The sequence below is a fragment of the Halichoerus grypus genome, chromosome 3 (genome assembly GCF_964656455.1).
Source record: "Halichoerus grypus chromosome 3, mHalGry1.hap1.1, whole genome shotgun sequence".
In the NCBI taxonomy this organism is placed as follows: domain Eukaryota; kingdom Metazoa; phylum Chordata; class Mammalia; order Carnivora; family Phocidae; genus Halichoerus; species Halichoerus grypus.
The window spans coordinates 169,546,986-169,785,713 of NC_135714.1; the positions used below are offsets into that span (position 1 = coordinate 169,546,986).

A 238,728-nucleotide genomic window follows, 5' to 3' on the forward strand; every position below is an offset into this window, starting at 1 on the left:
GTGAGTTTAGACTTTCAGTGTCAGCAGACATCAAATAAACAGGTAGAGAAGTTGTCTTCAAGCAGCTTCTGTTTTGGGTCCCTGTAAACTTAAGGAGCCCGGAGCCCAGCTCCTTTCTTGGAAAATGTAGGAATAAGACATACAGAGAACAAAACACAAATCCTTACCTCAAAAACTCATCCTGTTTTGAACCAGTGTGCGCATGTTCCCTCACCCATTCTATAACCAATAATAAACATGAGCTGGGCAGCTGCCTGGGCTGTGGTGTTTGTTGGGTCTATCAAAGCAGAAATAATCAGAGGTCTCCATTATCCACGGAGGATAAGTTTGCATTCTAAGACCCCAAGCAAAACCCCTGCTCATCCGTCACTGACCAAATGTGCTCCATGTGAAAAGTGAGCTCACTCATTCTGAGGCTCTGGAATGCGCTCCAGACACATACTTATGAGAGTCACAAAACCAAAACTGAAGATGAGAGAAAGCAGATGTGCTTTCAACTGAAGATTTGGAAAAAGTTACAATCAGTATTTTTTATTATTTATTTATTTATTATTTTTAAAGATGTTATTTCTTTATCTCTACACCCAATGTGGGGCTTGAACTTATAACCCTGAGATCAAGAGTTGTGTGCTCTACCAACTGAGCCAGGTGCCTCTGATCAGTATTTTTTTTTAATTGTGAAAGTAGTATAATCCTAACTATAAATTTTATTTTTTTAAAAGATTTTATTTATTTATTAGAGAGAGAATGAGAGAGAGAGAGTGAACATGAGAGGGGGGAGGGTCAGAGGGAGAAGCAGACTCCCTGCTGAGCAAGGAGCCTGATGTGGGACTCGATCCCGGGACTCCAGGATCATGACCTGAGCCTAAGGCAGTCGCTTAACCAACTGAACCACCCAGGTGCCCCTAACCATAAATTTTAAAAACACTTATGATGCATCTTCCTAATCTAACCACCATCAAGATCTTGGTCTACACACACACACACACACCGCCCCCCCACAACCTTCAGCAGGACTGTTATTATTTGTAATATAAAACTTGATACATTAAAAAGGAGAATGTGTTAACATCAACTTTGAGGAGAAAAAAACTTTTAGAAATGATTTCATGACTTGTAGGAAGACAAAAGGGAGAATTGTAGATGGTTCCAGAGTATAGTTAAGTGGATTCAGAGCTAGTTGAGCAACCACAGACAGGGTGTTGATTAACAAGTGGATGCCAACCTAGAAGAAGGTCTCTAGTGACATTTTCCCTTGTGGCAACATGGCTCTGACACATTGAACATCTTTAAGTGCTTTCTTAAAGACATGGAAAATATTCTGTCAGATTTGCAAATAACACAGAAATGAGCGGATCAACTTGATTGCCCAGGCCCCTTGCAATACTAACTATACAGCCTTGTCACCCACTGTTGTGACAGAATCAAGGTCCAGAGCAACCTCAAAAAACTGGGATGCTGAGCCCATACCGACAAGGTAGGGTAGCTTTGAATGACATTTGTGTGAATTGGGACAAAATATGTCCATTTCTACAAAAAGATTTTTGAACACTTAGAAACACTAAATATATTGCGGTATTCATTAATGAATTGCTTTTATTGCAATTATATAATACAGACAGCCTCTTGGTTGCCATAAGAATGGTGTCCAGAGCAGCAGCTCTACCTTGCCAGAGGCACCTCGAACCATTTCACCGAGAGCTACATGCTTTAATAAAGCTCATCTAGGGGAGTCAAGAGACCCAGGGTCTAGAAAGTAGGCCTTGTGAGAAATGGTTAAAGAGCAAGGAGTTTCGATTAGAGAAAAAGAAGTCCTAGGGAACTGTCTTTTAGCTGTGAAAAGTTTTGCTATGTGACAGTGAACCCCTGGACACCAACATCATTTTACAAGCAAAGAAAGGGAAGCCCAAAGAGGTGGAGTCATGGTCCTGAGGCACAGAGCGGGGTGATGGTAGAAGCAGGGTCAGAATCATGTACCATGCCACTTACTAAGATACCCATTAACCAGACTGTATATAGAGAAATGGGCATGGAGAGAACACACACCCTGCCTTTGCAGGTTCATCCCTCTGACTTTCCCCAGTTATTCATCACACTTTCTTCTTTGGGCCCCTTCCCAGGTCTTACCTCAGGCATCCCTGTTGCTGCCTGTCTGCCCTTCCATCTAGCCAGCATTACTAGAACTTCAAATACTCTTCTTACCACCAGTGGGAGGTTTTGTGGGAGGGATTCGGGACGGGGTGTTGGTATTCACAGGAGTCAAAGGTCTAGAATTTCATAGTATATGACTTCGAAAGTCTCACTGCCCTCCCAAATAATCTCCCATCCTTTCATGGCTCACTTTTCACTCTAAAGATAATTCTTTGGGTTTCAAACTTATTAAATTCAAAGAGCCTGGGAGGGACAGCCCTTTAATACAAAGAGTTTCAACCCTTTTCCTTTCTTTGCCCTGCTCACTTATGTGACATCCTCCCAATAGGAACATTGCTCATCATCTGCAGAGATTTGAAATTCACGGCTTTTAAATACGTGTCAAATTATTTCCTGAGATCAAGCCAGGAGCCAAGCGGCTCCGGGGAATGCTTTGCATTTCCCCAGGTTTGGTGTTAGCGGCGACTAGGACCCGGAGAAAGGACTTAGCGACGCCAGAGGTGCGGTACGGGACTTGGGGGCCCCCTGGTGGACAGCAGGGCATACTGCAGGCTTAGGCCGACGGGCTCCCTTTTAAAGGACGTGTGCTTTAGATATTCGTTCCTTAAATTTTAAATTTAACAAATAAACTAAAATAAAAGCGGGCTGCCTAAATCCTAACCTAAGCACCAGAATGCAGTGGGTTGTTGGTCTAACAGCTCCACGCATCGTCACACCGCTCTCGGGCAGGGGGTGCGGGCCGCCAGGAGCTGCTGGAATGAGCTGAGGGCCGCCCCTGAGCGGGGGAGGGGGTTAGGGGCGGGGGGCCGGGGGCCGGGGGGGGGGGGTGCGGTGCACGGGAGGGTTCAGGCGCAGCAGCGCTGGGAGCGCCCACCACCGGGAACCTTGGCGGTCACTGTGGGAAGGACGGCTTGAACCGAGAAACCATCTCTAAACTTCCCCCGCACAGCAGCGTTTCCCAGACCTATTTGTGCTTCTGAGAAACACACATTCCTGGATGCTTTCCCCAGGAATTCTCGATCCGGGGGTCTGGAATAGGGCCCACGTGGCTTGAAGAGAAGCCAGGTTTTACTGTCGCAGACCACCGACTTGCATGGTCTTCCAAGTTAAGCCGCCACATGGACTCGGAGGAAACACTCGATGACAGTGGGCCCAACCACATGAGACCACCCCGCGGGGAGGAGGGCCTCGGGGTGCCCAGGGCGAGGGGGTGGGGGGGCAGCCCCAGGAGGTCCTAGGGTCCCCGCCCCCCTCCTCCCCAGGAGGACTGCCCAGGTACAGGGAGGGCTCAGGCGGAAGAGGGGCTGCTCCTGTTCTTCTCTTACAAAGAGGATTAAAGAAGACACTTTGGGTGACACACACTCTATGTCACATTTCACGAAGTGGACAGTCTCCTGTTGGAGCAAAATGGGGCAGAAGGTAGGAAGCTTTATTGGGTAAAGAAAAAAGATCAAGGATGAGACAAATAGGAAATATCGGCCTGGCCGTCTTGTTGGGGTGAGGAGGAGGCCCACAGGTGGTTGGGCGTGTGGGGACCAGCTGGCTGGGTCCGTGGCATGCCTGGCCACGCAGAGCATTTGTAGGGACCCCAAAGTCATCCAGGTCTCCGTTTGCCACTGTGGCTCCTGGGTGGAAGCGGCTCCATCTTGAGCCTAGAAATTTATTTCAGCACTTTCGTTCTTCATTTGTTCCTTTTCCGAGACTTGGCTGCCTCCTATGTGAATGATGGAGTCTTCCTTCACTATGGTCAACTCGCCACCATCATTTTCAGCACTTTTTCTTGGTCAGGGACACAGTCCAGCCATTCCTCCTCTGAATTGCCAAGCCTGAGGTTTGGGTTTCCAACCCTAACCTTTGAGAGGCGTTTAATTTCATTCTGGACTCATCTTCAGCAGTGGTGCTTGTTTAGTGTTAGATGGCCAGTGGTCAGGCAGCCAGGCTCACCCCTCCCCTAGCAAATACGGAGGAGGGTTTGCATCGCAGGCTGCTGTGGATTTAGCTTGTTCTACAGAATAAGCTCTGTGATTAAGGGAGCTTCATCTTAGCCCCTCCTGGTGGGAGTGCTGCTCAAGCAGGCTGCTGCCAGGATGGGCTTCTGGACCCAGGTGAGTGATCCTGGGTGCCCACCACACATGCACGCAGGGGCTGCCAGAACGTGAAGTGAGAGGGTGTTGGGGTCAAAACAGTTGAGGCCAAATCAGTAAACAGGAACAAAGAGGATGCCCGGGGCAAGGAATCTGAGCTGTGTCTCTCAGGAATCAGAGGGACTTAGGAAGAGAGCAGGCGGTAGAGAAGGAAGTTGGAAGGGAGCAAGAAAAGAGAGTCTTGGATTTCAGCCGTGAGTGCACCCAACTGGAAGCTCAAAGGTCTGTTTTATTGAGAGCCAGACAGGTGGTGTGTGTGCGTGAGTTGCCCTCACAGCACTGGGCAAGGGCTTGGTTACCAGTAATTAATCACTAATTATCTATAAAAGGATTGTGGTGTGTGGAAAGATCACTGGCCTAAGAGTCAGGAACCCTGAGTTTTGCTACTAATTAATTGTGTGACCTTGGATAAATAACTTTTAGTGGCATTGGATTCCTCATCTATCCAGTAAACAAAAGTTGGATTAGATCAGTTCTCAGTGCTCCCTTGGGGAGCTTTTAAAAATACTGATGCCTGGGAATGGCATCCAGAGATGCTGATTTTATTTTATTTTTCATTAATCTCTACACCCAACGTGGGGCTTGAACTCACAACCCCGAGATCAAAGTCTCATGCTCTACTGACTGAGCCAGCCAGGTGCCCCTGAGATACTGATTTTAACTGGTCCACTGTGAAGCCCAGCAATCATGTATTTTTTAAGCTCTCCAGGTAATTCCAATCTGCAGCCCAAGTGTCAAACAATAGACCAGATGAACTCTGCTTCCCTTAAATTTGAAAATTCTATGAGTCTGTGTCATAAGCAGGGTGATCAACCATCTGACTTGCTCAGGAGTGTCCCAGTTTTAAAACTGAAAGTCCCCCATCCCAGAAAATCCCAGGTTTGAGTCCCATCATTCCTCCCTCTGACATCAGTACAAAAGGAAAGAAGAGAGGTGTGTTCACAGCTCTGGGGTGGGTGGGGGTGGGGGGCTGAGGGGGGAGGGGCAGGTGTTGTGTGTGACTTTACAGCCGGTAAGCTTTATGACTCCACCATTCACCTGCTACATAATTGCCATTTGTGTAGGTAAGTACACATTTGCGTAAAACCTATCTTGTGTGGATTTCTAAAGATTATAGGTCAACCATCCTGGCCTATTTCCTGTTCTCCAGCCTGATGTTTTAAGAAAGCATGCTTTTTTTTTTCCCCCTTTCTGACTCTAGTAAAACAAAGACAAATTAAGGGCAGTTTTTAAAAATGTTCATTCATCCAACAGGTATCCATTTAATCTTTACCTCCCGATTCTTCTCCCTCTCTACTCTGTATCCAGTCCCCCACAAAATCATACTTTCTCTATCTTCAAAACATATTCTGAATCTCAAAACATCTCCCTTCTAGCTCTACTTCAATTACCCTAGTGCAGTGGTTTTCGGACTTGAGGGATGTTAGAATCACCTGGTAGGATTGCTAAGACTAATTCCAGAGCCCAGAGTTTCTGATTCAAGAGATCTGAGGTGGGACCCATGGTACACATTTCCAACAAGGTCCCAGGTGTTACCCGCTGCATTCCAGGGCAATGCATGGAGGTTGGGCAGGGTGGGATGCTGGACTCCAGGAAAAGAACATGACTCTTGGGCTCTGGGCTTTAAAAAAAAAAATGGTGTTAGTATATACATAACATAAATTTACATAAAATCCTAAACATTTTTAAGCATACAGTTTGGAAGTGTTAAGCACATTCACACTGTTATGCAACCATCACCACCATCCATCTCCAGAACTCTTCTAATCTTGCAAAACTGAAATTCTGTACCCATTAAATACTAACTCCCCATTGTCTCCTCCTCCTAGCCTCTGGCAAACACCATTTTACTTTCTCTCTCTGAATTTGATTACTCATATAGGTGGAATCATACTGCTATATTTGTGTCTTTTTGTGACTAGCTTATTTCACTTAACACAATGCCCTCAAGCTTCATCTATGTTGGAGCATGGGTCAGAATTGCCTTCCTTTTTAAAGCTGAATAATATTCCATTGTATATATGTATATGCACCGCATTTTGTTTATCCACTCATCTGTCGATGGCCACTTGAGTTGCTTCCACCTTCTGGGAATATGTTGCTGTGAACATGGGTGTACAAATATCCCTTTGAGTCTCGGCTTTCAGTTATTTGGGGTATACATCCAGAAGAGGAACTCCTGGATCATATGGTAATTCTATTTTTAATTTTTCAAGGAAGCATCACACTGTTTCCCACAGCTGCTGTGCCATGTCACATCCCCACCTGCGGTGCACACAGGTCCCAAAGTCTCTGTGTCCCCACCAGCACTTGTCATTTTCTGTTTGTTTGTGTATTGACAGTAGCCCTGCTGAGCTGTGGAGCTTCTAAGCTTCATGATTAGAAAATTTATTAAATTGTAGTTCTTAAAAATCTTTAATGGGAACTTTATGGGGGAGAGAAGATGAATGGTTCTTTGAAACAGAAATCTTCCGACCTATGTTTTGATGATATTTCTTTCATCTACTCCATTTACCTTCACTCACTCTTCTTTCCTTTTTTTTTTTTTTTTTAAGATTTTATTTATTTATTTGACACAGAGAAAGAGACAGCAAGAGAGTGAACACAAGCAGGGGGAGCGGGAGAGGGAGAAGCAGGCTTCCTGCTGAGCAAGGAGCCCGATGTGGGCCTCGATCCCTGGACCCTGGGATCATGACTTGAGCCGAAGGCAGACCCTTAACCATTGAGCCACCCAGGCACCCCACTCACTCTTCCTTCTTATTGTTTTTCTTTTATTCTCCTTTCCTCTCTATGCATTCCTCACTGGCTCTTATCCAACCCTCCGTCTTACAGAATAGTCATCTTACCCACGTGGCAAGCTGTTTCCCTCTCAAAACTACTGGACTCTTTTTTTGAGCCAAGAGTCAGAATGAACTAAATTCTCAATTGGGTTTTAAACAGTGGAAGTTTAAGTGAGTTCTTGGGTGCTCTTAAAACACACCCATCTTTTCCCAAATGACCCAAACCAAATGACTTTGGTTTATAAAAAGAGCAATAAGGCATGATAATATGGGATTCCGAGGTGTCATTTTTCTTCCTTGCAACTGTTGACAACAATTTATAATTTGATTATAGTTCAGATGCACAGATATTAGAATTGCTTGTCCTTTGCATTAAGCAAGAAGAAGGTAAGATGTACATATCAGAAAAACAAAGATGGTGGCCCATAGAAAAGAAAACTGAGGTTGTTCTTCTTCCTCATGATTAATATATTTTTTATTTTATTTTTTGTGAGTTGTGGATTTTAGAGATATTCAGGGGACCCAACTGACCACTGAGACTGAGACTGAGAACGTCGAGTTTTCTGTCCCTACAGGGCTAGAGGCAAAGATCACAACAGTGGAGAAAAGGGTCTGCCTAGAGGAGCCACATCAGTAGGCCTTCAATGGATGAGGAGGCCAGACCAGAGAGACCTACCCCCATACCCGCCATATTTATTGGCCCCCATGAGTGATATAAGAAACATTCAAATACCTGGAATTTGAGTGTCCCGGAGTGAGTTCTCAATTTCCATATGCCATCTGCTGACATAATTATATATAATATAATTCTATTAAATATATATTTATGTACTGCTGATTAAATACCATTATAGGTGTTAAAAAGATAATATTCCATTGAATATAGGCTCTAGCAAGTTGCTCCAGACAAATATAGCCATGCTAGAACAATTAGTCCTTACATGCTTTGAAGATTATCCTCTTAGACTAAGCCTCAGAAGTGACACTCATGAAGGCAGGAAAGACCCTATGTCCCAGGGATATCAGCCAAATCACCTTGGTGATGAGCAGGGGGACATGTCACAGACAGGTCATCCTTAAACGTGAACATGGTTTATGTCAGTGCAGTCCCTCTCAGTCAAGCTAAAGGCACATAGTTTTGCAGATAGTAAAGCAGGAAAATTTCTAGCTTATCCAACAATGTGAAGGCTGTTGTTTAAGAATTACGATTATTCAGACTTCAATATTCAGAATGGATCAACAAGAATCTCTTGAAAACCAGTGTTGAGGTCATCTGTGATAGAAACTTTGAGTAATACACAAAAATGGAAGACAGCATCCTGTCCATCCTGGCAATCTACAATAGCCGGCACTTTCTTGTTAGAATGAGCAAGACTTCAAATCACGCTTGCTTGGAATAAAAAAATGGAGGGGCACCTAATGGAGTCATCCTCGGGGGGGTTATGCAGTCAGATGAAGATTTAAATATCCAGGTGCAGGACGGCTGGGAACCAGGACTCTGGGCACCGTGAAGACCAGAACTAGGGACTCAAAGTCACTGGAGCTTTCTCTCTCCAGGTATTGTTTTCGTGTCTCCTGGTGTAGACGGTTTTCCACGTCGTGCCTGCTGCATCCAGCCTCACTGTACCTTTCACCTAGTCCCTGCCCAGAGAGGCAAGGGAGCTTCTCTCCCAACTTTGCAAATGTCAAAAAAAGAATGTTGGCCACTATTCACTGTGGCCAGAGATGAAGTATTAAGACGGACCCGTCCTGGATCCCGTGTTCCCTCTGTAGCTGAGGAATGTAGGTAGGGTCCTTTATGAGAAGGAGAGAGGCTAGGGCGTCAGACAAAATCAAGTCACCACACAGTCCTTGTGGCAAGACGAGACTCCTGGGCATAAAGCAGCCATGAAAGTATGTAATCATGGGCCAAGGAAATGTGCGATCGACACAGGTTGGGACCGTCTCCCGGCCCGCGCGAGCCCGCTCGCTGCCCCCACAACCCACTATGGCTCTTTAGCTATGCAGGCCTTGCAGAAACACTGGGTGGTCTTTGAAGTCCAAGAATGGAATCCCAGAAAACACTGAATGAGCAGATTCCCAGGCTCCCCCTTCTTTCTATAACACAGTAACCACCAAGGAGATGTTCTAGCTCTTAGATTTGATTCAGAAGGTTTTGTGAAACGTACTCCTTGATCTCACCAACTCTGCCATCCTTCGTGAGTTCTCCGTGGCCTGCCTGCAGGCAGAAGATGTCCTGGACACCGGAAACATTATCATAAAATTTGCGTTTTGTTATCTTCTTTTCTTATATCTGATAGTTTCTACTTACACTGCGCCCAGTGGCTATCACTGAGTCATGGAGTTAATGTTTTCCTGTTCCCTTCTCAGTTGCTATCAGTAGGGCGGTGTTGGAAGTTGTGTGGGGTAGAAACAAGTGGGAGCTGGGTCCCTGGGTTTTGAGTATTGGCCCTCATATCTGATCAGTTAATTCAGTGGTTCTCAACTGGAAGCCATTTTGTCCCCCATGGGACATTTGGCAGTGTCTGAAGACATTTTGGTTGTCACACTGGGAAGAGGGATGCTACTGGCATTCAGTGGGTAGAGGTCAGGGATGCTACTGAATACCCTACTAACACAGGAGAACCCCGCAAAAAAGAACTATCTGCCCACAATGCCAATGTGCCAAGGTTAGGTTCTGGTTCTAATCCAACAAACAGCAGGAGTCTGGTTCTCTGGAGGGTTAAGGATGGGTGTAGGATAAAGTGGAAAGAATGTTCTAGATGTTCTAAGAAGTGGCAAAGAGGGGAAGCCTGGGCGGCTCAGTTGGTTAAACGTCTGCCTTCGGCTCAAGTTATGATCCCAGAGTCCTGGGATCAAGCCCCACATTGGGCTTCCTGCTCAGTGGGGAGTCTGCTTCTCCCTCTGCCCCTCACTCCCTCATGCTCTCTCTCTCTCTCTTTCAAATAAATAAATAAAATCTTAAAATAAAAAGAAAGTGGCAAAAAGAAGGCACCCATGGATCTTTCTTCCTCAACCTGCAACCTAAGGATGATGGCAGCATTTAGGTGGAAACAGAAGGGTGTCTTCACATCACAAACACTCCTGTTCTAACAAACTCTAGAAACACAGCAGCAACCTTGAACCAAACAATTCCCTTCTATAGTCCAGAAGAGCCTCACCGCCCCAGAAAGAAATCCCAGTTATCCCACAGCCCTTCCCTGGGTGGACCGCTGCCCTGGGCCCAGGCTGGTGGGACTGGCTCTCAATGAGAAATTTACTCTTATCCGGGGGAAGTGCTAGGCAGTTTCATTTTTACATTGAGCCTTTGCTGAGAAATCCCAGTATTCATATATTTTGTGTATTTTAAACTAACGACTCTAATTGTTAATGTTGCCAGTTCCCATGGAAAGAAAATGTGAGATTATAACCAGTTCTTATCACTGGAAAATTTCACCGTGGGACACAAATCATGAGAACAGGACGTATTTCAACAAAGAAGAACCCTGAGAAAAATACCACTTATATATAATTATATTTCATCAAAGACACAATAAAATTGAAGGGGAAGAGATGAGGGAAGCTTGTTATAATCATGTAGCCTTGAGGAGGACTTACCACAAAGAAAACATGCATTTAGGAGTGATAATTAAACTGTTGTACTGAGGACGTAAGGTTCCATCCATCCATCCATCCATCCATCCATCCATCCATTCATCCATCCATTTATTAATCCATCCTGATTTTCTGCTCTGTTCCAGAAAGGAACAGTAGTGGGGCACCTGGGTGGCTCAATCAGTTAAGCATCTGCCTTCAGCTCAGGTCATGATCCCAGGGTCCTGGAATCGAGTCCCGCATCGGGCTCCCTGCTCCGCAGGGAGTCTGCTTCTCCCTCTCCCTCTGCCTGCCACTCCCCCTGCTTGTGCTCTCTCTCTCTCTGTCAAATAAATAAATAAAATCTTAAAAAAAAAAAAAGGAAAGGCACAGTACTAATGGCTCAAAGGACAAGATAATGGTTAGAGTGATGATCCCCCACCCTCAAGGAACTTACAATTGCCTGTAAAGCTAGCTATGTGCCTGCCATGAGAACTTCTATTGTCCTGTATGGGAGTTCCAACCTCATCTTATCGTGTTCCTGATTCATAAATTGAGCCAGGTTTCCCTCGCGCACATGATGATTGGGGTAAATGGGGAATAAAGGGCTGAGAAATTCCATTTTAACCAGAATGTAAACTGCACATTTTTTTTATGCTTCAGGGAGCACCATTACATAGAATACAATTGGATCTGTGACTCCTGGTGGTGTGTAAGAACATGGATTTTCCTGTCCCAGATATTTGGGGACCAAGGGATTTTAGAGAAGTTTGCTATCTTTGGGGACTTGGGAGGGGAGGTTCTCTAAGATATATTTATTTTTTTATTGAAGTATAACCTACATCAAAGAAAGTACACAAATGTTAAATATACAACCCCGGGGAATTTTTGCATAACTAAACACTAGCTAACCACCACCCGGCTGGAGATACAGACATCTCCACCCGCCCTCCACCCCCAAAGTTTCCACTTCCCAGACTATACTCCCTCTCAGGACCAGTATTCCGATTTGTCTTCATAGGTTGGTTTTACTTGTCTTGAACTTCATATAAATGGAACTAGTTAATATGTACTCTTTTTTTATTGTCTGTTCCTTTGCCCCCATGCTTATGCTTGTAGGTCCTCCATATCGATGCCTTTAGCAGTAGTCCTCTCTTTTTATTGACATGTAGCATTCCATCGAAGGAAAATACTCCAACTTATTTGTGTATTCTCTTGCTGATGGACATTTGGGTTGTTTGCACTTTGGAGTTATTATGGCTAAAGCTGCTATGAGGGGTGCCTGGGTGGCTCAGTTGGTTAAGCATCTGCTTTCCGCTCAGGTCATGAACCCATGGTCCTGGCGTCAGGTTCCCCGCTGAGCCTGCTTCTCCCTCTCCTGCTCCCCCCAACTTGTGTGCACTCTCTCTCTCTCTCTCTGTGTCAAACAAATATATAAAATCTTTAAAAAAAATAAAGCTGCTATGAACAGTCTTGCACATGTCTTTTGGTGGGTAAGTGTGCTTTATGACTCTTGCTACACACCTAAGAGTCGAATCTGATGGTATTTTTCGATTCTAAAAATATTCCTAGATAAAACACACTAGGTTTTTAAATCTGAATATGTGTACAGATATTTATTAAAGAGAGATCTGTCTGCAGCCCATAGAAAATGAATTTTTTTTTTCCCAGAAAATGAATTTTTAATTGTGATGGGCCCCAGTCTGGAGAAGGCATAATCTTTTGTTTGTTTTGTTTTAAAGATTTTTTTTTTAAGTTTTCTTTTTTATTATTTGACAGAGGAGACACAGCGAGAGAGGGAACACAAGCAGGGGGAGCGGGAGAGGGAGAAGCAGGCTTCCCTCATACAAGGAACAACATCACCATTGATGCTGCACAGAGAAAGAGATGAAACCATGATGGGGGTTTGGTGTGTTTTGTTCCTCAAAGTTAATTGGCTAAAATTAATTGGTTAGAAGAATGCATACATGTGTATTCTTAGAATTGACCCTGGAAAGAATGTTTCTTTTGAAAATGACAGCGGGTGCCAATGGGACAACACGGTTGAGAGCCTTGAGGTCCTGCTGACCTGCTATCTGGGAAAGCACGGAGACACTGTGAAGGTGGAAATGACAGGCCTTGGTGGCTGATCGGATGAGGAGTGTGAAGGAGAGGCTCAAAGATCACCCAGAGGTTTCCATCAGATGAGAATGGTTATGCTAAGAGAAATAAGAAAATCAAGAGAAAGAGCAGCATCGCATGTTTACTCACACTTCTGGGCTGATATGTAAAGAAAATATATCTTCTTTATTTCTCCATAAGCAATCTGAATTTTCACTTGAGACCTCACCTTCAGGGTAACAGGAAAGTTCCCTTGAGCTTTAAGCTTGTCGGAGAGTGGCATCTCCGTCTCTTTTGGATGATTCGATCTCTTGAACAAATGCTCAGCTTCCATCCTCCACCCGCTAGCTGGCTTTTCTCCAAGAGGCATCTAGATACGGGGTGATGGAATTGGTGGGATTATCAGGGGTCATGGTGATCTCGTGGAGGTAAAGTTGATTATAAAGTGTATAATCATGTAAATTATAGAAGGAATGGTTTGTTTATTTAAAAGAACAAAAAGGCAAAGATAGCCAGGAAACCCCTGAAAAAGAACAATAGGAAAGGGTAAAACAGGAAAATGCTATAAAACCTCCATAAATAAACCAGTGTGGTATTGGCAAATCAGTAGATACACAGACGGAGAAACAGACTAGAAAATCTAGAGAAAGATCCAATTGCAAAAGGAAACTTGGTGTATAATAAAGGAGGCATCTCAAATCAGTGGGGGAAAGCCAGTCATTTTAATAAGTGGTTTTAAGATACTAGGATAGCCTTGTGGAAAAAGATAAAAGTAGATTCATTCTCCACATGGTACACATAAATTCCAAATGGATAAGAGACTTCAATGTGAAAAATTGAGCCCCACAACTGCTAGAAGAAAATGTGGGTGAATTCCTGTGTAATGAATGCACTGAGCAAACTTCCCTAAGGTTTTAAATCCAGAAGCAATGAGAGAAGAGATTAATAAATCTGACTACATTAAAAAAAAAAAAAAGCTCACATGGCAAGAAATCCCATAAGCAAAGTATAACAGCCTGGGGGGAAAATTATAGACAAAATGTTATTTTTCCTAATATATAAATGGTTTCTAAATTAAAGAAGAAAAAGACCACAAATCTATAGAAACAAGGACTAGAAAAATGAATAGACAAGTCACAGAAAATGAAATCCAAACAGCCCTTAACTGTATTCTCAACCTTGCCTACAATAAGAAGAATGCAAACTAAGGCTCATGGAGATACCATGCCTCTCACTTAGCAGGTTGACAAAAGCCAAAACGTTTGACAACACATTCTGTTGGCCTCGCTCTGGGAAAATGGGCATTCCTGTACATTGCTGCTGGGAATGCAAAATGGTGTAGTTCCTGTGGAGGGAAATTTGGCAATATCTAGCATAATTACATATGCATCTATTCACTGGCCTGGACTTCCCACTTCTGGTAGCTATTCCAAAGATAGTGTAGCAAAAATAAGAAAAGATGCATGTATAAGGCGGGCTATTCTTGTAGCACCGTGTAACAAAGGATTGGCAGCAAACCAACTGTCCCTCAATAGGGGCAGCTTGAATTACTCACATTTTCAAAGTGGAGAGGTATGTAACAGAAAATAAAAGGAACAATAGATATTTCCATATACTAGTACTGCATAGTTATTTCCAGATTATATCAATAAGTGGAAAGTACAAGTGAAGAAATGTTAATATACCATTTATTTGATAAAGGGGAGGAATATGAATCTATCTATATATATACACACACACATATTTTTCTTTTTCTTTCTTTCTTTCTTTCTTTCTTTCTTTCTTTCTTTCTTTCTTTCTTTTAAAGATTTTATTTATTTATTTGGCAGAGAGAGACACAGCAAGAGAGGGAACACAAGCAGGGAGAGAGGGAGAGGGAGAAGCAGGCTTCCCGCGGAGCAGGGAGCCCGATGCGGGGCTCGATCCCAGGACCCTGGGATCATGATCTGAGCCGAAGGCAGACGCTTAACCACTGAGCCACCCAGGCACCCCCATATTTTTCTATAGATGTATATAAACTTGTATTTTTAAAAATGGAACAAGAAACCATAAAGGAGGAAAGAGATTACCGACAGGGAAAAAAGAGAATAGGGTTGAGAGAATAGGTTTAGAAAGCTAGACTTCTCTGACTGTAACTTGTCTGGTAGATTTGATTTTGAAACCAGGTAAGTATATATTTTTTAAGCTTATTTATCTTTCTTAGTAATCTCTACACCCAATGTGAGGCTCGAACCCACAACCTGAGATCAAGAGTCGCATGCTCTACCGACTGAGCCAGCCAGGTGCCCCTGAAATCAAGTAAATATTTTGTACAATTATAAAAAAGTTAAATTTACAAAGGAAAAAAATCCCTAAAAATTGAAAGCAACTACACAAACAGACCGAACAGTATATTGAGCTGTGGCATAATGCACAGAAGTGAGATATTTCAAGGGACTTTAATTCAGAGTAATTTGATTCTATCCAGAGTCAGATAGATCCTGAAGACAAAGAGAAGTACTCCCCCCCACACACACACAAAACACAAAAGGCAGAAACAAAACCTGTTTTCAGTAATCCTATCGATGATGGTGTTGGTATTATTAGAGATTACTGTATGTGGATTGTGAGATGAAGCAAACCACTAATTATACTGGGATCATTGAGAAAAAGAGAGAGATAGATGTAAGATTACAAAACAATATCAAGTAAGAAACACTGTGCTCCTGAATTTAATTTGGATGTATAAATATGAGTTCATCATGTATTTTATCTTTTTAGAATCTATTTCTTAGTTCTATCCACTGAAAACCCCTAAAAACAATGATCATTCCACAAAAAGCAGGCTCACCTTGCACCTAATCCCATTTCCTACTAACAGGAACCAGGGGGAGAACTCATTTATCCAGCCTTTCCTGGATAAATGTACCTCATCATAAGCAGATAGTTGATGAGGGGACGTTTTCGTTTAAAGAAGTAATCTAGCTAATAAATGAAGAAGGAATGAAAGGATGTCATAATTTTGCAACAACTAATTAGTTGTTTTAGGCAATGATCACCAACCCCTGTTAACATCACTAAAAGAGTATGTCTCTTTGCCAAAAAGTCCAATCTGAATCTGAACAAGCACTAGATTTAACCGCCCACTTAGAGGAAATACACAGGACTGAGGAGCATGTTACATCACCTCTTCAGGGGATGATCAGCAAAACCAGAGGCTTCGGGTTTCTTCAACAAATAAACCACAAGGAGAAAAAAATGTGATGGGAGGGAACCAACAGATTTTTTAAAAACAGGAGACTTATGAACCAATTGCAGTGTATGGATCTTAATTAGACCATGGGTCAAACAAATTGTAAAACAATTAAGGACAATCAGGAAAATTTGCTTAGGCTGAGAGCAGTTGTCCTGCTCTAACCTACTTAATCACTCCTGGACTTGAGACTGAGCTCTGTTGGCAATCCCCCAGCACTGTGAGCTTCAGTTTCCCCATTTCCAGAATGACTTAGAAATTATTACTTAGGTCAAAGGCCTGCTGTTATAATCAAACCTGGTCATTCATGTGTTTTACGTTTGAGCACAGTGCTCAGAAAAATGTTAACTATTATAATTTATTTATTCCACAAAATCATCAAACAACTACGGCATACCAGGCTGGGATACACAGTGGCAAGTAAAACTACATGGCATACTTGTCTTCAGGACGCTCTTGTTAATGCCACCAGGGGACTAATATATGCAATGGGTGGAAGTTTCCATCTGAGAAACGGCAGAGACTCTGTTCTGGGGTACTTGACTGTAGAGGCTTAGTAAAAGGCATCTAGGGGAGAAAGCCAGAATGGTACTTCATTTTTGTATCAGGAAGCATAACTACCAGGCAATAGACCAGTGTGGTCAGCTCTGGAAGACAAAATCAGAACATTGCTCCGTGAATGTGGAATCAGGGTCAATAAATTCCTGTCCACCCAGAACCTTGGGACACGACCTTGTTGCAAAATGGAGCGTTCACAGATGCACTTAGTTAAGTTAAAATGAGGTCATACTGGATTAGGGTGGGCCCCAAATCCAAAGTTGGGTCTTGATAAGAAGAGGTCACACAGATGGACAGAAGAGAAACAGAGGCAGACTGGAGGGACACAGTTCCGAGCCAAGGAAGACCTGAAACCACCGGAAACTGGAAGAGAAAGGAAGGAGCCTCCTCCCGTGGAAGCGAAGCTCCGCTAACACTTGGATTTCTGACTTCTAGCCTCTAGAACTTCGGGAGAATACATTGTTAAGCCCCACCGTGTGGGGTCATTTCTTAGGGCAGCCGCAGGAAACGAATACACAGAGCAGGGCGAATCGGTTTGGTGCAAATGGCCTGTGGTTTCTGTTCTGGAAGCCCACCTAGTCAGCTTCATTATGTGGTTCTACCTGCCAAAGCCACCTTACTCCTCCTTATGAGTACCTTCTCCCTGCACAGAGCTGGGGCTTTACCGACCTTTTCTGAGGACTTGGGGCTGACCCATCCCTCCTGCTCTTTCTTCTTTTCTTACACAGTTCAGTACAATTGATGTGCTTTCACTAAATCTCCAGTCAGGCATTCCCAGAACAGACCGTCTGGAGTTCTCAGATAGGAACTTTTGCAACTGCACTTAGATTCTTCTTTATTTCACCCAGAATTCTGGGGGTTCCTGCTCATTTCCTCTTGTGCCAGTCCCGTGGCATCAGCGTAGGACGGAGGTCCTTCAGAAGGGGAGGGGTTCTGGAGAGAGCCGAGGTGGGGTCAGGACAAGATAACTGGAGAACAAGGACTCTGTCATCCCTCTGTCTTGCTTACAAGATGAATGTTGGTGAAGAGACTTAGCCACACTCTTGTAGGAAGACAGGAACTCCATCAGTTTCTTTTCTCCCCCTTCTGATGCCTCCCCACATTCTGTGTCGTTTAGATTTAAAAATAAATTTTGTCCCAATAAATAGCTGAAAGAAACACGAGCTCTTTCCCTGGCTGCATTCCACAGCCCCCCCCACCCCCCCCCCACCCCCACGCCAGAGCTCGAACTTGCTGCCAACACTCTCCTGGGCAGGAGGTATGGCCCTTGATGGACCGCTGTCCTGGTCAACCTGGTGTGAGACTTATTCCTGTTTGTGTTGGTCTTCCTTCTTTAAGTTGCCAGCCCCAAGGGTCAAAGACTAAATTATGTTAATATTTGTAGTCCCAGGATAGCGCTTTGCCCACAGCAAGCACTCAGGAAATGGCTTATGTGGAATGAGAACTACTTTTTTTTTTTTTTTTGGAGAACTACTTTTAATGCACTTATTTTTTAGTATTTAGCTCTTAACACCATTAGTTAAAACCTTTTGTTTACTGATGACCCATGGGATGTGCTCAAAACAAACTTGGTTTTCTCTCCCGTTGTCCTTTTCAATGTATTCTTTGGTAATTGTCCTTGGCCTTGGATGGGAAATTGCGCAGACCCTTGACCTCTCTGCTGACTCTTAGATTAAAGACTGCTCTCTGGTCACTATAGGTTCTCAGAAACGGAGAATGCTCAGCCTAACATGTTAATCAAATGCTTCAGCCTCCACTCAGAGTGAAGCTTCCCCCTCTGCACTCCCAGCCCCATGCTAAAGTGGATAGGGAGCCTGCTTTTAGGGGAGGGTGTGTGGCCTCTGACTTCAGTTACATCAAGGAAGAGGAGGAGGGCGGAGGAGAGGTCCTTACTTGGTCCTTACTGGGCAGCGCTGGCTTAGCTGGGTGCAGAGCTATGCTCCGCTCCGGAGGACGCTGAGAGGTTAGAGGGAAGGGCTGCTGACTGCTGAGATCCGGCTGGCTTCTAAAGGAAGCCCTGTGCCTTGCAGCGCGTAATTGGTGCTGAATCCGAGTGCGCCGGCGCCACGCTGCTGGGCCCCCACGGCAGAGCAGAGGGAGGCAGAGAAGAGCGGCAGGAAGAGACTGTCGGCCTCCTCGCCTGCCTTCAGCGGGCCCTGCGGGGAGCGCTCTCATTGCCTGCTCTCTCTAAGGGCTGGGCAGGAGGGTGAGGGGAGCCAGGCATTCACCTCGGGCACAAAACCTAAGCGAAAACTCAGCAGCCAGGATAGATGATCTTCTAATGCAATTTGTTAAAAAGTCAAAATTAATGGAGAAAAATCCATGATAACAAAATGTTGCTAATATTTCCTTTTGCCCCAGGCTCCAGTGTGGTTAGCAGAGCTTTTACTGAGCCTGTCTTCATTTAAAATTTTGATATGTTGCTCATCCTGGATTTTTTTCATTGATTTTGAGCTTTAGAGTTATTGCATTAAAATATTGTCCATCTTAAATTGCATTCAGCTGTGCACATAAACACAGACACACGAGTATAGGTTTAAAAAAATGGCCATCTGTAGTCCAGTTAGCAATAACGTTCTGGTTTTCGGTGTCCTGGTTTTCATATTGTACCGTGGCTATATGTACGTCAGCCTTGGGTGAACACCCTTGTTTACAACTCCCTGTGAGCCTATCATGATTTAAAAGTTAACAATTTGAAGATAATTATTTGTATAAATATATTTTTTTGGCACCCAGTTCAGCTTTGAGCCTAAGAGAGGTCCTCACTTGCCTCCTCTAGTCCTGGCCCGGCTTCTTTTGCCGTAACTGCTGCTCTCAAAATGATGGGGAACATCAACCCAGAATCTCCTCTCAGTGAATTTACCGAAGCGTCGCCCTTCCCTCTGGGCTGGCCATGCAGCCTGTGGCCCACAAACACACCCACCTGCCCGACTGCCCTGCTAATCCTGGGCTCCGACTCTACTCTCCTCCCCCTGCCTGCGCCTTGTCTCTCAATCAACATCCCATGTGCAATGTGCAGTCAGGAGCAACAATGGGATGAGCTTTTCTTTTTTGTTCTTTGATCAGTCCAGATTGCTCCTGGTATGACTAAATATTGTCCTGTCCCATTCTCGATTTAGTTATGTCAGGGTCTATAGCTTTAACAAGTGCCCGGATGACTGCAATGTGGAAGCCTAGGTAGAGAACGTTGCTCTCTACCAGTTTTTGACTTGGTGTGAGTGTTAGAATCGTCTAACCAACATCACCTGTGAACGTTATTGGACATGCCAATTCTCAGGGCCCACCCTGGACCAACGAAGCAGAAACCCTGGGGGTGGCCCAGCAATCTGTGTTTGATAAGCCCTACAGATGATTTTGATGCATGCTAGTGTTCTAGAACCACTGTTGTTAAAAATATACAGGTTGCTGGACCCCCCCAGAGATTCTGATTTCACTGGTCTGAGTTAAGAGATCTGACACTTCGAGAAAGTTCCTCAGGTAATCCGGTGAGTGCTGGGGTGGAGGGGGACAGCTACCATGCCATCTGTATCTCTGTTCCTGGTTCTCCCGCAGCATTTTTCTCTGGGGGTTTCAGAGAAACCAAAGTTCTTCCCTAACTGTAGTCTACTGAGTTAAGAGGAAAGAAAATGCTTTCATGACAATGCCATTCTAAGCACCTTAGCTTCCAGGGAGGCTCTTCGGATTTGTGTGGATTTTAGCTTCGCACATTCCTTTTCTTTGTCCTCTGAACTCCTGCAAGGTGACAAAAACCTCACAAATGTAAAAGAACAATTGTTCTCAACCTGGTCTGGAAAAGATATAGTTCATGTTGATCTAATTCACATCTCCTGAGAATACCATTTATTCCTGACAAAATGCTTAAGAAATTTTCTCATTAAATGTAGGAAGATTAAGTCATGTTCTCAGAAACCAATCACCCACTCAGCCTGTCAGTCACATGTCTAGTGATCTTTAACCAAACACTGACCTTTCTGAATCTGGCCTAATGTGATTATCAACATTTTCTCACCCAATAGTATAACCCTACCAAATGTGAACCATGGCTGCCAAACGGCTTCCCTCTTCTAACAAGATTATAAGAAAACTTTTACATGTACTTATTACTTAGTCTGAAAAGTTTTCTAATACAAACTATGTAAACATGGCAGTCACTAAACACAATTTCATGCAGTGCAAACAACACAGTAAGTATAAATAGGAATGAGAGTGCTCCACAGAGTTCTACTCCCCAAACATAAACAATCCTGGGGGGGTGTGTGTACTTTGGGCCATTTCCTACTGTTAAACAACAAAATTACAACGAGTACATTTGAAGCTAATTGGCTTTTTCCAGCCATTCATGAATCAGGCAGTATCCCATCTGGCAAGTAGCGAGGAGCTCCTGAGGTACACAAAATAGGTTTTTCTAGGAAAGAAGGTGGGGCAAAGAGTTAAGGGCAAAATAAAAGAAAGGATTGTTTCAGACAAAGTCATCTTCCCTTAGGGGGAAGTCTTAGGTTACCTCATTTTCCTTTGGGGGGATGGAGAGAGCCCATGTGACCGATTATCTCACTGGTACTGAAAATTCCAAATTGACTGGTTTAAAATTCCATTCCTGGAGTGGTTGAAAGCGCAATTAGGTCTTGGTTTGCTGTTCTGGGGTCAAGTGACTCTACCTTGGCCTATAGTTGTTGTGGTTGTGGTGGTGGTGGTGGTGGTTGTTAACACTATTCACTCATTCATTCATGAATATCCAATATTTATTGATCACCTATACTGTCTCAAGCTGCGTGCAGGGATACAATTGTGAATGAGACCATTTATCTCATGGATCTGTTAAAAAGAAAACCACAGGCCTCAAATGGCATTGTAATCTGGGCCCAAGGGTGCAGGGCACCTGGCTGTGGGGGTCCCAAACAGAAGGTTCGGCCACTCACCTCTGACAAAATCCAAAGGCAGAGAGATGAGTGGTGATGAAAACAGAAAGGAATTTATTTCCATGTGGCCAGCCTTGGAGGGACAGTGGACTAATGTCTCAAGGACTGTCTCCAAAGTGCTGAAAATCCTTCCAGGCTTACATGAGGAGAATGTGGGGCAAACGTCAGTGGGTACGTGCAGGTGGCCAGTAAAGGTCAGGTTGGTTGATCCTTGTCTTGGCTTTAATCGCACGTTGTCTTACTGTTGTCAGGGCAATTGTTATTGCTTGAGGGGTAGTCTCAGTCCCCATCATGGGATGCTTTGTCTGAGTTACGAGAGAAGCTGGAGAGAAGAACATCAGTTGCAAAGTACAGACCGACGTCAGAATGGAGGCGGTGGAAGTGATCTTTCGGCCTCATTTAGACTGACTCACCAAACCAGGGCTTAATACCCAACCTAACTGCACGTTTAAACTCCTCCAGGAGGGTAGTCAGGAATTCTCGGCATCAATGAGGTCATCTGTCACATGGGCCTCTCCCCACCCCCCAAGAGAAGATGAGGTAATGCGCATGATAGGACTCCCTGCTTTTTCCCCTAAGAGAAAGTGAACTTGCCTAAAAACTTTCTTTTCTTCTGCTTATTACCTCCTTGCCCCACACTCCTTCCTATAAAAACCTTCTGTTTTGTCCAGCTCCTCAGGAGTTCCCCTCTATTTGCTAGATGGGATGTTGCCCGATTCATGAACTGCTTGAAAAAGCCAAATCAATCTTCAAGTGTACTCAGTTGAATTTTGTTGTTGTTTTAACATCTCTTACATAAATATAAATACAACCTCTCATACACAACTAGTTGAGTTCTTAATAAAGAAACTAATCCCTGTCTCAGCTTTCTTTTCTTGTGGATTCACCAAGGAAAAGCCAAAAAAGCCTCCTCTACCTGCTCCGATGGAGGAGGAAGTCTCCAGGCCCCAAGGAGATGAACAGCCTGGCTGGGGGGAGGGATTTGGGAGGGTGGGAATTGGGAAGGGAGAGTCCTCCACTCTGAGAGAAGGGAGCAGCCCTGAGGCCACTGGACGTAACAGCACTCCCTGGGGACCTGATTTCAAGATGGCCCCGGGGAAGGCAGAATACTAGGTGTGTCCATTTGGGGGCCTGTACGAGGTCCCCCTGCCCCAGCTGGCCATCAGAGCCACGGACCTTTGAATTGGACAGCTAGAGGTTGAGTGCTGGATGCATGGCTGGGTGGAATCAAGGCTAGAGCTACTTCTCAAATCCTCTGGACTGATAAATGCCCCAGGACTCCCGCATGGCCTCAAGGCAGTAAATACGGACACTGTGTATCCTTTCATTCTGGTCAGTGGAGACTGGGAGCCAGAGGTAATGTGATTTAGGAAAATAAAACATAACATTTTCTGCATCTGAGTGGTGTGAAGCAAATTTATATCCATCACACACACACACACCACACAGGTGTATACACTCATTTGTGCTTATAACATTCCTCAGTTTCATTTATTAACTCCTCATTCTGCATTAGCATTCTTTTTACAGAGAATGTAACTGGCCCCATAGCCTTTTCTTGCCAATGATAAGGCTCATCACTGATTAAGTTGGAACTATGCAGCCAGCCCTTAGTAAGAATGTTGAAGTGGTTTTCTCGAAAATGAGCTGATCTTAGGCTGTTTACAAAGCCTGGACTGCCTGGCAATGTTTATGGCTGTGAGAAGGAGCTTCATGTGGCCAAAAAGCTTGTTGAAGATGTAAATTTCCACAGAGCACCCCCAGGGTTCCCTTTGGGGGCTGCAGGGTCACTAAGGGGGTGGAGGGGTGGGGGGGATTGAGCTATCCCTTCCTCAATTAAAGCAATTCTGCTTTTAAAAAGATAAAACAAACAAAAGACAAAGCAGTGTTATTGGGGTATAATTTACACACGATAAATTCTACCCATTTTAAGTGTGAAACTCAATGAGGTTTTTTTTTTTTTTAAGATTTTATTTATTTATTTGACAGAGAGAGACACAGTGAGAGAGGGAACACAAGCAGGGGGAGTGGGAGAGGGAGAAGCAGGCTTCCTGTGGAGCAGGGAGCCCAATGCAGGGCTCTCTCCCAGGACCCCAGGATCATGACCTGAGCCGAAGGCAGACGCTTAATGACTGAGCCACCCAGGCACCTGAAACTCAATGAATTTTGACAAATAATGTACATCACCACCACAATCAACATACAGAACCATTTCCAATGTCCCCAAAATGGACCAAGGTTCCCTCAGCCACTTTGCAATAAGCACTCTGGCCCCTGCACCAGGCGACCACTGATCTGCTTTCTGTCTGTCTGTCTGTCTCTCTTTTTTAGATTTACTTATTTATTTGAGAGAGAGAGAGCACAAGCAGGGGGAGAGGCAGGCATAGGGAGAGGGAGAAGCAGACTCCCCGCTGAGCAGAAGGCCCCAGGTGGGACTCCCAGGACCCCAGGATCACGACCTGAGCCGAAGGCAGATGCTTAACCGACTGAACCATCCAGGCGTGCCAAGCATATGGCTTCTAAAGAAGAAAGAAAAAAGGGAGGAAGGAGGGAAGGAAGGAAGGAAGGAATCAAGGCAGGAGGGAGGGAGGGAGGAAGCCACCAGTGAAATAGAAAAAGCTTGGTCTTTGGAGGCAAGACAGAGCTGGGCTTGAAAAGACTGGTTCTGCTTCTGGTTACGCCAGCTGAGAAATGACTATACCTTTCGACGTGTCAGTTCTCTTATTTGTAAAATGAGGACCCTAGCACATGGGGTTATCACCTATGTAAAGGGCATAGCTGGTGCTCCCAAATGGTATTTGTCTCCCGTCTTTGTGCCTAGGAAAGAAGGATCAGCTGTAAGAGCTCTCTGGCCCCGGTTAGCTCAGAAGACCAGCTGTACATGAGTAATTTCTAATCAGTGTCACTCTGAAGCTGCCTGGGAGTTTGGATGATTCAGCCCAAGTGTATAACGTCTGGTGCAAACTGTGTTCCATGGACTTTTGGTCATTTCGAATCATGCTTGAAATAACTCATTTTGAATTGATTGACTATTCAAAACCCTAAAGTATCCTGGGTTATCTTTAGCTTTGTATGGGGATGTTAGATAAAATGAAGAGAATCTGAATTTGCCACTGGGTTAGTAATGGAAAGTTCCCACCAGCTAACTGCTAGGATGTTTCTAGAGAAATAGGCTCATGAGATGCTGGGGCAAGGTTAATGAGCTTCACAGTAGAGCTGCCTATGCTGGGAAAGGCAGCAGCTTTGTCCAAGCCCTCTGCCACAGATTCTAAAGGCCTGGACTGTCAAATATCACTCTGTGGGAGTCAGAGAAAATGAGCTGCTGAAACATGCAGTCACTTGAAAAATAACCACCTGAAGCACCCGGAGAAACAAAAGAGCTCAGGAAGGTCGTGTCATATCTAAGGAGCACAGAGACCTAGGCCAGAAGTGAGGAGATGGGAGTCTTGTGATAGTCCTGCCTCTAGTTCTTGCAAATCCCTTTGGGGGTTTGGTTTCTTCATCTGTAATGAAGGGGTCGGACTAAGGTTGCTTTGAGCTCTGACATCCTATAATTTTGTGATACTGACTAATCCATGGATGATAGGTGTTGGGAACTTGGCTACCAGATCAAGTTTCTGATGCTCACCAAGTCCCGTATGAGGTAACTCTCATAAAAGTACAAGCTGGGAAGATATGTGAGGCAAAAAGACAAAAGTATTTGAAACTGGGGCCCGGGGTGAGGGAGGGGGATGGAAATAGTTCAGTTTTTGACACGCTGTGTTCCAGGTAAGAGTAAGGCATTATCATATACATTTTAAAAAAATATTTTATTCATTTATTTGAAATAGAGAGCACAAGTAGGGAGCAGAGGCAGAGGGAGAAGCAGACTCCCTGCTGAGCAAGGAGCCCGATGCGGGGCTCGATCCCAGGACCCTGAGATCATGACCTGAGCCAAAGGCAGACACTTAACTGACTGAGCCACCCCGGCGCCCCACCATATACATTCTTGACGGCACCTGGGATATAAGGCTGGAGCTTAGATGGAGAAGTGACAGCTGGAGAAGTAGAGTGTGGGTCGTTAGCAAATCAGTTCCAGTAGATATTTTTTTGAGTGCCTAGTAGTGCAAACATTCATCCATGTAATAATCAACAAACATTTGCTTAACATCTGTGTAACATTTTGTGTCAAGTACCACCCTATATGTTGTGGAAGAATCAAAAAGAAAGGAGTTTTCAGGACTTGTTTTCAGGAATTTGCAGTACAAGTAGCGCTTGGATAAGACAAGGATTACGCTACAGGACAGCAGAAGGTGAAGTGTCAAAGAGAAACACTGTGTTTGGGGATACAAAGGAAGGCACGTGGGATTGGGCACCCAGGGAGGCTGCTTGAAGGAAGCGGCATTTGGAATAGGCTTTGAAGAAAGACTAGGATTTGGCTGGTGGGTGTGGGGGCTGGGAAGGGCATTCCAGGGAGAAGAAAAAGTGCAAGTGGATCTTATCGCATGGACTAGCAAGGTTTGGAGCGTCTCTGGTCCTAGCAAGAAGCCTGGCTGGAATGTGAGCACCGGCTATATATAAAGAACAGTGGGAATTCAGCTTTGGGTAGATGGAGGTTGTATCATGGAATGCTGATGGTGAAGAGCTTCCTTGCTTTGGTAGGTTGTAGAAGGGTGCCAGGCCCCCTGCTTTGAGTAGGCCCGTGTGGTAATCTTAGTTTGGCCTTAACAGGATTTATCTGGCTGTGCTGGGTAAGACGGATGGAGTTTGAGATAAGAGCCAGGTGAATTTCTAAGTTCTAAGATGGGATGAGCCCAGGGGGAAAGGCTGAAGGGAGAGAGAGAGTGAAAGTCTGGACTGAAGCTTTAAAGACACTCAAAGTGGCAGGGCGAAGGTAGAAGGCAAAGCAGCCAGAAGCTGGAGAAGCCCACTTGAGGGTCCCTGGGCCCAGAAACAAGCCATTGAGGAGGAGAGGCAGATGGGAACCCTTGTGGTCTGCAAAGCCTTCGATGTGTCCCATCAGATTCAGCAGAACATAGACGGCCCAGTGGGAAGAGCTGTGGGCGGATTCAGGGATCGGACTCATCTTGGAGACCTCAGTTTTTCATCTGTAAAATGGAGAGTTTATTAGGAAGGTCGGCGAGTTAAAGTATAATATAAAAGTATAGGTGCTTAATTCCTACCAGCCGAGTCAGAATAATTCTAACAGCTTCAGAAATGCACGGAATCTGTTCTACACAAAATCAAGTCATGCCTTCGGTGATCTCACCAGGCTAGCAAAACACAGTGCAACAGTCCCCCCCAAACAGTGTCATAACACAGTTGCACCATACTGAACCGTCCCCAAGAAAGCAGCCAGGTGGTTGGAATCTAAAAGAAGGGAAAATTTTGATTTCGAACCAGAGTGAATTTTATTCTGAAACCAGGAGTGTAGGCTTTCTGACCTTTCCTATCCCTTAATCTCCTATTTTATATTCCAAATGCTATTTTCCCAATCCACAAAACATTGTGCCCTTTCCACAGTCTCCTTGCCCTGACATGGTGAGAAAAGGGAGAAGCCCAGTAATGATGAGCTGATGTTTGCAAAGGGCTTTGGAAGTCGTGCCTGGAACATGCTACACAAACACAGGATATTACTTCTGAGCCGGTGCCAAGAGAAGGGAGAGGCGGGGAGCAGGGCTCGCCCAGTGTTCTGGCCCGCAGCGGGGGCGGGGCAGCGAGCAGGAAATGACCCGCAACTTCCCAGAGCTCAGGAGACAGGGCCGGGCAGTGGGGGGCTGAGGTTTCGAACCTTCTCTGTCAAGGAGCTGCCCACGTTTCCAAGACTGTATTGGAGGGAAGCAAAGCCCCCTTGGCGATTCAGTTATAAAGATGAAGACATTTTTGCAAATAAATTGTTGGCTAGAAGGCTTGCAGGAGGTAAGCCGGGATCCTGGCAGTGCATACTCTCCTGCTGGGAGTCCTGTGTATGCAAACTTCCTGCAGAGAGTCTCTGAGTCCATCCCGACAGGCACCTTAGGGAGAGCCAGACCTTCTGTCTCCATACCCACGCTGATTTTGACTTTGGAGTTCGCGAGCCACCCAAAGAACCACAGTCTGTTGCTCACCTCCCAGAACTCTCTGACTCGGGCAAAAGCAGCATATCCCTTCCAGTTCTTTCAACAGTTCTCCTGGGGGCAGCGGAAAGACCCACCCGCCTCAGCAACCCACCCCGGCACCCCCAAGTTAAGTCTCCAGTGGCTCCATACCCCTCTAGTTGTAGAAGTTTGAGGTTTGGGAATTTTTTTTTTAAAGCGATTTATCTAGGCTAAGGGCTACCAGTGGAGCCTTCTCTTTCCACAGCTCTTATGGGAGTTATTTCGAAAAAGATTCAAAATAGATTTACTCCCATTCCGCCAATGCTTTTTGAGGACCTACTTGCAAGCAAAACGCCATGCCAGGTGTCATGAGAAGGATACAGAGTGAAGATGATCTTGGCGATGCTTGTAATCTAGTGAAGGAGACCACCACATACATACATTGCAAGCATCAGGCAGACAACAGTCATACAAGAACATGGAGGATAACAAGGGTTTTTTTCCTCTAAGGAGGGCCAAGAGACTTTGACACAGGTTGGTATTGTCTTGGCCCTTAGAGGAAGAATAGTGCCTCAGCAAGTGCCCTCGGGTGTGGGAGGGGCATTCCATCTGAGCCGAGCCCCAAAGAGGGAAAATGTAGGAAATAGTGACCATTTAGGTGTGGTTGCAGTGGTCCTAAGGGGGAGGCTGTGGTGGGAGGTAGGCACAGAAGATCAGCAGCTTCAGATAACAGGCTGAGGGGTTTGGATTTACTTCTTTGTGAGTGAGGGGACGTTGAGTGTTTTTTGAGATGTGAATAATGCTCTTAGATTGAGTCTGCGAGGAGCAGGGAGGCCGGTTAGGAGGCGATTACAAGAGTCCGGGAGAGACGAGATGAGCTCTAAACCACGGGGATTGAATTCCTAGGGTTCCTAATCATTCCTCATTCTTCTCAGGTGAGTCTCAGGGAGCCAACGGTGTTCAAGTGGAGATACACTTGCCCTGACCATGCCGAGAGAAATGCCGGACCCAAGCGCCATCCAGGCGACACACACGTGGGGTGACTGAGGCACATGTCACAGATACACCTTCCTCTGGAACAACCTGGGGTCTGCAGTCACAACCCTTCTTACTAGATGCCTCAGTGAAGGGGGAGAAGAAGACCATAGAATGAAGTCAGACCAATGTGGGGTGGCGTAAGTTACCAACACTCTACAAGCCCATTAGATTTAATCACTGTTTATTATGTGCTGTGCTGGTTACTCTCTATTTGCTCTCCCCAGGCCCCTCTCAGATCAGCCCTGCTCTGTGTTCAGGTGGGCTGCCTCACCAGCCGCCCCCGCCCTCAGCCTTAAAGTTGGGCTTGACCTGCTGCTAAGGAATCAAACCTCAGACACCATCCCTTAATGGTTCCCTTCACTCTGCCCTCACTCTGCACCTGGTCCCACCACGGACTCTTCGAGGAGCCATTGATTCTAGTCAGTGTGCCATGTGTGTCCTGCCAGGACCCTGACAGAGGCACTATCAATCCTCTCCGTGTGCTGTGAATCCTCATGACAGCCCTGGGAGGTATTAGCGCCATTTTGTAGATAAGGAAGATGAGCACAGAGAGGCTAAAAGACGAGCCATGGCAGAAACAGTAATGCTCATTAATTATAATGCTCCCACGTTTCCATCTGGTGCTCAGCAATAAGGAAGGCTAAGGGGACGTGTTCTGGCTAGAAGCATTGGCTGGACACGCAGGAGAGGGGGCGGGCTTCCTGAGCACCCTCTTCCTCTGCCAGGGCAAATGTGGACCATTCCAGTCGGGAGGCGCTGGCTGTGAGCAGCCGGTATCACTACTGTCTGGAAGATGGCTTCCTTGGACCCACAGCCAACCTGGCCCGAGTGCAGAATAAACTTGGGTAGGTCAAGCCAAGAAATGTGTTGCTTCATGACCCATTCTAAGCGATGCTTTTCTAAGGTCACTTAACAGTAAATGAATGGCAGGACCAGGATATAGGCAGGAGACAGGACAGCTCCATGTCCTGTCCTAGGCACAAGAAGTTAATTAGGAGGAAGAAGAAAAACACACAGTGCTAGGTCAAATGAAACCAGAGCCTGGGGCATTTTCTCTTGCTCATTTTTTCCACAGCTGTTCTACCCATACTCACATCGCCACCCATAAAATTAGGAACATACATTTCTCAAGTGCTTAACATGTGCCAAGAAATGTGTTAAAGGCTTTGCTTTATCTTACTCAGTCCTCGTATGAGATATACTCTAATATTATCCACATCTGTCATTTGAGGGAGCTGAGCTCAGAGAGGTTAAATAATTGTCTAAGTCCACATTGGTGGTAAGAGTCAGCACTGGGATTTTTACCCAGACCGTGTGACACCAAAGCAGAACTGTTACTTTCTACTGCCTCCCAAGATTATTGCCAATGCTGACAGAGGACAGGTGGTAGGAAGATGGCAAACACACACGAACAAACACACACACAAGTTGAACCATTTAGGATGGAAGGGAGCAGATCCAATGAACCACATGTGTTGAAAACGTTTCCCCAAGGCCCTGCCACAGCATCTAAGCACGTGCTCTCCCCAGTCGAGATAAAGTTTTCCATCAGATAATTTAGAGCTGTTCTAAAGAACCCTACTGCCGCTCCTACCACGGAAGCAGTTTCTGTTGGGCAAAGTCAATGGGTCAGGTTTGGGGACGTAGATGTTTAAGGAAATGTGTCCTATAGAAATTGAGAGGTGTGTTCACCAAGGTAACCATCTACACCCAGGCAACCACAGGGTCTTAGCTGTATGGGGACAATCATGTGTCAGCAACTCTAAGAGCCGCCATGCAAATCATTCTTCTAGGAGACAATTACATTTGGCTAAGAGTGGGTCTGGCCTGGTTCTCGTCAGGCAGCGAGGTGCCAATGCACACGTAATAGGGACATTAAACATCCCAGGGGTTTCTGAGCCACCCAAGACCCCTCATTCTCTTACTTAGCAACCTCATTTTTCCTCTATGATCCTGTATATTTCTTAACCAGTCTTCCATTTGGCTCATATAATTACTCTAATGCCAGCAAGGAATTCATGTTAGGGCAACGAGGACAGATAATCTTTTAAAATGAAATTATATAATATAAATGCTCTAACTAGAGTGCAGCCTAATTTAGGCATTCCCCTGTCACCGTGTCTAGGTTTATAGCTCAATCCAAGATGTAAACAACATTCATCTATCTAGGTACATTGACTTCTAGGCTTTTTCTTTTTTTTTCTGGTTACGGTAATATTTCCTATTCTACCAAAGATCTTTTTTCCTAAGAGAAAACTGATTTTGAATATGGAAGGGAACTTCCTTTTCCAGCACTGTAGTGGAATAGCTAGCCCACAAAAACAATGTGAAATAAACAACTAAAAATATTAGCTACAATAATTTTTTAAGTTTTTCTTTTAAATATGTGACTGCACTTAAAAAAATGTTTTGGTGATTTTTTCTTTCAGTTTTATGAAGATGTCATTGGTATATGGCACTGGATAAGTTTAAAGTGTACCACGTAATGGCATGATTTATATTTATTGTGAATTGATTACCATGATAACATCCATTTCCTCATATAGTTACAAGAAGAGAGGAAAAGGGTTTTTTTTCCTTGTGATGAGAACTTTTAGATTTGTCCTTTTAATGATTCTCCTGTATATCATAGAGCAGTGCTAGCTAAGTCACCATGTTATGAATTACATCCATCCAAGTTCCTATTTATCTTATAACTGGAAGTTTGTTCCTTTTGACCACCTTCATCCAATTCCACCCTCTACCTCCACACCCCCTCTGGTCACCCTAAATCTGATCTCTTTTCTATGAGTTTGGTATTTTGTTTTATTTTGTTTTAGGTTCCATATATAAAGTGAGATCATACAGTATTTGTTTTTCTCTGCCTGACTTATTTCACTTAGTATAAAGCCTTCAAGCTCCTTCCATGTTGTCATAAATATCAGGATTTCCTTATGGCTGAATAGTATTTCATTGTATATACATACTACATTTTCTTTATCCATTCATCTCTCAGTGGGCACATAGATTGTTTCCATGTTTTGGCTATTGTAAATAATGCTGCAAGTGACTGCACTTTCAAGAAAGCAGGGGAAATTCTCAGGAGTCAAAAATGAAGGGAAACCAGGAAACCACAGTGGTAAGCATATTCTGACAGCTTCCATATATAGACTCCCATGAAGGAGTTTACCCAACTCAGCTTCCAAGAGCCACGGGTTTTAAAGGCCTCATGGAATGAGGAGATAAGGCCTTGGGTCCACACATGTTGGGAAGCTAGAAATAGGACCTACATATATATGTGTAAAGGCAGACCTGAAAAACCGTCCACCAGTGAAGACATGACAAAGAAACTTATCTGCTGTGACCTTGACTCTAGATGTAGTAAAAAAAAAAAAAGAAAGAAAAAAAAAAAAAGCCTGAAAATGTATAACCATGGCCTTCTCTCACATGGATTTGGAGAATGATTTTAAGTCACTTGAGTTGTACAAAACCCTAGAGCTAAGAGCTTTAACTTACAGTGATCTTGGGTTCAGGGCACCTAGTAGAATTAAAGGTGAAGCCTTTTTGAAGTCTGCACACTCAAACCAAAGTTTCATGTGATTCCACAAACACAGCCCAGTAAGTAGGACATGAACTCACAACACCAGTTACAGAATACATGAGTGAACAAACAGCCTTGAGTATGTGTCAGCAGGAACAGCAGATTTCGATCCCCCAAGGATATTGGAATTATCCCCTCTAAAATCTAAAATGAGCATTTTTACAAGGTTTAAAGAAACAAAAGAGGGAATCTAAAACAGAAGCAAAAAATAAGATACTATCAAAAAGACCAGACAGATTTGAAAAAAGAAAAACAGTACTTCTAAAAATAAAATAAAATAATACTAATGGAAATTACAACTCAATTGATAGGTTAAAAGGCAGATTAGACATAGCTGAAATAATTGGAAAAGACAATCATTTCTTTGGCTTGGAAAATTTCATTTTCTGTCTCTGTGTGTGTTCAGGCCATAAGCTTCCAATGTGACCTGTCTGCTCTTTGAGCAGGGGTAGCCGAGTGGCACTGTATATCATGTGGGACAGAAGGAACATGCAGTCCTCATGTCAAGTAGGATCGAAAGAGTAACTCTTAACCCTGACTCGTACAAAGTCTACTCAATGCCTGTAGATTACAGAAATATGAGAACAGAAGGCTCAGACTTCTAAATGAAGGTTTTTCAGAAGCCATCCACACAGTTTTCTACATAGACAGGAGATACTTTCCCCTTAACTGCATAAAATCATTTTGGCAAATCATTTGGGATTTACCTTATTAATAAATAAACATGAATCTTGATGTGTGCAACTGTTTAATGCTGAAATTTGCTCAAGGATATGTGTATCCATGTGTAAAATTTTTAAATAAGACTTTTTTTTTAAGATTTTATTTATTTACTTGACAGAGAGAGACGGGACACAAGCAGGGGGAGTGGGAGAGGGAAAAGCAGGTTCCCCACCGAGCAGGGAGCCCGATGCAGGTCTTGATCCCAGGAACCTGGGATCATGACCTGAGCTGAAGGCAGACGCTTAATGACTGAGCCACCCAGGCGCCCCGACTTTACTTTGATTTAATAGAATACTTGATTTAGTTGTAAACATAAGAGATAGGAAGAATTATGAACAGAAAAATACCCAAAAATCTTACCCAGAATACAGCACAGAAAGACAAACAAATGGAACATACGGAAGAGAAAGAAAGGAACATGATGAAGGGCAAGATGAAAAGGTTTAAAGCACAGTGAATTGGAATTCCATAAAAAGAAAAAAAGAATGACCAAATATTAAAAAGCAAGAAATTGCCTAGAGTTGATGAAAGGTACAAATCTTCAAAGTTAGGAATTAAATGAATCTCATGCTAAATAGCACAGAATCAATGCCAAGCCACATCATTGTGAAACTGCAGATCACCAAAGACAAAGAGATCTTAAAAACAGCCAGAGAAGAAAAACAGTTTATGTATAAAGGAATAACAATTATACTGTCAGCCAACTTCTCAACTGCAATATGAGACCGTGTTTCAAGTATGAAAAAAACAACTGTCAGCCTGGATAACGTAGACAGCTTTTCTTTAAAAAACAAAGACAAGGAAGAATAGTTTCAACTAAAGAAAAAAAAAAAAAGCAAGTTTATCCCAACTTAGTTAAGGTAAAGCATTCCAAGTTTTTGTTTTGTTTTGTTTTTTTAAGTAGGTTCCATGCTGGGTGTGGAGCCCAAAGTGGGGCTTGAACTCATGACCCTGAGATCAAGATCTGAGCTGAGATTAAGTGTCAGATGCTTAACTGACTGAGCCACCCAGGTTCCCCCAACATTACAGGTTCTTTGTGACATTCCAGAAAAGCCTAGTGTGGCAGGCTGCTAACTGTGCCCCAGCACGTGGCCTTCCCTTCTTTCTAGTAACAGAATGCCCCACCTTCCATTTTAACTGGGCACATGGCCGCCCAGCTAGATATGACATTTTCCATCACCCAGCTGGAGCAGGTGAAGGAGAGAATGGGAAGTGATTAAAGATGAATCATCAAGAAGAAATGGGGGACAATAGCTCAGGGAGACCAGGAATCAAGAGACTGTTTTGCTTTTTTAAAGATGAAAAACACTAGAGAATGTTTGTTGTTCCAACAGAGGGAGAGAAAACGATGTTGCAAAATAGAGAGGGGAAGCTGCAAGACTGAAGGTTTTGAGAAGACAAGAAGGATCCAGAGTACATGTTGGGGGTGGGGTGGGGCGTGTTGATGGAGCAGAGACCCACGCAGTTGTATCTTCACATAATGGTTTCCCACGACCAGTATCATTTCTTATATTTTAATAATTCAGCTAAACACCCTGAATTTTATTTTTTCAGCCCCCTATTGGTGGACATTTAAGTTGTTTCCATTCTTTTTTTTTTTTTTTTTTTTTAAGAGAGAGAGAGGGAAGGGTCAGAGGGAGAGGGAGAGAAAGAATCTCAAGCAGATTCCGCTGAGTGCAGAGCCCAATGTAGGGGCTTGATTCCACAACCCCGAGATTATGACCTGAGCCAAAATCAAGAGTCAGATGCTTGACCGACTGAGCCACCCAGACGCCCCCACCCTGAACTTTAATTTCTGTTCCTAAAAGGAGCAGTTCTGTACTCTTCAGACTCAACATCACAGGCCTGTTGAAGAGACTTGGAAGGTCCAATTGGAAAATGGTGATTCTTGTTTAAGATGTAAATCAGAGAGATCCCATGCAACAGGAAAATGTGGAAGAAGAGGGTTTGGTGGTAGTCCCAAAATTGTACATTAAAGCACTGAAGCAAACATATCTGGGTTTATTGCTGGTGGTTTTTCCCTTGTTTCTCTAGGATATCAAGAGGAGCATGGGTTCTCTGGCAGAAATTTGTTGAGGAGGTAATAGCACAGAGAGGATGTCCCATGTGAGCGCCCAGGAAAGATGTAATAAAAGGTGGAGGAGCTAACAGAGCCAAAAGTACACTCATCTAGAGCCGACAGAGTGAGATAAGGGATAGGGTGAGAGGGAATTATTCCAGTACTATAATTTAGTAAGAGTTTCCTGGAACTCCAGTGCTAGTGAGATTAAGTAGTTATGGCCTAGTGGCAAGTTCATGGGAAAAAGCCAGAGGGAGAATTAACTTGTGCTTGACATGAAACACATACTCTCTGGGTATTCATCAGAGTAAATTATATGCAGTGGAGATGTTTAAAAGCACTTCTTTTTTCTCCCTTAATGAATATGCACTGCTGGATCACATTGGACTGCCCTCTTGGTTTTTAGTAAACGATCAACAACTTCTGATGCCTATAATCTAACGTCTATACTTATGATTAAATTTAGGGTGAATACACATTACCATAATCCCTAGGAATTGCATAATATTTCCCACCAACACTTAGTTCCTTGCTCCTCTGCACAATGCAGGATCCCAGCCAGGCTGGCCGGCAATGCCGTGGGAGAGCGTGGGGTTGGGAAGAAGATGGCCTCTGGGGGAGTCTGGGAGTCCCTGTGTGCTGGCCCAGCTGCCCGAAGTAAAAGGGAAGAACCAGGCTGACAGGGAGGGTGCAGGGGATGCTGCTCGGGAGATGCTGAGGATGGGCATCACCCCTCCTTGCTCTGCCCCCCTGAGAACACGGGATGTAGACTGCTAACAGGCAACACCCGTACCATGCGAAGTCTCCGTCTCGCCAGAAGAGTTAGGGGAACCACGACTGGAAAAGGAAGCCTGCAAATGGAAGGCAATCGGACCGCAGGGGAGTGAAGTGTGCAGCCTGGCCTCTGGCCTCCAGCTCCTGCTGAGCCCGCCTTCATACTTTCTTCCAGCCATTCTTGTGATGCTGATGCAAAACACATTAAGGCCAGGGGCTCCATTCACAAGACAAAAATAGCCAGAGGATTCGAAGAGGTCTTTTTAATAGAGGGGAGGGAGCGCTACCATAGACTCCACTTATCCTCACAGCAAACCCGGAAGGCAGGTGGAGCAGGTGCGATTAGCCACATTTTAGAACAAGGCACTAGAGATGGGAAATGACTTACTAAACGGCAGTGGCAAAGCAGGGATCAGGTTCCGAGTCTCCTGACTCTTAGTCAAAGATTTGTCCCACCAAGACTTAGAATTATAAGCATCTTAATTAGCACATGTGAATTAATAAAGATTTGAAGGCAGGGCTCTGATGTGAATTGCTACTCCCTCAATTATGAGCAGCATTCAAGAGCAACTACCTAATACAAGAAATTCTAGAAAACAGTCATTTCAATGTGTATATCTTGATTAAATTAGTCCTAAAGCTCTAACCAGATGGTTTCTGAAAGCATTTCCCATTCTGGTGTTCACAATCCTGGAAAGTGGGTAGTAGTCCCGAAAATTTTATATATTCTGCAGATGCAAGAGTATCTGACAGCAACGGGTGTTGTTCATATCATCACAAATGTAGGAGCACTGTGTGTTAAACCGTGGAAATCCCCAGTTGTCCCAGTCCTGAGTCTTAACCTAAGCAGACATGAGTAATAACTTGAACATCAACTTGGAAAGCTAGGATGGGATAAAGAGACGCAGAAAGGAGGGAGAGAATCCACAAATCCTTTTCCATCAGTTGGTTCCACCTTTACTTCTCCCTGTCCACATACGCTTTTGGCTTCTATTTCAGCTAGAGGTTTGGAAAGGAGGCAAAAAGAGCCAAGCCCCAGCCACTTCCCATGGGACAGTGAGAGGAGTCAGGAAAGGGTTCCTCTGTAACTTGCCATCTCAGCCAGCTATGAAGGGAGGGAGCCTTCCAACTTTTGATGGCCTAAACATCTTCCTCTTTTTGCAATACCATTTCTTCCTTCCCCGTCTGACATTCCTACCATCAGAGTTGCTACAATATGGCAGAGTTGTCAGGGGAAGGAGGATGTGCAGAAAAAAGGAATCATGAAGAGTAAACTTAATAGGGACCGAGTCTCCCCATTAGCAGGAGTCTGATCTTGGAAGATAAGCAGGGTCGGGCCTGGTTAGTACTTGAATGGGAGCAGGAGTTAGTTTATTGTGATTAGCTAATTGCCACTTAAGAAGATACAAATCAATCAAAAAGCTTTTTTTTTAAAGATGTATTTATTTACTTTGGGGGGGGGTGGGTAGGGGCAGAGGGAGAGAGAATCCTAAGCAGACCCCGCAATGAGTGCAGAGCCCGATACGAGGCTCAATCTCACGACCCTGAGATCACGACCTGAGCCGAAACCAAGAGTCGGATGCTTCATCGACTGTGCCACCCAGGTGCCCCAATCAAACATGTTTTTAAATGAATTTCTGCCACAGAGTCAGTGGTGTGGTAGGCACTAAGAGACAACAGAAACCCCTGGAAAGGCTTGCAATCCAGTTGGGGATATGACTATGGTTACAGGTACTTTCAGTGGATAAACCGAACCACGTATAACTAAACACTACGCTGTGCCACAGAAACCATGAGAACTATGGAATCAGAGAGAAGGGGATCAAAGAGAGCTTCCCAGTGTCCTGGCAAGTCTTCAGGGAAATGTTTCCAGGATGAAGAAGGAGAGTAGCCACGAAAGTGTCACATCCTCTAGTAGACTGGAGGCCAAGAACCAACAGGAAAATGGATGGTCACTGGGAGTAGGTGGGATATTATAAATTTGACTATGGCAGGATTTTGTCCAGAATCAACCTTGCCTAGCTCCACCTAATTTAGATAGGACACTGGAATGTGCTAGTCTGGACAATTTGTCTGAGTGAATCCTGAACCGTTAAGTACCCTAAACTTTTTCCCTTAAACACACACACACACACACACACACACACACACACACACACACACATCCCTTTAAACTCTCTTTGCTGGTCCAATGTTGGTGACCTTTCTTATGTCAGACACAGATGTGTTTGCTTCTCTGTTCTGTACGCAACCACTGTACTTGAGCCATGGGCCTATTGGTAAATTAGGAGGCAAAGGTGAAGGCTAAAGTTCTAGGCAGGGTTTCTCCACCTTGGCACTGATATTTGGGACCAGATAATTCTTTCCTGTGTAAGGCCGTCCTGTGCATGGTAGATGTTGCCCAGCATCCCTGGCTTCTGCCCCCCCACGGGCTAGTAGCATCCCCTCTCCCCAGTCCCCCAGGCAGAGCAAGCAAAAGTGCCTCTAGCATTGCCAAATGTCTCCCACTGCTCTGGGAAATGGAATACTACGTTAGGGTGTCACAGTGGGGTGTCCACAGCACATGTGTCTGTCCCCTTCTCATCGTTCATCACTTTTTAATCTTTGGGCAAAGCCACTTTGTTTTGGCTGATGATACTTCTTGAAAGCTGAAGAGAATTTAGAGTTGATCTAAGTCAAGGCTCTCCTTTAGAGATCGAGGCCCAGAAGGGAGTTCAGTTTTCAGGACTAGTGAACCATGATTACAGCCCCACTTCTTGAGTCCTTCAAGACCTTCATTATACCATGATTCAGCTCTGTGGCTTATAGCATCAACCATCCAGCCTTCCCAGGGCTACTGTTTACCTGTTACAAGTAGTAGAGCTTTGAGCTCACTCACCTTCCCTAAAGGGGTGCCCAACATGCCCCTTCCTGGAGATGGGTGTATCTATATTGTGGATATTTGTTTTGGAGTTAGTTCCTTAAGGACCAGAGAAGTAAACTGAAATCATTTATTCCTTCATCCAGCAAACGTTTCCGAAGTGCTTTTGTTGAAAACTGAGGACACCAAGTCTCTGCTCATTATGGAGCTCACAGATGATCATTATAATACATGAAATAGCAGAGGCCTCGTGTGGAAGCTGAGGCTGGGCAGAGGGGCCACACCCAACCCTACAAAGGCAGGCAGGAATCACTTCTGGGAAGAGCAGACCCCGGAACCATGTCTACGTGACCACGGGAAGAGTGAGCAGTTAGCCAGACAGAGTAAGGAAGGCAGGCTGGACAAGAACATGTCAGGTACGAGGGGAAGCATGGGAGAAGCACATGGCCTAGAAACAGTGCACCGAACCGAGTGGACAGATGACAGCCTTGTGGCCTTGGTGAGATGGAAGCGACCAGGAGAGGTAGAAATGAGATTGAAAGGCCTTCACTGCTATGCTGAAGAACTTGAATTCATTCCTGTGGGCCACGGGGACTGAAAGATAGAGTCAAGGAGAATTAAGTCAAGGCACAAGCACCAAGTTGGGATGGCGCAGAAGTGTGGGAAGTGGGGATAGAATGGCTAGTGGTGGGCAGAGAAGAGGGATGAGTCAAGAAACATTTATGAGGATGTCAGGAAGAGTCAAGAATGACTCTCGGGTTCTCATGCTGCCTTCCAATGAGGCGGCAAATGCAGAAGGAGGAGCAAGCGTGAGTGCTGGGAAGTGGCCGAGCTCTGTTTGGAGCGTGGGCCTCCAAGTGGAGCTATCCAGTTTGCCTATGGGGAAGATAGATCCAGAAGATCTAGGCTGGAAAGGTGCCTTGGGAGCGGGTGGATGGTGGCACAACCACAGAGCCGCGGGGAGGGTGGGGATGAGGGATGAGTGCAGTGAAACACTCTTAGGTAAGAGCAAGTGTAAAAGGAGCACCTCTCTCCAGAAACCACCTTCTGGGCCAGTCCAGCCATTCCAGTGAGAGGCATTTCAAGACTTTCGACCCCTGGCTGGGGCAGCCCAGGCTGGTTTGTTTTGTGTTCCAAAGGGAGGTGAGATCTGCACAATGAGCAGAGTTGCCCAGGCAGCTTAGAAACATTTGTTTCCCACCACCAGACTCTCCCAGAGGCACCAGAATGCTAGCTGGCACCTTGGCCCGGGATCTAGGCTCCTTCTAATGAACCGTGAACCTAACATTTGTGGAAAACATTGTGCAACTTCTAAGGTTTGTGGTAATGCATTTATCCCCAACTTAATTGTAAGTGTAGACCCTTAAGAACTAGATTATAGCTTACAGAGGTTGTTGACTGTTTATTGAAAACCAAAGGATCGTTCGCTCTGGTCATATATTTGCAGTTCTCTGTATTTGCAGTAGGGGGAAGAGAGTTTTCTTGGAACAGCCCTCTCTGCGTGGAATTTCCTCTGATGAATACCTCTAGTGTCTGTGTTTCACGTTAAACATAACGTGACGTTTCCCCTGGCTTTTTCTCATGAATTTGACCCTCTTAGTACATTAGACACAATGCTACTTGCTCAAGCCTTTCACAAATTCTTCTCAACTCAGTCATTTCAACCCTTTTGGCAGCAATCATGTCTTTCAGTCATTGGCTCAGCTATTTAGCCCTGGGATTGGATTCCTGTCCCTTGGGGAAGATGATGGTTTAAAGGAGGACCATTTCCTAAAACACTTTGTGTTTTATTTCATGTTCTCATTTTCTCATTTTCAAAGTGCTTTTATGGAGAGTCATTTTTGCTTCTTTCCCTGAGCTTTATATGATCTTTTTTTATTGATGAAAAGTGAAAGTGCAGGGCTGGAGGCAGGACAGGTGTGGGCGTGGCCCCAGGTCATGTCCCCCGGCCCCGCCCCGCCACAGGTGGTATGGAGTGGAGGAATATTTAGTGGTTCCTGGAGTGTAAGAACAAAGAGATTTTTTTTCCCTCTTGTTTGAGAATGAGTTGCTTAGTGGCAGAGTGGAGTTTCAGCTCCTTCTCCATGCATGCTGGACTCTTGATTATGCCTGTGATGTGTGTGGGAAATACAAGCTGGTGTCCTCTCACAGGTCAGCTTGGTGACTCTCTGGAAACACAGTGCTTTTTTTTTTTTTAAAGAGTTTATTTATTTATTTGAGAGAGAGCGTGCGAGAGAGAGCACAAGTGGGGAGTGGCAGGCAGAGGGAGAGGGAGAAGCAGGCTCCCTGCTGAGCGGGGACCCCGATGTGAGGCTCGATCCCAGGACCCTGGGATCATGACCTGAGTTGAAGGCAGATGCCCAACCAACTGAGTCACCCAGGCGCCCCTGGAAACATAGTTCTCTTGTGAAATCCTCCTGTTTCTTTCAGCAGAACACAACCCTCTGAGACCTGGAGGGTCCTACAATTCATTGTCACTCTGGGCAACGAGACTGAGATTCAGTTCTTGATTCTCTACTATTCAGCCCAGAATATTCCCACAAGTCATTTCTGCTCTCTGGGCCTCAATTTTCCAATCTACAAAATAAAGGGTTGATGTTTGCCACACTGAGGGGTAGGGACATATTCTTGGGAGTTGTGGGTTCTCTAGGAAAAGTTCTTTGTTTCTCATCTTTTTCACTAAAAAAAACTCCAAACCTATAGAAAAGTCCAAGAATGAGACAAGAACATCCACACACCCTTCACTCAAACTCACTAATTATTAGCGCTTTCTGTTAGTTTTTCATGTTGATGAAAACTCATATAAGCTCTAATCTGAATCCCTCGGCTGTGCCCTTATACCCAAGGACTGCTACCAACCTCCAGAGCCCTTGTGTCTGGTCACATTCATCTTCCCTTCGGCATCAGGCCGTACTGCTTTACTTTCCGTGGGATACCCAGAAAAGAACTGAAGAGGTCTCAACAAGATTCACATTGAGTGAAAGCCAGATGATATCATGGGACCCGATATAAATAAAGGTTGCCAGTAATTTTAACAAAGGAAAGAAGTGGACATGTGAAACACACACACACAAACTTCTCCGTGGATGCCATTATCATATTCGTATTATCAGTAGCAATTTAGTTTGAGCAAAACAGTATCATTTGGCAAATTAAATTAGTGTTATGAAGTTAAATTGTATTGGTTTGGTAGTAATGTTTTTATTGAATTTATAAATCTGTTTTATTATAATTGTTCAAGAGCTATGAGCATAAAGAATCTACACCCACAAGAATGTTGGCACAGACTCAAGGAACACTACAATAAAAAGAAAACTCAGGGGCATGCGAGAATGCATTACTGGGGAGCACATACATTCATCCTGTTTATAAACAATGAACATTCGAGTTCAGGAGATACGCCTCCAGGGGTGTCTTGGAAAGAGAAGTGGGAAGGAGAATAAGGCAGTTTAAACAAGTGGGTTCCTTTACCCCATTTTGGCATGTTGGAATTTTGTGTAAGATCTTGTTCAGAAAACAAGAGTTTGAATGCCATGAATCTAGATTATTTCTAAGAACCTTTTCAGCTTCTGCAACTAAAACCCATTTATTTCTACTGACAATGGGAAGCTTGGCAGCTGTGGACCCTCTCCCATTCCCACTCCCCTTGATATCTCACTGCCTTTAGTGGGTGTTACATGAGGTTTTATGGGTGTGCATGTGTATTAGGGTTCTCTAAAGAAACAGAATTAATAGGAGATGAGTAGTATGTATATGAGGAGAGAGAGAATTATTTTGAGGAATGGGCTCACACAAGTGTGGAGGTATAAGTCCCAAATTTTCAGGGTAGGCCGGCTGGCTGGAAGCCCAGGGAAGAGCCAATGTCTCAGTTCAAGTCCAAAGTCCAAATTCTGTTGGCAGAATTCCTTCTTGCTCAGGGGAGGTCAGTCTTTATTCTATTAAGACCTTCAAGTGATTGGATGAGGCCCACTTGATATATGGAGGGTAATCTGCTTTATTCTAAGTCCACTGATTTAAATGCTCATCTCATCCAAAAGACATCACAGAAACATCCAGAATACGTTTGACCAAATATCTGGACACCAGGGCCTAGGGAAGTTGATATATAAAATTAGCCATCACAATATGTGTGGCCAGTTTCACCTAACAGAGAAGAGATTTTGTTTTCAACAATGTCAAGGATTCTTTGGAATTCTTCGGTGCAGTCCAAGTAGAATGTTTATAGAGAAAAGAACAACAGTGCACATTTAGGACATGCCTCCAAGATGGCAGAGGTTGGAATTGTTTTAATCACTATGTTATCGTAGCGTCTGACCCAGAGCCTGGTATACACAACTCGTGCTCAGTCTGCATCTGTGGACTGGGGGAATGAGAAAGTATACCAGACCCTATTGTGTTTTGTTGTTTTGGGTTGTTGTTGTTTTGTTTTTATTTTTATAAAAATCTTTTTATTTTGAAATAATTTAGATTGACAAAATAGTGGCAAAAAGAATACTGAGAGTTCTTGTACACCCTCACCCCACTTCCTCTAATGTATACCGGACCCTCTTGTAATATGGACCACGGCTAGGACAATAAGCTTTATCAAAGCAACATTCTTTTGGTCAGGAAGGCAGGACTAATCACCTGGCTTTATTCATTCTTAGAAGCTGAATTTCGACAGGGGAAGTCAAAACCTCTAACAATATCTGGCCGGATTCCTTAACTTGAGACTGTCTTAAAGTAAAAAAAGTATTTGCTGAGAGTGAACTTACACTCTGAGATCTAATGAGCTACATGGATTTGCCTGTACACAACTTATGCATTTTTTTTTTTTTTAACATTTTGTTTATTTATTTGAGTGAGAAGCAGACTCCCTGCTGAGCAGGGAGCCCGATACAGGGCTCCATCCCAGGACCCGGACAGAGATCATGACCTGAGCCGAAGGCAGACGCTTGACCGACTGAGCCACCCAGGCGCCCCACAACTTAGGTATTCTTTTATACACGATAAAAAACTATACCACGAAGCTTTGCCACAATCCTCCAGGCTCCTCACTGGGCGAATGATGGGAGCCCTAGTCATTAAGCAAAGAACCTCGTTCCCATTTAATCTGATTCTCAGCTTCTCGTATTGTCGATCTGCTGCTGATATCTCCTGAAGGCCTCCTTTCCTGCCTGTCTTGGGAATGGCTTCTGCCTCTGTTCAGTGTCGATGCTCTGCTTCCCCCCTGCAGGTCTACAGCGTAGGAGGGGCGGTTAGAACCTAACCTCCCTTTGGTGATGGACTAACTTTTTGATTGAAGTGTGAGCTGAACGCGGTGCCCTCCCCTGATGCCACTTCTGTGCTCACCTTTGACCTAGTCAGAGTTCAACACATTATAGTCTCACTCCATGCTACATGCAGTGTTAAATGTTTTCATTCTGCTCCCCGAGTGACTCTGCCTCTACTTGGTGCCCTCCAGCGTCATCTCTTTATAAAGCACGGCCCGTGTGCAAACATCTGTCCGCAGAACACCTATTTCATGCACCCTGTGCAAACAGTCACTTAACACATGCTTCAGAAAGATTTTCTCCCACTGGAAAAGGAAACTCTGCTCCCTAGAAGAAATATGAGAAACACATGAAAGGAGAAATAAGGTATCACTACTAATCTCACCACTGTTAACATTTGGAGTACTGTATTAAGTTTTAAGAGTCAGAAAAATAGAGAGTAATTAAATCACCCCCCACAACACTACATTAGTATTTTGTCTTAAAATGTTTGCAGAGATCTTTAATTTCATCCAAGAAACTGAACATTGCAAATAAAGCTGAAGTCACCTTTTTCCACCCCCAGTCCTGTTCCCTCCCCTTGCCAGAGGTAGGCTACTATCACGGCGGGGAGGGGGAGGTGAGAGGAGGACGGAGAAGAAAATTAGCACAGGAGTACTCAACATACACAGCCAATGAGAAAGCCAAGTTTCGGGCAGTCCCATCGCCTGATGCTCAGCCCAGCTCTTCTCCAAAAGGAGCCAAAGTATCCTGACACCAAGCTTAGAGTGCCAGTCCTGAAGGCCAGGCTGTGAGTCAAAGTGTGGGGTCCCTACAGACCTCATGATCGTTTCTCACTGAACATTGCTTATATTGGTTTCCCAGAGCTTGGGATAAAAGCCATTTGGGAAACAAAAGGGAGATTTGGGTTGGGACTCAGACCACCAGCAAGTTCCCGAGCTGGCTCCTTCCTGGTGCAAGTGGAGCTCACACCGTGGCCCCACGCCAGGACTCCGCAGGGCCGTTTCCACGGACATCAATAGGCCTACATCAGAATTCCAGGGCATGGCAGCGGGTTCCAAACAGAAAGTGACCCTCTCAACAGAGAATGAACCTGGAGCGTTCAGTCTTTTCCCCCTTCCCCAGCCCACACTCAGGAGCCCCTCCTTAACCCCCTCGGAACCCCGGGGTTCACTCAGTGGCTGAGAGGCCACACGTGGGAGCCCCAGCTTCCTCCCTTGTAAGCATCAACAGGGCGGAGTGTTGCCCCTGGCAACCTGGTAGGAAATGCGGGGAGGGAATGTGAGGCCACCACATTCTTCTTCTGGGCCACCGTGTGGAGCTTCAATTTGTGACACCTCTGCTTCTGAAACGGGGCAGACCAGGGGCTGGGGGGAGCTCCAGCCCTGGATCCTCGCTGAACGTGGTTCTGGGTGCTTCCTTTTGGCTGGCAGCTGGTATGCTGTTATGCAAAGCCCACATTTCTTACTATGGAATTATCCTCTAATTTAAATTTAAACCAGTGTAGTGAAAAAGACACAGAAAAGTTATCAGACTCTCAAAAGCTTAAGAAAACATATTTCATTCCAGTCCATGTGACCCACCCAGGATCGGGAGATGAATAAAATTCACCACGTCAATGGTGTTGCCAATTAATTCCTTTACATTTTGGTCTTTTCAAGTGCAAAACTGAAATGTCAAATGTATTACTATTTAAAATGTATGTTGATCATGGATGAGGCACTAAAGACTGCTTAGATGATAACCAGTAATTTTTGTAATAATATTTGGACAGCACTTTAATGTTTTCAAATCATATACACATAATCTCATTTGCTTGCTTTGATTCTCTGTTCTTGCTGCCTGCTTGTAAGTCTGTCTGTGCAGAGGCCAGCTCCGTGGAGGCCGCTGTTTAATCTCCAAAGGCCTGTGTTTTGCACAGCTGCTCCGGAGCTGCTCTTCTTTTCTAAAAGAAAAGAAAGTTTTCTTTCACAGGTCTGACGCACAGCTTCCTGGGGTAGTAGATTGAACCACATGCAATCGCTGTTTTTGTAAGTGAGAAATGTTGGATTGTTGGTAATTGCATATGGTCCAACCTAATATTTTGGTCTAAACAAAGTCTGTGAACAAAGATGCATTCACTGAAACTCCACCTTGTCTGAATCTTCCTTTTATGGATTGTGAGAAGGTGGAAACTGTTCCAAATGCTTTATTTTATTATTTTGAGAGAGAGAGAGAGACCGAGCACACACATGCACGTGAGGGGCAGAAGGGGCAGAGGGAGAGGGAGAGAGAGAATCTCAAGCAGACTCCCTGCAGAGTGCAGAGCCCCACACGGAACTTGATCTCACAACGCTGAGATCACAACCTGAGCCAAAATCAAGAGTCGGTCACTTAACTGACTGAGCCACCCAGGAACCCCATAACTGTTCCAAATGCTTTAAATGTGTTAGCTACTTTAATCATCACCATAACTTCATAGAATTTACCTCTCTTATTAGCCACCTTTTACAAATGGGGAAACCAAGGCCCAGCAATATTCAATAATTTACCCTCACCTCACCAGGTAAGATGCGCCTGAGCCCAGCTTTGGGCCTGGGACTGACGCCTGGACTTTTCACTCTGCTACATGGTTTTCTCACCGGAGGAAACCACAGGGTGGAGAGGCAGATGGGAGTGTGCAGGGGTGGGGAAAAATAATTTGTATGAATGTCTGGGGGAGTTGGATATTGTCAGTTACAGTAAAAGTAAACTACTCACTAAATTGGCTTGCGCCATAGGAAATGTATTCGCTACCTAATAAGAAATATAGAGATTGGGCAGTGGCAGGGCCAGCTTTATAAAACAGCAATGTTCATCAAGGGCCAAACTGCCTCTGTGTTTATGTTCTGCCACCCTCCACACATTGCTTTGTTCACAGGTTAGTTCTCCTCTTGGGTCCCAAATGGTTCCAGGTTTCGTATGCCAACAACAATATCCAGGTAGAAAGAGGGAATCAATCCTGGCTTGTGTCTCATTTTAAGATTGAGGAAAACCTTCCCAGGCTCCTCGATAGCCTTCTCACAAGTCCTGGTTCGGACACTGATTGGGCTCACACCCATAGTCTCACACCATGCATAAACCGATGACCGGCAAAGGGACTGAGATCACCATGATTGGAGTAGACAAAACTAAAATTCCCCTTTGGGCTTTCACTGGGCCCTAGACTGCTCTGAAGGTCAGGGTCATTTGGAGGAAGGGGAAAGGGAAGAAGGTAAGGAATGGTTGCCCCAGATAGGTTCAGAGTTGGGCTATAGAAGATGGAGCTAGAAGTTTAGAAATGGCCAGAGGTGGGGCCAGAATATTCTGTGAATAAATGAGGAAAGCTTTGGCAAATCAAACAGCTGAAATACTCATGACCTGATTTTTTGGGTTGGTAGGAATGTGAAAAATGGTGCGCAGAGGAATAGATTAGCACAGTAGTTCTCAGATTTTGCTATATATTTATTCATTTAAAAATTAAAATAATAAACCCATTGCCTAGTAACATGAATGACATTTCTTAAACTATATTTGAAACTATATTTTCCAGTTAGTTCAGTAGCTTTGTTTTACATCTTAATGTATTTTATTTCTTCTTAATGTCTGGGTTAATAAGAGATAGCTCTCATATCTGCTTCTACATTCAATCTGTTATGATGTGTCATTCTGGTGGACAAATGTGAAGAAAGTCCAACCTCACACGGATAGATAGTTGGAAAAGGGATAAGTATTTTAATAGCTTTTCCCAGATAATTTGGATATTCTTTGATACTACACTAAACTTTGACAAGAGATAGTATTTAATGGTTTAGTTGCAATGTGGAATCAGAAACCATAGTAGTGAACTTTTTGTATTTTATTACATTAAAATCCCTTGGTCTATTTGACACTTTGAATGGATATTTTGTTCATGAATGTTTCTATAGCATCAAACACTTTTCATTTGAAAAATATTTATTTACTGAGTTATACAGAACTTCTAAATGTTGACATGCTTCATACAATACAAAAGAATTCATTAATATCACCACCTATCCAAAAAGAATGTATTGTGAAGCTATCGAACTCGTGGTGGTGAATTCAAGTTTTATAATATTCTAATTTTCCCCTGAGAGTTCGGTTTTATTATTGGTAAGAAAAACGATCAATGATTTTCCTTGGAATACAGGTTTACTTTGCTCATTTTTAATATGTGTGCCAAATACCCATGTCTGAATAATCATAACTTGTCTATCTGCTGTTCTTTCAGGTAAAGAACTTCAAAAGGGGCTTGTTTAGTTCACCGCTGAAACATTTGCGCAGAAGCTCTTCTTTGAAAGACCACCATGCTTCAACGTGTGGCACAAGTGTCGTTTTGTCATGCAGAACTGTTACAGAGACACGTAGTCAAGGAGTTGGGTTTTCATGAAATTAACAACTTCTACAGTTTCATCAAAAACATTCCTAAGTGAAACTGGTTTTTGGTTTGTTTTGTTTTTTAGCTGCACAGTGAAGAATATAAAGCCTACTAGTACAATTTAACACCACTGCCTTGAGTCATGAGAAGGTGCCAGGAGTTTTATTCACCTCGGCTTTTGTGGCATCCGCGCAAATGTCACCAGGCATGTTCCAGGATAAACCATGAGATTCAATAAAGTTATTCAAAACTTTGTGTTTCTTGCCAAGCAACATGTGTTTTGTCAAAAAACTTATTTAACTCTTTGTGGTCATTGCCAAGTAGCCCTGTAAAAGATCTTTGATGATGATTATTTGGGGCCGATAATGGATGAGTACATGCAAAACAGCAAGCCCAGCCACATCAGTAGATTTGTTCCATCGGTAAAGCAAAAGTACAATTTCCGCAGATGAGCTATTAACTCAGTTATCATATTGGGAGCCAAATCATTACTGCAGCAAGTGACTGTGTCATTGGAAATTGGCACTATCATCAGTCCCTTTGCTGACCTTTTATTCAGAAGGCATTCAGCAATGGCAACTGCAAAGACTTTTTAAGTCTTTCAGCTTCTGGTTGTAATTCTCCAGCCTATGTAATAAGATAATTTACTCTGTAAGGTGCTTTGGAGGTTTTCTCATTTCTAATATGAAAAACTGTGACAAATAATTTTAGGGTTTTTTTTTTTTTAGTATTTTATTTATTTATTTTGGCAGAGAGAGAGAGAGCGCATTCAAGCCAGAGAGCACAAACAGAGGGTGAGGGGGAAGCAGACTCCCCGCTGAGCAGAGAGCGCTAGGCGGGCTCGATCCTAGGACCCTGGGATCATGACCTGAGCCGAAGGCAGACGCTTAACCGACTGGGTCACCCGGATGCCCCAATAATTTTTAGTTTTTAAAGAATTTATCACATCTACATTTAAAATATTTAATTTCTTTTTCTTTAAATGTTGAGTGACTGGTATCCAAGTGAAGTGATACCACAACTTACTTGGCACCATAATGCCTTCCTTTTTTAAATTAATAAACTTAATTTTTAGAGCAGTTTTAAGTTCACGGCAAAATTGAGCAGAGTACAGAGTTCTCATATCCTTCCTGTCCCTCCCCGAAATACATATCCTCCCCAGCTATCTATCTGCAGTATCTTGCACCACAGCCGTATATTTATTACAATCGATAAATTTACCTTGGCACATCATTACCATCCGAAGTCTATAGTTTACATTAGGGTTCACTCTTGGTGCTGTACAATTTGAGGGTTTGACAAATGTATAATGACATGTATCCACCATTTCAGTGTCATACAGAATAGCTTCACTGCCCTAAAAGTCCTCTTTGCTTTACCCGTTCATTCCTCTGTCCTCTCTTTACTCTGGCAATCACTAATCTTTTTACTGCGTCCATAGTTTTGCCCTTTCTAGAATTCCAGGTAGTTGGAATCATACAGTATGTAGTCTTTTCAGATTGGCTTCTTTCACATCATAATATGCATTTAAATTTCCTGCATGTCTTCTCGTGGCTTGACAGCTTATTTCTTTTTAGCACGGAATAATATTCCATTGTCTACATGTACCACAGTTTATTTATCCATTCACCTTCTAAAGGACATCTTGGTTGCTTTCAAGTTTGGGCAATTGTGAATAAAGCTGTTATAAACATCTGCATACAGGTTTTTCTATGGACATAAATTTTCAATTCATTAGGATAAATACCCATGAATGCCATCATTGGGTTATGTGGTAAGAGCATGTTTAGTTTTGTAAGAAACTGCCAAACTGTTTTCCAAAGTGACTGTACCATTTTGCATCCCACCAGCAATGAATGAGTGTCCCTATTGCTCCACATCCTTATCAGCATTTGGTGTTTTCAGTCTTTTTTACTTTGGCCATTCTAACAGGCAGGTCCTGGCATCTTGTTTTAATTTGTGATTCTTTAATGACACATGATGTTGAACATCTTTTCATATGCTTACTTACCATCTATATATCTTCTTTGCTGAGGTGTATGGTCTGATCTTTTGTCCATTTTTTACTTGGATTGTTCATTTACTTACTGTTGAGTTTTAAGAGTTCCTTGTATATTTTGGATAACAGTTCTTTATCACATGTTTCTTTTGCAAATATTTTCTCTCAGCTTGTGGACTATGTTCTCATTGTCTTTACATTGTCCTTCACAGAGCAGAAGTTTTTAACTTTAATGAAGTCCAGCTTCAGAGTTATTTCTTTCACGGCTTGTGTCTTCGGTGTTTTATCTAAAAAGTCATCACCACAACCAAGGTCATCTAGGTTTTCTCCTATGTTATCTACTAGGACTTTCATAGTTTTAAAATATACATTTAGGTTTATGATACCTTTTGAGTTAATTTTTGTGAAGGCTGTGAGATCTGTGTCCCTAGATTCATTTTTTTTGCAAGTAGGTGTCCGTTTGCTCTAGCACCATATTTCGAAGAGACTATTTTTGCTCCGTTGTATTGCCTTTGGTCCTTTGTCAAAGATCACTTCACTATGTTTGTATGAGTCTATTTCTAGCATCTCTGTTCTGTGCATTTGACCTATTTGTTTATTCCTTCACCAATATCACACTGTCCTGATTACTACAGCTTTATACTAAGTCTTGAAGTCAGGTAGTGCTGGTCCTCCAACTGGGTTCTCTTTCAATATTGAGTTGGCTATTCTGGGTCTTTTGCCTCTCTACATAAACTTTAAATTTGTTGATATCCACAAAATAACGTCCTGGGATTCTGACTGGGATTGGATTGAATCTATAGATCAAATTGGAAAGAACTGACATCATGACAATATTGAGTTTTCCTACCCATGAACATAGAATATCTCTATTTTTTTTAGTTCACCTTTAATATCTTTCATCAGAGTTCTGTAGTTTGCCTCATAGAGATCTTGTATATATTTTGTTAGGCTTGTACCTAAGTATTTTATTTTGAGGGTGCTAATGTAAATGGTATTGTGTTTTTTATTTCAAGTTCCAGTTGTTCATTGCTGGTATGTAGGAAAGCTATTGACCAGCAACCTTGCTATAATCATTAATTAGTTCCAGGAGTTTTTTTGGTTGATTCTTTCACATTTTCTACATAGATGATCATGTCGTCTACGAACAAAGAGAGTTTTATTTCTTCATCCAAACTGGTGAAACTTTTATTTCTTTCTCTTGTCTTATTGTGTTAGGGCTTTCAGTATGACGTTGAAAAGCAGTGGTGAGGGACACCTGGGTGGTGCAGCTGGTTAAGTGTCCAACTCTTGGTTTCAACTCAGGCTGTGATCTCAGGGTTGTGAGATCGAGCCCCTTGTTAGGCTCCTTGCTCAGTGCAGACTCTCTCTCCCTCTCCCTCTTCCCCCCATGCCCCGCATGCACAAGTGCTCTCTCTCTCTAATAAATTAATCTTTAAAAAAAGAAAAGAAAAGAAAAGCAGTGGTGAGAGGAGGCATCTTTGCCTTGTTCCTGATCTTAGAGGGAAATTGTTGAGTTTCTCACTATTAAGTATGATGTCAGTCTTTGTAAATATTCTTTATCAAGTTGAGGACATTTCCTTCTATTCTTAGTTTACTGAGACTTCTCATCATGAATGAGTATAGGATTTTATTAAATGCTTTTCTGCACCTATGAGCATTCAATACCTGGGATAAATCCCACTTAGTTGTGGTACATAATTCTTTTCATACATTGTTGGATTTGATTTGCTAAAATTTCGTTGAGGATTTTTATATCTATGTTCATGAGGGATATTGATCTGTAGTTTTCTTTTCTTGTAATGTGTTTGTCTGGTTTTGGTATTAGGGTCATTCCGGTCTCATAGAATGAGTTAGGAAGTATTCCCTCTGCTTCTATCCTCTGAGAGAGATTACAGAGAAATGTTATAATTTCTTCCTTAAATGTTTGGTAGAATTCACCAGTGAACCTATGTAGGCCTGGTGCTTTCTATTTTGGGGGACTATTAATTACTGATTTGATTTCCTTAGTCAATATAGGCCTATTCAGACCATTTCTTTCTTTTTGTGTGAGTTTTGGTGGATTGCGTCTTTCAAGGTTCATTTCATCTAGATTATCAAACTTGTGAGCATAAAGTTGTTCATAATATTACTTTATTAACTTTTTAATGCCCATGGGATATGTAGTAATGTTTCCTCATTTATTTCTGATGTTAGTAATTTGTATTCTCTCTTTTTTTTCTTAGTTAGTCTGGTTAGAAGCTCTTCAACTTAATTGATCTTTTCAAAAAACAGCTTTAGGTTTTGTTGATTTTTTTTCGTTTTAAAGATTTTATTTATTTATTTGTCAGAGAGAAAGAGAGAGAGAGCACAAGCAGGGGGGAGAAGCAGGCTCCCCGCTGAGCAGGGAGCCCGATGCGGGACTCGATCCCAAGACCCTGGGATCATGACCTGAGGCGAAGGCAGATGCTTAACCAACTGAGCCACCCAAGCGTCCCTTTGTTTATTTTTTTCTACTGATTTTCTTTTTTCAGTTTCATTGATTTCTGCTCTAATTTTTATTATTTATTTTCTTCTGCTTACTTTGGATTTAATTTGCTCTTCTTTTTATGATTTCCTAAAGGAAAAGCTTAGATAATTGATTTTAGATTTTCTTTTCTAATAAATACAGTCCATGGTATAAATTTCCTTCTAAACACTGCTTCTACTGTATCTTACAATTTTAATAAGTTGTATTTTCAGTTTCATTTAGTTCAAAAATTTTAAATTCTCTCGAGTTTTCTTCTCTGACCCCATAGGTTATTTAGAAGAGTGTGGTCTAATCTCCAAGTAGTTGGGAGATTTTCCAGGTATCTTTCTGTTACTGATTTCTTGTTTAATTCCATTGTGGTCCTAGAACAGACCCTGTATGATTTCTGTTCTTTTAAATGTGTTAAGGTGTGGGGCATAGTCGGTCAGACATAGGATTCTTGGTTTCAGCTCAGCCTGTGATCTCAGGGTCGTGAGATCGAGACTCCACACTCACTGCTTAAGTTTCTCTCTCCCTCTCCCTCTGTACCTTCCCCCCACCAATAAATAAATAAATGGAGTGGTGGGGCGTAGGCGGATGGGGTGGCTGGGTGATAGACATTGGGGAGGGTATGTGCTATGGTGAGCTCTGTGAATTGTGTAAGACTGTTGAATCACAGACCTGTACCTCTGAAAGAAATAACACATTATATGTTAAAAAACAAAAAAAGAAGGGGCACTTGGGTGGCTCAGTCGTTAAGCGTCTGCCTTCAGCTCAGGTCATGATCCCAGGGTCCTGGGATCGAGCCCCGCATCGGGCTCCCTGCTTGGCGGGGAGCCTGCTTCTCCCTCTCCCACTTTCCCTGCTTGTGTTCCTTCTCTCACTGTCTCTCTCTCTGTCAAATAAATAAATAAAAAATAAAAAAATAAATCTTAAAAAAAAAACAAAAAAAGAAAATAGCAGGAAGGGAAAAATGAAGAGGGGGAAATCAGAGGGGGAGACGAACCATGAGAGACGATGGACTCTGAGAAACAAACTGAGGGTTCTAGAGGGGAGGGGGTGGGGGGATGGGTTAGGCTGGTGATGGGTATTAAAGAGGGCACGTTCTGCATGGAGCACTGGGTGTTATGAACAAACAATGAATCATGGAACACTACATCAAAAACTAATGCTATAATGTATGGTGATTAACATAACATAATAATAAAAAAAAACATGCTGGTTACTCCTCTGCACAAAAAATAAATAAATAAATAAATAAATAAATAAATAAATAAATAAAATTTTAAATGTGTTGAGGTGTGTTTTATGGCCCATAATGTGGTCTATCTTCCTGAGAGTTCCATGTGAACTTGAGGAGAATGTGTGATCTGCTGTTGTTGGGTGAAGTGGTCTACCGATGTCAGGTACATTTAGCTGATGGGTGGTGCTGTCAGGTACAACTCTGTCTTTCCTGACTTTCTGCTTGTCCTATCTGTCCATTTCTCATAAAGAAGTGTTATAAATATACATAATTGAATACATTGTTGGTATTATTATTATTTTGAACAGATTATCTGTTAGATCAATTAAGAAAAAGTTTTCATTTTACCGTCCCTTATTCCTTCTCTGATGCCTTTTTTTTTCTTTATGTAGACCTCAGTTTCTTTTCTTTTTTTTTTTAAAGATTTTATTTATTTATTTGAGAGAGAGAGACTGAGAGAGAGAGAGCATGAGAGGGGGGAGGGTCGGGAGGGTCAGAGGGAGAAGCAGACTCCCTGCCAAGCAGGGAGCCTGATGCGGGACTCGATCCTGGGACTCCAGGATCATGACCTGAGCCGAAGGCAGTCGCTTAACCAACTGAGCCACCCAGGCGCCCCTGTAGACCTCAGTTTCTGACCTAAGTCGTTTTCCTTCTCTCTCAAGAACTTTTTTTTTAAGCATTTACTGCAAGGCAGTATTGGCAACAAACTGACAACAAGTTCCCCCAATTTTTGTTTATCTGAGACAGTATTTTTCTTTCTCTTTTGAAGGATAATTTGGTAGGATAAATTACACTAAGTTGGTGGGTTTTCTTTTCTCAATACGTAAATATTTCACTGTGCTCTCTTTTGCTTGCAGGGTTACTGAGGAGAAGTCAGATATAATTCTTTTTTTTTTTTTTTTTAGATTCAATTTATTTATTTGACAGAGAGAGAGAAAGCACAAGTAGACAGAGTGGCAGGCAGAGGCAGAGGGAGAAGCAGGCTCCCCTCAGAGCAAGGGAAGCCTGATGCGGGGCTCGATCCCAGGACCCCAGGATCATGACCTGAGCTGAAGGCAGATGCTCAACTGACTGAGCCACCCAGGTGCCCCCAGATGTAATTCTTATCTTTGCTTTTGTATAAGTAAGGTTTTTTTTCCTGTACCGTCTTTCAAGATTTTTTTCTTTATCTTTGCTTTTCTGAATTTTGAATATGATATTCATAGGTGTATTCTTTTGGCTTTTAACTGGCTTGGTGTTCGCTGGGCTTCCTGGATCTGTGTTTTGGTGTCTGACGTTAATTTGGAGCAATTCTCAGTCAGGATTGTTTTAAATATTCTTCTGTTCCTTTCTCTCTTTCTTCTCCTTCTGTTTGGTTGTCTTTTTTTCCAAGATTTTATTTTTAAGTAGTCTCTATACCCAACATGGTACTTGAACTTACAACCCCAAGATCAAGAGTTGCATGCTCCAGCGGTTGAGCCAGCAAGGGCCCTCACCTTCTGGTTTTCCCATATGATACTTGTCTTTCTCTGATTGACTTACTTCGCTTAGCATAATACCCTCTAGTTCCATCCACGTCACTGCAAATGGCAAGACTTCATTTTTTGATGGCTGCATAATATTCCATTGTATATATACACCACATCTTCTTTATCCATTCATCTGTTGATGGACATCTGTGCTCTTTCCACCGTTTGGCTATTGTAGACATTGCAGCTATAAACTTTGGGGTTCAGGTGCCCCTTCAGAGCACTACATTTTTATCTTTGGGGTAAATCCCTAGTAGTGCAATTGCTGGGTCGTAGGGTAGCTCTATTTTCAACATTTTGAGGAACCTCCATACTGTTTTCCAGAGTGGCTGCACCCAGTTTGCATTCCTACCAACAATGTAAGAGGGTTCCCCTTTCTCCACATCCTTGCCAACATCTGTTGTTTCCTGACTTGTTAATTTTAGCCATTCTGACTGGTGTGTGGTAGTATCTCACTGAGGTTTTGATTTGGATTTCCCTGATGCCGAGTGATGTTGAGCACTTTTTCATGTGTCTGTTGGCCATTTGGATGTCTTCTTTGGAGAAACGTCTGTTCACGTCTTCTGCCCATTTCTTGATTGGATTATTTGTTCTTTGGGTGTTGAGTTTGATAAGTTCTTTATAGATCTTGGATACTAGCCCTTTATCTGATAAGACATTTGCAAATATCTTCTCCCATTCTGTCGGATGTCTTTTGTTTTTTTCGGCTGTCTTCTTTGCTTTCCAAAATTTTTAATCTTGGTGAAGTCCCAATAGTTGATTTTTGCCTTTGTTTCCCTTGCCTTTGGAGACATGTCTAGTAAGAAGTTGCTGCAGCCAAGGTCATAGAGGTTGCTGCCTGTGTTCTCCTCTATGATTTTGATGGATTCCTCTCTCACATTTAGGTCTTTCATCCATTTGGAGTCTATTTTTGTGTGTGGTGTAAGGAAATGGTCCATTTTCATTCTTCTGCATGTGGCTGTCCAATTTTCCCAACACCATTTGTTGAAGAGACTGTTTTTTTTCCATTGGACATTCTTTCCTGCTTTGTCGAAGATTAGTTGACCATAGAGTTGAGGGTCCATTTCTGGGCTCTCTATTCTGTTCCATTGATCTATGTGTCTGTTTCTGTGCCAGTACCATACTGTCTTGATGATGACAGCTTTGTAATAGAGCTTGAAGTCCAGAATTGTGATGCCACCAACTTTGGTTTTCTTTTTCAACCCTCTTCTGGCTATTCAGGGTCTTTTTCTGGTTCCACACAAATTTTAGGATTATTTGTTCCAGCTCTGTGAAAAAAGTTGACAGTATTTTGATAGGGATTGCATTGAATGTATAGATTGCTCTAGGTAGCATAGATATTTTAACAATATTGTTCTTCCAATCCATGAGCATGGAACTTTTTTCCACTTCTTTGTGTCTTCTTCAATTTCTCTCATGAGTGTTCTGTAGTTTTCTCAGTACAGATCCTTTGTCTCTTTGGTTAGGTTTATTCCTAGGTATCTTATGATTTTGATGCAATTGTAAGTGGGATCGATTCCTTAATTTCTCTTTCTTCCATCTCATTGTTAGTGTATAGAAATACGACTATTTCTGTTCATTGATTTTATATCCTGTCACTTTTCTGATTTCTGCATGAGTTCTAGCAATTTTGGGGTGGAGTCTTTTGGGTTTTCCACATAGAGTATCATGTCATCTGCGAAGAGTGGGAATTTGACTTCTTCTTTGCCAATTTGAATGCCTTTTATTTCTTTTTGTTGTCTGATTGCTGTGGCTAGGACTTCTAATACTATGTTGAATAGCAGCGGTGATAGTGGGCATCCCTGCCGTGTTCCTGACCTTAGGGGGAAAGCTCTCAGTTTTTCCCTGTTGAGAATGATATTCACTGTGGGCTTTTCACAGATGGCTTTTATGATATTGAGGTATGTTCCCCTTATCCTTACACTGTGAAGAGTTTTAACTATAGTTTATTTACTATGGCCTTCTTCATTTGTAAAATGAAAGTTTTAAACTAGATGTGTGACCTCAAACATCCCTTGCTGTTCTAACCATTTCTAATTAATGAGTGTGATGAAAGCAGAGTGATTTTTATACTCTGAGCACTGCAAAGTAGTACCAGTTGACAAGAGGGTATAAAAACATGGCCTTAGCAATTTCTACAGGCTTGCACAATTATCCACACCGGGGGGTCCTTGGAACAGATAACAGCAGTGCTGGCCAGCATCCTGAGCGCTCAGTTTGGAGACTTGATGAGATCAAACTCCAATTTTAACCAAAAATATCTCCACTATTTGGCCTGCAGGGGGGAAAAAAAAGTATAAACAATAACCTTGATTTGACTAAAATACCAGCAGAGAGGGACACCCTCTGTGACCTAGCTAAGGAATTTTGGAACTGAATGGCTAAGAGAAAAATTTGCAAGAGAGATGCAGTATTTAATTTACTGTTTTTAAGACTGCCTAGGAAACTTACTGAGAAAAGAGAGAGGGGAAAAAAGAGGCAATAATAACCAGTCTGCAAAAGTTTCGGTGTGTTCCATTTTAGAGGCCAAAAGAAAAGAAATGCATAAATTATAGCCAATTAGAAGATATAATAGAAGAAAACATATTTCAGTGGTTTCACAAATAGGTAAAATAGCTAGAAATAAACTTACTAATAAATATGCAGTTCCTACAAAATTCTTTTTATTTATTTTTAAGATTTTATTTATTTGTTTGACAGAGAGACACACAGCGAGAGAGGGAACACAAGCAGGAGGGAGTGAGAGAGGGAGAAGCAGACTCGCCGCAGAGCAGGGAGCCCGATGCGGGGCTCAATCCCAGGACCCTGGGATCATGACCTGAGCTGAAGGCAAGACGCTTAACAACTGAGCCAGCCAGGTGCCCCTACAAAATTCTTTTTAAATTTACTTTTGGACACACATGAAAAACAGATTAAATGGAAAGTATACTGTGTTTTTAACTGGTAAGACTCAATATCACGAAGGTATCAAGTCTCTCTAAATTGATCTATACCTTTAATTTAATTCCAATAAAAATTTTAAATGGATTTTTAAATTAGTGAAGTTAAGTCTAAACTTTGCATAAGAAATGAATTAAGATTTGCCAGTAAAATTCTGAAAAAAGTAATTGAAAGGGCTTTGACCAACCAGCTATGTTTAAATATTATATATTTCAATAAATAATGTGTTACACACAAATCAGTAGAAAGGGTGAGAAAGTCCAGAAATAGACCTAAATACATAATATGATGAAGATGACATTATATCAGTGGGGAAAAAAACAGAGTATTTGATAAGTGGTCTTAGAAGTACTTGGTAAACATATGGACAAATTCCAAACAGGCTACACACTTAAATCTAGAGACACAAGCTGTAAAAATAGACAAGGAAACACAGCAGAGTTTTTTCTTAAGTTAGCGTGGGTTCAGCTGGCTGCTCCGCACTAAGGAGGTGAGCCGGCAGCTAAGCAACCACTCCTGAGAGTGATAGGCCCTGATCTGCCAAGGAAAACACAATACGGCTGCACCCTCACCTCTGCCCTCCAATCTCACGTGACAAAAATGTCCCCTGTGGCCCACCTTACAGGAGACATGCAGGGAAGGGAACTGTGAAGCCCATGGTTCAGCCTAACCAAGTTGACACATTTCAAAATCACCAGCATCAAATGACAGGCAAAATTTTCTATTTCAGCATTATTAGTTAAATGAAAAGATTGTGAATAACCTATATAGCTATCACAAAGGATCTGGTTAAACAAATTACGGTAAACTATAAATTGAAATACTATACAGTCAGAGAGAGAATGAAAAAGCTCTTTATTTACTAACTTGACACAATCTCTAAAATATTGTGTCAATTAAAAAAGGAGAGTTGAGGGGCACCTGGGTGGCACAGTTGGTTAAGCGGCTGTCTTTGGCTCAGATCATGATCCCAGGGTCTTGGGATCGAGCACCGCATCCCGCTCCCTGCTCTGCAGGAAGCCTGCTTCTCCCTCTCTCTCTCCCCCTGCTTGTGTTCCCGCTCTCGCTATCTCTCTCTCTCTGTCAAATACATAAAATCTTTAAAAATAAAAAAATAAAAAGAGAGAGAGAGTTGAAACCAGAGGGTTTAAAAAAAGAAAGAAAATATATTCTCATTTGCTTATATACACATAAAATATCTCTGAAAGGATACAAAAGAAAGTGTTGATATTCGTTGATTTCAGGGAGGAAAAATAGTGGGGTACCAAGAAATACATTTTCACACCTGCTGAATTTTGACTCTTATGAATTGACATTTAATTAAATTTAAGTTAATTAAGTTTAAGAAACAAATAGAAACAATCAAGAGGGTGTGTATTGAACATACAATACATAACCTGGACAGTGCTAGGTATTATCTAGGCCATGAGAAAAATCAGGCTTGGAATATCTCCTGTCCTGAAGTAACTAAGAATCTATCTGGATTTTTCTTCCTCCATGTACCTTGAATGTCAGTGTTCTACAAGGTTCTGGACCACTTCTTTTCTCATTTCTAGGTGATCCCATCCACTCTAGTAGATTTAACTATCATCACTATGCTGACTGGTCTCAAACATGTCTCTAACCTTGTGGTCACCCCTCAGTTTTACCCATGTGTAATCTGTTTCTAGTTCATTTGGACAAAGAGAGTAGTTCCTACAAATACCAACATGTCTAATCAATCATCTTCTCTACTTCCAGAGATAGTCCCTGGAAGCCCCAAACCTAATCTTCCTCTCAAATTTCTATTTTTGGATTTTTCATTCTGTGTTTGTTATTTACTATTATTAAAACAGAAGAGTTAATTATTACAAGTCTGTCTTTTTTTTGTTTGCTTGTTTTCTGCTTTTGCTTGAATGCAAGACAGGCTCTTCCTACTCCTAAATCAGATAACAATTTGTTTATATTTTCTTCTATTTCTTTTTTGGATTAATTAAATATTTATCTTTTTGAAATTTATTTTGATATGAGGTAGCGATCTGATATCCCAAGATCATTTATTGAAAAAAAAATCATCTTTTCTCGTACTTGTCTGAGTAAGTTTTCAGCTGGTTCTCCTGAGTTTTCTAGGTAGGTAATGTAATTAGTGAAAATTTTACTCTCCTTTCCAGCATTTACACCTCTTAAACTAATCAGAACATTTTGGTTGCCCACAGTCGAAATCCAGCTTAAACTGTCTTAAGCAAGAAATGAAAGTAACCAGAATGGACGGGAGTTGCTTCTGTCATGGCTGAATTCAGGGATTCGTATGATGTCTTGAACAATCTGTCTCTCTGTTCCTTGGCTCTGCTTCTTTCAGTGTGGTTCTCAATTTCAGATAGGTACAATGTAAACAGAGACTAGATGTTAAGTCAACCACAGGCCCCCACTTAACATACTTTTTTTGTCCTGGCGACACAACTCCAGGGAGCCTTAGTGAGTTGCCTGTTGATGTTATTTTTGGTCAACTTATGTGCCAAAACCCAATACACAGGTTACGATCTTGTCATGCTGGGCCAGGCAGCTCTATGAATAACTTTACCTAAACAGTTGGAGTTGGACCACACCTTTCTATTTAGTTGTTTTTTTTTGTTTTGTTTTGTTTTGTTTTTGGCAGCAAGAGTAGGCTAAGCTCTGTTTCCCACTAAAACTTCTTAGTCTCAGGTTATGGATAGGAAAAATAGACTGGGGAGTTTGCAGAAGAGGTCTTTCCTTTTTGTAGACATCCACTAATGCTGCCTTTCAACCGTCTCATGTAAAGAGCTTTCAGAAGGGAGGCCCCTCCACATTTGCCCAGTAGTGGTACATGGTGACAAATGCCTCAGCAAGGCTTTGGGGCTTAGGTTTCCTCTCGTTTCAGGTTCCTACCATATATCCCCCGCGGCAATCACCAGACTCCAACTCTTAGGGCTTAAACCTTAACAACAGAGGTGGGCCTAAAGTACAGAATTTTGTTATTGTAATTTGGCATGATTATTAGACTGGATCTCAGCATTCTCAAATATTTGGCTTTGTTTTTTTTGTTTCCAGCCAAGCCACCTTGGTCTGGAATCTGTCACTTTGCTGGTACATTTTACTCAAGGCTTTGAGTCTAATTTAAGCCTTAACTTCAGGGGGCCTATGGGCTGAGACCCAGGGGCCTCCTTTACTGACTTACAGTCGATTAACAGCTTCCCTTCCTGGGGCAGGTAAATCCTCCATAGCCCCCAACTCCACATTTTTCCTGAGGATCTTTTACCCATAAACCTACTCTTTATACCACTTTCTACCTTCACTAAAGCCTTCTGTATTTCAAAGCCTGGTGGAGTGTGTGAGCCTATTGGACCACCTCAGAATTCTCCCACAGGCTTTTCTCTCTGCCCTTTTCCCACCCCCACTCCCACACACCCTGAAGAAAGGGACTCCTCCTTCAGTACCTCATTGGATGTCCAGGCCACCTGTGGTTTTATGGCTGTTGGAAGGCGTGGGGGTGAGGTAGTAGTACTAGAAGTTGTCACAGTAACGTCAGATGGTGACAGAGCAGGTACCAGTGGAAGGGCCCAGGCACCTGTCCCACCCTGTAGTTGGCTGGGGAGGGGGTGTGTGGCAGACAGAGTCAGCCTTCCACTCGCGTGAACGCTGGGCAGTTGACTGGCATTGGCTCTGGGTACAGGTCATTTGAATTTTCTAACCCCATGGAAAATGAGAGACCATGGAAAAAACAGCGAGATCAGATTGGGAAAGGATATTTACAGTATCTTAAACCAAACATGGTCAAATATTTAGAGTATGCAGGGAAAGGAAAAAAAAAAAAACAACCCAAGAACTCCGATCGAGAAAACGGAAGGTACAAACCCAAACAAGAGCAACAACAACAAAACAGGCAATTCAAGAAGAGGAAGCTCAGAAGGCTAATACACATATGAAGCTATGTGCAGTCTTTGTGGTAATGACAGAAATAAGACAAAACAAACAGGAATATATCCCTTTATACTTGGAGATTGGCATAAAGTAGAAAGCTGATAACGGAGATATGGGCACCGCAGCGGGAGTGTGGATAGGTGCGGCCATCCCAGACAACCATCTGGTGGCACTTCCTCAAATCAGGTGGCCCGCTAGCCTGTACCCAGCAATACTCCTCCAAAAGAGCAATTCTCACACTGGTCCACAAGGGCACATGCAGAAAGCTCGCTGCAGTATTGGTTGTTAAGAGTGGGGATTTGGAGATAACTAGGTGTCCATTACAGAGGCGTCAAAGTTAATAAAAGGAAACCTCACTAGAAATGGAGTTGGGACGTTTGGCAGCGGGAGCCCTCGTGTCCTACCACTCCTTGTCAACTGCAAATCCAACAGGAAGAGCCGGACCTTGTACTATCCCAGCAGGAGGAAGGAAATGTCCCTCCTCCCCTGGCAACAGCCCAGCCAATGACAGATAGTCACAACTCAGCCAATGAGAAGCCACCATACTCCCAACTCCCAGTTTACTCCCTGGGCTTTTTGTTTATAACGGCCCTCCCCTTCCCCCTTTCCTCTTTGAAAGAGCTTTCTCCACCTCTCTTCTGTGGCCTCACCTATGGTTTTGCCATTGCTTGATTGTCCCAGATTGCAGTTTTCTGCTATTCCCGAATAAACCCATCTTTTGCTGGTAAAATAACTGGCAGTTTTATTTTTAAGATTAATGGATAAGATTAAGGGAATGGTTAAGAAAACTGGGAGGTATACACTATGAGATTCTCTGCAGCGTTGAACCCGAGTGCATGCAGCAGCACGGACGGATTTTTTTAAAAATGACAATTGACAAAAACAGTAAGAAACAGAATGACAATACAAATAATACCTTTATGTAAATTAATAATACATGCACAATAGTGGTGATGTTTGCACAATGTAGAGAATATGTTAAAAACCACTAACTACACTTAAAATTGTAACCAGGGCCCACTCACTTGGCTGTGAGGGTCCCAAAGAAGACCAGGGTCGGCCACCCCTGCTGACAGAATCCAAAGGCAGAGAGACGAGGGCGGTGAAACCAGAAAGGAATTCATTTCAGTGAGGCCAATACTGGGAAGACAGCGGCCTGAGGTCTCAAAGACTGACTCCAAGTGCTGAAAATACTGCCAGGTTTATACAAGGAAAATGTGGGACAAATGGTGGTGGGTGGCAGGTGGCCAGTAGAGGTCAGGTTGATCATTTTCTTGGGGTCAGTCACACTGACAGTTGTTATTGCTTGACGGGTAGTTTCAGTCCCCATCATAGGATGCTTTGCCTGCCCGGTCCTTTTCTGGAGTTGAGATAAGCCAGAAAGAAAAACTTAATCAGTGAGAAAGTATAGACTGAGGTCAAAATGGAGGCATTTTAAGGCACAACTGGGTTCTCTTTCAAAATGATGAATTATATGCTATGTGAATTATATCTCAATAAAAAATACATGCATATAAAACCACAATAAATATTTTCACAAGAACAAATTTAAGAATACTTATCATCTCAAACACATTAGAATGCTTGCCTATGGAGGTTAGGGAAGCGGGGATAAAAATGGAAGCGAAAAGAAATATGAGACTAAAGCTTTGTGCAGGCCAGTGATTAAAAACGGAGGCTAGGCCGGTGGTCAGGAAGGACTCAGCAACAACATAGCTCCAGGAGGCCAAATGCTGCCTCCTGCAGAGGCCCTTCTCTTGCCCACTCACCTGCTGCTTCCTGGAAAATGGCTCCATTTCCAGAATCTTCATTAGCTCCAACACTTTCCCCGGCCTCCTCCAGTTCTGAGGCCAAACTCCTTTCCACACCAAAAAGGCCTGTTTTTTTGTTTCATATTAGCCCTTGATTCTAGATTAGGAGAAGCCCTGAATGTCAAGAAAAATTGAGCAGTTTTCCCTTTTCATAGACAAAGAGAACCCAGTGTTTAGATATCACAGTTCTTTGATTTCCACTGCCTGAAAGGGAGAGCAAATGTTTACTTCTCCAAGGGAGCTGCTCTCCCCCACAGAGCAGGACAAACCTTTGCTAATGGAACAAAGAGAAACTGAGTTCACTCTTACATCCAAACAGAACAAACCTTTATACCTTGCTTACACAGGCAATAGAAATCTACTCGTACTACCCAAAGCCAAGAACAGGAGTTTACTATAGAATATAGGAGTATTGGGGCGCCTGGGTGGCTCAGATGGTTAAGCGTCTGCCTTCGGTTCAGGTCATGATCCCAGGGCCATGGGTGGCTCAGATGGTTAAGCGTCTGCCTTCGGCTCAGGTCATGATCCCAGGGCCATGGGATCGAGCCCCGCATCGGGCTCCCTGCTCCACGGGAAGCCTGCTTCTCCCTCTCCCACTCCTCCTGCTTGTGTTCCCTCTCTCGCTGTCTCTGTCAAATAAATAAATAAAATCTTTAAAAAATAAAAAAAAGAATACAGGAGTATCTCTTGGAACGCAAAGGTTGAAATACAGTCAGGCTTCAAGAAGAAAATAAAACAGGAAGCAGGAAGCTGGAAAGCTGCCAAGAGCTTCACTCAGCTGTCCCCCATTCCCCAAATTTATCTTTCCACACACAAGGTGGAGTATGAGTTCCCCACTGTTGGGACAACCAGCAAAGGTCCGTATCATCACTGAACCTCAATTCCCAATTCCTGAAGAAAAAATTTGATTGGCTCAACTTGGGTCATGTTTATTTAGCTAGTGGGGAGGTGTGGTGGTGTGGCGTGGGAGTGTCACATAACCTACAAAACCCACCCTGGGGAGAGAGAAGGCAATTCTCAGAGAAAGGATTTCAAGCTACCCAGATGTCTCCAGAAGGAGTCTACTAAAATATCTACAAAAATCAATCGTATGTTAGGCAGAAATAGAAACATAATTTAATTTCAAAAAGCCAAGATTAGATAGGTCACATTCTGTTGTCACAACACAATAATTTTAGAAATTAAAAATAGAAGTTTCAAGTAAAGAGAATCAATAAACATTTAAAACACTCCAGTTATGAAATAAAGCCAAAATTGCATTCAAGAAAATTAATTACTCGAAGTGATTTCATTATTAATTTGGAAAACATTAAAATAAAAAAAATCAAGAATTCTCAAGAAATTGGTAAAAAAATTTTTTTGTTTTAATTTAAAGAAAGCAGAAGGAAGAATAAGAGCTAAAATAAATGAATTTTAAAATGTAAAAATTATAGAAATAAATAAATTTAAGACCTAGTTCTCTGAAAACAACAATCAACAATAAAATAGACACATTTCTGGCAAGTATAATTAGAAAAATAAATATATAACGTTAAATATTAGAAAGGAGATAGATACAGAAAGGAATTTAATAAGTATGAGAAGATCTACAAATTAATATATTTGAAAAATTGGACAAAATAAATGATTTTACATAAATGAACAAAATTAATGCAAAAAGAAGTAGCAAAACTGAACAGAATGATAACCTTGGAAGAGTTGAAATTGTCATTTAAAAAAAACTGCCGGTGAAACAGGTAAAATATTCTCTCTATATATTCAGCTCTGTAGATGAGTCTTTTCAAACTTCCAAAGAGTAGATACCACTAAAGTTATTTAAAATTGTGCAGCACACAGAAAAAGTTGAATGATCTCCCTCTTAGTGATCTCCCAAGAATAGCATAACTTTCATGCCAAAACTTCATACAGTTAAACAATTAAAGCCTGGTGTCATGTTTTCATGCCTGCAGACAGCCCCCCTTTTGGAATGTGTTGGGGGGGGAGGTGGGTGAATTGATAATTTAGTCCATATGCTATAGGAAGGTAGGGAGGTACAACTGGGTCAAATCAAGCCTGACTGAGAAACAGGATGGGTGGCTTTCATCATAGCTAGAAGGGATCTGGGATCCTTAGGGATCAGGGATGAGTGCAGTTGTGGTTGTACCTGGGAATTGAGTATTTTGTAAATGACTAATATGTATTTCTGTATAAAACAAATTAAAAAATCTCAAACCAATACTTAACAGTACATGTAAGATATTCTGATATTTTTTATGCTATTCTATTTCGTTTCTTAAAGTGCTGAGCAACACACTAAATTGAGTTTATTCCCATGACTAGGTTGGAAACCACAATTTGACGAGCGGTAGAGAAATGGGATCACACTAGGAGGTGCCATCCTTGGAGAAATGAGCAGTTGTGTGAGCACATCTGTGTATCTAAAGGCTGTCGTGTCACAGATAGGTTCTGCTCAGCTGACAACCCCTTTTTCTAATAATGCTTTTTCCCAACAGTGGGGGTGGGACCTGTTCACTTGGTCGTAGTCCCTTGGACCTGAGTGGGAACCTGAAGCCAGCTGGATTAGCGTTCTGAGGGAGAATTCTGTGGCACCTAACTATGGCTCCTTCACCACTTACGCTAATTCAAGAGGGTTTCTAAACTCACCACCAAAACAGCTCTCACTGTATAAGCATAGGAAAAATGTGTAAGGTACAAAGTTTGAGGTCTACTTTAATTCATTATATATATATATATATATATATGTAATTTAATTATATTATTGGATTTTCCATTTTGGGGGTTGGCAAACCATGGCCCACAGCCAAATCCAGCCTGTGGCTTATTTTTCTACAGCCCACCAACAAGGAATGGTATTTACAGTTTTAAAGGGTTGTGACACAACAAAGTCGGATTTGTGACAGAGATTGCATGAGGCCCGCAGTGTCGAAGTAGGGACTCTCTGGCTCCTGACAGCAACTGGCCAACCTCTGCTCTATATCCTTGAGATTTCTTGTCTATTTGCTCTGTCAGATATTCAGAGGTATATTAAACATTCACATTCCTATTAAATTTTTGTCAGTTTTGGCTTTATATACTTTGATGCTCTGTTCAATACATGAAAGTTAATGATGAGCATATTTTCTAGGTCCCATTAAATGCCTTTGTGTTGGATTCCATTTTGAATAATAATGTACTATAATTCTTGCTATTTTTTTTTGTTTCTATTAAGCTAATATATTTGCCTGTCCTTTATCTTAAAACTTTTTTTTTGATCACATTGTCTTAAGCTCCCTCTTAGAAAGAAAATATACATCGATCTTGGTTTTTGCTGAACCTGAAAATCTTTGACCTGTAAGAAAGAATATAATAGAGAGATTAAAACATATGAATGTATTGTACTTCCATTATGCTGTTTCAGGCAAAGTGAAAAGCTTTATAGGCTAGGATGCTTTCACATCCAAGTAAAACTACTCTTCCTTGAACAACCAGAAAAATTACAATCTCATCAATATATGCCATATTCTGGGCCATAAAATAAACTTTCAGACATTTTTTTTTAATTGAAATCATATTAAATGTTTCTTGACCCTAACAAAATAAAATAAAAGTCAATAATAGGGGCTCCTGGCTGGCTCTGTGGGTGGAGCATGTGACTCTTGATCTCCGGGTTATGGGTTCAAGCCCCATACTGGGTGTAAAGATTGCTTAAAAATAAAAATCTTAAAAAAAAGTCAATAATAGATGCTTAAAAAGTCTCAAAATTAGACTATATATATATATAATGTCTAAAGATAATTAGAAAATATTTTGAACTGAATGCAAATAAAAAGTCAACATACCAAAATTTACAGAATACATCAAAAACAACTTAGGGGAAATTTATAGCACTAAATGCTTAAATTAGAAAAGAAGATGTCACACAGTCTCAGTCAGCTTGGGTTGCTTTAACAAATCACAGACAGGTGGCTTCAACAACAAACATGAATTTCTCATGGCTCGAGAGGCTGGAAGTCTGAGATCAGGATGGCAGCACGCACAGGTTCTTAGAGAGACTCCGGGTCTCCTCTTTTTATAAGGGCACTAATCCCATCATGAGGGCCCCACCTTCATGACCTCATCTAACCCTAATGACCTCCCCAAAGCCCCACCTCTGAAAATGATCACTTTGGGGATTAAGATTTCAACATATGAATTGAAATTGGCAAGGGATACAAACAGTCCATACTATACAATCATCTAAGCTTCCACCTTACAAAAATAGAAAAAGAAGAGCAAATTAAACCCTGTGCCAGCAGAAGGAAGGAAGTGAAAAGGATCAGAGCTGAGCTGAATAAAATTAGAAACAAAAGCAATAGAGAAAATCAGTGAAACTAAATGCTGTGTTTTTGATAAGATAAAAAAAACCTTGAAAAACGTCCAGCTACACTGACCAAGGAAAAAAGAGAGAAGCCACAAATAATCATTATCACTACAGAACCTATGGACAGTAAAAGAATGATTAGGAAGGGGCGCTTGGGTGGCTCAGATGGTTAAGCGTCCACCTTCTGCTCAGGTCATGATCCCAGTGTCCTGGGATCGAGTCCCGCGTCGGGCTCCCTGCTCGGCGGGAAGCCTGCTTCTCCCTCTGCCTCTGCCTCTCCCCCGCCCCCGACTCTCACGAATAAATACATAAAACTTTAAAAAGAATGATTAGGAAATACTGTGAAAAATTCTCCACCCATATATTTGACAACTGAGATAGAATGAATCCATTCCTCAAAAGACAAAAACAAAAACTCACTCAAGAAAAAAATGGATGACCCGAAATGGTCCTATAGCTATCGAATGCATCAAATTTGTAGTAAAATAAAATAAAGCAAAAACTTTCTCATGAAAAAACTTCAGACCCAAATGATTTCACTGGCAAATTCTACCAAGCACCTAAGGGCAAAATAATACCAATCCTGCATATCCTCTTCTGGAAAGTAGAAGAGGAGGGAATACTTTCTAACTCATTTTATGAGATTGGCATTACTATAATGCTGAAACAAGATCAAGATTTTACAAGAAAACTACAGACAATGCCTCATGAACATATGAAATTCTCAATACAAATTTAGCAAGTTAAGCCCCGAAATACATAAAAATGACAATACATCCAAGTGAGGTTTATCCCAGAAATGCAAAGCAGTTTCAACATTTGAAAATGAATCAATATAATTTACCATATTAGTAGACTAATGAAGAAAATATTTGTTTAATTCACCATATTAGTAGACTAATGAAGAAAATATTTGTTTAATTCAAAGTTTGCTAGATTATGTCCTGGTGTAAGTCTTTTTGAATAAATTTTGTCTTAAACTTGATGAACACTTTTTTTTTTTAGATTTTATTTTTAAGTAATCTCTGTACCCAGTGTAGGACCGGAACCCACAACCCCGAGATCAAGAGTGCACGCTCCACCGACTGAGCCAGGCACGCACCCCACTGGATGAACACTTTTAATCTGATTACACAGGTTTTCTTCAGCCCAGGAATTTGTTCTTTTTACTTTGCTGTTGATAATTACTTCCGTTTGATTTATTCTGTTGTCTTCTGCAGGGCTAGCAGTTATCTACATGTTAGATTAGATTTCCTTTTCTCCATCCTTTATACCCCACATCTTTTTGTTTCTTTGTGATTTTCCCCTCAATTCTGGGATACTTTCTCAAGCTGGTTGCCAGTTAGCTACTGCTGTGTGACAAACCACCTCAAAACATAATGGCTTTAAATAATGACATGTCTTATGTCTCACAAATTTCCAAGTCGTTGGTTCTGTCAGCATGAGCTGGACTCAGCTGATAGCTTGGCTTGCCTCTGCGTCTGTGGTCAGTGGGATGACGGGCCATTGACTGTCTAGGGTCTAACTTTGCTGGAATGGCTTGGCTCTGCTCCATGGGGTCACTCATCCTTCCCGAGGCTAGCTTAAGCACAATCTCAAGGCAACCACAGAGGAGCTGGCGGAGAACTAAAATTCTCAAACACTTTTCAAGCCTTCATATAGTCAAGTTTGCTACCATCTCTTTGGCAAGCCACATGGTTGAGCCCCAAGTCAAAGGGAAGGGACTTCAAAGATACAGAGCAAAGGGGATATAGAGGAAGACTATACATTAGGGCCATTAATGTGATCCGTCTACCACATTTTTCCCTTATATTACTTATTTAATTTTCTGTAGAACCAGTTCTGATTTATAGATAATATTTTGCTATTTTGTTTTTAGGTTCCGTGCTGTCCTTCTTTTTTTTTTTCATCTTATCCATGACCCTTTAAATTTCATTGTAATGTCTTTCCATCTTACCCTATTTATTCTTTTTGACTTTCCTGTTGTATTTCATATTGTCCATATCTTCCTGTATTCTATTAAGGAGAGCACAGTGTTCAAAAGTCTTGTCCTTTTTTTTAAAATTCAAAAACTTTTAAAATTTTTGGAGGTCTCATCAAAGTCTTCTATGCTGTTCCCTTCTCTTCGTTGTAATATATTCTTATAGGCCTCATTTAACTTCTTCTGAATAAATAATAAGACAACATTTTTTTATATATGTGATATATGGGTTGCTTTTGGGCTCACTCTGGGTCTATTTGAGTGATGGTAAAAAAAATCTCATCACAGCTTCTCCCAGTGGAGAGGAGGTGGGAGAATCCAGCTCCCAGTCCTCATTAGAGTTTCTAGCCAGTACTCACCAGTGCATTTGTGCTCTGAGGAAATGACATAATATCCTGTTCCCTCTGCCTAATTCTGTAATATTCTAAACAAAGAAAATACAATGTGGGCACACAGAACTACCGGGATTCTTCCTGCCTGCCCCTGCCAGCCATCCTTTTCTTGTGAGGAATATTCCGCACCACCTCCAGTTGTCATCTAGGAGTTCCTGTCTCTTAATATGTGTAGACAGACAACAAAGGGTGTGTGTAGGCTGAGGGGTGGGTGGTGGTAGCAACAGTGCTCTGGCATTCTCAAAAACAAAAACAAAAACAAAAACAAAAAACCAGTCCCAGCTTGGTGGAGACTGCTTTCTCAGTTTCTGGTGAGGTTATAATCGCATCATGCCGATGACGGACTGGCGCATGGGTTTAGCCCCAGCACCACGACAGTGTCTCACACGATACTTAAGCACTTAGTTACGAGAATGAACGAATAAAGGAATCTTAAACTTCTGAGCTGTGAATGGGGTATAGGTTTCAAAGTATTTTCCACCATTGTGAAAATAGTCTCTGTTTTGTGACATAAAGATGGCGTGCCATGAGATGGAAGTTGGGCATGTGTTTTCAACATGGCTTCAATCCTCCCCGAATCTTATTTATTGTTGCCCATTGGTCTCAGTTTTTGGTAATGGTATGAACTTTTATCTTTTTAATAAAACCTTCGGGGAGACTGCATTCAAGAGCCACTTGCTAAAACTTACTTTAAACCAGATTTGGATGAGAATTTTGTTTTGAATAAGTAAAAAAAAATGCATAGAAACAAAATCCAAAAGCTGAAAAGGGTAGGTATACCTTGAAAAATCTCAGGGCTAGCCCAGTCCTCTGGCTATCCAGCTTCCCGTCCAGAGTCAGACTGTCCTGTGAAATTATCTCACATGTTCCCAGAGCTATCCTATACATACCTGAGCGCTGTATGTGCATGTATATGCACACGCATAGCCACGTACTAACCACTGTCTCCTTTGTGAGTTTTACTTCTTAGCAAATCTTAGAGGTATTTCCATATGTTGATATATACAGAGATTTATTTATCTTCCAGCCTTTCTATTGAGGTTTTTAAAGTACATTTTTATTTTTAATCAAATAAATTGTTATGTTTAGTTTAAAAAGTCAAATAGAGCATAAAGATTATTACAAAAGACAATATCCCTCCTTGCCCCTAATTCCTAATTTTCCTAGAAGAAACCACATTCAACTCTTTTAGTGATTCTTCATATATTTCTATGTATCATATTTTAAAATATTATACAAATGTTAAAATTCTTGGATTTTCCCTTTTAATTTTTTTAAAGGATTTTATTTATTTATTTTAGAGAGGGGGTGGAGAGAGAGAGTGGGGGGAGGGGCAGAGGGGGAGGGTCAGAGGGGGAGGGAGAGAATCTCAAGCAGACTCCCAGCCGAGCACGGAGCCCATGGCGGGGCTGGATCTCACAACCTGAGAGCATGACCTGAGCCAAAATCAAGAGTCAGACACTCAAGTGACTGAGCCACCCAGGCGCCCCAGGATTTTTTTCCTTTTAAAAATCATCCATTCACTTTTTACAACTCCCACATTTAGATGGCATAAAAGGAGCTGGTCAATGAGTTGGAGGTCAGACCAACAGGAGAATGAAGAAAGAGTAATATTGGGAAAGTCAAGAGAAGTTTGCCTTTCAAGAAAAGGAAGCAGACAGTGGTGTCAAGTTCTCTGAGGAGATAAGGAGGTAGGGACTGTACAGCTTCCACTCTGTTGGCTACTTAAGTGTTGACTTCTACTTTCAGCTATAACATCTTCAGGGAGGTAGGGGTCTGTTGTGAAATGAACTGAACTGTTTGCGAGTGGGGAAGGGAACTAATTCTGAGTTGTCTAGACAATGAGTCAGCTGGGATGGGGAGTGGGGGCGGGTACACCAGCAGTGTGAGACCTAGAATCCCTGCACGCTTGCTCAGCTTCCCATGAGATTTGCAGATTCCTTCCCCTAGCATAGGGAATTGCACTATTTTATGAGCCATCAGGTCTCCCCAGGCTAGACATCTGGAGTTGCCAGATAACTCCTTAAACAGCAGGTACCCAAATCCTTCAAACAAGACAGTTTTCTCTTGCTTGCCCTCAAAAGGAAGACCAGTGGAGGGAGAATCCCTTACCTGGGAGGCAGACTCCACTGCACCTGTCTATAGGATAATGGAAGGATCAAGAGCTCCATGCCTAATCTCTTAATTACGTGTGACCTATGTAAGTTTCCCCCAACAAAGCATATTTTTTAAAATTCCTGACATATGATGGAACAGGAGTCATCTTATGCTCTGGTACATGACTGGGAGTGACCCAGTGGGCATCCTACTGGCACAACAGGACATGTGTTGCGGCGGGGCAAGAAGTCAGATTCCAGGAAGTTGAGGGGTAGGAAAGTAAGATAGGAGAGACAGGAACTGAAGGCTAGTCATTCAAGAAGTTAGTGGATAATAGGATGGAGAGAATGGGAAAAACCAAAAGAGTAAGATCCTGAAGGATCCAGGACACAGTGAAATTATAAAAACAGGTGCATTTGTCAGATTTCCTGTGTATCTAATGGAGACAATGTTTTGTATGCGTCTTTTACAGTTCAAACCATCAGAACTCCGAACGCGGCTCATTCAGGTTGAAGAACGGACTACACTATCAGCATCAGGAGTTAGGACCTGGACAAACTTGATCCTGAGTATGGCTTGAAAAATAAGTTATTTAAATCAGAGATAATAAGATATGCCTTAGAAATATGCATCATGCTTTGATGCATCAAATAAACTGCTGAAACCGGAGGAGGAAGTTGTCAAGAGCAGGATGATAGTAGAAAAATTGAAAAGACAAGAGGTACCTCTTTTTCTTTTTAACAGTGGTTTTGTTAGGATTTGCTTTTTTCCCCCTATCCATTAAAAATTTTTGCAAAATAAAAAAAAAAGACCTTTTCACAATTATATAGGCAATATATTGTGTGCTTCTTTTTTTTTTTTTAAGATTTTATTTATTTATTTGAGAGAGAGCAAGAGCACAGAGGGAGTGGGAAAAGCAGACTCCCTGCTGAGCAGAGAGCCCGACGACACCGGGCTCTATCCCAGGACCCTGAGATGTGACCTGAGCCGAAGGCAGACGCTTAACCGCCTGAGCCACCCAGGTGCCCCTATTGTGTGCTTCTTCAAACAAAACTAAAGATTGGGGCAAACAGCTGTGCTGAAACCATATTGACATAGTTACAAACAGAAAGTTCAAGACCCCAAACCTGATGGTTTTAATGATACTATTTGAGTGTGGGTGCCTGTGGGGGCTTGTGCAAGGAGTAGCCGGGGTGGAGACTACCTCAGAGCAAAATTAATGGATTTGTATAAATCGTTTTTCTAGAAATTCTGTGAGTCCACATGGAGAACTCTTTTTAGAAACTTCTCTCATCACAGATAATGTCTTCTTTAAAACAGTTCCATAAATAGTCAGCAAGCTTTGTTTCTTCTGAGTCTGGGATGTATAACCTGTGGACACATAACTCTCAGATGTATGAAGAAACCCCTGCCCCTCCACCATAGCTAGCACTCTTCCCACTCTCAGCTAAATTTGCAGCGTTCATCTGAGCGCTGGAGAATCAAACTGAGCATGACCTGAAGGACAATATCACATGTGAATAAGAGCTCCTTTGACCTGGGCTGTAATTTTGTTCCACTCTTATGAGCTGTGCAGTGAGTGATTATTTGACACCTCTAAGTCTTAGTGTCCTATCTGCAAAATGGGAATAATAATCGTACTTACCAAAGTGGTCAACATGTCAGAATGGAAGCATATAAAAATGTTGACATAATATGCAATGTGAACCTAAATTTACCTAAACTGAAAAAATATTGTAATTTATAATTTTCATCATTAATTTTTATAAATATTATAATTTTTATAATTAATTTTTATCACATAAAAAACCCAAATTGTAAAGAGATTGTAATGAAAGCAAACAGTCCCTTGCTTCCTTCCTCTCTGCTTTCTCTCCTCCTACTCATTATTTTAAGCTCTGTTCTATTTTCATTTATTCTAATAGTTAACAACATGTCCTTAACTTATACATTTACACCACTACTATTTTTTTAAATTAATTTATGGTTTCTCCATGTCTTTTCATGACTTGATAGCTCATTTCTTTTTTTTTTCCTTTTTTAAAAATTCTGGTATAGTTAACATACAGTGTTATATTAGTTTCAGGTGTACAATATAGTGATTTGACAATTCTATGCATCATTCAGTGCTCATTATGATAAGTATACTCTTAATCCCCTTCACCTGTTTCACCCATCTCCCACCCATCTCCCCTCTGGTAACCATCAGTTTCTTTTCAATAGTTAAGAGTCTGCTTTTTTATTTTGTCTCTTTTCTTTGTTTTGTTTCTTAAATTCCACATATGAGTGAAATCATATGGTATTTTTCTCTATTTCACTTAGTGTTATCCCTCTAGATCCATCCATGTCATTGCAAATGGCAAGATTTTCATTCTTTTTTACGGCTGAGTAATAGTCCCTTGTGTCTTATACCACATCTTTATCCATTCATCTATCAATGGACACTTGGGCTGCTTCCATAATCTGGCTATTATAAATAATGCTGCAATAAACATAAGGGTACATATTTTTTCAAATTAGTGCTTTTGTATTCTTTGAATAAACACCCAGGTGTGGAATTACTGGATCATATTGTAGTTCTATTTTTAATTTTTTGAGAAACATCCATGCAGTCTTCTATAGTAGCCACACCAGTCTGCATTCCCACCAACAGTGCACAAGGGTTCCTTTTTCTCCACCTCCTCGCCAACACTTGTTGTTTCTTGTGTTTTTTATTCTAGCCATTCTGACAGGTGTGAGGTGATATCTCATTGTGGTTTTGATTTGCATTTCCCTGATGATGAGGGATGATGAGCATCTTTTCATGTGTCTGTTGGCCATCTGGATGTCTTCTTTGGAGAAATGTCTGTTCATGTCTTCTGCTCATTTTTAATCGGATTATTTGTTTTCTTGGTGTTGAGCTGTATAAGTTCTTTATATATTTTGGATACTAACCCTTTATGGGACATGTCATATGCAAATATCTTCTCCCATTCCGTAGGGTGTCTTACCACCAGTATTGATTTACCAACTTAAATGTTATCTATTCACTTCCTGCTATGACTGTTACAGATCTAGCTTCCTGGCACAGTTGCAACTCTCACAGCACACTTAACCTTCCATTTCTTGTTCCATACAATGGACTGGTCCCCCCACTCCCCAATTCATGTTATGAATATTAGCCGCCCAGCTCTTTCTTTCTATCTTGACCTTTGTCAGTTGAAATTTGGTATTTGTTTTAAAATATCAAAGTTGGTTACATTTATAGCTTGCTTGCAACCATAATGAACTTTTCTGCCATTTGTCTACAAGTTGATTCTAAATATTACAAATAATTAACAACATATACATTATTATGACTATAAATACTCTTTACTCAACAAATAGTGTCAATGAACACAGTGCTTTCTCACCAGCACTTGGGAGCACCCAAATGAGAATGGTCCTAACATAAAATTCAATCATGCCACATTTCAGTTTGCCTTGTATTTGGAAAATGTTTTTCTTATACTTTGCCTCTTGAGTTTCTAATCACCCTTTCATTGTGTTGTAAGAAAGACCTTAAGGATTAACATATGTCTTCACCCTACTCCCTTCCAGGTTCTTATTCATATTATCCATTGCTTGGAAACTATTCCATTTTTCTTTTTGAAATTCCAGTTTTTTTCTTATTTAGACTGTGGTTTTCTTTTATCAATTTTTGTTTTGCCTGGAGTTTCTGGTTACCTTTTTGGATCCAACACCTTTATTATATCTTCATTTAATTTTTCTGAGTGCACAATTATTCTATCTGACCTCAGTAAAAGGTCATACCATTTTTCTCCCAGGGACCTCCCTTCCAGGACCCCCATGCCCTGATCTGGACCAGGCCATGTCCTGGAAGTGCCACCTTGCATGATGTCATCATGGCATGATCCTTCATGTCTCTCTGGCTCACACCCACTGTGTGCTAGAACTTACTCCTCAGTTACCAGGAAATTTTCCCCAAGGTTTGTAGTGAAGGAGTGTATATGGAGTAAATTTTGCGTGGACTTGCCTATCTTTACTCTGTCATCATTCTGGTGGAATAAGTGTCTTACAGACTTGTTCCTTCCTGTTTTGCTCTCTTGAGGCTTTTAGAACTTTCTTTTTTTTTTTTTAAGTCTCTGGGGTTCTCAAATTTCACAGTGAAATTTCTGGGTGTGGCTCTTTTTTCACTTATCTTTCTGGACATCTTTGTAGTCTCTTTCGCTACAACTTCTAGAACTTATGTTATTTTTTCAGATAAACTCATCCATTCTGTTTTCTTTGTTCTGGAATTCTTATTAGTTGTGTGTTGGACCTCCCAGATTAAGCCTCCCTGTCTCTTGTTTTTTGGCTCAGTTTTCTGTATGTGTGTCATTTTGGTTTACTTTTTGAGAGATTTCTTTGATTTTATATTCCTACCCTCCTATTGAATTTGAAATTTCAGCAATATTTTTCTTTTTAGTTTATTTGCAAGAGCTTTTTCTAATTCTCTTACTGTTTCTTTTTCACGGCATTCTATCCTTGTTTCATGGGCCATGTTACTTACTTATATCTCTGTGGTGGTACTAATTGTATTATTTAAAATGCTATCTTCGGTTTCATGAATTAGTTCTGTCTCTTCTGGGGACAGTTTTTCTCTTTGTTTACTTGTTCTTTCCCTTCCATTTTGCAGGCTTGACTCAAACATCTGATAAACTGTGGTTATCTGTTTATATTTGAAAATGAGGAAATTCAAAGTCTGACTGGGAGTACAGGGTACAGTGGTGGGGTTTTCATCTGAACACATGTCGCTTTTGACCAGGCAGGTAGGCTGGGAGGAGGCACCATTCCACAGAATGCTGAAGGAGGCGTGTTTTACCTGAATCACCAATACTGCTCTAATTACTGTAGTTCTTCCTGGAGAGTTCTTTTGATGTCTTCAGAATAGTTGTTTTTTCTTTGTTTTGGGGCTAAGCAGCTGGCTACAAGACATGTAGGGAAGTGGGGGAGGCAGATGGGGAAGATTGATTTTAATATATCTTTAATCTTTAATCTTCAGCAGATCCCCTATGTTCAGCCCCACTTCATGTCTGCCATGGGAGTCCCAAGGCTTTCCAGGCACTATCATGTTGGTTTCCACTCACTCTCAATGCCTGCAGTACAGTCCCTCTTGATAATCTAGGTTTCCTAGGGCCTACTTTATCATGAGACACTTCTGTGCACTTTTTGTTTTGCAGAAATTTGTTGAACTCCATTGTTTGTTTGTTTTTTTAAAATATTTTACTTATTTATTTGTCACAGAGAGAGAGAGAGAAAGAGAGCACAAGCAGGGGGAGCGGCAGGCAGAGGGAGAAGCAGGCTCCCCAATGAGCAAGGAGCCCGATGCAGGGCCCTATCCCAGGACCCTAGGATCATGACCTGAGCCGAAGGCAGACGCTTAACTGACTGAGCCACCAAGGCATCCCAAACTCCATTGTTTGTTGATGGCACACTCTCGTATTTTCTTTATTGTTGGGGTTTTAAAAATATTATTTATTAGTATTTTAATGCAGACGGTATACATTTATGTACTCAGTCTGCTATCTGAGACTGAAAATTTTCTATTTCCTTTAGTAATCAAGATATAACTTCATTATTTCTTCTCAGGAAGAAATGGGAAGAATGTTCTGAATTGCAGGCAATTTTGATGGCTAGAATGAAAGGAGTTGAGGAAATTCATGGAAGATGAAAGAGAATGTTTTTCTTCTGCCAGTCCCCAACACAACCCCCTAAAGGATCAGGGCAGGCAGAACTATCGACTCTCCCCAAACTGCATTAGATGTATTTGGTTTCTTTTCTCCCACACATATGTAGACCTGAATTTGGAACTAATATTTTCTTTTATGAATGTTCATTATGTACCATATATAAGTCACATATCATTTTATTTAATCCTAGCCACCCTACAAATTAGATATTATTATCTTTATTTTATAGTTGACTAAATGGGGACTGAATGCAGTTAAGTATTCTACCCAAGCTCATGCAGCTTATAAGAGACTCAACCAGAAGTTTAGCCAAAACTGTTTCCCATCTTCTTTCACTTTCTGCTGTAATGAGAAAAAGCATATTAATGTTTAAGTTTTCCTCTCCTCTTCCCCACTCTCAAAGTCTGAGGTATAGTAGAAAATGTACCAGTTTAGGAGTTGGAGAATTTAGATTTTAGTTTTGCCTCTGCCACATTTGGTAATGTGACCTTGGCTCAGTCACTAGACTTTCCTGACCTTTAGTTTCCTCATCTGTATAGAAAAGTATTGGGGTGCCTGGCTGGCTCCATCAGTAGAGCGTGCGACTCTTGACCTTGAGGTGGTGAGTTTGAGCCTCACCTTGTGAGTAGAGCCTACTTAAAAAATGAAAGTATAATAAAATCAGCTCTGTCTTAGCCACAGATTGCAGGGGGATCACATAAGAGCATGCATATTAAAAGGCTCTGCAGGTAAGGGCGCCTGGGTGGCGCGGTTGGTTAAGCATTAAATGTTGGGCTGTTGGTTTCGGCTCAGGTCCTGATCTCAGGTCGTGAGATGGAGCCCTGTGTTGGACCCTGCGCTCAGTGCAGAGTCTGCTTGGGTTTCTCTCTCCCTCGGCTCCTTCTCCTGCCCCTCCACCCCCTTTGCTCTCTCTCTCTTTTTAAAAAAAATAAAAGAAAAAAGACTGCAGGTAATCACAGCAACAACTCACACCTGTATAGTACTTTATAATTTGCAAAGTGCAATAACATTGTGAAATAAATCCTGTTTTGCAGTGGAAAGTGCAGCTGAGTGTTTTGATATAATCAGCTCACACTTTGCAGAATCAGAATTGAAACTTCATTCTTCTTACTCCAAATTCCATTTTTTTCCCACTTCATAAGGCTGCCATCTTATTTACAAGAGGATTCCTTAATTATTAAGCAATTAACAATAGAATTTCTTTACATAGCCTACTCATTTAATAAAATTCTATTTTTTCTATTCATAATTTTGTTACATGCTACTTTTCTGGAGCTCACCTATCGCATTAAGTAGAGTTCAGCTGTATTAATTATTTATTACTCATTTATTACTTTAATATATTAAATTGTGTCATAATGGCTGCAAAATATGAAGCAATTCTTTAAAGGCACTTAAGACCAGTAGCCTAACGGAACATGGCACATACCATAATCCCTGGCACAACTCAATACCATTTCTAATAGTTGGATGATATTTTCAATAAAATAAAGAGCTAGCATCTTCAGTATCTTAAAAAAAAAGCATTCTAGCAAGTAATATAATGTTAACATGGTTCTTTGGCTTTAGAATACATCCCTGCCAAATGAGCATAAATCCTCCAACCTAATCTCTGGGAAGTCTTGTTGGAGAAGACCACACGGACATTCCAACCAGAGAGTCTGTTTGTCTAGATTGTGTCTGGGCCTCAATGCCGTGTCCCCGTGGATTAATGAGAAAACAAGCCATTAAGCCTTAGGACACGGGGTACAAAACGAGACACAACAGTCAGGGGCTGAGAAAGAACAGGGGGAGAGGCAGAGGGAGAAAGCAACACTAGAAAACTAGGAGCAAACAAGAAAAAGGGCTTTGTGTATTCTCAGCATTGGCATCTCCCTGAGATGGGTAGATATACAGGAAAGAAAAAAGAGTGCTAATTAATATTCAGGTTACGGAAGCCAAAATGAACAGTTTCTAAGAACAGAGGTAATTAAATCTTTGCACATACAAAAGAGAAGCTAACAAGCACTTATGGGCCATCCACTTCGTTGGACCGGTGAGCTTCATGCCTTTAAGATGACAAGTTTTCCATCGATTCTGTCACTGCAAAGAAGTGGCCGCAGCCTGGCCTGGCTGTCCTACTTCTCAGGGCCAGGCTACTCTGCTCCCCCACCTCCCGGCTGAGGCAGCGTGACGCCGTCTACCAGTTGGGCCAAACTATTAGTTTCACAGCAGAAATCAGTTTCAGCTTTAAGGTTTACAATTCTGTTGCACCTCTACCCAAAGCAAATCCTAAATTCATCAAAATTAAAACTCAGAATGTAGTTGGAAAAATGGTGAGTTACGGGGGTACAAACTCATTGTAGAAACCAGAAAAAATATAAAACAAATTTTGAAAAATCATCCATATTCCCATAAACTCAGAGTAGTTGCATTCTTTGAAGAGTAATCTATGTATAATTAGGCTCTAAATTTTCATAATAGTCCTACGAAAGAGAACTGTCTGAGCCACCAAATGCTGCCGAAACTTTACCTTCTAGACAGGATCAAAGGATAATGACTCTATTCTTCAATTTCAATGTACCTTTTTCTTTTTTTTAAGATTTTATTTTTAAGTCATCTCTACACCCAATGTGGGGCTCGAACTCACAACCCAAAGAACAAGAGTCGCATGCTCTACTGACTGAGCCACCCAGGCACCTATCTTTTTTTTATGAATGCTTTTGATATTTAGACTCCAGAGTTCTGAATAATATTCTGTACAATAAAAAAAAATCATATAGAAGCTGCTGCATGGGAAAAAAGACTACGAATGTTAAATATGATATATTTAATTCCAGAGTCATTTCTGATCTTTATTAAATGTACTCTGTCATTCTTATACAGCAGTTGCTTGTGTTTGCGTACTATTTTGCATTCTGCTTTACTCACTGTATGTTATTTTATATATACATGCTCATTTGCTAAGCTGCCAATTGCCCCCCTCACTATTTTTTTTTTTAAAGATTTTTTATTTATTTATTTTTTGACAGAGAGAGAGACAGTGAGAGAGGGAACACAAGCAGGGGAGTGGGAGAGGGAGAAGCAGGCTTCCCGCTGAGCAGGGAGCCCGATGCGGGCTCGATCCCAGGACCCTGAGATCATGACCCGAGCCGAAGAAGACGCTCAATGACTGAGCCACCCAGGCGCCCCCCTGAGTTAAAAAACTCTGTTTTTAACTCCATGCTGCCATTGGTTTTGTCCTGGCCAAAAATCTTCTCTTGATCCTCCATTATCTTTAGAATCAAAACCAAATTCATGACAGAAAACCCTTCCAAGCTGGTCTCTTTACTTTGTCTCCCTCCTCCTGCACCAGATGCAGAGTATTATTGCAGGCTTTGGTAAGCACTGTGAGAATGCTCTCCAGGATGGATGCCTCTGTCCTGGAGCCTATAGTCCCACAGCCCTGGCCCACCCCCGGCACACTCTCCAGCTTGCTGATTTTGCTGGTCTAACTGATGCAAAATGATTGTGGGTGAATGATACTTGATGCTTTTGGTTTTCTCCCGTGGTGATTGCTTATTCACAATGTTTCCCCATGATTTTTTTCATACTGATTTGCCTTAGATCCTTGTCAGTTTTAGATATTGCAAAAGTCTTCTCTTGGATCTGTCAAGACTTTATCCATAATGTTTTTCATTGGAGAGAAATACTCAATTTTGATATAAGTTAATTAATATATTTTTTGCTTGCTTCTACTTTGCAAGTTGTAATACTCATTCTTCAAGATTGTTCTACTATAATTTCCTCTGTGAAATTAGTCATCACCTCCTCTCGGAATCTGGAAGACTTTTTTCATATTTCTTTCATCTTACCCTCTTTTATTTTTTTATTTTTTTTTAAAGATTTTATTTATTTATTTGACAGAGAGAGATGTAGCGAGAGAGGGAACACAAGCAGGGGGAGTGGGAGAGGGAGAAGCAGGCTTCCCGCCGAGCAGGGAGCCCGATGCGGGGCTTGATCCCAGGACCCTGGGACCATGACTTGAGCTGAAGGCAGATGCTTAACCGACTGAGCCACCCAGGCGCCCCTCATCTTACCCTCTTTTAAAGAATTTCTTTAGACGTTCTGTCTTGTCTTCTGAAGTCTGACCTCTTCCAGGACAGGAACTGGGCATTATTCACTCTTGAATCCCTAGCGGTCTGACTCATGGTAGTTCAGTGTTGGTGGAATGCATGAGTGACCCGTGTTAGTGGCCATGTCATTGTTTGTGTTGAGTTCTAGTAAAGTCATTGCCTCTCACTTCTACGATGCCTTCCATGGTCCCTTTGTCCACAGTTATTTGGAATTGGGGCTCAGACAGAACGAGTCCTTTAGCATCAGATGCCAGCCACAAAATATCTGGAAGCATAGGGCAGCCATTCAGGGGCATGAATGCAGATTAACAAGGAGTGGGAGATGATCTGCAGAGAGAAGAGAGCAAGAGTCCATGGGGGCAAGGGAGAGAGACCAGGCTTTCATTGGTTCTTGACAAGTTTTCTGCTTCTGATCCCTCATGAAGTTTTGGATGCATAAGATACCTGTACATTCCTTTACCAAGAGAAAGCTTTAAAAAAAAAAAAAAAAGATTTTATTTATTTGCCAGAAAGAGAGAGAGAGAAGGCACAAGCAGGGGGAGCGGCAGGCAGAGGGAGAAGCAGGCTCCCCGCTGAGTAAGGAGCCCGATGCAGGAGTCGATTCCAGGACCTTGGGATCATGACCTAAGCTGAAGGCAGACCCTTAACTGACTGAGCTTCCCAGGCGTCCTGAAAGCTTTTTTTTTTTTTTAAGATTTTATTTATCTATTTGAGAAAGAGAGAGAGAGAGTGGGGGAAGGAGTAGAGGGAGAGGGAGAGAATCCCAAACAGACTCCACATTGTGTGTGGAGCCTGATGAGGGCCTCAATCTCACCACCATCTCAGATGATGAACTGAGTGGAAACCAAGAGTCAGACACCCAACTGACTGAGCTACCCAGGTGCTCTGACCAAGAGAAACCTTGAGTAAGTTCCTCGTGTTTATAACCAAAATATCCCAAAGGTACCTATCCATATGTTTTCTACATAGCAATAGAATAATTGCAATTTTCACATTTTTCACTGGAGATAATAGTAACTTGTTCAATACATACTTATTATAGCTAAGGCATCTTTTTGTTCTTTTAATAACCACACAAAAATGGACTCATATTCAACTTGTCACCCACTGATCTCTTTTTAACACTTTTTATTCCTAAGTGGGTACTACCATGCTTACTGTGACTGAAATCATGAGGCCTCATTATGGTTAGATGCATCTTTTTGAATTAACCATGTTGATTATGTGTATGGCCATGTACACTTTGTTGCTGTCTAAGATGATATTAGTTCCACTTTATATTTACAGTTGTTGGCATCCAAGATTTTTACATGAAAGTGGAAAACTCAGATAGCAATTTGGTGCATTGGTAGAAGGACCCAGTAAAAATGTAGGACTCAAGATCACTCATTTACTTATATGTTAATTCTATTTAATGTGTTTTAAAAATATAATAAAACCTCCCTAAGTCAGTCTTCTATGATTTCACCTTTGTAGTAGTTCATACAGTAACTGGGTTGAGTGAATTTTTTATTAAAAAAATTTTTTGTACTGTATAATAGAACACAGGCACCAAAATCCAAACAAAACAAATATATAGCTCAATGAGTAATTACAAGACAGACACACCCTTATAATTAGCCACCCAGGCCAAGAAATAGAACTTTGCCATCCACCCTGGAAGCCGCCCCCTGTGCCCCATCACAATCACAACCCCCTAGAGGTTAATTTTTAATTATATAAATGATAAAATGATTAGGTAAGCAATAGTGTAAATAATTTCAAAGAGAATGTTTAATGTATCAGGCTAATTTTTCATTTTTAAAATAATTTTTAAATCCTGCTTGTAGTAAAAAATTTACGGTAATATTGGAATACTCATGACTCTGTATGGTTTATTGTGTACTCTCTATAGATAGGTGATAGCCAGGTAGATAGACAGACATGAATATAGTTTTAATATATTATCCTAGGTAGCCAGACACTTACATAGTTTCAATATATTATCCTCACTACACCCTGCAATGTGTTATTTTAACAGATGAAGAAGCCAAAATCAAAGATAAGGAAATTTGCTCAAGGGACAAAGCTAGAATTGAAATCAAGTAGATCTAACACTCCTTTCCAGTATATCCTGCTATGACAATTCTAAGTGGTTCTTATTTGTTCATTAAAACAGGTTTGCCTGTTATTTTATGGATGTAGTTTTGTTACTGTATGCTATTGAAAACAAGAAACTTCATTATTTTTAAAATCATGTAATACAAATATTTCACTTCTGAGAATGGTCTTTTTTCTTGATTTATCCTTGTATGTGCTTCACTTTATTCTTAGCCTAAATTATATAGCCTGGCTCAAAGCGAGTATACAACGACAACAACTCTTATGGAATCCATATTCTGTCAGACACCAGGCCGAGCAGTTAACACTGGGAATTTCATTTAACCCTGAAAAAGGTTCTTTGAGATGGGCGTTGTTCTCTCCATCTTAGAGGTGGGGGCACAGGGCGCTGCTGGTAAGAAGAGCTGGATGTATCATTGGCCACAGTTCGCAGCGCTAGCCCTTCCAGCGCATGCCCACTCTACACTGTACCCACCTGACTTCCGGGTCTCTGTGGGCACCCGAACTGCAGGAGACTTTTTTTTTTAACTTGAATATGCTTGAGTCACTCAACAGAGCATAGAGCAATAAAAGAGATACACTGGGTGAAGCAAATGAACGAACCCCAAGTCCTATCTGTGCTCCCAAGACTGCGTCTCTTGGCTTTCTTTCCCTAATTTACAACGTGTCAGGGTAAGTGTTTTGAGGGAAAAGGTAGACTTCATCCAGTCATCAATAGAAAGCTCTGGTGGCTGCAGTTTCCATGATTCACAGAAAGGATACACAGGAGAAGAGGTACTGAAAACTTCCTTTCATACTTAATCATTACCATGGATATTTTTTAAAATATCAGACTGTTATGGCAGAGTGGCAATGAAAGAATAACTTTTTCAATATGAACTGAAGTTATTTTGAATTTAGTTTGTGCAGCAACTTATGTAAACCTGCCTATCACTGTAAAAAAGCTTGTCTTCTGTGTTTTCAAAGTCATAATTTAAATGACAACCAAATATGTTAAGTGGCTTTTGTAAACTCGCTACAATCTTTGCATGCCCAGACTTGTCTGGTACAAAATGTACAAAACAGACGTGTGATTTATAAACTATGGAGTAGTCAAATGAATACAAAGAAAATGAAAAGAATTCTCTATATTTGAGTGTTTGGGAGTGATACTTTAAAAATATTGTAAGAAAAACTTATTTGCTGCCATTTGTTTGACTTTTATCTCAAACAGATTGAATAAGGCTAATAAATTAGGTATGTTAATTATTCCCCATCAGTAATATCTGGAAACAATGCTTGAACCTCCAAACCATTTTGTTTCTATTATGAGGATCACAGAAACATAGAGTGGAAAGGATCTCAAGAGAGAACAAAATTCTGGTTTTTGACATTTGACATTGGGCTGCTCCTTAATTTCTCTGCACCCATATTTCCTTCTGAAAAAATGGAGATTTTTTTTTTTTTTAAAGATCTTATTTATTTATTTGACAGAGAGAGACACAGCGAGAAAGGGAACACAAGCAGGGGGAGTGGGAGAGGGAGAAGCAGGCTTCCTGCGGAGCAGGGAGCCCAATGCGGGGCTCGATCCCAGGACCCTGGGATCATGACCTGAGCCGAAGGCAGACGCTTAACGACTGAGCCACCCAGGTGCCCCTGAAAAAAAATGGAGATATTATCATTACCTGAAGGATGACACAGAAGACTGAAGATTCTTGATATAGTCAAAGTGAGTGATGACCTAGCTGTGTGTTCAGAGATGACAATTTGGTCTAGATTACTTGATTCATGTACTTTATAAGTTTTCATTGGCTAACTGCCTTCCTGGTATCGCACAGAAAGCTAAAGAATACATACATTATAGGGCGCCTGTGTGGGTCCGTCGGTTGAGCCTCTGGCTCTTGACTTCCGCTCAGATCATGATCTCGGCGCCCTGAGATCAGCCCCTCCGTCAGGCTCAGCGTGGAGTCTGCTCAAGATTCTCTCTCTCCCCCTCTCCCTTTGCCCCTTCCCCCTGCTCACCCACGCACGCACACACACTCTCTCTCTCTAATAAATAAATAAAATTTTCAAAAAAAAAAAAGGAATACTTACTCTAGCGGCCTGGAAGCATTAGGGATTCCATTCTTGTCTGATTTTGATCTTCAAACTTTTAAATATATAAAGTAGTTACACAGTGAAAGAATATTGAACAACAACAACAACATTGCCAAGGATCATTACATTTCTCTCCAAGGGGCTCAGATATCATATCATTAAGAATATGACCATCCCTGGGGTGAAGGCAGTCTTATTCCCATTTAAGAAATGAACAAATTGGGGCCTAGTAAGGTTAATGATATGCTCAAATTCAAATAAATACAGCCCTGAGCAAAACAAGGCTGGAACTCAGATTTCAAATTCTGTCTTCTATTAACTAAACTGTTACCTAGTTCATTTTTTAATCTATATTGGTGCTTTTAAAGTTGTCTGGAAACATACAAAAATGTAGAGTTGCCTTTGTAATAAGTGGGACTTTATACAAACTAAATCAAATTCAAATTTTATTGTAACTTCTTGGGAGAAGGATGAACTAGATCCTTTTGATTGGCCCAAAATGACTAGTTATAATAGAGTTCAAAAGGAAAAAAGACGATTTGGACCACAAAGTGACTTCACTCCATTCAGAATTGTTTCAAGCTAAATTTACACTCAGACAGCTTGAAAAAGCCAATGTCAAGCTCAGTCAGAGCTGCCGGCCAACAGAACGGTGTCTGCATTTGTCATATGTTGGTTAACACATTCAGCTGAAATTTCTCCACAGCTCTAACTACGGACTAGTGTTTCTAAAAATCGTTTAATCCTTTTAAAGCAGATGAGATTTGCCAGGGTCCTTTTTTTAATAAAGAAAGGGTATGTTTTACAAGTATTAAGTTAACAGAAGTAAGAATTGTTATTAATTCTCTTTCACCATGGCAATGGGCCACAGGCCATTAAGCAAGGCACCTAAGAAGTCGCCAAAAACATCCAGAACCTTAAGTGAGGTTAGAATGCAAGTAAATAAGCAAATTGTGAGTAAATAAGTTTCTAACCACTTTTATTCATTTATAATTTGTAGATAAATGAAAACCTGTCCTTGGAACTGGTGTTTCTAAAACCCAGTCTCCAGTCTGCTGCAGAAACCCTCACAGGTGTTAAAGATGAAAAGAGAAGCTGAACTCCGATGATCCAAAGTCTCAAGGAAGAAAGGGAACAACTGCTTTCCCAAAAAGATTTGTTGGTAAGAGCGCTGACAGCCCGAAAAGGGTGCTTAACGTTTGTCTGCAATGAGCCAGGCCAGCATCCCCTCCTGTGTTCTGGACTGTTGACATGTTTCCTCCCTCATAATTGATTTCCAATCAACAATATTCTGTTGATTGATATTTTGCTGATATACAAGACAGTAACCACATGTTCAGTCTTGCTTAAGAACTAGAGATTGTGGAAGATGGTGACTTAAGTAAATTCAAGATGTGCTGCTGTGGTAACTCGCTAGATCTGAACATGACAAGGGAAGAAATTGATTTGTAAAAATGATCTCCTATGCCAGGTCTACGCTTTCAAAAAACAGAATTGGTCCCCTCGGGATTGTCTGAATACCAACTGGCAAATTCGTAGATTAGCTGTAACCTTGTCCCAGTCCCAGGCCAGCTGCCTTCCCTTCGGAATTCAGATAGCTGTGTACTTGCTGGTCATTATCATTAGGTATAATGAGTTTACAAAATTGCAAACCAATTAAAATGCCGGCGTAGCAAAACCAATTTGGAAAGGCAAATGTATAACAAATAAACAAAAGTTAACATCTGTGGATTGTTTGCTTTTTTGGATTTTCCATGTAACCACTTTCATTGGTGTAATTAATGGAGATTTAATTGTTAAAAACATGTTTTAAAGATTATTTATTTGAGAGAGTGAGAGAGCGTGCGAGCAGGTAAGGGGCAGAGGGAGAGGGAGAGAAGCAGACTCCCTGCTGAGCGAGGAGCCCAACACAGAGCTCAATCCTAGGACCCCTGAGATCACCTTAACCCAAATCAAGAGTCAGATGCCCAACTGACTGAGCTACCTAGGAGCCCCTTGAAAAATAATTATGTATTTTTAAGAAATTGTAATGCCTGAAATGTATACGGTATATTGTGTTCTGGAAGATTGTGGAGAAAAAAAATCCATCCTCCTTTTTGCTTTATGGAGGGTATTAATATATAAGCCCACACGGCAAAGCACTAAGATCTTCTGCCAACAGCCTTGTGAGGGAGCCATCTTGGGAGCAGCTTCTGCTGCCTCAGCTGAATGCAGCCCCAAACTCACTGCAACATCCTGGAAGACCTGGAGCTACCCCACTGCACTACTCTTGAATCCTTCAACTGTGGGATCATGTTTGTCATTTTAAGCCACTAAAAAAATAAATAAAATAAAATATGATACATTGTTGGGATTTAACCACTTTCACAAAGTACACTGGGCTTCTAGAAAGAGCTGCAAGAGCAGTAGTATCACTGTTGCTCTCTGTTGCACTAGAAAAATAAAAAATACTTTCAAAACTGTTATTCCCTAGGCCTGACTCCTTCCTGGTATAGCACAACACTGGATTTGACCTGATCTAATCAAGTATATATTTGTTAAACACCTAGTATTTGCAAGGTACTCTAGTAGATAAAGGAAAAAGTTGACACCAGAGAAAAGAAACAGTCAGTGATTACTTGTATCTGTGTTTTTTTTTTTAAAAACAGTCCTAAGCCTAAAAAAAAAAAAAAAAAAAAAAGCATTAATAAACAGTATGTTTGTCAGAAATTGCTTTTTTATATACCTGCCTTTGTACCTCTCCTGTTTGCCCCTGGAGATATTTCTTCCCACCCAATCTTCACATTTCTCAATATTGCAAAGGTGCAGGACTGGGAGACTCACATTGTTCCCTTTTACTCATTTGTAAAACAGTACACAAAAGATCATTAGCTGTTATCATCTATCTTGCTGCCTCACAGAGATGCGAAATAAAGCAGAGTTGACTGTGCCCTGTTTTGACAGATATAATTTGTTTTTTTAGGAGTTCCAATGCATTTAACAATTTTGATGGGGAAAAGGTGACATTCTGATTGCTAAACTAAGATGATGGAGGAGGGCAGAACTGGAAATGGTAGCCAAATGAATAGATGGAGTTTAGCTAATTGCTTATATGATATGAGGCCTTAAGAGGCCATAAAGCCTCTTATCCCTAAAAATTACCACTGCTCTGTAATGTCTGAAATCTTCATATCTCTCCAGTTAAAGGCTCTGTTAAAATGCAAAACAAATGCCCTGTGAGAAGTAACATTTTAATTGTTATGGGTCATTTATTCCTTTGTGGAAGTGTGTATTAGCTTCTTTCTTAGCAGTAGATTTTGATGGAGAACAGAATATTGAATGCTGTGGGATGAAGTAGAGAAGAAAGAAGCATAATGTTATCCAAGACCCCTTTGGACATCTTGTCTGTTCTTCAGTTTTGCCAAGGATTGGTATGACAAACACAAAAAAGAATCTGATTAACAAGAAATTGATTTACAAATATTTTTTCTATAATTAAAAAAAACCTCAAACTTATAGAAAAGTTATAATAGCACAAGAAACTTCTATATATTCTTTATCTTCACTTGGTAAAAGCACTATCATTGCGTCTCCCCAACTATTCATTCATTATATCTAGAGTTTGCTTAGATTTGAGTTTCTATCTGCTATCATTTCTCTTTTGCCCAAAGAACTTCCTTTAGTATTTCTTGTACAGCAAATCTGCTACTGATAAAGCCTTTCAATTTCATTTATCTAAACATATTTGAATAGCTACTTTAAAGTCCTTGTCTGCTAATTCAACATCTGGGTTGTCTTGGAGCCAGTTTATATTGACTATGTCAATATAGTCTTGACTATGGACTACATTGTCCCATTTCTTCTCTCTCTCTCTCTCTTTTTTTTTAAGATTTTATTTATTTATTTGACAGAGAGAGACACAGCGAGAGGGAACACAAGCAGGGGGGAGTGGGAGAGGGAGAAGCAGGCTTCCCGCCGAGCAGGGAGCCCAATGCGGGGCTCGATTCCCATTTCTTCTCTTGACTGTGGATCTCAGTTTCCTGTTCTTCTCATTCCTGTAATTATTTTATTGTATTTTAGACATTGTGGGTGATATGGTACAGAGATTCTAGATTCTGTTATCTTCCTCTGAAAAGTGTTGTTTTTGTTCTAGCAGGCAATTTGGCAGGACTCAAACTCCATCTGTTATGGTGGACAGCAGTTGAAGACTGCTTATTTCTTTCAGTTTCTTAGCTGTTTGTTTTCTGCTAGGCTCCTTTCTGCCAGAGTCTCTGATTGTAGATTTGTAGTTCAGGGATCAATCAAGGACTTGTCAGTATTTATATGCAGATTTTGGGGTTCCCCCTTCTGTGGTTTGCTTCTTTCTGTAATGTTCCTTCTCACTTTCCAGTCTCTCCAGAAGCCCTGAATTCTGTCCTATTCCTCAAACCTATTTCACTGTAGCTTTCCACTTGAGTTCTAGCTATCTCAGCTATTAGACTAGGAAATACCTTCAGGCAAAAAACCATATAGACACAAACCTCAACCAATGCAGTCTTTTTCTTTCAAGGGTCATTTTCCTTCTGATTTGTCTGCTTATGGTTACCTTCAAATAGTTGTTTTTTATGTTTTGTTGTGAACGCATAATCATTATCTGTAAGAGTTAGCCTTATACAATTACTCTTCCATTGCCAGAAGTAGAACCAGATGCAGAATACTTTTTAAAAACATAAAAAATAAAACATCAGTTCCACAAATTGTTACAAGCAAATTAATTAATTCAACAAGAATTTAGCAGGCATTTACTTTGGGCTAGTTACTATGCTAATACCAGGTGCTAGAAAGCATTTGCGATCTAAGAATTGTATTTGATTTTAGTCCACTTGAATGGACCTGGTTTTTTAAATCTCAAAATAAAATGTTATTCAGAGATACTTGCGATCACTTCCCCCAAAATGAATACATTAAACATACATTTACTTGTTCTGTCATGAATACTTTACCTTTATATGGTGCATTTTTTCAAGAAATTCAGATTTCTGAGGCCAGAAGCATTTGCAGTTAAGTTTAACAACACCAACAGTTGGTTACAGTTAAAAACCTCTCTCTCTGTTTTCATCTTATTTTTCCTTCCCTTCCCCTATGTCCATCTGTTTTGTTTCTTAAATTCCACATATCAGTGAGATCATATAATTGTCTTTCTCTGATTGACTTATTTCGCTTAGCATAATACCCTCTAGCTCCATCCATGTCATTGCAAATGGCAAGATTACATTCTTTTTGATGGCTGAGTAATATTCCATTGTATATATGTACCACATCTTCTTTATCCATTCATCTGTCAATGGATATCCGGGCTCTTTCCATAGTTAGGCTATCGTGGACATTGCTGCTATAAACAATTGGGGTGCAGGTGTCCCTTTGAATCACTGTGTTTGTATCCTTTGGATGAATACCTAGTAGTGCCATTGCTGGGTCGTAGGGTAGCTCTATTTTTAACTTTTTGAGGAGTCTCCATACTGTTTTCCAGAGTGGCTGCACCAGTTTGCATTCCCACCAACAGTGTAAGAGAGTTCCCCTTTCTCTACATCCTCACCATCTGTTGTTTCCTGAGTTAATTTTACCCATTCTGACCATGTGAGGTGATACCTCATTGTGGTTTTGATTTGTAGGGCAGACCATAAGAAACTTTTAACTATAGGAAACAAACTGAGGGTTGCTGGAGAGGAGGTAGGTGGGGGGGTAGAGATAATTGGTGATGGGCATTAAGGAGGGCACTTGATAGAATGAGCACTGGGTGTTATATGCAACTGATAAATCACTAAATTCTACCCCTGAAACTAGGAAAAAAACAAAACAAAACAAAACCCAATTTTCTTCAGCTAGTTTGAAATGTGTCAAAATGTTTTTCATAAAAATCCCCGTGATGGAGCCACTCTTTCCTCACAGCGAAACCTCTGACGTCTGAAACTAGAAACATCAAAAATCAAAGTGAACAACACCAAGGGCCCTCAGCATCAAATTGGGGGCTGGACTACTACCCGTAAGAATGGACAGTGAGCAGCCTCCCTTGGGTTTAGCTCCCCTTCCTACCTAGAATGTGGGATGTTACTAATCTATATGATCGGCTTTCGTTTTTTACTATATCTGAATAAAATAAAGGGGGAGAATACATCAGTATGAAATCTGATGCTAAATGCTCCTCATTTATTTTGGGGTGAGAGGTCAAGGACAGGAGGATGAGCTGCTGCTGAGTTTCCACATGGCCTCAGGAGTTCGTAGGGCTTACCCCCTTGGTTCTGGAGCCTCTTGCCTCATCCTTACTCTCACATCCTCATTCAAGACTGTGCTGCGCATAGACTTGCAGGAGGCTGAAGAGGGACAAGAAGAGGGGTAGGAAAATTTTCTTGCTTTATAGTTTTGTATAGGTTTGGCTCTGGCTTTAGTGGGGCGGGGGGTGGGGGGGTCCACTGGGAAACAGATTTAAGTCTAAGCTCGAGTTCCCACTCTGGGATCCTCACAGTTTTACATAGGCTGGAGGTGAGCCAAGTGTCCTTTCTATTTCCATTTGGTTTTTCGGCCCCTATTCCTGTTCTGATTCTACTAGACTAGCATAGCCTCTAGAAGATCACAAGCAGCTAGCACAGTCTATACACCACAACTGCTTGTTGAACTAAGGACTTGGCTCCATAGAATATACTTTTGTCCCTCCCCCCTTTAATTATATTTTCTAAGTTAAATGTATTCTCATCTTAATCATGGAAATGACTTCTATTATGGTAATTTTATCTATTTCTCCTTCATCCTTAAAATAGTTCTGACATTACAGCAATTCAACTCTGCATTTCATTTATGAATCATAAATAATTCCACCTGAATAGGTCAATAGCAAACACCTGTGCCCTCTGGAGGCTCACGTCTTCCCTTAGGGCAGCCAGCTGGCGTTAGCTAAACGCCCACTGATTTACCGCGACGGAGCTGTGCGCCCACAGCGAGGCTGACCAGTGCTTACTGCTGAAGATCTGCGTTAACAAGAGAAGAAACGAGGAAAAGGAGAACACGAGTGTTAGTTACCAGTTTATTAGTCATTCTAGTTTTCTTCCAAAGAAAATAGTTCCACTGAACCCTTGGATGGGTGGGGTGGGGGGGTGGGCAGAGGCGGAACAATCAGCTGGTGTGGCTTTGAAGTGTGGCTGCAGGGCTTCCAGCCCTTTCCCAGCTCAGCTGTTGAAGCAGGGCAGCAACTTCAAAGGCGGACTTGCTGTTGTTCCTGCCAGGGGGTGGGGGGTGGGGGGTGATTCCCATCAGTTGGCTTTAGAGAAAAGATGAGGAGGAATTCATCCTCTTCCTTGCCAAGGTTTGATGCTCACCAAACGATCTACCAGCTTTTGGTTCTGACTGTCTCTATCTAGTGGGTGCAGATCAACAACAACCGCAGTCAATTTCTTTGGGATTTACATTTATTTATGTACACTATTTTTACAAATCATCTGAGATGGCCAGTTTTGTAATTTGTCCAGATTGTGCAACATGTCAGTGATACAAGGAAACTGCTCCTGATTACATTTTCTGCTCAAAGACACATAAAGTGGCTTTCCTAAGAGCAAAGCAGAGTTTAAGAAGATTGCCCCCTTGCTGCCCTACGACCCCCTGCCCGTAATTATAACTGTTTACATCCTAAAGTCAGTTTTTCATTCTGTGTATCGGTAGTACATTCAGACTCTTCTGTGAGTCAAGAAAGAGTTATTCCATTTAGTTAACAATTCACCTTGTACAAGAAAGACATTTTTGAATAATATAATTAAATTAAAAGCAAATGTAATTTCCCTCAATAATTTTATTTGGTCTAAACCTTTCCATTTAAAATTTATGTTCTTTACTTCACAATTATAAAGGGAAAAGGAAACAATCCTTGACATATTAACTTTTTTTTTTAAGATTTTATTTTTTATTTATTTGACAGACACGCAGCAAAAGAGGGAACACAAGCAGGGGGAGTGGGAGAGGGAGAAGCAGACTCGCCGCTGAGCAGGGAGCCCGATGCAGGGCTCGATCCCAGGACCCTGGGATCATGACCTGAGCCGAAGGCAGATGCTTAAGGACTGAGCCACCCAGGCGCCCCTACCTCTAACTCTTAAAATTAAGAATAGCTTTGATTCAAAAACTAATTCTGGGACAGTGATGCGCACAGGTAAATTTCCCTGCCACCACCTCCCACCAACTCTTATTTAAATAAATATGAAAAATTAGGTAAAAACATTTCAATGTACGGTACAAGATATGAGTCTTCAGGGAAGTTTATTATGCTAGAAAAGTGTAAGTAACCAGACAGTCACATTAAACGAGAGTTACATGACCAAAAAAGCAAGTTGGCAACACTAGTACAGAGGTGCCCATTTATTCAGCAGCATGGTTCCAGCATGGCTCTAGCATGGTCCAAAGAAGACTGTTCTGGTGGGAATGAAACTGTGGGATTAAAAAAAAAAAAAAAAAAGCAAACAAACTCCTGGGAACACAATGAAGGGAAAACATTCCAATCACAGAAAGCTCCCACAATTAGCAGATGGGCATGCTTCATGAAGAGAGTAGAAAAGACAGTCTCCTGTGCAAGTTCGGAAGAAGCAAAGATCGTTAATTCAATTAAAGTGCGGTGACGACAGCAGGGAGAACACAAATCCGTCCACTATCCATATTACATTCATCACAGAATACAGCTAAAGAGGATTATGGTCTTCCAATGATGGGATTTTTACTTTTTAATTTTGCAAAAATGTTTAAACCAAAGTGGCATAATCTCCAGAGTCTCACTTCCAAAGATGTATTTTTATTCCTGACTGATTGTATCCTGAAGAAATCAAAGGTCTTCACAAGGTAAAATCACCATCTCTAGTTATATTCTATCTTTCTAAATATGTGCAGACTCTCTGCGTCCAGGTATTTTGACTGCTCCGCCCCCCTTTTTTTTGTATAATAAATGACTTGGAGATGTAATTTTAAAAAGCAAAACAAAACAAAACAAAAAACTGGGAAAAATGACAAGTAAAATGATTTTAGGGACATAGGGTTTAAAAAGAAAATGCTGTTCATGGATTTAGTATATTTAGGAGCTTACTACCACACTGCTGAACCATGACTTATGTTGTTCATTTTCTGTGATTTTATTCCAACGAGAGTTGCACACTGTCAGCTTGGTTTTGTGGCTGTTGATAGTCATACTTCCTTGCTATTAAAAAACAAAACAAAACACAACAACAAAAGAAAGAGATAAAATTAATAAAAATAGCAAAATAATTATTAGTTAACATCATTAAATTGCAGTCAAGTCATGATTCTCAGTAAAGAATTAGCTTAGAATTAATATTTTTTTCATTAGAGGAAATTTATTATACTTTGTAATCCTTAATTTCTCAACACTGCTGATATCTATTTTTATATATTTACTTTATTATTATTATTTGTATATCAGGATTATTCAGAGCTTTAAACTATAAGGTAACCATTAATTAAGCTATTAAAGTTAATTAATATTTTTAAAAAAAGATTTTACTTGTTTATTTGAGAGAGAGCATGTGTACACGAGTTGGGGGAGGGAGGGGGGAGGAGCAGAGGGAGAGGGACAAGCAGACTCTGCGCTGAGCGTGGAGCTGGATGCGGGGCTTGATCTCACAACCCTGAGATCATGACCTGAGGCAAAATCAAGTCAGATGCTTAGCGACTGAGCCATCCAGGCGCCCCAAGTTAAATTAACATTTTATAATTTCCTTCTTTCTTATCTCCCACTTCCACCTTAAGATAAGTTAATAGTAATGCTTTTGTCCGCATCATAAGGAATTTGTATTTCAACTTTTAAGTCTAAGAGACTTATTATTGAACATTGTCAGTGATATAAACTAGAAGAAAAACAGATACTCATTCTGTATTTTTTTTGTACTTCTGAGAAATGTTTATTGAAGAAGAATGGTTTTAACCTGCAACTAGAGAAAGTATGGAGTTAAAATCTTTGTGAATGTCATTCCTTGCCTAGAGTTAAAACTTTCACTCTATTCTTTAAGTTTTAACTAGCCAAGAAAGAGATACTATTTATTTATGCTACTCAGGGTGCATCCAAATTTTTGTGGCCTAAAGTTTATACAATTTTGGGGGTCCTCTTTAAGAAAAAGAATTTTGTTATTTCCTCTTGAACCGCCAGACTGTCAGGACTATATAGGTCACAAACACAGAATGATCCAATGTGATGGGATTCATTAAATGTGCAAGTCCACACATATACTATTTATAAGAAAAATGGCTTCTAAAGATGTTTGCATCCTAGTCCCCAACATCTGTGGGTATGTTACTTAACAGGACAAACAGGACTTTGAAGATGTGATTAAGGTAAGGATCTTGCGAAGGGGAGATTACCCTGTATTATCTGGCCCAACCTAAACACATGGGCCTTAAAAATCAGAGACCCTTTCCTTAGTGCAGAGAAAGACTAAGAAATAAAAAAGGAAGAATGATCAGAAAGATTAAATGCTGCTGGCTCCCAAGATGGAGGCAGAGGGCCATAAACCAAGGAATGTGGTGGCCCCTAGAAGCTGGAAAAGGCAAAGTTACAGACTCTCTTCTAGAACCTCCAGAAAGAGTACCCTACTGACACCTTGGTTTCAGACTGTTGTAGGACTTTTCCGCTACAAAACTGTAAGATCGTACATTTGCGTTGTTTTAAGCCACAGGATTTGTAGTAACTTGTTACAGCAGCAGTAGAAAACCAACGCACCTTACAAACACAGGAAATCTGATAAAAATGATATATTTTATGGCATTGCCATCAAAGAAGAAAAAAACCTGTACACTTGGTTTGTAATAGTATATTTATGTTACTGAGTGTATTACTGATAGGAAATAGCTTTGTTTTGACTGGGCATCCATGGAAACTTAATTCTTTATAATTTTCCGTATAGAGCTTCTGGCTCTGTACTTTTGTTTTTTAGTATTTAAGTTTTTTTAAAGAACTTTTTTTATCGTGGTAAAGTATACACAAATATTGCCATTTTAACTATTTCTCAGCGCACAGTTCATAGTGCTTTGCAACCCTCACATCCTCCCTCCACAGAGCTCTTCCGATCATCCCAAACCGAACTCCACACCCATTAAACAATCACTCCCCACTCCCTCTGGCAACCATCATTCTACTTTCTGTCTCTGCGAATTTGCCTCCTATAAGTAAAATATGTGTTCTTTTGTGACTGGTTTATTTGCCTTCATAAGAATAATTCTGAAGCATAATGTCCTCGGGTTCATCTGTGCTGTAGCATGTGTCAGAATTTCCTTCCTCCTAAAGACTGAATAACATCCTATTGTATTTCTCTACCACATTTTGTGTATCTGTCAAGGACACTTGGGTTGTTTCCGCCTTTTGGCTATTGTGAATAATGCTGCTATGTTAAATTTTCCTTCTTATTTTGAACTGGTAACATATGCAGATGGTACAAAATGCAAAAGGAACAAAGAGGAAGCAGTAAAAAGTGTATCTTCCTCCTACCTGATCAATCCTGCAGCTACCCACCCACTTCCTTCCCCTAAAGGAATTGCTCTCACTAGTTAAGATAAAATTTGTGCTTAAGACTTTAGAGGTTCTACTTGTGTTTATGCATGTATATATATATATATATATATACATACGTGTTTATGTGTATACACACACACAGACACACACACACTTTTCTATTTTTCACCTGAAATTCTGTTCCACCCAAGACATATACTAGTGATATCTCAGTGATCATCCTTTCTTGCTTCTTTTTTTTTTTAATTTAATTTTATTATGTTATGTTAGTCACCATACATCATTAGTTTTTGATGTAGTGATCCACGATTCATTGTTTTCGTATAACACCCAGTGCTCCATGCAGTATGTGCCCTCTTTAATACCCATCACTGGGCTAACCCATCCCCCCATCCCCCTCTTGCTTCTTTCTATGCACACACACACCTGAGTTTTTACTGTAGACATCTTTAAAAAATGTCCAGTCTTTTCCCCTTAAATCCCACACAATCCCATCAAGGTAATGAATGTTAATAATCTGATGCATATCTTTCCAAGCCTTCCTCCATGCTTGCATAATTATATAGAACATTTATATTACACATAGATAACACAACGGATATTTTGGTCATTCGATTTTATAAGAGTAGCATCCTGGTATATATACTATTTTATCTTGCTCTTCTCACTTAATAATATACCTTGGAAACTAAACTCATTCTTTTTTTTTTTTTAATTTTTAATTTTTTAGAAAGATTTTTATTTATTTATTTGAGAGAGAACACGCATGAGCAGGGAAAGAGGCAGAGGGAGAGGGAGAAGCAGACTCTCCACTGAGCAGGGAGCCTGATGTGGGACTCAGTCCCAGAACACTGAGAATGACCTGAGCTGAAGGCAGACACTTATCCGACTGAGCCACCTAGGTGCCCAACCACAACTCATTCTTTTAAATGGTGGCATAAAAGGCTGTGGCTTAGATGTACAATTCGTTCTGGCTCCATACATTTTAAACTTTATTTCTTTTCCCTGACATACATACTCATAGTGTTCAGTACTATATGACATATTAATATTGAGACATGAACTCTGGCCTTGCACATTGATATCGCATGCCATATTCCTGAAAGCTGTTGGGTTTTTTGTTTGTTTGTTTTTTAAGTAGGCTTTTTTTTTTTTTTTAACAGGGGAAAGCGTGAACGCAGTCCCCCACTACCACAAATTATGCAGTTGAGTTTCCCACATTTGGGGAAATCGCAGGGGTCAGCACATCCGGAGTGCAATGGATAAGCCTCGCCCTGGGAAAACCACCTTCGTGATCATGGTATCTCCCCTGCCAGGTAAGTAGGCTTCATGCCTAGCATGGAGCTCAAGGCAAGGCTTGAACTCACGATCCTGAGATCAAGACCTGAGCTGAGATCAAGAGTGGGATGCTTAACAGTATGAGCCACCCAGGTGCCCCTGGAAGTCATTCTTATTTTGCTTTGGCTTGCAGTAATTTAGTTATAATAGAAATGACTGCAAACTCCTTAAATACAAAATTCAAACCCAAACTAAATGCAGCTCCAACTCAACCTCAGCCAGATCCCCAAATGCTCTTGGTCACTTCAATGCTACTCCACATGAAGGGATGTGCAGAAGAGGGCAAATTAGAAGAGATAGCAATCTTAACTGATGGTTAAAACATTGAAATTGTGCAAAATTTAGAAAATTATCATCATATGAGCACATTTCTGGGCTGTTCTCAGGGTCCTGGAAGGGCCCCGTACAAGCAAAGGGTCCTGAAGCTTCAACTGCAAAGGGTCCTGAAGCTTCAACTTCACAGCAGATCTGCCTTTGCTAATACTGTGCTGAGCATCTAAAAAAGGCATTACGTTTTCATTACGAATTATTTCTGATAACCTTTTGCTAATCGAACTCAATTCCAAAAAATCTATTTTAAACATGCCTCCATTCAACACAGAATATACTTACAAATGGAATACATTTCCAGTTGCTGTCTTAAACGGATTTTGCTTATTGTGTCATAAAAGCTGGGCTCTGATAAAGTTTCTGCTGTAGGTGGCACACTGAATATCCTCATAATTTTCCTTTTATTCCTAAAACATAAAACCAATATGTAAGGGAGATTTATATTAATAGCTACAGGACCGTACTGGACTCAGGACCATAGTAATCAGAAGCTACATTAAAAGGACTTAAGTAACAATGAGCTCATCTTCTCTTTTGTCTCTGTTGGATGCTTCCTTGGCTCAAGTGTTCTTCCCTTCACTAAAAAGTATGAAGCTGTCTGTGTACGGCCACAGGGCTCGAAGAAAGTGAAGAAAGCTGAGCACAGCCACTTCATACAACAAAGTGACGTACCTCTGCTGTGCTTCCACTCCTGTCCCCCTCCAAAAACGGCTGTGCTTCCACTCCTGCCCCCTCCAAAAACTGCTGTACTTCCACTCCTGCCCCCTCCAAAAGTCTTATATGGCAAAATGCACCAACTAGAAAACATCTTCTTTTTCTCCTCCCTCTGGTATCATCCAAATAAAGCTAAATTACTGGGTTAGAGAATAAACAGAATGCGAGTGGATCTTCATTTTGGAGAATAATGAATCACCACATTTCTTAAATACAATAGCATGGCCTTAGTGGGTCCATCTACTTAAAATCAACAACAGTGTCTCTCTGTTTTTAAAACAGGATGGTGGGGAGGAGGTGGGGGCTGTTTTTGGAGGAAAGCTGTTACCTGTGGAGCCTTCTCTCAGCCACTCCCGAGGCCAGGCTGCCAATGGGCCAGCTGCTCTGGGGCTCATGTGGCCTAGAAGGGCAAACCTGCCTGTCTGAGAGCGGGTGCTCCCCGGGCAAACATCAATTATTTCTCAATTACTAATTACTCTGATCTATGTAATGCTTTTCTAACCTTGGTAGAGAATACCAAGAAGCATGTGGCTATAAGGAGAGGCGACTTGGTCCAACTAATACCGTTTTTCCTCCTCAAAGCACCCACCTCTCTCTATATATATATTTAAAAGAAAGGAGCCAGGGAATATGGAAAAGAATAAAATATGCTACAACATCTGGAATTAGAGCAGGAAGTATTTATTGAGGATTTACACTATGTGGCACACCAGGGACACAAAGGTTAAGGGTCAAAGTCCTTGTTCTGAAGGGACTAGTCTTTGTGGAACAGACAGACAAGTCGTCAGATAATACCATTATTATTCAGTAAGTGCTATGATACGGTTGTGTCCAAGAATCAGAAGGGAAAACTTAAAATGTGTGAAGAGAGAATTGCTAAAGACATAGGGATTAGGGTTTCTGCATTTCAGGGACACAGGCCAAAGAAATACGCTCATCCAAGAGTGACAGTGAACCCAGGCTGGATGACCAAACTGAGCTGTATTAGAAATGATAGAATGGGAAGGCAAAGCCAGTCAGGGTGCCCAGAGCTGCACTTAAATCTCCAGCTCTTAAAGCAATGGGCTCTTCAAAGCCAAACTGGCATCCAGGGCTCGAGAACAGACCTGAGGAGACAGTGCTTTCCTAGCAGGAACAAAAATGCTTATGAAATTATTTGTGTGCATTTAATTCGGAACAAACAAACAAACGTGTCAACTTTTGAAATACTAAAAACTTTACCTCTTGGCATACATGAAGAGAACAAAGCTAACAAGGATCACTACCAGGTAAACATTGGTGGCTTCGTTCCAGGCCTCATGAACGCTATAATCCATAGAGCCATCGTCAGCCATCACCCCGTAACCTCCAGGCATGGGGCTGGAAGAAAGATAAGAGAGCAGGGTTTCTCTTAGTGAGTGGTGGTACGACCGTCTCTGCAGAAGGGCTGGCAAGCATATGGCCTACTGGCCAACTCCAGCCTGCTGCCTGTGTTTGGATGGCCCAGGGGCTAGGAATGGTTTTACATTTCTAATCGGACACATTTTAAATGGCTGTAGGTACCTGTACAATATCCTTGCTTTTTGCTTCCCAGCCCTCAAAGCCGAAAATACTTACAATCTGGCCCTTTAAGAAAAAGTTTGCTAACTCCTGGTCTAGATGACTAGGGTGTGTAACATATTTCCCCTTATTTTTGATTTGGAAACATTTTATCTTCTGCATGAAGGTGAAAACTGGAGTTTAAAAATCCTATTACAAAAAGATAACAGAAAGGATATATGGTTGAAATGTTATTGCCCAGTTTCTGAACTGTAGCTATCACCCAAATGAAAGCACCCAAATATTTGAAAACACAGACCCAAACAACAGGCTGTGATATCAAAAAATCGTGTTGTGCTCATGACCGTAGCCTAGAAAAGATGAGACAGCCATCGCAATGCTCTTCCACTGGCCTCCCCAGCAAGTGGAAAACGTTCCGAGCTTTATCTAGTTTTGGCCTCCTGGCCAAATGTGCTTGAAAGAAGCTATGGGATAAAAAGTTACTTTTTGCTATTTACACAGCTGTGACTTCTATTCAAGGAAACGCATTCTTTGGACATTCCCACAGAAAATAAGAGTGGTAAGAGCAAGTGTATCAAATAGCAAGTAAAAGAGTAATTGTTTCCTCTTTGTGTTTGGAGTTAGTTTAATTTTTCCTTGAAGAGAAAGTTCCTCCCTTCTGTTGGACATACAAGGTAAGTCTGATAAGTAAAATGACCTAATATGTGAAAGAAAACCAAAAGCATTTTTTTAGACATTCTATAAGGAGGAGGAGAAAAACTGAACAAGTGATAGGTGATCAATGTACTGTAGCTTCTAGGTGTAAGACAGTCATTTTCTAATTCCAAGAAAAAGTATCTGAAATGTCCAAGAAATTGTTTTGCAATTTTTCTCTAGACATCCTACAACAATGAAGGCATTGCAGACATTCTTGCACTAAGATATCTTCCAATCTCCTGTAAGCCTCCAAAATGTTCTGTAATGTAGATCTGGCTTAGTAAGTTAGTAAGTGTACATTAAGGGCAGTGTCTGTTTGCTTTCTTATAGCTTACCTCTGCATAAAATGAATAAAATTCTCCCGTAAGTTTGCTCCTAAGCCAGGTGGCATGTTTTCCCTGTTCTGACATCTGAAGTTTTTGTCAGATGTTTGGGGACATATTGTATTCATTTACGATAAAGTGAGTATCATGAATGATCATTTAACTTAAACTCTAGACACTGAGGTCAAGAGTGATCTCTTTAAAAGACCTATTGGTGTCTGATGAATAATAAAGATTGGTCTTGTAAAAAAATTAGCCAAGTAATAATAAAAACAGAATTTACTTTAAATCATAAAAATTTATACATGCAAGATCTAATTATTATTTAAACATCACACCATACCCAATTCCTTGATATTAAAGACTGGCTACGGATTTTCTTTTCTTTTTTTTTTTTTTTAAGAGAGTGGGAGACACAGGGAGATTTGGTATATTCACAGTTTTAATTCTTATTTCTTAAAACTGAACTCGAGTTTCTCTGAAAGTAACATTATGATTCATAGTAAGTAATCAGCCTATTTTAGAAATGGAAACTTTTGGACGACAAGACACTATAATTGTCTTTATGATTTATGGAATCTAGAATTTTACTCATGCTGAAAAGTAACAACAACGAATGTGTTTTTGGCAAAGAGAGATGACTTTGGATGTCTGATTTGAGATGCTGCAGAAGGCCACTGACGATTATGCCACAAGGGTGGTAGGTTTCAGGATTGGGAGCTATTAAACTCAGGAAGAAACAGGGAACATACAGCAATGGCCACTAGAACATTTTGCAGGTGTCCTTTACCTGACAAATCACGGAAGTGTTTCCTACTTGTTTTCTAACACCTGAATGGATCTGAGCCAGGTTAATTTCTTGCTTCAATTTCTCACAAAATTCTGTTCATGGGCCACTTAAAAAGTGGGATATTCCTACAGGGCTTGTCTTCATCCTGCTACAAATATGCCAGTCTTGAATTGTATTTAGAGAAGGATTTTGAATTACCAGTGACCCAGAATGGTAAAATTTTAACATGAATTAAACAACATGTATTATACAACATCATTGGTATGCAATGACACTACCATCCCACAGTTCCAGGGACACGCACTTGAATTATTTTTAGTACTGTAGTTGTGAGAGATTTGCACCCAGGGTAGGCCTTTCCTGGCCAGTCCTCCATCATGACCAATGGCATGACTTTGCTAGACTGCCAGGAATAAGGAATGGCCTTGTCCGGAGTCATAGTACAGACCCATGGCCCACATGTGGCCTGAACTCTGACCGTCACCTAGCACGCTCCAGTCTAACCAAGTGTCACATACACACTTGCTAAGCAGTTACTTCATACCACCACAGCCTTCTTCTAAAGCAAAATGCCCAGGGGCATTACAATGGTTCATTCCTGGCAAGTTAATGCTTCAGCAAGATCACTAACGTAGCTAGCCATGTGCTTGGATCGTCATTCAGGGCTCTTTTGAGAAAACTGAACATTTTTCACATATTTTTCCTGGACACTAATGCTTGAACCATTTCAGTAAAGAGCTGAATTAAGACCCAACTAAAACATTAGTATCCAGAGACAGAGTTCCCATAATATGGCAATTAGGGCTTGGTTTAATTTGATAAACTTTTAGGTTGAGAACTAGGAGAAAATTTTCCAGGGATCAAGTGACTATATCATAAATTTTAAAATCAGTTTCCTGATTTTAGGTTCCTGATACCATGTCTAGGTGGTTCTAAAATTGAGTATCACTTGTCATTATGCCTTAAATATTATCATTTTTGTCTCTTAGACCTTTGCTATCTTAATACAAATTCAGATTAGAATCACTTATACAGTTCCTTACAACACAATCCACTGAATAAATGTAATTTTCTTTCTCTGTCCTCTGAAACACTGAAGGTTCGGGTTCCTAAAGCAGAAGGGTACAAGGTAACAGGCCTTCAACCATGAGGAAGAAGGCAATTTGTGGGTTTATGAGTAGGGCAGTCCACATACTGAATTTTTGTAACCACCCTGCTGGGAGGCACTGAATTCCATTTTACAGAAGAAACCGGGAAGGTGGTAGCGGTGGTTATGTAACTTGCCCAAAGTTGCACAGGCTAGGGTTGTCACATGTAACTGACTCCCAAACCTGAACCCTTCCCAGTCGTGACCCCGGTTCTGTGACACCCGCTCCTCCCGGGAAGAAATCCAGTCGCGCGGGTATAAAACATAATCCCCTCCCGGTAAGTGACCACAGTAAGCCTCCAGAGCTGCTGGGACATCTTTTGCGTTTCCGCCGCTCGCAGGCTGCGGAATCACCTGCGGAATCTTAAAAACACTCGCGCGAAACTCCAGCCGCCCCGGGGCCGTCTCGCCCCCACCCCCGCTCGCGTTGCCACGAGGCTGCTTCGGTGTGTTGTCTGCATCTCTGGCACTCGGAGCCCTACTATTCCTTACGACCCCGAAAAGCTCGGTGCACTGGCTGGACGTGTAGGAGCCTCAGAGCCCCGAGCTGGGGGCGCGCGGCGGGCAGCGGTCCCTCCCCTCCCCCGCGAGGCCCCGGCGGGGCGGGGCGGCGCGCGGGCGGGGGGGCGGGGCCGGGTGACGCGGCCCCGCCTCGGGCCCGGGAGGCGCGGAGACGCGGGTCCACTCACGCTGCTGGCTCCGGAGGCGGCACGCGGCCAGGCTACTCCGCTCGGGGCTCTTTCCCCCCCGAGTCGGGGCGGACGCGCGGGACCCGGTTACCGAACGGACCTGGACGACCTCTGCCTTCGTCATTTCCTGCCGGCCCGCCGGTTTCCGGATGAAACGAGGAGCCAGGTCTTTCCCCCCGCCCCCCTTTTCAGTTTTTGAACGGGAGCGACGCAGCGACGGCTCCGGTGCCGCCCCCGGGCGCGTGAGTGGAGCCGGGCTCCCTTCCCCTCCCCCCGCGGCGCGTCACCGCCGTGCCCCCCCCCCCGCCCTCCGCGAGCCCCCGGCCCCGAGCCCGGAGCCCTCGCGGGAGGACTGGGCGGGCCCGGGGCGCCGGGCGCTGGTGATGGCCGTGGGTCTCGCCGCCCCCGCCTGGAAGTCCACGTGGGTGTAGCTGTGGTGTGCCAAAACCGGGCGAGAAGTAGCGGGGACAGGTCATTACCCGGGAGTTCCGCGCTTCTTCCCGCCCCACTTCGGCGCGCCCGGGCGTGACTCAAAGCGTGGGAGGGGGGGAATGTGCATTGTCCCACGAATCGGGAGTAAGCTGGGAAACACGAAGATTTTTTTTCGTAATGAGGACATAGAGTTACTTTTAATATTTACTTTGATACTTAAGAAAGCGTATGCTCTCCAAATTGTCTTTCCATTTCCCCTGTCATAATGAATGATGCGTGGCTGAGACTGTTGAGGTGTTTTAAAAATTGGATGTCCCCAGGATGCTGCAATATTGTCAGTTGAAATGATTTTTGTGTCTTAAAAAAAAAAGCTGTGTATAGGGACTTGAAAAATATTATTTTCTAGCATAAGACAGGTAATGAATTTATGCAGGATTTCAGCATCAGTATTGAAGTAATCAGATTTCAGCAGTTGGTAGCAGCCTTGCGAGTAAATGGTCACTTGTCCACATGCTTGAGGTCTTAGCTGTTTATGTTGAGCTAGTTCTCTAGGGTCAGCTGACTGCTAAGTATAATTCGTCTTAGACCTTGTAGAAGTTGTAGTCTTAATAAGCAGAGGTAAGAGCTAACATTTAGCCCAAATCCCTTAGCAAGTTTTCTCTGCCTTTTTTGTGGCTCTTTCTGTTACAATTAAGCTCACCTTTGTCTGAAGAGCTTTACTTGGTGCAATAAGGTACTAGCTTTATTTACAGTATTAATGCATGTTAGTTTTTACGCATTATATATACATTATCATATATATGGCTTATAACCGTTTAGTTTGACTCTGACGTTGGAAGAATTAGGAACAATAATGGGTAGTGTTGAGTACTGATGGTTTGCAAGGCCTGTGCCAAATGGTACATGCTTTATCTCGTTTAATCTTCTGGGGTAACTTTTGCATAAGCATAGGTTGCTCAAAAATTTTTGAATACATGGGTTTGATTTGAATAGGTCCAAATGTGGAGTATGTACATTAATTACTTCTGTTTCTGCTTTTGTGAAAAAGGGTGTTGGCAATATAAAGTGACTCATTGAGTAAATTAATATGTTTTTCAAGTTGGAAGATGGCTTTAAAATTGCATAGAACTGCAATTAGTCTCTCTATTTGGGGATTCAATAGTTTCTAAAGCACTGTGTTTCATTTATCCAAGTTCCCATAACACACCATCATCATCCAATAAACAGGCTATTCTTGGACATTGGAAGAAGGTAAATGTTGGGGAAGCCATAATGGCCCTTCTGAAAGGCTCCCTCCTACCATATTTTTTCTAAGTGGCATTCCTAATTAGGGGTTGACAAATGACAATGAAACAGGAAGAGTAATTCTCCAATACCAGTCCAAGGAAATAAAAATCAGCTGGTTGGTTATTACTTTGTTGATGAGTCTAACATTCGTGGGTATATGAAGAATGTTAGATTATCTGCACTGTAGGGTCTCTACCTGATTTTTCATTTGCCTCTAAGTATCATAAGCAGTTTGGAGTCCAGTATTTTGTGCATTAAGAAGTTAACATTTTGGATTGTATTTAGTTGAGTAGTTTTGACTTCCTTAATCAAGAAGTTTATTTTGACTGTTTCCAAAAATACAATGTAATGATTTGTATAGGCATAACAATGATGAGAATGATAGCGAGGTCTAACAGTTTGCATCTTGTGAGAGTAGAAGTAGTTGAAAAGGACTGGAGAGGACAGGGGAGGTGCTTGGAAATGCGTCTTATTTGTGATGAGAGCATATTGGATTTAACCTGTCTCCTGATTCTAGTGGCCCATCGTTGGAGAGGAAGAGATTGGGAATGCTTTGCCAGTCAGTATTTATAAGAGGGCTACTTTACCTCCAGGCCTTCTCTTTGGGGAGGGGATAAGTGGAGAGCTGTCTTCAATGGAAGGATATAAGAAGAAAAAAATGCACATATTTTCTTTTGGAGTTAATATTTCCACTCATCGTGACTAACTGATTCTTGTCATCTTGTCACCACATGCATCTTGAGGCACTTTCCTAGTAGATATTTGATATTTGTGGGCAGCTGCTAGTAGATCAAGTAAAGAAAGGCAGGGGGTGGACTGGGGGTGGAGACGAAGCTCAAGGGTATACAGCAAAGCATTAATATAAGGCTTTTCGTTTGGGCAAAATTTAGGAACTGGGCCTCCAATGGCCTCTGTTATGGAAATATTCCGGTAGTATTAACTCTATGTGTTTAAAATCTCTTGTATGTTATTTGTATCCAGAAATATGGAGAATATCCCTTTGATGTGTTTTATAAACAGTGGAACATTTAGAATACAGTACATGAAAGTTACTGAATTTTTTCACATCAGCCATTTCTGTATGTTTGTCGTCGTTGGAAAGTCAGAGCGACCCTAATGCCAGCATTGGCTCCTGTTTGTAAGGCATTTAAGCAGTGTGGTTTCATCGTTTTGGAAGACAAGCTCTTCTCATTCCGTCAAAACTTGGCTCTCACGTGGAGTGCCCTTTAAAGCTCCAGAGTGCAGGGATCTTTTCTGTCCCTCATTGCCATAGCTCCAGAGCCTGGAACACAGCTTGGCATATGGAAGGTATGCAGTGACTATTTGTGGAATGAACAAAAATACATTGGAATCCTCTTTTCTTTTCACTACTGAAGATCCCACTTCAGTTTAGGGGCCGGGCCACTCCAGCTTTACCTTCTCCACAGAATCTGCAGCCCACAATAAGCCCTTTGAATGTTAGATGTTTATGCCACATACTTTGGTATTTAATCTTTTATGGCTTTATACTGTTATATAAGCATTTCCGTATTTTGTTTCCCCACCTAAAATAGAGGCTACTCGAGGGCAGAGAATATATATTTATAAGGTACTATGTTTCTTTGTTCATCCAGTATAACAATATGTGCAGAGTAGGTTTATTTACTTATTGAGTGAATATTAGATACCATAGGGGAAATGTCAGAGGTACTGAAAATGTGGTTCCAATCTTCAAGTAGGTAGTATTTTAGTAGGCAAACATTGTGTACACATGTGAAACGGTATGAGAATTTGTAGCTAAAGGAAACAAAGTAATAATAAGAGCTAACATTTATGTAGTGCTTAAATGTGCCAGATACTGTTCCAGGAGCCTTTGCCTGTAATCTTGTAACAATCTTTTGAAGTAATAGGTACAGTTAGAATCCCCTTTTTTTAAAATGAGGAAACTGAGGTACAGCAGGGTAATTAAGTCACTTGCCCAAGATCACAATGCAAATAGTAAGTAGGGAGACTGGCTATGAACCTAGGTGGTCTGGCCCCCCAGTCAGTGTTGTTTCTGTGGGAAATTTACTTTATCAAAGAGAGATCTGAAAGTTGACACTACTTTTTCAACTGTAAAAGACTCTCTTTCAGATTTCAGAGTAGCATAAAAGATTGCAGTGAATGTGCTGTAGAAACAATGCTGTGGACTTTCCAAATACAAGCGGTTGACAAATGGTTACGGGGCATTGTGGTTTGAAATGACTAAAGGCAAGGGGACAGAAACTGAATTTTGAATCTCAGAGCTGAATGAGGATTATAACTCTTCGTAGGTATTGAATTCTAGGACAGTGATTCACCAGGACATAGGACGGTGACTGTTTATTAATATAGTGTCAAAAAACTTCCGTGAAATATAATACTGAATGATACTTGATGTCTTACTGCTTTTCTTTTTTAAACACTTATAGATTTCATCCCTAGTGGTAGTAATTTACCAGGAAGTGTTACTGAAAGTTTCCTGTGCACTTCTATCCATTTGCTTTGTCGTTACGTGGAATCTCGATCCGCTTTTTCAGCTTGTCTTGGGCAGTAGAGAACACTGTTGGGGCCAGGAGACCTCTTCAAACCAAGAAATATTTCTTTGCTGGAAAAAAAAATGTAAATTGTGCTGTTGATTGGGTGACAGACCTGGAGTGAAGCATTCTGAAGCTGTGTGGAATTGGATGAGGGGCTGCCAACAAAAGCCAGCAAGATGAAGAAAAATGGGATTCTCTGAAAACCCACTTTTGTGTCCCTTTTGTCAGGAGCTGACAGTATTGTTTTGGGGGTGTTGGGCATCAACAGAGTCACTGAATCTAAACGACTGCAGAGATAGGGGCGTACATACATCAGCACCCCCACTGTCCAGGAATCAGAGGAGGAAGTGCCCTTGAATGAAGCACGGGCCACAAACCCGGTTAGCTGCAGCCAGGGAGGACACACGCTCTGCAGGTATAGTATCCTGTGTTACAGGTCCTTTCTGCTGGGCAGGAGGTCATGTTGTTTGTCTTGGGGATAGCTTTGTAATTTGAGTCAGTGAAGCAATGACCTGCTGTTGTCACTTTAATATCAGCACATATTTTGGCAGGCCTGTCAGAGAAGCAACTTAGAACTATGGATATTGTCACACCCTTGTGTTCTATTTAAACATCCCAGGAAATGATTGGAGTTAAAATAATCTATGTTGAAGTGTTTATCCGATTGACATGTTAGCTTTAATCTTAATTTCAGGTTCTTCTCTAATGGGGGGTTTTAGGGAAAGAGAAAATGAAGCACTGATTCATTTATTTTAGTTCTATCAGTAAGGGGTAATTTAATAAAATCTCTACTGCCCCATTTGATGAATTTTATGGTTGTAGAGCTGGATCCTGAATGTGAGCCAGTGTGATCTAGTGCGGTGGTTCTTTAAGTAGGAAGGAGTACATCAGAATGATTCTGGGTTTATTATGAAAGTAACAGATATCTTAGCCTAACCCTAGAGATTCAGATTCTTTAGAGCTGGGCCTGGGCATCTGTATTTTAAACCATCCTCAAGTGATCCTAGTGCCCGCCTCCCCCTGTAAGTTCCAGCCTTGTATCTTATAGATAAGAAAATTGGGGCAAAGTCAGATGACTTGCCTAGAGCTGGTTCAGTGGTACCAAGATTGTATCACCAGATAGCATGTAATTTCAGAATTTTATGGCTGGAAGGTATTTTCCAAGTCAATTCAGTAGCTCATTTTACAGCTTAATATAAACTATGCTTGTTCATACAATTTCTAAGTAATACACGAATGCAGCAAAATTGTGTTTTCTCAAAGCTTGTCTTCTGTCCTGGCCATGGTAAAGATTAAAATGTCAATCACCAGAATTTCTTTATAATTTTAACAGATATTTTTGTATTAATTTCAGGAATTGTCCATTATTTGTAGTATTTTTTTATTGTGTACTTTGTGATGCTGTTAAAGTTTTTTGAAAATATAGTATATTTAAAGCTGAAGTGAAAGGTTAAAATTTTTTTATTTAAATTACTTATTTTTCAGTCTTACGTAAAATGTAATACTGTGTGAGAATTTGTGCTGCTTTATTAGAGTTTTGTGTTTTTAAAATCTGGTTGATTTTTAACTTTTGTAAAATTTTTTTTAAAGGCATCTTACTTTGGAAACAGCACAGTTTGGCTTCCATGTCATCTTTGAGTATGAGAGAGAATTCCTACTTTGAGCATGTCCTCAACAGAGACCAAAGAACCAGGTTTGTTCCTTCAAGAAGTCTCCTAAAGCCGGTGGAGCAGCATCCATTTCCAGAAGTCGATAATAATGTGTTCATGATGCCTGTGAATGGACTGTATGGCCAAGTGACTCATTAAGTTATTCGTGGAAGAATGGTAAAAAAAAAAAAAAAAAAAAAAAGAAGAAAAGGCAGATTTCAAGAAGTGACCCCAATATCATTTAGGATTTTTGAGGAGTTGAAAGAAGATAGTTCTGAAAAGAGGAGTGAAAGACTCTAGCACATATCTTTACATGTTTCTTATAGTACCTCTGTTAACCCAGCTGCTTTTGTGTATAATATTTGAGTTATTTTCCTCTACTGCGATAGCTGGTAGTCCCCTCATGAACAGAGTTTTATTTCATGTGGATAGAGAACTAGTAGCTATGGTAGGAGAAATGGGAACGGCCCCAGAAACCAGCTTCGGCTCGGTAATTACTAAAGGGACAGGATGTTGATGAATTGCTTCTTCATAATGTGCTGCTGCTTGTTCACAGTCTTTGCGGCTTTGGATCCATCTTCTTTTATCTGCTCTCAGCCTCTCTGTGTGCCTGCTTTTTCTTGCACAATTTTTTTAGCCTGAAGATCTAATGATCTAATGACCATATTTTTTTCGGTTTAAAAAATAAGAATTATATCTTCATAAATAGACCTTTGTTATGGTTCTGTCCTACCCTATGTTATTTTCTAAGATCAAGAATAGAATACTTTCCATTCGTTTTCAGATTTGCTCTTCTTAACTATTTTTATATTCTTGTTCAATGTTTGGTTTTCCTCTCTTGTTAGATGGAAATGAAGGATGATCTCTGTGTTGTGTTTTTAGTTATCTAGGAGACCAGAATAACATGGATCATAGAAATTTATAGAAAATTTACAACATCTTTTAACCATTACTGTTTTAAACTTGTTTTAAACCTCTATCAAACTTCTTTGTAGCAATATTGATGCAAATGTTACCTTCTTACTCTGCCCTTTCCTTTTTGGGGAAAGTAGTAAGAAGCAGGGATTTCTCCAAATGCTGGTAAGTGCAGAAAGAGAGAGGGAGAGAGTGCTTTTGTAATTAACAAATGAAGCAGGAGAGAAAGCTTTTGTACTTAACAAATGAAGCATTTGGTCATTAAGGTCATTAATGTGTATATTCACATTGTCAGTGTAAAAATTAGTTTGTGGCTTAGAACTAAGATCATTAACAGTAAATTTTACTGTTTTCAACTCTTCTTACTTTTGCAACTGAGTCAGTTGACCTGATCCACAATTTTCTTCTTTGTAAATTGAGGAAACCTCTATTCTTATGAATTAGGTTTTACCCAAAAGAGAGAAATATAAGCAAAAGAGCAGCTTTTAAATTTTAATTGAATAAACTGAAATTCCAGAAACCATCTTTTTTATAAATATGTCCTTCCCTAGTAAGCCTATTTGCTTCACCCTTTTTTCTCCTTTCTACCTTATCTGTTTATCACCTAGTGTCACTTTTACATTTTTTTTTTCCATCTGTCCAGAATTTCTTGCTTAGTATCTGTGTTTTGCCTACTTCCTGTCTTTTCCATGATTCAGCCTCCCATTGAAAGTGATTTCTGTTCTCCTTACCGTCTATTTCCTTGGCTGGGCCTCCTTCCTACTCCATTGCCTCCAGTCTTTTGTTGTTATCTCTTGTAATTCAGCTCCTGTCATCTCTAGCTCCTGCCTGTTTTACCCCTCACCTGTGTCCATCTCACTTCCTGTCCACTTGCATCCCACTCTCCTATCCCATCAGTGGTTATCTCGTCTCTTCCACGGCCCAGGTCTACCTCTGTTGGTATAAGCTCCCTGGTCTGTTGTGTTTCATGCAACTCTGATCCCTTCTCATCTCTTAATGGCTGATGTTTTCTTTCTGTACTTTATAGTCATTGTTCATTTGCCTTGTGAGTTCTTTTTCTATTTTTCTTGTCCCCGGGTGGTGGGTATTACTAGATGGATTTGTTGTCAGTATTTGCATAGAACACAGATCCTTGCTGTGTATTTCCTGGGTAGCCAGGATGAATCAATTATTATTAACTTTTCTTGGAACATTGAGCTTCCTGTGTTTTCTGCTTCTAAGAATTAGATTGGTATTCTAGAAGACTAATATTACTTCAAAGAGAGTCAGGATAGTCATATGATGCTGTCATTTTAACTCTTTATCCAAGAGTTCATGACATTTGAATTCACTCCCTTGTTTTGAAAGATTAAAGAAGACATCCAAACCAGGTTTGGAGAGTGGGTGGAAGGTGGGAAGAGAAAGGTAAATACTAGAAAAGGATTCATAGTCAATTTCTAGAACTGGAAAGAAAACTAAAAACACAAACCACATGCTTTAACATTTTTTAGGTAAAAGGTCCCCTAATAGAATGAAAAATACCAGTAATTCTGTTAATTAGTTTTAGTACTAGATCATCTGTATTTTTACATTTCCATTTAAGTTCCAACACCTTTATTTAATGTTTAACAAAACAGAAACTTAATCTTGTAAATATTCATTTTATTTTGAGAGACTTGATGTTGCCTTAATTATTAACCTGTGTCATTTTATAATTACACTGTAACGTTCTCAAAAATGCCGTTAACATCCGACTCTGTTAGTTTCTTGCGTGGTAAAGCACATAAATTGTATGGTTTTGCCCCTCTGGACTCTGTAGTCATGTTATAATGAAAAGGTAGCTTATTGGCAAACTTATTTTATGCTGTTGATGATTTATGTTGTCTTACATTTTTCCATAATTTTTTATGTACTACGAATGTGGAGTGATCCTGTAATTGAGTTTTCTTTTTTTTAATTTTTTTATTGTTATGTTAATCCCCATACATTACATCATTAGTTTTAGATATAGTGTTCCATGATTCATTGTTTGTGCATAACACCCAGTGCTCCATGCAGAACGTGCCCTCCTCAATACCCATCACCAGGCTAACCCATCCTCCCAACCCCCTCCCCTCTAGAACCCTCAGTTTGTTTTTCAGAGTCCATTGTCTCTCATGGTTCTTCTCCCCCTCCGATTTCCCCCCCTTCATTCTTCCCCTCCTGCTGTAATTGAGTTTTCTATAGTGTGTATGAACTACTGGAAGTAGACTAATGTAAGTGTAGATGCAGCTTTATGAAACTTAAAAAAAAGAAGAGCCCTATACAGCACGTAATGTAGTGCTTCAGATTTTAAGAATAACCGTACAAACGGATTGATTGTATGGAACATTCTTTCTGCCTGTGCCTTCTCTAATTGTGGTGGTGGTGGTTGGGCATCTTGAAGCTGAACGAATGGCTACTGGTCTGATATGATAATGTTTCTGTAATATTCACCACCTGTGAGCAGCTAGCTAGTAAAAATAACATCAGAACCATGGATAAGCTACTAAGAAGAAATTTATGTAGATGTGCTAAGTACAGGACTATGTTCTGGGATTACAGAGATGAACAAAGTATAGTCTGTTCTCTCTGGAAGCTCATAGTTGAGTAGGAAAATTTGGTAAGTGCATGATTGCAGTACAGTGTAGCAAATGCTAAAATACACATATTTAGAAGCTGTTACAGGAACAGCCCAATTGTGTAGGTCAAAAACCTAAAAAAGTCAGAAAAAATACATATATAACTGTGTGTATATATTGTTTATAAATTCTGACTGTGATGTAATTGCTGGTGTCTCCCTTATTACCTGGGCAGGTTACTCAAGGCACTCAGACTCAGTGTCTTCCCCTTGAAATAGTGATAATTATCTAGAATTATTATATGGATTAACTGAGATAATATATAGGAGGTACTAGTATGGTCCTTTATTCAATTATTACTTAGAATTTGGAGAACATGATATAGGATTATACTCTCATTGCATAGATAATATTGCTGCTCAGAATGCTTGGAATTCCCATTTTAAATTTACTTTTAATAGTTTTTAAGAAAACTAAACTTACTCAAAACCTTGTAGTCAGTCTCTTTTTTTTTAAGCCAAAAGAAGGTTATTTGATCTATTTGCCAATTGTAGTTCTCAGTGACAATTGTCTATGCCCGTAAATCAGATCTGTTCTCAAAGAATTTAAAATTTGCTACCATTAAACATATTTGACAAAAGTGTGCCACAGGCTTCTAAAGTATTTAGCAAGAGTGACAACATCATTGGAATAGGTCTTTGTAATGACTGCTTTTGGGAAAGTTGGGTAAGACTTATTGGGGACAGAAACTTTTGAATGTGTTATAAAATTAGTCTTTGTATAGGTGTAGTCCCAACACTGGATTATATATACCAACCTGAATAGATTTTCCTAATTGTATCTATGTTTTTGTTATTTTAAAAGGTGTTTAAATTAACTTCTTTTAAAAGAACCAAACTGAACAGTGTGCATTTTCTTATGTAGTAGAAAATATTGGCATAATAATTTAATACTATTTTGTTCATGGTTGATTAATTTTTTCCTAAATGAACAGGTCTTTAAGATAAGGGTCTGTGTCCTAGACTATATGATAAATCAGGCTGGGTAAACTTTTCATTTGATGAAACAAATTGATTTTCTGATTTGGGTTGTTTGGCCTTGTTATAAAAGTCCACTAAGTCGTAGCATGATTAGACTTGTCTATCATATTGTGATTTAAAGATAACAGTACTGAGATAAAACAACCAGCCCAGATTTTTGTTACAGATCAAAATACATGTCTTGTTTAGAGCTTCTCTATTAAAGTTCGTTATTTACAATCAAGAGATTTAAATAAGTTTAGTTTGTATCTTACGGCTGGTATTTATTTGTATTGACATTACAGTCATAGATAGGGAAACGATTTCCATAGAAAGGGAGACTTGATGTATTAATATTCCAAAGCTTAGTTTAAGTTGGTTATGATGAGAAAAGTGGCTTTCACTTGATTCTCTGGAAGATTCTCAGGTCTGTGAGCATGTTAACAATAACATGTTTAATCCCCATAATAAATATTTAGTTAGGAGAGATATTTGGGAAACTGCTGCAGATGATGTAGAATGAGCTGAGGTACAGTTTTGTCTTTTATTGTTTTGTCCCTGTTACATTCTTAGAGAAACTAAAATTTTTTTAAAAGATTTTATTTATTTGTCAGGGAGAGATTGAGAGAGAGCATGCAAGCCGGGAGAGCAGCAGGCAGAGGGAGAAGCAGGCTCCCTGCTGAGCAGGGAGCCTGATGACGGGCTCGATCCTAGGACCCTGGGATCATGACCTGAGCCAAAGGCAGACGCTTAACTGACTGAGCCACCCAGGCATCCCAAAACTAAATTTTTCAAATAGTGTTTTATTTTTTTCTTGGTTTTTATTTATCATTACCAATAAGAATAATGGTTACCATTATGGATCCTCAGTAGGGCCAGGCCCTTGACATACATTGAACTCTTTGCTACTGCTAGTGTAATTCTTTCTAATAAAATTTGATGTTATAAAATAGGTTTTATATACTATCCATTCATATATAATATATAATGTATGTTTACTTTGACAAGTAAATAAATGTTAGGGAAGTTCTGCAGAACAATAGGTTTGTTGTGTGACGTATTTCCCACTATAAAAATGAGGAGATTGAGGGAGGTTGTTGAACTGCCCAAGGTCATACGAATAGTAAGTGGTGAAACCAGGAATTTAAGCTAAGTCTGGTTAAATTTCATGCTTTCATTCACTTTTCTGTACTGACTTTTAAATTATTTCTCCTTGGGGCACCTGGGTGACCAGTCAGTTAAGCAGTTAAGTGTCTAACTCTTGGTTTCAGCTCAGGTCATGACCTCAGGGTCCTGGGAAAGAGCCCCACATTGGCTCCGTGCTCAGTGGGGAGTCTGCTTGTCTCCCTCTCTCTCTGCCCCTCCCCCTGCTCACTCTCAAATAAATAAATCTTTAAAAAATAAAAGATTTCCTCTTGGAAAAGTGAAATTTACTTTTATAAGTGCATATTATTTTGAACCAAGGAGTATTCTTATTAATCCTATGCTGTATGCCTTTTTCCAAAAAAAAAAAAAATAATAATAACTTTGTTTATAGTTTATAAGATTATAGAAGGCTCAATGTTCAAGGTAGTCAGTGCTTAGGGGAAAGAATAAAATCAGATAATACAGAAAAGTATAAAGGGGGTGGTGAAAATCACTAGTAATTCTATCACTCAGAGGTTAACATTTTGGTAATAAAATACATATATGTATATTTTTAAAACAAAAATAAGTTCATAGCATGGATATTGTCTAGTAACACTTCTTTTGTTTATTATATATTGGCCATCATTTCACATCATTGTTGTTTTTTTTCCCCACATCATTGTTAGTTTATATCTTACGAAATTTTTTTCATTTTTAAAAAATAATCGTTTTATTTTGGATTTATAGAGAAATTGCACAGATAGTACAGAGAGTTCCCAGATTCCCCTATCATCAACTTCTTACATTAGCGTGGGGCATTTGTCACAATGAACCCAAACTGATACATTATAATTGAAGTCCTTGCTTTATTGAGATTTCCCTAGTTTTTACCTCATGTCTTCTTCTGTCTCAGGATCCCATCCACGATTCCACACTACATGTAGTCGTCATGTCTCCTTAGGCTCTCCATGGCTGTCACTGTTTCTCAGACTTACCTTGTTTTGTAGGACTTGACAGTTTTGAGGAGTACTGGTCAGATATTGTAGAATGCCCCTCAGCTGGGTTTGTTTGATGTTTTTTCTCATGGTTAGAATGGGGTTATGTGGGGTTAGACTGAGGGAGGCCAGGGAGGCGAAATGCTGTTTTTATGACATCGTTTCAAGGGTGCATCCTATCTGTATGACTTTACTGTTGATATTGACCTTGGTATCCTGGCTGAGGTGGTGTTTGTCAGGTTTCTCTATTGTAAAGTTACTCTTTTTTTCTCTGCTTTCCGTCTTGTGCTCTCTGGAAGGAAGGCAGCCCACACTTAGGGAGCGAGAGTTATGCTCCACCTCCTGGAGGGCAAAAGCAGAGTTTCTGCATACATTATTTGGAATTCGTCTACACAGGAGATTTATCTATCCTCTCGCATTTATCTCTATTGAATCATTTATTTGTATCAGTGTAGACTAGTGGGTATTGATACTTTGGGTTAAATCCAATATAACTTTATTGCTCTAATTTTTCTAGCTGTGGCCATTGGGAGTCTTTCAGTTGGTTCCTGTATCCCTTTGCCATACCCCTACGTTGTGGGTTAATATCTTCATTTTTTTGCATAGCTGCATGGTATTCCATTGTAAGACTCTACAACGATATATTTAACTAAACCCTGACTGATGGTAATCTATGTATCAGATTTTTCACTGGTAGAAACAATACTGTGATGAGAAGTCTTCAAAATATATTTATAAAAGTATTATTTGATAATTACTCAGGAAAAATTGCTTTATTAAAGGGACTGCCTTTTATACCCTTACCTGAGGCAAATTTCTGAAGTGTGAGCATTTTTACCTTGCCTATGAAAAACAGTGGTATATTTATCACTGTGGTTGTTTCCCTGTTTTCTTTTGTTTTTTAAGGATTTTATTTATTTTGAGAGAGAGAGCATGCACATGAACGGGGGTGGGGGGCAGGTGGAGAGGGAGAAGCAGACTCCCCGCTGAGCAGGGAGCCCGATGCGGGGCTCAATCCCAGGACCCTGGGATATGACCTGAGCCGAAGGCAGATGCTTAACCGACTGAGCCACCCAGGATGAGAGCTGATGGCGGGGGTGGCACCTGTGGTCCTAGAGAGCTGCTTTGAGATCACATCTTGCCTTCAGACACCTGTTCCTTGTCAGTATAGAAGCAGTTACTGTACACAATGAACTCCGTTCATAAGAATAAAACAGCATTCTCAAAGAATAAAAACTTAACTGGAAGCAATCTTCGAAATCATGTTCCATCCCTGCATTTTAGAAATCGGAAACTGTGGTACCACAGGGTAGGATGATTTGCCTGGGAATTTGCCATAATGGAAGGATTCAAGAACCTGAATTTCTGGGGTGCCTGGGTGGTTCAGTCGGTTAAGCATCCAGCTCTTGATTTCGGCTCAGGTCATGTTCTCAGGGTTGTGAGATTAAGCCCCAGGTTGGCTCTGTGCTGGGTGTGGAGTCTGCTTAAGACTCTGTTTTCCTCTCCTGCATCCCCCACCCCCATCCCAGGCTTTCGGTCTGTCTTTTGTTTTTAAAAAAAAACAAACCTGAATTTCTGCTCAGAATTCCTTGTTACGTGAGTATATTTTATATCCTATTGCAAGGATATACACAGTTTTTATGTTGGAAAATTTCAAACATGTACCAAAGAAGACAAGATAGAATAATTCATCCCCATGGTCTCCATCTCTCAGCTTTACCTGTCAATTTGTGGCTGGTCTTGTTTAAATTCTCATCCAATCGCCCCCCCCCCCCCCGCACCATATTATATTAAAGCATATCCCAGATACTAAATTATTCATCTGTAAATATTTCAATATGTTCAAGAAATCTTTTTCAAAACACAACCACAATATCATTATTCTTAAAAAAATTTCTATTTAAGGATATTTAGTTGTAAAAACTTCCAAAAATTTGTATTCACCATGGATTAGAATCAGGCATTACTGGGCGCCTGGGTGGCTCAGTTGGTTAGGCGACTGCCTTCGGCTCAGGTCATGATCCCGGAGTCCTGGGATCAAGTCCCGCATCGGGCTCCCGGCTCAGCAGGGAGCCTGCTTCTCCCTCTGACCGTATCCCCTCTCATGCTGTTTCTCTCTGTCAAATGAATAAGTAAACAAAATCTTTAAAAAAAAAAGAATCAGGCATTACTGAAAATACATTTCCTTGGTATAATCCCCCAAAATTATAGAGAGTTTTTTTTTTTAAAAGATTTATTTATGTATTTTAGAGCAAGAGAGTAAGCATGTGAGAGCACAAGGAGAGGGGAATCAGACTCCCCACTGAGCAGGGAGCCCGATGTGGAGCTCGATCCCAGGACCCTGAGATCATGACCTGAGCCAAAATCAAGAGTGGGACACTTAACCAACTGAGCCACCCAGGCGCCCCAGAGAGATTTTTTTTTTTTTTTAAAGATTTTACTTACTTATTTGACAGAGCACAAGTAGAGCCACAGGCAGAGGGAGAGGGAGAAGCAGGCTCTCCGCTGAGCAGGGAACCCGACGTGGGGCTCGATCCCAGGAGCCTGGGATCATGACCTGAGCCGAAGACAGATGCTTAACGGACTGAGCCACCCAGGCACCCTGCCCCTAGAGAGATTTTAATGTGTTACCTGTATAGCATACAAAATGGCCTAGGTTATGGCTTTTATAAAAAATGTATTAGGGTTTTACCCTGGGAAAAATAAGTTAACCTCTCATGAGATTTCTTTAGAGCAGAGAGAAATACATAAAGACTGTATGACAGATATCATCCCCCAATTGTATACATTTGCTTTTTGGCCCTTCTTTACTCTTTATCTGTGCATGGGACAGAAATTCCAAGTATAAAATCTCTTTTCAGATTTTATCCTATTAACTGAAGCCATGGACGAGAGTATAGTGGTAAAGCCATTCTATTCCACATCTTCTGTAGAGGGATGTTTGAATGTCGAGTAAAATTCCTGCACGTTACTTCCTGAATTAGGAGTTTACAAAGCTTCTAAGACAATCAACGTGTTGACATCGTTACTGCATTTTCATTTGCTTTTAAGAAGATAATTTAAGAGGAAAGAATATCTTTTATGTCAGAGCTGATCGTAAAGGCAGAACCAACTGCAATTACTCTGTTTACTTCAAGCAGCACACTAAGAGGATTACTTGACTGTCAACAATTTAAAAGGATGGCTAATAACTCCCAATATTTTAAAATATCATATTTTCTTGGGGTTTCCCTGGATCTTTAAAATTAAAATTGAGGTGTTATTTTCCCCTAGAAAAACAGCCCTGTCTCAGAGGCTTTACAACCGGAATAGGAAACTTCCTTTTAAATACCCATTTACTTGCATTGAATTTATCCTAGAATTGCTTCTGTTTTTTGACATGCTGTTAAAATATGCAATGATCTAAATTGAAGATGGAGTGAAAAAGAGGGCTGAAATTTTCTTTCTGCTTTTTCTAAGCCAGACCGAAACCAATCTTAACAGCATAGTTTTATTTAAAACTATTTTATTGCTAGTAAATATTCATCTTGCTAGCCCGTATTGTTCATTATATGCAGATTCATGTTTTATTCTAACCTAATCTAGACTTTTCTGCCTTGCATTTGACAGTGTTACAGCCTTTCCGTTTTCTTTCATGAATAGGCTTTGTTATAGTCAGTCAGCTTAATTTTCTTTCCATTTTGAGTGCCCTATTTGTATTATTTCTGAATGTTGGCTCACTTTTATCTACTGGTTTTCATTCAGTGAACATCTTTTAAAGAAGAGAAATCATTGTTACTTCTCATTTCTGAGCAAAAGTTGAAAGATTAATAAAAAATAACCAGTTTCAACTACCATCTCTGGTCAAGTGCATTCAGTTTTCCTAGGCTAATGTGTATTATGGATTTTAAGTTCTTGGAGGACATAGTATTCATCATCCTGTGCTATGATTGACCTCTGTAGCATTTCACCTACTCTGCCTATTTTAAGCTACTTTATAAACCTCTTCTTGATACATAAAGAATACTTTTTCTTAAAATCCTCTTTGCTTTGAAATTGTCTTTTCTTGACACCTTTACTACTTGTCAGCATGTGATCTTGGTTGAATTTCTTATCTTCTTTCAGTTCCCTCCTCTGAAAACTGAGGATATTAATCAGCGGTCATCTCATTGGATTGTTGAGTTAAATGAGATAAGTTGTAGAGCCTGGCACATAATAAATGCTCCAAAAATATTATTCAAGCCATCCTATTCTTTCCAGCCATCCTTATTATATCTTTCCCCTTTACTTGTTTATACCTCACTTGATTAGGAAAAATGGTGTATGTATCTTTTTTTTTTTTTTAAGATTTTATTTATTTATTTGACAGAGAGAGAGACAGTGAGAGAGGGAACACAAGCGTGGGAGAGGGAGAAGCAGGTTTCCCACAGAGCAGGGAGCCAGAAGCCAGATGCGGGACTCGATCCCAGGGCCCTGGGGTCATGACCTGAGCCAAAGGCAGATGCTTAACAACTGAGCCACCCAGGCGCCCCTGGTGTATGTATCTTAAATAAGTGACCACCTTCACGTTTTCCTCAAACTTTTATTGTTTTCCTCAAACTTTTATTGTTTTCCTCAAACTTTTTTTTAAAAACTTCATTTTGAAATGATTACAGATTCATAGGGAATTGCAAAAATACAGAGAGGTCCCATATATCCTTCACCCAGTTTTCCCTCAAAGGTAGCTATAGTACAAGATCAAAACCAGAAAATTGACACTGGTGCCATCCAGAGCTTACCAGATTTATCCAGTTTTATATGCACTCATTTTTGTGTGTGTGTCGTGTGTATAGTTCTGTGCAGTTTGATCACATGTGTATTTGTGTAACCACCATCGCAATCAAGGTACAGGAGACTCTATCCCTGACCCATCAACCCAAGCTTCCTCTTGCTCTCCTTTATAATTTCCCCAAACCCTTGGTAACCACTAATCAGTTCTCTAGCTTTCTAATTTTGTTACTCAGAATAGTATGCAAATGGAGTCATGCCGCGTGTGATCTTTAGAGATTGGCTTGTTTTACTCAGCATAATGCTTGTGAGATCATTCAAGTTGTTGTGTGTCAAATAGTCTGTTCCTTTTATTGCTGAGTTCTGTTCCATGGTGTGGATGCACCACAGTTTAACCGTCTGTCTAGTGGGAGGACATTTGGGTTGTTTACAGTTCTGGGTTATTACAAATAAAGCTGCTGTGAACATTTGTGTACAGGTGTTTTGTGTAGACCTAAGTTGTCATTTCACTGGGATAAATGCTTAGGAGTATAGTTCCTGGATCAGAACTTTTTAAATGGACCATTGTAAGCTTCTTTGAAAATACATGCTAATGCCATATGCAAATATATAAAAGCAGTTATTTCTTAATGCCAGCCATTATAAATAATATAGTATCCTTTGTTTTAAAATATCTTTCTGTATAATTTGCAGCATCAGTGCAAAGTATTGAATCCTGTCTTTTGTACTGTAACTTTTTAAATTTTTTTATTTAAATTCAATTAATTAACATATAGTGTATTATTAGTTTCAGATCTTTTTGTACTGTAATATAATGTGTACTAAATAAATATTTCATTTTGTTAATGAATCCCCTTTCATACTGTATTGACATTTTTCTTGGGTATATTACTGTTCTCAGATACTAAATTCAAGTGGGGGACATATTTCAAGTAATGTTTTTTTGTTTTTATCGATTCTTTGCAATGTGATAGATGTTGAAATTTTAAAATACTCGTAAAGATAAGCATGAAAAGTCAGGAAGTCCATTAATTAATATCCAGCAATATTTCAAATAATTAGTAGACTAATGTTGGACTTTTGTTTTCCAACATAATGTTTGGGGTCCTAAGATGTTTCATAAACTCATTGTCTCCAAGATTAGTAATAAATGATGTCATTATTAAGGCAAACCTACAAATACTGTTGACATGTAAAGAGCTCCTAATGATAATACCCATAGATTTAAGTAATGTTATTGAAGTTGGGCATCAAAAGTCAGCAGTAGGACAATATAAATTACATGTGGTGGACAGGCATTAGCTGGTTGATCAGTTTGGCTTTCCCAAATATATCTAATAGCCTTAAAATAACTGATAAAGGGAAAGCTCTGTAAAAATTGGTAGAAGGGAAGGAAATGAAATGTAGAAAGCAGTGGTTCTTAACTCTGACTGCTCATTTGAATAGGTAACTTTTAAAGTGAAACAAACACCTTTCCCTGGGCCAGTTAAATTAGACTCTAGAAGTGGTGCCCAGGCGTTGGTATTTTTAAAATGTTTCCAGGCAGTTTTCATGTTTAGCTGGGGTTGAGAACCACTGACCCAACAGGAATGGCCTCTATGTGCTCATATTTCTTCACCTTAGAATTTAATAGTGTTTGTGCTGTAAGCATCCATCTCTTATGTATTGGACTAATGTGGGTTCCACATACCTTTTATTTATGGCTCTGTGGAGATGCCTGTTTTCCTAAGGGGGGTGGGAGGCAAGCCACACTTGTAAATTGTGGACACATTGAAACTATAACACAGCTTTAATATGTGTAACAGAGGAGTGCCTATCTTTGGAATGAAATACCCCAAACAGTGAGAAACTCTAAATCATTGACAAGTCAAAAGGAAGCTAGGTTTCATCTGGGGCATATTATAGGTGGGACACTTTTTGGGAAATTGGGCATTTAGAAAACCTGCATGGGGTGTTGGGGTGAGAGGCCTCAGTTTTTACTGATAGATCCTATTGTCAGCCTTACTTAGTTTTTCTTTTTTTATTTCAATTTTTCCTTTGCAAAAGTGTAACAAGTGGAAGTATGCAAAGATGAGTACAGACAAAAAGAATTAATACCCCACCAATGTTCACAGCCTGATGTGAATTCTTCCACACCTTTTTCTATATTCATAAAAGTATTTTTAACAACATAAGGTTTATGAGTTTTTTGTTTTTAAAATAGGATCATACTCTATACTTTATTATGAAGTGTTTCCTCCTTAATATATCATGGATATTTCTTTAGGTCAATATAGATCTAACTCTTATTTTAAAAAAATGAATAACATTTTCAATATGCCATAATGTATTGAGCCATTTGCCTGTGAATGGACATTCAGAGTGTTTCCTCTTTTTTTTTTTTTTAATTTCCCACGAACAATGGTGTATCTTTGTATATTTAAGCTTAGGTACTTTTGCTTTTGTTTGTAAAGTATTCTTATAATCCGTGGTTTGGTTTTGGTCAGATTTCTTAGTTTCTGGATACTTTCTTTGATACTGAGAATTAGTGGGCTAATAATGTCAATTGATTTCCAGTTAATTGGCTCCTAGGTATTAAGTTGGGCATTAGATAGGAGAATCAGTTATTTTAGAAATGGATATTAATAAATCCTAGTGGCCACAAATGTTTTTCATAGGCCCTAGAATCCCTAAGGTAGAGTACCTTAATGGGAGGCCATGAGATGGGCTTCATGGGGTCCACGAACCATCTGATATTGATTGAAAAGTTGTGTATAAATTGTACATTTAATGGCTTTAACTAATCTTTTCAAAGGGGTTTTTATTGCCCCTCAAAATGGTTAAAAATTGGTCATACAGGTATCAGAGAGTAGTACTTAGTCTACAGAACCTGTAAAGTACTGAGTTGCCCATTGATAGCACATTTTTAATCACAGTATCTTCTTTCTGTAAAGATCTGGATGGAAATACGTTTCTAATTTCCAGATGGCATAAGCCTAGGAGAGATGGCTAATGCCATAGCTAGCAGACTTCAGACTCAGAATAACCTGAATAGGTCATAATGATGTTCTAAAAACAGCAAGATGAAAGATATTAAGGATAAACATGTGCAGGAACTAAAGAATGCTTGGGCATGGAGGACAATCTCAGATGCACCTAAGATGAAAAAGAGCTAGGAGTTGATTTGCCCACAGGCTTGTGTGGGCTAACTCTGTGATGTGGCTGCTAAAAATATGAGTGAGTTGGACCACATTTGATGAATTGTGTTTGCGTCTGAAAACCACATTTGAGGTGAGACACAAGCAAAGAAGTAAGACAAGGATAGCGATGGACTGAGATGTGAAGTCACATAAGCAACCACTGCAAAAGGAGTTTGGTTGTTGGATCTGAAGGAGAGGGTGTAAAAGAACAATGGTGGCAACCGTTGTAGGTTAAGGAATAGGAAGACCAGAAAATGTGCCCAGTAAATGTTCGAATGAATGACTATTACAAGGCTAAGGATTTTGACTTGACCTAAGCTCTTGTGAGAGTTCTCCAGTAATGGGGTGGGCTCTTCTAGAAAGCAGTAACTTCCCAGTGGAGCCCTTTAGTCATAGTGATGGGTGACCGGGGTAGGGCTGTAGAAGGTGTCCTGTTCTCAGTGATAAACTGTTTAACAGGACTTCAAAACTCTGTTAATTGAATTTTATATTTCTCTCAAGTACTTTAATTCTAAAACAGGAGACAATTCCAGGATAATATTGTAGGCTCTTTAAGAGTACTTTTATGGAAGGAGTGTTTTTGACTCACAGACCACATGATTGTCTGTGCAGGTGCTGCAACATTGAACTCTACTAGGTTTCTATCTGAAACTGATGTATGCGTTACTCCTGTTAAACCTGAAGTAGCTAGTCTAGACTTGTAGAGTGAGTGTGGTTAAAGATTGTGTTTTTGTGACTTTAGAGAGAAGAAAAACCACATTCTTTTCAAGCTACAAAAAGAGTAAAAAAGGAAATTTCACCACTTCCGTGGCCTCAGGAAACAGGCACACTATCTCCATTAGACTAATTGTCTGAATCCTGACTCAGATAATAGTAACACAGCAGAGAACTGGTGTCCCGCTGTATCATTTACGTAGGTGTGCCCCTCGGTGTGCATACTGCCCTGTGAAAATGGATCTTTAGTATTTGTTTAAGTTGGTTAACAGAGATATCTTTTATTACCCCTCAAATAGTCAAAACAATATGAAAGACCGTTAGGTTATAGAAATGGGTATTGTCCAAAGTATTTTCTATGAGGCTTTTTAAAAGCCAAACCCCGTGTCTCCCACTAGCAGTTTTAAAAGAGATTGGGGGCTGCTGCCTCTTAGGACCCCATGGTTTCACTCCTTTTTATAGGGCCCTAGAGGTTTAGGTCAGGGTTTAAGATGGGCTCCACCACTCACTGGCTGTGCGGCCCTGACGTTCCCAAGAAAGATAGTGCTGGTGCTTCTGGCATTGTGAGAAAGCATGGTGCTGGGGGATCGGGAGAACTCAGCACCCGTTCTGTTCCTGTATCTTCTGCTCTCACCTCGTGACCTCCTTTCTGTTTTTCCCGATTCAACAGATATTGTCATCTGTATGTCTTGTACTATCTTGAAAATAGCCCATCTAAAACTAATTTTTTTATCCCCATCCCCACACCCACCCCTTCCTCTTCTCATCCTAAACCTGCTCCTGCTCTCTCCTCCTGTCTTCTTTTTCATCCATGAGTACCACTCACCAGAGGTAGCACTGGGAGAGGCTAACATTGCAAGCTCTGGAGTCCTCCCATCTTGGATTAAATTCCGGCTCTATCACTATTGCCACGTGGCATTGGACAAGTTACTTAATGTCTGTCTCTAAATTTCAGTTTCTTCAATTATAAAATCAGTATGGTAGCCATCTGTCTTATAGAATCGGGAAAATTCAGGGAGATACATACATGTTAGCACTCGGTATGGTTGCTGATGCCTAAGTGAGTGCACAGTATGCACTTATTATTTATAACTCGAGCTAGAAGTGATGATGTCATCCTTAATTCTTCTTTCCCCTCACCTAAGCATCCTCAGTGCTGTTGATTCTACCTCAGGAGTCTTTCCTCTTTCTCATCACTGCTTTTAGGTCAGGGTTTTTTAATTTGAATTTATCATACTCAAAGAGGTTAATAATCCCTTGAAATTATATGTACATCTTTTGACATATGTGTGTTTTTCCTAAGGAGAGGGCTTTTAGCCTTTGTCATTGACTTTCACACAGGTCAGTGACCCACAAAATGTTAATAACTACTGGCTTCGACTCTTATCTCTAGCCTGTATCCAGTAGCATACACACTGACATTCTTCCTCTCGGCTCCATGCCTGTAATCTCTTCACACTGTTGCCCAGTTAACTTTTTTTTATTTTTTTACGTTTTTACATCACCGCCCTGCTAACACGGTTATGTTGACTCTCTGTTGCCTGTAGTAGTGGTTTTCCCCCCAGACCACATACTAGAATCACATGGGAAGCTTTTAAAGAAATACCCAGGTCCCATCCTAGACCAGTTAACTGATACTAACAAATAACAGGCATCAATATTTTGTTTTAAAGCTTCCCAGGAGATTTTTTTTTTTAAGATTTTATTTATTTATTTGACAGAGAGAGAGAGCACAAGTAGGCAGAGCGGCAGGCAGAGGGAGAGGGAGAAGCAGGCTCTCTGCTGAGCAGGGAGCCCGATGTGGGGCTCAATCCCAGGACCCCGGGATCATGACCTGAGCTGAAGGCAGCGGTTTAACCGACTGAGCCACCCAGACTCCCCTTCCCGGGAGATTTTAATGTGTAGCCAGACTTGAGAGCCTCAGGGCTACAGGATACTGGCCGAACTTGTTAGCGTGGCACTTAAAGTCCTCAGCAACCCAGTGCTGATCTACCTCTTCAGCCTGATCTGTGTCCTCTCCCATTCATATCCCATCACTTGCTCTCTGGATTTATACTTTTGCTATTCCCAGAACATTCTGTGTTGTTTCCTCCCTCTGAGCTTTTGCCTGTACTGCTCACTCTGCCTAAAATGCCTTTCACCCTTCTCTGCCTGGTCATTTGAATCATGAAACAAACCTTCCCCCAACCCCCAAGGAGAATTGCAACGCTACTTTTGTACAAACTTCTATTATAGGCCTTAAAGTGTATTATAATTACTTGTGTATCTGTCTTCCACATTACACTGAACTCCTAGAAGGTAGGATCCTTCTTTATTTCATTTCTCTAGTGTTGACACCAGATATAAGAAGCTAATGAGAGTCTGTCTAATGAATGAGTAAATGACAGTGAACAAACAGCAGCCTACTCTGGGGAATCTGGAAATCCATGGGGTTGGGGAAAGTAAAATATGGTATACTAGCTGTGGTAAGGAATGCTCAGCAGAAGTTTTATCCTCTACTATTGCTCTTCCATACTTTTATAAGAATGAAAGATCAATATATGGAGTTTCTCATCTGAGACTAGGAAAGTCAAGACCAGCTTTGAAAACATCTCCAAACACTATTGAATATTATCAAACATAATAGCGTAAAGTTGTATCATGTTTGTCTCCTGAGACTCCAGAGATTTCTAAGTGAGAGATGGAGAATCAGCCATTACGATGATGGCAGCTTTATTTTCCTCAGTGGATTATCCTAACTTAGTTACTGATTTAAAGACACCCTTATATGGACAGTTCTTCAGACATTATATGTTTCTAATTTTGATCTCACCCCTGGCCTTTATGTTTAACTGCTGCCTAGTCCTTCTGTTGGCTATTTTTAATACTTTTTTTTCTCTGTGTGTCTCAGAATTGTCCAACACATTCTAAAGAACAGTAACTTCAATGTGATTTATTCTTCCTGTTTCTTCAGTGCCCAGGATTAATTTAATGGTGATTTCAGAAGAGATTACTTTAGTAAACGATCTGAGAGAGGCTCTTTTGGATATTGTTTGGGGGATGTCTTGGGTTGTTTATTTGCCTTTTATCTTAGTTATTTTTCCTGAACCCCCCCCCCCCACTACACTCTGACGAGAAGAGATGGCTTATTTAACACTTATACAAAGGACAGTGAGTACTAGTCTGATGTCATGGGGTGGGTGTACATCGTTCTGATATGCTGTGTATGAACAACTAGAATACCCTTTGTCTAACTGGCTTCTGATTATTTTATAATCTTATAAGCTTGAATAATAAGGACAAGATTTTTCTTACATCAGAATATTAGTTGGAATGTATTAATATGCTGTCCTTTTATGCTTCCATTCATCTTATTTAAAAAGTATTTAAAAAGCCTTAAAGAAATCTGGATTTATCAAGAGCCCTTCCTTTAAATATGTTTATATAAAAGGATCTCAATCTGTGAAACTAAAAAGAGTCATTTTTAGTCATTTTTAAAGAGGATTTTTAGGAACAGATGTGAGTCAAAGAATTGGGAAATGCACCCTTTCCTGGCAACTGTAAAGACAGGAAAGTATAATGTCAACCAACTCTTACAGTGACCACATTAAGGTCTAAAATGGATAATTGTCTATTATTTCACAGTCTACAATCAACCACAGATACCCCGGTACTGTCTGTCCACTCTTCGTGTGGTGAGCCAGGGCCTACAGAGAGGAACTGGTCCATGGTGCTTCTGAGAATGGCTTCTTGGATTATTATAATTACTGGGCTGTTAGAATTCTTAGAGCTGAGTTGTTAATCCTCTGGTTTTTTGCTGCTTTGAAAAGTTAGCTCCATCATTGGAGCACTGTTGTAAGTGAACTATTTAGTGCTTAAGAGATACAGTTGTATATGTCTATCATCGAGAGATTAGGCTGTGCCACCCCCGCCCCCGGGAGAAACTAGCACCTCCTGGGTTCTTGTAGCAAGTGAAATTAGAATCTCCTAGGAATACGTCAACAGACCACATCCATTGACAGCAGAGCTTTCAAAAGTTAGAGAATACATTCTTGATTTCCCAAGTATCTTGGTAAATTGGTGCCAAGTATTGTATTCCACCACACACTTAAGCATTTGCCCTTCAAACAAACCTTACAAATGCTCGGGGACCCATAAGAACATATTTAAAATTATTAGTAATAAAACCGGTGGCTTTCAGCTGTTACTATGAGGATCCTTTCTTTCTTACCCTGCAAGTTCCCTATTCATCCAAAATAAGATGGAGAGGGAACCTAAAAACCTACCAAAGTAGATTCTCTACCACATACAGGTGGTTTAACGTGGAATTCCCCTTCATTGTTACTTTCTATAGCTAAAAATATATATATAACTAAAAAATATATAAATATATTTTATATATAGAAATCTGTGCCAAGTACTGTTCTGAGTGCTATATGTACATTAACTCATTTTCTGAACAATCCTTGGAAGTGGGTTCTTATCCTCATGTTACAGGTGGACGGAGAGAATTCTGAGTAACTCAACAATGGTCGCAAAGCTGGTAAACTTTGATTTGAATGATCTCAGCAGTATGACTCTGTTGCCCTCTTTTCCTTAGAAAGTCTTAAATCTCAAGTGAGAAAGTAGAGTAGCTCTCACCCTAAAAAGACTGTACATGCTGTTGAAGTAAGCTCGATTGCTGTGAAGCAGTGTGCATTGGAATAACAAAAATTAATACTTGGTGCTAATGTACCAAAAGCTTTTGGAGGTCAGTAGCCTGTTGCTTGATTCTTAATAGTTTTCTTGTAATTGGATCAAATAAATGGAGAAGTGGGTGTTAATGATCCGCAGCTCAGCCGGCGTGTTAACCCACGTGCTGGCCACCAGCACAGGAGTGGTAACAAAGTTTGATTTGTGGTGGGTGAAATTTGCCTTCGTATTATCTGTAAGAAAGAGGTTTCTAAACAAATAAATAGTATGAGATTGCAGGACATTTTCCTTATTTCAACAGACTATTTTCAAGTACTTTCGCCTTAAAAATGGAGAGAACTCACTTTAACATTTTATTAATAGATTCAAGTAATAAGGCTGCATTTAAAAGTATTTTCAGTGTGGATTTATGACTACCTCGAAGCCAAATTAGAGTACAATGAGTAAGATTTTGTTACTGTTGAAATACTTTGAAATATCTTTTGAAATACTGTGCCTTTAAATCTAATGTTTTCCTAAAATTTCAAATTATGGTACATTTGTTTGTTGTTTTGGGTTAGCTTGAATACTAATAAATTATAGCAGTTCCGATTGTACTTAATAAGCTTGTGCTTATTTTTTCATTTAAGGTGTATTTATTACATAAAGTACTAGTGCTCGTTTGTTCAAATCTGGCTGCTAGGCTGTGTCTGTGTAGCACTTTCAAGCAGAGCATCTTATATCAGCAAATGCAGAAGTGTTGCCCCAAGAGAAAGGAGGCAACTCCTAGTTTCCGAGTAGAGGAGGGACGGCTTCTGCTCTTCTGAGTGGAGGCTAATGTTGGGGCGCATGAAAACATGTCTGACCCTGTGCTCTGGTGTGATTCTCTATGAACTCCAGACAAAGGGAAAGCAATTAAAAGCATATTTAGCACCTACTACATACCAGGTACTCTCTTTAGCAGTATAGCTGTGTCTATATATTCATGCACGTTTGTCTATCTACCTTGCTGTTATGCATAAACATGTGAATTTATTTAATAAAATGTTTATATATTAAGCACCAGTGTTTTACATGCTTTACAAACATAAACTCGTTAATCTTCATAATAACCATATGAAGTGTTTATATTACTATCCCCATTTTAAAGATGGTGAAACTAAGACACAGCAAGAGTAATTGCCTAAGGTCAACAACTACTGATGATGAAGCTAGAATTTGAACCCAGACAGACAGAGATGAATTCTGCATCTAGTCCATTCCCCAGACATACATTATAGCTCTCCTTTTTCTTTACCTTTGCTTAGGCCATTGCTTCTCCATAATGTTCTTTCCATTCCTTTTGCTCTTGAAAGCTCACCAGCATGCAAAGTCTCAGTTCAACTGTCACTTCCTCCAAGATGCCTTTCCTGATGAACCCAACTGGAAGCCTCTAATTAGATTCCTAATGGAATGAAATTTTACCCTTTGAGATACTTACTGATTATTCTCTTCTATGTAGAAGGTTTATATTTACTATCATATCTCATACCAGATGATAAGCCTCTTGAAGGCAGAACTGTCATTCACACTATTTTGTGCTATAGTCATGGGCATCCTGCCATTTATACAAATGTTGCAGAGGCTTGGGAGTTTCATGATGGCAGGAACCAGCTGTTCAACAAATGTTTGTTAAACGGGTGACCATTAGGAATGTATGCAGAGGGTAAAATTTCCCAGTACTATTCTAAGATACTTTAAAAAATCAACTATGTTGATGGGGCGCCTGGGTGGCTCAGTCGTTAAGCGTCTGCCTGTGGCTCAGGTCATGATCCCAGGGTTCTGGGATCGAGCCCCTGCATCGGGCTCTCTGCTCAGTGGGAAGCCTGCTTCTCCCTCTTCTGCTCCCCCTGCTTGTGTTCCCTCTCTCACTCTTCTTTCTCTGTCAAATAAATAAATAAAATCTTTAAAAATAAATCAACTATGTTAAAATAAGTACTCAAACAACAGCAGTAATAATACTGCCTTTATATTCACAGTCCTGATATAAATTATGTTATAAATGAATCGGGGCACCTGGGTGGCTCAGTCGGTTGAGTGTCTGACTCGATTTCAGATCAGGTTATGATCTCGGGGACCTGGGATCAAGCCCTGCTTCTGGGTTCTGCGCTCAGTGAGGAGTCTGGTTGAGGATTCTCTCCCTCTCCCTCTGTGCCTCCCCCCCTTCCCGCCCCCGCTCAGGCTTGTGGGCGTGTGCACACTCTCTCAAATATAAATAAATCTTTAAAAAAAAATAAAGCATGCTGAATTAACTACTTACCAAGGTTTTTATTTTTATTTTTTTAAAAGATTTTATTTATTTATTTGACAGAGAGAGATAGCGAGAGCAGGAACACAAGCAGGGGGAGTAGGAGAGGGAGAAGCAGGCTTCCCGCTGAGCAGGGGGCAGGATGCGGGGCTCGATCCCAGGACCCTGGGATCATGATCTGAGCCGAAGGCAGACGTTTAATGACTGAGCCACCCAGGCGCTCCTTACCAAGGTTTCTAAAAAGAATTGTCTTTAAGAGTTTGCTACTATGCGTGTCTTTTACTTATTTATTTACTTTTTTATTTTTAGCTTACAAAAAAAAGAATGCTCTTTTGGAGTTAGATTTTTCTGTTCATGTGTGGGTAAATTGGTACTCTAATCCATTTTTGAAGTATTTTGACAGATTGAATAGCTATGAACTGTGCCAATATAATCACTCTGAAGCCTAGGATGAAAGAATCATCTTTTTAGCATATATGTATAGTTGTAGCATTGAAGGCCCCATATATTTGTTTCAAATTATAGGATAGAATAAATAGAGAACTTCTGATTTTAGCAATTTTATAATCAGACCATATCACTGTTTCATTTTAGTTTGATTAACATAATAGTTGATTTGATAAAGTAAATACAGTAATCAGAATTGTGAATTTTAAGAATAACAGACATCAATTAGTCTTAAAAGGTTTAATTTGGAGATACAGGGATGGAATGTTACAGACTTTTTGAAGATATGTTTATCAGTGAGATTTTGCTGTGTAACAAATCACCTAATACTTAGAAAAATAAGCATATGTTATGTCTTACAATTCTGTAGGTCACCTGGGTGGTTCTTTTGGTTTGGGCTAGCCTGGCTGGTCTCTGCAGTCAGCAGGCAGCTTGGCTGGGGCCACGTGGTCTAGGATGGCCTCCCTCACATGTCCTGCGGTTGTCATGCTGGCCGGTGTGGGGGCCTCGGCAGCAGATGGTGCATCTTTGCTCCATGTGGTCTTCTCATCCTCAGTAGGCTAGCCAGCGCTTCTTCAGGTGGCATTCTTGGGGTTCCACAGTGCAGCAAGAGAGGGCAAGCAAGCCCCAGTGGGTCAGCACTTTTCAAGTTTGCCCTTGTCCTTCTGGCCAAATCAGAGTCAGTGTGGAAAGGGACTACCCAAGGGTAGATGCAGGGAAGCAGGAATAAATAGGGGGTCATTACTGCAATGGGCTGCCAAGATATGGAATTCATAGGTACTTATTTAGTCAGTGTTCCTAAATTCTGATGCAACCTTAGGCCAGCAACATGAGGTGATAAAATAGAGAAAAAATGAGCAGGCTATCAAAGCTACAGAGTTTTCAGAGAGATAGTTTATAGACCCTAGGTTCCCCTGAAATACTTCATAATCATTTGAAGCCCCTTTCGGCTTCTTATTTTTTGAAGCTTTGAGCTATAAAAGTGGGGAGCCTTTCTTCCTCCCTCAGTAAATATCCCAAATTGATCTTCAGTGAGGACCACACCGATGATAGAAGGGGTATGATCATAACGGCTACGGCCACTTAGTGAGAGCTCCCGTGTGCTGGTGTTGTGTGGCATCTCGGAGAGCTCGGACACCGGCCCTATCTGTTGGCATTATTATCCCTGTTTTACAGGAGAGAAAGCAGACTCGCAGAGGTCACATAGCTGGCTGGTGAGAGGCTACATTTTGAACCCAGGTCTTTCTGATTCCATAGCTACATCCGAAGAAGAGTTGCTTACCTAGTGGGTTGATTGTGTTTTTTTCCAGCACGAAGCCTTTGAGTATTTTATGTCACCCTTGAAAAACAGGGAACGATGGAGAAACAGGAGGGGTTTTTTTCCCTTTCTACTCTCCCTACCCTACAACCTCACTAGTTGGACCAAATAACCATGTTTAACTTGAAGATGATAAAAGCTCAGAATAGAAATATCACTGCTGGTTCCAGATGTAATTTTTAAATCTTTCGGAATAACTGATCCCTCCATCATGTCACCATGACTCTTCTAAGGTTCCAAAGTAAAATTTAGAATCCTGAGATATTCTGGAACATATATTTAAAATGTCGTTAGAAGATAACCTTCATTTAAAAAATCAACTGCTCCTCTCCCCAGCTCTTACCCCCATGTGCGCTCCCAGAGCACAGTGCACATAACTGTTTCTTCATACTCACCGGAACGTTGTGTTTGCCTGGGTGGGTCTGTCCTTCTCACCAGAGTGTGAGCTTCTAGAACATGGAGCCCTTGTCTCTCCTCTCTGTACCAGCAGCACCTAGCCCCACGTGGGAGCATTCCAGTATCTGCTATGTGATTTTATAACTGAATTCCATGCCTGGGGAGGAATTCTTTTCTTCTCCCTCCTTTTGGTCTATTTGTCCTCCTTTGGTCTTTTCTCCTTTCTAGATCATTTTTCTTCCCCTTTCAGGCTGTCTCTAGTCTTCACCTTTCCTCAGCTTTCCTTTTCTCCCACTAGCTCATTAGTCATTTTTATATTCACTTCATGTTGAATATAAAATATTCATGAATATATCCAAGATACATTGAGTTCAATAAAATATGTTATTAAAATTAATTTTCCCTGTTATTTTCACTTTTTTAACCTTACTATGAGAAAATTTAAAATTATGTATGTGGCTACTCTAGAGGGTCGATATCCAGGTGAATTCATTAATGCGAGTTCATAAAAACAGTTGTTTTTGTTTTTGTTTCAATTGCATGGATCTGTTGCACTAAAGATCCCATAGATCACCATCTTCCACTCACATAACGCTGCCTCCTCTCCTGCCTCCCCCACCACCAAAAATTCAGGAGAATGAATGGGGTGAATTTACCTTGCTTTTAATAGTGCACACAGATTTTTCTCTACTGTCATAAGTATGCCTGGAACAAAAGTACAGTTGACTCTTAAATTATTTTCACTAATGAAAAGGAAGCAGCAGAGTGACTAATGTAAATTGGAGGATACACTATTTTCTTTGGAATGTTTGGGTTCTTCCATTTTGGAACAGGTGTGGCCACTGTTGAAAGAAACAGTGGAGTCACACTCAGCATATTTGATACATGAGAAACTGGAAAACTGCTCAGCGTTCTCTGCCTTCCATATAATGGATGTAGGATTCATCATATTGTTCCTTTGCGGTGCAAACTCCAGTGCCTAAGTAAACTTGGTGTATTTGCTTTTTCTTTCTGGGTTAGAGAAGAACTCATGTTTTAGCTCCAAACTGTGACATAATCAGGTAAGGATAATTGTGTCAAAAATAGCCTCACAACATCCTCTTTTGGCATCAAGGATTCCAGAATTGCTGTGGATCACTAAGAATTATATTGATCTGAGGTTAGTCATCTTTGATTAGTGCCGACTTGTTTCCCTTTGGCATGGAGTGGGAAATTGCCCACCTCCAGTGACTTTGGCTTGGATGGTGGTGAGTGCACATCAGCTACCATCTCGTGGGGGTGGAGGAAGCACAGCCTACAGCTGGGCAGCAGGGCTGGAATCCCAGACTAGCAGCTAGCAGTTTCTGTGAACAGCCTGGAGAGGAGGGGGTCTGTGCTGGTGGTTACCAGCTCATGCCGATGGGAATCAACCTGTTTACCACTTTGGGTGTTTGTGCCATAGGTGGATAGTGCTTCATAAGGGCACAGTCAGGTCTTAAGGATCCACGTTATGGGATACCTGCCTGTGACAGAGAGTCAAGGAGTGAGCCAGCCCCTGGAGCACAGACCTGGGATTTGGGAGTTGAGTAGGAAAAAAATCTTTTGAATGCTAAACTGACACAACATTTTAAAATCAGGAAAACAAACAGCTCTGAAAAGACCTCTAGGATTATAGCTAAATGGTTAATATGGAAGACGTGTCCCAGAGAGGTTAGGAGGGGGATGGAATAATCCAGTGTTGATTCAGAGTGAAACTTTGGACAAGTCATTGAATTTCCCTGTTTTACCCATTTGTTTAAAAAAAGGAGGGGAGGGGGATAATATCTCCCAGAGGTGTTTGGAGATTTGATTGATGTTTGATTGTGTTTTGATATCTTTCATAAAGTGACCAGTCAGACCAAAGTATGTCATCAGAACTCAAATGTCTAAAACAAACTAATCTTAACCATCTTGAGTAGATGTTAAGCAGTTCTGTGGCTTTGATATAAACTGTACTTATTAAGGAAGTGTATATATTTTAAAGAAAGTTCTATGTTACTTCTAATTTTCTTTTGAATGTCAGATGTATGCTTGGGGTCTTTAGCTGTTAACTTGAGTTTCAACATGCCTTATAGATGGTCAGTCACCTAGAGGGGACAATTTACCAGTTCCAGCCACCCAGGCAGTTAAATGCATTTCAAAATGCTTCTTGCCAAGGATGATGGCCTTTTTTAAATATTTGAGATGTTTGTTCTCAGTTCTAATTTATTAGTGAACCTGTGGGAGCAGGTTCCATAGAACTCCTTGGGAGGTGCAGAAGACAAAGCAAGTAAGTGACATGAGCTCATTCTGTATCAAGAAAAAAAGCTTTCATTGAAGGGTACTTGTTGATAGACTTCTTAGTATGTATATTTGATGCCTATTTAATTTCACATCGTACCGCATCTAATCACACTGCTTAAGGAATCTGACAACATGTCCTTTTACTCTGCTTTTCCTTGTGAGGAGCAAACAGCACTGCCACCTTGTTGTCAAAGTTCTGTCTGATTTGAATGTGCTTAAAACTCAAGTGAACGCCTGTCGTGAAAAAGAGCTTATGCTTTCTCTTTGTCAGTACTTGCGAAAACATCTTAAAAGAAGTTAGTATTATTGGACTGAATTCAGTAATTAGCATAATCATGATGCTATGTATTGTTCAGCAGAGCACGCCCCTTGGCCAAATTTCCCATTAAGAGGACACCGATGTTGTCCTAGTGAATAAATCCCGGCACACATGATGCAAATCAGCGAGTTCCTGCCTGTGGCGCCGGTGCGGTTAATTTTAGCCAGGGTTTGTTCGATGAGTTGTAAAACTGTTCACCCAAGTAGAAGTTAGTAAGCTGAAATGTGACTTCTCGGCCTAATGTGATAGGATATCTATTTTAGACTTCAGATTGTGTTTATGGTCGGGAGAGCAGTCTTCTGAAGAATTGCGGCTCAGATTTCCTTTGAAAGTGCTTGTAAGTAGTGAGTGGATTTTTAAGATTTCTCTTTGTTCTTTTCTCCTTAAATCTTCCTATAGTAATTTTTTATCTCTTGGGAAAACTGGAAACTTTGGGGTGGGGACTTCAGAGGATTCTAAGAATGGTGGCAAAGGTTTTCTTTACATGTATCCTACTGCAAGAAACCTGCCTTTTTTGGTTTTCCCGAGAGAAAGTATTTGATTCTTACTGTTTTATCTTTGCAGAAACAGTCTGTAGATTATTTCTTATTTTATCTGTTAAAATATTTGACTAATGGAATGATTGTCTCATTGAGCTTTATTTCTATGGTAACCTAACTCTTAGGAAAAAAAAAAAGTTAAAAGTGGATTCCTGTTACACTTACTGTGAGCTACAAGTTTATATACAGAAATAATGGGAGTGTCATATGTAACTTTGTAAAATGTATAGATGGACAGTTTTTATTTTTTTAAGAAGATTTTGTGTTTAAAAATAGACCCATGTACTCCTAGAGAGAAGTACTTAAAAAAATAAATTTAGGAGGAAGGCTTTACAAAGTAATTGAAAGCATCCTCTGGAAGATGGAGTTAGTTATCAAAATTAACCAAAGGTCATGAAATTTTTAAATCTTAACTGCTCTTAATTTAACAAGTCATTGCCAACTTAAATTTAGACTAAAGAAAACTAAAGATCTTAATATCAAGTATTGTTAATAAAATCTGAAGCACCTTGCTTAGTTTGAGGTGTGTTTTAATTCAGAGTACACCTGACTTCATGCCAAACAACATGCTTATAACAGAGAACCAGGCAGGACATTTTTTAAATCGGGTAACACATACATTTTATCCCCTGTAGGAATATTGGTTTTACTGAAACAATTCTAATAGGTCATGTAGTAGCTGCTCCCCAGGCATCCTGTCCTTATCAACTCTGTGAGCAAGGAGGGAGGCATTCCCTCAAATGCCATTTTCCCATTTTGCAAGCTTTATTCAAAGACTTCTTTGTTATTATGTATTGTCTGATTTTAAATCCAAATGACCTAAGGTGTCAACAATGAAAGGAAATGTTTCAGTGGTACATTTAGTAGGAAAAGAATGTAAGAAGGGAAAACAGAACTGAGTTCTTGACCTATTTTTAGAAAGCAGCTCCTCTTAAAACTTAAGTTTTTTGTTGAGCAGAAGAGAAATTTACAGTCCAGATTCATTGTATTTATAACAGAAAAGTCTGTGATACATCTTGAGTGGTAAAAGGGACTTTGTTCCAGTATTTGCTTCATGATACATACTTCCATCGGAAGAAAGTAAACGGGGTCTTATTCTTACTTTTAATTGTCAACGAGGCGCCATCAGCATCTCAGTGGAGTGTTTGTAAAAGTGCACCGAAGTTGGTACTCGATGGTTTTCAAGCTGTTATTCATTGGCTCTGCTGTCAGTTAGTCCTGTGGAGAAGAAAGTCTGTTCAAAATGTATCCATTTTTAAAATTTAACAGAAAGACGCTTCCATAGGTATTTTTACTAGAGGAAGCGTGTGTTCTTCTAGGAGGAGTTGCTAAAATGCTCATAAACACTTTCAGAGTGTCCCTTTTAGTGATTTATGTGCTCTGAGAGCCTGATATAGCTGAATGAAAGAGGAGATCATTTTAATGATGTGTCAGTGTGGGAATTTCTTGCGTTTGCTGGGGCGGTGATTCTCTTCACTCCTTCTTATCTTGTGTGCCTGATGAAGTGATACTGGTTATGGTTCCCTCATTAGTAGAGTCTCTGTTGACTAGTTAGGACCTTGGGCATGACCCATCACAATGAGCTGAGTTCAGGGTCACAGGTGGGGGGGTCCAGATGCTGAGCAGCCCAGGCAACTGTGGGGCCTGCGGAAAGAGCCCAGCAACCCACGGTTCCGCGCATGTGCTGTGCACACCCTCACCTTCCATCATCGTCACCCTCCCTGCAGTTGGCTTTGTGCATTTCTGTCCTCCAGTCCTGTTTAAGCTGCTTTCCCCGGCGGCCTGCCCTCTCTTCCTAGCCCTCTGCCTCTTAAAATAGTTATAGACCCAGAGGCTCTGACAGAGTAGCTCCTGCTTGCAGGAGATTTATTTTAATGTTTCTCTATTCCTAGAGAATTAGCCTTCTGCTCTGAAGCTTTGAGAGATTTTTCAGGGAAGCAAGAATCTTTTTTGTGGGGGTCCTCTTCATTCACATGAAGTTTTTAATAGGTAACTGGACTGTGCGGTTATATGGGAACTTCCATTATCTAACAGGTTGTCTTTTGGTTTGGAGCTGAATGCAGGTGCACGGTGATCACATCTCTAGAATGTTCTCTTTAAAAAGGAAATTTGGGGGTTCCTGGGTGGCTCAGTCTTTTAAGTGGCTGCCTTCAGCTCGAGTCATGATCCCAGAGTCCTCGGATCAAGCCCTACATCAGGCTCCCTGCTCCATGTGCGGCCTGGTTCTCCCTCTCCACTGCTTGTGCTCTCTCATTCTCTCTCTCTCAAATAAATAAATAAAATCTTAAAAAAAAATAAAAAGGGAAAGGAAATTTTGTAGTAATAGGCTTTGTTATACTGAATTTCAACTCTTTTATCTAAAATGAAAGGAACAGTGCACAGAGGGATGCCTTGAGCTCTGCCTGTCTTGTATACAAATAGATGGTAATAGGATTGGACCCTCTGCTGGAATTCTGATTTCTCCTGGAAATACTGGCACTGCTGTTATTATTTAGCATGTGTTAAGCACCCCCAGAGCACATACAATGCACAAAGACAGCATAGTTCCTACTTGCAAAGGACTCACATGCTGAAATTAGGCAGTACACAGAGACTGGGCCCCCGACATCACACACTAAGTAAACTGGCAGAAACCAGGATATGAAAGGGAAGAAAAGGAAAACAAAATGGAGTGGGGAGGGTTGGAGGAAGCTTGTGGGGTAGTTTTCAGATTGTCTGGGCTTCTGCCAAACAGGACAAACTACATTGCCCCCCAGGGTGCTCCTTCCCTTTCTCTTCCAACAGCTGGGGAAGTGATGGAGATAGATGAGACTGACCCCAGCAACCAGATCCCCAATGCCAGTTCCCTGTTAGAATTCCCCACAAAAGGGAGGAGATTCACTAGTTTCTCTGCCCCTGGAATGCTTATTATGTGGAGGAGGTAAACTTAATGTCTTATAAAGTCCAATAAATGTAAGAAGCATCTTTCCCAATATAATGGTAATGGTATTTGGATAGAAATCTGAATTTGTGTTCCAGATTTTCTCTCTCCTCCTGAACTGATAAGCACTTCTCAAAACTAGTTCCTTAACCCTGCACTGGGTTAGGATGTTGAGTCACCTGTTGAATTAGAGAAGTGCTTCGAGCTTCTCAGAAGAAAGGCATTACGAAGGTCACCTAAGCATTACTGCAGCTCATAAAGGAGTCAGAAGAACATGAATCAGAAGGGAGCTAGTAAGACAAGCTTCGGGTATTGGAGATTAATAAATAGGAATATACTGTATGAATCTGTGAGTCATTTTCCCCTTTATAGGCAACCTCAGCCAGTCTCTGACTAAGGTTCTGGGTCTAGTTCATGGCTCTACAACTAAGAGACTTGGAGAAGACTCAACAAAGAACCTCACAAAATGGTTAAAGGGTTGAAAAATGATATCTATAATAAGATGTTAGGAAACTTCTATTATTTAGCCTGGAGGGAAAAAAATGACCAGGGGACTCTTGAATTGTTATGGAAGTAAGTATATGCCTCAGAACCAAGGAATGATGACCCACTAGTATCTATTTCCATTGAGAATGTAAGGGTTCAGTCCAGCAAAGTTTAGGTTAGAACCGTGGTCCTCACAGGGCAGTGCTGGTTCTCTCAGCATCAGCACCAGCACCACCTGGGATCTTGTGAGAAATGCACCTTCTCAGGCCTCACCCAAGATCTGTGGATTCAGCAACTGAGGAGATGGGGCCCAGCAATCTCTGTTTTGACAAGCCCCACAAGTGATTCTGATACACACTAATGTGGGACCACTAGATGACATATAAGGCAAGGTTTTAAAAAATGGAGAATTTGAATGCTGGAAAATGTAAGACTTTTTCTGGAAGTCATCTAAAAAATGGGTCTGTATTTGTTTCTGATGTTTTCGATATTCTCTCTGAAGTCTAGAGATAAATGACCCCTCAAAGCCCCTTCTAGCCCTGACTTTGCTCTGGATTTCCTCTGTCACTTAGCGAAGATTAATAGTTAACCAGGAAAATTTTGCAATTACTTTTCTGAACTCAGTAGTTAAGACAGTGCCCATTTCAAATGAGAATCAAATGAGAAAATGTGATGGTACTGTTGTATTATCAGATAATATCCCAGTGTTATTCAGTAGACTCCCTGCCCCCCATGGGACTTTTTTACAGCCACCTGAAGGGGAATTTGGGCAGAGGTCAAAACAAGGAACGTTAGCTGGTGATCATTTTGTGTCACAGACTGCTGGCTGGATTGGTCACTTTCTTCATGAAGCCTGTGTCAGAAGATAGGTGGCTATCGGGGAAGTTTGACTGTGCCCCATTTTCCCAACTCTGTCCCTTCTGCAGCAGGAGAACTTTGTCGGTGAGCTGTTGTATCACCTGTGGGAATGCCGTTCCTTGTCCCTGCCATGGGGCGTTCCATCTGATGCCCTGGGTGTAGGGGTATGTTAGCAGTTTGGAGGGTCTCTGCTAGTGGTGAAGGATAGTGACCTGTTTCATCTTGACGTTTTTAGATCTGCAGCAGTCAGTGGTACACGTGCTAGACACTTAGTGCAATTGAATGGTTAATTACGGAGTAGAAATGTTAAAGGCCACAGGCGTTCTGCCCTCCCCTGTGTAATAAATTAGCGCGAGTTAGGAAGGTGGCAGTTCTTTCTCTTCCCAATCAAAATAGTTACTCCTCCTCCAAGTCCCTCTACTCTTTGTGTTTTTGCCTGATGGAATTGTCTTGGGTTGAAAACACAAACTACTGAGAGTGTGTCTATTTGTTATACTTTGTATAGCATTCTGTACCATAAAAGCTTTTTGTGGTCACAACAAAGCATTCTTCAAGGACGTGTTTTGCCAGTGCTGCTTAAAAAGTGTCACCCAAGTGGCACAGGGCTGTCTCCAAAGAAGACATGCTCTGTCTTGGCGAGGATACTGTGCGCTCATATTTTAGCACTTAAAAACGGGTTAGGTAGAATGCTTGGCTCTTATGGCTATAGTTAATTACACATTTGCAGAGTATTAAAAGTTCCTTGAAGTGAGAAAAGACAAGTGAGGGCAGCCTGGCTCAAACTCCAGTTTGCCTTGTCATGGGAGACAGAGGGGTAAAGGTGGCAAGTGTATATAGCAATGTTGCCCAATCTGCGGACCGGCCTGTGTTTGAAAACACTGACCTCCCAGACGTGAAGCTGCACGCACTGTCATTTCTCCTTCTGTGTCGATTTACAGAGTGTATGGAATCCTGTGAATCCTGGTTGCGCACTGATAAGATAGCCATATTTCACCAATCCAGAGGGCAGAGAAAGCTGATTCTTAACACCCTGAATTCGTCTGAATATAAAATGTTCTCTTTAAAACCGGCGAACTCTCAATAACTATAAATCCAATAGAAAATTCAAAGGTTTGGTCGGTTTGGTTCTTACTGAGAGCAGGCAACAGGCTATTTTCATTTCTATACAAAGAAAAATTAAAGTCATCCCCTTTGGTATTTCAGCCTGGCAAAAATAATTTTGGTTTTAAAATCAAGCTTATATCTAGTCCACATATGTTTCATTAAAAATGAGAGTGGGTTGGAGGGCGCCTGGGTGGCTCAGTCATTAAGCATCTGCCTTTGGCTTAAGTGTCTGCCTTCGGCTCAGGTCATGATCCCAGGGTCCTGGGATCAAGTCCCGCATCAGGTTCCCTGCTCAACGGGAAGACTGCTTCTCCCTCTCCCACTCCCCCTGCTTGTGTTCCCTCTCTCGCTGTCTCTCTCTCTGTCAAATAAATAAATAAAAAATCTTAAAAAAAATAAAAATAAAAAAAATGAGAGTGGCTTGGGCTAAACCTTTTTTATTATAGTTGTTCAGTCCAAAAAAATTAAACTTGAAGAGAAAGGAGGGGGAAAAGCTCCTTTGCTTATTATTAGACTACTGAAGAATTACTGACCTAATGATTCAATAAAACATCCCCAGAAACAACCTAATAAGGTACTAGTTAAATAATTTATGTTGTTGCCACATAATGCAACTCTGTGCATTTAAATGTGATTTAAATGATGATGTTCCATCTGTAATGAGTGAAACTTGCAGGTTACAAATACATAGGTATAACCATTTTCCAAATGGAAGGCATTTTTTTAATGGCCTAATGGCTTCATTTTCTTTTTTAAAAGGAAGGTACTTATATGTAAATGAAAAAAGAATGCTGTGCACCAAATTAAGCAATGGTTCTCTCAAGGAAGTGAGCTGATGTATGATGTTTTCCCCCCTTCTTTTTGGCTACCTATATGTAAGATTTTTTTTTTCAATGAGCATGTATTATGTAATAATGAAAAACTTTCTTTTCAAAACACAGCTATTATAATTCATTTTGATTTTGACTTTTATATTTTATTTAATTTGGCAGTGGCCTCCCAGTGGCTTACGTAAGTAATGCGTACTCGGGTGGATAAAACTAGTACACCAAAATGTACACAAAACAATGGTTATTTTTCAGTGGTGAGCTAGGAGCATTTTTCCTTGTTTTACTTTCTTGTGTTTTTACCATATTTTTATATGAGTGTGTATTATTTTTATAATGGGAAAATTTGACTTATTTTTAAGGCAGAGACTTGAGACCTTGGTTCTTAGGAAGAGGCCCATACAAACTGATGGGTGGCAGTTATTGACAAAGGGTAATTCTGTGAATTCTGTAGCATAAAAGGTATTCCCCAAGGGTCTGCTTTCACTACTTATGGCTGTGGATGTTCAGTGAACTCTATTATGACCTCAAATTGAATAGGATCTCAGGTTCAGTATTATTATTTAAAGGAAGGGAGCTGGGGAATCCAGCATATTTTTAAGTCATTAAAATAATACTTTGTGTTAGGATTATCCATTTAAATTTTATAAGGGACCATCATTCTTGATCTTAGATATAAAGTAGTGAATGGTGGAACCATATATTGTAGAGCTCAAGAGAATATTTTGAGTGACAGTGATGAGGGTTGATGGAAAGAACAAGTCACCTAGCTAGTATTTCCAAAGCACTTCTCTTTGCAGTATCAAAGTGTATCTCACCAGTGTTTATTAAAAGTGATAGCACTTTAAGAGAGTACTGGCTCCCTCAATTATTTCTGCCAAATGCTGCTAGGATGTTCTTCTGGCCTTAATCAGAAGGTTATTTGGGGTAACTATTTGGTACTGGTGGCAGTTGATTTAAGAAAATCGTGAGCAGAAACAGTAGCCCTCCCTTTTAGCCCGTTTTGTGTGGCTAACGTGTGACAATAAGTACTTTTGATGGTTATTTAAAGGGTCTCTCTTTGAAGTGTCTTCCTAAGTCTGGTCCTAAATGAATAGAATCTGTCACCAGGTTTACTTGGGGACAGAGATTTAGATTGAGACTGTATTGAATCCACCGTCAACAGGACTGATACCCTAAACTGAAACCAGGTGCCTTGAGAAACCACAAGAAATCTAGTAGCATGTATGTACTACCATGTTTTGGCCTAGCCTTTGTTTCACGACCTTTGTTACTCATAGAAGAGTATTTCCTGCGATACTTGGAACTAAGAAAGCTGGTTTTTCAAGTTTCCTTCTTACCACTTTTGATCGTTATAAGGAGTGCCCCTCTTGTCATCCTCTCCTGTATTTCTTTATCATCTTGTGTCTCTCTCTCCTGCAGTTATAAGATAGGAATAATCGTGCCATTCCTCTCTGCACTGTTGGCTCTTCGGGAAAGTAAAGACACATCCCACATGGGTTTATCTTCATTTCTTCTGGGGAGGCGGGGGGAGAAAGAGATGTTGGGGAACGACTTGACCCCAATAGTCAGACACGCAGTGGATTGAGTACTGCTGCCAGTGAGATTTGTGATCCCCACATCGGCATGTCCAACAGCGGCCGGCACAGACGTGTGACATGCCACATGCGTATCAAGGAGGAATAAAATAGGTGCTTACAGCTTGATCGATAGAATGCTTTGCAGGTTGAGTGGCTCAAAGGAAGAAAGAGAACAGCTTTTTTAAAAGTGATAGAACAGATAAAAATATTTCTAGACTATATTCTGAGAGTCTGAGACTCTAGACCAAGTTAGAAAAGGTAGAAAACCTCTCTGGTTGCTGTCAAGAGAAAGGGTGGCTTTTGGAAGAGCAAGAGGAGACTGGATCTCAGCTTAAAGATTTAGAGTGAGTTTATTTTCTTCCTTTTTATTTTTTCATTTGTTCATTCATTTCTTTGTTTTGTTTGTTTTTGCCTTTAAAGATTAAAGCCAAAGTAGGAGGATATGAGTGCACTCAGCATAGTGAGGTGGTTGGGAGTTACAGATGAGCTTATCCAGTATTATAAAGGTTTTAAAAAGAAGTGATTGCTTAAGACTTGAAGTTAAATTGGCAGCTAGAGCAGGAAGAGAGAATTGCTGGGATGTTCTGTCACTTTCCGCCTCAGCCTACTATGCAGAGTTCAGTGTCCCTAGGAACCTAGAGGGTAGAGTGTCCAGCCAACCACCTCTTTCTGTCAGACCTGATTTTTGCCATCTCTCCTTTTGTTTACATTTTTTTGGTTTTTCCTTGATCTTTAAATCACAGTGTCTTCAGGCTCTGCGAGACTTGTCAGTAACAATTAAATAATCCCGAATTTTTATTTGAAGAAAAATGACTTAAAGCTTAATCCAGAAGAAACTTCTGATCAGGGATAGAAACTTGACATTGTCATAAGAACTATTAAGTATTATAATGACACATTTTTTAAAGTTGAATTTTTATTTTACTGCATTCTGAGAGGAAATGACCCTCAATTGGCAATAGTATAATGGGAAAGATTTGTTTTCTATCTCCTCATTAAATATTAAGTAGTGAACTTCTAAGAACTCAAATGACCTAATTGGATCCAACTATGTGAGAGTAATACAGGTATAGAAGTATCTTTTTTTAAAGGCAAATCATGACCACTTCAACAAAAATTATATATAGTAAAATTTACTTTTTCTGGTGACACTGTAGTTCTGTGAGTTTTTACACACACTCAGGGTTTTGTGACCACCAGCACATACAGGATAAATAATAATTAGAACTCCCCAGAGGTTACCTTTGTGCTGCCCCTTTGCATTCAGACCTTCCTTCCATCCTTTACTCCCTGAACTATGAAAGTAATCTCTAAGTTCCATACGCAACCATGGTAAAGGGTGAAAATCTAACTACTTAAGGGGGCTTATGCACAGCCTTTGACCAGTTAAGTGGCTTATGGGTGATTCTTAGGAAGCCAGACTAAAATGTGAAAACAAGGAGGAAAAAATATGAGCAGGGACATCAACAGCTGTATACTGTGTGGGAAGCAGACTTCACAGAATCGGATCAGCCAAATAAACAAGTACCAACAACAAAACCTCTGGGGGCTGGAAATATCAGTAACCAGAGTTGCTACAATACGTTATTTAAAATGTCCAATTTTCAACAAAAAATTATGAGAAACTAAAGAAATTGGAGACTGTGACAGATACATGGGAGAAATAAACAATAAAGACTGCTTTTGAGGTGGCCCATCTATTGAACAAAGCAGACAAAGACTTAAAGCAGCTATTATAAATATGTTCAGAGATTAAAAGAAACCATTCTTAAAGAATTAAAGAAAGGTACGGTGGCAGTGAATCATCAGATAGAGACTATCAGATAGAGATAGAAATGATAAAGAACCAAATGCAGATATGATACCAAAAACACAAACAATAGAAGTGAAAATAGATAAAATGGAGTACATCAACATTAAAAGCTTCTGCACAACAAAGGACACAGTCACAGAATGAAAAGGCAACCTTTGGAATGGGAGAAAATATTTATAAATCATTTATCTAATAAGGGGTTAGTATCAGAATATATAAGAACTCTTTCCTACAACTCAACAGCCAAGAGCAATTCAATTTAAAAATGGGCAGAGGACTTGAATAGACATTTCTCCAGAGAAGACATACGGACAGCCAACAAGCCCATGAGAAGATCCTCAACATCACTAATCATTATGGAAATGCAAATTAGAACCACTATGAGCTATCACCTTTGTGGGACTATAAAATGGTGTGGCTGCTGTGCAAAACAGTATAGTAGTTTCTCAAAAAATTAAAAACAGTATTACCACATGACCCAGCAATTCCACTTCTGCACATACACCCAAAAGAACTGAAAGCAGCAGAGACTTGGAGATATATTTGTATACCCATTTAATTTAATTTAATTTAATTTGTCTATTTATTTACTTATTTTTAGAGAGGGAGAGAAAGAGGGGGAGGGGCAGCGGAAGAGGATGAGGGAGAATTTTAAGCAGGCTCCACACCCAGCACAGAGCTCCACATGGGTCTCAGTCTCACAGCCCTGAGATCATGACCTGAGCCTAAATCAAGAGTTGGATGCTTAACTGACTGAGCCACCCAGGCGCCCCTGTATACCCATTTTAATAGCCTTATTCACAGGAGCCAAAAAGTAGAAGCAGCCCAAATGTCCATCGCTGGATGAGTAAACAAAATGTGGTATAGCCATACAATGCAATATTTTTCAACCTGTAAAAGGAAGGAAATTTTGACACATGCTGCAGCATGGATGAACTTTGAAGACATTATGCCAAGTGAAATAAGGCAGTCACAAAAACACACTGATCTCACTCACATGGATGTACTTAAAGTAGTCAAACTCATAGAGACAGAATGGTGGTTGCCAGGGATTGGGGTGAAGGGGAATGGAAATTACTCTTCAATGGGTACAGACTTTCAGTTTTCTAAGGTGAAAAGAGTTTTGCTGATGGATAGTTGTGATGTTTGTGTAACAATGCAAATGTACTTAATGCTACTGTACACCTAAAAGTAGTTAAATGGTAAATTTTATGTTTATTTTACCACAATTTAAAAAAATTAAGCATGGGAATACTGGAATTGAAAACTATAACAAAATGAAAAACTCACTAGAGGGATCAACAGTAGATTTGGGTTGTCAGAAGAAAGAATCCACGAACTTGAATAGAGAGCCTTAGAGATAATGCAGTCTGAAGAACAAAAAGAATGACAAAGAATGCACAGAATCTCAGAAAAATATAGGTCACCATTAAGTGTACCAGACATAGAAGAGAGAGAGAAAGAGGCAGAAAAATATTCAAAGAAATAATGACTTACAACTTCCCAATTTGATGAAAACCACTAAGCTACACATCAAGATGCTTAACAAACTGATTAGGATAAGCATGAAGAGATCCACACCCAGACATGTAGTCAAAATTTTGAAAGACAAAAAGAAGATGTGGAAAGCAGCAAGAGAGAACTGACTCAATTCTAGGGGAACTGGAATAAGATTAATACTTGACTTCTCATGAGAAACAGTGGGGGCCAGATGGTGGTAGAGGCCATGTTAAAGTGCTGATGAGTCCTCTGCCCTGCAAAACTGTCTTTCCAAAGTGAAGGCAAAATAAAAACATTTCCAAGTAAATGAAAACAGAATCCATTGCTAGCAGATCTGCCTTATAAGAAATACTAAAAGAGGTTCACTAGGCTAAAAGGAAGTGACACTAGACAGTAATTGAAATACAAACACACACACACACACACACACACACACACACACACACACACACAAGAGCTCCAGTAGAGGTAATTAATTAGGTAATGACAAAAGACTGTATAAATACATATTTCTTCTTTATTCTCATAACTGATTTCAAACACCACTAAAGAGCAGCTTATACCCAGTTGCTTTCCAGTTATTATAATAAAGCTCTCTGTGCTCACATCAAGGCATCCTCCCTAGCTCCAAGTTTTCTAAAGGAAACACTGAGCCAAAGGGAACGAGTGACTTGCCCAAGAAAGTTTATCTCAATCATTCATAAGGAGTTAAGTACCAGGAGCACTCTCATAATCAGGAAATAATATTCAAAGAAATCTTAAAAAATTTATCTCTCTAATATTTTTAAACTGCTATTTTCATCATTCTTTGAAGGTGATATCAAGCAAATGCTTATGGTTTCTTAAGTTAGTAAAAACATTTCAATTTCAGTTGTCTCAGTGAGAGATATGAAGTGCTAGATTTTCACCTGACTTCCTGACCCGATGAACAATTTTTTGGACTTACTGCCTTGTTTAGACTGTTTATACCACTAATTTGGGTGGAATTGAATCAAGTTTGCTGACTTCTGATGAAGCACTTGAACCAACTTTCCTACATTGCAAAGAGGGAAAGTCTCACTGAATCAACTTAATCATTTGCTCCCTCTTGATTTTTTTTGCTGCCAAAGAACTATTGCTTAAGAACCTTTGGAATGAGAACAAGAACTATGGGGCTGTAAGTTGAGCATGGAAAATAGTTAATAATCTCCACCTATCAACTCTCCTATTTATACTAATGTTCTGTTAGTAGAAAGAATATGTAGTAGTATCAGGAATCAATCTTTTATAAGTATCATTCATATTTCTGTTGAGCTTCTACTGTAATCAGAACAAAATTAGCAAATAAACCTGTAAGAACCAAGATATCTATTTACATACACAGTTCCATTTTAAACTGGCTGAAGAGAAAGTATTTTCCTAATATAGCTCTTGGAGCTTAGCCAAACAGTCCAACACTCAGGGCACAGAATCGGAACAAGTGCTCCCAGGTTTGCCATGTGATAGAAATGACGCTAAGTGATTTGCTCATGAAAACGAATCTATTTTTGGTTATGACTGAAGAAAAGAAACTAGACTATCTGAGGGGAATCCATCTGTAGTGCACACAGAAAGGGAAAAATGTTTAGAAGCCATTTCTCTGCTCGAATGGGAATACATATATAAAGGCCAGCTATCCTTGTCCCATGCTTCCAAGCAGTATTGTACCTACAGCACTCCAGCAAGGTGGTCCTAATCCTGAAAAAGAAAAATCTCTATGCAGGTTAATTCCACATTTCTAATGGGAGTGCACTGCAGTGTGCAGTAAGCCGTTCAGTTAGAAATTTTTTCTTCCTCTCCAAGTGCAGTCTTATTACAATGAAAGACTGTTTGCCATATCTCCAAATTTGATCAAGAATGGCCGATATGTATTTCCTTATAGTTGCTTTTTCATGAAATCATCAAATTATAAAATCGAAATAGAAGGAGCAGGGGCACCTGGCTGACTCGGTTGGTAGAGCATGTGACTCTTGATATTGGGGTTGTAGGTTCGAGCCCCACGTTGGGTGTAGAGAGTACTTAAAAATAAAATCTTTAGGGGCGCCCGGGTGGCTCAGTCGGGTAAGTGTCTGACTCTTGATTTTAGCTCAGGTCGTGATCTCAGGGTCGTGAGATTGAGCCCATGGTCAGGCTCTGTGTTCAGTGTGAGTTTGCTTGTCCCTCTCCCTCTGCCCCTTCCCCCCCCCAAATAAATAAATAAAATCTTTAAAAAAAATAAAAAACAAAATAGAAACAACAAACTAAAGTTTCTGAAAATAATTGCTCAGTCATTAGATTCCATTTGAACATCTCTAAGGAAATGGCACTTCCATGTCCTGAGGCAGTCTTTCAGTTTTTAAAAACTATTTTTCACTTAGGTACTGTAGAGCCTTCTCCATCTTCTCTTCTTCAGGCCAAATTGTTGTGATTCTTCTCACTTTATCTCCTTTTTATTATTTTTGCTGTTTCTTTCTTTATCCTTTTAAAAACATATTTACTTAATAGATTCATACAGTGCCTTCCCAGAGAGCAAAAGGCTACTGGAAGACATCTAAATAACACACATGCTTTATGAGCCAAAGAGAAACTTAAATGTCAGAATGATAAAAATGCAGGAGGGAGAGTTAATACAGCAGGAATGGGGCCCGGAAAAGAAACAGGGTCCAGAGGGGCTGAGCCCGCAGGGTCTGCAGTAGAAACTTTACGTAGAGGACCAAAATGAGTTTGTGCAACGTTCCATAAATTCATGAAGGCCATTGACTGCATTGTTCTAGAAGGGGTCAAGAATTTCCACTCCTCTCCCCACAGCACAGTCCTGTGGTCCACAGTTGCAGGCTCTACCGCCTCTTCTCAGTCCTGTGGTCTCTGGTTGATACAGAATAAGAGGGCTGGACGGGACCTTGAAAATCTCCAAGGATCGTGGCTCTGCAGCATTCTTTGTAACCCATTCTCTTTTTCACCCTTTTCTCCTTCCCTGTTGTGCCTGCCTCCCACTCCCCAAGTAGGAGCTAGTATCACTAGGAAGGCCTGGTGAAGGCCGACCAGGGGCACCACTTACATTGCTCTCCTTTGAGTGCCCCCCGACCCCCCGCCATGCAGTCAGCGGATAGCACCTCTAGGGAATAATCATCTTGCCTCTACTTTCAGTTATGGCAGTCACATCTTCAGGATGACCAAAATTGGACCAGATGCTTCTCAAGTCTTTTCAAACTCTAATGTTCTCTGATTCTCTAATTCTGTGAGCCAAAATAAGGAATAAGAGACTAATTATAGGTTGTTTCTTGAAAGCATTAACCTCAAAACTGTTTCAGTCAGGCTTGCAGAGTACTTGGCACCAGCAGGACATTTTCTTACTCTCTGGGTACAGTTCGGTTCTGATGGCCAGTCCTCAAGAGAAGCATACAAAAGATGAAGGGAGAATTCTAAAGGAGGACCAGGTGTGACTGAGGATGCGCTTTAGAATCCTGTAGATGGGAATATGATAGAAGGCTCTGAACTGTGCAGCGACCTTTCCATCCTGTGCTCAGATGCCAGAACAATGGGATGTTCTTGAAAGTGAAAAACAAAGATAAGATCAACAAAAAGTATAGAAGATGTATTTACCTCTTAAGTTGTAGGTCGTAAGCTTGAAGGAAGAATTGTCGGGGAGGCCTGGGCTGAAAACAGACTCATGATAAATTCATTTTGTTTATTGCAAAAACAAAACATATTTTGGTAGACATTCCTAACTTCTCAAAAAAGTGTACATTCCTCGGTAGTGTTTTGAAGGGTTTATCCGATGCTAAAAGTAGTAATTGCTCATGGTAGGAAGTTTTGGGTAATATAAAAAAATGTCAAGAGCACCTAGAGAGAGCCACTCTGAACCTTGGGCATATTTCTTTAGTCTCATTGCTGGTGCATTCTCAAACACAGTCGAGATCATTTGGCACACACCATTTGTATGCTGATTTTTCCCTTAGCAGACTATGTTCCAATGCCGTGAAAAACTCAAGTTACATCATTTTATTTTATTCTATTTTTTATTTATTTGAGAGAGAGAGAGTGCGAGAGAGATAGCACGAGCAGGGGGAGGGGCAGAGGGAGAAACAGACTCCCCACTGAGCAGGGAGCCCGACACGGGGCTCAATCCCAGGACCCTGGGATCATGACCTGAGCCGAAGGCAGATGCTTAACCCACTGAGCCACCCAGGCGCCCCTCAAGTTACATCATTTTAGTTACTATATAATATTTCTTCTTTAGAAGTCATCAGTGTTTCCTTAGCCTTTCCTCCTGTCTGGGGGATAGTTAAATGGTTTCCTTTTTTTAATGATCGTAATAAATGACATCTTTGTACATCAGTCTTTGTTCCCATTTAAAATTATTTGCTTATTTTCTTGGACTTGTGAGGTTAATGTCAGAAAGCCACCCATACCCTCCCTTGTTCAAGACAGAGCCCTGGGACTGCCATGCATCTGACCCAGCCTGGCACGTTTACAGGCACCATTTCCCATATGAAAAATAAATGCTCCTACTTAGAACTGTTTAAATAACTTCCAGCTGTACTTATGAGAGAGAACATTTCCGAACTGATTTTAGAGTCAGTATTGGAGTAGGTGACACTTTTATTTATAGTTTGCTTATACTCTTATTTTAATTGACCTCCTTGAAGCTTTTGGTATATGAAGTGTCCACAAGTCCAGATTTAAACTGTCTTTAATCTGTGGGCCTCCGTAGGAGTGATTTTCAGCTAAAGTATTTATATTTGCCCTAAACCTGAATGCTAATGAATGGGTTTCCCCCTTTTAGATCCTTGAGAAGCGAGGTTGAAGACTTGTCTCCACAGGAACGCCCTGCTTTTCTTTCTCTGTGGAAACAGTACGTGCCTGGTTGGAAGAGAGGTCACTAGTCTGTCCCCACAGCAAGCCTTCTTCTTTCATCTCTGGCCTCGAAAGAGTTGTGTCTGAGTCCCTTTCTGTGGAACTTTGAATTTGCAATTCTAAGTCAGCCACATCCTCTCATTGATCTGTGTTTGCTCTTTGCTTCTTGATGCCATTGTTTTAAACAAGGTGTGACACCTTGTCCCTGAGCCCTTGCTCAATTGGTCAAACTGGCTGCTTTTACAGAGTCTGAGTGGAATGTTCCTTCTTTCATTGAATAAGGAAGCTACTCTTTTCTCTTCTCTTCTCTTCTCTTCTCTTCTCTTCTCTTCTCTTCTCTTCTCTTCTCTTCTCTTCTCTCCTCTTTTCCTTTTAACTATTTAACTTTTATAACTTACCCTAAGGGGGTTGGGGGTGGGGGTGGGGGAAGGCAATGCTAGCAATAAAGGAAGGGAAAAATAGCAAAAGTGAATATTACCTTTTATGACCAGTATTGTATTGGTTTTTTACCTCAGCTTTACTGAGATATAATTGACAAATAAAATTGTAAGATTTTTGAAGTGTACACCATGATGATTTTATACACATATACATTGCAGAAGGTTTCCTCCCATCTAGTTAATGAATACATCCATCACCTCACGTATTTATATATGCCAGTGTTATGTATAGTCCGTTTTATTGAGGTATAATTTATGTACAATACAGTTCGCCCATTACAAGTGTACAGTTTCATGAGTTTTGACACACATGCTCAGTAGTGTAGCCACCCCTGTACTCCAGATAAAGAATACAGAGTTCCCTGTGTAGACATATGTTTTCATATCTCTTGGGTGACTATGCCTCAGAATGGAACTGCTGACTATTGTGATAAGCATATGCTTTATAAGAAACTGCCATCCTGTTGTCCAAAGTGGCTTTACCATTTTGCATGATATTTTTTTCTTAGCACCTTTAGAGGTATCTTCATCTACCTCTTCACCCCCCTCCACCCCCTCAAAACTGTTCCTGTGCCTTACAGTGTATATCAGTCTTTAATCAAAGACAAGGCCAGAATTTGTACGTTGAGGAAGAAGAGCAGGACTAGAGGGAAGTGGGCTGGGTATATCCACATGACTACTGGGGGGGGGGGTGGGCATAAGAGTGAGGAAGATCCTTCTAGAAGGACTTTGGAGCTTCAAGTTGTTCTTCCTGTGTCTATAGTGATACTGATAACTTCAGGTTGCTTGAGGCTAACCACAACTACAAAACACTTATGCATATGTTAGGTTTGATCCTAACAATAATTCTGTCAAGTACATATGTTATTACTGTCCCCATTTTACAGATGATGAAACTGGATCAGAAAGTGGGTGTGACTTACCCAAGGTCACACTGCCAGTTATTAACAAAGCCAGGATTAGGCCTCAGGTTTCCTGACCATGACCCCAGGGCTTTATCTGCTAATAATGGTAATAGTCACCATGTATTGATCCCTGGCTCTGAGCTAGGACCTTTACCTAGCCCCACATTTTGTATCATTATTCCCATTTTCCAGATGAGTCCTTTAAATGACTTGGCCCCAGTTGTGTAGCCAGTAGCTAGTGGAACAGGAATGGACCCAGAGCCTCGACTGCAGGTCCTGTGCTCTTTTCCTTTCTTCATGCAGGAGAAACAGTGTTCCTTTTTTAACAACAGAGAGGAAAGGAGAAGGTGAAGAACATGCAGTGCTGAGAATGGCCACAGTGTGTTAGTAAACTGTCCTTGCCATTTATTTCCAGTTTATGTTGGGTTTTAAATCTGCAGCTTGTTCACTTTGAATGTCTTTAATAAAGATTATCAGGCTTTATCCCTGTTGAGTAAACTTGCTTCTTCTTGCTTCTGTGTCCCCATGTTCCAAGCTGGGTCTAACATTTGGCTTGATTGTCTTGCCTTCCCTTTGGACATTTTTCCCCTTCTCCCTCCCTCTTTCTTTTCCCTTCCCCTCTTCTCTATCCCTCTCTTGCTTGCTTTCTTGCTTCTGCTTCAGTCACAATATCATCGGCCTTTCTCCAGGCTCCTGTGCTCCCATAGACTCCTTTGCATCTTTGTAAAATATGCCATTTAAAGGTACTTAAAGCAAGTTTCAGAGCCATTCTTGTCATGTTTCCATTTTTTATCATTATTATGAAAATATGAAACTCAATATGTTTTATCATAAATATACTATTACTTTTTAAATTAGTTTTTGAAATTTAAGAGTGAAAAGTAGATGTTTTCATGAGCTATTCAGGAATGTTGGTGTTGATAGAAACTCCTTATGATAAGATCTACATCCCGAGTGTTGAAAAAAATGCTTCTGCTGTAATGTTCTGTAAGTAAGATTTCAAAAATGAATCTTCCATTTTATCTTTCCATATTATCAGAAAAGGCTAATATTTTTTATGGCAGAGTAGTCAGGTTTACTCACAGGTATCAGTGAGTCGTTAGATTTTACATCATACCATTGAAGAGATTATCTGTGTTCAAATTTCTACCAAAGTGTCAGAATTCAAGATTCAACCCTAGCTTCTAGGAAAATAGGTTTTACATTTTTAGAGGGTAGGTGTGAGGCACTTTGGGTTTTAGGTGAGGTGTTGGAAAATTACTTCAAAGCACTGGGGTCCTCTGCATGGGGGGATCTGGCTCCTTCTCTTCACCTGTTGGAGGGAGAGCTTGGCCTGGGTGCAGTCCATGAAATCTCAGGGAAAAGCTTGGCATAGGCCAGAAGCAAACATGAGGAAGGGAGGCTATGGGCCAGGCCTTTAAAACTGCAAGGTCCCTGGGAAGGAGTCCTAACTAAGCCACAGTCCACTACAGACCTGATTGTCTGGGACGGGTTGTGCCAGCTGAGGAGCTGATGGGACTCCAAGGCTGAGAGAGAGAGGAAGGCGGATGGAGGGCTGCAACAGGCATCCCTCGGCATGTTTGCTTGGGAAGGCCAAGGGTCATCACCTTTAGCAACGTTTCAGAACAGGGAACCTCCCACCCAAGGTTTTTTTTGTATTAATGTCTATTAAGTGCTACAGCTCACCCACATTCCTGCTTTTAAACTGTGTACAAATTCATCTAGAAATATTCTGAGAATGTTTGTTTTCACTTTTTCTTCAACATTCAGCTTTCTAGTGTAGATAAGAGGGTATGAGGTAGAGCTGAAGCAGATGCTCACAGAGGAAGTTCTAAATCCTGACTCGGGAGTCCTGCTACTGCTCTCACTGGGCCTGGTGAAGGAAGCAGGACTGGTTCAGAGATCAAGGCAGAGAAGGGATGGTGGGCAGGACTCAGAGTTGAGGAGCTTGCTCAGAAGAATTGATTCTTCCAATGATTCACAACATTCTAAGGTCTCTGTTCCTCAAACGTGAGAGGTTGGTGGCATTTGAAAATTGAAGAATATCTTGGAATGTTCAGTCCTGTGCATCGAAGCCATCTAAGGGCTTTCATACTGGGTGAAGGAGAGAGAGAGTTAGGAGGCTTGTTCTGACCCTTTTCAGAAAAGCCCTTGCAGGAGAGAGAGAAGAACCAAGGCATTAGCTGGAAGGTCTAAATACTGTTGCACCCTCATTGAGAATCACTGCTGAGGAGGAGAGGAGGCATTTCCACGCGACGCCTCCAAACATCAGGCCTGTCTCCCAGCAACATGATTTCTATGAACTCAAATGAGTCGATTCTTCAGTATCAGGTCCAGGCTCCCCCATTGCAATATTAAGTAAATATTTGCCTCTGTGTTTTCTTCTTTTCTTCAGGTTTCAGTTTTTACATTTAAATCTTCAGTTTATTTTGGATGGAGGTAGGGATCTAACTTTTTTCTTCCTTCCAGATAGTTAGCAAGTTGGCCCAACATCACTTGTTGAATAAGCCAACCTTTCTCTGCTGACTTGATTGCCCACCTCCAGAATCCTGCTTTCAAACAGCCCGCACTGTCCGGTGACACACCGGCCAAAGCTCAGCCACTCTGGATTTGTGCTTCCATACTCCTGACAGATTCCCATCTTGGCCTTGTGCTTGGTGCTCCCTGGCCCCCCTGCCGGGGGTGCCGAGCTCTGTTTCGGCAGCAGATCATGCGGTTGTTGAAGTGCTTTATTTTGATAAAGATTAATGGAAGAGGGAGAAAATCAGGGTGTTGGTCCTTGCCATAAAAAAACAGGTCTTATAAATAGAATACAAAATAGAAGTCATTTGGTCTCAAAAAAGCCTTTCTCCTCATCCAGATGCTTATTGGATATAATGTGAAGGAGAAAAGCTGCATTAAAGAACACAGACGCGGTTGTAGAAATAAGTTACCTAAGATTATCTGAGTAGGATAGGGGAACCCTGGTCTGAAACGGTGCCTAAGGTATCATAAAGACAATTAAAAGTCTCCCCAAGCCACCCCGGGCTGAGGACATACCTGCTTTGGTGCTCCTGGACTTGACCTCTGTGTGCATCCTGTCCCGGAGTGAACCTGTGGGCGAACCTTGCCTTAACATATAAAAACAAAATTAGAAACAGTGCAAAGGAGAAAACATAAAAACCCTCCTCGGCTGTTTCTCAGCCCAGTCCCGCGAGTCAGCAACCATCTGTCTCTCTCAGTCCTTGTGTGCAGGCCACCACCACTTGAGCCCCTGAAACCTCCTTAAGTGTCCTTTCTCTTTGGTCAGTGCCATGGCCACACCGGGCCGGGGGCCTCTGCAGGGGCCTGCCTGAACCATGCAGTAGCCCCAAATCAGTCTCAGCACATTCCCTCTTCTGTCCAGCCCCTTCTGCACATGGCGGCCAGGGTGGCCTTCTCGAAATGAAACTCTGATCACGTTGGCCTCCCCCTGGTTACAAGTGTTCAGCGGCACCCCACAGTCTTCAGCTGGCTGGACACTGCCTTACACCGGCCTGCCTGTCCCGCCCGCACCCCCTGCTGCTCCTTCCCACCCGGGCCATGCCTGGAATGCCTCCCCCGGCCCAGAGTTCGCTGCCTCATCCTTAGGTTGCCTTCCCTGTCCTCTTAGACTTGGTCCTGGCCCAGAACTGCGCTGTCACAACGCAATGGGCCGCGGGCCTCCTGCCTCCATAGCACTGGCCCCAGCTAAGGGTCATACATTTGTGTGTTTATGTGGTTAGCATCTGCCCCCCTCACAGGTCAGTGAGCCCCACATCCATTTTCACTCATCGTCATAGTCCTAGTGACTGGCACAAGGGAGGTTCTCAATAAGTACTTGTTGAATATTGTTCTTGTTTGCCCTGTTGGCAAGCTAACCTGACAGACAAGATTTCATCAAGAATTTAAGATTAGATCATACTGGTCCAAAATATTCCTATTTTGTATTTTCACATCTAGATTTAATGTGTCCATGATATTAATAAAATACTCTTTTAGTAGGATATTGTCCTTTGCCTTTATAATGGTCTTTTCATTTGTCTCACATGGGATCTAAATCTCTAGAATTGCATAGGCTTCAAATCTTAGCAAATGATAAATTCTATCAGTATATATTTTCTATTTCATTATATGCCTGTAGCATTGCATACATAGATGACTCTATGACCAAATACGATTTATTATATACTATTTTAATTTGAAAAGCATGTGATCCAGTTTGCAGTTTTGGGTGGAAAGGAAAAATCATCTATTACGCTACCACTCACACTTAGCCACTGTTCTGGTTTTAGTATGTTACTTGCCCGTCTTCTTATATGGATTTGAACATCACCATGATCACAATATACATAAAATTTAGTGTCCTGTTTTTTCCCCCTAAGTAATCTTAATGTTAATTGATGATTGTACTGTCTATGACATGACATATGAGCCTAATTTATCCAGTTCAGGTCAATAAGCATCTATGAAGAACCACACTGTGCTAATAAGTACCATTCTGCACACCTAATACCATTCAAAAAAATACAGATTTGGACCTTGACTATATAATAATAGAATACCACAGTTCCAAAGCTTTTAGTGACATTTTTATTTCATGGATATATTAATTTTGTGACATCGCCTCTTTATTTTGGAAGACTTTTCTCCATGTTTAATAGCCTCTTTTTTCATGTATTCAACAAATTGATTAGGGCTTCCCACATGCCAGGCACTATTCTATGACCTGGAGATACAGCAGTGAATCCAATAAAGTCCCTGCGCCCTCCTGAAAGGAGACAGATAAGAATGAATGAATGAATGCAGTGATAAGTAGAACAGACAAAAAGCAGGGTGAGAGGGGTGGATAATGGCATGGGGGGAGGAGCTGGTCTTTCACGAGGTCAGGGAAGGCCTCTCTGATGGTGACATTTGAGCAGACACTTAAATAGCATGAGTAGGTACACAGCTGTCAGGGAGATTTTTTCTGGCATAGGAATCAGCAGGTGCAAAGGCCCAGAGGTGAGAGTGCTTGGTGTTTTCAAGGACTAGAAAGGAGCCTGTGAAGGAAAGGGCAATAGGAGCTGAGGACAGTGGGCTGGGGCGGGGCCCTCAGGAGACCTTGGAGGGCCTTCCAAGCCATGGAGAGGCCTCTGGCCTTTCCTCTGAGCGAGGTATGGGTAGGCATGGAATAGTGACATCTGAATTGTGTTTCAGTAGGATCGTTTCATTCTGCAGCTTTCTCTCTTCCTCCTGAGGACTTCAGTTTCCACCTTTGTCACCCTCTGGATGAGTCATTTTATACTAGAACCTATAAGCTTCCTTTCAGACACATGCATGGTATGCTCGTAAAGTGCTCATTCCTTGTGTGTAAATGTGCAGGCAGGTCATTAGCCACACCCTGTGGCGTCACAGAATCATATTTGGTCATCATCGGTGTAAGAAATTAGGCACATTCCACATATCTGAAAAACTCTGTAACTGAATTTCTCATTTCTTTACCTTTTTCCCATTTAAAGCAATTTTTTCTTTCTGAAAATAATGACTAAATGTATTTTTCAGATTGCAAAAAGTCATATCCTATTAAGGCTTATTGTCAGACTGTAATTATAAAGCATACTTCAACCTCTGATATTCTAGAGACCAGCTTTTTTTGGTGGGGGGGGCGCTGTTAACCAATTATAATCTTCCTTGAGTTGCTTTATGGTTAGATCTGTCACATGCCGAAGTTAGATCCCATTAGTAGGCTTAAAACACTTATTTCTGAAAGAACAAACTGTTACAGGTTGTTTAGGGTAATTGATTTCTTTTGTTTTTTTTCTGTTACAGGAGGAGACATCACAGCTTTCCCAGATTGGGAGGAAAAATATGGAATGTGTTTTACCGCTGACTGAACACAACCAAATGAACTGTACTGACAGTAGTTTGAAAACCAGCAGTTAGCAGTTTGTTCAGGCTCTAACATTGTCCAGCACTTTCCAGAGCAAACTCACTGTTTACAAGAACTCTCGGCCTTACGACGTTTATAACCTCAAGCTTTGTTTATTTAAAATATTTCTGCAAAAGAAAAGTACCCGGAGCCCACTTTCCAAAATGGCCATGGATGAGTATTTGTGGATGGTCATTTTGGGTTTTATCATAGCTTTTATCTTGGCGTTTTCTGTTGGTGCAAACGATGTTGCCAATTCATTTGGTACTGCTGTGGGCTCTGGCGTGGTGACCTTGAGGCAGGCGTGCATTTTGGCTTCAATATTTGAAACAACCGGCTCAGTGTTACTGGGAGCCAAAGTGGGAGAGACCATTCGAAAAGGTATCATTGATGTGAACCTATACAACGAGACAGTAGAAACACTAATGGCTGGGGAAGTTAGTGCAATGGTTGGTAAGTAGCCTTATTCTTTACATCAGTGGGAACTGTGTCCGCTGGCCTATTTCCCTACAATGTTTCTGTCGTGTCCATAAGTGTGATTTTTGCTTTATCTTCAAAAACTGGTTTGATGTTCCATATTCACTACATCTTATTTTGCTTTCTGCATTTTAATTTGATTTTTTTTTTTTTAGTGTTCAAATATCAAGCAAACATTTCTCAATTTTTTAGCAAAGTCGGTTGTTAAAATAGATTTGGCTAAAAGTACTTTTTATAAAGTACAGACAAAGATGTTTGTAGACTAGCTATCATTTTAAAGTGGTTTGAGAGTTCTTAAAGAAATAACATGTCTCAGTGAATGTGTTTGTAAGGTTGACTTGTGAGATATCCTTGACAGTTGATGTCTGTTTTTCCGTAGATTATTCATCAGTTAGGATGCAATGTTTTGAAAACGTGGATGCCGAAAACCAGTATTTATTAAGTTTTGTATTCTCAGTTTAAGGTTTTGAGTTGACTGAATCAATCTCAAGCGCTTGTGTTTCAGGAAATTCTAGTCTTCTATATTATTTGTAATCCCTTTGTTGGCTTTTGTTTTGATTTTCTGATTCTACCTCTGGGAGCTCCATTTGGGATGATGTTTGTTTTGTTTTCTGGCCAAATGACCATTTGTGTGTCACCTGTTTATATTGGTAGTTTCAAGTTGTCTAGATGAGAGGGAAGTGTTGAGGGCAGTGAAACATGTTAACAAGCAGACTGACCGGCCAGTCGGTGTAATTTCTCCATTGGCCAAGCTGACCATCAGCTTGAAGCACCGTGGGGGCGCTGCCCTTCCTGCCCTCGCTACCGCCAGAAAGAAGACTCGGGCAGGAATGCTTAAGTGCCGCTGACAGGACTCTTGCTCTGCTTGCTTCTGGGTAGAGATGACGTCACAGCAGACAGCGGATCTATATGGGTAATTTGGTTAGGGAGAACAGGGTTAGAGAGGAATCCTACCACCTTCTGCTTTCAACAGGACATATCCTTTTGTAGGAAGGGTCCTGCAGTAGGAGGTAAGATGCTAGCATACCAAGAACACAGCTACATTCCACAGGCCCCTAGTTCTTTACTGTCACTAGCATCCCTGAAGCTCCCAGAACATGGACATTATTTGCCAAAAAAAGATGCACCACCATCTTTTTTGCGACAGCAAGTTAGTCTGAGAAGTTGTTGAGGCGTTTGATCCATATCCAATACCGATGTACTAAGGTATTAAATACTACTAAGCACAGGATGCTGATAATACATGCTAAGGAGTTCTGTTTCTCAACATTTTGTGTTTTAACGATGTAAGGTTCATGACTGCTTTCATTCCAACAGCTGTTGTAATGATTGAATCTTATTTACCTTCACTGGGTATCTATTTCCCATCATACTCAGATAAAAGTGAAATTCCCCTTAGAAAAATGACAGTTCTTTGTAAAAATCACCCTTGGTTATCATGATAGGTATCTAAGACATAATCGTAGAGAGCTGAAATTAAGATTTCTCCAGTCAGGATCATATGGGCAAGAAATGTTGAAAGTAGGGGTGAAATAAAGAAAAGCATTTATAAAATTAAATCTTAACAGCAGCTTCTCCTTTCAGTGGATAAAACTTCTGAGGAATGGTTGTGGTTTTTTTTTTTTTTAAGATTTTATTTGTTTATTTGAAAGAGAGAGTGAGTGAGAGAGAACACAAGCAGGGGGAGTGGCAGGCAGAGGGAGAGGGAGAAGCAGACTCCCCCTGAGCAGGGAGCCCGATTCGGGACTCGATCCCAGGACCCTGGGATCATGACCTGAGCCGTTGGCAGACGCTTAACTGACTGAGCCACCCAGGCGCCCCGGAATGGTTGTGTTTATTAAAGAGACTTGTTAGCGAGGCCACACAGAGGCCCCAGCTTAGACTGAAAGCCTTGTGAGCTCAGAGCTTCATTCACTGCTCACTTTTCTTTTCTTTTTTTTTTTTTAAAGATTTTTATTTATTTATTTGACAGAGAGATAGTGAGAGCGGGAACACAAGCAGAGGGAGTCAGAGAGGGAGAAGCAGGCTTCCCACAGAGCAGGGAGCCCGATGCGGGGCTCAATCCCAGAACCCTGGGATCATGACCTGAACTGAAGGCAGACGCTTAACGACTGAGCCACCCAGGCGCCCCCACTGCTCACTTTTCATGTGGGCAGTATGACTTGTCCAGTTTTTCAGTTCTCCCACCCCTGGCCTTTGGCTCTTCACTGAAAGAATGAAGAATACTTACCTCAACTAGAATTTAGGTTAACCAAAGCAATTTGAGGTTTTGCTTGAATAACTTGATTTTGTTTGCTTTGGTTTCTTTCTTTTAGTCTTTCTTTTTTTCTTTCTTTCTCTTTTGGTGTATGGGTAGATGAATCTCAAAGCCTATTTTGTTGGGAAGTTGTGTGAGTTACCTAGATTTTTAGAATTGGGTTCCTTGCAAACGAGAGCTTTGTTAATTTAAGGTGGTGGTATAATTATTATTGGCCAAAACCAAAGCTGATTCTTTTCTGATGCCTGAATTTTCCCCTTCTCCCTCTTCTAAATTCAGTATCCATTTCTTCTCTCTTTTTCTCCCCCTGTCCTATTCTATTCTTTTATTTTTTATTTTTTTCCTTTAGAAATGTCTCCCCAAGCCCTTGAGTCTCTGTGCTTTCTGATAGAGTGGTGGTAGGTTTGGGTTGGTTGGGTGGAAGAAATTATTGTGCCAGCTAAACTTCCAGAACAAGGTCCCTTTTTGAACATTAAGCTCAGCCCTAAAGCAATAGTCGGTCCACTTAGTGTGAAACCACCAATGGTTCCAAAAATCTGAGAATTCAGAACTCACCATCTGCTCATGGAAATACCCCCAATAGCATGAACAAGCTGTCTCCTTGAACCAAAGTAAGAAGTGCCCCCTCCCCTTAAAGCTCCCTAACTGCTGAGCCTTCTCTGCACGAAGCACACTCACCCTGCCTGCCTGCTTCCAGCATAACCCTGCACCTTTGCGCGGTCACCCCCGACCTTCCCAGGAATTGTTGCCTCAGAGATGCCCACCTTCCCCCCGACTTTCCCTAGGTTTTGTCTTACACCCTTATTCAGTACTTAATCCCTTCCTCTTTATAAGATATCATTATCTTAAGGTAAAATATCTCTGACTTTTTTCCCCACTGTTTTTCTTAACACTAATGTAATCCCATTGGCCTTCAGAAATTCCCAAGGCTTAGGAGGCCTTGCACTCTCGCTTTGCCAGGCGCCCTGCAAATACCTGCCTCTGCCTTCCCCTCCTTTCCGCTGCCCCTCCCCTTCTGCCCACCGGCCCCCATCCTGGCGGGGCAGCCCTGTCCTCCCGACCTTTCCTTACAAACCCTGCTGCCCCAGGACCTATGTTATAAAGTCAGCCAGAGAAGGGAAAGCAGCTTTCAGGAAAGAAAATCTCATGGTCTGAATTCATCTGGGTGAGTTTATACTCTTCTGTGAACATCACTAGATTATTTTCAGTTGGTAAGAATAGAAATCATAGAGTTTCTTTCTCAAGTTATAGTTCTGTGCCACGTAACATGCTCTCAACTCTGGCCCTGTTTTTAACACAAACGAGTCAGTCACTCGGGAGCTCAGGGCTTAGATGTGAAGGCTTAAGGAATTGTCCACAGGGAGGCCTGGCGGCCGCCATGCAGCCTGTCACCAGTTCAGCGGCACGAGGCCGGCCACTCCTCCTCCCGACACATGACACACGCTTCAGGGGTAGACGCGGACAGGGTCAGAGCCCAGTTTGGCTCACAGGTGGGCATGCCCAGCACTCACGAGCAGTCGTCAGCATTGCTGCCCAAACTAGGGCCCGTACAGCTAGGAATGATCCTCTGTAACTCAGATATTTTTGAAGAAAATGCCAGGGATCTGCTTAAAAGTGCTGCTGCCAAGCAACCAGATTTCCAGAATTAACATTTGGGATTAATAACGTGCCCTGCTTATCAGCCAAGCCCTTTGTTCCCTTACAGTTCTGTATGAGCTTTTCAACAGCTGTTTCTGAAAGTGATCTCACCCAGCTGATGCTTTTAATACGCGCTGCAAAATTTGATCTGCTTATGAAAATATCTGGAGTGAACTGTAGCCTAGAAAAACAGTAAGCCTGGAAAAGGAGGTGAAATTGAGGTAAAAGGACACAAAGCCAAAGCTAAGGATCCTCTTAACTGGTAAGAATTAGAAGACTTGAGGAAGCATACAAAGAAAACGCGTGGCATTCTGGGCAGGGGCTGAGAGCAGATGCCCACCTGTGGGTTAAATTTCACAGTGACTTCTCATATGAGAGGCACAAATACAAAAAGCAATGTGGAATTACACACTCTCTTTTTTTATTGAGGTGTCATTGACATGTAACACTATTACTAGTTTCAGGTGTACAATGTAATGATTCACTGTATATTACAGTTTTTCTTACAGACTAATTGATGTGAGTTCGCCAGTGTCCAGCCCTCCTCGTTACGTGACCATAGGCTTAACTGCAGTGACATCTTTTCCAATGTGCAGCCTTTCCTACTTTGCTGTGCTCACTAGAATCTGTAATCTCTTGCTTGGTCTTGGCCACACTTCACATCAGAACAAGTTCATCGTCAGCACCCGTACATAAATGTGACAAAGGCAGTTAATAATTGGCATCAAGAGACTTTCCTTTAAATATTTTCAATAAATCATCATTATCCCTTCAGTGTTGAAGAATGTTCCCTTGACTAGAGTTAAGTGAGTGATTTTTGTCAGGACTTTAGCACTCCGTAAAGAAACAATCCGGGGCGCCTGGGTGGCTCAGTCGTTAAGCATCTGCCTTCGGCTCAGGTCATGATCCTGGGGTCCTGGGATTGAGCCCCGCATCAGGCTCCCTGCTCGGCGGGAAGCCTGCTTCTCCCTCCTTCACTCCCCCTGCTTGTGTTCCCTCTCTCGCTGTCTCTCTCTGTCAAATAAATAAATAAAATCTTTAAAAAAAAAAAAAGAATCCATAAGAAAACAACCCTAGGGAGATACTGTTGCAGAGAACAGTAACTTGGATTTCTTCCTTTTGTGGCTGCTTGAGATACTGTATTCTATATCTGACTTTTTTTTTTTTTTTTTTTAATCTTTCAACCGATAGGTTCAGCGGTTTGGCAGTTGATTGCATCCTTCCTGAGACTTCCCATCTCAGGAACTCATTGCATTGTTGGTTCTACCATAGGATTCTCACTTGTCGCAATTGGTACACAAGGTGTGCAGTGGATGGAGCTCGTCAAGATTGGTAATTGCCATTTTCTTTTACCTGTCAGAAGCAGAGTTGACATTCTCTAGAGTAAGTCTTATTAAAAGTCACCATTATAATCTGTTTTTCCCTTTGAATGTTAAGGTTTAGAAAACAAGACCTATGTGGGTAATATATTTTCCCCTACGATTTCTGCTAACGGAGATTGTGAACTTTTATGTGTTAAATAGTTTTTTAATGCCACTCTTTTCAAATGTCATCTGGCTTGGAAAATCAGTATCTATCTGTTGTTCCCAGACAGAAGAGAAATTTATCTGATTGAAATCAGTCTGTAGTCCGAAAAACTAGGCCCTGGTGAAGAAAATACCTTCCGTGTCCACGAGGCAGGGTTCGTGGTCATGGCAAAGCCTGGGAGCGAGGCCAGGCTATTTATTTCACTGCATTCAAGGGGTCTCCGAGTCTGCCCACACACAGGAGACACTCTAGCGCTCCTTCTGGGTTGTAGGCTGCCCAGCAGGGACGGGTCTGACAGGTCTGATGGTCTGCCTCCTGGCTCTGGCTTTTAGCAAGAGGGAGGAAATCTATTCAGCCCCGTAAGTACAGACCCACCCATTCTGAACAACATTCTCTCGCCCCATCTCCATCCACTGGGTTACTCATCCTTATAAGAACCACAGTGGCCTCAGGAGACACTGTGTCAAACAGATCCCTGACCTACCAAGCCAGGGACATGGATGGCCAGGAAAATCACCTGAGATCCCAGGAGGCCTCTAGAACAATGTCTCTCAACTCTGGCTGTACTTGAGAATTACCTGGAGAAGCAGTTAAAAAATACCAATGCCCAGAACCCCATTCCAAACCTTTTAAATCAAAATGCTCGGGGTGGAACCTGAGCATAACTAGTGTTTGAAAACTCCCCAGATGTTTCCAGTATGCAGCCAGAAATGAGAATTGCTGGGCCATAGTGTCAGGATGGCAGTACCAGGCCGACCTAGGAAAATGAAATGGAAGGTGGCTCACCTTTTAAATAACTTTACTGTTGGAGCAAGGACCAAGTCTCCATATGTGGATGGGTAAGAAGAACAGACAGAAGGAGCTCAGTGGGAATCAAAGGAGACTGTTTTTCTGAGGCCAGGCTCAGGGATCCCTTCCCGGATTGTGTGCTGGGAGTGCGCTCCCTTACTCGGGACTCTGTGTGTGTGTGAGGATTAGCTGTGCACGTGTGAGGGTCAGCCCTGCCAGGGAAGTGGGGTTGGTTAGGTTCTGAGTTAAGGTGAATAATTCCAGGAATATTTATTAATGTATGTACTGTGTGTTGGTTATCATTCTATTGTATAAATATGACTTGAGTTATGTAGAATTTTAACATTCATTAGATTTTTTTTTTTTTTAATTATTCAGTTGCTTCTTGGTTTATATCTCCACTCTTGTCTGGTTTCATGTCTGGCGTGCTGTTCGTACTGATCAGAATTTTCATCCTAAAGAAGGTAAGTGAGGCTGTTATGTTTTTATTAAGTTTTAGAACTAATTTGGTTCTATTCAATAGAAATTAATAGTTAGGGAGTCAGAGGAATGGTTGTATTTTTACATCGTTAAGGCACGTCACCCTGCAAGTTAGAATTAGACTTTATTTTAAAGTAGGCAGAAAGGGGTGTCTGGCTGGCTCAGTCCATAGAGCATGTCACTCTTGATCTCAGGGTTGTGGGTTCGAGCCCCACATTGGGTGTAAAGATTACTTAAAAATAAAATCTTTAAAAAAAATAAGGTAGGCAGAATGAGTCGAGGTAGAGTCCCGAGGGGCCCCGCAGAAAGCAGCATTGTAAATAGGGTTCCGTGCCCTGTGATTTAGTTCGTGAGCCAGTGCTCCCAGGTATTGCACGCAGACCTCAAAAAAGGAAAAGTAATTCTTTCCTGAATGTTAAGCAGAACGGAGTGTGATAGTGTGAAGATTTTGAAGCAGACTATCACTAAACACAGCTGGAAAATTTATTTCCCCAAATATAAAGTGTTTGCTATATTTTAATGGAGAAAGCAAGCTTGAGACACTGACTTTTTCCTCTCCCGGAGGAAAGGATAAAAAGAAGGAAATATACCTATTGGGGGTAGATTTTATAAAAAATGAAAGGAGATTGAAATTTGAACTTACTGAGATCCCTATTCTAGGGAAAAAAACTCGACTGTATTTTTTTGACCATCAAGGGGTTGTTGCAGTATTTTATACTCCCTAAAGCAGGCCCCGGGTCCCTGTGTCGCAGCGCACGCTGAGCACGTCCGGGACAGGCCTTCCCTCAAGTGGATCCTCACTTGAAGACGCCGCTATTTCCCCTTGGCACTGCCTAGCAGTCTGTTGGAGGGCTCCTTCTCTTGGATCCATACAAAGCTACATTCCTTCTCTTGGGTTCTCTCCATACTAATATTTATTTACATCTTGGAAGGTGCCACCCTCTCTTGCCTGCTAGACTTCACTTTTCTGACTTCCTCTGCCTGGAACCCATCCTCGCCTGGCAAACTCCTGCTGCTACCCAGCCATCACGTGCCACTTCCTTGAAAGCCTTTCTTCTCCCTCCCAGTTCTGGTTGCTTCCCTCTCTCTCATGCTTCTGCAACGCTCCATGCTTTCTTATCATTGCACTGTGGTGCTGTGTGGTGTTGTATGTCTTGCGTGCTGGCCTGGTTGCCGTCGACTACAAGATCCGTGAGAGTAGAACCACGACTGTCTTGCTTACTTTGGTATTCCAGTGTCCAGCGCTGTTCTTGGGAAGACCCTGGTATTTAAGAGGGAATTATGGATGCTTAGATAGGTGGCAGATGATGGATGGACGGATGGAAGGAAGGAAAGAAAGGAGAGAGGGAAAGAAGGAGGGAGGGAGGGAGCCAGGAGGGAGGAGAGAAGACAGGTCTCAAGACAATTGGCATTTGAGTTTTAAGAATAAGTTATTTGAGAAAACATAAGTTGATTCAATTTAAAAAACCCATAAACTCAGCATTCAACACCTTCAGAAGTTTCGGGTGGGAGTCTTTCTTTAGCAACTCTTGTCCTGAGAAAACATTTTGGAAAGGAGGGCAGTAGGCATTTGAGCACCGGAGTGTTTCATTTGTAGTGGGGCCTGGGTTCTTGTCACGTGGTATGTGACAGGTTAGAAGAGCACTATACCTCATGCCTGGCTCCAGCCCTGGCTCCTGGCTGCTTCCTGTTCACTGGTCCGGCTATGAGTCTCATGCAGTTGAATCCCGTGCGACCCCTGCTCTTACTGGTCCTTCTGCCTCATTACCATTCAACCCAAGCCTCTTGACAAGTGCTGATGGCTACTTGAGACATTCCAGAATAGGTTCTTAATGGTTTGTACTGTTCTGCAGACACACTTGATTTCCATACATGTTTGCATTTGATAGTAAGAATCTTAGTCTCTATTTCTCCTTACTCCCGTAACCCACAGCAGTTGTTAGATCTCATTTTCCTTTCATCACGGGTGGGTGGCAGAGTCATATAAATACTGGGGTCTTACACGGTTATTAGAAATTAGTCCTTTCTTGAATTATTTAAGTGACATCTAATGTGCCAGGGCTGTATTGAGTTCCCAGTCCATGGTTTTTTTTAAGTTTTATTTATTTATTTGTCAGAGAGAGAGTGCACAAGCAGGCAGAGCAGAGAGAGAGGGAGAAGCAAACTCCCGGATGAGCAGGGAGCCCGATGCAGGACTCGATCCCAGGACCATGGGATCATGACCTGAGCTGACGGCAGACGCTTAACCCACTGAGCCACCCAGGCATTCCCCCAGTCCATCTTTTTGCCTCAAAATCTTCTGTAGATCTGCTTAAAACCTTCCAATGCAGGGGCACCTGGGTGGCTCAGTCGTTAAGCATCTGCCTTTGGCTCAGGTCACGATCCCAGGGTCCTGGGATCGAGCCCCGCATCGGGCTCCCTGCTCAGCGGGAAGCCTGCTTCTCCCTCTCCCACTCCCCCTGCTTGTGTTCTCGCTGTCTCTCTTTCTGTCAAATAAATAAATAAATAAATAAATAAATAAATAAATAAATAATCTTTTAAAAAAAATTTAAAAAAAATAACAAATTTATAAAAAAAAAACCAACCTTCCATTTCAGATATTCTCTCAGATATTATTTAGTGTAAAACATATGCAGTACCATTCTTGTTAAATTATTAGATTTAGGGAATGTACCAGAAGCCTAAAGTTGCAGGTAAATGTTTTATTAGACAAACAACCCACAGTTCTTTTCAACTTTCAGTAGTTGAAGGTTAAATACTACGCTTTATGAAAAGATCTTAAAAATCACAACACATGGTAATACATTTGCTTTATACATTTTAATAGAGCTAAAATGTATTGTGTAATAGGGTGAAGTAAAATCTCACAGTCACGCAGTGGTGTTTAAGTCACTTGGCTCTCTTAGAGCATCCTCCGAGGGCCAAGTCTCAAAATATTGGTTGCAAGTGGATTTTCAGGGCCAAACCTGACCTTAGCTGGAGTAGTGAGCACCACGGGTTTTGAGGTAGATGTTGAGCTCTGGGTTTCAGTCCCCAAGAACTGGCCTAACCTCACAGTTCTTCTCTGTTTCTAACTCTGACATCAGCTCATGTGATTCCAGCACCGCAGCGTGTCTGCTGGCCACAATAGTGCTCTGAAACAGTATTTGTGTAGGAGACCCGGCCCAAGCTGATGTGCAGCAGATCACACGGCAGTGACACGGCCCGCTGTTTTGGCCACACCGCCGTTTGGAAGACTTCCTCGTAACAGTGTTTTCTGTCATTTCGCCTGTGTTGGCTCCAGAGGCTTCCTGAATCCTGACCTTCCACTTTATCTCATTATCGTACAGGAGGACCCTGTTCCCAATGGCCTGCGGGCACTCCCAGTGTTCTATGCTGCTACAATAGCAATAAATGTGTTTTCCATCATGTACACGGGAGCACCAGGTAAGAATTCCTTGGAAGCTTAAATCCAGCAGGCAAGGCGTATTATTACCGTTAGACTTCACAGTATTGGTTTATTTGGTGCCAGCACTGTTGTTGGCTGACAGTAAAAAAAAGCATCATTCATGCTCATTATGGAGTAGGAAAAAGAGTAGTAAATGCATGTCCTTGTTTTAAATACTCAAGAGGTATGTAAAGGACAAAGGCAACAAACAGACTTTCAAGTGAAAAAAGAAATTTGAAATCCTCATTCTGCTGTTTGCGCTGCTGTGTAACCGAACCGGAGCAGCCTTCTTCTGCACAGGATCTAACGCCACGCACCCCCCTGAGCCGCGGAGGAGTCTGGGGCGGGGGGCGGGGGGGGCGCACCTGAACAGGAGCGGCCACTCATCGGTGACACGCAGGGGAAGCTCTGACGTGGCCCATAGCGCAAATGCCAAACTCCCTGGCATTTGTCTGACCAAAGAATCCAGTGAGTAGAAGCTACCCCCCCTTTTTTTAAGATGCTGAAACCAGTGGGTGATTTAATTTTCAGAATTACTTCTTCCCATTCTGATGGCATTTGTTCTTTTTACAAGGTCTTCAGGGCTTTGGGGTGGGGTGGGGCAGGGTTAAAAGGTGTTTTCTTTTGCATTTTGGCTGGCTAAAGAAAAACATATATGGTATTCCTTTGGCAAACATTTCAGTATGGGTGAGCATCTAATTAAATACTCCTGTACATGTTTTGGTAGAGAGGATTCCTCCTGTTTCCCTTTGTGGTGGCCTCCTACTGTGAGATCCCAAATATACCTATTTCTGTGGGGATATCTGGAGTCAGCAGATATGTTAGTTTGTGTTATTTTTCTTCTTGTTAATGTTCTTTATGGATTAAGATTCAGTTATTGGCCGTATTTGACAAAAATCTCCCTCTTTCTGTTCAAAAAGATAAAATTTCCCCTAAATAGCATGTCATAACATAGTTGAGAAGTGCCCTCTTCCAAAGTGGGGGAATGTCCTTATTGATTCTTCAAACTCGCTGTCCTCAAGGCCATGTTTCTCAGATTTTATTTTATTAGACATATATAATTATGTTTGTGTAAGTACTGCAAATAAGAAACTTTCTGAATGAATGTTAACATTATATAACTTTCTGCTTTGGCCTCCCTGCAGCATTCAAAATGTTGATCTTCAGGGTTTAAATGCTCATGATCAGGACTTCCAGACTTTGGGTGGGAGCCCGGAGGTAGAGCGTCACAGCTGCCTTAAGGAAAAAGCACAAAGCTGAAGGTCATGGGGACGAGGAGAGCCAGAGAGGGATGGAACCCTAGCCTCAGATATCAGCAGCCTGGTGGCCCTGGAGGTTTTGTAATTCATGGGCTGGGAAGGGTGTGTGTCACAGACTGTCTTCTCAATATATAAGAAAATTAGAGGCGGGGAGAACACAGCTCCACACACAAAGTTAATCCCACCACCAAGTTGAATCTCCCAAAGCATGCACATGGTGCTCGGCTGGCCCTGTAGCGCCAGGAAGGGAGAGAGCCATCTCGGCGCTGCTGTGAGCCTCCCATCTCCTCGCTCCTCCGGAGTCTTGTTCTTAACTTTATATCGGCGCCCGGAGCACCAGGTAGCAGAAGGAAAAGCCCAGCGGGTGTCAGCCGCCACCTCTCGGCTCAGTGATGTCCGGGACTAAGGGGAGGCTGCCAAGGCCTTTGGAGTACCATGTCCCGGAAATGTGAATTGCTATAAATCAGGATGATTTATTTTTATTTCTGCATTTTGTTTTTTTCTATTCTCTATTCTTCTTGCTCCTGGTGGTTCTTCTGAATGTCAGAAGTCAACTGTGTGATTTTAATTAAAATTTGCCTTTTTCTATACTTGGCCTAATTTTTTCCATCACTTCTTTCTTGTTTCCTCATCGTTCACTGCAGTTTTGCTGAAAGAATCTTCTGAGTGGAGTAGTAAATACTGTAGAGAAAATGAAACTGTATGATGGATGAGACACTAAGGATAATATCAGTACTTCATAGGGAGGTTGTAAGAAATAAAGAATATAAATGCTGAATTTTAGTGAGCCGAATTACACGTGAATTAATCCTTTTGGTCCCCTGAGCTCCTCTGGGACACTGGCGGTGCAGACAGGGAAGTGAAGCGCAACAGGGCTGAGTCTGCAAGGGCATAGAACTAGTGAGGTAGAGAATCCTAGTCCCGAGCCCTGGGTTCTGCGGGGTGGCATTACACTGACACGTGACACAGCACGGGTCGGACACCTGCTATACAGGTCCTGGTCCCGTCTGTCACCATTAATGACAGTCAGTGCTGGGCATGGAGCCTACTTAAAATACACCAACCTTTATACATTCTTTCCTTTCTTTTCACTCTCTTTACAAATGGCTTCTAATAGGGGCACCCGGGTGGCTCAGTTGGTTAAGCGTCCAACTCTTGATTTTGGCTCAGGTCATGATCTCAGGGTTGTGAGATCGAGCCCCGCAGCGGCCTCGCCGGGCATGGAGCCTGCTTAGGATTCTTTCTCTCCCTCTGCCCCTGCCCCAGCTCACTCTCTTGCTCTCTCTTTCTCTCAAAAAAAAAAAAAAAAAAAAAGGCTTCTAATACTTAGAAACCTGGTTCTATGTCTTTCAGATATATTTAATAGACAGGGAGTATAAAGAGGGTAGCTACTTCTTTAGTTAGGGATATTAAAACATCTGCACAAGAATCTCAAAGATCATTCCTCATTTGAGAGCACAGACAGTAGTCCCAGTGCTGGAGTTAACATTAAGGACTTTGGTTGGGCAGCCGGGCTGTCAGGAACGTCACATCCTACCTCTCTGAGCCTCTGTGCGTCACGATAAAGTGAGGACAGCAGGAGGACTTCCGTGAAAGGGCCACCACACGATGTGAGACAGTGCAGGCAGGGTGCACACATGGTGCCTGGCCCATAGTGACTCGTAATATGTGTTAGGGCTATTTTGTGACTGTCAATCATAAGTAGCCTCATCTTTTCCGCCTTAAGTTGCCAGCATATCCTGACTCATCCTATCTTTTTATTTTTTCCACACATGTTGGTTTGGAAAGCTTACTTGAAGTTTTCCGGGGGCGGCGGGGGGGGTTACCTAGAGGAGAAAGAAAGATAAGAAGGTCATTTTGTTTCCCCACTGAGTCAGAAAGGACTTTGCTAATATTTTGGTTCCTGGGGCATGTTTGTAGACTATCCAGTAGGTGCGTCCAGATCTTCTGTTTCTTTAAACAAAGGTTAACTTTTGCCCTTCAAAGTGGACTTTGTCTACTCCTCCCTCACGCGGGAACTCTGCTTCATAACAGTGGTGTCATATTTGGTGATAAGGCTCAGCTGAGAAGGGTCCCTTCGACGGTGACTCAGTCATCCTCCTTTCAAAATCTGTCTGCCTTCCTGCTGGTCTGGAATTTATTCCTCCTAGTTCCCTTCCTTCCTTAGAACATTTCCGTTCAACATGTAAGTGCCTCAGAGGTAAAAGGAAGGAACGAAATTCTCTAATAAATGAGTAGCGGCATTAATCTTACCCTGTTTCAGCTGTAAGAACTTTTGATAAATAGCATTTTTACGCATGGACATAACTTCAGTGGGGCTCGTTGGCTGTTGAGATCTAGTGCTGTGTTTTGATTTCATCTGCTCCTCCATTCTAAATTATTTTGAACTTGTTTATATCTTAGGCTGAGTTTGATTTGTTTTACTTTGTATTTGACATCACTTCTCAAATAAAAGTCATTCTTCTACTTCAAAGCCTGAGCACTTTAAAAAACTGTCTCTGCATTTTTGTCCTTAAAAAAATAATTTGCAAGAAGCAAAAATAACTTTAGGAAATAAAGTGCTCACTTGGGTTGGATATAAGCCTGAGGTTTATTTGTACTGAAAAAGTCTTCAGTTGTGTGGGACCCAGTTTTGTGAGTGCTGAAATTCATTGCATGCTTCTTTGAGCTGTCAGAGCTGATAGGCTAAGTATGCCCCTGGCGGTTGTGTTTAACTTCCGAGTTGAAGCGTGGTCCCCCGCCCGGCAGCATCAGCATCTGCACGTGAGGTAGAGGGGTGTGTGTGTGTGTGTGTGACTGTGGAGAGATGTCCACAATGTATTGTATAGGGGAAATGAAATCACAGAACAATATATACAGTATGATCCTACATCTGCTCATTTTTTTTAAAAAAGGAAGAAAGAGATTCTCAAAAACATTCTACACTGTATGTTTATATTTAGAAAATACCTGGAAAGAGACACACAAAATAGTTAACAGTGTTTCTCTAGAAAGTAGGTTCAAGAAAGAAGAGTGATGAGGAATTTTCATATTTGTACATCATACAGTTTTGTACTGATATTTTCATAATAAGCATATGTTATTTATAAAATTAGAGAAGAAGAAGAAAGGCTTTAGAGCGATGCTGAGGAGTAGGGGTATAAGGGAAGTAATATACTTAACATGCTATTGGTTTTATAGGAGTTGTATTTATTCTGTAGATTCTAATAATGGCCGTCATAGGTGAAAAACGAGAGGTGTAACAAAATAATGAACCCAGAAGATAGTGTTTCTGAAGAGTCTCCTGCATATTCTGATCTTAGGGGGATTTGAGATGGAACTGTAAAGATGTTTGAGGTTAGAGCTGCATCCCTGTTCATCACGTCCCAGCTGTTGAGAAACTGGAAGGAGCTTGAGCTGCACGGCCGAAGGAGCTTGAGCTGCATGGCCGTCGAGTGCCTGGGCCGGAGGGCTGGGCCTCGCAGCCCCAGTGTCCGTGTGGGTGTCCGTGTGGGCTCCTGAGGCCGCTCCTGGCCCAGGGAAAGGAGCATTCACACCGTGTCCACGGAGTGAAGAGGCGCCCCGTGTCTTACTGCTAGTTTAAGGTTCATGATTATTGGAAAACAGTTTGAGATCCTCACAGGAAGACAAGGCAAAGGAGTTTTGTCAAAAGTTTTGCCTTGGATGTGCATTGATTTAAGTGCCTTTCTACACTGAATTTTTTTTAAATATTTTATTTATTTATTTATTTGACAGAGAGAGACACAGTGAGAGAGGGAACACAAGCAGGGGGTGTGGGAGAGGGAGAAGCAGGCTCCCTGCAGAGCAAGGAGCTTGATGTGGGGCTTGATCCCAGGACCTTGGGACCATGACCTGAACCGACTGAGCCATCCAGGCGCCCCCTACACTGAATTTTTGTACTTAACTATTTGTTATCTGTGAAACTCGATTTTATATATTCAGTACCAATCACAGCTGTGTGACGTAACTGTCCGTTTGCATGTGAATCTTTGTGTTCATTTGCTGCCCTGGTACATTACTAAATTGCTGGAATAATTTGGTCAGATCCAAATTCTGTCCCCATTCTGCTCCTCTCTGCTCTCACTATCAGTGACTTTCCCCATCTTCCCGCGTTCCTTCCGTTTTTCTTTTCCTTGATTTTCTTACTGTCTCTCCCCCACTTCCACCCTCAGTGATGTGTTTACCCCCGACTCTCCCTACCAGTTTCCCGTGACTTAGCAGGGGGATTGCAGAGCTTTCTGGCCACTTCACAGGCCAAACTGATGGCAAAAGAGATTGTGGTGATAGAGCTACAAAGGCAGGTGGTGCTGTGGCTTATTGTCTACACCAAGGATCAAAAGTCTTGTAGCCAGCCTCAGTTTCTCTTTTTTGGATGTTGCTCCTGACACCTCAGGATTCCCATGGGACGCCAGCAGAAAGCGTGGAGATGGGCTTGGAAGGAACACAGAAAGCAGCCCTTCTCTGCTTTTGTTGTGGGCTGTGCTCAGCACGGATGGAAAAAAATAGTCCCCGAGAGCAAACGTGCTCACTCATTTAAAATAGCTAGATAGATTATAGAGAGGTAGATAATACATAAAACCTATGAAGAGATTGTTTCTCTCTTCCCACAGCATCCAGGGCTTGCCTCTCTTCCAGCAGATTCACACAATGAAGCTGCCAGTGGCACAGTTAACAAGTTTATCACCAACTAAACCAGAAGGCACAGAGGAAACCTCTTCGAAAACCCAATACTTGGGGTGCCTGGGTGGCTCAGTTGGTTAAGCGTCTGCCGGGGTCCTGGGATCAAGCCCTATATCGGGCTCCCTGCTCAGCAGGGAGTCTGCTTCTCCCTCTACCCTTCCCCCCCTGCTCATGATCTCTCTCTCTCAAATAAAAAAAAAAAATACTTTTAAGCTATAAGAGTGATTGGTACTGTTCTCAGTTGATCGGTTCGATGTTGGTAATTACCAGTTACTGCTCAGTTCGGCAAGAACCAGCTTTGGCGTGATCTTTTATCACATGTATTAAGACGCTGACGTGAAGTTGTAGAGCAGAAGGCAGGAAGCCAGGACCCACGGGCACAGCGCAGTAAGGGGAGCCCGAGTGGTTTTACAGGCGGCAGATTGAGGGGCAGAGCCTGAGCTGGAGCTGGGCTGCCAGCTAACAGGGCACAGCCCCCCCTGAATCCACAGCTTTCTGACGTCGGAGTGAGCGTTAGGACTGGAATAGTCTAGCTCCTGAGCGTCTGTACTCCCACCAGTGACTCCTTAGCTATAATTAAGTTAGGTGATTCTGGGTTTTTGTTTTTCCTATTTATATATGCTAATCCTGGCTCTCACTTACAGTATTAACTACCCATTCTACCTCTTACAGTTACCGAAATGTTTAATAATACCTTAATTGAATAACTTTGAGTGGGTTTGTACGTATGAAATGGTTAACAGTGTAACAAAGCCTGCATCATTAAATATTTATTTAATCCAAGAGCAAAGAGCAAGGTTTTAAATAGTTTATTCCTTTAAAACTTTTAAAACATGTTTAACAATTTACAAAAGTGACATGCTTATCATTTGTTGTCCAAGTTAACGTTACGACAGTACATGCAATGAGAGGTGAGAACCCCCCCGACTTCCTGTCTCCACAGGAGTAGCCATTGTGTCATTCCAGAACTGCTTCTACACACTTGTGCGTGTGGTAAGAGTATAAATACGGGGTTTTCTTTTTTAAACATGAATTGGATCCTGGTATACATCCAGGCAGCCTTTCTTACTTACTAGATTGTGGGCCTCTTCCTTATCAGTATATAGAGATCTACCTCATTTTTATGACTCTGTCTTATAATCATTTCACGTTTCCATAATGATGCAGGTATTTGTTGTCTCACATATTCTTACTGTTACAAATAATGCCACGGAAGTATTCTTGTACACGTCTGCTCGTTCCTGTGCAAGCATGCTTTTTTAAGTTGAAAACCTGTGAATGTGGGTGAAATGTTGCCTGTTGCCACCAGTGACAGAAGATGTACAGAATGCAGAGTGATGAGTTCTGGAGACAGTACAGTGCCAGGAAAATGTGATGTTCCTAAGCCACGTGCACTTCTGCCTTTTTATTGGCTAATGTAATTGCAACTTAGTGCGCATTATTGAATTTTAATGAAAAGTTTTTTATGTTGTAATTCCATGAGTTGACACTTCAAAGAAGAGTTAAGTTCGAAGGTCAATGTCTTTTGAAAAAACTTTTGTTTCCAAGCTGACTTTAAAAAGGTTTGTGTATGTGGTCAGAGTGTCATGGCCATTTAAAGCAGAGCTGCTGACTCCTCAGAAACCCAAACAGGCAGCAGTCAGCAGCTGTGTGCAGTGAGGGTTCCAGACCTCAGCTTCTCGCTTCCCTGGAGGGGGCCAGTGGCAGGGCGGAAGACAGCAGAGTCCTTCTTGGCCGTGCTTGTCCACTCTGGAATCTTGCTGTTGAGATAATGTGTAAATGGTTTTATTCCAAGTTAATACACTGTTTGCGCCACATTGGTAAAATGTTAATAGTTGGCTTACTACTCAGTTTAACCACATATTGACAAGGTGTAGTGTGTCTTAAACACACAGCTTCCTACCCCCAAAACTATAGCATATTTTTTTTGGGTTGAGAGTTTTATTAAATATAAAGTCCAGGTGATTCATTTTGGATTTAAGAAATGTAAAGTATGTTGATATGAGGCTTGACCTTTCAGAAAGTATCCACTGACAACACGACTGTCCTTCTTCCTTCCCAGTGCTTGGTCTGGTCCTTCCCATATGGGCAATAGCACTCATCTCCTTTGGTGTTGCGCTGCTGTTTGCCCTTTTTGTATGGCTCTTTGTGTGTCCATGGATGCGGAGGAAAATAGCAGGTAAGGGCTTTTTTATTCCTCTGATTTACAAAATCCCTGGTTCCTGGGGCTTCAGATATAATCCATAATCACCCTTACTAACACAGGAAACTGAAAACATGGATAATTCTAGAACATAGCACTGAGATACATGCCCCATCCTTGTCTCTTGGCTCCTGACTGCTTTCCCGCTCAAACTTTTTCTTGGTCACTTGTGACTTGAGTGAGCAGTAAGGTCCTGGTTGCCTCGGATAACTGGAAGTTGACTGTTTGGTCAGTTTCTACCAGCCTGATGAAAAACATTAGTCTTCAGGGAAATGCAGATTAACACGATAATAAGATATTAGTTCACACCCACAGGATTGGCTAAAACTAAATAAACTAGTATTTTGAACTGTTGATGAAGAAGTGGAATAATAGAATTTTCATGCATTTATGGTGAAAAATGGTACAACCACTTTGGAAATTAGAAGTTTCCTGTAAAGTTAAGCATACATTTACCACATGACCCAGTAATTCCACTCCTAGGAATTTATCCAAGAAAAATGAATATACACATCCATAAAAAGACTTGTATGCAATCATTCTGTCCTAATAGCCAGAAACTAGAAACAGCCCTAGTGTTCCTAAATAGGTGAAAGGATAACCAAATTGTGGTATATTCATAGAGTAGAAGCCTGCTTAGCACTCAAGAGAATGAACTACCCACAACATAATGAATTTCACAGACATTGTTTTGAGCAAAAGAAGCCAGCTACAAAACAGTACGTACTGTATGATTCTAGGGAAAATTAATCTATAGCAATAGAAACCAGTGGGTGCTGGAGATGGTGGGGAGTTTCAGGAGACTGATGGCAAAGGGGCACATGGGAACATTCCAGGGACATGGAAATGTTCTCTCTCCCAGTTGGGGGAGTGTTTTTAGGGTGTACTCATTCATCACAGGTCATCTGCCTGTACACTTAAAATATATGAATTTTATTATGTATAAATTACACCTCGACATAAACAATTTTTTTAAAAAGAAGAATATGGGTCAGAAAGTTGCCAGAGTTGTTTTTCTGTCACTAGCAACATAATTCCAAGCCTTGAGGCCACATGCTTTTATAGGGTTCTCAAAAGAAAAGAAGTATTTACTTTTGGCCTCAGTGTGTGCCTTACAATTGTGTTTTAGTGTGGACATATCTGACTTTGAAAACCCATATTTCAAAGAAGAGCAAAACAAATGAGGAGACATACCATATTCATGAAGTGGAAAACCCAGTAGAGTTACGATGTCAGTTCTAGTCAAATTGCCCTCTAGATTTAATACATTTTAAATTAAAATCCCAACAAGATATGTGGTAGATGTAGAGAAGTTACTTTTAAAATCTATGTGGAAAGGTAAAGGAACTAGAATAGCCAAAAACAATTTTAAAAAAGAACAAGTTGGAGGATTCATACTACTCGACTCAGACTTAATATAAAGCAACCAGACCATGTGGAATGAGTGAAAAGATAACCCACATTAATAGAACAGACTAGAGTCCAGAAATAGACCCACACAAATACAGCACATTATTTTTCAACAAAGTACAGAGGCACTGCAGTGGAGAAAGAGACATCTTTCAACAAATGGTATTAGAACATTTGGACGTCTATATGCAAAAAAAAGAACCTCGACTTAAGCCTCACACCTGTAAAAAAAAAACAACTCAAAGCGCATCATAGATTTAAATGAAAATAGAAAGTGATAAGACTTTTAGGGAAAAAAATAAAATGCATAAAATTTGTCCATATTTTTTTGAGCCATTCAGATTGGTGTGTAGTGGTATCTCGTGATTTTAATTTGCACTTCCATGATGACTAACAATGTGGAGTGCCTTTCCATGGACTTATTTGCCATTTATATAGCTTTACTGATGAAGTGTGTGTTCAAATTTTTTGCTCATTTTGTAACTGCGCTATTTTCGAAGATTTCTCTGTGTTCTGAATACAAGTCCTTTGTCAGAGGATTTGCAAATACTTCCTCCCAATCTGTAGCTTGTCTTTTCATTCCCTTAATAGTGTTTCTCACAGAGCAATAGTTTTTAATCTTGATGAAGTGCGGTTTACCAACTTTTTTTATAAATTGTGTTTTGGGTGTCACATCTAAAAATTCTTTGTTTCACCCACTAACAAAAGTTTTTTTCCCCTTTTTAAAATTTTTATAAAAATCACAAATTCTGTGGTTTCATTTATGTGATAGTCTGAAACAGACAAAACTGTAGGGACAGAGACCAGGTCAGTGGTTGCCAAGGAGCTGGGCAGGGGGTCTGACTACACAGGGAGCTTTGGGAGATGATAGAACCTCTCTGCATCCTGATTGTGGGGGGGTTACATGGATCTAGACACCTCTTAGAATCAGGACGGACACACACATAGGCACATAGTCAACTTACTGCATATAAATTCAAACAAAAACTAAAAAGATGCACATTAATATACCTACAAGTTCAGATTAAATGGTGTAAAGCCACGTCAATAACGGGTTGATAACTAGCTGCTGCTGCTTCCCCCATGTGGCCCCACTCCCTGCTCTCTGCTGAGAATAAATATCACCTCCTCTATTCATACAGAGTACTCGCCTAAGATGAGCCTCTTAAAACATGCCGCTGGCCTGATTTAACCCCATACTTAAATGCTTTGATGTTTAAAGACTTTTCCTACTATCTGAACATTCTTGTCAAATAGACTATAAAATCTTTGCTTTTCAGCTTAAGGCTATTAATATGACAGCAGGAAACTGATATTGCTCCCCGTTCTGGCTTCCCAGGAGATTTTTTTTTTTTTTTTTTGCCAATGCCATATTTTGATATTTTCACTATATATTTCTTGTTCAAGTTGTTTTAAGTACACACTAGTGATTAAGGACATGGACCATAGAGCTAAACTACCTGCATTTTACCACCTGGGTGACTCTGGGCAAATGGCTTAATCTCTCTGTACCTCGGTGTGCTCATTAATAAAAAGCAGAAAATAATGAAACCTGTATCATGTAAGTGTTAACAATTTTTGCTTAATTATTATTGTAATCTTTACAAATATTACTTCTCCCATTTTGATTATAAGCACCTTGTGGTCGGAGATCTGTGTGTACCTTTCTTCATTCCCTGTAGTACAGAACAGAAGTGTAGTTTTGGAAGATGTGTGTGTGTTTCTTCTGACTCTCTAGATAGAGAGAGAGAGGTGATGGAGATTCTGTGAGTGTATCCAGCAGAGGAACTGAGAAGAATACTTGCATTTTAGTCCTGTAGGTGAGAGCTTAGATATTTGCCCAGGAGAATTTACAAGTAGCGAGATCATTAAATCAGCCGTACCACTTATCAGATCTGATTAAAAAGAATGCTACAGAGCTTTCAAGCAGCCTTTTAAAAAACTCCCTTCTCTCTTATGAAAGTAAAGAATTTTTAAAAGTAGGTAGGATCTCTCTGTTCCTTTTTGGAAGATGATTTACTTGTTTCCTAAGATTTGGTGACCTGAAGAAATCGGAGACCAATAATTTATTGAACAGAAGAAAACCAAACAGACTATAACTAATATCTCTGAAGACAAAAAGGATAAACAGTTCAGTGATTTTGAGGTTAGTTTAAGAAAACACAAGACCAGTCCAGATGGTTGTAGGATTACAGAATGCAAGCCCTGGAAGGGACCGTGGGGACCGGATCTAGCCCTCTCTATTTGTTGGTTTTGGAGGAGATAACGGAGGCCTGAGCCCCCCTCTTGTCCTCAGTAGCTGAATTTTTCTGGCTCAAGTTTCCCAGATAATTGAACTCTCCACTTTATTTTTTCTATCTAGCTATAACTATTTTTTTTCATTTCCAAAGTAACTACTGAAGTATAAAGAGAAATATTCATTTTTATATTCATTTTTTAATAACAAGAACTCTATTTCACCATTTTCAGTTATGACTATATTTTCTTTAGGCAAATTACAAAAAGAAGCCGCTTTATCGCGAGTGTCCGATGAAAGCCTCGGGAAAATTCAGGAAGCGGATTCCCCGGTATTTAAAGAGCTACCAGGTGCCAAGGCCAATGACGACAGCACTGTCCCTCTCACGGGGCCGGCAGGGGAGCCGGCTGGGACCTCGGAAGGCACATCAGTGGGAAACCACCCCCGGGCCTCCTATGGTAAGACGTGTGCAGAGGATTGGGGTTTGCGTGGTTGGCAGAAGGCAGTTCTGGGGGACACCAGCCAGGCCGGCCTATGGGTGGTTGGGTCTTAATGCACAAAAGTGCTCCCCAGTTTCATGTTTTGGGAGAACCCAGGCTAAAGATGTCTCGGGAGACCATGCAGTCAACAGAGCAGGAGCAGGCTCACTCTGGGCCTGTGATTGTCTTCCAAGAGCTATTTCTGGTCTCATGAGGGGCCGCACACCGTGCCCGCACTGCCTCCGTGCGGCTGGGCTCGGCCAGCTGTGCGCGCATCCTCCCAGCTGCCGGAGCTTGGCCCTTCCAGCTCGCTAAGTGTGCCTTCCTCCCGGAAGACACAGAGGAAAGCTGAAATTGGAACCAAGGAGGTCGTCCTACTGTAGAATCACAGGAACCTCAGAAAACTTCGAGATTGTCCTGCGGCGGGGGGGTTCTTTTGTCTCCTAACATTTGTGGAGAACGATGGGTGAAGCACCAGCCTCTGCCAAGCCTGTCCGGGCAGCTCCCCGCCTCCCTGCAAGGTGGCGCCCTGGCACCTGCTTTCACTTCCCGTAGGTGCGGTCTCTGACGTGGCCCAAAGAAAGCAAATGGATTTTGCCCCACTGATCTGACAGATGATCTGACAGATAAGTGCCTCTGACAGTCATGATTGGCCTTTAAGGAGCACCTAAAATATCTGTCTCACAGTGAACTGGATTTTGTCCCTCATGTATGAAGTTTCCCCAAGATAAGTTCCTTATAAGGATTCTCCCTTTATGGGTTACTAGAAACAGGAAAGAGTGCTGTGGTAATTTCTAGAAGACACTTTTTAAGAGAAAAATAGCATCATTTTCAAATGCCATATTATTAGTTTGTATGTTTCCAAATTTCCTTTTTTATTTTAACCATATTACATGTTCTTTATAGTTAATGTGGAAAAGAAAGCATGTGGAAAAAATTGAAAATCCCCCATAACCCTAATTTCCAGAGATAACCACCATGAGGAAAAAATTGAAAATCCCCCATAACCCTAATTTCCAGAGATAACCACCATGAGGAAAAAATTGAAAATCCCCCATAACCCTAATTTCCAGAGATAACCACCATGAGGAGTATTCCCTTCCAGAAACCAATTGTATTCGAAAGGCTAGAAAATCAGACTCTCATTAACCCTTTCCAGGAAGGGCACTGTCCATGACTCACGGCTCTGCAAAATCGCCCATCTCCAACGGTACCTTCGGCTTTGACGGCCACACGCGGAGCGACGGGCACGTGTACCACACGGTGCACAAAGACTCGGGGCTCTACAAGGACCTGCTGCACAGAATGCACACGGACAGGGGCCCTGAGGACCGGCCCGCCCCGGAGAACAGCTACCGGCTGCTGCGCCGGAACAACAGCTACACCTGCTACACGGCCGCCATCTGCGGGATGCCCGTGCACTCGACCTTCAAGGCCGCCGACTCGTCCTCCGCGCCCGAGGACAGCGAGAAGCTGGTGGCTGATGCCGTATCCTACTCCAAGAAGAGGCTTCGCTATGACAGCTACTCGAGCTACTGCAATGCGGTCGCAGAAGCTGAGATCGAGGCCGATGAGGGAGGTGTGGAGATGAAGCTGGCCTCCGAGCTGACCGATCCTGACCAGCCCCGAGAGGACCCTGCAGAGGAGGAGAAGGAGGAGAAGGACACAGCCGAGGTCCACCTCCTGTTCCATTTCCTGCAGGTCCTCACTGCCTGTTTCGGATCCTTCGCTCATGGTGGCAACGACGTGAGGTAAGTCATTCGTTCGTTCAGCAAGTGTGTGCTGAGGGTCTGCCTGCGGGCCAGGCGCTGTGCGGACAGCCGACTAAGACCCCTGTCACTGGGAGTGGACAGACGGTAGCATATGTGGTGTGCTAGGCCGTGTAAGTGCGAAGGGGAGAATAAGGTAGGAAGGGGGATGGCAGCGCCTGGGGGACTGCAGTGCTGGCTAGGCTGCTCAAGTTAGGGCTCGCTGGGTGAGATCCGAAGGGGCTGAGGGAGCCAGCCGAGTGAGCATCTGTGGGAGAGCAGTCCCAGGACAGCAGGTGCAAAGGCCTGAGGCAGGAGCGGGCCTTGGGTACCGTAGGAAGAGCAAGGAGGCCACGGAGGGAGAGAGTGTGGACTGTAAGGTCCGCAGGTCATGGAGGCCTGGAATACGTAGAGAGTCTCTGTTCTCTTCTTCCGAGCTGGGAAGCCCTAGATAAGCCGTGTAGTTTCCCAAAGCCTCAGTGTCCCAATCTGTAAAATGGGGGTGAAACTAGTACCAGCCTCATGGGGTTTCCAGGAGGATTAAGTGAGATGCTGAATTTAATGCGCTTAGGACGGTGCTCCTCACATAGTCAGTATCTGTGTATTTTCTTTATTACTATTACTATAATTATCATCAGGCCTAGTGTTTTTTTCCAAATCAGGAAAACATGCAGTTGTCGTAGTTCTTACTGCGCAGATATATGACTGGCATTCTATAGCTGTGGCTTTCCAGACTCTGCCTAACCAGGTGCGGTTCAGTGTCTGTTCTTTTTAAAAGAAGTCGTCCTCCCAGACGAGAGGCCTGGACATCTCAGGTTCCACTCACTGTTACATAGGTGTCGCCGTGTTATTGCTTTTGAGGCATCATGTTCTGTCCTATCTTAGTTTCTTGACTGCCCGCCCCCCCCGCCCCAGCACCACTCTGCTTCCTCCTCCTCCTGATCAAAAATTGTTCACTGAAGCCCTGGTACTGGTAAAGTGTTCTGAATTGGGTCCCTGTTCTTTGGGAGTTTAAATTCCAGCTGGGGCGATTAAAAGAACATACATGGAAAAGTACCGAACCACCCCAGAGCAGTATTGCAAGTCCTCAGGAAGAGTCCGGTGGGGACTGCTTCAGGAGGCTGGAGTCTCGGGCAATGGCTTGCAGTGCAGGGGCTGGTTTTGAGGCTTCTGAGTACAGACATGGTCGGATAAAAGCAAGGTTCTGGAAGTAACGCGACAGTGAAGAGAGGCTTCTGTTCCTTTAACCATAGGTTATTACCTTTACCCCAGGCTTCAGTGCTGAACCATTTGTAACTTACTCTAATCCATCTCAAAACGGTCCTTTGAGGTCATAAGTGGTATCCTTCAAAGACAGGGAATCTGAAGCTCAGAAATGTGACGTTTCTGACCCAGGATCACACAGCTAATGAGAAGCAGACTCGAACGGCAGCTGTCTGTGACCCTCAGCCTCCACTCTGCCTGCACGGCGTCGAGCGGGCTGAGAAGGGGAGACTGGACCTGCAGATGGCCGCCGTCGAAGGCCTGCAGGGGGCTCCGCACGCAGGAGCTCGGAGGTTGTTGCTCCATCCTCACAACAAGTGAAAAAGTGGGCAGACTGAAAAATTAACAACCCATCTTGGATCCATAGAGAGAGGAGGACCCAGGGCAGACGGCTGTCCCCAAGTACGGGAGAGACAGAGAAGTACAGGGGGTCATGGAGGAGACTCGCGAGTGGAAAGTGCTGTGGGGACCAGTGCCGGGCAGGAGAGCCTGAACTGGAATGATGAATTCCTGGAGGCTCCGTGGAGACAAGTGTGAGGGGTAAAGACCCCAGGGAGAGCCCCCCCTCCCCCCCCCAAATTGTCAGTTTTACCTCTACTAGGAGCTCTACCAGCTCCTCACAGTGAAAATGAGAGAAAACAGTCCCCTCCTACTTCCATCACAGGGGAGAGGCAAAGTAACCATTTTGACATATCCAGAGCACTGTGCTCTTAACAAGCTGCCCTCAGGGGAAACTAGTTAACCAGAGCCTAGCCCGCTGGGGTTTTATCACAGCCTAACCTGGAGGAAGGGAAACCCTAGCCCACGTGAACCATCCCGTCCTACACGAAGGGGGAGAAACAAACAAATACTTGGGAAGTTCGCAGGCCAGAGGCAGAGCCTCACGGAAAGACTGAGATCTAACCACAGGACTAGCGAAGCCTTCCCCGCCCTGCTGTACCTCTCCACCACAGCACCGCAGGCCTACTTACAGCAGCTCCTTTTACCTGGCACCTCGTGTCTGCCTATCAAGAAAGAATACAAGACATACCAAACGGCAGAATGCACAATTGGAAGAGAGCGCAAGCATCAGAACCAGTCATGGCAAGGGATATTAGAATGATCAGATTGGGAATTTAAAACACCTATGACCAATATGCTAAGGGTTCTAATGGCTAAAGTAGGCATCATGCCAGAACAGATGGGCAATGTAAGCAGAGACATGGAAACCCTAAGAAAGAACCAGAAAGAAATACTAGAGATGACACTGTAACAGAAATGAAGAATGCCTTTGATGGGCTTACTAGTACACTGGACACGGCTGAATGAAGAATCTCTGAGCATGAGGATATGTCAACAGGAATCTCCAAAACCAAAAAGTAAAGAGAACAAAGACCGAAAGAAACAGAATAAAATACCCAAGGAGTGTGGGACAGTTACAGAGGTGTTAACATATGCATAATGGGATTACCAGAAGGAGAAGACAGAGAGAAAGGAACAGATGAAATATTTGAAACAACAATGACTGAGAATTTCCCTAAATCAGTGGTAGACACCAACCAACCCATAGGTCCAGGAAGCTCAGAGAGTAGCAAGTGGGATAAAGGCCCCCAAGAAACTATACCTAGGCATATCATTCTCAAACTATAGAAAATCAAAGATAAAAGAAAAATTCCTGAAAGAAGCCAGAAGAAAAAAACTTATAGAGGAACAAAGATAAGAATTACATCTATCTTCTCCTCAGAAACCATGCAATTGAGAGTGGAGTGAAATATTTAAAGTTGTGAGGGGGAAAAAATCCACCAACCTAGAATTATGTACCCTGGGAAATTATTCTTCAGAAGTGAAGGAGAAATAAAGACTTTCTCAGAAGAACAAAAAGTGAGGAAATTTGTTGCCAGAGAAATACCTTGCCTTGTAAGAAATGTTAAGAGAGGGCGCCTGGGTGGCTCAGTTGGTTAAGCGACTGCCTTCGGCTCAGGTCATGATCCTGGAGTCCCGGGATCGAGTCCCACATCGGGCTCCCTGCTCAGCAGGGGGTCTGCTTCTCCCTCTGACCCTCCTCCCTCTCATGCTCTCTGTCTCTCGTTCTCTCTCTCTCAAATAAATAAATAAAATCTTTAAAAAAAAAAAAATAAGAAATGTTAAGAGAAATTCTTTAGAGAGAAGAAAAATCATATAGCTCAGAAACTCAGATCTACATAAAGAGAGGAAGAACAGCATGGAAGGATTAAGTAAAGGTAAAAATACTTATTTTTCTTATTCTTAATTGATCTAAAAGATAACAGTTTGTTCAAAATAATACTAACAGTGTATCAATTATTCAATCAAGTATGCTAATATATATTATTGTACATATAGAGTTACCTGTAGTTTCATATATAAACATATCTCAACAAGTTAAAAAGAATATAAATAATTACAATGTCTGCTCTCAGACCACAATTGAATTAAAATATATTTACACACCCCCCCCGTATACGCATACACACAGCTGTGTATATGTATATGTAGGTACATATATATAATTGACCTTTGAACAATATGGGTTTGAACTATGCATCCACTTACATGCAGGTTTTTTTCAGTACTATAAATACAGTTCTTTATAATTTTCTTTTTTTTTAAGATTTTGTTTATTTATTTGTCAGAGAGAGAGAGCACAAGCAGGGGGAGTGGCAGGCAGAGGGAGAAGGAGAAGCAGGATCCCCTGCTGAGCAGGGAGCCCGATGCGGGACTCGATCCCAGGACCCTGGGATCATGACCTGAGCCGAAGGCAGACGCTTAACTGACTGAGCCACCAGGTGTCCCTTCTTTATGATTTTCTTAACATTTTCTTTTCTCTAGCTTACTTTATTGTAAAAATATAATACGTAATACATATAACATGCAAAATATGTGTTAATAGACTTCCAGTCAATAGTACTATTAGTAGTAAGGTTTTTGTGGAGTCAGAAATTATACACAGAGTTTTGACTGTGTGGGGGTCAGCGTCCTAATCCCCACAGTGTTGAAGAATCAACTATGTATGTATTTTATATATTTTACATTTATATATTTTATATTTATATTATATATTTTGCATATATATATCATTATGTATGCCTGTATTAAGTGAAATGAATGACAGCAGTGATACAGAGGATGGGAGGGAGAAATGAGGATTTTTTTATTTTAAGGACCCATGCTGTCTGTGAAATGGTATAGTCTTTTTTGAAAGCAGACATGGATTAGCTGTAGAAGTATATATTGCAAAGTCTAGGGCAACAACTAAAAACAGTTTTAAAAAAGTATAATCAATATGCTAAGAGAAGAGAGAAAATGAAATCATATAAAATGCTCAATTAAAAGGCAAAAAAAAGTGGAAGACAAAAGTAGGAAAGAACAAGGCCAACAAATAGAAAAGAGTAACAAATATGGTAGATATTAATCCTCCTATATCAGTGATCACTTTGAATGTCAGTGGTCTAAATGCACCTATTAAAAGACAAAGACTGTCGGACTGGATCAAAAAACAAGACCCAAGTATATGTTGCCATAAGAAATCCACTTTAAATATAAAGACACATTCAGGTTAAAAGTAAATGGAAGGAGGAAAATATATCATGCTAATACTAATCAAAGGAAAACAGGAGTCGCTATGTTAATTTTAGGCAGAATAGACACATTCAGCAAGCAGAAAATCAGTAAGGACATAGTTGAATTCACTAACCCCATCAAGTCAACTGGATATGACTGGCGTCTGTGGACTGCTTCCTCTAACAGCAGAATTCACATCCTTTTCAAGCTCATATGGAACATTCAGCAGGATATGCTATACTTTGGACCATATAACACACCTAAACACATTTAAAAAAAATAAAGCTAATATAGTGTCTGCTCTCAGAGCATAATGGAATTAAACTAGAAATCCATAACAGAAAGATAATTAGAAGATCCCAGAATATAAGAAGATTAAACTTCTTTTTTTTTTTTTTTTTTTTAAGATTTTAGTTATTTAACAGAGAGAGACACAGCGAGAGAAGGAATACAAGCAGGGGGAGTGGGAGAGGGAGAAGCAGGCTTTCCGCTGAGCAGAGAGCCCGTTGTGGGGCTCGATCCCAGCACCCTGAGATCATGACCTGAGCCAAAGGCAGACACTTAATGACTGAGCCACCCAGGTGTCCAGGAGATTAAACTTCTAAATAACACATGGATCAAAGGAGAAATTTTTAAATATTTTAAACTAAATCAAAATGAAAACACATCAAAATGAGTGGGAAGCAGCAAAAGCAGTGCTTAGAAATTTATAGCACTGAATGTATATATTAGAAAAGAATAAATATATAAAATCAGTAATCTAAATTTCCACCCAAGTAAACTAGAAAAAGAGGAGAAAATTAAATCCAAAGTAAGCAGAGGAAATAATAAGAATTAGAAAAGAATCGGTGAAATTGAAATCAGGAAATCAAAAGAGAAAATCAGTGAAACCAAAGGCTAATTCTTTGAATAGATTAATAAAGGTGATAAGCCTCTAGCCAGGCTAACTAAGAAAAAGAGAGGATACAAATTACTAATATCAGAAATGAAAGAGCAGACTTCACTATAGATCCTATGAACATTAAAAAGATAATACTCTGAACCACTCTGCCCATAATTTTGACAACCTAGATGAAAAAGACTAATTTGTTGAATGACACAACTTGCCAGAACTCATGAAAGAAGAAATAGACTATCTGAGTAGGCCTATCTCTATTTAAGAAATCAAATCAATAATTAATAACCTTCCAGAACAGAAAGCTCCACGCCCAGATGGGTTCACTGGTGAATTCTACCAAACATTTAAGGAAGAAATTATGCCAATTCTCTACAGGCTCTTTGAGAGGATAGAAGTAGAGGGCATACTCCCTAACTTATTCTACAAGGCCATTGACATAAAAGAAAACTACAGACCAATATCTGTCACAAACGTGGATGTACACATCCTCAACAGAATATCAGCAAATTCAATCCAGCAATGTATAAAAAGAATGAAACACCATGACCAAGTGATATTTATCCCAGGTATGCAAGGCTGGTTCAACATTCAAAAATCAGTTAATGTAATCTATCACATCAATAGGCTAAAAAGGAAAAAATCACATGATCATATCAATTGAGGCTGAAAAATCTTGAACAAAATTTACCACTTAATTCATGATAAAAACTCTCAGTAAACTAGGAATAAAGGGGAACTTCCTCAACTCCTGAAATGAATAAGCAGTTGTAGCAAGGTTGCAGGAATGAGGTTAATATACAAGTCAACTGCTTTCCTACACACCAGTAATGAACAGGTGGCATTTGAAATTAAAAACAGGATATTGTTTACATAATGAAACAGGTATAAATCTAACAAAATATGTACAAGATCTAGATGCAGAAAACCACAAAACTGTTGAATAAAATCAAAGAATTAAATGGAGAGATTTTCCATGTTCAAGGATAGGAAGACTCAATATTGTCAAGATGTCAGTTCTTCCCATCTTGATTTATAAATTCCTTACAATCCCAGTCAAAATCCCAGCAAGTTATTTTGTGGATATCAACAAACTGATTGTAAAATTTACAAGGAAAAGCAAAAAACCCTGAATAGCCAGCACCGTATTGAAGGAGTAGGACAAAACTGAAGGACTGACACTACCCAACATCAAGACTTACTATAATATAGCTACAGTAATCAAGATGGTGTGGTAATGGTAAAAGAATAGATAAATCAGTGAAATGGAATAGAGCTCAGAAATAGACCCCTGTAGGGGCACCTGGGTGGCTCAGTCATTAAGCGTCTGCCTTCAGCTCAGGTCATGATCCCAGGGTCCTGGGATCAAGCTCTGCGTCAGGCTGCCTGCTCTGCAGGGGGCCTCCTTCTCCCTCTACCCCCCACTCATGCGTGCACTCTCTCTCTCTCAAATTAATAAATAAAATCTTAAAAAAAAAAAGAAATAGACTCCCATAAATATAGTCAACTGATTTTTGACAAAGGAGCAAAGGAGATACAGAAGAGCAAAGAGAGTCTTCTCAATGAGTGGTGCTGGAACAACTAGACATCCATGTGTAAAAAAATGAATCTGGACACAGACCTTACACCCTTCAGAGAAAGTAACTCAAAATGGATCGCAAACCTAAACGTAAAGAGAAAAACTATGAAACTCTAGTGGGATAACACAGGAGAAAACCTAGATGACCGTGGGTATGGAAATGATTCTTTAGATACAACACCAAGGGCACAGTCCATAAAAGAAATACTAGATAAACTGGACTTTATTAAAATTAGAAACTGCTGCATGGTGGAGGACAGTGTCACGAGAAAGAGAAGAGACGCCGGAAACAGAGAAAATATTTTCAAAAGACATATCTGCTAAAATAGTAATATACAAAGAACTCTTAAAACTGAACAATAAGAAAAGAACCCAGTTTTAAAAATGGGCCAAACACCTTACCAGACACCTCACCAAAGAATGGGGCGCGTGGGTGGCTCAGTTGGCTTAGCGTCCAACCCTTGGTCCTAGCTCAGGTCTTGATCTCAGGGTCGTGAGTTCAAGCCCCCTGTTGAGCTCCACTCTGGGCATGGAGCATATCTTAAAACCCAAACCAAACCTGTGGCGTCCTCCAAAACAGTCCGCATGTGCCTCCAAGGGCCTGAGTGACAGCAGGGGGTTGAGGGGAAGGGTGTAAGCACTAAGTCCTGCCGCCTGCTGGTGACAGGACTTTGGCATCCGCTTCCTCATCAGTAAAATGGGAGCAGCAATAGCTGGGGGGCAGGGTGGGTGTGAGAACCAACGGTTAGAGACAGTGTCTGTGGCCCGTCGTGTGGGAGCTGACACAGCCGCCCTGCTCGCTAGTAGTAGGAGCAATGCTAGTAGTGAAAATGGAAATAGAGAAAAAATAGAAGAGGAAAAAAGAACTGGGTGTTTGTGTCCACTTGTCATGATATTTCAGTACTTCTTTAAAAAATTAAGAAGGCACACACCCATTAAGGGGCCTCCTGTAAAAAAACCCACAATGACCAGTGTCGGCGAGGGTGTGGAGAAATGGGAGGCTCGTGTGCTGTTGGTGGACATGGAGACTGGCCCAGCTGCTGTGGAAAATGATCTGGAGGCTCCTCAGAATACGAAAAATAGAACCACCGTGTGACCCCGCATTCTTCTTCCTTCTGAGTGTGTACCCGGGAGAAGTGCAGGCGGGGTCCTGAAGGGGTATTTGTACACCTGTGTTCACTGCACATTACTCCCGGCGGCCAGGGGGCAGATGGAGATGTGGGCTGTGCATCCGGGGGGTGTCCAGCCTTGCAGAGGGAGGAAATTCCCACTCGTGCTCCCACGTGGATGAACCCCGAGGACATGATGCAGAGTGAAGTAAGCCCGTCACACAGACACGAATACTAAGTCATCCTGCTTCTGCGAAGTACCTAGAGTAGTCAAATCCGTGGAAACAGAAAGTAGGGTGGCGATGAGCTGCGGCAGGGGTCGGGACAGAGGGACTTACTGTTCCGTGGGTGTAAAGTTCCAGACTTGCAAGGTGAGAACGTCCTAGAGATCTGTTTCACAACAGCGTGAACTGCTGAACACTACTGAACCGTACACTTAGAAATGGTGAAGGTAGTACATTTGATGGGGTTTTTCACCTCAATAAAACAAATTAATCATTTCGATTATGTGGGCGATCCACAAATACAGGCAGATGGGCTTTCCTCAAGCCCGGGAAGCCGCCACCCACTGTGCACGGGGCCTCGTGCACGTGCAGACCGTGTCTGTGTCACCATCTCTTTTTCCCTCCCAGTAACGCCATCGGTCCCCTGGTAGCCTTGTGGCTGATTTACGAGCAAGGCGCAGTCCTGCAAGAAGCAGCGACCCCCGTCTGGCTGTTGTTTTATGGAGGAGTCGGCATCTGCACCGGTCTCTGGGTCTGGGGGAGGAGAGTGATCCAGACCATGGGGAAGGACCTCACTCCCATCACGCCGTCGAGGTAAGCCGAAGCGCCAGCCTGAGGGCAGGGCTGTCCTCCCAGGCCTGCCGCAGAACCCGGCTGCCCCTCTGCCCCCATGCCCTCAGCACAGCCTCTGGGCCGCTGGGGGCCCAGCGGGGACAGGGCTCGCCGCCCGTCGCCGCCCTCCGGCCCGTGCACCCGGCCCATCCGCAGTGGCACCGAGCGAGGGAAAGTGAGAGGCTGGAAGTTTAGGAGGAAGAGAAGCTGAAGCAGAGCAGGAGGGAAGAGGAAAAGAAACCCCGGTCCAGGCTCCCCGGGGGTCTTACCCCACGGGAGGCCCAGAGGGCAAGTGGGCCCAGGGTCTGCATTTCCCGAAAATTCTCTGCCACACCAGCTTCACCTGCTGGATGGAAGCGGCTCTTGACTGCCACCCTTCGAGGTTAGCCTGTGCGAGCTTCCTGGGGCTCAGCAGATGGGGAACAGTGCCCCGCTGTCCTCCCACATGGTCTCTCTGTGGTCCTTCTGTTGTGTATTCTCCACGTATATTTGGGGTTCAGTACAAACTGACAGGAGAACTTTGAGAATACAACTAAACTTGGAACCACCTATTATAGGAAGTCTTTTTTCCCCCTTGAAACCCACTGTAATGAAAGATTCTTTTATAAGATGCATTTGAAGAAAAATGAGCAATCTGAGGGGAAAATTCACTTTTTTTGCAAGAAGTACACATTTTAAAAATGGGAGTATGGGTTTTTTTTTCCTTTGCCACTTTAGAAATGACTAATTTAGCATTTTTTACACAGCAGGAATTTCTGACCCAGTTACGACAGTGTGTGCTTTTGGAAAACATATCAGAAAAAGAAGGCTATTTAGGGCTGTAAACAGTATCATGCACAGTCTTAGTGTGAATTGTTGTCATTATGCAGCAGTTTCTTTTCTGCTAATGTCATCTGGCCCCGTCAGCAGCCCAACAATCGACCCAAAGAATGTTCTGGTGAGACTCTGGCACCCCTGGGGTGCCAGTGAGGCTGATACAAAGAGCGCCTGTGATGTGTGTCTTGTGCCCCCTCCCGCAGCGGCTTCACCATTGAGCTGGCCTCCGCGTTCACAGTGGTGATCGCCTCCAACGTCGGGCTTCCCGTCAGCACCACGCACTGCAAGGTGGGTCCAGCCTCGGGCTGCTGGGCTCAGTCCACAGTTGCCGAGCGAGTGGAGAAAAGCCGGCGGCGCTTGGTGTATGCTTGTTTGTGCAAACAGTCGTCTCAAGGTTTGCTGGGTCCGCTGGAGTGTTGCTGGATGTGGGCTGTCCCTCTCGACCCTCCAGGCTCGGCAGCATGACGCCTTCTGTCGCGCACACTTGGCCTTCTCAGTGCATGCATGGCAAGAGCTCTCCCTCCTTCCATGTGTGCTTCACACTTTCCATTTGTCCTGTTTCTCTCTCGTTGTTTCCACAGTGGATTTTGCAATGAAGTCATGTGTACGCTAACCATATTCGTAGGCTCACACGGGGGCATGGCACCCAGTTCCAGCCAGTGCAGGGGACTGGGCGTTGACAGTGGAAGTAGACTAAGCAGAAATCATCTCAATGGAAGTGTAAGACTTGGTTGTTTCAGTTCTTTTTCCTTACGTGACTGGTCAAAGTGACTCGATTGCCTTAGAGTCAATTCCAAAGGAGGGGTAATGCTGAATATCGATCAAGTGCTCTAAAACTCAGGCCTGTGCAGGAGGGAATTCCTTAGAACGGGGGAATGTTGGAGCTGCAAGGAACCTGAAAGATGAAGGAAGAGGAAATGGTCTCGGTGAGTTTCTGGGAGTCCTCCAGGGTCACCCAGGGAGGAGCCAGGACTAGAACCCAGGTCTGCCCCTAAAACATACTCAGTGGGCTTCCCATATACAAAAATATTCACTAACTTCAACGAAGCAAAAGACACTTCCAGATTTTTCCTAGGTTCTTTTGTTCGTGTCATTCAAGAAAAAACCATTTGTACCTGCTCTGTGTGAGGCACCGTTCATTGTGGGCACCAGGGCCACCACAGTGACCAAGGCAGAGACAGCCATCCACATTCACACACAGTTTAAAAACACCAACCGATGTGTTTATTATAAACAAATACCATTACGTGTGAATGGCTTAGTGCTTCAAATATTAAAATGACAGGTGGCGTTTATGGGAGTATTTTAAGTAGGCCAGCTGACAAATCCAGAGCCTCGTGGCACGGAGAATCAGCCTCATTGGAAAGAGGCTTTTTGTTTCCCTGTTTTCTCCTTTTTTGCTACAGTATATAGAAAACCCGCAGTTTCCAGAAATTTTTATTATAAAAATCACTGCCACTTACTGAGTGCTTGGGAAATGCCAAGCGCTGTGTTTAGGGCTTCATACATGTGCAACAGATAAATCACTCAACCCCCACAGCAACCCTATGAAATTGGTAGTTATTCCCAATTTACAAATGAGAAAACTGAGGACTCCTGAGTTAGGTCACTCTCCCAAGATCATACATTCAGCATGTGCTAGAGCCAGCATTCAGACGTTGACCTCATGCTCTGTGCCTTCTACTTGTCACAATGATCCTGGTAATGGTAACCAACCACTGCTAAGACGTGCGGGGCAGGTGCTCTCTGTGGGTGGCGTGTTAAGTGCCCTGTGAATATGAACCCATTTAATCCTCCCAAGAACCTTTGGAGGTGAGTGCTAAGGTGACTTCAGTTTTAGCAATGAGGAAACTGAAGATAGCGAGGTTAAGTAACTCACGCAAGCTCACATGACCAGGGAGGGGCCCAACTGAGGTCCCGCACCAGCAGGGTGCCCCCGCCCTGCTTTCCGCACCCTGCCCCCCACGCCTGGCAGGTGCAAAGAAGGAAGGCAGGAAAAATGTGCTGCGTTCTGCCATTCTGTCACTGTTACTGTTCTGATTCCAGTGATGTAAAAGTTACAAAAGAAGCACACATTCATTGAAATATTTCAAACAGTACAAAACTCTATGGAATGGAAAGTGATCCTCTTCCGCCTTACTCCACATCAACTTCAATTCACTGGTGTGTGGGAGCAGAGAGGAAATGCCTCTTACTAAATATATTTTTCTCCCAAAGAAATAGGCTTTGAACTTTTCTGCAGGCATGAAGAGTCTTTGGGGCTGCTTTTAAATAAACGTTACTGTCTTCTTAATGATTAACCCTGCACGTAAGCAAGCCTAGTGAAGGCCACCTCTTTCCCACCAGTTGAAAGATCTCTTGAAAAACCAAGTTTGGTTTCCCTGGGCTGTTACCTAGCGCTTTCAGCAGTCTGACCTATACGAATGTATGAAGTGTTATAACGGACAGTACTTCTTTTGCTAATAACACTAAACTTTATTTTTTTTTTTTTAGATTTTATTTATTTATTTGACAGAGAGAGACACAGCGAGAGAGGGAACACAAGCAGGGGGAGTGGGAGAGGGAGAAGCAGGCTTCCTGCGGAGCATGGAACCAGACGTGGGGCTTGATGCCAGGACCCTGGGATCATGACCTGAGCCGAAGGCAGACGCTTAACGCCTGAGCCACCCAGGCGCCCCAAGACTAAACTTTATAATACTACTTACAGAAATAGATGAAAAGTATTAAGTGCCCATAAAAACCTACACTCTTATGTCATTTCCCCAATATTTATATTTATACTATAATGAGGAGGTGCGCCTAAGGAATTTATATCCAGTTTGTACAGGACCTTAATGAATAAATGTGTATGTCATCATTATCCTAAAATATCCATACAAATCATGTGATAGGTTTTGTTTCCTTAGAGCTGATGATAAATAGAGTTAGGATAGCTCGTTGGAGACTTAAAATAAGTCTCCTTAACACGAGACCACAGTCGATGTCAGCTATCAAATAGACAGGAGCCAGACCTCCACTCAGATTCTGACCAGTCTGGCCAGTGTCACTGATGGTGGACTGATGGAAAAAGCCCAGAGCTAATCGCTGCAGTAGCTTAAGTCAGGGTCCTGGCTTTCCAGTCCTCACCGCAGGGTGCAAAGCCTGGGTGGTGAGGCGCTGGGACGAGCTTGCAGCTGCCCTCTGGCCGAGCGCCCCCCCTCCCGCAGTGCCAGTCCGTGTGCGGTAGCCCCGCGCAGCAGGTGCGGGCGGAAATATGAGAGATACGGCGTGGCGTTAGGAGCAAGGCCCCGTGTGGGTGACACCATGATTCTGGAAACATTCAAAGGGTGCTGACATCCGCATAAAGTCATAACTGAATGCCATTGTGTTTTTTCAGGAATAATCACACCACCTGTTCGATTTTTCCAGCTCTCTGCTTCCTGTCCTATCTGCTTGTTAGGTTTCTTGCTTAGAGCCGCCTTCTGCAGAAGGGGGACAAAAGTTAGGAACTTGGCAGGAAAAGATGGAAAGTATTGCTGAAAATACACTTTTGAATGTATATGGGTACATTTTATTCATTCATGCTTTTTTTTCTAAGTGTACATAACTAAGGGCATAGTTTAAATTTTATTGTACCCCATTTAAAACACAAACCTCCATTAAGTGATCCAGATGTTAGCTGAATATATAATTTAGAAAAGCATAATTAGAAAAATCATATTATCCAGAACAGTATAGTGTATTAGTATAATCATATATTTCAGAATGCATAGGCAAAACAAGTTTTGCTTTCTATAAATCTTTCGGTGTTATACATTTTTGTATTTTACATCAGGGGGTTCAATTCATTAGATATTTGCCTGGGACGCTACCTCTGGCTAAAGTTAAAAGCCTTAATTAAAAAAATAGAAACGACTCTTGAAAATAAAAGTATCAACAGTTGTATGTTTCAGTAACTTGAATTTTTCTTCCCTTCTGTGAGCCTTGATCAGCTGCGGTCTCCAGCCAGGGCTACTGCAAACAGGGGCCACTATGGAACACATTTGTGAGCTTTTTAACAGTGATTCAGAGTGGTGTTATCCAAAACGGGCTGGTTTGGGATGATTCTTTTTTGTGAATTACCCACATTGTTCATCTGTATTGATGACATAAATGATTATGCAACCAGCCTTTGGATTTGGAAGTGCTTTTAGGAAACACTACTGATTTTAAAAGTTAGTATTATAGGGCGCCTGGGTGGCTCAGTTGGTTAAGCGACTGCCTTCAGCTCAGGTCATGATCTTGGAGTCCCTGGATCGAGTCCCGCATCGGGCTCCCTGCTCGGCAGGGAGTCTGCTTCTCCCTCTGGCCCTAACCCCTTTCGTGTGCTCTCTCTCATTCTCTCTCTCTCAAATAAATAAATAAAATCTTAAAAAAAAAAAAACTAAAAAAAAGTTTAAAAGTTAGTATTATAATTTCTAATTTAATTTTCTGATTCTTGCTCTTTGGTTCCCCGGCTCCTCAATAATTCTATTGCTCTTGGTGCCTATGATGGCGTTAATCTGGAAACACATTTAGCTTACTAAGAGGGAGGTTACAACACAGCAATGAATAATACAAACAAAAGACAATCAGTAGTGAAGACATAGTACTGTGGGTCCCTTGTGATCCATATAAGATAACAACTAAAAAGATAAGGCAAAAGCCACTAGAACTCAAAAATTAATATGTCTAAGTGTGTGACAGATGAACAAGACAAAAAGTATTTAAGAATATAAAAGATTTGGGGCGCCTGGGTGGCTCAGTTGGTTGCGTCTGCCTTCGGCTCAGGTCATGATCCCAGGGTCTGGGATCGAGCCCCACATCAGGCTCTCTGCTCAGCAGGGACTCTGCCTCTCCCTCTGCCTGCCGCTCCCCCTGCTTGTGCTCTCTCTGTCAAATAAATAAATAAAAGTTTAAAAAAATAATAATATAAAAGATTTGAGGGACGCCTGGGTGGCTCAGTCAGTTGAGCACCTGACTCTTGATTTTGGCTCAGGTCATGATCTTGGGGTCATGGGATCAAGACCCCCACATCGGGCTCTGTGCTCAGCAGGGAGTCTGCTTGAGATTTGCTCTCTCTCCCTCAGCCCCTCCCCCCACTCACGTGCACGCACCCTCTCTCTAAAATAAATTTTTTGGGACGCCTGGGTGGCTCAGTCAGTTGAGTGTCTGCCTTCGGCTCAGGTCATGATCATGGGGTCCTGGGATCGAGTCCCACATCGGGCTCCCTGCTCTGCGGGAAGCCTGCTTCTCCCTCTCCTTCTGCTGCTCCCCTTGCTTGTGTGCTCTCCCTTTCTCTGTCAGATGAATAAATAAAATCTTTTAAAATAAATAATTTTAAAAGAAGAATATAAAAGATTTGAATAATAGATTTTGAGCAGTATAATAAATATATATCAAAGTTTTACCCTGCTGATCATATACAACTTTTTGTCAAGTATCATCAAGCATTTATCAAAATAAATTCAGAAGGCCATGATAAAAATCACTTTAAAATTTATAAAATAAGAACAGAAGTTGTGCTGAACACACTAATCACAATGAAATTAAAGTATAAATTTATTATGTGTTGAAAAGGGAAGTATCCCCTTGGGTCGTTTTAAGTGCTCTTTTTAAGTAACAGTTGAATCAGGCAGTTTTTAAAAAATTATAATGATAACTTTCTTTAAAAAAAAAAGTGTGTGTGTCCATGCGTGTGTGTGGAGATACATGGAAAAACCTTTGGCAGCCAGTTAGACTCAGTTGAAAAGTCCTATCTTTGAATGGTTTAATTGAGCAAAGGGAAAATGAAAGAGCTAGACATTCAAATTAGGATTTTTTAAAAGGTGCAGAACAATTAAAATTCTGAGCAAACTAAGAAAGGTGTAGTAATTATAAAAGCAAAATAAATTTTAAAAAAATACTAAAGGGGAAGGAGAGAGAAAAGTGGTTACTAATAAAATAATATCAATTCACATCAGGGAAAAAAGAAAGGGCATTAAGTTAGGAGAAAGACATTATAACAACAGATAGAGAAGGGCATTTTTAAGTTATACAAGAAACCACGAAGCTGTATGCTAAGGAATTTGAAAAAAATTTTTTTTTTTAAAGATTTTATTTATTTGACAGAGTGAGAGAGCACAAGCAGGGGGAAGCAGTAGAAGGAGAGGGAGAAGCAGGCCTCCCGCGGAGCAGTGAGCCCGATGCAGGGCTCGATCCCAGGACCCTGGGATCATGACCTGAGCCAAAGGCAGACGCTTAACCGACTGAGCCACCCAGGCGCCCCAGGAATTTGAAAATTTATGTAAAATGAATTATTTTCTGCAAAAAGTATACATGACAAATAAATATTGACAAAGAAGTAGGAAAAAGTGGAAAGTCTGACCAGAACCGAGGAAGAAATTAAGGACAATCTCCAAAAACAATTCTTCTCATCTGAAAAAGCAAAAAGGAGGGGGCACAGCTGATTGCAGTTCTAGATGGATTCATTAGATAACCTCTTCCATTGTATTTATTTTTTTTTAAAGATTTACTTATTTATTTTTAAAGATTTTATTTATTTGAGAGAAAGCACAAGTGGGGAGGGGCAGAGGGAGAGGGAGAAGCAGACTCCCCGCTGAGCAGGCAGCCCAGTGCGGGGCTGGGTCCCAGGATCCCAGGATCGCGACCTGAGCCAAAGGCAACCGCTTAACCGACTGAGCCACCCAAGCCCGCCCGAAGATTGATTTATTCATTTGAGAGAGAGAGTGCGCATACACACGAGACAACAGAGGGGCAGAGGGAGAGAGAGAACCTCAAGCAGACTCCCTGCTTGGTGCAGAGCCCAGCTCAGGGCTTGATCTCACAACCCCAAGATCATGACCTGAGCCGAAACCTAGAGTTGGACGCTCAACCAGCTGAGCCATTCAGGCCCCCCATAACCTCTTCCATTTTAAAAGAAGAATTTTCATGTTATGTAAACTTTCTACAGTGTAGAAAAAAAACAAAATAGAACAGGAAACTCTTCATTTTGTTCTATAAAGCATATACTGAATAAGCCTAATACCAAAACCTGATTTAAAACATGACAACGAAAGCTATATTTACTTATGAATATTGGTGTAAAACTTAAGGAGCTAATAAATGACATGAACGATTTAGAACATTTCAGCAGGATCAAATTGATTTTCCAGATTACTAGAAAACAGGCTCTGAACAGGGCAGGGTTTATCCACCGCCTGCACCTACACAGGGCTGGCCCCTCGTAAGTGCTCAACAGACAGGTGTTGAGTGAATCCCAAGAAGGGTGTTCTGACATCTTCAAAATAATGCGGTTCATCAGTCCATTAAAAAACAACATGTGATCATCTACTGACATATATGCCAAAAAGACATTTGATAAAATTCAGCATGTGTCTCTAAAACACTGCTAGAATTCAGTAAAAATGACCCAGCCCACCATAAAAATACAAAACTCTAGAGCTTCTCTGTCAGCAATAGCCAGTACGAAAATGTACTAAAAACAAGAACACCTCCAGAATTACAGCAAAAAGCTATTTCAGAATAATCCTGATAAATGCAAGTGGTATATATGAAAAAGGCACAAAACTTTGCACAGATGTGAAAGAAGACCGGCAGATGAGACAGACTGTGTTATTGGATGGGAAAACTAAATTTTATAAAGATATCAGTTCCCTGCGGGGCACTTGCCTGGCTCAGTTGATGGAGCACACGACTCTTGATCTCCGGGTCATGAGTTCAAGCCCCACGTTGGGTGTAGAGATTACTTTAAAAAAAAAAAAAATCTTAAAAAAAAAAAAAAAGATACTATGTTCCCCGCAAATACAACCCCAACCAAATTTTTCTTCTAACTTTACAAAAGGAGACTAAAGTGAATTTGGTAGGTTAAGTTAGAATATAAAATCTAAAAAGAAAAGTGATGAGGAGAGACTAGTCTTACCCAAGAGAAAGTTGAAAATACATGGAGGCGGGGCAACAGTGTGGATGGGGACAGTTTCATTTGGGGAAAATGACAAAGTTCTGGAGATGAATGGTGTTCATCGTTGCAAAACAATGTGAAAATACTTTATGCCACTCAATTGTACACTTAAAAATGGCTAAAATGATCAATGTTATATGTATTTAAATACGTATTTATACAATGAAAAAAAATCTGATATTTCTTTAAAACAGTAGATAGGCCAGAGATAGAACCTACGATATACGAGCAATATAGTTTGATGATGTTGGGTAAGTGACGTTGGATAGCTGGCTGTCAATAGAGAAAAACAAAATTAACACACAACTCTCAAAAAATATATCTGATGGCCTAGCTAGCATTTTAAAAACTTTTTTTTTTTACAATCCATTGCCATCTTTTATTTAATTTGATAATTATGTAGTTTAGCACAACCCACAAGTAAGATGAGACATGGTGCTTGTTGGGCCTTTTTGGACTTTGAAGGCAGTATCTGCCACATGTGGTGTGATGCTATGGCCCATTTACCTGGCTACCCATAATGAGTAAGATTCAGAGTATAAACTACTCGGCAGCAGTTCCCAAGCTCAGAAGCAATTTTAAAATTCAGAATAGAATAGAATCTTATTTTAGAAAATGTATAGTAAAATAGAATTAAATATCAAATATTCAAGGACAAATCACAGGAGAAGAACGCAGCATATTTTATTGTATGGAATTAGAAACTTGAAACAAAGCAAAATAGTGAATTGAGAAAATATTTGCATTAAATAAGAGTTAATATCATTCAATAAAGACCACACATAAATAAATAAAGGGACACATTTAGATTCCAATTGGGCAAAGTACATGGAGAGACAATTTTATATGAAGTAAAGACTAGAGGGGCACCTGGGTGGCTCAGTCGTTAAGCATCTGCCTTCGGCTCAGGTCATGATTCCAGGTCCTGGGATCGAGCCCCGCATCGGGCTCCCTGCTCCACAGGAAGCCTGCTTCTCCCTCTCCCACTACCTCTGCTTGTTTACCTCTCTCTCTGTCTCTGTCGAATAAATAAATAAAATCTTTTTAAAAAAAGACTGAGAGAGTACAATTGGATAAATAAAAGTAAGTTCAGCCTTAGGAGTAATTAAAGATACGCAAATTAAAGCAACAGTAACACATGTTTTTGTTGATTGGTTAACAAAAAAGAAAAATTTGCAGGATTATTACAGTGTACCAAAATTCACAGATTATGGATGATCTTGTACATTTACAACTGTTTATAAAACTATTTGGCAGTATGTATTAAGATCCTGTTCTTCCTCCAAGCAGCATTCCATCTGATGCATGCAAGGGAGTTGGTAAATTACCATGTTGCAACCATTGGAGTAAAGAAGGGATGGCTGAGTCTTTAGCCCAAGGGGAGAGGGAGGTGGATGAGGGGCAGGATATTTTAATAGTATGAAAATGTTTCTTCATAGATTGTGGCAAAAGGTTAAAAACTGGTGAATTTGGGTAAAGGGTGTGTGGAGTTCTTACAACTTTTCTCTAAGTTTCAAATTATTTCAAGATGTTTTTTAAATGCTCCCTTTAAGTTGTTGAATCACTATTGTACACCTGAAATTAATATAACCCTGTATGTTAACTATACTGGAATTAAAATAAAATAACAAAACTAAATAAATGCCCCCTTTAATAATCCATTTCAGGGAATATTATTTTGTAAAGCCCAAATATAAGCTATATGAATACATTAATCATGGAACTATTTTTTTTAAGATTTTATTTATTTATGTTTGCAAGAGAAAGAGAGCACAAGCATGGGGTAGGGGCAGAGGGAGAAGCAGGCTCCCCACTGAGCAGGGAGCCCAATGTGGGGCTCAATCCCAGAACCCTGAGATCACAACCTGAGCTGAAGGCAGACGCTTAACTGACTGAGCCCCCCAGGCATCCTGGAAATATTTTTAATAGGGAAAAATTGGAAGCAAACTGGAAGTGGTTAAATTAAGGTGCATCCATCCACCTAAAGGGTGTGCCATTTTTCATGATAATCATAAAGGCTGTGAGCACTATGGGAATATGCCTATAATATAATGTTAATTTTTTTAAAGAAAGGAAATAGTGTGCCCTATTATTTACAAATAAAAGTATATTGATAGGGCGCCTGGGTGGCTCAGTTGGTTAAGCAACTGCCTTCAGCTCAGGTCATGATCCTGGAGTCCCTGGATCGAGTCCCGCATCGGGCTCCCTGCTCGGCAGGGAGTCTGCTTCTCCCTCTGACCCTCCCCCCTCTCATGTGCTCTCTCTCATTCTCTCTCTCTCAAATAAATAAATAAAATCTTTAAAAAAAAAAAAAAGTATATTGATAAAAAAATACAAGAAAGGAATATAAAATAGGACGGTAGTGGGTGTCTGGGTAATTGTCCATCCCTCCTAGTACATAAACTTGCTATAATATTATTCTAACTTTATGCTTTTTTTAAAAATTTTATTTATTTGAGAGAGAGAGAGCACAAGTGGGGGTTTGCGGAGGGGAGGAGCAGATGGAGAGGGAGAAGCAGACTCCGCAGTGAGCAGGGAGCCCAATTCAGGACCCTGACATCATGACCTGAGCTGAAGGCAGACACTTAACCAACTGAGCCACCCGGGCGCCCCTACCTTTATGCTTTTTAAAAAAGTTTTCTAAGAAAGGAAGAGGGCATGATAAAATGGAAACTTGAACGTGTCCTCCTTAAGGGAATCCAGGACAACCAAAGGGGCACTAAAGAGGACATGCTCCGGAGAGACAGTGTTTAACAGGAGCTACGGTTTGTGAACTTGACCATATTTGAGGACCAACAGAAACTAGCTGATCCTTAGGCAGTAGAAAAATCTCGACTGTCATGTTTTAGGAACTGCTGAACAGGCTTATCAGGTTCGTACAGGGTACTGCTTACAGCCAAAGACTTTAAATACAATGATCACTTTGAAGCCTCCCCTAAGGGTTAGTTAGTTGCTGTCCTAGAGATGTTGGTCAGTCAGGCTTGGGTTGACAGAATGTCAGATTAACTGCCTTTCAGCATACTGCTGTTTCGGGGGTTCCAGTTTGTGTCCATAAACAATCTAATGTGTTGGATTTGTGTGTGTGTGTGTGTGTGGTTAGACCCTGGTTGTTATTTGAACCTCACTGGCCCCTGATGATTCTGGAGTATTTGAGGGTTAGTAGGAACAGAGCCTATTTTATGGAGATCCTAAAAGTCCAGCTCACAGATGGGCATCGTGTTGAACTCTGAGCCCCCCAGAGCCTGAGTGAGGCATGAGATGTTACTGGAGTTGTACTTGCTTACGATTTGCATTTTTAGGATACTTGAAGCTGAGTCTTTTTTCCTTTTTAAACTTTCAACAAACCATAAAATGAATGGTGAGTGTTTAGAAAAAGGTTTGAATCCGTGTTAACATTGTGATTTTCAAGTATCTGTACCTGTCATTTTGTGAGGCATGAGTGAGAGTTCCGATCCAATAATATTTATGCTCCATTTTATCTTATTTAGTTTACTTTGCTGTTGCTTTTTTACTTCCCTTCATACTAGCTAAAGTACAAAGATGGCCAGGCAGCTTGAGATAGAGGAGAAAACCAGTTTAAAATCAAGAGGCCTGAGTTCTAGTCTGCAGGTTATGCCCCCGGCCCCCGGCATATCTCGTGCCCCCGGATCCTCTCGGGACCTGTTTTATCCTCTGTAAACGAATGTGTGGATTGGATATCCTCAGAGGTCTTCTCCAGCTCCAACATTTATGATGCTGTTTTTCTAAGAGAAGGGCACATTAAAGCAGGTTCATACGTTGTGTTAAACAGTAGCCTACCTGCGGAATATTTAAGACAAGTTATAGTTTATAAGGGGCAGAGAGAAGACAAGACATGTAATTGGCTAACGTTCCACTCAAATAGAGCAGAATATACGTGGAAAAGTATATCGGAACTATATGCTGAGTAGAATAATCCTAAAGTAATTATACCTAAAATCTAAATTATTTTAAGAACTTTTAACAAATTGAGGGGAAAGAACTGGTCATTTCATAATGCAGTTTACTTCTGAGATTAACCAGTTTCCATCGGCTGAATGTAGAGTCTGTGTCTCAGCTTCATATTTGCGGGCCTCCATTTTCACTGTGAAATGTCTGTGCTCCCACAGGTGGGCTCGGTGGTGGCCGTGGGCTGGATCCGCTCCCGGAAGGCCGTGGACTGGCGCCTCTTCCGGAACATCTTTGTGGCCTGGTTTGTGACTGTCCCCGTGGCTGGGTTGTTCAGTGCTGCTGTCATGGCTCTCCTCATGTACGGGATCCTTCCATATGTGTGATTTGTCTTCTTCCACCCGGCGCACAAGGGGTAGTCTGGTGTGGGGACGTGGGGGGGCGTGCGGCACGCGTCCTGCCCATGCACGGGCTGTCCCCCCACCAGCTTCTCCGGGTCCCTTTCCTATGGTTCCGAACCACACTGCTCACCTACACTGTAGAGAGTCATCCTCCAGAGCTAACTTAACTACTGTACATAATCATGTGCATTAAACTGGTATCGTGGTGACATAACGTGGTGCGGTTACTTATCTGTTAAATATATATTGTATACATAGAATACATAGCATTATTTCAGACATATTCAAAATGGGAGTGGAGATATATTGCCTAGAATTCAATATTCAACAAATCTTTGTATGTCCTGATTTCAGTGGCAAATTTTAAGAACCTTTTAAAAGTAAAGTGTAGATTGGAAAGTGATGTTTTCCCCATTGAATATACTGTAAGATAAGCGAGAATCGGGATGGATGATGCCCATTTGGGCAGGTGTACGTCCGTGGGTGTGCTCTTGAATAATACCGGGGTAGGAGTTCACAAGTGCTTTCACTGAGGCATCTGTTCATATACTGTGTATTGATTTTGTAATATATCATAATTGCTTCTGTAAATACTTAAGACTGTAATTTTTTAATGGTGTGCTTCCCTATACTTTTTTGATCAGAGAATTTTGGAAAGTACCAAAGAAGCAGGGGAATAGTTTGCCAGTATTATATTTTCATGTTGTCTGTCTCCCCTTCTCATTAATCCTACGTTAGCCTGTGCTGTAGGGGGACCGCCAGGCTCCGGCCTGCCCCCGGCAGCGCACATACTGAAGCACCAGCCCCCCAGCCCCCAGCACGTGCGGGGCCCGCTTTGGGTCCCCTGCCCCGCCCCACCCCCACTGCCGCCACATGCCAGACACTGGTGAAGCCCGCAGTGGCCCTTCATCGTCGTCCGTGTGGAGAATGTACGTACGGAAGGATGCGTGATCAAGCCCCACATATCAAGTCCAGTTTAAATTTTCACCCCTCTTCTCCCCCTGCAGCCTGAAGAATAGAATTCTTGTCTCAAACACTAAGGCGAGTGATTTGACATTCGAGAAATTCAGGAGCAGGGAGAGTTGAAATATTAGACAATACACTGGATTTGAGGATTTCCTTGAGGCCTTTACTAAGCGGAACATCTTGATGCTCTACTGTAGTCCCATTGGATTCTTTTCTGATAGCGGGAGGGAGGAAGTATGACTAATGTTAGAGCCTGAAACTATGGAAATGCTGCTAAAATTTTTATATTGACAAACGTTTTCTTGGTACTTCATTGTGATTTTTTCATTAATCAACCACATTAAATTTATAATAAAAAATGCCCCTCAAAGTTTGCCTCTGAAGTCTTTTTCTAAATATCTGTTTTCAGTTTCCACAAAAATAAAAGCTACATAATTTGTTTACTTCTATTTTTCAAATAACTTTCTTATTTTACGACTATTACATGTTGGTACACAAACTACACATGAGCAAGAGAAGGAAAAAATGACGGCCACAGCCCAGCATCCTGAAATCCCCGCTGTCCGCACACGCACGTTGATTCTTCAGCAAAGAACCGCTAACAGGGTGTGTTAGCAGTGTGCGGACTTAGCCAGCCTCTTGGGGGCTGGGCCGGGGACAGTCGGTTCACGTGCCCAGGGCCAAGGGCCTAGCGGAAAAGGCACGTCCTCTTTCTTCTCGGCTCACGCAGCCCCCACACACCTGCTTGGAGCTTCAGAGGCCAACTCCTGCAGCCTGTGCCTCAGGGCTCTCAAGCTCCGCTTCCTTCTGGAACGAGGAAGGGGACAGAGATGAGGGACACTGACCAGGTGTGACAAGTTCTTCATCTCCACAAAGAAATTTGCTTTCTCTGATTTTTAAAACGGCATTCTAGGCCTTTCATGTCCCCACTTATGATAAAACTGTAGATTCAAGAACAAGTTCGATTTCCTCCTAAATTCATACGAAGAGTAAGAGCAAAACAGCGCCAGCTTGCAAGCGGCGTCCTGGGAGAAGGGCTACCGGAGCAAAGACCCGGGGACCCAAGTGGGACGAAGGTCGCACGTACACCGAGCCTCGGGATGACGAAGCACCGTCCCCGGCAGTACTGAAGAGAGAAGCCGGCCCGGTGCACCCCTCCCCGGCCCCGGCCCCTCTCCACGAGGGCAGGGAGGTGAGCTCTGGCAGAGGATGGGTCACCCAGGACGGGGACGCGGACACTGGGAAGGGGCTCCCCTGCCCTGGCCGCCTGAGTCTTCATCGGAGGCCACACACTCCTCGGACCGCGGTACCTCCCACGGCCCTGGCATCTTAGCTGGGGTTTGGTCGCCAGATCACCGTCCGCAGAAGGGAGCTGTGCGGGGCTAAGACGGGTGCCCTGGAGACCCTGCCTTCCCCGTGTCCGGGGCCCTTGCAGAGGGACAACGTCTGCACGGAGGACGGGCGACAGCTCCCAAAGCAGCTTGAGCTCCCAAGGCAGTGTTCCTTCACTTCATTTTCTGCCTTTCCAAGAGGACTGAGCTTCTGAGCAAATATGTAAACACATTTACTCATTTTTCACAAGATAATTTTTTAAAATAAGTCCTCTTGTCTCCTCAGAATAAGCTGCAGAATAAACCCCATCATTCAGAGAATGGTGGCGTGTCAAGTTCTAGGGCATCGGTGAGTTCATCCAGTTACACCATGAGGCAGGAAGAGGGCGCTGGAAGGTCAGGCGGTGTGTTCCGTGCAGCCCTCGGGTGGGGCGGGGGGAGACCACGTGCCCCCCGCGCCTTGAAGTGCCCCTGCCGGAGCGGGTCCTGGAGTCTGGGAGCGCTGGGCCCCGATGTCGACAACCACCCCTACCCTGTTAGCGCATTTCCTCGCGGGGGCCCCGAGGCCTCACGTGGGGCTGAGACGAGTTCTGGGGGGGACGGTGTGGTGAAAACGGCCACTCCGGGCCTGGCTCAGAATAGGGCTCCATAAACTAGCGTGTGTGCCTTCCCTTGTTATTATGGGAACTTTTTGTGGACGATTCCCCTCAGGTGGACTGCTTGGAGGAAAACTTTAAGTTGAGATGATGGAGAGAACGAATAGAAAATAAGCCACAGTTCACTGAACAAAACCACCAGAGACTAAAAGAAACTGGAGAATGGGTTCTCTGCATGCTAGGTGGAGGAAGAAGATTGATGAGACCTGTAGAATATGGTTAAATTCTCATGGAGGTGGGGCAATGTAGCCCTGACCTTGGATTGTCACCCTCTTAAATATTTTCCTAGCACATCATCCTTTATTACTGAAAAGACAATGAAACAACCCCGAAGCATATTATGAAAAAAAGGGAAAAGTCACCTGCACTCCATCATCCCCTCCACATTGAGACACCCGTCTTTGGAACACGCGGAGCTGGCCAGGCACTGGGGAAACAAAGGCACAGAGTGAGAAAAAGTGTAGGCAGCCAAATGGTCAGATGACCAGAGTAAGCCCCAGGCTTCCCGACGTCCTCTCAGCCTCTCCCTCTGAGGGGCTCAGACCGTGTCCACGACTGTGGTCTCCAGAGGAAGGAGGGGGCTGTGCCGGAGGCTGGGAGGAGGGTCCCAGAAGGAACACTGGCAGGGGATTAAGAACCTGGAAGCCCAGGAGGAAAGGGTGAGAGGTTTCTCTGGCCTGTTCTTATAAAGGAAACATGAGGAATTCAATCTGATTTAAATTAAGGACTTTCAGACTCAACAAAGGTGATCAGCTGTTCTCTAATCTCTACTGGCTAGAACAAATCGAGAACTTGAGAGCAAAACGGATTTGGGCTACAGTAGGATGGACCGTTCCCTTGCCTCTCCCCCAACGCTTGACATTTGGAGGTTCAAACAAACCCCGAATGTAGACGTTCCAAACTAGGCGTCGGGTAGGGTGCTGGGGAAGGGAGTGAGGTCAAAAGGAAGGAGACAGACTGACCTGCAGGCCAGAAGGCACCGACTCCACAGTGGGACCATCACCTTCTCTTGGCAGTGACAACAGCGACACCAAGTGGGGTCAAGTGCAATTGCAATCGTGACCGTCTTCTCAGCACCTTTTTAAATTGCAGCAGTGAAATCACCTCCCAGGATAATAATTATAATTCAGAGAGTCGCTAGAAATGTCAATATCTGTTTCTTTGATGGCCACAGGAAAATACGAGTACTTGCTGAAGGGGAACTTCAGTCCGTATGCAGAAATCCCCATGACTTGGAAGCCAAGCCACCTGCCTGCTGGCTCATTCCCATCCATTCAGTAAACACCCACTGGGTGCCTATCGTGTGCCAGGTGTTGGCCTGGCCGCTGGAGGTAGGGAGACAAAAAGGCGTCTGGGAGTTCACAGGCAGGAGGGGAGGTGGGTAAGCAAAAATGCAATACAATGTGATTGCTGCCCCCTGAGGATGGGGAAGCTCTCACGGAAGAGGCAGAAATGGGGCGGGAACGCCAAGTGCAGGGTGGACAGTGAGAGCACTGGGTCAGTTTGGGGATCGGTGTTAGATGCCCGCAGACTCTCCGAGAAGAGGGTCTGACAGGCAGCTTGCCCGGAAGGTTGGAAGGTCCCGAGGGCCGTCTTACATGGCGCGAAGCTTTGGGAACACCTTTCGGAGGCAGCTCTCAGGAAGATAGGACAGGTCATACTCAAGGGCCGAATGCAGTGCGTACGTGGGGATCCCCAGGAGCTGCGCCGAAGCACAGCCTCTACTCCCGCCAGCACCGCGAGGTCTGCATCCATTTCCGCAGCGGACAAGCCCCAGCTCTGGGCGCGCACACGCTGAATGCGGTGTTCTGTTCTCAGCGTCTCCTTCCCCCGGACGGGCCCACGTTCAGCACCACACTCGGGCCTCTCTCTACCCTCATACTGCCTCCCCCAGGGGCAAGGCGCGCGTGTGAATGGCACACTGGGGAAGAATGAACTGGGCGCGTTGGAGTTAGTTCCTTCCTCCAGGAAGCACTAGAATCCCCCTCCTCCACTGCACCCCACCCGGGCCTGGGGGAGGCCTGCCCTGGCCCGACGCCACGGTCACTCTTCACCCTCAGCGAGTGTCAAGCAGCCTTCATCAAAAGATGCAGCTTTTGGCTTCTGTCCACTGACACCGTGTCCTAGTTTACCATTTGTTTAAAACCGGAGGAAGAATGGTGCTATTATCTGACCTCCTTTATTCTGAGAAGGCCCGTGAGGCTGTCAGAATCTCCGAGGACAGGCAGGTGTCATCTGAAAAAGCCATTCAACACAAACGTAACGCCAAGGTATAGAATTAGAGAAGGCTGAGGATAGAACCCGAATGTCGACATTTAAGTGAGGGCAAAAGAGGGACTTGATTCTAAAGGGCAACAGGCAGGGTACACAGAGCATGCGCCGTCAGAGGCTGTCGCTTTTTTTTTTTTTTTAAGATTTTATTTATTTGACAGAGAGAGGGAACACAAGCAGGGGGAGTGGGAGAGGGAGAAGCAGGCTTCCCCCTGAGCAGGGAGCCCGATGCGGGGCTCGATCCCAGGACCCCGGGATCATGACCTGAGCCGAAGGCAGACGCTTAACGACTGAGCCACCCAGGCGCCCCCCTCCTCTGTTCCTTAAGCAGTGATTCTCAGAGTATGAACATGGATCAGCAATGCACTGTGTTGTCTTATCTCTTGGAGAACTAATATTTAAAATGTGATGTGTATCAAACGTCTGCCTTCACCTCAGGTCATGATCCCAGACTCCCAGAGAGAATGCTCTGCGGGGAGTCTGCTTCTCCCTCTGCCTCTACCCCTCCCCCCTGCTTGTGCTCTCTCTCTCTCAAATAAAATCTTGTAAAAAATAAGTTTAAAAAATGTGATGTGTAAACTTCAATCTCTTAAAATTTAATAAAAACCTCATGCCTATTAGTTTCTTATCACAAGAAACACTAGTACTTTGATCTATTTGGGTAACTCTCCTAAGGGTGGTAGGAGCCCCTGGTGTTTTTTTTTTTTTATTATGTTAGTCACCATACATCATTAGTTTCTGATGTAGTGTTCCATGATTCATTGTTTGCATATAGCACCCAGTGCTCCATGCAGTACGCGCCCTCCTTAATACCCATCACCGGGCTAACCCATGCCCCCCGCCCCGCCCCGCCCCTGGTGTTTCTTGCCTCGGCCGGTGCCTTGGGGCTCCCTGTCCCGAGACCAGGAAGCACACCACCTGCTGAGCTGCACACACACTGACCACCCATTAGACGTGCCACCCGCTGTGCTGCTATGGGGGGGCTGCCTGCCTTTTCAAACAATGTGAATTAGAAGAGTATTTCCCTAATGACAGAAATAAATTCACTTTAGAAAACCAGAAAAATATAGTAAAGTATAAAATCAATAAAAATTATTCATGATTCCAACTTCCTGAAATAATGAATATTAATATTTTGGACTTTTTTCTATTTCCACATATACTTTTTTTTAAAGATTTATTTGAGAGCATGAGTGGGGGCGGGGGGGGCAGAGGGGGAGAGAGAATCTCCAGTAGACTCCGCACGAAGTACAGAGCCCCACATGGGGCTCCATCTCCCCACCCTGAGATCACGACCTGAGCCAAAACCAAGAGTCAGACACTTAACCAACTGAGCCACCCAGGCGCCCCAACATCTACTTTTCAAAAAAAATAAAATTGAGATTAATTCTTTGCTTTTTCTATTTAACATATTGTGAACAATTCTCAATGGTTATTCTTCAAAAACATGATTTTTAATGGCTGAATAACGTGCCATTTGATAAATCCACATACCAGCATGTAGCCGGTTACGCCCCTTACACACGTGGCCCTGTGACACATTTTCTCTCTGATTAAGAACACCGCAATGAGCATGTCTGCTGATTTCCTTAAGGCAAGTTCCTAAGAGCAGAGTCACTGAATCCAAGAACCCCCTGACATTAAATACATATAACTGGAATATCGGTTCTCTGTTCCCAGGTGCAAAGCTTACAGGCTGTATGGTTGAGGCCAAAATAAGTTACCTTGAGAGTCAGGCTCAAAAGGCAACACTGACGATCCTGGCAGTGTCCTGAACGAGTCCATTTAAAATGTAAATAAAATCAAATGATTACCCTAGGAGTTGTAGGCTAATTGGGGGGGAGGGGAAGGAGAGGGTGAAGAGGGAAAATGAGGAGAAAGCTGGGGGGTGGGGGCAGAGAGGTGCTTGTGTGCATTTAACGGTGGAGAGAGGGAGCTACTGAGAATTCCCACTATGAGCAAGCACCACGCACTGCTCTACCCTAGAACACCTCGCATGGCTTTCCTTCCTGGACTACCAGACTCCAAGATGTCTGCGGTTACTGCTACGAGGATGAAGATTACGTCCTGCACGGTGACCGCTCCAGAAGCTCCAGAAGCGTGCCCGTCTCTCTGCTCCGAGTTGCACACCACAGAAGAGCGCGCATGTGCAGCACTGGCCCGCCCGCCCCAGCGCCCCACCAGCGCTCGGGCTGCGGACGAGCTTCTGCCGGTAACGGGCAACTAGCCACAGAGGTCAGCAGGACAGAAGGAACTTGTTGTGTACTCCTCGCACTCCCTGTTCCTTTCCTGTGGTACTTTAGCTCCCATAATGGTGGTTCAACCCACAAAGATAATGAGAGAATCAAATTACATCGTGTGGTTGGTATCACAGATCTTTTCCAACATAAAGAGTGGTGGTTGGAATCTGGGTGCTAGTAAAGATAATCTTTGGTGGTGGTGGGGGAAATATCTTGCAGCACTAACATCTTTCAAACAGCAACCATCGTCTCTAGTTGTTTTTAAGATGACTCATTTGGAAACTGAGCAAGAATCTGGACAGGCAAATCAGAGAATTATAAATGATCAGTAAATACATGAAAACAGCTCCATCTCACCGGCAATTAGGAAAATACAAATTAAAATAAGATACCGTTTTTCATTTCTAAGACTGGTAAGAATTTTGAAGTTTGAGGACATTCAAAGCTATTGAGGATGTAGAAAATGGGCACTCTTGACCACCAATGGCAGAAATATAACTTGGTATAAAATTTCTGAAGGACAATTTTGTACTACTTATCAAATGCACATGCCTTATGATTTAGCGATCTCTTAAATTAAAATGAAATAGAATTAAAAATTGAGTTCTTCCAGAGCTCCCAACTGGCTTGGTTGGTAGAGTGTATGACTCTCGATCTTGGGGTTGTGAGTTCAAGCCCCTTGTTGGGTGTAGAGATTACTTTAAAAAAAATTTTTTCTTTGAGTTCTTCCATTGCCCTAGTTACATTTCAAGTGCTCACTGGCCACATGTGTCTAGTGGCTACCGTTAGAGGCAATGCAGACAGATCAATTTCATCATCAGAGAAAGATCTACTGGGCAACACTGCTCTGGAAATATTTACAGAAGTGGACAAAGATATTCAATGCAGCGTTGTTTATAAAGCAAAAAACGCAATACAGTAAAAAGAACAGTTAATATCACCTTTATAAGTCAAGTAGAATAAAAAAATGTGAGGCAGATCTATATGAACAAACAGAAAGAAGACTGCGACATGTCAAATTTAAACATGTATAGCAGGGCGCCTGGCTGGCTCAGTTGGCTGGAGCATGTGACTCTTGATCTCAGGGTTGTAAGTTCAAGCCCCATGTTGGGTATAGAAGTGACTTAAAAATCTTTAAAAAAATAAAAATAAAAGTATATTGCATCCCACTGAATCTGATGGACCCTCCTTGATGACCTGAATGACAGAAGCAAAAAAAAAGTATATTGCAAAACAAGATGTGATTTTCACATTTTATAAAGATATTTATGTAATCTCTAAAGACACTGAAAAATATTTGCAAGGATATACATCAAACTGCTAGAGATAGTAGAAAGAGGGACTGGAGAAAGGAATGGGAATTTTCACTCTTTTTTTGTGTCTGAATTTGTTGCAACCAGCATATATTGTTCTTAGAAAAACATTTCAAAAAGTTCTATTTTTAAAAAGGAAGATATTTACCAGTAAGCCCTGAAGGTATTACAGCCTACTCATTTCTTTTCTAAGCCGAGATCTCCATTCTTTGGTTATCATTTCTCTAAATCCAGTACTCGAAAACACTTTCCTGAGGCCCTGAGGGGAGCCACAGATGGGCCTCCTCCAGCGCTGGCCTCCTCCTACCAATCTCTTCCCCACAGCATTTCCCCAACCGTACTCTTCCACTCCCCTCCCCCCCACTCTTTCCCAGCCACTCACACAACTACCAATATGATCCTGCTCTACCACAGTGCAATAGGAAGCAAGCACCCCAAAAGATGTACCTCTGCCCAGTGGGACACAACTCACGGTTTCACTCCTTGACCTGAGTGCAGAAGAGCAGTCAGAGTGATAAACAAGAGTGGAAGGGACAAGCAAGAGCACATACCACTTTAGATACAAATCCCACCCACCACTGAGGAGAGTATTTTTCAAAACAAAACCAATCACACCAAATATAAGAAAACCACCACTAGCAAGTCAGATGAGCGAATATGTTCCAAATGTGATAGGTTTATTTTATTTTACTCTGATGCAAAACCAAAGATTCCACTACAGCACAGAGACCAATATATTAAAAGGTCATGAAAAAGTGGTGTGGGACATGCAGGACGTGATGTACAAACTGGAGGATCGGGTCATTTCCTTTGTAACGTGACACTACATTGTCGCTGAGGAACACATTTAAAATAACACTGCGGAACTCAACTGAAATGTGGCACAAACATGACAACTTCCAGGCATGCCTTCAAGTACCTCCCTTAGGATGGACTTGCGATCTCTAGACTTCAGTGTGGGGAGGATTACAATTCTTTGGAAGAATAAAAAGTTCACACTTTTGAAATTTCACAGAATTTTAAGGCCAAAACATAGTGGGTTCTCTTCACCTCCAGGGACAAATCGGATGCTTTACTCAAAACCACATTAAGCTTCTAGTTCAAATCCCAACCCAACCTTGTGACCTCCTGCATTGAAGTTCTTTCCGTCGATTAAAGCTGATAGGGTCAGTTTGACACCTAGGAAGAAGAAAACACCACAATCACTCATAACAAGTATTATAATCAGATGAGGATCTATTTCATTTTATAGAAACAATGGACGGAGTCAAGGGCACAGATTACAGCTGGGTGTAAGAGTTACAAGCATTCAGGTACGACTAAGTCAACACAGGGTTATCTATAATCATCTGATCTGCAATGAGCAAAGCATAATCACAGCAAACTTCATCTGGAGTTCAGGGTTAAGAATAATGAGTGACCAACCAAACTCACAAGCCAGAGTGACCAAATTCTAGTAAGAAATATATAAATACTTTTTAAGCAAAAGCACTTGATCTGTTTTACTTTGTATGAACAACTGTGACAAAATGGTCTGAATTGACCTGCAGTTGGTTGTAGGTTTTTTGTTTTTGTTTTTGTTTTTTAAAGATTTTGTTTATTTATTTGACAGAGAGAGACACAGCGAGAGAGGGAACACAAGCAGAGGGAGTGGGAGAGGGAGAAGCAGGCTTCCCGCGGAGCAGGAACCCCGATGTGGGGCTCGATCCCAGGACCCTGGGATCATGACCTGAGCCGAAGGCAGACGTTCAACGACTGAGCCACCCAGGCGCCACCTGGTTGTAGGTTTTATAGGTTATTTTCATTATTCCTCCATTACCTCCTACCCACGCCCATTGTTATTAATTCCTTTACTCACCAGGTCGAAGTGTCTGAGTATAACCCAGTCCAATCAGGCTGGCATTATTTACTTTAGCCTAAGGTTAAGAGATGAAATAGAAACAGTTAGAAAACAATCAACTTCATAATATGTAAGTCCAGTACAACCACAATTTCATGCATCAGATTTCCAAAACTAAAGCAACTTCAGGCCAATCTAGAACTACCAAAACTGAAAATTTAATTGTAAAAAGGTAAGTCTCTTCAGTTAATAGGACTGGTAGTATGGATAGGAGGGTCCTCGAGAATGCATGCTTAAAGGGCTCAAGCAAAATTTTTAAAACACTGTGCATCCAAATACCCCTGGTGTACTGAATTTTTTGAGATGTCAGTTTACAACCTCTGACAGTGGTTAGAACATGAACTCTGGTGAGAGAAGATCTGGATTCCAAGACTTTGGGCAAGTTACCTGACCTCTCCAAGTCTCAGTTCCCTCATCTATAAAATGGGCATGAGGATACTACTCACCACATGGAGTAGTTGGGAGGATTAAATGAGATACTACACATTAAGCCCTTAGCACAGTACCTGAAATTTAAGAGCTCAATTAGTGTCATTATTAATAAAAATTATTAATAGCAACAGGAATAGTAATCAAATCCCATGAATTTACAGATAAGAAAATTTTGAGGCCAAAGAGATAAAATGACTCCAGAAGGTCAGACAACAGCCAAATATAGGAGGAACTCGGACTAGAATCCATGTTCCAGGACTTGAAGTACAATACTCTTTTCACTACACAATGACCACCTCACTAAAGTTAATAAAGAACATGCACACAACAACCAAATCACAACATTCATTTACAACTTAGTTGAAACCCAATCTTGTAGCACATTCTTACAGATAGAGAAGTTCTACAATCCAGCTTGTATTTAGCAGCGATGCCAAAACGGGTATTGTTACTGCCAGCCGTCCAAGCAAGGTTTATTGACGTTTCAATCTTCTCGTTAACCTTCTGGTAGATAGACCCTCCAAATTCAGTGCCATCATTCCTATTTTCATGGTACAAGAAAAGTCATAAATACCTAGTTTGTACCACTCTTATGGAAACAAATTAAATACCTAGTTTGTACCACTCTTATGGAAACAAATTCTAAGACTGTTTAAACAAGGATCTCATTTTGCAACTATCTATTTCAGCAAACTTCTAGTATAAATGACTACCAAACAAAACAAGGAACTAAATCCAGTTATGTAATTTATAACTGGCTAATTAAAATGTAATTAACATTTGATTCATTTACTCAGCTCCCCACAATGTAAATTTCTTAGACATAATTCAGTTATGCACAATGGCAGATACCTCAGGTAAATATGAACTATGTCTTTGAGATGTTCAAAGAATTTAGAACCCTAAAAGTATAGTTCAATAAAGATTTCTGCAAAACAAAAAATACAGCAGTACAAGAAAAAAGCCAATCCTGGACCTCATTTGAAACGACCCTAGAGTCAGAAAGCACCACCCCCACAATACCTAGGGTGTACTGCTCTAGAGAAGTGCCTAAATTATTGCTTCAAAGCGTCCCAGAACTTAAGAGTCCCTGAGTTTTCATGGTTTTCCTGATCATACTGTTTCATCGATTTTAATGCCACTGTCTAGGCCACTGCTTGACTTTATTTCAGGCATTACATTGAACTGGAATGTCTAGTAGAGAGCAATCTACAACACTTCGAAAACACAGAGTTCTTCCTTTGCCTTTTTTTTCTGGTATACTAACAGTGCCCAGTAGGCCAAGACATAAACTATAATTTAAAAGTTCAAATTCATTTAACCAATAAGATGCAGCCTACAGAACTGAATCCAGGATTGCTTTGAGGACTTCTGCTTCTTCTGAATGCAATAAGGGTGGCTGGGTTGTGACCAAGGGTACCCGAAAACCTCCGCAGAATCACTGGGGATGGTCCAGGATGCTCAGATCAATTAGGTGGTTGCTCTTCATGATCCAGACTGGCTTCCAGATACTGCCAAGCTGAGTAAGGCACCAGAGGAAGCAGAAATATTTCCAAAGAATTCCTTTTATCAGGAGGTAACCTATGCCCGGGCTCTCTCCATCCCAACGGTTCTTGTACAGATTCTAGACCTTCCTAAAGTTTGGGGCACAGACTGAGAGGCCAGTAACTACCAGGAGCCCAGCACAATGCGCCAAGTGCATTTATCTCTGGCAATGTTTTGCTGACTCAGAAAATAGTACAGTGAGGCTGGATGTCCACCAAAGCATATTAAATGCAAGTACGATCATTTCTAACCTTCTCAACGTGCTAATGGCTACCATCTTTTCGGGCGACTGCACCAGTGCTAAAGGCGGAATAAATTATAAACACTCACACATGAGTGTGCAGCTGGAAGTCTGCAGCCTTATAACCCAGGGCAAAATTATTCTGTGACAGTTTGGATTTGGCTGTGTCAAAACTCATCTGATAGCCAGCAAGCCAACCCTCAAAGGCTAACACAGCCCAGCCATAGATGGTTGGTCCAGAAAAATCTATATCAACATTACTGCCAAGACTGAAACAATCCCGTTTATAAGAGGCCTTCAATTTTCCACTCTTCTTTCTGTTAGAAATAAAAACAACACAATGAAAACAACATGAGTTTCTACTACTGTCCAGAAATCTTCAGAGTAAGATACCCTCTCTCCCCCAATGTAAATACGATTTTGGTAGATGGCATACATATAGTAAAGTTTCAAATGACTTAACTCTACAAATACAGTTTTGTTAGGATTAGAAATGCATATACTGGGGCGCCTGGGTGGCTCAGTCAGTAAAGTGTTTGCCTTCGGCTCAGGTCATGATCCTGGGGTCCTGGGATCGAGTCCCGCATCGGGCTCCCTGCTCAGCGGGGAGTCTGCTTTCCCTGCCACTGTACTCTCTCTCGTGCGCTCTCTCTCTCAAATAAATAAAATCTTTAAAAAAAAAAGAAAAAAGAAATGCATATACTATTTTTACCTTTTCTTCACTGTAAGTTCAAATGACAGGATATTTCATGATTAATATCATGGAGGGATGAACAAAAGTATAAAAAGGAATAAGCTATTTCAGTACCAAATTAATAACCTGAATATGTATTTATTCATGAGAACCCAAATTTCTTTAAATGTTTTTATAAATGCCCAAATGCTACAAAATGTAACACCTGACACACTTCACTTCTAAGTTATTAACCTATCATGAAGAGAAGTGTATTTTTTTTTTTTTAAAGGATACAGTCCTTTGGTAAACATATTTATTTTCCTTAGGGTCACTATTTTCTCCCTGGACAACATTAGATGGATGGGAGAGAAGTGTACACTTTTGAAAGACAGTACTGAAAACATGAAATTGGTCTTAATCATCCTTGTCCTATTTAATCAGGCTTCTGAGAATATTTGTCTGGAAGATAACTAAGTGTGTGGCAGGAATGACACACGTTGTTACAGCTAAGGAAAAATGACACTTTGACTTTTTCTAGCACCGACCCATGTGAGGCAGATAGGAAACAACATGATCCCCGTTTTTTAGACAAGAAACTGAAGCGGAGAGGTTAGGAGATTTCTAAAGGCTAAGAAAGCACATCAGTAGCAGAACTACTGCTTATAGTGTTCCCCAGCCAGATTACACTGTTTTCTTAAGAAATTAACTTCTCAGGGGCACATGGGTGGCTCAGAGAGTTGAGCGTCCGACTCTTGATTTCAGCTCAGGTCAGGATTCAGAGTCCTGGGATAAAGCCCCACTCCTGCCTCCACACTTAGAGGGGAGTCGGCTTCCCCCTCTCCCTCTGTCCCTCCCCCTGCTCTCTCTCTCTCAAATAAATCTTAAAAAAAAAAAGAAAAGAAAAGAAATTAACTTCTCAGCAAAATACCACATCCATGAATCTTTAGAATAGCTTAAGAATTATCTAGTCTTGGAATGCCTGGCTGGCTCAGTTGGTAGAGCGTGCAATTCTTGGTCACTGGGTTGTGAGTCTGAGCCCTACACTGGGTGTGGAGATTACTTAAAAATAAAATCTTTAAAAAAAAAAAAAGAAAGAAGAAAAAGAAATACCTAGTCTCAAATCCTTCTAGCTCCTGAACTTTTCCTACACATGCCTCTTTGGACTAGCTTTGTATTTTTGTTCATCTGTTCAATTTTCAAATCAAAACTTTACCCTGCTTCAAAGGAATCTTCCTTTCTCTTTACTAGACATACAAGGTCTCTCTGGTGTTCCTAACAGCAACCTCCTAAGTTCTCCCTGCATGTAAACTTTTCATTGAATTCCCTACTCTAAAGCGCTCTCTCCCTACAGTCTACAAAAACATTTCAGAAAATAGGGTTTGGATAATTACCCTGTGTTCGGTACAAATATGGTATCAAGAGTCAGTTTCAACCCTTCAGCCAACTGAAAAACAAAGATTTAAAATAAACAATTAGTAATTTTCTAATTTTTTGACCCAAGAAACCAATTTAAAGTTTTCTCTAACTTCCTAACAAGAAAAAAAAAGGAGTCATTAAAGTAAGCCAAATATTAAGTTACTTACTAAATTACATCTTTATCCTTCCCCTCCCTCCTTACCCCAGGTTTCATCAGATTCTCTCACCAAAAACCAGGTTTAAATGTGTGGGCCAAATTTTTTCACAGCCAGTAACATTAATTACAGTAAAAAAACAACAAAATTCCAATACAACCAGGTAATCTTGATACTCTCTTGAAATTACTGTAATGAGATAACCTGACATTTAACAAACCAACCTAAGGAATTTATTCAGCTACACATATATGTTAACTATCTATGGTAGTATGCATGTAGACAGACCTCAAAAAACAGTGCCCTGTACATAGCAAATACTTAACAAATATCTGCTGATAAATTTTTCTCTTTGAAGACATTACAGAATTTAAAAACATTTTTCTATGGAGCCAATTTTGCAACGATTACAAAATAAAATCAAACTACCTCACTGTGAATAGTTTGGTTTACCCAGAGGAGGCTCAGTTACAATCAGAACTGGTCAGAACAAAGATGTAATGTGATAATTATGGACTCACAGTTTTACTTTCTAGAAATCTAAGACATATCAAAGAAGGCCACAGGCAGAGAAAAAATATGGCTACTATCTAAGTTATGAGATCTCGTTCACACTGTATTTGGGGTTTACAGTTCATTTTATCTGCAAGATAAATTTAACCTACAAATAACTTCTAATGCCTTCTCTTACCTTATTCTCCAAAGAGATTTCTGTTCCGAGAGTATTGTCTGTGTTCCATTTCTGGGTGAAGGTAAGTCCATAGTTACAGACCTTATATTTGGTCTCTAGGTTGCCTGACGCTTTCCCTGTATCAGTGTAAGCATGACCAGAAGTAGAAAATTCCTGATAAGCAAGAAAAATAATTACTTTAAAATCAACTCATCAAACAGAAAATACTCATCTCAGAAAGTAGTGTTCAATGCATCAGAAACCAATAGTTTGTTACAATGTATTTCCTACTTTCTCATTTCTAAAGTTTAACCAGTTTCAGATCTTTCCATTATTCTACCTCTCTTACTAAAATGGGAATCTTAAATTCTCTCCTTTAAAAGAGAAATATCTTTACTGAAAATAAATGCCTTTACTAAAAAGACAAAAATATTGAATCATAAACATTTTACTTTCATGACCTGAAAAAAGATTATTCATTCTCTATCATATCTTTCAAGCTATTAATTAATTTTAAAATCCTTAAAAATCCCCAAACACTAGAAAGGACTACCCTACCCTCTTTTTTGTTGTTGTTGTTGTTTTTTTTAAGATTTTATTTATTTATTTGAGAGGGGAGTACATGAGCATGCAAGAGCAGGGGGAGGGAGAAGCAGACTCCCCACTGAGCAGGGAGCCCCACATGGGGCTCAATCCAAGGACCCGGGGATCATGACCTGAGGCGAAGGCAGACGCTTAACCGACTGAGCCACCCAGATGCCCCAGCCCTACCCTCTTTTAATAGAACTTCAGTACATTAAAAAAAAATTTTTTTTTATTTTTATTATGGTAAAATACACCTAACATAAAATTTACCATTTTTAAGTGTGCAGTTCAGTGGCATTAAGTACAGTACACGATCACGAAAACTTTATTGCTTTGGTCCACAAAACTATCGGTAAAATTTTTGATATAAACAATCTCAATATTTGAAAGTATGTACCCATTTTTCAAAACAAAATGGAAGGGTATAAATTATCTCTCTCCCTTCTCCCCATCTACCTTTTAAAGTGCTTTCTATCAAATAGTTACTATGAACACCTTAAAATATATCCTCCTCCCTAGGTAGGTGTTCTTTCAGTCATATGACAATGAGCAATAGGAAACAGATCTCCCTCTAAAAGGAAGCAAACAGTCAACACCTGTCACTGACAATCTATGAACTGTCAAGAAAAAAAACCCTTCTGATTGGCCCTGTTTTTAGAGAACATTTCTGAACTACTGCCAACAGTCATGAAATGCTGCCAGCCCTGAGCAGTTCTGTTTCCCTGCCCACAGTATGAATCCTCCCTTTACCAAACAGCCTGCTCCTTACCTCTAGCTCTACATGCTGATGAAACTGGGAAACTATGATCTGTTTATCAACACCATGCAGGAAGTTTTCCAAGAGAGTATCATGCTGCACATTTTAGGGTAAGGCCTCAGTACAAAATGACAAACGCTAGTCATGTTTAATAGTCCACACAATTATTTAATGCGAGCATTGCTTTCTTTTAGTAGATCCAACTATCCAGTGTTTTATTTTTTACATATACCTCTCATAAACTTGAAAGTATAGCACAGATAAACCTCATTTTTAGTGTTAGGAATACTTCACACACAAAACTAAAGTAAAAGTGTATTTAGTCTACATTTTTTCCTTGTTACCATCATTTCTTAGTTTGAAGCTCTCTCAAAAGTCTAAAATATCAGAAGTACAAATCTTAAAGACCAGAATTTTTCTAAGTTAAAAAGTTTAACTGGCTCACAATTGCTTTAGTTTTTCTCTAACTTCTTCATTAGATCAAACAGTGCAAAATACATTTATAACGTGCATATAACATCTACAGCTCTACAGGAAAGGCTAGTAAGCAACAAAACCACCATAAAAATGTTACTGTTAAACAGATGGCATATGATAAAAATATTAAGTGCAATCTAAGAACTGATTGGAGCAATGGATGAAATTTATCTTAAATCAATACCAGAGACCAAAAGCAGCCATAAAAACAAGCACACAAATATGCTCTATTTTTCTTACCATCTGAATGAATAGTCCCACACCACAGCAGCATGGAAGGGAGATAAAATTTTAGCCGATGATTTTTACAACATAAACCTAATTTGACCAAATTCTGAAACCCTATTCAAAGTTAGTATAATTTTTCTATTTTAACAGAACCATATAACAATATGCCCAACCTAGTAGTAGCTGCATATATATTTATTTACCACTAGAAAAACCTAGGGAAAAAATGATAATGACAAACCAGGAGTATGAGACAAAGTATCATACAAATTCCACATTCTTTTAGCTCCTCTAATTAAATTATTATATCTGGAAATAAAATTAGCACTGGTTTAAATAGGTAAGTACCAAAAAGGTATGCTATCAATGAGCAGAAATCAGAGAATGAGGTGAATGTAAAGTTAATCTATTTACCAGATTTACTGAATAAAAGTTCTGGTTAATGACACTTTGAAAATATGTCTATAGCCTTTACTATATTCTTAACTTCCAGTAAAAAAGACTTCATGAACATCCAATAAAAACTGTAGATTAATCCTTTACATGCATTTTTAGTTCTACATTTGTTTTGATCAATCATGAAGGGATAGACTAAAATTAATTTGTTTTTGTAAGAGGGCAATAAAACTTACATGAACCCATTATAATGGAAGTAAAGTTTTTAGTACCCATATACATACTCATGAAAGTATAAACATATGATATGGGTCAAAAAAATACAGATATTTTATATCTCCTGAGAGTAAGACTAAGCATATTCTTATTATGAGGGGGGAGAATTCTTATTCTTCTTATTATGAGAACCTTTGTTCTCCCCCAAAATTCAACCTGATTGTCTAGGGCTAAGGCGAAGATATTCACTGAAATCTGAGAGTATGACAAAACTGTAAGGAAGACAGCACAGTGCCAAATGTACAGACTCACGGAACTAAACAACTTTTTAATAGGTTCCTTTAAGTTAATTATGCTACATCTATTAAAATTATATTGGGTACTCACCACTCCACTACAGGACTTGGTTTTCAGATCTATTTTAACCATGCCAAATCCTAGACAAACAGAAAAACACAGTAATGTACAAAATGTGTTTTCACTCCAGTTTTTACAACTTAGAGATTATGAAAACAGTCCATGTACCTTCCATATGGAAAATACACAGTATCCTCGTTAGGTGAGAGTTCCATTAAAAACTGACAATGAAATAAGTATAATTTTTAAGCTCTCAAAAAACAAAAATTAGAAAATATTATGCTTATGTAAGTATAAACTTAAATAATTACACTAGTTAATAAGAAAAATCAAATGTAGGGGCGCCTGGGTGGCTCAGTTGTTAAGCATCTGCCTTCGGCTCAGGTCATGATCCCAGGGTCCTGGGATGGAGTCCCGCATCGGGCTCCCTGCTCCGTGGGAAGCGTGCTACTCCCTCTCCCACTCCCCCTGCTTGTGTTCCCTCCCTCTCTCTGTGTCTCTGTCAAATAAATAAAATCTTTAAAAAAAAAAGAAAAAAGAAAAATCAAATGTATATAGCACAAAAATTAAAAGATTAAGTTTTAAAAATCAAAAATAAATGTCCATTTGGGATCAAGAATATGTTACTCCAAAGAAGTCAAAAGTTGTGTCTTCACGCATTGCCATTATTTGGAGGAGGAAAAGTGTACCCCCCACTTTAACTGTCGCTAGGGCTAGCCAGAGGAGACAGAAGTATTACAGATTTCTATTACTTCATCTTACAGATAACATTAAATATGCAAATGTATATGCATGCATATATGTATATAATTGCTTTTAATGCTTGTAAGGCAGGCACTCTACCTCTAAAGAGTCAAGTCTAATAATCTGTTGACAGTTATCCCCTTAAATCTTGTGAAGTAGATTAATGTTAACCTCATTTTACTAGCACTGCATCTTGCAGATAGTAATAAGCATTCAACACTAACCCTTACCCCAAACTGGAAATGTACAGTAGCATACTTACCATATCCTTTATTGAAGACATCCTTGGCGGCCTTTCCTAGGTCACAGTAAGTCGGTGTGTTACACATATCTTATAAAGAAAAATAAGGACAAAGGAATAAAAACAGCCATTTAGTATTTATTCACCCACAGTCCTCGTATTTAGTCCTGTGAGAAGAGGTATACAGTTTTCTCTTCCTTTGCATCATTAATGCTTATACCCTAATGCAAGCAAAGTTAGGAGAAGGCATTCTGCTTCTTTACAAAGAACTTTCCAGAATACTGGATAATAAAAGGGTTGTTTTCATGGGATTCACAGAGATCATCTTTCTGACTGCATTTCAAAGAAAAGAAATTTCTCACAGGCTGAAGGAGATGCTTTGTTAAATTGGGACTTTTTACTAAAAAAAAAAAAAAAAAAAAATATATATATATATATATATATATATATATATATATATGCAAGCTTTACATTGGAAAAACATTTCTTGGGCTGTTATAAAGCCAAGGGCTACTAAAGTGATAAGGTAAAACTGTTCTTGAAGAACTGTAAGAACAGATGCATTAAAAATCTTCAGGGTTAACATTTTTGCCACTGTGAAATTCAGCTCTTAAAATAAGAATTACCATACTAATTGGAATGCATTCATCCAGAATATGTCCTCTCTCAAAGCTCTTTTAAAAATAAAATTATATAATCTTACCCATTAGCCACAAACAGGATAAATTCTACCTGCAGTAATTCTGTTTATCAAAAATTGGTGTATACTCTAAAGTTAAAGCCTTCAAAAACCAAAGGTGCCTTCACTTTTCACCTTACCTACTTGGTATTCACACAGCTTTTCTACTGCCGATATGGCTCTCACATTAAAGTTCTCAGAAGCTCTATCTACACAGATAAACATACCACCCTTCTGCCCTCTTTGTATAATGGGAAATCTCTTCCTGCAGCAGCCTCAACAGCCATGGCTAACCAACTGCAGAACCATCTCAAGCAGTCCCATTCGCCCAATACCAGAAAAATCCAGAGCACCAGCTATCCCATGCAATTACTATGCCTGAACTATCTACACAATCAAACTAATATTTACTTATATTTAGCCTGGCTCTTAATCTGCCCTTCTGCTAAGTTTCTGCCTATACCATCACACCTGAACACAACACACCTTACGATGCACTTTTTAATTGTGAATTCATTTAAAATTTGTTCCTTAACCTAAACCTGTCAAATATGACAGACATTATATATATATATATAGATATAGATATATAGACAATATATATAGATATTAAGAGAGCAGGGTATAACATAAAATACATATCTAAAGAGGAAAGAGTATAGTAAAGGTGAAAGAGTGAGTATAAATGTACTGACTCATACGATAATAAAACTTTGTCCTAAGCCAGGGTTTCAGAGTTCACTTCCAGGGCAATTCTTTTACAATTCAATTCCCTGCATTCAAATGATCCATTCTAGAATTGCCAACTGCAATTTGATATTACTCTTTATTATTTCAACCGATGCTGGTATCTGATGAAACTTGCCAGAAGTCTAAATCTGAGGAGGTCGGTACAGAAAGGCAGGCACTATATATTCAAATAAAAGTGTTAAGCCTTTACAGTCTGGATTTTCATCTACTGACAGGAGAAAAGATACACTTAACTGTTTAGAAACATCCATCTAATGACAGTCTTTTAGCATTTTGCTTTATTTTTTCAAAACCACTGCTAGACACTTTGCAAAAGTGTAGCCCGTTTAGTTTACTAACTGATCTCAATTCTGCCTACTTCAAGCTTACTTTTTCAGGCCCATGATTCTGATGGGTAATGCACTGCTGGTATGATCAAGCAAAAAACAGAGAAGACACAGAGACTTCATGTCCCTCGGGAGTAAAGCTATCATCACATATTTCTATCAGCTCTACAAAATGCACTGGTTCGTTGGCATGCACAACGTACGAGGTTGCTTTAGATGCAGACAGAGGGGGAAGGGTTAATTAGGTAATACTGCTTTACACAATTACTAACTTGTCCGTAAAGAGCCTCTTTTGTTCCTCGTCTCGCCTTTTTCAGTTGCACGTACAGCATCCTCCCCTTGGCGATAAGGAGTGCTACAGAGCTCCCCTGATACTGGACACTTCCAGAAAGGAAGCTGGGGGCGGTGGGGTGGGGGTGGGTTTGGGGTTCGAGGATCCAACTTCCCTAGAAACCAACCTCCTTTCTGGGCTGACGCCTAGAAAGAAAGTCCTGTGGGCCCACCAGGAAGGGAGAGGGTCAGGCTCGGCGCTCCGAGCGCCGCTCCCCACGCCGGCGTTGCGGCTCCATCACCTGAGGCGGCCAGGGGAGCAAGGTCCCTTCTGCCCTCTGCGGCCCGGCCGGGCCCGCGCCCCGTTAGGCTCCTCTCTCCCTTCCAAGCCCTACGTTAGGCCCGCCTCCCGTTGGGTCCCCTGCTCGGTGGCGTACCGCCACCCACTCCAGCCCGCCCGGGCCGCCAGCCGCCCGGCTCACGGTCTCGGGTGCCCTCACCTCCAACCAGAGGGCCTGTCTCCGTTCCGCCAGAGCAACGCTGAAGGTCTTCTTCAAACCAACGCCGTCCGCGCCTGCGCGGCCTCACTCTCCCCGCGGCGCCTGCGCGCCCCTACCCGCCCCTCCCGCGCACGGCGTTTGCGCCGTAGTGTCGCGCCGGAGTCGCGCGCCGCGGATCTGAGTGCGGAGAGGAACAGCTGGAGCGAACCCAACTGTCTGGCTCCGTGTGCGCGCGTGCGCGAGAGGGCCCGGCGAGCAGGTGGCAGGAGCGGGAGTTGACATAGGCGAAGAGGCCTGGGGGGATCACACCTCTGTCCCTGAAGGGGCTCGCTCTCGCGAGAACGCCCGGAAGTTACTAGTTACTGTTGCTATGGGAGGGGCTGCGGGCGAGGCGGGCGAGGCGGGCGGAGAGGAGCTGGGACGCAGCTGATGCATGCTGTGGACTGGCACGTTTCGTTCAGATGCCGAGCAGATCTTTATGGGAATTTCGTCTCCGACTGACTAAAATTCAAGAATGTGACCCTTAGGTTATCTCATCTTAAGGATGAGTAAACAGGGCCCCCAGGGGTAAGTGACGTGACTTATTCAAGATCACACAGGTAGCGATTGGTTATAATTCAAAGGGAGAGAGGAGATGGAGGAGAGAAAGCTCTTCTTTAGAGAATACCAACTAGTAAATATAGAAGAAATTATAGAAAGAGGAAATCACCACTCTGGATCCACCAGTTTCGGGCAAAAATTATCAGTAGATGCTAGACATTTGAAGATAGTCATACAGTTCCAAAGTATCAGCCTACAGATTCCTTACTAAAGAGAAAAAGAGTATCTTCACATCAAAGAAGTCACCCTTAACCAAGTAATCAAACTTAACATCACCAGGGATGGTACAGAGGACACAAAGGTATTATTCTTGCTAAAGGTGTGTCTCTCTTCATGAGAAAACAATCAGACAAATCCAAATTGAGGGACATTCTGCAAAACAACCACTGGGTCTCTTCTAAAATGTAAATTTCATGAAAGATTAAGAAAAAGGCTAATGAACTGTTCCAGATTAAAGGAGACAAAAGAAAGGTACGGCACTGCAAGCAATGTGATCCTAAATTGAAACCTGGATCAAAAAAACAAGAAACAGCTATTGAGAAACATTATTGGCATAATTGAGAAAATTTGACTTTATTATGTTAGTATTGCAACAATGTATGGTTTTCTGATGTTTATATTCGTATCTTGGTTATGCAGAAATGGCCTTGTTTTTAGGAGATGTATGCTAAAATATTTAGGAGTGAGATAGCATGTATCTGCAACTAACTCAAATGGTTAAAAAAAAAAACAAAAACATAAATGTATAAAACATTAACAATTGGTGATTCTAGGTGGAGGATATATGGGTGTTCATTGCATTATTCTTGAAACTTTCCTGTAAGTTTTATAGTTTTCAAAATAAAAGGTTGGGGAGAAAAACCCCACAAAGTTATTGATGTTCAGTCTGCAAGTTGCTGCTTGAGTCAGTAGGCAGATATCATGATTTGCCTGGTGTGTGTAAGGCATTTCAGGCTAATAGACAAGTAAGATAAATGCTCCCAAAGGACTCATAATGTAGGACTTGGACAGGCAGAATATGATCAATATAATAAGCAAAGCAGTATAACTTAGTAGGCTAAATAAAATGAGCTGTGGAGTCCAAAGAGGCTGAATTTGTATCCTAGATGGGCCAAGTCTTTGGTCTTAGGCAAGCAACTTAACTTCTCTATGCCTCAGTCTCTACCTCTGTGAAATAGAAATAAATAATATTTACTTCAAAGGATTGAGTGGATAGTAAATAAAGTATCTACAGCATGTAACAATCTACCTGGCATATGGAAAATGTTCATTAGTTAATAACAGATGAAAATGAATATGCTGTAAGGGTTTAAAACTTATACAAAATTTTATGCACACACACACATATACACATATATGCACACATACATATATTAGAGCCACACTCCAGCTTGTACTTTGGCACAGACCTGGCCTTTGTCAGATACAGCAGGCCATTCAAGGCTATTATAAAGAGCACTTGAATGGGAATTTGGCAACATTCCTTCCCTCAGCTTCTGTTATCCAAAGATCTCTCTTCTGAAAGGACCTGACAACACCAGTCCTAGGTCATGTGGAGAGACTTCCTCAGGAAGGTGATGAAAGAAAGTGTTAAGGAAAACACCTGCCACCGAGGAGATCCTTCCTTTGCTTCATATCCCTCTGGCCCTGTCAACTTAGCCGGATCCAGGTTCATGCTCAATGTCCATAGCAAGACCCTGGCCTTGACCACCTTGAAACTACAGCCAGTTCTCATTACGCCACTCATACTGGGATCTAAACCCTTGGGACCTCCCCAGTCCAAATCCTAGTAACATGGCGTTCTTCTCCTATAAAGTCTCTAGAACCAGGATTTTAGAGCAGGGAAGGGATTTTAGACTCCTTCATGGGTGAGACATTTGTTAAGTACTTTCTGTGGGTAGGGCACCATGCTCGGAGCTGATGTAGGAGGAAACAGCCCTACGTGTCAGTGCTGTCTGGGTCCAGAGGCCCATGTCACCTTGAGGGTGAGCAGTTTCCCAGTACAAGTCACCTGCTGTAGTCAAGACAGCCTGCTGATCTGCCTCCATTACCTTTTTGAGAGAAAAATCTCAGAAGGTTAATACAGTTTTACCTTCAGAAATGAAAAACAACTGAAGAGCAGAGGCCCCACTATGAAGATTTGGTAGTTCAATTACACTAACTATAAAAAATAAGATTCTGAAGCCAGGGGTATTATTTAATTCCGTTTCTTTTCATTAAAGCAAAAGGGCTCACTTGTTTGTTTTCAAGGACTCCAAAATTCTGATGAGGGGTGAGGATCCCCTAGTTACTGAGCAGCTAAAGGCATCTTTGAAGAGGAGGAGGTGCAAACCATGTCTTTTGGCCATCTTCAGGGAGGCTGCAGGGCACAGAGGGACCCAGCGGTGAAAGCCCATCTGTGTGCTGGGGGAAGGGACTGAAGGCTGCTCCCGAGGAAGTGATGTCTCAGAATGACTCAGGTGGACAACAGGGGAACAGCTTCCAGTGCAGGGGGGCAGAGTGATCAAAGATGTCAATACACCATACCCCGAAATTCCATCTCTAGGGGCTTGTCTCAAGGAAACAGTCATGGATGTGTGCAAAGATTTCTCTTAAATAGCTTGAATGATTTAGAATAGCAAAATTTTAAAAACAATCTAAATGGACAACATTTACAAGATTCACTAAATAAACTATAACACACCCATATTCGGGGTTATAGTACAGCCAAATGTTCTGATTAATATTTGATGATCTGAGGGAAGGTTCAGTGAAAAACAAAGAGGAGGAAGCAAAAGTAAATACGGTGTAACCTCAAGTTGTGTGTGTGTGTGTTGTAATTTTACTTTAAGAAGAAGCAGTGGAGGGGCACCTGGATAACAGTTAAGCGTCTGCTTTTGGCTCAGGTCATGATCCTGGGATGGAGCCCCACATCTGGCTCCCTGCTCAGGAGGGGAGTCTGCCTCTCCCTCTCTCTCTCTCTCTGCCCCTCCCCCTGTCAAATAAATTTTTTTTTTTAAGATTTTATTTATTTATTTGTCAAAGAGAGAGCACAAGCAGAGGGAGCGGCAGGCTCCCCGCTGAGCAAGGAGCCCAACGCGGGACTCGATCCTAGGACCCAGTAAATAAAATCTTTAAAAGAAGAAACAATGGAATGATAATCCGAAACATCAGTGCTGGGGAGACAGGGCAACGGGTTGGAGGAGGTTCACATGGGGAGGTGTAGGCATTAGTAATGGCTAGTTCTGGAGCTAGTGAAAGATTAATTATATTGTATATTAAATAAATAAATGCTATATGTATATGTGTATATGTACCTGCATAGAAAGAAATTGGGAGAATTTACCAAAATTTGACAGTGACTGTCTCCGCTGAGTCAGAGTATACATGACTTCTATTTTCTTCTTTACACTTTTCTGTATTTTACAGAATTTTTAAATTTGGAAATATGTTTTTCAGTTATAATTAGAAAAGTTAAGGTCACTCTCATAAGGTGGGGAAGTATTGAGGTTTATGAGAAGGGAAGTACCGTTCCATGGGGAATTTCCACCAAAAATTGGGAACTGCCTCTGGAATGGAGTACCTGGAATTTCCATTGGGCCTTCTGAGTGCCCACTTCACTTGACCACAAGAGGGCGCAAGGAATCAAAGTAAACCTGTTAGCGCGCCCTGGGCTTGGGTTTGTGCGTCAGGGTGATGAACCCTGCCCTCCTCTTGCTCCCCGGGGGCTTCATCCCAATTCTTCACAAGGTTTGAACACAGTTATGAATCCTACAGGATTGGATGGTGTGTCTAGGGGCTGCCCTACCAGAGTCAGGGTCTATGTTGAATGTCAAAAGGGCACCCTTAAATCTTTGCAAGTTGTCTTTATGAGGAAACCAGTTTCGTCAATGTACCACATATAGATTAGGGGACAGCCTGGTTGACACAACCTTCAAGTTATTTAATCTTAACCACTATAATCACATTTCCAGAAAGGATAATTTAGGGGAAAGATGACATAGTCCTACGGTTGTATGTAACCCAAATATGGCAACAGGCAGTGTTCCCTGTGATTTTATTTCTCAGTGAATATATAGCTATGTTTCAAGTGATTTGACGTTTGGGGACTTCAGGTAGCAGTGTAGTGTGGCGTAGAGGAAAAAATAAACTTTGGAACCAGAAAACGGATGTTCAAATTCTACATCTACCTGCAACTCACTAGCTGTGTGCCTGGAGCAAATTACTTGACCTCTCTGAAACTCGGTGTCTCCATTTTTAAAATGGGGACCTCAAAGTAAACTCCTGGTCAAATGGGGCCCACCCAGAGGCCTCCAGGCACAGATAGCTGTCTTTGACCGAAGTTGTGAGGAGGCTTGGACCACCTCCAGGGTACATCCAGGGTAGGAACCTGGCCAGAGGAGGCTAGATCACGCCCTGTGAGTCAGATACATCACAACACCTGGGGATATGGAGTAACCACATGAAGACTTTCCCTGGAAGGAAATGGGGAGGGATACTAGAACTAGGCGGGCCCCCTGGAGAACACACCAGGGAAATTCAAAGCAAGCAGCTTCCCCCCTCCACAAGGGGATTCCAGAGCTCATGTGTGCAGAGCTCATGGGTGGGCATTCTTTTTTTTTTTTCTAGTGTCACTGAGATATAATTGACATATGACACTGTGTAAGTTTAAGGAGTACAATGTGATGATTTGATACATGTATATATGGCAAATGTTTACCACAGTCAGGTTAGTTAACACATCCTTTATCTCACAGAATTACCATCTTGCTGTTGTTATGGTGAGGACATTAACGCTTTCCAAGTACACAGCACAGTATTGTCAGCTACAGTCACGACAGCCACCCATTTCTAAAAATGTGCTTCTTCGGAATTGGGACTCCAGGCAGGTTTGGGGTCTCCTATTGCCGCGGGAGTCACCCCCTACTTTTGAGGGAGAAGAATCCGACCCAGTTTGGTCTGCATCTTAGGGTCTCGAGCAAAAGACGGCGGAACCTGGTTTGTCCAGGAAGAGGCCGCAGGCAACCAAAAGGCTGAAAGGGCCTCAAGAAGTCAGTTGTAAACTCCTCTAGAAACATAAATATCATTCAGGTAAAAACAAAATGTTTACGCATGCTCAGTAGACTGCCGCTGGGGAACACAGTGGCATGGATGGAAGGACACGCGCCACAGGGCGGGAGCAGCCCTGCCACAGGTCACCCAAGTACGCACACGTCCTCTTAGCTCACTGACTCCTTCACTGACCCAGGAAGGGCGCCGTTACCTTTTCCGACTCATATGTATTGAGACATGGTCAGCTTTTTCATTTCTCCTTGCCTTTTCATAGTAGCGTCTGCAGTCACACTCCCCTGCCCCCTCCCCCCCCCATTTTGTGCAACATGATATGTCAGCGATGACAGGGCACAGAGGAAGAAGAGTATTGCTATGGTCTGACTGTGTCCTCTCCAAATTCCTCCGTAGAAATCCTAATGCCTGATGGGGTAGGTTTAGGAGGTGGGGCCTTGGGGAGATGCTGGGTCGTGCGGGTGAAGCCCTCATGAATGGGATTTGTGTCCTCTCTTTTGAGACCTCAGAGAGCTTTCTCTCTCCTTCTACCTCATGAGACCGCCACTTAGGAGCCAGGAACCAGGCCTAAACCTGCCCATTTGGGCACCCTGATTTTGGACCTCCAGCCTCCAGGCCTGTGAGAAATCAATTTCTGTTGCTTATCAGCCCCCCTAGTCTGTGGTGTTTTTGTTGTAGCAGCCCGAACGGACTAAGACAAGTATGGAAAGTGCCTGAGGAACAAGGTAGGGTGGAGAGGCATTTGGCTTTATGAAGTCACACACAACCTCATCTAATTTTTTTAAGTAAAGGGAAGGCAGAGCCTATCCTTGAAGAGGGAAGCTTGTGGACGCCTGGAGCTGCTCCTGGCTAGATGCCTGGAGCCGAGTCAGAGCTCTGAGGCTGTTGCCCTCTAGAAAAGGGAGGTCCCCAGCACCATGTGTGGGGCGGCTCCAAAGGGGGCAATTCACAGAGACTAGCGTCTGGACGGTGTCTCCTGGGGCTGAGCCACATGGTGGCCAGGGACCCCCCCCTACACTCCCAGGACACTGGCCTACAAGAGGCCCTCGAGAAGATGAGGACCTAAGCTGAGCGGCCACACCGTCAGGGACGAGGCCAGAACCGTCTCCCCGGCCTCCACCCCGCGGCCTCCGGGTGCTGCCCCCCACGCTTAGTTGCAAGACATCTGCCAGACTCCTCCTCACGGTTGCAAGCGGTTTGCTTTACCTCCTGACCTCACCTCAC

At 41.6% G+C, this 238,728-nt stretch overlaps 3 protein-coding genes, 1 long non-coding RNA gene and 1 other non-coding gene across 17 annotated transcripts; 1 reads left to right on the forward strand and 4 right to left on the reverse strand.

Moving 5' to 3' along the window:
* Nucleotides 1-95,129: 95,129 nt before the first annotated feature.
* On the reverse strand, nt 95,130-106,459 carry SMIM19 (small integral membrane protein 19). 6 transcript variants are annotated; one of them, XM_036102330.2, is made up of 5 exons: nt 105,962-106,102; nt 101,999-102,136; nt 100,346-100,470; nt 95,982-96,070; nt 95,130-95,313 (listed from the first exon to the last, which is right to left on the reverse strand). In XM_036102330.2, the coding sequence occupies exons 2-4, from the start codon at nt 102,130-102,132 to the stop codon at nt 96,006-96,008; spliced, it is 324 nt and encodes a 107-aa protein (XP_035958223.1). In that variant the 5' UTR covers nt 102,133-102,136; nt 105,962-106,102; the 3' UTR covers nt 95,130-95,313; nt 95,982-96,005. The 6 variants fall into 6 exon arrangements, with proteins under 6 accessions (XP_035958223.1, XP_077925694.1, XP_035958222.1 ...); XM_078069568.1 differs by having other exon boundaries at nt 95,963-96,070; XM_036102329.2 differs by having other exon boundaries at nt 95,960-96,070.
* Nucleotides 99,556-99,719, reverse strand: LOC118542299 (U1 spliceosomal RNA). Its single transcript, XR_004920516.1, has one exon. It is a non-coding gene; the product is annotated as a U1 spliceosomal RNA (small nuclear RNA).
* Nucleotides 105,584-210,859, forward strand: SLC20A2 (solute carrier family 20 member 2). Of its 6 annotated transcripts, none has more exons than XM_078069566.1 (13): nt 105,584-105,718; nt 110,110-110,632; nt 111,808-111,910; nt 162,494-163,046; nt 168,157-168,297; nt 169,660-169,745; nt 173,091-173,187; nt 181,190-181,306; nt 185,231-185,434; nt 186,615-187,206; nt 196,240-196,425; nt 197,463-197,547; nt 209,344-210,859. In XM_078069566.1, exons 4-13 carry the CDS (start codon nt 162,758-162,760, stop codon nt 209,506-209,508), a joined length of 1,962 nt encoding a protein of 653 aa, XP_077925692.1. In that variant the 5' UTR covers nt 105,584-105,718; nt 110,110-110,632; nt 111,808-111,910; nt 162,494-162,757; the 3' UTR covers nt 209,509-210,859. The 6 variants fall into 6 exon arrangements, with proteins under 6 accessions (XP_077925692.1, XP_035958212.1, XP_077925693.1 ...); XM_036102319.2 differs by lacking the exon at nt 105,584-105,718 and adding an exon at nt 105,987-106,127 and having other exon boundaries at nt 110,218-110,632; XM_078069567.1 differs by lacking the exon at nt 105,584-105,718 and adding an exon at nt 105,989-106,127 and having other exon boundaries at nt 110,446-110,632.
* A 51-nt stretch (nt 210,860-210,910) lies between these two features.
* LOC118542280 (uncharacterized) lies at nt 210,911-213,573 on the reverse strand. The gene is made up of 2 exons (XR_004920507.2): nt 213,439-213,573; nt 210,911-211,296 (listed from the first exon to the last, which is right to left on the reverse strand). It is a non-coding gene; the product is annotated as an uncharacterized LOC118542280 (long non-coding RNA).
* A 5,383-nt stretch (nt 213,574-218,956) lies between these two features.
* VDAC3 (voltage dependent anion channel 3) lies at nt 218,957-232,016 on the reverse strand. Of its 3 annotated transcripts, none has more exons than XM_036102326.2 (9): nt 231,862-232,016; nt 229,358-229,426; nt 228,382-228,431; nt 225,357-225,509; nt 224,486-224,538; nt 222,508-222,735; nt 221,023-221,173; nt 220,159-220,216; nt 218,957-219,479 (listed from the first exon to the last, which is right to left on the reverse strand). In XM_036102326.2, exons 2-9 carry the CDS (start codon nt 229,422-229,424, stop codon nt 219,388-219,390), a joined length of 852 nt encoding a protein of 283 aa, XP_035958219.1. In that variant the 5' UTR covers nt 229,425-229,426; nt 231,862-232,016; the 3' UTR covers nt 218,957-219,387. The 3 variants fall into 3 exon arrangements, with proteins under 3 accessions (XP_035958219.1, XP_077925697.1, XP_035958220.1); XM_078069571.1 differs by lacking the exon at nt 231,862-232,016 and adding an exon at nt 231,364-231,382; XM_036102327.2 differs by lacking the exon at nt 228,382-228,431.
* Nucleotides 232,017-238,728: the final 6,712 nt, after the last annotated feature.

Coding starts and splice junctions, on each gene's coding strand:
- SMIM19 (XM_078069570.1), bottom strand. CDS start 102,132: ATGCCTGGAGGTTACGGGGTGATGGCTGACGATGGCTCTATGGATTAT. Junction 100,471..101,998: donor CTCTTCATGTATGCCAAGAG/GTAAAGTTTTTA, acceptor TTTATGTTTTAG/GAATAAAAGGAAAATTATGA. Junction 96,071..100,345: donor ACTGGAAATGTATTCCATTT/GTAAGTATATTC, acceptor GTTTTTTAATAG/CAAGGAAGTATGACTATCAA.
- SLC20A2 (XM_078069566.1), top strand. CDS start 162,758: ATGGCCATGGATGAGTATTTGTGGATGGTCATTTTGGGTTTTATCATA. Junction 163,047..168,156: donor GGAAGTTAGTGCAATGGTTG/GTAAGTAGCCTT, acceptor TTCAACCGATAG/GTTCAGCGGTTTGGCAGTTG. Junction 169,746..173,090: donor GAATTTTCATCCTAAAGAAG/GTAAGTGAGGCT, acceptor ATTATCGTACAG/GAGGACCCTGTTCCCAATGG.
- VDAC3 (XM_036102326.2), bottom strand. CDS start 229,424: ATGTGTAACACACCGACTTACTGTGACCTAGGAAAGGCCGCCAAGGAT. Junction 225,510..228,381: donor CCAAGTCCTGTAGTGGAGTG/GTGAGTACCCAA, acceptor CTTGCTTATCAG/GAATTTTCTACTTCTGGTCA. Junction 224,539..225,356: donor AAATCTCTTTGGAGAATAAG/GTAAGAGAAGGC, acceptor TTTGTTTTTCAG/TTGGCTGAAGGGTTGAAACT.